This window comes from Tinamus guttatus, unplaced genomic scaffold, assembly GCF_059628265.1.
Source record: "Tinamus guttatus ecotype Peru unplaced genomic scaffold, ASM5962826v1 Tinamus_guttatus_pri_ptg000119l, whole genome shotgun sequence".
Classification (NCBI taxonomy): domain Eukaryota; kingdom Metazoa; phylum Chordata; class Aves; order Tinamiformes; family Tinamidae; genus Tinamus; species Tinamus guttatus.
The window spans coordinates 502,002-790,359 of NW_028288653.1; the positions used below are offsets into that span (position 1 = coordinate 502,002).

Consider the following 288,358-nt stretch of genomic DNA (forward strand, 5'->3'; position numbering starts at 1 on the left):
AAAGGCTATAATTTTAGGGCGTGAAAAAATGTAGATTCCAAACAAAGGAAAATTTAAATATGTCTAGTGGATAATGCAAGGCGAAACAAAAAGAAGGCAGCTGGAGATAATTTGGGGGAATTGTATTATTTTAAGGGCAACGACTGAGAAATAACTATGCTTAAGACTCCAGTTCGAGGTCTCGAAGTGCCAGGAACTAAGTATCTGCCTTAGCGTCCTGTCCATGAGCTGCAGTGTTGTGGAATTTTACAGTGCTCTCTGTCACTTTGTGTTGAATGGACCTAATTTTTGCATTCAGTCAACAGGCTAACCAACACAGAAGTCGGTTCCAAAGCGTTCAAGAGAAATAGTATAAGTGCTAAGTTGATGTTAAGCAGACTCGTTTTCTGCTAAAAGTCTTTGGAAATGAACAGTGGTCCCTGGTGAGTGAAAATAGAGCGAGTGCCCAGGATGGCAGCATGCTCCGCTCCGGGTACAGGGCACCTCTGAAGACCTACTGGTAGTCAGCGTGGGGAATAAGAGCCTGTTGGCCCAGTAAAACAGAGCAACTCTATTTCCTTATCAAACGATTCCATGAAAGGATTTCAACCTGTCTATCCTTGAGAAACCTGCAGGATTTCCCAAGCACTTGACAAAGGCCATGTTTTTGCTCATTTTATCACCACTGGCAGAACTCAAGAGGGTTTGAAAATAAAACATAGCAAAAAATATTCTCTGCTCACTGTAGGGCTCCTGCTATTGTTGGGGTTTGTGCGTATGATATGGCAGTCCTATGTACAGTCATGCTTATTATGCTATATTGTGGTTATACCTACTCTTATTTTTTGGTGATTTTTTTTTTTTTTTTTACTGAGCATAAACAAAACTAACTTCATAGTTCCTAACTATATGGAAGGGGCTATCTGATACGTTTCCTCTTGCAGTTTGTGAAGTGCTGGTGTAGAGAACCAAATTTAGCACAAGTTGTTTTAATTATTGTTGTTGTTTGTTGTTGTTATTGTTGCTGTTACTATTCCAGATCTTTTGTGCATCTATACATTTTTGCACATAAGCTATCATATGGCCTTAAATGAGGAAATTACTTTATCTCAGATGCATGATGATGGAGAGCTATCTGTCAGCAAATTACATTATGTTCCTCCCTTGTGAAGGGTCTCCTCATCTCCTCTTCTGCAGAATTCGTGACCAATATTTGAACTCTCCTGTCTGTTGTTTGCAGCTTCTCAAACTGAGCAGGTTAATAAAGCTGGGGGAGGGAGGGGTAGGCACAGATGGTCATAATTTTACGGAGTAAGAACTGGCCTTTTTTGATTTATCCTGAGTGCGATTCCAACCTTATGAGAGCTTAGTCACTTTATACTAACTGATGCATAGATTATAGATTTTAGAATTACTTGGTGATCTGGTGAGCAGGTTCACCTGTCTTTAGGTGAAACGTATTTTTGCAGACTTCTGTCTTAACTATTTCTGGTTTAACAACACTGTTTAACATGTGAGTATCCATAATATTAGCAGCTACATCTTGAAGCCATTATACTGTTTTTACCCTGTCTTGGAGTGATCTTAGCAAGCATAGAGCCCAGATGTTCTTGTCGAGATAAGCTTCAAATGGGGATCCTAAAAGCCTCTCTGCAGTGGTATAGCTCATGTCCTCCACGTCATGTTCCAGGATCTTGAGTCAGCAACCCAGCCTTTTAGTTGCATCTGCAGGGAGCTGAAGTGGGGACAGCCGTATGGAAGTCAAGGCCAGTGTCACTCTGTCTGTGAGCCTGACTGGCTTCTTTGATTGTGGAGTTCAAACACCAGCTAACATTCACATGGACAGCAGGAAAGTTTGGATTTGAAGGCCCCAGCTACGTGTGTCTTCCGCTTGCTGGAGCTGAGTGATGTGGCTTCCTGGCTAGTGCGAGCCTCAAAGCATTTTGCAGGGAGATATGGTGGCCTGCAGGGAAGAGTTACACCCACCTGACAAAAGCATTGTGGCCAGGATCCTTTCCAGAGTTTCTGATGGAAGGAAAAAAAAAGAAAAAAAAAAGGCAAAGGAAAAACACAAATAGTGTCTGGCTTAAAAACTCTGTCATACTAGAGTGACACACAGTTATTTATGAAAATAACTGCAAAGTAGGCCTGGTCCTACACCTCTTGAAATCAAGGGGAGCTTTATTTTAAACTGTTCGATTCTCTACATGCATTTTATGGAAGACCAGGTGATGCTAGAAGAGTAAGGTCAGAGGGCAACACATTCAGAGGAATGTCAAAGGCAGAAGTTGGGAGTTGGAGATTATGGGGGCTGGTTGGCAGAGCTTTCTTTTCTTTACCTCCAGATCATTTACCAACTTCAATCTCCAGTGTTTCCTTTGCTATCTGATCTACACAGTTTACATTACTGTTTACTTAACAAAGAGTGCATTTTTGCATGTGTCAGCCCCCACAAAACAGAACAGAGATGTGCTGAGTATTAGCAGGATTGAGATTCTTCACTGCATGCAATAAATAACTAAACTGAAAGGCCTCAGTCTGTACAAGTGTTCTCTGCCTTCTTACAGCTGGGATGATCATCTAATCACACCAAAACTACAACTCCATAGCCAGGTTTTACTGCTATTCTTAACATTACTATGGCAGGATCTACAAAATGTAGGTGGGCATTTCCTATATTGCTTTTTTTCTCTTTTTTTTTTCTCTGTCACTTCCCAGATCCACTTGCTCACCCCAGAATTCCTCCAGTCTCCCTGACTTCCCTTCTGCCAGGACAGATTAAAGACTGATGTAGGTTTAGTGATGGTTTAGCAATGAGTGTGGCACCATGCACTTTTGCACGTCTGTACTATGGATATGTACATAGATATATACATATGTAGATATGTACATGGATATATGGATAGTAGCTGAAGATCATCACCCAAGCTCCTCTGTTCTCAAGGTGTGCTAGGAAGAAAGGTATCCCTTTCTACTTTGCTTTTATGCTTTACTTAGACACAGGGAAAACTTTTTTGGTGATGTCTGTAAGGGAGGCAGTGCTTTGTGCTAGTGAATTAGTGGTATGTGATAACAAGGCTAAGGACTGTGACTACACTGTTGGAGATGCTGAGTTTGTCATATGTATCCCCAGAGCCACTCATACTTGTGATCTAAGCCATTCTTAGTTTCTTAGGTGACCCTGATCGGTTGGGTTATTAAAGTTCATAAATCCTATTGAAAGACTTGGGAATTTCCTCATCTTGATTGCTCTCCTGCAGTATCGTAAGTAGGTAATGCACATTCCCCAAGACAACCCACAAATTGCAAGATAACCAATTCGTTGAATTCTCTGCCTGGGACTTCTTTTTATCACCATTTTCTCTCTGGCCCCATTCTAATCCCACAGCTAGCAGCATTTGTTGGTTGGCTTTCTCTTTCAGCAGCAATTTCCCTTGCTCGCCACTGCATTTCTTTTCTGATAGCTCAAATATGCATACATGAACATTGGCATTATGAAAAATACTCCAGTACTGAGTTTTTACATCAGATGTGCTTATGCCCAGTGCAATGCAGCCCAAAACCTGACTCGTTTAATCAGTCATAGCTGTTTGTCAATAATTGTCAATAATATGACTAAGGTAGAAGGATACCAGATTGAGCCCTCTGTGTGGTGTTTGGTTCACTTCTGAACATCCTTCTTGAGCTGCCTGCCATCCTTTAACCTGTGGACTGCCCACTGTACCCCCCCAACACTGTAACCCAAAAAATCAGGTCTTCCTGTCCATAAACAGAAAACAAGCAAAAGCCTGCAGCAGGAAAAGACCATTTGCACCACTGACAACTCTGCAGGCTAGTGTTCAAATTTCTGCTCATTTTCTTTTGAGAATCAGGACTGATCAGGGACTGCAGTTTCTGTTCTTTGGAGGGATCAGAAGATCTTTCTTTTGGTGGGGTGAGGAACTCCACACTGGAATATCCTTTTCAAGATATATAGATATGGTACATCAAACACTTTAAGGTTTCTAAAAGAAACTAAGAAGGGATTTGAAATGTCAAACACAAAGAAATGATGCTTTGCTTTTATTTGGGAAAAAAAAAAGTCTTCCTCAGACCCTCTAGCAACAGATTATATTTTTAAAGTATTGTTCGTTGATCTGGCTCCAAAAAGAGTCTTACATTTTGGTGCCTGGTCTCAATCTAAATGAAGCCTATAGTGAAATTCTCACTGACTTCAGTGGGAAGAACACAAAACCTCATTTTCTTGTCAAAATGGAGCTACTAGTGCAAGTTGTACATATTTGGCTTGGTTAATTTTCCTTTAATTGTGACATTGTAGCTGGAAAAAACAATTGAGCTCTTTCTGAAAAGTGTTTAAAACCAAAATAATTTGTTTTTATTCACCTATTGTAAAATACTATTTTAAAAAGAAGTGCAGATTTTGAAGTCCCTCTGCAAATTATGCATGATTAATTTGTTTGCAACCAACGAACTCTAGGACTGATCTTTTCCTCAGAAGATAAGGTTAAGATAGCTCAATAGTTAGGTTATTATATTGTAGTTCCTTAATTTAAATCATCCCATAATTCCAAAACATAGTAGACTATATACTAGCTTTGTGTCACTGAAAAATGACTGCAGACAGAAGAAATGTGAAGTTATGCAACTTTTTAGTAACGTATTCAGAGACACTTCATGCCTTCTCTTACAAGAATCGTCTGTGAATGCAGACCTGCACGAATCTCTTGTGCATGTTCATCCAGAAATTGCAAGCTTCTCAGCCAATTTCTGTTTTGAGAGCCAGCTAAGGTTTATCGATCTCTAAGTGAATATGGTTAGAAAGCATGGTCACAGTGGGCAGTAATATAATCTGTTGTCATACTCCAAAAATATCTTGAGCTGAAATGTTTGGTATTGCCTATCAGGATTTTGTGAATGTACGTAGCATTTATATCTCGCAGCTGTAGGGTGGTCCTGCTGTGCCTGGGCAATTTTCAAGACCAGACTCCTAGAAAGCATGCACTGCAGTTTGCTTAGTTGCTTTATTTGAAAAAAAAAATATTTGGAGAAGTAGATCTTCTGCCTTTTTTATTCCAACTACTCTTGAAGTCGGGTTATGCAACAGATAGGAAAATATGTCAGAGATCTGAAAAGTTTATCAGATTCTGTCCCTGCTTAAGCATGCGGCTTCTGGCTGACTTACATGAGACTTATATGAACTGCTAGCCCTGTGTATGTTTACCAATCAGGACAGGCAGCAGCAAACTATTGCCATGGTTTCCCACCTCCTAGATAAAGGTTGTGATTTTCCTTTGTGCAAAAAAAAGTCATTAAGGGGGAAAGTAAGATATGTATTCTGTTAGATTCAGATATGACTGAGAAGATCTGAGGTGACCTTCTTAAAGGAATATAATTTCACTTCACCTCTTCACATATGCTGTGTTTGTCATTGCTCACCATTCTGAGTTTTAGTAGTTAGCTGAAGGATACCGGATTTCTTTTTTTCAGAGTATTTCTTTTATTACTACTGTAGCTGGCATCTTTTAGAGTTTTCTAAGTTACCCCAAACTCAATCCTGCCACTAAGGACAGACCAGAATGAACTGCCAGGACTGTAAGTTGGACAATCTACTTAGAGTACCATCATATAGATTGAGTGCTTTCTACTCCTCAGATGCTCATGAATCCAAACTGTGGGAGACAAGCTGTGGACGTGGCTTTTTTTTTACATGTTCACTGTGTCTAGTAACAGGGTAAGATTTTGAAATATTCACTCCCCTTACCCCCCTTCCTATTTTACTAGCAGATGACTTGCAAGCCATCTGCTTAAGGATCCTTTAATGTCCTCATGCAGCCTCACACAGCCCTTTGCTGTGTTGCCTGCTTGATCGGGAAGGGGGAGAGAATGGATGATGTGTTGCAGCAAGGTGAGGTCTTCTGTGTTTCAGGGCACGTTTGAAATAGTTTTGATGGCTATTTTGCAAAATAAGTTTTGGCCCATGGTGGCTGAAAACCTCTGCATAAGCAAATCGCTGCTCCTGCCACAGTCTCCAGCTCTAGCATGCTTCAGTGCAGAGCGTTCATAGCCTTTCTGCCACTCTTCCTGCTCTGTGCTACAGTTTGCACCTCATAGCGTGTGGATATATTAAATAATGAAATTAAAACTAGATGGAGCCATACACAGCTGTCATAGGAGTAAGTCACGTCAGGAGGTGCCTTAGCACTATAGGCTTTTGGTGTGCTTGGCTGCATGCCGCTGATCACCTGAGGCGTGCACCAAGGGCCTGTTAATGCCCTCCCCGTTGTGGTTCATTGCTCGCTGCGTGCTTACAGTCTGATTCCATTCAGCAGTCCATGTTAAAAGCAGGTGTTTGCTTCCCAAGGGGAAACAGGGATTCCAGGGGCGTCAGGATAATACTTAATGAAGCAAGTATTCCATGCTCCCCCAGAAGAAAAAAAAATGTAACTGTATATTTGTCTGCATTTGAGTGGTACATTAGTTCCTCTACATTTGTAATCGCTGAAGACTGTATTTGGCAACAAGGAGTTTTTGAAAGCATGTAATGAAGAGTGCATTTCTAACTGTATCCTTGAAATGAGAATTGTCTGTCCATGGGAGCTGGATTACTTGTATTGTTCTAGACAGAAGTAATGGCTATACCTCATATTACCTTGCTGCTTTATACTTATTGACTGTTTATCTTTCATATGTAGGATAACTAATTGCAGATAGTACCAGCTGCTTGCGTCTCCTTGCAGGTTATTGTAGTATAGGGCATTGTAGCAGATGCATGGTTATTCACAGGGCTTGCATTTCCAGCAGCTGAATTGCTGGATCTGCTGTAAATGATCTATGGCAATTACATTTGGCACTGTACAGCTATAATTTTACTGCATATTAATAGCCACCTAGCAAAGAGGTAAATGCCCTTTTCTCGGCTGGGTGCAGAACGAATACTTGGACGTACTGAGTTGGATAAAAACGCAGCTTGGATTTTTAAGCAGATAGCAGGGGTTTTATGCATGGGCAACGTGTTCGGTGGTGAGACGTCTGTTTGCCTTGATGCTATGCAGCGAGGCTCTCGGAGAACTATCATCCAGGCGGATCCTCGATGGAGACGTGCTGGGAGGGGGGAAGGGAGCCAGAAGGGGATCATGTGCCCCATTTTAAGTAGCTCATCTGCTGCCACCCAAAATCTGCTGCAGTATTCCTCTCCCCCAGCCCCCGCCGCCGGCAGCACGGGCGATCAGTGCAGATGCTGTTAAATTTCACTCGCAAAAAAAAGAAAAAAAATTAAAAACACCCTCGTCATAGTGTCACTAAGACTGCCGTGTAGCGTCCAGGGCACATTTTCTTCCCCACTCTTTTTGGGGGTGGGGTAGCAGGGGTTAGTAAGGCGGTTGCGTGTGGGGGAATGGAGAGCGGGGTGGGCGCGAACACGGAGACGCTGGGGGGTGATTAAGGAGCCTCCTGCTCGTTAGCGCTGCCCGGGCGCTTTGTCTCTGCTCGCGGCTGGGGAGGGGCTGGCGGGGGCGCCAGGAGAGCGCGCGCAGACACGGGAACACACGGAGAGTCGCACGGGGGTAGACGGAGACACCGAGGGGTAGAGGGAGGCTGGCTCGCCCCGCGAGCAGCTCGGCGCCCCGGGCGCTGCGGCGGTTGGCGCGCGCAATGGCGGCGGGGCCGGCGGCGGCCGTTGGCGCGGCCGCCGCTGCAGCGCGGGCTGGCGGCGCGGAGCGCCCCGAAAGGCGCCGCCGTCTCCGGTCCGGGGCGCACCACGCTGCGTGGGCGGGGAGAGAGAGAGAAAGGGAGAGGGAGAGACTCGCAGACAGACAGTAGAGCCCGGAGCGCGGCACATAAAGGACAGCGGAGAGGCAGTGCGGGAGGAGAGCGCGAGGGGAGCGGCGCGAGGCGCGCAGCGGGAGGCAGGGCGAGAGCGCAGGCGGCGCCGCAGCGGGGCGAGGCGAGGCGACGGCAGCTCGGCGGCGGACGGAGGGAGCGCGCAGCGGGCCGAGGGGAGCCGGCCCGGGGCGGCAGGCGGCCGGCGGGGCAGGCGGCGGCGGCGGCGCTTCTCCTCCCGCGGAGGAGGAGGAGGAGGAGGAGGAAGGGACCATGCCTTGCAGGAAGACGGGCACTGTACTGTAACCGCAGCAATAGCCGCAGCACAAAAAAAAAAAAAAAAAAAAAAAAAAACCAACAACAACAACAAAAACCAAACCAGCCAACCAAAAATTAACAAACAAACAAACAAAATATACCCCAACCGCCAGGAAGCCGGGGGCACATCCCGTTTTCAGGCAAGGTAAAAAAAAAAAAAAAAAAAGGGGGGGGGGAGCAAAACAAAAAACCAAAACAAAATCTGTAGACATTTGTGTGGCGTGATGTTCTTTGTTGCGATTTTTTTTTCCATTTGTTTTTCCTTCCAGCATGTGTTTTGTGTCGTTTTGTTGGACTCATTCGCCCCCGTCCCTCCCCCCCTCCCCGTGATCTTTTAATTTTTGAGGTCAGGGTGGCTTGGGTGTGTGAGGCGGCGGGGCAGGGAAATAGGACCCGTGCGTGAAGCTGGGGGCTTGTTTTATTACTATGCGATGGGCAATTATTTATAGCAGCTGCCGGATTCTGGCTTGAAGATGTGGTATTTACCAGAGAGGGGAAAAAATACATATATACGTAATGTCGATAGTCTATGGGGCAGCAGCAGGAGGTGGTGGGGAAGATACCGCTGCTGAAATGGGATCCTCGCGCTGAGTTCCCGAGTCGCGTTGTAGGTGCCAGAGCCAGGTAGGCAGTTCGAGAGAGTTGTTGTTCCTTTGCGTTGTGTCGGAGGAGGATATCGGTACGTTGAGGATTTTTTTTTTTTTTTAATAATATATATTGTCCGCCCCGGTCTTGGCTGAAAGCGGAGGGGCGCCCGGGACGCGGCGGTTAACTGGCGCTTTCACCTACAACGGGCGGTGGCGGCGGGTCGGGCTGGGGCGCGGCGCGCGCGGCGGTGGCGGCGGTTGCTGTGCGCGGCCGCGGCTCCCAACGGTCGGAGCCGCTTTTCCAGGGGCCGTTGAAACGGTTACGGCCGAGGGAAAACCTCACATGGGTGGTCGCGGTCCTCCTTAACGGTCGTTCTCGCTGAAATGAATCAAGTGCTTTTTTGTTTTTATAAAAAAAAAAAAGAATACTGTTTTTTAAGCTTTCACTCCCCGTTTTGTGAAAACCAGTGAAGAATTAGCTTTGTAAAGAGCCTTTACTTTCCTAGAAGAAAAGCAGCAGCCTGGGTTTGTTTGACTTTACGTTGTTCTGAAGTGTGGCAGTTCGAGGGTAAACAGGTAAAAAAAAAAAAAAATTACTCGATGCTTTGTTAGTTGTGTTTGTTTTCTGCATGCGGTGAAGGAGAATTACTGAGCACGAGGGGCACTACTATGGCTAGACATCCTAGCCGTCTGCTGTATTCATAAGATCATGTTGCTTGGTATAATTTTGCCAATTTGAATGTAGTAGAAACAAGCAAGAGGAACTCATCCCGTGCACCCATTGTGCGGTGTTGTTTGTTTGTTTGTTCATTTTTCTGCTTTCGTCTGCTGTTTCAGCCAGTGGGAATAGGCTCAAATTCCATGTGCGTTTTTCTGTGCCAGGTGTGTCTGTGCCCCCGGCTCTGCCTCCCTCCTGCGCGCTCCCAGGTGTGTGCAGATTTGTTCAAATTCATCCTTGGTGTTGCCTGCTGCCCTGCAAAAGTGCTGGGAAACGAGGAGAAGCCACTAAATAGTAACGCAGGGTTTTGCTGCTCACCTGTTTGACTTGCCTGCCATTGTGCTTAGCTGGATGTGTGCCTAGTGTGTGTTCTTCCTAACCTTCTCCGAGGCCGTGTATGTAAATTTTAGCCAAGTGCAAAGAACTCAAGCTGAGAGTTAAGGGTGGGGGGGAGGAGGGGAAAGAGGAAAATTGCTATAAACTGACCTGCAACTTTTTAGTCGCATAACTTAACTGCACGCTGATTTTTGTTTTAGCAGTCTTCGTCACGGATCGAGGCAAGTTTGTGTGCGCAATTAGGCTTGCAAGTTACTAATCTTGCAGTGACTTTGCCTCTCAGTTCCCAGCTGAGCATGGGTACCTTGAGAGCTCTGGTCTTAGCCCTGTCGGAGCATGCTCCGGTTGGCAGCTCGTGTGTGGTGTTCTATTTTTAATGCTATTTAATGAAGATGCTTCTCACTCTGCAATATATGAAGCATAATGGAAGAGCAGAGCAATGATTGGTTATGGATACTGGAGAAGGAAAAATGCAAAGGTAAAAGCAGAAATCCCTCAAATATTTATATTAAATTTAATGAATGAAATTCAATATTGTACAGAAGGCTGTTTGTTTAGCTGGGTTTGAGTCAAAGTATTTTGTGTTGTATAAAATTATTTTATTTAATTTTCTTTTAAAAAGTTGTGTGAAACAAGCTGATAGAATTGGATAGAAACAAACTGATAGCAAATGATTGCTGTTTTGTGCTATTGATAAAATCTGGCTGTATTTAGACACATTTCAGCATATCCCTTTTATTTTTAACCCTGAAATGCCTTACAACAAGTACCATTATTCTAGGAAATATTTCTAAATTTTTTTTCTTTGTCTTGTGAATTTGCTGCCAACTGGATTTAGCAGAAATCTGAGTTTTGCTCTTTGCAGTTGAAAGTTAATTCAGTTGATAGCACAAATTGTTGTTGCGTGCAACATTTGCAGAATGCAAGCAGCTGTAAACCTCTATGATATATTGTGTAAAAGAAAATACCTACAGACTGACTACATTGTGCAAGATGTGTGTAGATATGTTTTAAAAAATGTTTCTTTAGTTCCGTAAATCGGTAGCCAGAAATAATATTTATTGGCCATTTACAACATCTGTGTACTCTGAACTGTATAAGGACCCTTGTCTTGATTAAAGATTCGTAAATATATGTATGCGAAATAGCTATATTTTTTTTTCTGCTGCCTACAATATTATAGGATAGTTCTATAAGAAATTTTTAAAATGCCTATCCCGCAGATCCTTTTTTCAGGCAATTATTTCTTCTTCTGCCTATGCGTTAATCATATTGACTACCTTGGGGTTAAATGTGCAAGAGAGAGTTGCTCAGATGAGTGTTTATTGCATTGTATCCTTTGTGGAAAAATTGCTTAAGGTTGATACAAGGAGCATAAGGAGAGTTTTAACACCAGTGTAATGATAGATCAGGAGGACACTTAAGAATAGTGCAACAATCACTTTGAAACTTTATTCTGCTAGAGGAAAATTGTGGGCAAATTCTATCTTCCGTGTTTGTATTTATTCTCCTGTCGATACTACTCAGGGATATTAGCATGATGGCAGCAAGCTGGATTTGGCCGAATAAATCGCTATTATTAAATAGAATTTCTGGGAGTAAATACAAGAAACTGGAAAAGTTTTAAAATCACTACTTTCTTGGCTTCCTCCCAGGCTATGATTTTAATAACCAACAAACTTGCTCTTAATAAGAAAAGGAAAAAAAAAAAAAAAAAAGGGCACTGATTCTGTGATGCGTTATGGTGTTCCTTCCTGCCCTGAGACATGGCTCTCGCTACAGTCGGTGGGAGCTTGAATTTGGAGGTGTGAGCTGAGTTTGGTTCAATGAGGAGCAGATCTTCAGCACCTGAAAATGGGGGTAGTTCCATCTGATTTAGGAGCAGCGTAGATTTACAGCAACTGATCATACGTCCGTCTGCTAGGACTATACATAACTTGCATGGAGTAGCACTGTCAATATGGATGGCATTAATTCCAGATCAGGAAATGATTTTGGCAAGTTAGAAGGTCCTTCTTTATAGGGGCTACTTGCAAATGAATGACTTGACCAGTGAGTTCTCCCAGTGCAATTTACTTGTTCAGCTGTAAAAAGAATTTGTAACTTACATGATTATTTAAAAGGGATACTATTGATATGAAGCAATCTATTTTCAAAATTATTCTTAAAGATTGGCCAGTTAAATAATGTAACTTCAGTGCAATAAACTTGTAAAATCTGTTTGTCCCCCGCTCATTCATTTATTAGACTTGAAGTTCTCTGCATCAATATGCTCAGCAGGTAGTAAGTCGAGCAAACAGGTTGCTTCTTCTAGAAGACCAAAACATGCATCAAACAAACAAGGAATATATGGCAAAAGCTGTGTACATTCCAGTGGAAAACATTTCATTCTGAAGACTTTAAAGTACTGTATATGAATGTGTATGGTAACTTGCATTTCTAGGGCACTTCCTGTTCTAAAGCATTTCACAAAGATTGATGACAAACTGCAATCCAGGTAAGTAGGATTTTCCCCACGTTAAGGCTGAGTAAACTGAGTTGCAGAGAAATTAGGCATACGATGTGAGGTCACGCGTCCTGTTCTTGATAGAGCCTGCACATTAGAGCATCACAGCTCTTCCCGCTTGCGGTCTTATGCCTTCACCCCTAGGTGACAAAGGTTCTCTGTTTAATCACTGCTGCTGCTGTTGTTGTTGCTTTTTCCTAATTTTGCAACTTTATATATGAAACGGTGACTTTCAGAAACATGTAGATATAAATAAAATTAAAGTTTCTTTTATAGACATTTAAAATGTTACATTTTTACGTAATAGTCTTCTAGGAAGGAAGTGCCTTTCAGTACACATGAAAGAAATGAGCAATATCTGGTCCTGGTTTCTTTTCAAAATATCTTTAATATGCCTACGAAATCATACAGGCATACCTGTTACTGTGCTCAGACAGCATATGTTTTTGTTGGGTTTTATTTGGAGATTTGAACTCCATCATAGTGGTAGCCACTGTGATTTGTACATGTATGTCATTGAGTACGTGCTCGCAGTTTATTAGAAGAATAAGCAAGACAGAATATTATAAAGCTACAGTACTTCTTTTTGAGAGGCATTTCTGGATAAATAACATCTGTAATTAGTTCTTGCCAGATACGTATCCTCGTTTGTCAGCAGAGGTCCAAGCCACGTTGTTACAGGATTTAACAGTTAAACTGCTCATCATTTCTTTCGATATCTGAAGTAACTCCCATTTCAGACTCTGCATTATAGCATATGGTAGTTATGCAATAGGTAAACTTGCCAGCACCTCGCAAATGACCATATGTAAGAGTACTGCTCGATATGAAGGCTTGTCCTTCTGTGGTTTATCTTCATATATACATTAAGAATCTATATTAATACCTAATATTTGGCATATGCATTCTGCATTTTTACATTGCATTCATTTGAGGGGAAATGCATTGGAGTTCTTAGCTTTTACAGAAAATGGGTCTCATACTGTCCTTGTCGTGTGGTTGCGCTCTTCCACTTGTTAGTAACATTGCCCTCATGTAGTACCACTGCTGTTGTCAGTACTGCAGGTTTTCTGGTAATCCATCATTACTGCACTTTTTTTTTTTTCAATGGTTTCTCAGGAAAAGTAGTTGCTGAAAAGATCTCCTTTCATTAAAATACTCAGTTTTTTTAATCTCGTATCTAATCTGTGCTAGATCACTCCAGATAAGTAAATATTAAGCTAGTATGAGAATATCATATAATGTTGCCTTTTATTTTATTTTATTTTTTATTTCACTCCCTACAACTTAATTCAGTCTTGCTGAGAGCAAGAGAATTAAATGTGGGGAAAAAGTACAGACAAACCTGGAATAAACAATTGCCCCCTGTAAAATGGGCAGCTACTTTATGTAATTGCTGCTGTTAAAAAACATGGTGAAAAATCTTAGAGAACCCACTAGCATACTTTTTTCCCTGGAGAAACTACGAAGTGTGTTGAGAGTGATAATGTTATACAGTATGACTGAGCTGAAATGCAAAGGCATAGGTAGGCAGTGACAGCTGGGAATTTGGGATTTGGGTATCTAGTGACTGGGTTTGCAATGTGGTAATCCAGAGTATTTGCTAGTCACTGCCGATACGTGGATGCGGTGGCGATGTGAGGCTGTTCTCGCTGCAAGCTTGTTCTCACAGCATATGTTGAACTATGTAAGGTGAGAAGTGCATTTCTGTAGTGAAACAAAATGTTGTCTGAAGAGGAATGAGAACATTTTTTGATGCTTTCTCCAAACAAGCTGTCTGCTCTTGATCTCTTCAGGCCAATAGTCACAGTTAAAGAGTACAGTACAAGAGAAGTCCTATGAAAAGAATTCTTGTATTTTGAATGGTTTCTAGTGTATTTCTCATTGAGTCTTGGACAAAACTATGATGTATTTATGAGCTGTTTATACAGCATCTATACTAAAATTTTAGAAGCTTAGTAACATCTTCCAGCTGTCCAAGCTGTCTCTTCCTAAATCAGACCTTTTGAAGCTTTTGGATAAAAGGAAGGCTTAAAAGGTCAGTAAGGAAGTGTCCAAAAATAATCAACAATAAATTAAAAAAAAAAAAAACCAGCACCTGTTTGCTCCAGCTAAATACTTTTTGCTGTTGTTTTTGGTTTCTTAATCTCTCAAAGTCCTTTTGCTTTCTGTCTGCAGTCCATACTGAAACAGAAAAATAAGATATACTAATTCAACTAATTTTGGGGTTCTGTTTCATGCCCATTTAAAATGGTCACACTGCAGTGATTTTTATTGCTTCGTTAAGTCAGCTGAGCCAGGTTTATAGTCTGAGGATTGAAATCCATGATCAAAAACATTCTTGAATATCTAATGATTTTGCCATTACTTAATTGTGGTCTCACAGTATTGGTATTTTTATTTTAATAGACCAATGAGTTGAAATCTTCATGTGCTTCCAATAGAGAAAGCATTTTGTAAATTTTTGTTACATCTCTGGATCCAAGAGTCTGATTGTGATGCAGGGAGTCCAAGCAACTTGACTTTGGTGATTTGAAGAGCTTTTCATGGTATAATGCTTTATTTATCATGAAGAAGGTTATTGCAGTTTATTTATGAATAAAGAGAGATAGCAAGGCTTCTCTATTAAATGAAACTAATGCAGATTAATAACATGATAATTAGCATGTTGCTCCCCAGCAAATTTTGCTGGGGAACATGGATGCTGGTGTTGTCATGTGAAGTAGGTAGAGTGTAGTGCAGCACTTTGTGCTATTGAACTCCATTAGAAGTCATCTGCCTTCATTTGCACAAAGTAAATATTAAGTAGTTGTGGCTTCAACTTAATTCCCCCCCCCCCCCCCCCCATCGTTAAGTGGCCGTTCCATTCCTGAAGCTGTTACTGTGGGCATAACACTTAGTCATTTGACTAACTTGCTTAATGTATTACAAAGTGTTTGTCACAGAGTCAGAAATGTTTAGCATGTCCTAAAAGCTATAGGAGAAGTGCATCAAATAAATTGGTCCACTGCAAAGGCTTACTATGGATTTTAATGAAGACTTGGGAAATGTCTGATGGCTTTATAATTTGTGTACTGTATAAGCCATGAAATCTAAAGTAAGGAGGTTTGACTTTCATGCTTTTGGGTTTTGTGCATTTTAGAAAAAATCAGCGCTTCTCGTACTGGGAAAGAAAGTTGCGAAAATAGATCTGAAAAGAAAGTGTAATGAGTAACTTGAGGCATCTCAAAGTGCCTTATTTTAAAATACCTGCTACTAGGAGGAAAATAATTACAAAACCATTCCTGATTCAGATGTGATCTTAGGGCAAGCTTTAATTCATAGAAAAGAAGTTTAACTAAATTGGAAAATGTGCTGTATTTACCAGTTTTGTGTATCTTGGTATTCCTTTCCACTGGTACATAGCAATCTGTTCTACATACAAGCAGCAAAATGGAGTACTGTAGTAACAATAACTATGGCAAGCAGCCGAAGAAATCTGTTAGATACTAAGAAGACAATAAAGGAGTGTTGATAGATAATGTATTTTTTTTTACAATCTATGTATTGAGAGCGATGTCATTATTTGAAAAAAAAAAAATCTTTGGATGACTGACTGCTCCAAGAGTCCCTCTCATAATCAGAGGCTGAGATAAGGGAACGGCAGGGTTAGCGGCAGTAAGACCAGCTGAAGGAAGAAAGCAGGTTCTGGAGGATCAGAAGCAAAGGAAAGGAAGATTTTCAGGAGGCATTCCCTGAAGACTGAGTAGGTGAAGTTTCGGATTACATGGAGGGATGATGTGTAGAGGTATCTTTTTTTCAGTATATATTTTTTTCCAGAAAAAAATCATATGCAGGCAAGCTTTTTTTGTTGTTTGTTTGTTTGCTTTAATTCTTTGCATAGCAGATCAGGGCAAAAGGAGCGCACCACTTAAATCTCCCTAGATCTCCTCAAAGTTGGGATTGCAGGAATTATAAATGATGTGTGTCTTTTGAATTTCACTGATGCTGAATCACTCCTTTTTGCCACCTGGCAGAGGAGAAGGGAAAAACCACAAAAGTGTTGCCAAGGAGGAGGCTGAGGGCAGCCATGCGGTGGCGGGTGCTAGGCACCTGTCTTGGCCTGGCGAAATGTCGACCCAGGAAGCTGATGGGTGAGTTCTGGGGCTCTGGGGGTATGCAGCCAATAACTCCATTTATTTCCGTAATAGCAATTGTCTCAGCCTACCAAGAGCCTTCTAAATTATTCAGGTATTTACTGAAGTAGCATAATGTGCCCTGTGGCTGCATAAATTCATGGCTTTTTGTAAAGGGCTTTACAATGATGGCAGAAGGAAGGGTAGAAAAGAACAGTTTGTGGGACATACAAGGTGATGCAGCGTTTTGGCTGCACGGGCTTATGCTGCTGGTATGCATGTAGCCATGGTATTTGGGCTGTGGTTCTGCAGGCACCTTGTCCACTCGGTCTTTCATCGTGATGGTTTCCGCAATGCGGGAGGAAGATGCGGCAAGCACATACCTCTTTAAAAGCCTACGTATTTCTTTCATGTTTTTGTTTCTCCTGAGGCTCTTTTTCAGGAAGAAGAACAGAGAAAGTAATTTATGCTCACTAAGGCTAATTGTAATTTTTCTACTGCAGATCATTTCTTAGAGAGCTGTATGTTCAAACCATTGCTGCTAACTGTATTCTATATTTAAATTACTTTCAATGTACAAGAGATGAATGTCAAAAATGTAGATTCTTTTGGCACTACTTTATTGTGTTTTTTAATATGCTTGCATCACATCTTTATTACTGCTGTCAGCTACGATAAATCCATATGTAAAAACAATGTGTCTGTATAAGTGTATCAGAAAAGAAGACTGTAAAATAGTGTATTTTAGCATAACATTTTGCTGATCAAATTTCAAAATGTTGAAAAATGGAATCAGTTCTAATTGCGTTAGTACTTAGAGAACCAGGGTAGTAATGCCTAATTCTTTTTGACTTGGTTGAAAAGTCACAACAGACTGAGCAACTCAGATTGTACTGTGCGTTCAGAGCGAATTTCCGCACATGGGAATGCGGTTGCTAGATTTGTGGTGACTCAAGATCATAACAAAGAAAAAGCCCAAGTAACCTAAGTACTCCTGATGCATAGTTAAGTGTTGCAGTGAAATGTATTATTTATTATTAATGCCAAGTAGTTGGAATGAGGCTGGCATATGATAGTAAAACACACAAATGCTCTTCAGAGTATCAGCTGCGTGTGTATATAAGCAACTTGAAGATATATTCACTGCCAGACAGGTGATTTTAATATGAGGAATTCTAAGATTGCTCTTTTGACTTCCAGTGGCTTACATCATAGTCAAGAACTTGAGGTTCTTTTGCCAAGTATCATTAAATTGGAAAATTGCAGACAATTGCAGGTAGCCTTACAGCCTCTGGGAAGAAAACAAAGAATTTGGAGATGTGGAGAGGACTTACCTGCTTGTAGAAAGAGCAGAGTGTTGTGAGCACAGTGTAGTTGCATAATTTACCTACCCTGCATCCTTTAGGTGCACGATGGAAACGTGATTTACCTTAACAACCCACAGGCCTGACTTATATTACTGAAAGAGAAAGGAGTTTAATATTAGAGAAATTTGCCGCAATCTTATGGTATTACTATAAACTCTTTTTTTTTTTCTCTTTAAGTACATACATCAGGATGCCCCCAACATCTTTGTGTCCTCTTCCACATACAATAATTGTTTCCATCCAGCTCCTTATATCTTGTAACTGTTGTTTATGCCAGATCTTTGCTTGTGTAAGTTGTATCCCTTGCATGAGCTTTCCTTTGTTCACTGGAGCCCCTCTGACTTTTCTTGGGTTTTATTTTTCTTTTCCGTTTGCTTACATTCCCTGGCTTTAGTATCTTGCCTCTTTATGTCAGTTTATGTCAGTTGTCTGTCTGTGTTTGAAATGGCTCAAAAGGCTGATTTATTCTTCATATACTGTCACTGCAGTAACATTTTCTGCAGTTTATTGCAGTGTGTGCAGTGTGCTTTTTAAAATAATTGAACATCTGGGCAGTCAAGTTTTATATAAAACTTTTTTTAAAAAAACTATCACCTTCATGCAAAATACGCTAGTTCCCAGATTTTTCAGTTGCAGTTTTGGTATCTCTTAAGGAGAGAGCCAAAATTAGGTATATTTTTGATTGAATCTTCTTGGAATGTAGGACCTTGTGCTCTTGAACCTCTTCATGCATGTAGCTCAGATCAATGTACCTAGGTTCCTTTGGGGCCTATGTTCAATTTCCCAGATGTTTGTATAATTGTGTATTTGTGATGCTTCTTGGAAGGCTTTTCTATCCTGAAACCTTCATCCATTTGCAGAGGTTATGCAACTAGCATAGAACCTAATACGTTAAATTGGATGAGATATTAGGTATTATGCTATTTGATTGCACAATGGAAAGGAAATGAGCAGAGTTCTTGTGCATATTATGCAGAGATTGATTTTTGTGTTTCAAATTTGTACACGTGTTGAATAAACTGGGAGCCTGCGCTAAATGCTGAAGGTTACATATTCTTGTAATTTTCATTTCAGTGATTATGTTAGGTAGATTACATTTAGAAGAGGAAGAGAGTATAAAGATAGTTGTGGGTAATGTATCTGGGTAGCTATACTTGAGGCCATATATTAAAGATGTAATCCAATTTTGTGAACTGTATTTGTAAAAGATCCCTTTAAAGACAGGAAAAAGAAATGGTAGCCACTTGGCTAAAAATTCACATGTAAGTGAAAGATTGACGCGTGTGCATTTGAAGAAGCACTGGTTGCTGTTGCCATGTCAAAGTTGAGATTTATCGTTTCTGAAAATACAAGCTTTTTATGTTCTTTTGCTCATTTTTCATTCATTGCAGTCAAGACAAACAGGAGAAGTCTCTGTTCAGCTGGTAACTATCAGTGTAATTCAGTTGTTTATTTTTCAGGAATCAGATTGGCAATCTGATTGTTTATCTAGTTCACTAATTGCCACTACATTTTGTAAGTTTATTATGAAAAAAACATTCTGAATGTTCTAAAGCACAATGAAGAAATTATGGCAGCACTCTGAACAGATCATGAGTTATGAATTGATTTTCTTTTATCGGTTAATCTTCAGACACTTCAGTTAACTCTGACGCAGCATTGAGCTGAAATCTCTTACTAGATTAAAACCAAATTCTGTGTTGCCTGGAGTAATTCCATGTTTTAGTGAGATGTCATATTAGCAGGTCACTTATTCTGCAAAGGGTACAATATTCTCTCCTAAGTCTATTGATACCAGCTACTGATAATTGAACTCAAGAGTTCAGTTATTGGTTAAGCAGATGATTTATAATTTTTAAAAGCAAATGTGTAAATGGCTATAATTATGAGAGACTTGCAAAATAGTGAAATTGACTTGTTTTTATGTAGCCCACATTTAAATTGTTTGAAGGGAAGCTTTTGATTTTTGACTTAATTCTCTTGTATCAATCCTTGCAAATAAAAGTGTGGAAACGTTAGTTCATATAACTTTATTGCTGTATTTAAGACAAATACGTTGCTGCAGCAAGAAACTTGTATGGCTATATTATCCTTGCAAAATGTGCATTGAAATATTTTGTGGTTCTTGAGTTTTAAAATGTGCTTTTATGTTTCTGGTTGAGGTGTTTCCCAAATGGCTCTATTAGCAGTCCACAGCTGATTTGCCTTTGCAATCCAGTGGATTGGAGGAGAACTAAGTTACATTTGAAAGAGATAGCTGAAATACTCTTTTATTTTTTTTCATATTTCTTCGGAATTCAGGGATTTGAACAGTTGAACCTCCTGTTATGTATTAAAGGAAGCTGCTGTAAAAGTAGCTTTGCCTTGTGTTATTCACCTCATCATAGAATCATTATGGTTGGAAAAGACCTCTTAAGATCATTCAGAATAGTGTAAGTGCAAAATATACTCTGCAGTCCCTATTCTGCTCACTGGTGTTGGCTAGATGAAAAGCAATTCCTGAAGAATTCGCTGGCATTTCAGCAAAGACAACAAGCAAAACAACGTAACTTGAAAAGGCTGGGCTCATAAAATAGCTGAGAATAAGAGCAAGTGTATGGTCTAGTGATGCTTTCTGCACTGATTCCTACCTGCAAGATGGCCATGGAGGAGGGATGATAGCAGACCAGTGAAGACCTGTTCCTCAGTGTTCTATGTGAACTGTAGATAGTAGCTCAGATAGTCAGGAAAATGATGCTTTTTTAAGTAAAAATGTGTTTTTAGCCCTTTCATAACCCTTTCGTGAGTTGTCTACGTAGTCCACCAGGAGAGAGGATATATTTCCTGAGTCAAAAAACATTGCTGTTGCCTTTTAGAGAGTATTTTGAGGTATAGTCAGGATAAAACATCATGAATATTTATTCCTTTTCAGTAAGAGAGCAGGTCTTCAGTGCTTCCAAATGCCTTAAATAATTTGGAGAGATTGTGTGCAGTGAAAGCATCTTAAAAATGTTGTTTTCTTAAAAAGGGGCTGTTCTAATAGTGGAAATAGCTACAAATTTGAATGTGACAAGTAGCATCATCTGTTGAGCAATATACCGTGCTAATATCTTAATGAAAAAGAGCTTTCCCCAAGATAACATTTCCCCAAAATCAAGGACTGATAAACAGGCATGTCTTGAGCAATAAGGGACAGTTTAAGAAGAGGATGGTCTGCCATGGGACAGTAGCTCATAGAAAGAAATCCTAGTGATAAAATTCCCTACTGTCCCCTCATTAATTTTTTATTTTATAGCATTTGCCTGTGCTGAATTTTCCTTTCTCACATTTGAGTTTAAGGGGTATAGATGTCCCCTGGGTAGGAAAATGGGCAGCCAGCCATCTCTTATCAGTGTGAAGCTTTTGAACAAAGCTCCTTTCTGGGAGTGAATAGAGGAAGAAAACAATGGAAAAGAAATTGCTCTTCAACAAAAATGAACTTCCAGCATCGTTTGCACTCCACAACGAAAAGTAAGCTGGCCAACCACTGGTTGTTAGTCAGCTTGTTTGTAAAATACGCCAGTTTACATTGATATCTCCAGCGTGGGGTGTACAGCTGCTGTACTCCAGTTGCCTTGAAATACCTCAGAGACAGAGTCCTTCTGTGTAATGGAGATATGAAAAGAGTCTGAGATGTGTAGGCAGTGATAGGTAGTAGGTAGAAATGCAAAGAATAGCAAATACAGATAACAATATTATTAAGTATTAGGAGCAATACAATAGCAGCCCACTCTCAGTACTGCATTTATCATAAATAACAAGAATGTGGTCAAAGTATTTGCATGCTGGTATGGCTGCCTATTTTTTCCGCTTATTTTTTGCTAGCGTTATGATGCAGGCTTGCATGCTGCTTGTTTCTCAGTTCATTTATGTTTTCCCAGAAATAAATCTGATCCTTATTATAAATTATTTTAAGTTCTCTTGCAATCTAAATCAATTTGAAATGAAATGGATTTTGTAGACAGAATTTTGCATGAATAAATGCGTCTCACTTGTTCTTTTTTTTTTCTTACTATCTTGTTCTAGTAATTCCTAGAATGATTGTGTACAGAGGCTGCAGTTAATTGTAATGTGCTTCAAAGAGGTAACACGAGAAGTGTGTGTGTGTTTTTTTTTTTTTTTTTTTTTTTTCCTGTTAGCTATTATTTTTGTTACTGTTATTAAAAACTCTGGATTCCAGGCTTTTTTACTTCGTGTCTTCATGTATAGCTATGAAAATATTTTAAGAAATCATTTACAGTTTCATTAGGGACTGTGTTTTCATCATACACATTCATCTTTCACACTTTGCCACAAGACTATGTGTAAAGGGGCACAGGCAGAGGGAAGATATTAGAGAATTGTGGTGTTACAATGAGGGAAGGCGATTTAGGTTATACTTCTAGCTCCTGTTTTGACCGATTTCATTACTAGCTTAACCTCTGTATTCCTTTCTGTATCTGTAAGAAAATAATGGCATTTCTGCATTTATATTCTTGGAATACTGATACTTAGAATACATAAGCACAGATTTAAAGTATCAATGGTTAGGTCTTGTCAGGAACTATGTCTTAAGAATGCATTCATAAAAGCAATTTTAAAGTGTTGCAAACAACTTTCATTTAAGTAGATTTTTATTTTGCAGAACAAGAGGAATAAATAACATTAATTTGCGGGGCAACTTTGACAAGGTCGCAAAGCAGACACTACCTGTTTTCTTACTGGCATATAAATCTCCTTCTTATAAGTGCCTTTATCTTCACTTTGCATAGAGAGTTTACCCAAGGTCCATCTCGCTTTTACAAAAAGCAATTTATAACTCCATATGCCAAGTGTCATGTAGAAATACATGTCCCAGAAATACTAGTTATTCCTGACAAAGTTGTATTTCTAAAAGAGTTCTTATTTCACATGAATCCTTTACTCTTACTCTGGAAGCGTAAATATTTTTGCAGTCATCTTTACAGTGTATGTCATGAAAATAGATGGTAAAGGTTATGTAGTTAAGCTTACGAATTCAATAGCCTTTTAGCTCTCTATTCGGACTCTGAGTTTCTGCAGCTGAGACTCATATTTTGTCTTAGAATCTATTATTTCCTACTTGACCAAGTTTTTCTAGTGGCTGACAAAGGGAGGAGACTGTAGTCGGCATGTCTGTGAAAGCTCAGCTTCTACTGTGATGTGCCCACTGACATCACTAACATCACAGTTTCATACTCAATGTAGCCTATATGTTGCTTAAATCAGTGGCCCTCAGATTTAAAAAAAAAAAAAAAAAAAAAAAGCCCTGTTCTCCTTGAAGCACTAAGTAGTTTTTGAGCAGCTGATTCACACCTTTAACACTAGCTCTTTAGAGCATTTCTAAGTGCCGCTCTAGGTTCATGGGGAGCTCTGCACGAAATAGTTGCTCTGACCACTACTCCATATGTATCCTCCTTCTCTTGTGCCAGAGTTTGCATCCCATTTCCCTGCTTATGCAGGGAAGTAAGTACCAGCCATAAATGTATGGCTAATACCTTTCTTCCCTCTCCTTCCCCATATCTTGTTCTGCCTTACTAACATAAAAGAATGGCTTAATTTAAAACAGGAGTTCACCTTTCTCTCTTTCCAGCTGCTCTGGAGCCCTTCCTGGTTTCTGAGTTTTCTCTTGTTTTTGGGAGCTTTAGTTTTCCACTTGCTGCAGTTAGCTCCAGCTACTGTTTCTGCTTTTGCTGCTAGTGACATTCTGCTTCTCTGACCCTGAAATCCTTTGGATTTTCTGATGTTTCTGATATTATGAGATGACTTGTTTCCCCACCTCTTTGAGCAAGAGAACACCACTAAACCTGTTCTGGTTTTGCCAGAAATATCAGCTGGGTCTTTTCTTTCTGTGAGGGACAGTTTCCCTCTTAGTGAGATACCTTTTTTGAGTTCTGTAATAGTTTGTGTTCCTGAAAATGTGTAATGGACTCGTTTATATCAACCACTTAAGCTTAAAAGGCAATGCTTTTCTATCACAGTGAAACACAGATTGATTTTCTGATTGCCTGATGAGAACGTGTATCTGTTAGGCGAACAGGTTAAAAAATACACTTTTGTTCAGGATCATTTTACACAGTGTAAGCCAGAAGTCCAAATTGCCTTTCTTGTGTGTCATTCCTTAATCTCTGTGTATGTTTCCTGAGGACTTCAATGTTCCAAAATACTTTAGTCTGATCTAGTAAAACGACTAAATATGCCTTAGTGTTAAATATCTGAACAGTGTCAGTGGTTGCAGGATGTCACTACCCGTCTGTCTGTAGTAGGATGATCAGCAGGCATCAGCTTCCACATAACTGTGTGCAGATAGATAGGCCTGCAGTCACTGTTTAGAGATAGTATTGTCTTGTTTTGTAATGTATGTGTGTATGCACAGATTTTACTTATATATGCGCAAATATATGCATTGCCCAGCTGTAATTCACTGCACCTGAGTACTGACCCTGAGTAATAAAATAGATGGAAAAAAGGAATGAAAATGATCAGATTAAATTTAATAAACTAAGATCATCTTTTTTTTCCCTCAAATATGTGTACAAGCCAATTAACATACCTGTATAATATAGTGAAACCAAAAGTTTCAATATTGTAATATGGCCTTCCATTAAAAAAAAGTATTGTTTAGATTCTTTTTTTTGCTGCTTTCTAAAGAGAGTCAAAGGCTCCAAACTATCGTATAAATCTTTAGTGACTTCATCGAACGCTGACACTAAGAAATGATTACAGATACACCTTTCAGAAAAGAAAGAGGACTGTAAGGTTAATTGTACATCTTTGAGATCAGAATTTGTCAAGGAAAGATATTTTCCAAGATACAAGGCATAGGATAAAAGCAAGTTGATTTCTTGAGGAAGTTCTATAGGAACCAAAGGAACGGAATGTTGTAGTAATTGTAAGGCTTTTTTTTGCCAAGCCCAGTTCGCATCTGGTACCAATAATCTGTAATGTAGAAGCAAACCTAGAAACACTGAAAGACACCTCCAACCTGAGATTTTCTCTTGGGAGGTGATTTTGAATTTGGAACATACTCACAAGTGTTTGGCAGTGGACTAAAGAGCACTGAGAGAAGTTTTATGTTATGCCTCTTGAAAGAGAAATAAATTTAACATACTTAAATTATCTCTTCATTTCTCAGACTCTGTATTTTGTATTACTATGTCTTGTTTCTGAACTCCTAGAGATTTGTAACTTATGTGAAGTTCTGTCCTGTGCAATACAGGTTCACATACTTGGATTGATATAAATGTTTAGCACTGCAAATCAACAAGCCTCTTTCACAAGCAATTATAAAAATTAAAGGGGTATTTGGAAAAAAAAAAAAAAAAAAAAACCTATGGTGACATTTTTATTTTCAGAGAATCTGTTGCAGAAGTCGCTTAAATGCCTTGCCATTTTTTTTTGTCAGGTTGATGATGCAGACTATTTTGTGTTTGGACATAAGTTCAAAGGGTTTTTCTTTGATGGAGGGAAGCAGAATATTTTTTGTATAGAAAAAGGTAAGCTGATCTTGAGGCCCGTAATAGGATGTATAAGACAACAATGGTATTAAAGCCAGAAGCCACCCATTATTATGGCATGGAAAGCTTAGAAGAGTAATGTTGCCAGTCATGACTTCAATTCATTTGCAGTCCTGCTAATTCTGTTGTGGTAAGGAGTCAGTATGGTCTGATATCTGAATAAGTTACTACAAGATACTGAATGTTCATATATTGAGAAAATTATTGCGTCTGAAATTGCAGTAGTTTTCTCCTGTTGTATTTGGACCCTTGGTAACCTAAATAAAATTGCAGTACAGAAGCTAAGGACTTGAGAGATCATTCTTGCAGTATGGAGGATAATAGGGGGACAGCATCTGATAATGAAGGGAAAGCAAGGAATATCCTCAGAGGAGATTTATAGAGCACTAGTATGTGTACTGCCCCTGATACGCAAACCTCCCAAAGAGCTGCGTGGATGATGCATGGGCAGCCAAATTTTATCTTTCGCCTGTAAGAAGACTCTTAGTTGTTATGGTACCAACACTGGTACCCACCAGATATTTGGGAACTCTTGGAGAATGTGTGTTCCCATACGGTGTGGGAAAAAGGGCTCCTTTTCACTAACAGGATTTAATGTGAAGCAGAAGAAGAGATAGAGATCCATGTTCTGACTAACAGAACCAAAAAGATCATGGCAGGCAAATGCATGTGTAGTGTGTTCCCCCCCCCCCCCCCCCATGAAGGTAAGTCACATTCTTTGTAACAGTGAATAGGAAAGCATATCCCAACAAATATAATTCTTCAGGTTTGTAACTTGTATTGTGATTGTGTTGTTGCACCTGATCTAATTAACTGTTTTGTGAAAAAATATGGGAATAAGAACACTTCTAAAATATTTGTTTTACTTTGCTTTTATTTTTTTTTCTTTTTGTTTTAAGCCCTTTGATGCAAGGAAAATCTGTGAAAATGAAAGAGCTAGGAATGTAGTCATTCTAAAATAATGATTGAAGAGTTGTTTTTATAGAGTATACTCACTGCTAGTTATTACTGTCAGTAATCTTAGTCCTGTTTATGTAAGACAACAGGAGTATTTTAGGTGGCTGTGCAAGTTGTAAGCTAATGCGTCCCATTAAAGCATGTGCAATGTCCTGAAATGTCAGATGCTTAATTTGTTAGGATGTCTCAATGCTTAAGGTGCTGGAATTGTGAAGTGTGCTGGAAGTGTGAAAAAGATGACCATAAGCCAGAACCTGTGTAAGGCTTGTTGGTGGCACGCTCTTAATGTAACTGGATCGAGAAATAGACAAGATTTTGGCAGAAGATAATGCTTTGGAGTGTAGATGCCACCTGTTTTATGAACTTGCCACACTTAAACATAGCGAAGAATTAGGCAGTCACTGATTAGATTAATGTGGATGCAATGTAAACTCATTCAGGATTTCTGGGTAGACAGGAAATGTTCAGATTTTCCCCTCCCTGTGAGTTTTCAAACTTCTAATCATGGCGCACTGCTCTCACTGGCTTTAAATGATCTGAATCAGTGCTATGTGTGATTGTCTGTGAAAAAAGTGTCAGGATTTTCTTTTACTGCCATTTCTAAAATATCACTGGAAAGGAAGCAGGTACTTTCCTTCTGCCATGGCTACACTTCCTGTGACTTTATCAAACTGGTGACAAACTACTTGCAGTAAATGTAATTCAATTCTATAAATGTTTTGGGAATAGGTAGGTAAATATTTTGGAATATCCTGGTTTTCTGAAGGAAGTTCTCTTGGTCAAAGCAAGTATGTTTTAGAAGGAATTCAGTTTTGTACACTGCTGTGATTAACATCTTCTGGTGCCTGCTGAGTAGGCATCATTCAGTTGACACTGCAGTTTCCTGCCTGCTTGTTTCATTCGGAACATCCGGCAACTAAGGTGGGTGTGGGAGGCCAGTTAGTGTGCCTCAAATAGAACTGCCCCACAGCATTTTTCTTGTCTATCAGTGCCTTGGTATTTTGATTTTGCAAGTTAGGTAAATGTTTCCAAGAACAAAGATTTCCAAGAAGAGAGGAGGACCCTCAGTTAGACCTAACAGTTGAAATTTGGGCAGCGCTATCAGATGATACCTTTTAGGAGGCCGTTAATCTTTCAGATTTCAATCTTGGTTTATTCCACATGCCAGCCACTATGTTGCATAGTCTTTGCACCTGTATTTGGACATAGTCACCTAGAGATGTGAGAAGCCTCAGACCTTCTATCCTTAGATCTCCAGTTAGACTATAGGCAGACTGGAACTTCTCCAGATTAAAGACAGTGATGATGGGGATAGGGGATTAGAAAAAGTCATAGAGGAAATGAAGAGGAGCACTAAGCTCCCTTTCTCTTCCTCATTCTTCGAAGATACTTCTTAGAGGTAATGAAATCTTTTTTAGCCATTTTAGCTTTGGATTTTGAAGTTCCAAAAGGCAAGAAAGAGTGAATATCTTTGTTTTTGCAAGAGAAAAATGGCAAGACACTCTCCCAGAGGCTACTGTTTCCCACCCTTTAATCATCTGTGTGTGTGACAATAGGTAAGAAACGGGTAAAACACTGTGAAATTAAATATAAAACCAAAGCACCTTGAGCCAAGAGAAAATATTCTCTGAAGCTAAAAATCATAATTACTATTGAGAATTTTTGTAACAATACTTAAAGGATTGCCTGGGTGCCATTGATTTAACTACTGTACAGTCTCACAAGCTTTGTGCTTCAAGGTGGTAAGGTGGAAATCCTTTGGGCAAGTAAACATGTGAACAATGTGAGAGCAGGAAATTACATAAAAATAATATGATATGTCTTTTTATATGGCTACTGAGAATGGGTTAGGGCATACATCTGATGCTGATGCTCCTCTCTTGAGTTGAAGGGGTTTTTTTGCGAATATTTTTATTTTTGGTATCATATATCATAGACTGAAGAATTTCCCTTTAGGCATAGAAGATCTTACCTATCAGCAGAAAATGCAAGCTTTTAAAGGTGACTGTGAGATATAGGTATCTTCTTTACCGTGGTGTCAGAAAGGATGCCGCCAGTCAAGGAGATCTGGCCTCATTGGTGTGTAGGTACGTTAGTCTTGTAGTAGCAAGGTAGTGAGAAAAAATAATACTGGATTTGCCTAGATGGCATTTTAAAAATATGTTAGTGTAAGTACTGATATCTTGAATGTTTGGCTCACAGCTTTTCAAAATGTCAAGCTCACCATGGACTTAGAAGGAGAAAAAATAATATTGCTCTTTTTCTTACCTTATTTCCTTGTAACTTTTACTTTCTTCTCTCTCACCCCCTCGTTTTGAGACAAACAAGGAGATGAAGTACCAAAAACCCATTAGTGCAACATTGGAGCCACTTACAGTTCCCACAACAATCATAACTAAGCTAAATTGCAAATATATATACATAGGCATAAAAGTTAACGTAGTATGTAGCAATACAGAATATTGGTAATATTTGTAGTAGCATATTATGTATGCTGTGGGAACCATCACTTTGAATATTTTGACTTCTGTGTGCTTAAAATCTCTGTTGAAATGAAACATTAATATATTTTTTCCTTCTGCATGAAATTTTTCTATGAGCTCACTGGTGATAAAGATCAGGTTGTGAATGTCGTTTTTATATCCCCATGTAATGAACTCTGCATAGCAATCAGTCCTTCTCCTGCATTTAAGTTTTTTGCAGTAAAAACTGATACAAAAAGAAATAAATATCAGCATGCAGTAAAAATACAAGTCTAAAACTAACCTTCTACTATGACTAAATTATAATTCAAGAAGCAAGTTCCAAAGGATGTCTAGTATATGTTTTTAGAAGAATGAAATGTTACTTTTGTAGCTTAAACATGCGTATAAAAACATATTTAAATCATATTTTTATTCCGAGTATTACCATTTAGTTCTTTAGTTCTTGTAGTGTATGTGGCTTGTGAGTAGTTCTGTCAGTTGCCATGCTAAGGCTTCATCTGGTAGATGTCAAGGAGCTGCTGGGTTGCTGAAAGCCTGAACTAAGAGAAGATAAGTCCATAGTGATGGAGCTAACATAGCCAAGCTGCCTGTCTGTGCAGCAAGACTTGATCTGTCCTCTGCTGCGGTGGTAGGACCCTTGAGGATCCAGTATTGTCATCTCCTTTTCGATTCCTTTGAGAGACTCATTCTTCCTTTATCCTGTCTGGTTTGGCTTTCTAATATTTGAATGATTTTTCCAGGACCTAAGATCGACAGGTGTCCAACTCTCTTTGGAGGCTAATTAATGTTTAAGGGCTTATCATTGCCCTACCTTTGATGAGCTGTGGTTTAACATTAACAGAATGATGATTTACCCTTCAAAATTGCAGTAGGGATTCTTCTTAGTCCCCAAGCATACATACCACATCATGTCTCGTAGTGGCTAGTGGATTTGTTTCTTGTATTGTGGTAGCACCAAGTAGTTCCTGTGTCAAGATTTACTGCAGTAGATGCTGGATGAAGACCTGTTGTGGGTTTTTTTTTTTTTTTTCCTCCCCTCTCATCAAAGAAGATGCAATAACTTTTAGTTTATAATTCTAATTAAAATTACAAATGACACTTTAACATCAAAGTCTAAAAGTATCTGAAATATTTGAAAAGCAGCTATAGCTTTACCTGATTACAGAGCTTTTGCATTCTTTCTGAAAGGTATAAAATAAGACAGTAGTTATGACAGCCAAAACTTCAAGACTCCGTGCATATGGTCAAGACAAGACTGCCTGCTAATAAGTATGTATTTTTAATGGTCCTAGCATCAAAGAGAGGTTCGTATTCCATGAAATGGCTGCCTAATGGAGAGAAAAAAATGCAGTTCCTTGGGTTTCTGTTTACTTAGTTCTCTGACCCAGAAGATACCCCTTAAGTATTACACTTGAAAGGAATAACTGACTTCCTAGAATTCAGGTGGATTCAGATCTCCATTCGTGAACTTTCTTCAGGGGCTTTTGGAGGATCAAGGTTTTTCTGGCATTATTGTCATCTTGGAGCAAGGCTAGCTTTGCTTGTGGTGTTTCTGTGAGCTTTTAATTACTTGAGCTGTAAGGTGCAGATGCATGAGTTGCTGGTGGCTCTGTGTTTGGTTCTTCCCCAATTATTGAAACTTCCTAAAGATAAATTTGTTTGTTTCTTGAAGTGTTTTGGAAAAAGAAACTTTTTAAGGCAGCAGAAGCTAATTTTAAATATATTTCTGTTATAAACTTATTTATTCGGGTCCTCTCTTGATTTGTTTTCAAATGCTGCAGTAATTTTCTACTATCAAGTAATTTCTCATAGATATTGTTAAAGAGAAATTACTTGCAATAAGAAAATACACACATGGTATTTTGGACTTTTTTTTCATTTCTAGATTGGGGTAAAAGAGTGAAGTTGAGATTGTCCCCTCTTTCCCTCTTAGTGTTTCAAATTGTACAGTAGATTCCTTTTTTAAAAAGTGACATTCACTCAGAATATTTACATTTTGATATGGACTCTCATAAATGAAGCAAAATAGAGTAGGTTTTCCTTACTTTACTGTGTTCTGCAGAAAGTTCTCTTACAGGTAACTTTTAATGTCACGAGGAGAGAAGGGCATGAATTTGTTCTGTTGCCTCTAGATGAGTTATACTAAAACATGCCTAGGATAAGGTCTTTTTTATTAGGAAGGCTTATTTGCAAGAAAGATCACAGTTTCTCAGAATCTGACTTACAATGACAGAATGGTTATTGTCTTGCCCTTTCTCATAGTTGGATCATGTTTCATCAGACCTTGGAAATCTTGAAGGTGTCAAAAGTAAATCAGGAGGCTCCAAAGCATTGCATTACATATTAAGAAATATTGACTAAACAGATTGCACAAAATCATGATTTCTGTTCCTGCAGGGGGGATGTCAGTCTAGACTCAAAATGCAATTAAATAGGTGAAAAATATTCCACCTTTAAAATTCCATATTTACAGGTGGACTTTTTAAATGTTGAGGGAAGAAAAAAAAATACTTATTCTGCATCAGTTTGAATTTGGCCTTTTCTTCTTTATGACTTCTTATGAGTTTTTGAATGTCTGAACATTTCAAGAACTGTATTTTGTCCATCAACAATATTTGTAGTTAGAGAGTAGAATGCTTATTTAGAAACATAACTAATTTGAGACTTCACAAGAGATACATTGTTCAGGTAAATGGACAGCAGAACTGTAGCGAAGACAGTAGTCCAGATTATGGGCACTTTGGATCATTCTTAGGTTGCCTGAATGTCAGTGAAATCCCTGGGCATGGCAAATGAAGTTAAGTGCCTCTAAAAATCAGATGAGCATAAGGCACTAAAACATTCATTATGAGCCAATATGGAGTTCTAGGTAAAGAATTTAGGGCGTCTGAGTTTCCAAAATACTCATTACATTCTGAAATCTTAGATTAAATTTTGAATTTAAATGAAAGCATTTGACTCCCTCTGTCCCATTCCAGAGATAGTAAAATGAAGACGCTGGGAAGAATAAAGATCCTAGCTGTTGAACTGGGACCCGTGTCTGGAAATATATCCATTACTCTAAAGCATCTGTACCACAAAGCTGTCTTTGACAGCAAATATATATTTGTCATAGTCAATGTAGTCAATGAAGGCCCAGGGCCTCCATTTTTATTCCTTAAATATAGTCTCTAAGATATGTTCTACTCTACCGTTTTTTTTTTTTTTAAGTTGTGTTTTATAATCAGATTGCTACTTACCCTTAAATAAGATATATGATGAACTAGCCATTCTGCAATGGAAATGGAATATATCGCAGATTACAAAACTTCTGTTCTGCGATTTTCTTCTGTAACTTAAATAGAAGCATTTTTAGATCACTGATGTAGTTAGTGGCTTCTAGTGCCAAGCAAGACAGATTGTCTCACAGCAGGAAAACACAATTTTGGATATATTATGGAAAGGGTTTTTTTAAAAGTCATATTTGAATTTGTGGAGACTTCAATCTCTATAACAAGATTTAAAATATTTAAAAAATACCTCACTGTTTTTGTGCTTGTTTTTTGAATGTCCTTTTTGATAAAGTATGTATCTTTTCAACTTTAAATTTTCCAGGACACGTTCCTTGGTGATAGTGGCTTGAATTCTGCAGTGTTTTCACTGCTCTCATTAATTCATGTGTCATGAAGCTTTCTAGCTAGGCATATGTGGTGCAGCCAATTATATTTTTAACAAAGCTCCTTAGCTCTCTTCCTCCTACATGTCACCATTTTTTTTCTTGAAAAAATCAAAAAGACATCTAAGCGCTGTTTCTGCCTTTTCTTTTGTTCACAGTATCACACAGAGCATAGAATTACTCACTGGAAAAGGCAAACATAATGTAGAAACCACAGGATTTCTGACAAGATATTCTCGAAAACCAAAGCTATAGATGCACTGTATGAACTGGCACTGACATTTTTGTAAACCAAGGTTTCTGCTTTTTTTTTTTTTTTTTTTTTTTTTTTTTTTTTTAACCTTTGCAGCCACTTTAAAGAGGATTACTTCCTCGTCTGGCCCTCAGGCTGCCACTGTAAAATACTGAACTTGGGTGTGCTCTGTTTTTCAGTTTTGGTTGCTTGCTTGCTTTGTTTTTTTGGGGGGCAGATGGCAATGTCTTCTAAATTGTGTTGGTAATGAAGAAATATAATATGTATCAGTATGTATCTTGATGAATGTTAACGTGCAAAGCAAATTCTCTAAGAATAATTTTAGAGGCAGGTAACGGATTTGATATGAGATCTAAATGCCGATTTCTTGGTTCTTTCTACACACAAGCTGAGGATGTTTGTCATTTAAGTACTTAGAGCATTCTGAAGAAATACCCGATGATTTTATTAGATTTTATAATGTGCACTTAGCCATCTAGCATTATTCATGGATATGTAGCCATTTAAACTTCTAATTTATAGTTATAATTAGTTTTTTTTTTTTTTTTAACCCTCGTTTTACCCTTAACACAATATGGGAATACATTTGAATACGAAGCATGGTATGTTTAAGGCTCCTTTCTGCAACCTGTTATCTTTGTCAGTTGCATTTCCTGAGGCCAGACTAAATGGGACCAGCATAATGGGGTGTATATATGTATGTAAAATATATATGAAATATAAAAAAGTGCTTATATATTGGTAATTTATCTGTAGCGTTAGGACTAAAATTACCAATGTGTCTGCCTTAAGTTATTAGGAAGTGCAAAATTGAAAACATTGTGAAAATTCTGTTTATTCCTTTTGCAATATTTTAAGCAGAATAGTGGAAACTTAGCAAAATCAGCATACTTAATGACAACTTTTTTTTTGTATGAACTGCTGTCAGCAGATGTTATAGGCAGAAATTTAGTAGTATTGTTCTGCAAAGTCTGTTAACTTCCAAAAAAAAGTGCTTGTTTGTTTGCTTTTATGTTGCAAATAAGAAACTCCGGGGACATGGGCTTTGCTAGCATACAGGGTACTAATCAAACTTCCTGCCTCTCTTCATTGTCTGATAAACAGTGTGATCTTTTAGGGACGTTTGGGAGTTGATGAAGGTGAAAACTTAGTTCTGTGAATGCTAATGCCTAATGAAGCCTGGCTTCCCTCTGATTTGTGTCTCATGGTTGATAAGGCTGCCTGCTTAATATAAATTATGTACTATACTAAACCTGCAGCCTGAGGTCCTCCTCAGTCAAACAAAGGAATGTGAACAGGCAAAAGAATTTCTGAATGCATTTAGTTCAGGAAGATCTTTAATCAAAATCACTACCCCACTGATTCCTTTTGGGAATTCCTTTTGGGAAATGTTGTTGCTTGTGAAATGAATTTCGTTCAAAAAATGAGCAAAACGTAATGTGAGATATTGGGAATGGGAAAACTTAAAAACTGGGAAGGAAAATGTATCCCGTGTTCAACAGGGTTACTTTCTGTGCTTTTTGATTGTATTTTATCAATTATGACACCTAACGCCTCTGATTTTTTTGGACCAAGAAGTAGGTATCTGATAATAACAGCTATATATATATATTAATACAGTGAGGTTCTATGAAGATTATATTACTTTCTGCAAACTGAGCTCTTCTGTTGTTATTGATGGGGATTCATGGAGATTTGATTTCATGGAATCACCAGAGGAAGACATGTATTCTCAATTTTTCTGCAGGTGAAAATAAGACTGTTCTGTAGCCTCTTTCATAGAGGCAAAACAAGGGGCCTGGCAGACATCTCTGAGAATTAAATGAACCAGATGAATAGGCTGTGCTGGAAGAGTTTCACTCTGTATGTGTACATTGTTTCTTTCAAAGTTGATATTAAAAATTAAAGCAAGCTTTCCAAATAATAATGACTGAAAATATGAAATTCAGATTGATGCACACTCATATCAAGTGCACCTGGTCATAACCTGTATGAAAGGAGCATGAAAGATGTCAGATGGCATTTATTTTTATGCATATTGGAGTCTCCCATAACACAGTTTTGTACCAGTAATCTCAAGGGCTGTAGTCCTTTTTGCTTTTGAAAGTGAAGATTTAAGCTGTGACTATACAAACTGATTGAAATATGAACTTGAAACTTAATCTGTATTAAAACAAGCCTGGTACACATTGTCACAGAATACGGGGAGTGTAGGCTTCCAGTTTCTGAGTACCAAAGATACCAGGGAGAGAACCTTTCCTTGATTCACATAGGGGTTTTATAAAACCTTTCACAGATAGCTGCAGACTAGTTCAGAATATGATATTAGGACAAAGAGGAATAGCATCTATGTTTAATTCCAGTACGTAGATGAGGCTTTTGGAGGTAGATAACTTTTTTTTTTTTTTTAAACATCCTCTAATTCTTACATAAGAACGTTTTGCTGTTTTGTAGTCAGTGTTTGTGTGCTAGAGCAAATCTAGTGGTTAAGCACAGGTCTATTTTCATCAGAATAATGCTACTTTGCTGTTAGCAGTTATTTTCTTTCAGGGTTTGCCAATTAAGCTAATGCTGGTGAAAATATACCTAATTTGTCAAGAAATGGCAAGATGAAGTGTAGGGGCCATTATATAAATTTAGAGAGGAGAAAAAAAAAAAAGAAAAAAGCATCAGACTCGCTGGTGCTTGGTCCATTCCTGCAGCACTTTCAATATGGGTATGTGTTTGTCCCACTGGTGATATATGAAAAAAATGTAAAGCAGGGAGTCAGCCCTATATCATTTTTGCCCCAGGTTTTAAAAATCATTTTGCTTCAGAAGAAGCTCTACAAAATGTTTTGTGCAAAGAATGTGCTTCATAGCATACATTCGTCCTCTCTGTTGGACTCTGCTGGTTTGGTTTTGAAGCATGTATTAGTAAATGAGACATCATGGCTTAGCTGGCCACTCCTTTATCTCTAGGAGTTTCTTTAAACTGAGTTTTTCAAAGGCCTGTCTGCTTTCAGAATGGACTTGTGGGTTGCTCACGTCCTTAAGCTTTAGGAAGAACTGAGGAGAGAAGTGAAGCTGAGCTTATAGTTCTTATATGTAAAGCAGAAAGGACTGCTGGTTACCTGAGAGAATAAAAAAGCCTTAGTAGAAGGCATCAAAAGAAGAAAGGGTGAGGATAGTCTGACTTAGAGGAAAAAATGTTTAAAGAACTTTTTCATTAAGCTAAAATGCGCATACTGTGTTCAGGCTAAAAGGAACATAAGCCATTATTTCAGATTTTTTTTATGTGTGACAGTGTATCTTGGTGTATCCCAAACAACTTCCATTTTCTCACCTAGAACATGGCTGGGTACCTATAATCCTGGCATGCAACCTATAACAGCTCCTGGACTCTGTAGTAGTTCTGACTGAAGTGCTGATGAGACCCCTTTGTGGAGAACCCAGTATTGCATATCATCATTTCATACTGAAGTGATAATTAACACCAATAGAAATCTCATTCAAAAAATCCCTGAGATGAATTACGCTCTGGCAATAGGTAATTATATACGTGATGTATTAAAGACCATTCTTTTGACTACCCAGAATTAAAACTTTTGTGGCATTCTACAAGATCAACTAGAGGGTTGAAATGAAGTTTAAGCTGTAGAAGTTTTTCTGCTACAATTCCTGCTGTGGTTGCAGTTGTTTATGGCATTCTCTGTCTTAAACTGGTTTTCATGTTTGTGAGTTCAAATCTCCTTTAGTATATTCAACACCAGACATCAGTAGGTGAAGGAACTTACGTGCAAAGTCGAATGCAATCCTTTCGGAAGAGAAACTTTTGGAGCAGATCCTCAGTACATACAAATAAATAGAGAATAGATATATAGTAAATGGATGGGCATAGTCTAGATGTAGGTGATAATGGAGCCTAAGTGATAATTAAAAGAAAAGAGGTGTCACAAGAAGAAAAATTTTGAAGAGGACAATGTAATATGCTTACCTTTAGTAGCTGAGAAGTAGATTTGGTTATCTAATATGACTTTCAATTCATTTTTCCTTTTGAATCATCTATTTGTCTGTGTTCTTGATTGTTTTAATTAGAGAACATGAGAAAGGTGACCTTGTATTGAGAGCAGACGTGAGTGAGGGGATAGCTCAGAATCACTGTGTGTCTGTTTGTGGAATGACAGGAACGATGATAATTGCTGCCAGCTGAGCCAGTTAGATTTAATGCTCTTGACTGTAGGGAAGTATACCACGTTTATGTCTTGGAATGAGATACAAATCGGTGTATGGGTTTGAAGGGAAAAATATTTATATTTTTAGAAGTTCACTTTAGTGTTGAGATTGCAAAGTGCAGGATTTGAATCCAGTGGCAGAGCGGTTCCCTTGATGTGTAGGAATAAGAATGGGAGTCTGAGCATTTCTGAAACACTTGATCTACCTTTTGAGACACTGGATTTTCATTTGCTTTTCCATTAAAAGGTAAAAACTTATCTAAATTTCCCTTGTCATTTACTTCTTGCCTTCATTGTTAGCCCATATTAAAGGATCTGTGAGAGATTATTGTATTGATACTCCTCCAGAGGAAAGAAGCTGCTATGAATAGACCAGTTTTCGGCACAAATTGACTTTGGTGTTGTAGAAGTGGAACTGAGAGTCTACAAATATCCTGAACTTGGAATTGAAGCTTTTTGTTAATAAAATAAAAAGGCGTATTTATTTACCTGTAGGTAGATGCTGGCAAATGCCATCGAGTCAATCGCTCTTCATCGGTGCTCCCTAATCTTCCCATTACACCGATGGTGGAGTTGGGGTCCCCGATTGTGTGTCCTATTTCATATACCTCTCAAGGTCCAAGTATGGTAGGAATGGATGTGATGGACAGGAGGTTGTATGAGTAGTGAGTGAGTCGCTTTGTCTTGGCACTGTGTCTGCTTAGATGGAAAGGGGCTGGTAATAAAAACTCAGAGGCAGAGCTGCTCTGAGTTATATTTGATCGTTCTGAAAGCTTGCTGTGAAAGGGGAGGCAGGAAGGGCTCCTGCTCATGCACTGATTGAAGAGTTGGCTCATTAAGTGGAGCCTTGATGCTCCGGGCATGCACTGAAGGAGATGGATACTACGCATCCCATCCTAACGTAACATAGCATGGGCAATAAAGAGGAGGAGAGGGAAGGCTGCTGGGAAGTAGTGAAGGAGATTAGAATACCTGTGCTACAGAAATGGTAGCTTATGTTAAGAATTGAAGCAATTCAATTGGACATTAAGGACAGTGAATGACTTTAGCATGGGAAATGCTTGGGAAAAAATATAGCCCAAAAGTCTGGGGATGGGAAGGGGACAAGATGACAAAAGGCTTAGGGGTCCTAGCAAGGCTTGTCTTGCCAAAGAACTTGAACAGAGGACTGTAGTTTGTTTGTTTTGATTGTTTCAATTGTTAATGCGCTCTCTTGCTCTCATTGTCACGAGAAGGAACTGCGTTCAACATTCATGGGAATTTTGCGATTTAGGTCCCAATATAGCTAATCCTTCATATTAGAGGTCAACAACACTTTGCATTTTAGCAGAAGCCTGAAGTGACATGTAACATCTGCATACGGCATTGCTGAAATTCCTAACAAATGAGTTCCAGAGGCAACCTTCCATTTGTGGGACACTTCTGCTATACAGAAAGGTTACACTTTATCAGACTAACTCTTCAGTGGCCTGAGAAGTTGAAGGACTTTAGTCTCATCTTTGGATGAGACTTTGGCATGCAATGGGTATGTGTTTACCTGGCCTTCCCCAATTAAAGCAGGCATAATATGCGCTCCAGCTATTTCGTACTTATCATTCCCTAGTCATCTGGCGATTTTTTTTTTTTTTTTTTTTTTTTTTTTTTTTACTGTGAAGGTGCAACATTGTGTTGAAGACTAGGCCAAAACAAACAATTCATTCCCAAGATGCTGCTTTATATCCTTGATTTGCTTATGAAAATTTTGGGCATTACTTGGCTCCTAATGTGCTTATGTGACTGACACTTATTAGCTGGATGGTTCAGAGCCGTATAATCCTGGAAGAGCTTAAATGTCCATCCTGACAGATAAAAGAACAGTCTTTTGAGTCTTTTTTAAAAGTATTATAACAGGTTCTCCCTATAGGCCATGAGTATTTATTTTCCCAGGTGAACCTTCTAGCTTCGCAAAATATAACAACCTAGAGGGGGAACATCATTGTTATTACTTGGCTGGAAATGATGACACTGATGTGGATTAAAGCAAAAAAAAAAAAAAAAACAGTGGCAATCCTTTAAGGAACCAGAGAATCCATTTGAAATACAGAATCAGGTGTAAACCTTTTTTTTTTTTTTTTTTTTTTTAAAAAAAAAGGCTTTATTCTTGGACTGATTATTCTCATCCTTTCTGGCATTTTATAAAAATGGATTTTATTGTGGGTTGGAAGAGCTAGGGCTCTTCCTTGTGCATTCTGAGGCAGAGATTGCAGCTGGAATACTGTTCCTCACATTTATTCTTAAAAGAAAACCAGGTGTTTCACAGGATCTGAAATCTGATGCAGATATTTCAGTCCACCCAGTTTATCTCATGTTCGACCATCTTTGCAGCTGGTGGTTGGGCGCTGGCTTGCGTGAGGTGGGTTGGTGGTGACAAGGATGGATGTTCCTTGGGTGCAGGTGTTTGTGGTGTTGCATCTCCTTAACAGAAAACTGTCGCCCTCTAAATGACAGTCTTGGTTGAAGGGCCAGCACTAAACAAGGCTGAATAACCTTTTATATGCAAAGGTGTCTGCAGCATCAAGGAAGGGAAAATGAAGACTGTTACTACAGATATTTTGGTAGGGATGAAGAAGAGTGGGAAATGAAATAAAGCTTCAGATGTTAGTTTCTTTCTAAAATATTTATTGTATATGTGTTTTAAGGTCTCTTACTCTTTTAAAAGTTACTTAAGTCCTTAACTACCTCAGAATATTTTTTGTCGTCGTTGTTGTTTTGTTTTTTTCCTTTGTACTAAGCCTGAGCTTTTTGTTATGGGAACTGACATGGGTAATTGCTATCCAGCTGTGTGAATACCCAGTGGCAGACTGATCTCTCAGTACATGCATTTCTGCAAGAAGCAGGAAAACTCTATGATTTATTTTATTTGCTTTTGGTTGTTACGAAAGAAAAAACAAGTAGGCTTGTATCATGAAGCTTTCCTTTGATGCCATAGAGAATTGAAGCTTTTTTTTTAATATGAAACCTGAGATTTTCATAGAATTGCTTGATGCTGGAAATCAGAGCTTGTAAGGAAATATCAAATAATGGGAAGCTCATGCTCTAAACCATGAGAGTTTGGCGACATTGAGGGCAGCGTGTGTTGATCATCTTAAAGCAGTGCTATGATCCCTTTCTAATGGTTTGCTGAAATCTGATCAGTTAGTTAACTATACAGAGCAATCTTTCTATGTCTGAATCATGTATGTATTGCGTAGCAGAAATCATGACCGACCTGACCTCTGTTTGTCGTGGGAGATCTTGGTATGTTCAGAGGTTTGAAATACACTTCAAAATCCGCCTATTCACCTTGTTCTAGCATATGGTGTGGTATTGTGTACCTTTTTTTGCAAGTGGAGAATCACTGTATGAGAAGGATCCTGACATTTCAGAACTGCCCACACCTGCCATTTTTCAGTTCTACTAACCATTCAACTGTGCTTTGTTGCTTTATTTATAAATGTTGCTTTATTTATTTATTTATTTGCTCAGCAGCTTTATTACGATGATGAAACTGGATTGCACTCCTTCAGGATTGTATCAATGCCATTGATGATGGTTAGGAGTAGTTGCTGCTTTTTAGGTATGTTGCTTGGCCTTAAAACCTGCTGATGATTTCTTCTGGCAGGATACTTGTTTAGGGCATAAGGGTGTCAAAATCTCTGCTTCAGGGACCATAATGTATGTGATGTCCTTGACATCTTCAAAGGTGCCCCCACTGCATAATACAGAAATGTCTGTCTCTCCGATGGTGGGCTCTTTCAGATTATCACAAGTCTCTGTGTTTAATTTCAGTTGATTGTCACCTATCAGCTGCTCACTGAGGAGGATTTTTTTAATTAATTTTGCTCGATTTGCTATTCTGCACAGCTTTCCTGACAGCTCTTCTGGGCATAGTTTTTAAGCTTTTGCAGTAAATTATGTACCTTCCTTCCCACGGGTTTTTTCTTGGAGTCTGTGTGGTATGTGTGACGTAAATGCACACAACCGAACATGCCTTGCTCCATCCCTTTCTCTTTGAGCTCTGGCCTTATCTGCTCCAACTTGGTAGTGCCCTCAGCTTCTGAAGTGAAAATCCCATTAAGAAACAAAATAATTTAAGTAGTACAGGGTTTGCAACCCTAGGCATATGCCGATCAGCTGGTACTTTTAACTTCTTTACCAATGAATTCTGTCCTCTCTGTTAAAGGGTTCCTACAAACAGGCTGCTGGGGCTGCCACGTGGGATACCAAGTTGCTTCAATGGATTACAGGCTGCTATTTCGTTGCAAGCTGCCGTAGACCCCTATAAGATTTTGTTCACTTAGAAACAGCAAAGGTGGTTGCTAGGCAAAAATAACCTTCTCTATTTCCACCTGAGGATCAAAAACACAACTGCATGTGTTCTGCCACTTGCGTCACGTGAGCACCTGAAGGTTTGACAGTCAAATCATTGCTGACATTTCTGTTGGTGTGCAAGAAAGAGAATAGTCAAGTATGTTTTTCCATAGTGTCGCTGTCACTGTGGGATGGACAGTAGTGAAATCTGTGTTCATCCCTGAATAACCAGGTAGCGTGGAAACACGCAAGTCACAGCTACGTATTTTGAATCAGAATGTCTCACTTTTTATAGATATTTTGTGACTGATTCCTTAGTGCTATTTATAATTTCTGTGAAGTATTTTACAGAAATATGAGATCCACCCAAACAACCAGAAATGTATTTTACGTATTGCATATGTAAAAGATTAGTCATCGCTTACATGTTGACTAGTGGAGGAGGAGGAAATTTATACTGACAGAAGAGAGAAAAGCTTGACTATAAATGCTTTGTGTCTCAACTCTTCTTTCATTATTTTTGGCCAGAAGATAATTATAAAGGATTTTTAAAAATCATCCTAAGAAGAATTGTCTCTGCAGGTTTGGAAAATGTTAGTTGCATTCTAGAAATTCATTTTTTTCCGCTTGCTTGTGTGTTCTTGAGGAAATCTATGTATCTTTTGTTTCAGTTTAACATTGTATGGTCTTCTCATATTTTGTCAACGAAAAATTATGTTGGCATCAGGAACATGAAGTGCAATAGTGTGGGAAGTTCAGTTTACATTTATATATATATATATACATATATACATATGTATATATATATATATATAAAAATAAATCTTCAGTAAAGCATGATAAGATTATATTGAGCATCTGTGGCATGACACCAGAAACACTGTTTACTGGATTCTTGGCAAATCTCTCCTCTTACTGAATGTGATACCCGTTGGTTGGTTGGTTTGTTGTCTGTTTTTTGTTTTCTTCTGTTTATTTTATGGATAGTTAATTCACAATGTGTAATAACATTGAAGAATCCTGAAATAATTTGTGTCTCAGCTTTGGTATAGCTGTCTATTTCTCACCTTTGAGCTTTTTGATTTTTGCAGTGTTGTATCTCCTGGCTGTTCTTTTTTGAGGTGAAAGTGTAATAAACTCTGTTACCTTCCCACCCCATGCTCCTTTTGAAGTGCGGGAAGACAGGGTAATGGAATATGATTATGAGGAAAGGGGCTAAGTTAGTAGCTTTTTATTTCCTTTTTCCTGGGCTGTGGGCTCTGTGGAATATCGTTGCATGTAGTTGAGATGTAGTCTTCCATATTTTGTTGTTTTTGCTGCTCATCAATGTTATGTTGTGGCTCCTCTAGGTGCTTTTTCCTCTGTTTCTGAAAACGTCCTGCTAGGTATGCAAAGAGTGAGTGAGAACACGTGCCTTGCATTATTCTGTGAACATTAAGTGGTTGGAGGAGAGGAAATATGTGTATAAATTGCCAGATGGTAGAAGTTTATATAACTGCATGTTCTTTGCCTCCATGTGCCTGGGATTCTGTCGAGAGCAGAAGTTTTTGTAATGGAATGTTAAGTTCCATTTCTGGAATACTAACGTTTCAGAATATGAATGCCACAATAATCGCATAATATACAGCGATTGCAACCATGTGTAATTTAAAATGCGCATCAGATATAAGGAGTCTATTAGCATTAGGTCATTTGCAGCTTTTTTCTTTTTCTTCCAAGCAGAACGATATGTATTTCTTCCTCTTCCCTGTTTTTGTGTATTTGCACAAATTGCCTCAACCTTCATGCACATGTAAGCCTTGAAGAGATGCTTCTTGCTTCTTGTTTAAAGGCAGCTCAGGAGATGGCCATAGTTTGTAAATTGGTCAGATATTCTAAAATGCTCCATTAATGTTGTTGAGTAGTTCTTAATTTATTTGCGTTGCAAGCACAATTCTATGAACAGCATACACTGCCTTGCTAAGGCCAAGCTTTCTTTACCTTTGTACTCTGAACTGTAACCTGGAGATGTCCCTTTTTCTCTACAGTGCCTCAAAAGGAATTATTCTTTCTTCTTGTTTGTTGTGGGATAGGATTTCTTCCTTCTGCTCCTTCTGTCCATGGTCATTTGAACTTTTACTGAGCATATTCAATGAATATCTGAATTTACGGCCATGGTGAAGGAGGTCACTTTGTAAAGGCCCTCACCTAGCTGCTTTTTTTCAATATCATTTGAATACAGAAACTAATTGGAGCTGAAGCTGTACTTAAAAACAGGCAAGTCTTTTTTGCTCCTGACTTCATTGATTTCTGTTGAAGCAAACAGATGAGCTTATATATAAATATGTATGCATGCGTTTTTTTAATGAAAAGTGCTGGAATTCACTAAAAAAGGTTAAAATTGAAGTGAGTAATCTTCAGTGCATAATGCAATTGTTAAATTTAGCTCTGCGTAGGAGCTGTTATGACTTGAACAGCCGGCTCTAGCCTTCATTAGAGAAGAAGCAGGCAGTTTTGAGACAGGTGGAGCAGGATCAAGCTGTGAAAGTGATTTGCTTGAAACTGGTCATTAGCCTTAGAAACCTGGTCCTATCTATTGCATCCTCAATCCTACTGTGATTATTACTGTTATTACTATTTATTCTTCATCTTTTTCCAGGTTGACAATGATCCATCAAACTCTCTGAAGGACCAGCATGGAGATTGGCATTCTGAACTGTTAATGGGGACATGGGACTCACGTTGTCGTTGATCATTTGCGAGGACTTACCCAGCGAAGAGCATCAGAAGACGCTAGCAAGGCAGTGGAATTTTTAGCATTTTTTTCAGGTAAAAATTATTGTAGCTAATGATTTCTGCCTGTGTGTTTGTGAGCGTTGTGTAAGTTCATAGGGATAGAAGATACAGGGATAGAATGTACCAGAAGAACTGGTGCATGTGGGCATGCATTTTTGATGTAAGACTATAACAAATTTAAGACTATTTAATAGGTCAATTTCCTATCATTCATCATGTTTTAAAATTTCAGCCAAGCACTTGAAGTTTCGTTTGTAGCTGCAGAATAGCTGATAAGGTTATCCTCCTTGAGGAGAGGACGTAAGAATGAGAATAACTTGAAGCTTCAATTGTTTACTGTGACCAAATTTGCAAACTAAAACCGATTCATTTATGAAATGTATAGTTTCATGTTTTGTAAAATGCGCAGTCCTTCTCAGAAGATGATCTTTTAATATGTGGGAAAAAATAATATTTATTGTCAAAGGGAAAGCAAAAATTAAAATCTGCAGGATTTTCAAACTCAGTGTGTTTTATTCTCAGTTAAACAAAATGTATTTTTTAAAAAAATGAAGGTACATGGTACAAGAGCTTTTGGACGTTAATTATAAAAAATAATAATAAAATCACACATGAAAAACTGTAGTTTTACTTAATAACCACAATTTCACTGTTAAGAACTGGCAAGCTATTCCAGCAGTCTATTTTTGAAATAATTTCCCTTCGCTTCTGCAGCTGTTTTTCCTGAACATGCATTTTAAGACGGTGAGGAAGAGGGAGTGAAGTTATTCATGAGTCTCATTTGACAATTGATTGGCGGAGGAGGCTTGGAAAGAGAGTTGTAGAGAGGGGGAGAGAGAATAATAACAGGTTTAACTTTGAAAAGCCTTTAAAGCTTCTGTACAACCACTCATTGTGAGCTGAGAGTAAATCAGTTAAGGTAGAAATACCTGCCAACGACTTCCTGTAGGATTGCCATAGCGCTGGAGAGTGACATGGGTTTTGGGAAGAGGCTTACGATTTTAATAATGGAGCTGTCAGTTTGATACCCGAACAGCTGACCCTGAGAGCTTTATTGCCAAATTTAGATTTTGTATTAATTTTGAATTATTACTGCTTCCACTTTTTTTTTCTTTTTTAACCAGCGATGAATGCTGTAGGCTTCTGCTGTGTATAACAACCATGTCTGAGTGCTAAAAACCTACAATACCTTTGTTAGTTCTTGGTGGTTTTTTTTTTTTTTTTCCTTTGACTTTTCATCTTTCAAAAAAAAGTGTAGAGGAGGAGATACCTGATGTCCCTGTGATCTATACATACCAATAGGTCCTTATCTGCCAAGTGCCTTTGAGCATTTCTGGGAAGAGACCCTCGCCCTCCCTGGCTGCACCTTTGGAGCACTCCAGGCTGCGCAGGAGGTGCTGGGCTGGGGAGCACCTTGTGTTGAGCCTGTTTTCTACCCAGAACGTTTAGATCGGAGCTGTCTTTGTTTACCTTGACTAGGTTCTGCAGTTATCTGATACGGTTGATTCGGTGCATCTCCTCAGCTGGAGCATGCGTAGCTCAGCTCTTGAGCTTCTTGTTTTGGTTTGTTTATCAAAGGAAATGAAATGACTTCAGTATCTTTGTGTTTGCCTATGTGTGTCTGTGTGTGATATCTTGACCTTTCAGGCCACCAAGTGTTGTTACTTTAGTTTCTGTCTGGAAGAATGTCTGAGCAAGGTAAATTGAACCAGGAGACAGCGGAGGAAGCTGTGAAAGATCAGGAGGCTGCCATCTCCGAAGCGACCTCAGACAACTGTATCCTCAATAAATCTGAAAGCTCAGAAGTAGAGGAAAAGGAGGAGAAGCTGGGCGATGCCAAGACAGAGTCGCAGGTAAGATGGGAATGGGGACAGCTGCTTTAAATGTCAATGTGATACTATTACCTTTCTGTTTCTGTGATCCTTTCCACTTGGCTGAATTTCCTATAGTCCTCTCTAATAATTTGAAAATATTTTTCTCCCTATAAAATAATATTTTTTCATTTACTTTTCAAGTTATTTAGACTGCAATTCAGATTATTAATTTTCCCGAGAAGTAAATTCCTAGACATCTGTGCTAAAACTTGGTGAAATATTTGGCTCTTTTTCCATTTGGAGGATTTATAAAACTACCTTGATCTCATGAATTTACAGGTAATATATCAATGAATAAATATGCAATGAGTTTTTTGGTTTGTAGATGTCATATTGCCAATAAAAAGTCGCTATGCAAAGCTTAACAATGCAATTGGATAGTAAGATTTCTTTGATATCTACATTCTGTAGTCTATGCTTTGTACAAACAAGATACTTCGTTTTTCTTGCTTTCCAAACTGAATTTGGGAAAGTTATTTTTCTTTCAGTCAGCACATGATAAAACTTCAGGAGTGATTTAATGTCTCTATTTCTTGTTAATGTTCTTGCAATGCAATTTTTTCACTGAAACGTTAAACGTCTTGTCCTTTTTCTGTACCCAGAAGCGAGGTGCAAACCAGCAGAGGAGGAAATCTAAGGTAAGGATCTTTATGTTGAACTGCCCTGCTTGAATAAGGAACCCCATTCAGTTGTCTGTTTTTTTGCAGTTGAAATGATGGCCTTTCGTCAGCGTGGGTGGTGTGTGCGTGGGTGGTGTGTGTGTGTGTGTGTTCCATAATTTTGTCGCAAAAAGGCAGAGAAGTGCTTCTGCATATGATGCATCTCCCTTCCCTTTATTTATCTGTCATACTTTTATGCTAGTGGTCTTGCTATGTACTTACAAGGGTAGACAGCCTATATGCTTGTATGTGCCACTTAATATTTTTCTTTGAATTTTTTTATAAATGAAATAATCTAACTTCAAGGAACAGAATCTACCTAGCTCTCTTTCCAGTCACCTTTTCTTGCCCTAGGGAAAAAAAACACACTTTGGAGTATTCAAAGGGCAGACCCATTAAGCTTACACGTACAGGTCTGTTGCTTTTGGATACCACCAAGTCCCTCCCCCCAGGAAAAAAAGTGGTTTTAACTTCATGTTATATTAGCGTTGGTGCTGCATTACCCGTTTTTTGCTTCTATCATTTTTTTTTTCTGGTGAAAGTAATGAATAAAAACATTTAAAAGCAAAAAGAAACCTACTACCTTTTCTATGTGGCAAATGGTGCAATGCTGTGAATAATTTTCAGTCTGCATCCAAGACAGATATGCTTTTGCTAGCTGAATACAGAGGTGGTTATTTGCAGTGTTTAGAGGTAGTGTTGTTGAGACTTGGAGTCAGTAGTATTTCTCTTTTGTTTTGTTTTCTTTCTCTCTTATTCAGTCAGGAGCTAAAGGAAAGCTTGTCCGGAGTCTTGCTGTGTGTGAAGAGTCATCCCCTCGCCCAGGGGCAGAAGTTGTTCATGATAACCAGGTACATTTACGGTCATTGGTATTAGCTGCATGATTGCCCTCAGTGTTCAGTTGCATGATCATGTTACTTAATTGGGCACTTGACAATATCTTTTTTGGGGGAACCATTACATCTGGCAATGCACATGTTTTTATGAAGTTATCTGGCTTAGCGTGAACTTTATTTTGCAATATCGTAGTAGTTGTACAGTATGTCACAGGGTATTGTTTGCTTTTTTTTCCAGACCCCCTGAAAATTTCAACATATGGAAAAGAATTCAAAAGAATTCGCATTTTAAAATTTAAAAAATAGTAACAAAAAATGTTATTTTCTGTAAGGCTATCTCTTTTGAGACTACACCAGATAAGGTTCTGAATACACTCTGGTTTCTGGTTCCTCTGAAACCCAGTTTATATCCCTTTCCCTACCTTATATAAAATATGCAGGTCCTTCACACTGTAAACTAACTTGGTAGAGCAAAGGGGGCCTTGTGCTGAGTGCAATTCATTTTTTAAACATTTGGTGTAGACTTTTCAGTATAGAAAAGCATGTGTATGAATATCTGTACTGAGAGTGTTGTATTCCCAGCAATGGATAGTTTTGTGCCACCTTTCCCCACCACATCGCCCTAGAATTCTAGCACTGGTGATAGTCTTGTTGACTCACCCCAAAAATAAGCAAAAAAGCAGAATTAAAAGCATGCTTTTTTGCTTGCCTGGTAAAAGACTTCAAAGATCAAAACCAAAAAGACATGAGCACTGCCTATAATTTCTAAGACGTGTATCTGCAAATGAGATCAGCCATAGAGAGAGAGTTTAAGCAAATGATTGCTGTGAGCTTAGCACAAACACACAAACAAATCTCATTTAAGTGTACTTTCTCACAGTTTCTTCTGTTGACTTGACATGAAACAAATTCAACTCTCCTCTTGGCTTATAAGTATGGAGAGTTTTTTATTTCTTATTTTTATTTTTTTTTTCCTTTTTGAAAGACCAAAAACAAGGTTGTTTAGCAGGGGGACTTCTACATGTTCTACTGCTCTACAATGATGCTTATGCAGTAGATAGGCAGGTTGTTTATCAGTTGTTCTGTTGTAGGTATATGCTTTTATCTTGACTTGCGTTACTCAAGATGCGTGGCCTTTGTTCTGCTTTTATTTGTATTTTTCTGTTGTTTAATGGAGAATGAAAAGGAGAATAATATAAATGTGAAGAGATTGTATTAAACATCGCATGGTAGTTTATAATGTATTGCACAGGACATGTATTAAATGTCACTGACTGGCAGATTTTGAGGTAAAATTCCTCCCCAAATCGCACCCTGATGCCAGACAGAGGAGGGCTTCCTTTTGCACACAGCCCCTGGTCATCCCCAGTTTTGATGACAAATGTTTCTTTGACCATTTTCAAATATTCCTGGGAGATGAAATGCGTCCCTGGACCCCAGCGTGTGTCTCCTAAAGTCAATTGGCTTGGTGTAATGAGTTGGAGAGGAGTTGCGTCTTGCTCTCGCTCACCTTCCCGGTGAGCGCAGCTCAGCTTTGCAATGGGAAGCTGGACCTGCACTCTCCTCTTTGGACTGGCTGAAGGATACAGGAAGCGATATGCCAATCGAAACCCTTTTTGATTGCTTTTTAGAGAAGAGAAAGCCTATTTTCCATTTGGATATTTTTTATTACTATTATTTTAATGGTTAACAAGCACAGAGAATTAATTACCAGAGAATGTACGGTACATTGCCAGAACTACAAAGTATGGATTGTACTGCAAACTTGATATTTGTATTTGAATACTTGCCTTCATTTTCCTGTGTAGGGAAAAAAAAAAAAAAACAAAAAAACAAAAAAACTTGCTTACCTGTATTACTTGATCTTGAACGCTTACCTGATGGTTTACTATGTCCTTACTTAAAAGGAGTGTTGCCTTTAATGTTCTACTATTGACCTACAAGTGTACTATTGCAACTTGAACATTTATTTTGTTGTTCACTATACTTACCTTGTATCAATGTATTTATTAACACTGTATTTTATTATTGAGAAAAATCAATAAAAATATAACAAAATATACCATAGATTGCTTTCACGACTCTACAGCCCTTTTGTTTTTCTTTTAGTGCAAGCAAATATATTACTGTTATATGTAAACTAGTAGATACCGTACGTTCATATGTGTGCTTATACGTAAAGTCTGTCATTTTTCTTTTCATTTAAATAAGTGCATTTTAACAGCCACTTTAAAGCTTAGAATTAATGTCCTGAGAATGGAACAGCCAGTTACATTTTTCTCCTCTCTTTTGAAAAGCTAATGGCACAGTCGCTCTACTTTGGGCAGTGCAGGGAATCCAGAGTTATCCTTTGTGGCCCTTTGGCAGTGATTCACCCAGAATTTGTCATTTGAATGAGAAACTGAACGGCCATTTCAAGTGAAAGAAAGCAGGCATATGTTATGTTAGTCCTTTGAGCCCTCAGGGCAGGTTTAGCGAACATTTTTCTATGTATCCTTATCTCAAGTGACCAGGAATTCCCACTCTTTCCCTGAGTACACTCAGTTTTCAGCTAATATTTTCATCCACAGCTAGCAGAAGTAGGGATTAAGGACAGTAGTTCAGATTAATATTTTGGCTGTAAGGCTTCATTTCTCGCTTACAGTGCCTTTTATCTCTGCTGTATATAGTCTACTACATTTGAGCTTGATAAAAGAGTAGATAATGACTAAGCTGAGCAATTTTTCAATTTCTGTCTTCCTGTGGCACGTTTATGCTGATAAGATTGTTCTGTTAGGGTTTTGTCTTCAGTGTGTTGTGGTGGCTGATCTGTAGTAAAGAAAAAAAATCTAAAATTTGTAATAATTATGAAGGCGTCAATTGAAATCAGAATGGTCTGGTTTCATAAAGCCCGTCTTAGTTTAAAGTTCTGTGTTTCTTGTATTAGTATTCTTTGGAAAAATATGATGGAAGAGAATTTATTAGCATTCAAGGAATTCTGATTTTCTCCAGTATTGGCAAATTTGAATTGCATTTGCATGATGGCTGAAATTTATCAGGTATGCAGGACTCTCGTATATTAAAGAATTGTATTACTGGGGAGTCTTGCAACACCTTAAATCAAATATGCATTTTTACCCATTTAAACATAGTATTGTTTTGGCCATTTTTCTTCAAAGGAATGCGAATACTGTAACGTGTCTCAAGTTGGTACAATGAAATTCCTTCTTTTGAAGTTTTAATGGTATTCCTGTATTTCAAGAAATACTAATTTGTGTTGTGTTGAAACAAAAGAAATAAAGTTTTATTATAACTGGGGAATAACAAGTTATTAAAAGCAAATCTGAAAATGCAAGCCAGCACAAATTCTCATTTTTAGTTATTTTTTTCTTCTTAAACTAAAGCATGTTTTCCAAGAGATTCACAGTCTCTGAAAAACAAAAGTTTTGAAGATAAAGTTTATGAAGTCTTAGAGAAGTTTACTTAGTAAACTTCATTTGAAATTGCACTGCACATTTTCCCCCTTCTATAAACAAGTATCTTGAAATATAAAGGACCTGGTAACTTAAGCAGTCTATATACCACGGAGTTTATTATCCTGGTACTCTGGTACTATCTGAGCCTGGAAGCTCGGTCTAAATGATACTCCATCTGTGTGTACAGAACACACAGATGTATGCTTTTCCCTCATTTTAGTGGTGGTGAAAAATGTTACACTTTTTAGAACCCTATCCATTGATTGCTGTTCAATTTCTTTAATGTTGTTTAAATTATAGAATTTTTTAAGGAAGCTCATATAAAACATAGTTCACTCTTCTAACAGCTCTAGAGTGAGACTGTCCTGGAAAAAAAATCATACAGGAAAGAAATGTATCTGGCTTCAGCTTTTCTAGCTATATATGGTATAATGCAAATCTCTGCAGGTTGGAAGCCATGAAAAGTTCTCTGAATCTGGCCCTAAATTTATGCTTTTTTTCCCCCCTCACCCTCAACAGGAATCCATACAGCTACAGCTCTCCAGTTTTCCTAGCTTACAAGAAGAAGATAAATCTAGTAAAGATGACTCCGAGAAAGAAAAGGAAAAGGACAAAAATAAAGATAAAAACAGTGAAAAAAACAAGATCAGAATGTTATCAAAAGGTGAACTTGAAAATATTTAAATTGCTGTAGTTATTTTAGTAGGGGATTGTGTGTGTGTGTGTGTGTGTATTTTTATAAGCATCTATTTCTTTGTGTTTAAGTATACAGTGAAAGTGTTTTTATGTTTTGAAAAATTCAGAACGTAAAATGTGTATATGTGAGAGAGTTTTTCATGCAAGAGCTGGGCTTTGAATGAGAAAACCCTTCCAAACAGAAGTTTGGTGTGATGTTTATATTTTTTTCCACTTAATATACTCAAGTGTTTAATGTGAACATATACGTATGCATGGTCATATAAAAGAAAAGTGTGAGTTACAATACCCTCTTTTTTTTTTTTTTTTTTTTTCTTTTCTGTTAATGCTGATATAGTGGCATGGCGTTTTTGCAACACAAGGAGCAATGTTCTTCAATACAGTTCCTCTCGTACAGAGAAGCTCTTTAACGCTATAGGGAAATCCACCCTGACCTTTAGCCTGTAATCTGCTATTAGAGGTCTCCATCGCTATTACGCTTACGATTTCTCCATCTGAACTGTTGGCTTTGTGGTAGACAGTGGTACAGAGTTACAGCATAATCTCTTAAAAATGATCGTTGCCTACCTGGATGCAGATCCACTGCTGGTGTGAATTGTCAGTTGGCTTCAATGGGGCTATCACGGTTCATCCCAGCTGCAGGATCTGCATCTACTTTTGAGTCAGGCTCTATCCTAATGCTGAAAAATTAATTCCGACTACTGTCACGCACCGCTATTACCTGCCCACTCTGAGGCGTCATCGGATTTTAGTCTGTTAATGCAAATAGAATTCCCACGGGCAAGATGTCTCATTCTCCACTTATGCAGTACAAATTAAGTGATTCAAAGGTGTACTGATTGATAGACCTTTTATTTTTTTTATTTTTTTAATGGAGTAGTTAAAAGGATGAACTTAGGAGGTACTTGACTAAATTTAAGTGTTCTATATGATTTTGGAATGACCAGCACTTTTGTCATTATCTAGATTCAGTGGTGTGTTCTCACCACAACAGTACCAAGGAAACTGGAGCATCCACCTGGTATTTCCTGGAATAGATTTTTTTTTTTTCCTTCCTAAGTTCCAAATGAATGTTTTCTTTTTAGAACCCAAATGAATGTTTTCTTTTTAGAACGTATGCTTATAGATTGTTACTGGAAAATGGAATCTGATTTTTAGTATAGCTTAAAATTTACTGTTGAAATGAAATAAATGAGTGGGAGATGTTTGTTTTGTTTTTGCAGATTGCAGTCAAGAGTATACAGACTCAACAGGCATAGATTTGCATGAGTTTCTGATTAACACATTAAAGAATAACCCCAGGTAGGTATTTTCTGCATTATTAGCTGGCGCTCCTGAAATCCTGAAACAGTCTCAGGATTCTAGTTTTATTAATTCTGGAGGTTGTTACGAGGAAAATGTAAAGGAGGTGGGATTGTTGATGAGCAGAAAGCTATCAAAAGTTATCTATTCCAATTCCCTTTTCACTTACCCATTGATTAATTTCGATTTTAGCGACATCTGGTCTGTGTCCTTCTTTACCTTCTTTGCATATAGCATTTAGATGATTTTAGCAATAATGTATTATAAACATTGCACTTGCGAATTTGTCTAAGAATATAAAGCAATTGCTTTTGGCAGCATTGTACACAATTAAGATCCTATACACAGTGCCAAATTCACCTTTTGATATTCCCATAGTTTTCATTTGGAGCACTAAGCTCATCTCAATGTTAAATTTGTCTCTAAATGCCAAAGGAAGGGTCTTCAGTGTTTTGTGTGTTTTGCTTTAAATGTTTTTTTTTTTCTATTGAATGTTAAATATATGCCACATAATTCTGCAATTATGGGGAAAAAAAGGAATAATTATGTATATAACAGCTTGTATAACCTTTTGTATTGATGACAGAATGTCCCTGAATTATCCACATGAAATGAAAAAGTTGAAAAAAGCTATGGAGTGATGGACTCAGTCTTAGAAATAATGTGTGTGGGGGGATTACATTGGGGAAATTTTTGAATGTTTTCTGGCAGGAGGTGAAAAAAAAAAAGAATATTTGAGAACTTTCAAACGGAGCATTTTGATGGAAAAATGCTGCAGCGTTGCCTCTCGGGAGTCATAGTTCAAAGACATTGTTCGCTATGGACTCTCTGACTAGATTAGATGTGCTCAGGCTCCTTATTTGCAGATCGATGCATAGTGAAAGATACATTTCAGACAAATGTTGCAAATTTCTTGGGACAGAAGACCTCATGAAAGAGCTGCCTTCACCGAAAATCTCATTTTCTATGAAAAAAATGATGAAGAAGCACTAAAACTCTCCCTGACTATTAGTCTTTCTATGCAAGACATTGATTGCAGTTGTGTGTGGGTGGAAGTGCTCTCAAACCATACCTTTATATGAGGAAGAACTAAATCTGTCACTTAGTGAAAGCACAGAAAAGCAGCCTGGAATCTTCTCCAGATGTGCCAGTGCAAAGCACACTTCATTTTTCATCAAGATAGCTGACAGTATTTCTAAATTTGTCTAACAAATATTGATACATATGTTTCTTTAATCTAAAATGGCTGTTGGTAGTTGGTGCTACAAATGCTTGCCTTTGTTTTTGACAGGGACAGAATGATACTCTTGAAGATGGAACAGGAAATTATTGACTTTATTAGTGACAACAAGTAAGTTGGGTTCTGCACTTGATTAGGTCATGTATGTGTATTGTACTGCAAGCTGCATGAAGGAGGTGCTCTTGTGAACCACAGTGCTAGTGAATGCTGTTACTAGCACATTGCATGATCAGGCTTTTATCTCCTGACCCATAGTGGTACTGTTTAAAGTACAGTAAATATAGAAGAAACCTTTGCTTTGTGTTATGTTGCAATTTTTCAGCGTCTTCCAGTGGCTCTATTCAGTCTCAAAAATATTAGTAAATCTTTCAGCGTAGATGATGCAACTTGGTGATCTCTTAAGTGAAGATGCACAATCAAATGTGATATGATAGAGTTTTGCCTGTTTGCTGCATTATTGCAATGTGTTCAGAACTAAAATTGAGGTTATGTGAAAGGGGTCTTTCCTACTGTGTGCTCTTTTTAATAAAATGTTTTTGCAGGTTTAAAAAATAGAGTTGCAGGAGGGGAAGAAGGGAGGCTGACATGAAGTAAACATTTTCTGAGTAAGGGCGGGGGGCGAGTAAGAGGAGGAAAAAAAAAAAAAAAAAAAAAAAGTATTTGCCAAACCCACCCAGCATCAGCCTGTAGCTGAACTTTGAGAGAAAGGCAGAAAGGAGTCAGCAGCCTCTCAGCTCTTTGTGTTGCGTTGCTGTTTGTACAGAGCATGGCAGTGGGTGGGCGAGTTCTTCCCGGTATATGAAACACTGAGTTGCTATGATGTAGCATGAGCTTCGTTTGTCCAAATGTAGTGCATGGAAATGTGATTATAATAAACTGTGAATGTAATTGCTTTCTATTGCCTGCCTTGCCCTAGCAAACATTTATGTCTAAATGCGCAAAGTAGAAAATTTCAGTTAAATTACTGTCTCCTGAATTGTAAAAGGTATTGCTATTGTCATTTAACTGTAGCTCTGAGGGAAATGTAATCATCAGTGCAATTTGTTTTCTTTTTTCTAGTAATCACTATAAAAAGTTCCCTCAGATGTCATCATATCAGAGGATGTTAGTGCACAGAGTGGCAGCATACTTTGGAATGGATCACAATGTGGATCAAACTGGAAAATCTGTAATTATCAACAAGACCAGCAATACAAGAATGTAAGTAGCAACCGTCTTGTGTTTTCCTTGCTCCTTTTTACAAGAGCCTGTTCCTACCTTGACTACCTCGCTGCCTTTTTTTTTTTTTTTTTTTTTGTGGACAGAGTACTGTTTATTGCTTTTGGGGGCAGGAGGGGAACTCAGGGATATTACTACAGTTACCCAGTTACCACTGTGAAGTTTATTCCTTGCAAGTGATTAATATACTGTCTTGGTACATCACTTTCCCTGGCTTCTAGTGCCGCCACTTCTGCTATAGAAATGAATTAATTGCTTTATGTGTTGCCTGATGCCAAACAGGTATATTTCTAAATAACTCAAGCATATTGTGAAGTGTCTTCTCTCTAATTGGCCCTCTCTGCTTTCAGATTCATTTTCTGTCCAATCTGGTCGTTTGGCATTTGGACCGCTGCTACCACCTCACACCATTGGTTCCCTTTTTCCCTCTCCGCTCCTGGTTCTAGTTCTTTTTTTTTTTTTTTTTTTTCCCTCAATCTTTCACTAGGATCACAGATTTCTTATGGCATATATGTTTCTTTGGGTGTTTTGAATGAACTGAAAAAATTGTGGCAGGTTAAATTAATACCGACATGTTTCATGTTCTCCTCCATGAGCACGTACATGTAAGACTAGGAGACACTCCGTATGAAGCACCTTGACTGCTTTAGGAGAGACACAGTTGTGTACCCGGGCCTAAGTAGCATCACACTTGTTCTGCCAAGTGCCACTAGAACCATATCCTTGTCTCCCTCTTTACCAATAAACTGTATAATTAAGAGGAAACAATTATAGCTGGGTAATGAAGTTTTGGTATCTGGTCCTGGAACAGAAAAACCCCTTCTGGAAATGGTGCACTTCCTGTATTTAATTAGTAGGAGAAATAAAAACATGAATTGCATTTACATATTCAATAACAAAGGTGATATGCTTTGATTCAGTTGCAGAGCGTTTTTTTTTTTTTTTTAATCTATTTGTTCTTGTTGTAAAAGGCTCAGGTCTTGATCTTGCTCGATCGAGTAGTGCCTGTACACTGGCACAGTGGTGTTTTTTCATTTCTGAGCTCTAAACATTTTCCATGTACGCAAAACAAATTTTTGAGCACAGACAAATGTTTTCAGATCTTTTTTGTAGGCTTTTCCTGAAATATGCAGGCATCTGTAAAGCAACACTTGAAAACATCAGTGCTTTAAAGGTTTGAATAAAGCATGCCCTTACGGTCTGATTTTGAGAAGTCAAGAGAATTACAGTAGCTCAGTAAAACTAAAAATCAAGATGCCAAGGTATAGCCTCAGGATCTGACAGTACCTGCTGCTGCGCAAGGACTTTGGATATACATGAGAGGGAGAAAGCTGGATATGTAGCAAACCAGCGTTCACTTTTGAGCTGAAATGGGAATAGTTTGTAGTCATCTCTTGAACAACGCACAGTTAACTAAATGCAATGTTTTTTAGCCATTTCCCTCCTTCGTCTCTTTTTCCTTCACATCTATTACCTCCATAGTGGAAAAAAAACACCACAAATCTTTCTTCACAGCATTGCGTTCCTCTGGTTAACTCTGATAATGTGATTATATCACATTAATATCTGTAAATACATTGGTGTGTGTTGCTGTATGTCTCGCAGATGGTAGCATTGAAATTGCCATTGGAAATCACTTTCAGATTTCCCCTTCAACAGTCAAAAGTTTGACTTTTTTCACTGAGTGCTCTGCTGAAGCTGTAGCTTTTTGCATGGTGGGAGGAGCAAACAGGTTGGTTGAGAGGCCCCGAGTGGCATCTCAGTGGAAAGGGCAGAGCAGGGGAAGGAAGACCTGATGACCCTTCTGGTGCTGGAGGTGGTGTTGCAAGCTGGAGGTGAGGCACACAGCTAGACAAATTTGTTCTGACACTGTTCATGTGCAGATGTTCCAGAAATAAACACAGAGCTTTTGCCTTCAATTTACTGAGTAAATCCATTTTTATGCAATGTATAAGCTGCATTTTTTCCTCTTCTGCAGTGATTTAATGGTAGATAACCAAATCATATTGAGATTGCTTTGCATCATGGTGTTTCCAGTATACTTGCAATATTTTGATGCTGCACTAAAATAAAGCTTTGTAGAAATAGCTCTTTTTCCACAATTGGAGATAACTTTTTTCCTCTAAATGTCCTAAGCTCTGACAGAAAATAGGGATTATTATCCATGAATGAAGGTTGATGAGAATTTATTGTCCGCAGCGAATATTGCTAAAATCCAAATCTGAAAGGGTCCAGTGTGATTTCAAGTGTTCAGTGTTCCAGTATTCTCAGAGGAATGCAGTTCAAAATCAACACCAAGTACAGGCAATGTGTTAACTCTCTTAATTACCATTTGGAAAGCGTCCAGAGTCCTGGAGGATGGGATAGTGCCTGTTCAACATGGCTATACTGTCCAGTAAGTCTGAGTCTTGATTGTTGTATGCCCCAGAGGGCGTAAAGTCTATTGGAGGGCCCCAGAGACAGCTCTTGTGGAGAAAGTTTTTGTTATGACAGTGCATTATCTCCATATCACGTATGGCTTCCAAAGCACTTTAGCCGCACGCACTGGAGAGGGAAGAGATGTGCTTGAGTTCTTGAAGAACTAATAAATTATGCACTGCCTGTGCCTCTTCCGCATGCTAGCGTGTGTGCATGTGCATTCACGTGTGCTTGGGAAGAGCATATGACTCTTCAGAGTCATTGTGTGGGCTTAAATAAGCAGTGTGGCTTATTCCTCTGGTAGAGGGAGGGTTTGTGTCACTTCTTGGCTCATGCTTGCATGCCATGCATGCAGGCGATGAGTTGTTTTCTCCCTCCAGGCAATGAGGTGAATTTATTCTGTTCAGCACAGACTTTTCATTCTCATTGCCTGCAGGTGCTTGACGGCAGGAGTGTCAGAAGAGTTAATGGCTGTGAGATGGATGGGAGGGTTGGCAGAAGATTGTAAGAATGCAATCCTAGGGGTGCTACAGCACAGAGTAGAGTCCATCAAACTGGGAATGGGGATATGAATGGAGTAGATGGGGGCATTTCATTTCTTTCATCGGTTGGCCTCCTCGAGGGCAACATATGTCTGTTTTTATGTCGCTGTGCCTCTGAAGTATCTGCTTAAGGGTTTGAAATTGGAGAAAGTGCTTATTGGAGAAATTGCAGTTGGAAGGAGAGCTGTGATTTTTGTGTAGCCAACTGTGTGGTTTTATGGAAAGACGAAAATGATGGAGGCAGGGCTGGATTCTCTCTTGAGCTTTAGTGACCTCTCTGAAACCTATCTTAAAAATGCAGTTACACAATAATGATCATTTTGCAATCTGAATACTATTTATAAGGTGGATTTTGTTATTGTTGGAATAACTTGTACTGTTTATAAACCTTTTTTTGAAAATGGATGACTAAAGCACAGAGATGTCTTCAAATAGCTGGATGTTGTCTAAACCTTCATAATAAGTGTGTACTCTAGTTCTCATTGAGGAATAGTGGATTTTAAAAATAACTTTATCTTTCAATATGATATTTTGAATTACGAGTAGTTTTATTGTTTTTTTGTTTTGTTTTTGTTCTTTTAGAAAAACAACGATTTCCCAAAAGATGTAATTTTTCCTGGTCCCATACATTTTTTTTCTTTAATCATTGTAAAAGCTCAAAATTCTACTAGAGATGGGACATCTACTTTGTTCAATATGAAATTGCTTTTGTGTTATCATTGTATATATATTTGTGCCTCATCTGTGTCTGCCTGTCATCTAAAGATACATGAAAAATGTATAGGGAATATAATTCAGTGAAATATGATAGGAACAGAAGTTTGAAATGGAGGCAGTATGTTAGGGACCATTCCAAATTAGAACCCCCCCCCCCAAAAAAAAAACACTTGTACATATCACTTTTTATTCCATATGCACCTTAACTTAAAAAACAAAACAAAACAAAAAAAAAGCTAGAAGCATTTTAGGGCTTCTTTCAGAATTTGTTCATATTTTTATCAGTTCAAGCAGGTTTGTGCAGCTTATTATTTGTAGGTATGTGGAGCAATGCAGAGGAAACCAGTTGAAGTGCTTGATAAATGGAAAGGTTTTCCATTTGGTTAGGGATGTTGTACAGGCCATGTATGTCTTTACCCACACTTACATTCACATATATCTTTACATAAGCATGAGTGGCAGGTTGAATCAGAATTGAGAAGATGAAATGTTTATGACCTGTAATTGAGGTGTAACACATTTGCAATGAATTTTATACCACTACTCATCCCTTCAATTATGACTCCTTGGGATGCCAAAAGTTATGGCTCCTGGAGCCTGCAGAAAAGTGTGCCATTATGCGATTCCCCTTGATTGAACACGGTATTCATGAGTACTCAGCCTAAAAGACCTTTATTTATTTTTTAAGCAGTTGTTTGCCGATGGGGAAGGTAGGGTATTTTCCATGCACAATTGGTAACAGTCTTTTTTAGTCAGGTATATGGTAGTAATTACAACCATGTACCAGAATGTGTATATGTTGTTTATTGTGCGGACTCAGGTCCACCCTTGCCAGAGAGCCTAAGGCCCATACGTATTTTATTCCCTTTGGAATACAGCATAATTATCTAGCAAATAGTGTGCTGTATTGTGTTGCATTTGCATTCAAAAACCTTATGTTCTCCATGACTGTTATGGACTTGCACAGACTAATGATTTTGTGAGAGTAGACCCAATGTTATGAGATACATGATACAGGAAAACGTGTGTGAAGGTGTGTGTTTTTTTTGTTGTTGTTGTTTTTCGAGCTTTCTTTTTTTCTTTAAGGAGTTATAAGGCTGGGTTTATTTCTCCTTTCCTTTTGCAAAGTTCTTTCCTATGCCCACTACAATTCCTCTGTGATTACTAAGAAATAAGCAAAAAAGTGTGTGTGTGTGTGTGTGTGTGTGTGTGTATATATATATATGTTTTCCGTCTGTTTTATAATTGCTGTTGCTCAATCAGAACTCCAGTGTCAGACCTTATCAATGTACACAGAAATATAAGGGCATATAGTAGATACATGCTGTTAAAGTGGGAAAACTTATAACTGAGAAATAATACACTCGTTGCCGGAGACATTTTGTTCCAGTTTACCATTCACCAATGCATTAAGAAATTACGATTTGACTAAGAATATCAGTAAAGCAACAAAAATAAGAATAACAAGGTAGCTACATAAATCATGTAAACATATGTAGCTTTGAAGTAACAAATGGGTTACACTGGTTTTTATGGATTGATTTGTCGTACTTTAAAAAAAAAAAATCTTGGGATGAAATTAGGAAAGTGATCAGGAAAAAGCTTTCCCAGGGTAATAACAATTCAATAGGATGCAAGAAGAGCTCTGCATAGCATCAGCAGTAGTGGGCATCACTCACAGTGGTGATCCTTTTCCTTCAGCCTTTAGGGTATTGCAAGTCTGCCCTGCTCCCACAGCGCTGAAGCAGTGAGAGGCCTTCATAGCTGGGAACAGATGGAGGTCTTCATGGGAAACACTGCAGTAAAGGCAATGGCAGATTTCTCTTTGAGATTCAAGAAATGCCTGTCTCCAGTAGTGCCCTGAATTTGCACTGAAATGCCTCTCTTTTATCATAGAAGAGAGTGGGCTGGAATGGGGGAATTGTCTTTGTTTTATCCTGCCCCGTGGCGAGGAGAGAAGTCATTTGGGGAACACTTACTTGCACTCTACACTGTTACAGGCTTTAGCAGGACATTAATATTATGCTACAGGCATTTGTTTCAGGCATAAAGTTGCCAGTAATTTACTAAATGCCTTATCAGGTACTGTATGTGCTGAGACTCATCTAGAAAACATTTGCCTCCCCCCCACCAATTTTTTTTTTAAATAGCTTTCTTTAGCTTAATGATATTGATACTGCCTTTTGTTCACAGCAGACATTCTCCCGTTTTAATCATGTGCCTGTTCAGTTTGAAAGGTATAAAAGAGAAAAAAAATGCTTCAAATAATATGAAATAGTGCTAAAGCTGACACTTTTAAATACTGGCTTCACTCTTACTGACCCTTAAATGCTGGCTTCATTGTTACTACCATCAGTGGAAGCCATAGAGTGGACCCATGGAAATGATGTGCTCTCTAAATGAGATGTTAGGGTTAATGAACCAGTTCTAATAGTTCCATTATTAAATTTTAGTGTAATGCAATTTATCAAAACTAGATGGTTTATAATTAAGGTGAACAAGTACTTTACAGCTGTCCTATATTGTAATGTAGTATTAGTTAAGCCTTAATCAGGGGACGTTTGTTTGTTTTCTTCTTTTAGTCCTTGGATCTTATACCACTCCAACAGTACAGCCAGAAGGTTATGATCACTTGGTTTTGTGTGGGGTAGCAGGAGATCATCCAGGAAAATGATGCTAAGAAGTAGCAATTGAGGGAAAATCTTCCTTTCATAACTAGTAACTCAGCCTTTTTACATGCTTTTTCAAACCAGATTAGGAAAGTGCATGTTAATCAAACTTCTCTTTAGTCACTTGTATTTTAAAATTACTGGAGGACAGATATGAAATCTGAAATGGCATCAGTACTTTACTCAGAAGCGACTGCGCTTCAATCTACGGTAGTAGATTGAATAATATCCTTAAATCTAGGAAAATTTTCGAGGTAGTCAAAATTGTTCTTGGTAACTGCCTTTTACACTTCTGCTGCCTGCCGTTCGTTTTGTGTAGGGAACACAAAGCCCATCAGTGTGGGCATGTCTATGATGTGATCACTAGGAATAAAGTATTGCCATTTATTTATTGAGAAATTTTTGAATCTTGGCTGTAAGCAAAGGCAGGTGCTCCTGCTTGCTATTCCCAAGGCAGAGTCTTAAGGCAGTTTCTGGGAAGTAATTAACAGCCCGCTCTCTTCTTCAGACCAGTGACTGTTCATGGGATGACTTTGATCCTTGGGCCCTTCTCTTCCCATCTCCTGAGAGATAGGAAAATATTCATGGCCTGAAGTGGAACTAAGCATAAGAATTTATTATGTAACAGAGCAATAATTTGTATGCATGGGGCATTTCAAGAGAACTAATGGTTTCTTCATTAGCCAGTCAGCTTTTGGAGAACTGTGTTGCTTTTATGGGTAGTCTTCAAGTCTTGGCTTCCTTTCCTTTTTCCTTCTTTCTTTTTAATTTTTGAGCTTGTTAGATGTGAAAATGTAATTTTAAATAGACCTCTGCAGTTAGTTATGCAACATCCTAATTTTCAGCTACTTGAAGAGCTTGCTACATCCTTAAAATCAAATATTAATGAATTCCATAATAAACTATACTACCATTTATGAGCCTCTATTAACTGGAAATAAATTAAGCCTGTGCAAAATGTTCAGCCTAGATGGAAATCCTGGATATTAAGAGCTAAATACAATGCAGAGGAGTGGGAGCTGGAGCAGCAAGTCCCACAGGTACAAAAATAATTTTAGTTTGATCACAGGACAGTAGGCCATTTGGAAGTCCTTAAAATGGATAGAAAGGTTTGCAGTGCAGCCCCGTGTAGCAAAAGATCATATTTTAGTGTGCCCTTGCCCTGCTAGGGTCTCACATGAATTAGGGCAGAGTTGCAATATTCTGGCTCCAAGTAACTGGGCCAAATATTGCAGCCTTTACTCAGGCAAACTCTCCGGTAGTCAAGATGTGCGATGCTGTTGCATCTGTAGATTAAAACCGGATGGCATCCTGGGGTTTAGGAAGGCTCATGGGTTGTGCTATGATACGTCAAACAGTAGTGAGATTGCTTGATCACCACGTTGATCGGAGAGACTTCAGGATCTGGCCCTCTTCTTGGCCCAAGTAGAGAATAACTTGGCACTGAATAGATTCAGTGTTGACTGAATAGTTTCAGGGTTGGCTCTGCCCATCCTATGCACATCAGGTTCTCCAGCATTTTGGAATAGGAAATGCTGCTGGTACCAACTCCCCCATTGAAGTCATGCTGGCAGGGTACTACTAGACTAGAAAATTTTCTTGAGGGAGAGGGATTTTTTTGTAAGTGAAAGTGAATTGGAGGGGCTGGTCTCCAGGAGGAGTGGGAGACAGTGAGAGAATAAACCTCACACTCAGAGGGAGGTGGGGAAAAAAACAAAACCTCTGGGTAGTGTTACCCATTCTTTGCTCTGAATCTTGTCAGATGTGTCTGATCACTGATCATTTCAGAGTGGGAATGCCTGTCAGAATGGCTTTCCAGGTTTAATATCTTTGCTGTTTAATAATAAACAGAGAACTTATTTAGAGTTCAGATGTTTGCCTGAAAAATGATATAAAAGCAGTCTTTAACCAGGAAAAAATGCAGAATTTGATGTTTGTTTCTTTACTGTGCTATAGAGAAGGCAGCACCGTGACAAAAGTGTCTTGGACTGGGTTGATTTTTGATCGCCTCCAGTGTGCTCCTGTCATCATAACAGAAATTCTCAGTGACTCATACCATGAAAACAGCAATCTGTTAATGAGGCTTTTACCTTCAGGTGCTTGAAATGGATCTTGAGTGCTTTTAAGTATTAAGTTGTGATAGTATAATCGAGCTAACCAAGCTGTACTTCAACCATTTTCTGTGTTTAAATTCCCCTTCTCTTTTTTTTCCTTAAATTTCATTTGAGTATCCTTTGTCTTTTAAATACACAAAACATATAAAGATTCTAATTGTTGGGCTTTTGTTGGAAATGTTACTCTAAGATGACTTAATCAAATATTTTAATCTCTTGGGATGGCGTTCTGCCTTGCATCTTATAGAGGGAGCCCCTTGATAATGATGATACTTGCTTGCACCTTGCTAGTTCATAGAATATGTCCATGTTTTCATGATCAAAAAAGTTATTTTCACTGATTTTGGCCAAACAATAAAGTAAGGAAAAAATAATTTTAACGTGGCTGCAAAGCAGCACCCTATGAGGGCATCCAGCATAAAAACAAAATGACCAACATAGCAGGCAGGCGTAGTAGGTTCAAACTAGCAACGCAAGAAAAGGTACCATAGTGGGTCACAGCATGCCTTCAATATAGAGGCCAGTATCATGTGAGACTGAGCATTGCTTTAATTAAGGACAAATGCGCAAAAAAAAAAAAAAAAACACACAAACAAAAACAAAAACAGTTAAGCCATCAGAGCCCTAAATCTTCATAACCTCTCTGAAGGTTATACAGCAGCACTTCTCCCCATCTCTCCACCTATCTTTCCCTCTGCTTATTTGGGAGACAAATTGCCATTTATTCAGGAGAGGGTTCTTAACCTGTTCTTTCCCTTTAAGTGCATTAAATGAACATCACCTTGCAAATGTAAAGTTGCTCTTTTTTTTTTTTTTTTTGACTTCTGGGCACTGCAGTGATTTCCGCTTTTGAACTTGCTTGCCTACCTTGCATTCCTTCAGACAGCTGCTTGGCTGTTACCAGTGCTACAGCCCTTGCTAAATGTTTGGCTACAGCAGTCACTGTACTGATAGCCATCTTCTCTGCACAGTTTGGTTCTTGCTCCCTTTGAAAGGGACCATGCACTATGATGCTGTTAGAAACACATGCCTGATGATAAAGATATATGTGCCCTAATAATTCAGCCCTGATAATTCCAGATTGCTCATGTGCTTTGCTAATACAATGACAGAGTCCTTAGAACTGTAATGTTTAAAGCTTTTGCCTGTCTTTTTTCATTTGTCATTTTGGTCTGGCATCTGTGTTCCCTGCTTCTTGGCCAATTATTTTAGAATTAATTAGCTTATTTTAAATGTGTGCACATTTTTTCCAATATTTCATTTTTTTATCTCAATATAAAGAGAGGCTTAGGAAACTCCATTTAATATTTTTCTAAACATGGCTTGTGGCAAGAAAATGCCCTGCAACTTATTTAGTCCATGTTTCCTGGTGTCTGTTACCACTTTTCAAAATATTTTTTAAAACTGTAATTTGATGAAATATTGAATACCTGGCTAAGCAACATACAGAGGGTTTTTGTTTTCATTACTATCTTAAAATTCCATCCAAAGCAAAAGCATTGAAAGAATAAGTACTGGGGAATTATTTTTAAAATCCTATGTAAAAAGTAAGCCTGAGGGACAAACTGTCACGCTAAGATAAATTGAGAGAAACGCTATTGAAACAGCTGGAAGTAGTTCACATTGAAACCACCACGATCATGGTAGAAAATTCCTACACCGGATGTTCAGAAACCTATTTCTCACTTGAAAGTCTCCCCTCAACTTTTCCAGCTTCATGAACTGAGCTAGCTGCAGTGTCTCCCATCTCCTATGTAAAACAGCACCCAGGACAACTTGCAGGGATGTCTCTCCCCAGCCCCACCGCCCCGCACGTCCGCAGCATCTCTCTGCCCCAGCACAACTGCTTGGCGCAGCTGGGGATTAATCACCTGTTTGGCTTGTAGGTTATTTTTATCAATAAGCATGTTACTGAGTCACTGCTTCTCAGATTAACTTCTGACAGGTGGAAACATTTTGTAAATGGTAAATGAAATGAAAATTTGGTTTCAGAAAAGAAGATAATGCGACGAAATATCAAAAACATCTTCTTATTTAAATAAGTTACTAGTTGCACAAGACATTTTCCTAAATTACTTTTCAAGCCTTTTTTTTAATTTTTTTTCTTCTCATCTCCATTTCAAAATAGATTCCAGTTATTTATTATGCTAAGTATATAGTTCATTAGATGTTTAGTAGATAGCGTGCAACAGTAAGTTGTGCACTGATTTGCAATTGCAGAAGCTTTTTTTTGTGTTTTAAGAAACAAACAGAAAAGTAACGTTCTTTAGTCACTCATTTTAAAGAAGAGTATTTGAGGGGCTCATTTCTGGCAGGATAAATTCATTAATATCGCTTTGGTATTTCTGGTTTTGAGCAAACACCACTGCATTTAATTAGAATAATTTCTAATGTAATTACATTAGAAAACTCTACAGAGATCCACACTGCACTGGGGTTTCTGAAAGCATGCATATTAAGGCATTTAAGGACTCTTGATAAAGTTTCTGCATTGAACCTGATATCCCATGAATGCTAAGCACTTACAGCTGATGGGCAAAGGAGCCTTGAGGTCTCCAAACTCCTGCGAATCAGGCAGTTACGTTTTGTGGCTTTGTTGCAAAGAGTGAGATGGGAGATGTTGGAGCCCTTCAAGTTCAGCTTCCCACAGAAGGCATGGTAGAACGGCTGTCTCGTAAAACTCGAGCTTTCTAAAAATTCATTACAAATATTTCCCATATATCTGACAATGTACTGCTATGAACTGCAACCGTGGCGTGAATGCCTAGTTTGATTTCAAATACATTGCTGCTAAGTAGAAATCTGCATGACATAACACCAATAAAACAAAACAAAAACAGTGGCTGACTTGCACATTTGGATTTGAATATTTAATTTAAAAATAAAAGGGAGATGAAATTTGATTTTGGATTTTGCCATTTGTTGAAGACAATTTGTTTCAATGGTTTACGAAGCCACCGTGTGAAATGCTGCTTTTGATGTCTTCCCAATGAATGTGCTAAAGTTAGTGGAGATTTTATGTATTCGTACAGAATTTGCTCTGTAGGTCTCAAACTAGACATGCCAGTGCTGCTGTTGGAAGCGCTCCTTCTGCAGCACACAAGGGTGGCATTCCCTGATGGAGACGCGTTGCTGCTTTACCAAATCAGCTTGCGATTTAAGAGCCCTGAAAGGGGTACCAGCACATGAATTTTGGTTCCTAGTTTCTCAAGGCTGCCAGCTACCCTCCGAATATTGGTGGGAATTCAACGGGTTTGTGTGTTTGGGTGCAGGAGCCACGTGCTGTGTACGAGGTGGCTGTCGGTACCGGCTCAATGATGTGAGGCCCTGCTTAATGTTTGCTTTCTCCACAAAGTATAAATGTGGAAGGACAGGGAGCGGTTCCTTTCTCCCAGCTTAAAACCTAAAAATGCTAAGTTTTTTATCTAGTAGGATGTGGCTCTTTAAAAGAAAATAAATAAATAAATAAATAAAAGAAAAAAAAATGCACAAATGGGTTTAAAATCAGTGAGCTAATTGGTACTTTCCAACTGTTCTGGAATCTTTTCCCCACTTAACTGTGATGAGGTAATTATTTGTTTAAGCAAAATATCATCGGTACCTCCAGTTACCAGTTTCCTTTATCAGGAGTGAGGGACTCATGGTTTTGTGCTCAAATTCGTCTGTTTCTCCTTACTTTTAAAGGTAGATGCATTCCCCTAAGCGGCAGCATAGCTGGAGGTCCCAGTTCCCGAAGGTGCAAATTAACATACCGCATGTTAATTTGTTTTCTCGTCCTTCAGTGCCACTGAGGAGAGTTTAAATATTTCAGTGACTGAGACATTGAATTCCTGCTCCTTTCTCCATAACAACAACAAAAGCTATTTATAGCAATAACAGTTAGCAGCGGTAGGACAGTGGCAGACAGCTATCGGCAGTGTCTCACCATGACCACAAATGTTGACTGACTTTTTGCACTAAATGCCTCTGTGAAAACAAAGAGCACTGAGAAATCGAAGCGAAACCAAAAAAAAGATTTTTTTATTGCTATGTTTTACTTTGCTGGCAGACCAGAGCAAAGGTTTTCTGAACATTTAAAAGATGAAAAAGGTGAAGAATCCCAGAAGCGATTTATCTTGAAGCGAGATAACTCTAGTATTGATAAAGAAGACAATCAGGTTGGTTCTCGGTTCGAGAGTTGCTGAAATTGTTCTGTTCTCGCAGGTGGGCTGACTGATGTTATTGTTGTTCTTTTGTTGTTGCTCTCCTCCTCTTCCTCATCCCCGTCTCCTGTCCCCGTCTTCCCCGTCTCCCTCTGGCGCACCCATGGCGGAGAGGCTCGAGCCGCAGCGCGCTCGCTTCAGCAGGGGCAGTGTGTGGGTTTGCATGGGCGGTTTGCTTGGCGCAGGCCTTGCTGCATGTCAGCCCGGCAGCTCCCGGCTGTGGGAGGGCTCTGTCCCTCGCTGTTCTCTGTCTCTCGTATGGCCACGGCAGTGGTTCCCCCCAACCCCTTCCCTGCAGCTTGCTCCTTCAGTTGTGCCTGTCTGGAGTTGGGTTTCGGAACAGACCCACGAGAAACTGGTGCAGCCTAAAGAGAGAAAATAAAGCTAACAAAACAATCCCCACAAAAAAACATAGGCCAGGTTGATTTTTGAACCATCCTAAAAGAAGTTCTGACCCCAAAAGAAATCATTTTCATCTTTTAGTTTCCTCCCTCTCCCTGTGCCCTCACCATGTTTTGCTGTCCGTGTGACTTACCTGCTTGTTTTGCATGCACCGTGGCAGCACTCCTCTCCGTGTCGCTTGTCACATAACCTAACACCGCGTTGCTGTAGACGAGTCCGATGAGTAGAGGTACACCAGGGCCATGTGTGCATTTGTGCTACCTTTAAAAGCAAGTGTTGTGCTGTTTCAACCCAGTGTAAGCTGTGTCTGTGACCAATACTAATCAAAATCAAAAAGGTTTCTGAAGTGAATTGCTTTAATGACAAAATTCTCACAGGTAAGACAGCATATGTTTTCTTTGCTTAGGTTTGTATTTTTGGAGTCTCTGCCAATGAGTCTCTCATTGCCACTCTCCTTCATGTTTTCAGTAAAGGACTGTTTTTCCTTTCGTTTTGCTTTCTTTTTGTTTTTCCTACCTTCTTTCAGTGGTATTGAAAGCTGCTTTTCAGTTGGCATTGCAGGCAAAACTCGAATGTTTTCAGGGTGCTATGAACATGGGAATCAGCCAAAGGAAGGCAACATGTTCTGTTTACAAGGTGCTGTGGGGAGCAGTGCTTTAAAACCAGATGGCAAGTAGAGTGCTTTTTGCTGCGTGTCCTCCCTTCCCTTCCCTCGGGACACAGCTGTTCTTGGCACTGTGGTGCCATTTTTTTCCCAATGAGGTTGAGATCAAAAGTTCTTTTTTAGTGCTGAAGTGGTTAAAACTTTTGTGCCACTTATTTTGGACTCCTCCTCCTTGTAAACATAGACGTTGAGTTTCTCTTAGGGTTTATAGCTTAGTTCTTACTTCTTACTACTTAGTGCTCAGTTTACCTCTTGTCTTTCTCGATTTCATAGGCAGCTAATTACTCCCTGCCCTCCCATTCCTGGCAGTCGGTAGGAAAGTTGAGAAATCTTATCAGTGAAAAGCAGTGGCACTTAGGGCATGGGGTGAAAAGATGTGAGTTTAGGATTGGTATACACAAAAAAAGGTCATGCAAAAAGCCTAATTTTAGCCAGTCCATCTAGGAACGCTCTTGCAGTGCCTACCTGGAAACCCTGGGCACCCAGCAGAGCAAGGTGCTTTTGCACTGCCCTAGGATTGAAAGCTATTGTTTTCATGCTTCCTTTGTTTAAATGAACATTTACTATTCTCAGCTGACAGTTACTTAACTGCAGTTTTTAACAGCTCAACTTATATAACCCTCCTGGTTTCTTTTCTGCTCAGCAAAACAGAATTCTTCCATTTAGAGATGACAGACGAAGTAAATCAATTGAAGAGAGAGAAGAGGAGTATCAGAGAGTGAGGGAGAGAATATTTGCACAAGATGTGAGTAGTTGTTTTAATTGCCTATTTAGTGCCATATCTTTATCAGTAGTCAGGCAGTATTCTACCCATCCAACATTAATGCTGCAGCTGGATTGAACAGTGGAGTTGGAGATGTAGGGAAAGATGATTGAAGCAAAGAGCCTTGAGATGAGTTCATGAAGTACATAGATCAGTTTCTGGAGCAGGAGATAAGAGTTGCAGAGAGAAAGGAGGAAGGTAGATCAGGCCCAGCATGTTGTCTAGGGAATGCTTATCCCATTTCTTTGAATGTTTGTGTGGTCTAGGCTTTCTTTGTTTTTCTTCTTTGATTTTCTTTTTTCTTTTTTTTTTCCCCCAACAGAAGAGCAGTGATTTAAATGGACGCTCTCAATAATTTTATATACCTGATTTATTTCATTTTGGTGTAAAGTTGGGTCAAATTTCTCAAGTGGCTTTCTACAGAGCCTCCTCACAGTTATTTCTTTTGGGGACAGCGTTTTAGAACTGAGACGCTAGTAGAGCTTAAACATGCAGTTGCAGAGCTTTCTTTTTTTTTTTTTTTTCTTTTTTTCTTTTTCCTTAATGACTAATTGAGGAGCCCTATTTCTGCTGTCAGAGAGTCATGTCATTGATGATTCTGAGATGAATAAGATGAAATAGGTAATATAATTTCTGCCTTACTGAAAAATTAACACTTGCAGAGCAAGGAAAGCCTTTAAATTTGAAACACTTATGCTTTGTACCTCATGCCCCTTAAAAAAAAATTATAAATTGCCATACTACTGTAATGATGGAGTCCTAAATGGAAAAACAAACAAAACAGAAAACATCAACATTTTATCGTTTTCTGTCATATCTCAGTGGGAGGAATATGGGTAAAAAAATTGAAAGTGTTACAGAAAATTATTTTTGACAGTGTCCTTTTAAATTAAAACTGTTCATTAAAACTGTTCCCAGGATTAATAATATTATTTTAGTTGTCCTTTTGTTTTGCTTTGGTTTTGGAGTTGTACCCATTGAAGTTATTTTTCATTAGCAGAATCCATTGAATGGTTTAAGACACCTTGTCTCACCTCTGAGCATATTTACCATGATAAGTAACAGTGCTTGTTAGTAAGTAGCTGCTCATATCTAAATGTTTTTAACCTGGCTTCTTCTTTCTTGACTGAGAAAAGTCCAGTGGAAGCTAAACCCTTCCCTTTACGTTTCACTTTCAGCATGTTGGTCTGGTGTTGCTGCAGTATATACAACAGGGTTACTGAGTCATTCAAGGGCTGCAAAAGCCTCAGTTGCAACTTGCCTTTTATATGAAAGTTATCATTTCACTTCATTACAAAGGAGCTTGCACAATAACAGAAAATCTTTGGGTTTTGAAGCAGAGTTCAAGTGAGGCAAAATGTTGTTAAAACACCCTATGGGAAGGTGTTGCCAAAACAGTTTATGTCACAAGAAGCAGCTAGAAATGAGAACCAGGCTGGGAACCCCGATTGGACGGCAAAGCGTGCTGAAATTCAGTGCACAACTGGCTGTTGTTTATACGTTTAGAGACTTAGGTTTTAAAGACAGGCAAGCAGTGAACATTTTAATTGCTCACAACAGGAGATTGATATGGTCCACTGGGTTGGTATTGCAGAGTGGCAAGGCCTAAGTAACAGTGTGGTTTTGTGGTAGGGATTTTAAATGGATTGGGAGTGAGCAGTTTTAAAGATCTGCAATGTAGATATCTCTCCCTCTCTCTCTCATATCCACTCATTTGCCATCTCTCCCTGCTTTTTGCAGGGGTTAGTGAGCCAGCAATACATCATATTGCAGTAAATTTTGGCAAGTTGTACTACTAATATGCTTAGCTATATTAAGAGGAATGTATTTCTTAGCTGAGTCCTTCCAAGTGGAGCATTCCTCACACATGAGGTCTTTTCTAGAATTCTGTCAGTGTTTGCATGTGGTGGCCGACGATGCCTTTTTTATTCTTTTTGTGGGGGAACAAGGTCTTCCTACCACAAGTAAATTTTCTCCATATTTCTCTGAGATACCTAAGCCTTGTCAGGCTGTTCAAATTGGAGAGAGAGAGATGTGATTAATCATGGTGTTTTTATTATCTCTGCACATTTTATGCTGCTGGAGTCAAGCCTTCATCAGTGCCTTGCTTATTAGCCTTATAAAATGGATTATAGATACTTCACTTCTAATTTAAGCATGCACAAAGAGGGGCTTGCATCAGGAGTCTCCAAAGTGCAGCAGCAAAGGTTGACAGTACTGGCATAACCTGTTGTGCTTCATACCACCCTCTAAATATGTCTGAGGCAGCGAGAACTCTTTGGAAAGCTTATCAGCCCAAGAGTCAGAACTGCGAACAAAGAAGAAAATGCAGTCTAGTTACAGGAGTCAACATTTTGTTGCATGTTTCAAGTGCTGTGAAAAATGCCTTAATCTGGACTCCCATTTACTGTCAACCAGAGAGCTTTCTAGCTCTTCCATTGGATTTTGCAGCACTCTAGTGCACCAGGAATCTTCATTTCCAAGTGGCAATTTTGAACAAAATAAATATGTTTGTGAAAAATGGCATCATTTTGACGGTCCTTATAATGATTCGTCTGGTATTAGTCAGTCAGTAAATTACACTTTCTGTCAAATTTTCCATCTAGTATGTTGGCTGTCATCAAATTTGACAAGGGAACCTAGAGGTTTTAATGATTCCTGTCACCTGTAGAGTCATACAAAGTAGTAGGGGTTGAGGGATTTGACTTGGTATCTTAAAGGGATTGGTGAAGAAAGAGTTAATAAATTTGGTAGTTCTCTCCCTCACTGAAATAAAAAGTACAAAATGCATTTTTAAAAACTTTTCAGGCTGCTAATAGCAAAATAGCATTGCATTGTGACCTGTTATGCTCAAAGATATTTCTGAGATACTTATTTAATAGTAAAGCTTATACTTTTTATTCTTCATTTCTCTAAATTAGAAATTTAGTTTTACAACAATTGGTGAATTTTACAACCAAATCCACTAGAGCAGAGACATGAAATACCTGCGCCTTGAGAAGAGGTTTCTAATCTGAATCTTTGTTTTTAGAATACTGAAAAGTAATTGTCCAAGAATGAAAAGTCTAAAAGGAAAAAAAAAAATTGTTCTTAGCATTATATATTGATTCAAACTATAGGTTTAACTGCGAATCCTAAATGCTCAGTTAATTTGGCTTTTGAGCATGCAGAAGATTGATTCTAATGAACAGCAAACAAATTATTAGGGGAATTTTATTCTTGGAGGTTAATGCAATGCATAACCGCATGAGCCAGAGTCACAGAAGCACCATCCATAGTTCTGAAGTGTATTCTCTAGTAATTATTTTTTTTCCACTGAAAAATGTAGTTGTTATTACTTATACAAGTGCCAGAATTGCCCATGACTATTCATGGAACTTATTAAAGGAAATTATCCACTGCTTTTTGTTTTCCTTTGAGGATAATTGTAAGGGTCATTTTTGATCAAGCAGTGTGTTACCAAGAGCCAGATGCCCTTGAAAAAATACATGAGAATTTCTCCAAGGAAGAGAACATGGAGGATCTTTACTATTGCTCTCTATTACTATTGATTTGAGAGATTCAGAAGAGAGATCTGCGAAGATTCAGACTCTCCTATCCTTGTAGTAGGAAAACAATCTGTAGGAGGAGGAAGAAGTTTTAAAATGAATAGAAATGAAGCTAAGACATGCCTTGTACTGGCTAATGTTACCTGTGCGTTTGCTGAGCACTGAGATTCCAGTGCAGCTGCACAGAGCCTTCCTTTGTGGCAGCAAATCAAGCAATAGGCTTTAGCTGGCAGCCTGAGATCTATCATATCTCGTTAACTGATGTGAAGATGATTACCTGATGGTATCCACTGCAGGATATGGCTGCCTGTTAATAGCTCTCTGTGTTGACTAATGTAATTAAAAACAAGAACAGCAACCCCCCCATATTCTTAGTGCACTAACAGAGCTGACAGACATTTTCCAGTTGAGAGTTTAAAAGGTTCTGGGAAGCAGGAGCGAAATATTAGTTTCATAAATGATAATTAGCAGTACACAGAGCCGTAATGGAAATCTCTCATGCAGAGATCCCCGAGGAGCTGAAATTGTAGGTAATGTTGTATAACTTTTTTCCTTTCCTCGATTTGTTGCAGTATCTTAAATCAGTATACGAGAGCCAAGTGTTTTATAAATAGTTTTGACAACAGCTCTATTGTGGTTTCTTAAGCTTTCCTGGTGCTTTAAATTGAGCGTTATTGATGCTGCAGCTCAGGAAAGTGTGTCCTGACCTTGTAGTAGCTAAATTGCTATCCAGAGCTGCTTAGCCATCTGATTTTTAACAGCAAGAATAACATAATGAAAAAATTGTCTCTCTTCTCTGCCTCTCAGCCTCTCATACGTATTGAAAAATAGCGATTATAGGGATTGTGTGGCCTTGTGCCAGCATCTTCAGCCTGAAAGACAGATGGAGTTATTACAGAACCTGTCCTTAAGTCTATTACGGAACATATAGTGATTGCCATCAAGGCACTGAACAGGGAGCAGGCCTCTCTCCTCGCTTAATAAAATGTAGGTATTCTGCTTCATGCTGAACTCTATTAAAAACATCCACAAATTGATGTTCATAATTACTTTCTCCCGAACAGGAACATGCCCCTCTGCTATCTTATCTTCACACTAGTATTCTATTGTGAGGAAAGGTTTTGGTGATTTGTCCTGGAAAAGCAGTTTTGGAGCTGCTCTGAAAACGTGGCTGCAAAGGGGTTAATGTGCCTGCCACGAACCTAGATGTGCAGGGCCAGCCTGGCAGTTTGGGTCATCCCAGCGTCATCTCCAGGGCTGCTGGCACTGGAGGAAGTGGGAAGCTATTAAATTAAGAGCTGCAGTATGAGACCCTTCTCCAGCTGGGGCGAAAGTCTTGGGGAAGTTTGCTCAGGAATGAGTTAATGAGGAAATCACCTGCCCTAGAAGAGGGAAGAGCTACCCTAGGTTCCCCAGGCTAAACTCTTTCCCTGTGTGCATTGATGCAGTGTAGGTCACTAGCTCACCCTTTGTGGAGAGAGGAACATCCTGACTCCGTGCATTTCCTATACCATTAGAACTGGATGAGGCTAATGATGGCATCTCGTTGTTCCTTGAGCTAGGTCCTGCTGCTGGCAAGGTAATGGATGTGCTCTCGGGGGTCCTACTCCCTCTGCACTGCTTTTGTTTAAATTCAATGGAAGTACTGAGCGTCTTTTCTTCTGTACCTCATGTTGATACAATCCAGTGACAGCTGCTAGGCACTTTGTGTAGTGAACATGAAATAGGAGGGAAATGAAAAAACCAGAGAGGGAGAATTATTCATGGGAAATTGAGCACAGCTTCATTTCTCTGCATTAAAAAAAATAAGTAATACTAAAAGAATTACACACTTGCCAAAAGGATTTATTTCTTCCCAGCACTTTAGCTTTCTCAGATCTAAATCCCCCAGCACAAAAGTTTTTCTTTTTTTTTCAATAGATTTTATTATTGTTGATATTATTGTCATCATCATATTATATCTCCGAGTGGGTATGACAGTTTCCTCTACAACTGTAAAATAAAATCATGTAATATTTTCTGATTTCTAAGTATTGCAGTAGCTTCCTTTCCTTTGAAGATCTTTGTCACTTTTGCATGCTCTCCTCCTGTCTGTCCTTCCTACCTGCAGCTCTGTGCTATTCTGCTTCTCCCTAGCAAGCAGGGAAGACTAGTGGGTCCATATATTAAGTAGAAAAAGAAATTCCCCTTTGAAACACCAGTATTTTGCACCTAGCACCTTCTTCTGATTTCAAGGCTAAGAAGCTTCAGTTTGTCACAAAACTGAGACCCCTCGTTGGTGATGTGTTGTAATGCATGGAATTTATTTCACTGGCCTGACCTTACTCTTGACCTTCTTTCCCTCTTGTCTTCTGCAAATGCAAATGATGCATGAATTGATATCCCCTTAAGCCTGAACAGGGGAGGTAATTCTAAAATCGAGGAAGGAATTGGAACAGCAGAGCATATCTAGAGCGTCTGATACAATGCCTTTTTTATTTTTCAGTCAGTTTGCTCCCAGGAAAACCTTTTTGTGGAAAACAGGTAAAAATAGTTTGTTTTGTTTTGTTTTTAGCTCAGCTGTTTCTCTCTATCATTATTTTGTCTACCTGTAGATGTTTGTCCTAATGAGAAGACTGTTGAGCAAATTTGTAATCCAAATGGCTTGTGGTGTTTTTCTGCTTTAAGGGGAGAAAAGAGACTGTCTTGCAATTATGAGTGGGTTATACCTGAGCAGACAAGATACTAGTGCTGCTTTCCCAAGACTTTGAATTTTAATTTAAAAAAAATAAATCTGGGGGGGAGGGAAGAGGGAAAACCCCAGCTAACATATCATTTTGAATGACCTGTCTCTGTCTGAAGTGCCTTTAGGATTTAACTTGGTGATCTTTTAAAAGCACTCTGACCACTGATGGGGTTGGCAGTATTTATGAACCATTGCATGTGTATTTCTGTTGTTTAACCTGCTTTCCTGTTGTGCCAAGCAGTGGCACTGACTTCACTTACTGTTTATAAATGCTCAGAACTCCATGAAATCAGACCCTCTTTATTCCTGCATTGTAGTAATGACATGATAATATCAGAGCCAGCTGTTGTTTGGCATTACCATGTGATAGATCCAATAGGTGTTCTTTTTATTGCAAAAAAAAATCCCTTTAAAGCAAAGGAAAGAAGAAACTTAACTACGATATACAAAATAGGAAGTGCTAGCTCTTTAGCAGTCATAAACTAGTTTAGCTATGTTGAAGATCTTGGAAATTACACAGCTTCTAGCAGTTGAAGGTCTTATCCAACATGCTGGGAATTGCACTGGTGACTGATGGAGGAGTGCTAGCCCAAGTCTGTCTTGTGCAAGTTTTAAAACCCTTCACGATTGGCATGAAGAAAGGAGATACTGTCTTTTACAGCGTTTCTCTCTCTGTCCACCCTCACTTCTGGCAGATGCAGGTATGGGTGAGCCGTAGAAAATGGCTTCACAATAAGGATACAGACCAGCTTTTCTGAAGGATGATCCCAAAACTCTGGAATGAGGCAACTCTCTTAGGAAATAATGACCAGTGTCATCTAAGCACTTTGTATTCTAACAACCAAATGTATTTCAGCAATTTCTTCTATAACATGACTATGGAGATATATATTTTAGCAAAATAAATTGAAATTGTAATAGAAAAACCCTGACAAGCGAAAAAAGGACACACCCCTAAACCTACTTTTCCCTCTTTGGAGAGAACAGGAGAATAAAGGTGACATTTGGAGGGGGTGTAAATACTGCTATGCTGAGTGTAGGATGAGATTCTGTAGGGAATAAACTGTGAATTTCACACCCTTCATTTGTTTGTGATAGAAGATATGCGCTCACCCGTGGGTCAACCTGCCTAGCTTGTGTTTCTGCATATTTTCCACTTTTCAAACCTGTGAACGAGTTGACAAACTTTCATAATATGGGGATGCATACTCAAGGTCTAGAAAACTGCCAGGCTCAAAAAATGGACTTTTATCTGCACTGTTGTTGTTAGGAGAGAGACTTACTTTGCATTTGTCAGATCACTTTCTTCTTGCTGCATGTGTGAAACACTTAAGCCCATACTTTTTGTACATGACGAATACTGTTTATTTTATGTGTTGAAAGTTGCTATATGTTTAAGTGCTTTGCTCAATCAAGACAGAAGCTCACAGCCTTTTCTTTTCATCAGAGAACCTGAGCATCTCTCTGCACAGTTATCCAAGAGACTTAATAAATATTTAAAGTTATATATGCAGTATTTTGATGGCTTGCATTTTTTATATGTTTTTATTAGCTTATATTTGTACAACTGTGTTTTGGATGTAGAAGCATGTTCCCTTGGCTTCTGAAAATTATCTTGCTTATTAACCAAAAATATCAAATGATCATCAGCCTCCTTGGCTGGCATTTTATATGTCAAGCTGACCATACACAACTTAACATATATAGGTGGGGTGGTTGTGGGGTGATTTTAGCTTCTTCGTGATTCTAGCAAATTTGAAAGTATTGCAGAAGTGTTGTTTTACAGATAAGCTATAAAGTTGATTTAACAGGTCTGTTACCATAATCTTTCTTTCCATTTTTCAGTAGGCTGTTGGAAGACAGTAGTGTATGCAATGACACCCATAAGAAAAGACAGCTGTTTAGGTTTGTATGGTTTATTTAATATCTGTTTCCTAATAACTTCTGTGTTTGTGTCCTCACTGAGTGAGATGTTGATGACTGCGAGCAGTATCATTCTGGCTACAGCACAGTGCAGAGAACAGGTTCTGGGGTGCTGTTTATCATCTGCTCTGAATGAGAAAATCACAATGGGATTTTCATTTGATTTTAGCATCCTTTGCTTTAGGAACCCAAGATTTTAGCAGTCTTTGGTTTAGGAACCTTAGATTTTGAACTGCTCAGCTGTTTGGCCTGCTACAATTTGGGTGTGACTATGACTGATAAAGTTTATTCTGCTCTGATGTTAGAAGATGTGCATGTTTCACAGACTGATGTTCAGAGTAGACTGCTTTTGATGTGATCTGAGGTAAAACTGGTGAGTTTTCCTCATCTAAAGTGGCAACATATTAAAAAGTCTCTTCAGTGAGCTTTCTTTTCCAAACTCTTAATTTCTTCTGCTCAGAGAACTATGTAATTGTAGCAGTGTTAACAAATTTTACATGCCACAGGGAGTGAATGGGAATCAATCCATATTTTCATGGCAGGTTTTTTATCAGTTGACTTTGCAGGGTCAGCAAGAGACCCAACTTTCTTTTTGTTATTATTTTTCTTTTTGTTATTATTTTTCTTTTTGTTATTATTTTTCTTTTTGTTATTATTTTTCTTTTTGTTATTATTTTTCTTTTTGTTATTATTCTTCTTTTTGTTATTATTCTTCTTTTTGTTATTATTCTTCTTTAAAAAAAAAAAAATCACCTGGGATGCGTTTGGAGAGTCTGATCTTCCTCACCCTGTGAGGGCTCTCAGATTCAGTTCAAATTGGAGTTGAGTATATCAACTTGCTTTTAAAATCAATCTACTGCCACAAGCCTTAAGCAGAAATAGCGAATACTTTCAGAAACATATCCTCTATCCACCAAAGCTGCCAGGTACGTAGAGGTGCTGTCTTCACTGCATGTGTATCTATATACTGCTTGTACTTCTATTGTGAAACTTTAAAGATTTTGTTTTAAATTTCTCTTTCTATATTGTTGCCACTGCTCTCTTTCTCCTTATGCTTTCTCACTGACTGGGTCTAGCAGAGATGACCAGGTAAATCCTGCTGATGGCCTCTGTGTAGGGCTCTGTTCTCAGGCGAGGAATGCACCAGGCTGATTGGGATCTCTGACAGGCTGCTCTGCTCCATTGTGTCCAGCAGGACACAGCTCAGCAGGCTCTCTAATAAAGAGCAGGAGAAAGGAAAAACACATAGATGTAGTATCAGCAATTGACTTTGTATACAGTTCTTCAGCCTTGCAGGGGTTGAAAGACAGAAGGGTTGAACATGTTTTCTGAAAGCCTCGCAAAAGTAAGCGTTATTAGCCTTAATTTGAGTAGCAGTTGTGGTACACTCAGCTGCAGTAGGCACGCAGGTTTTGCCACCTAAGCAGTGGATTGTAAACTTCATCATAAGCTGAATTCTGCTCTGGTTTCTACTCTCTGCTCTTGATTTGCTGTGTTGTTGCTCACAATGTCCTGGATGCTTTGCAGCTGTTAAAGGCTAGGCAGCCTCTTCCCAGAGACTTTCAGCTTGTAGATGGGTAAAGAAGCAGAGAGGGGATGTGATAATGTGGTTAAGTGTGTGCAGAGTCTGGTGAGTCTCTAAGCTTTAGCACTGGAGAGGATGGAAGACACATTTAGAGGGAGGCCTTGGATAAAAGGTTGGAGCAGACGAGGAGGCAGATGAGAGTGGGAAAGAGGGGTGACATATGCAAAGAGGGGTGGATAGGAAGAGAAAGCAAGGGGGCATGCTGGGCTTTGAAGCTGGTAGGAAAAGCTTTTGAGGGTCAGGTACAGTAAAGGGGAAACCAGCAAGCCCTTTGTTGAGGGAAGAGGCCAACCAACAGCCAACAGAAATGAGTCCTTGGTGCTGCGTAGTAATTGCTGCATTGGTTCCTTCCGATGAAGTGCTCTTAGGGTATTTGTGAAAGGGCAGCAGTGGCTAAGTGCAATGCACATGAATAGACATGGCGGTATTCGCTTGTTGAAACTGGGTGACTTTGAGGACAAATCACCCTTTTCAGGCACACTGTAGTAAATCCAGAGCATTTCCTTTAATAGATTGATTACAGTCTAACCAAAGCTAGACTCTGCCTTCATGCGTGTTTGTGCATAAATCTTTGTTTTCTAATGCCCTTAGGGGTAACAGGGATAGCACGGGGAAGGCATCTGGCAGTCGGCAGAGCAGCACGGAGAATGAATTGAAGTGGACAGACCACCAGAGACCGTGGAGCAGCACAGACTCAGACAGTTCAAATCGAAACTTGAAGCCAGCCATAACAAAGACAGCAAGTTTTGGTGGAATAACTGTTCTGACAAGAGGAGATAGCTCATCAAGTAACAGAAGTACCGGCAAACTGTCCAAAACAGGTAGCTAGTACTGTATTGGGTTCACACTACCTTTCTCTTTTATGGTGCGAAAAGACTGGGTTGGCATTTGTGTGAGAATATGCTGTATTTCCTGTGTATGGTCAATATGCATGCCTATCTAGGTATATTTGTAACTGGTATTCAGTTTTTAGGAATCAAGAAGAAAACCTGATACCTGGAGGTTGCAGACCATAGGTAAAGTAGGATTTTCTTGAAACAGAGCATTTCACTTTCTGTTTGAGCACTGTGTACCATTTTTATAGCCTGGAAAGGTAGTAATCTTAGACAAAGCAAGTACAGTTTTTAATTTTCTGTGAATCTTACTCTTTTTGAATCATGGAAGAATTAAAAGAGGTGTATCTCACGAGAAATCCAAGAACATTTTGTTGTTGTTGTTGTTGCTAAAGTGTAGACCATCTGTACCTTGGAGTTGAGCCTCTCTCTACCTCCTGGTGAATAAGCCAGTACACTCTAGCATAAGCCATCAGAAGAGCTGGATTCACAGCGCTCCTGCCGTCTCTGTTTTCCTGTTTAGTTGCAATTAAATGAAAACATCATTTAAGGGAGGATGAACCTGGTGGGAATTCTGCATCTATTTGCATTAACTTCACATTAACATATGGGTGAGTCATAGGGTCTGGATCTAAGTAATTTCAAGCCATGCCATTAAGCTACTCTATTATGTTTTTGTGTAAAAGCGCATAATAAATAACGAGACCCCCAGATGATTCCATCAGTCTCATTCATTTGATAAATATAGTACAGGACAAGTGATAATCAATATTTAGCACTTAGCACTTTTTTTGGCTTGAGAGTATTTTATGGATATTACTCCATTTAAGCCCCTTTATCAAACCAGGATTGATCAAATTTCACTCCTATTCCCAAAACTGTGCCGATCTTTGCTCTGCTTCAGGACCCATGGGAATGAAATTTGGAATATCAGTTCTGCCAGCCTTCAGATATGTTTGATATATCTCCCAGATGAGAAGGACCCGGGCTGGTCTGAAAGCTGCTCTTTTAAAGCCTGCTGCTCACCAAGCTGCTGGGAGCTTTTGGAATATCCTGTCTCTCTTGCTTTACAATTCTATTTTACATTTCTTGTGAGACTTTAGACCAATAAGACTTTCATGTCGTGTTATCCTAAGGTTCTCCTTCAATTTTACTCCATTCTTATCTATGTAAAATCCTATGGAATTTAGATAAAAATTCAACTTTGGTGAAATGTAGCACTGTATCACTGATTATCTCTAGATTGTTTCTCTATCATACATATGCTCATGCTCAAACAACGCATATGTGACTCTGAAACTGCACTCCTGTTTTTTTGCCAGTGGAGGGGCGATCCATAAAGAGGAATAGGCTGTGCAAGGGGATCTGGAGTATGCAGTAAACCATGTCTTAACCTCTAGATTCTCTTCCTTTCTATGGATCTCCTTATATTGTTTTGTAGGTCAATCTGATATGCATCAAATAGGAGTAAGACACAGTATGGTTAGTATACTTTTTGGGTAGGTATCATGCAGTTAAATATGCATCTCTGCACTGTATGGTAGGTTTGCAGAATATTTAAATGGTGTCTGAGATTTGGAGGGCTGAGCATCTCCTAATTGTAAAAGATTAATACTTTTAAGGAGCCATTCTGGTGTTAAAATCAAGCTTATTAAATGAGGCACTTAGAAAATATATTAAAAGAGAAATCTCTGAAGCCAATAATTGTAAGTGGATCTGCATGCTCTACGTACCAAAATCGCTTTTAAATGAAAGTCCTCGTAGCACATTTTTGAATCATAGTAGTATTAAAATTCCATGTTCTCTGCCTTGCAATTACATATTGTGAGTGCTTTGACTGTCTAAGCAAAGTGTTTCACTTGGAAAGCTACTTAAGGCATATGGAAAATAAAAAAGAAACTAAAAAGTAAAGGCAAGGGAGGGGCAAAAAAAGAGCAAGGCTATCTGTCAAAACAAGCTCGCACCTTCAAAGGTAAGACATCAAGTAAAACTGTCAGTCAGTCGGAGACAGTAACATCTGAATCACTGTTTCTATCCTTACCTTTGAAACGTTGCATAACATTAAAACAGAAGAGAATGACTTCAAAAAATAATGGGAAAATATGTCCTAATAAACTGTTCTCCCTTCACTTAAAAATGCTGCCTCCATACAGCTGACACAGCTTCGATGTGGTATTTGCACGTGTTTCTAAGGTACAGTAGGTACCAGTTTCTACCATCTGTAGAAAATACCAGTTTATTATTCAAAGTGTTTCTACAATCTACAGTAATAAATTTAAAGTATTTTTGGCTTTTATATAGTATTTATAAGATCAGTTTGAGGACAGCAACAATTAACAATGTTCTTCGTCGACTAAATGTCAGAAAATGATCGTTTTAAACGTGATACATGATAATTATGAAGATGCATTGTCAAACAAATTTCCTGAGCCAGGAAAAAATAATATTCTTCGGATTCTCACTGATTCTTCACAGATACCTTTGGGAAAATATAGCATAATGCAATTTTAGTACTGTTACCTTTATAGATAATTTCTAATATTGTCACCAAAATTAATTATATTCCCTTAATATTTACTGCTAATAAATCAGAAATTAATGGTGCATAGTGGAAAGAAAACTGAAGCAGGGGAAGTAGTCAGCCTCCCATTAGGTGAAGACTGATCATAGAAGGCACTGTTTTCCATTGCAGAATTTAGTAGTATCTATTAGTCCTACACTTTAATTGCATTCAGCTGTATGGAAATGAGACTTTAACAAAACAATTATGCTACTTTGTTCATGCAAAATTTTGCAGAAGGAGCTACCTTAAACTCATTGTGCGGTTATTTTATTGGTTCTCTGATTAATATTTTTGCGCACCTGTTTCATTTAAAAGCACAGATTGTATCTTGTAAATTATTTTCTGTTTTCTCATTGCAAAGCTGAATAAATATATAGGCAGTATTATTTAAGTTATAAATCAGTATTGATACGGGAAGCTAATAATTTAACAGACTGGGGTCAGATCAAATTCTTCCAACTTAAGACACCATACAAAGCTTTGGTGAGTTTAGATTTCCAGTAGTACAGTGGGCTTTTCAGGGATGACTAAATATATATAGTTATGGTGAAGTAGATGTTCCTGTGGTCATCAAAGATATATCTGCTGAGTATCTAACTACGCTTTTTACTTCTTGCACAGAGAAAATCCAGTACATAGCCTATCATGTTACTTTCCTTGACACTACAATAGTTTTCGGTATAGATTCCTTCAAGGGAATATGTCATACATTCCAAAAAAATGTACTATGTGCATACATCTACAGATCTAAAGAACTGCTGAAAGACTTAAAAGACCTAGCTGTTGCATGTTGAGCTTTTTTTTCTAATGTATTTTTCCTTTTCCATTAGTGGAATGCACATGTGGTGGACTGTGTTTCTTTGCTCCCCGTTTACCAAAAGCCGCCTGTGTTGCGATATCAGCTGCGTTGATGCAGAGCTTTAGGAATTATTAACTTCTTTGGAGCGACTCCAAGTAATCGGAGCTACAATCTAATATGTCCTTTTAGGTGTTCATTGTTAATTCGGTAGGGCAACTACAGTATATTGCAGACATTTAAATACATTAACCTCTTTTTTTTTTTTTTTTTTTTTGATAAAGTATCCTGCAAAATATGGTTCAGTGTCTGGGTTTTGGAACTAGATTCCTAGTTCTTTGTGTTTTTTTTTTCTTTTTTCTTTTTTTTTTCTTTTTTTTCTTTTTTCCTTTTTTTCTTTTTTCATTTTTTTTCTTTTCTTTCTTTTTCTTTTTTTTTTCTTTTTTTAATCAGGCTGTTGGATCTTGAGAGTCCAAGGGAAATTGCAAGAATGTTGATGTATGGGTAATAAATTAGAAGCCAACTGTTTCCAGTCATAAGCTTACCACCAACCTACTGAGCTGAAACATTAATCTTGTTTTCAGAAGTGCAGTTTGCAGAGAAGTATCATGTTCACGTGAGCACATACCACTAAAAATAATAATAATAATAAAAAAAAGTAAATACACTGTTTTATACAAACGTATACCTGACTTCTAAAACTGACAAATACTCCTAAGCCAAGAAACTATAGCCAAAACAAAAAATACAGGATATACAAAAAATCAGGAATGACCAGCACTATGCTAATCTAGAAAAAAATGAGTGAGTAGATGATGATGGTCTGGTTGAGAAGGCAAAAATTTACTTTTGCCTTGGAAAGTGGGATCAGCAGAGGAAAGAGTTTATTTCTTCAGCTATTAAATGTTAGTCCAGAGAAAACAGAGCAAGGTGTCCTCTGCTGATCACTAGCATTCAGGCTATTGTAAAATTTGAGTGTCTGCTTTCTCTGCCTCTCCTCACTTTCCCAGAAATCGCTATCAAAACGTTGAGACGTTGATGTTTTTTCCATTTCTTTTTCTTTCTTACTGCAGCTCAGAATGGTGAATCCCTGAGAACAATTAAAAATATGTCAGTGGAAAGGGATGAGAATCTGAAAGCTATTATTATGTCAGCAGTGAAGCAAATATAAATATATATGTGTATATATATATATAAATATATAGATTAGCCTAGAAGTAGCCATGCAGAAAAAAAAAGAGGGTTTGTGTAATGGGGGCAAGAATCTTATTTACTTAAAATTCCTTTCAGACGTCGTTAGTAAGGCATCTCCCAATGTGAATCAGAATAAAGTCAGATATTTCTTTTCTTTTTCATTCTCTACAGCACTGAACTCATTATGTGGTGGTTTCTTACTCCAAATTTAGAAACTGTGAAAACAGTTACTCAGTGCTATAAGGTCAAGATTAATTTTGTTTTGATTTCCAAACATTAGTGTTGGAACATGCTTGGCTTAGTACGTCTAGACTTAAAATGATAGGAAAATAAGTTGTGATAATGGAAATAATAGATTATTCTTTTAGAGGTTAAATGAATTCAAAAGTAGTTAAGTAATAACTTCTGTGGTTATTTTGACAATATGAAAAGAAATGCTGAAATTGATCTGAGTCTTGTTTGCTTTCTTTCAAAATCAAATACTTGATTTACTGACATAGATGAGCAGATCTTTGATCTTTTAAGACAGCCGGTTTCAATGTTATTGTTGTAGCTGATGGGTGCTGATGGCTCCAGAGACTGTCCTACCACTTCTGCTTAACATTTGATATGTGCATCTGAAGTCATTACAAGTCGTTTGGCTTTTAACATTCAGCAGTTGATAGAGATCAATCTGTGATTCTGCCATAAAAGCAACTGAAAGGAAGAGAATGGGATGTCAGAGGCATGATCTCCTCTGCTTGCGGCTTTTTAGAATAGCACAAAATGGGCGGAGAGAGGATCCAGATTGAGGCTTGATACTACTGACATCCTCAGAAATACTAATGAGGCATTTCTGGAATATCATCATTGCTCTATGTCTCCAGATAGCTTCAAATCCATTGAATTCAATAGATAAAGAAAAAGAGAAGTAAATAAAGCTAGAAGTTCATGAAGCAACATGAAATGAATGTAGAAGGGCTTGTTGAATGAAGAGAAAGAAATGGTAATTGCTACAAAAAGAAAACGAAACTCCTGCAGTTACGTTTACATTTGAAAATAATGCAAGTAGTTTGCTGAGGATGTCCTCCCAAACTATCTCTGCCAACTGTAGAAACACTGAAAACTGAAATGATCCAGTAAATAAAAGTCTTCCAGCAGGAGTGACCTTTCTGAATTTCCAGCCTTAACCTCACAGAGGGGAGGAAAAAAAAACAACCACTAATACAGCTTTGGAGTACCCTGGAAAAAATATATATCTTTAGAAATTGCTGTTGCTTTCTTGATTAGTTGTTGGAGAGAGAGATTTGGGGGGTTTCCAATGACAAATTGTGCACAGTTCAGAAAGATGCCATCTCTGTAGTAACTACCATCTGGATATGAAGTTTGAAAAAGTAGGATAAAAACATTTATCAGCTTTTACATAGCAATTCCCAGTGGAAAGACCCCGCACTTGTGAGCTGGTATCCTTGTAAATAAGCTTGGTTTGCTCTAAATAGGAGGGAAGTAATGAATTCCAGTAAGGCCTGTGCAAAGAATGAAGCAGAGACTCTTAAGCAGTCAAATACGGGGTCCTCTAAAAGTACCCCAGATATGAGGGCTGTAGTTTGCCCTCCAAATGGGAAGATAATTTTGTTATAACTTAAGTTAGTGTTCCATTTTTCCGCTCAGTCTATATCTGCAGGAGGAAAATTTGAGACAGGTCATTTAAGTAAAATACAAAAAGGTTTTGATATTCCTGTTTCTTACTTCCAAAAAGAAGCATCATACAGACATTTGCTTTCACGCCTCCTGTGTATTTGCCTCAAACACCTTGCTTAAAGCAGGAAGTTATCTGAGCCTTACATTCTGAGTGAGGTTCTTGACATTACTGCATCAAAGAAATGGAAATTTAATCAAGTAAAATCTCTGAAGTTTGTAAATTTTATTTGAGTTTTAAAAGAATGCGACTCTTCATCCTTCCAGGCATTACTGCAGTCTTTTAGCACATTTAATTTAACTTGATTGATCACTTACAAGAGGATCAGTGCTGAAAAAAAAATCAAAGTGGGGAAAAAAATGTTAGGTAGGTATGAATTAATATAAAATACGGCACAGCTGCCCAGTAAGTTGACTGAGAACTCAGTTGCTGTTTTTCGTATAGAAAACCTTCCAAGAGATTTTTTTTTTTTTACATTTATTAACTCTGTGTTTATACTTTACAGACTGATTCTTTTGTATTTTAAACTCATACTGAGCTTTCTGTGTTATGTTTGATAAAAGCATTTTCTGGCTGGAGAGGGGAACAGACTTTGCAGGTGGCGGAAACGCTCTTTTAAATTGTGCAAATCCCAGTGCATGCTGATGTCTGGTGGACACGGCCTCGTGTTTGCTTCTGCAGCGCGTGAAGCCTGTCCCAGTGCGTGCGACGAGTGCAGGGCACCGTGGGTCCACTGTAACCATAGCTCTGTCTCTGTGCTAGGCTCAGAGTCTTCCAGCAGCGCTGGCTCCTCAGGATCCCTGTCACGACTACATCAGCCTCTCCAAAGTGCACCTCTCGTCCCCGGAGTGACCGCCAGCTCTTCGGGCAGCGTGTCCTACGCCGAAAACGGGATGAGTGGCCAGGTAGCGCCCGGCAACACCAGCTATATCCTCCTTCCACTTGAAGCTGCGGGGATACCGCCTGGCAGTATCCTGCTCAACCCGCACACAGGTCAGTCAGGTACTCTTCCACATCCCACTTCCCTTTCATATTCCTGGTGCCATCTCTGGAATGAGAAAATCTCCTGTTTCTAGAGATACTTTACTTTGGGCACCTTATGCGGAAGAAAATTGCCTTTTTTGCACAGAAAGGAGATTTAGCAGGTTGTTTTTAGAGCTGCCATTAAATCTGCCATGTTGTGGTGTGGCCACCAGGAAATGATATATAACATTATACTCCTATACTCCCAAACAATGCCCAGATCTTTTTAAAGTCCTGGCACTTCTCGTTTGTGAACCCTCTGAGATCTCATTAACTTTGGTAAGGAGAGAAAGTCCTCCATAATGACTCTCCCTGAGATAGGGGCAACTGAAATCCAATGCTCCAAATTTTAGAGATCATAGTTAACAGTAGAAAAATTACAGAAGACTTAGTAGCTGCATCTGATTAGCACTTCAGAGTTAATTTTCTTATACCAACTGTTTGATTAACAATTATATTTAAATTGGAAGTTTTGTTAAAAAAGAAATTTCTAGTGGCTTTGATTCTGTGTCGGTCTGCTGGTTAGTAGTGCAGAGGCAGGCAAATGAGGCACTTGCTGTTGTCTGAGCACTGCGTACACTTCAAAAACCACTCAGCTTGAACTTGAATGCTTGCAGAAAGTCTAAGGCAATTTGTTATATCCTTGGTTTAGATGAAGTCCAGGTAAGGTTATGCTATTACTCTCCACGCTATTGTACTGACAGCTCTTAAGGTACAGAGAGGTTGAGGCCGTCATGGTTTTGCAGTGATTTGAACAATTTCAGTGACCATGACTAGCTATTCTGCCCTTCTGAGTTATGCTGGGTTTAAAATAGTGAAACATAGAGAGCACTGAATTTTCCATTATACTGGGAACTGAGAGTAGGGCCAGAATTTTTTAGAAATCCTTAATGGAACATTCATGAGCATTTTATTTGAATTACTTTCTTTGTAACTAAATCTCTATTTATATTATATTTCTCAAGGAGAGATATTTCTCTGTTTTATTATATTTCTCAGAGAGACTTCTCTGTTTGAGAAATACAGTAATTTTTATTTTCTCTGTCCTCCAAGGCATAATTGAGTTCTGTGTGTTGGATATTTACTGTTCAGAGAGTAAGTGTTTTTCTTTAAATAGTTGTCTAGATATTTTTAACTGTTTTTGTAAGTGTAGACATAATAAAGAAAGTAGAGGGGGAAAAGTTCTTCCAAAGAGTGAAATTCTCAGATGTATAGCTTTGCATTGCCACTTGTATTAGAAGTCAGGCTATACTGTAGTGTCAGCTGTGTTTTTGACATACAGCAAAATGTATACTACAAATTTGCCACTCTTTAGGCTCAAAATCTTTGCATCTTATTACAATTGCATTACAAAAGAAACTCCTTAGGGAGGAGACTTAGAGATTGCTAGATGCTGTGCTTAACTATCAAAGTGATGGATGCTGTCAGAAACATAGATGAAGAGAAGACATTTTAAAGAAAATGGAAAAGAAGCTTTGTTTCCTCTAATGAGTAGATTTTTTTTTCTCTATGTAACATGCTGCTTTAGCTCTTTCTTTTTCTCCTTGCAGAGTGCTTATTTCCAATCTACTTCTCTTTTGATCCAAGCACCTTGTCCTTTAGAGAGCTTTGCTTCTTTTCACGCTACAGAGACAGAGGCTGTGCAAGCTTCTAATGGCATCAGAAGGTGCTGTCAGCATCTCTCAGCTCTGATTACAGCTCTCAGCTCCTTTTCAGGTGTTGGCAATCCACATCCTTTCCTTAACCGTATTCCATTCCCTTTGATTTGTCTCCTCCACTTTACCGTTCCTCTCTTTCCCCAGATGCAGAAGCTTCTGTCTCCTTTTGGGAAAGGAGGTCATTTATACAGCTATGTCATACTGCTCTTGATTTCACCAACGCACCGGTCTGTTTTGCCATTTAAAAGATTTTTCTTGACATGCTTTCTGACATAACCTCTTCACCAATTAAGAGCATTTACATTTCATTCTTACTCCTTTAAATGGCACCACAATCTTTGCCTTTCTGTCAAGGCCACAGTTCATAACTTACAAATGTCTTTCTTATTGCCATTTGATCTCTCCTTTTCACTTCCTATCTCACAATTTCTTCTTAATAGGTCTTTTTTCATCTTTACAAATATTACTACCTTTTCTCTTTCAGTCCTGTCATGTTTCGCTATGCCACATAAAATGTTCTTTCAATTCAGGTTTCCCTTGAGCACTTGGTACGGATTTCAGGAATCTGTTATCCTTGTCACCCACTTGGATTCCCACTTAATGCCTTTTTGGAATTCTTTCCTCTTTAAGCCTCTTCCTCTGTGGTGCTCCCTCTGGACAGCAGAACCTGGTATTTCCATTCCAGACATTTATTCTTTGCAGCTCTAGGCCTCATTGTTTGCCAGCAGAGTCACAGTTGATGCCCGGGAAGGAGATCATCTTTAAAAGCTTCCATTGTCTTTCTGCCTTTCAAGGGATTTTAAATTCAAGGGGCCTTTATCTCCCAAATATGTGAGGAGACAGCAGTTAGAAGCACAGATATGGGAAATGTTGTTCTGAAGGATCATCTGAGCCTTCCCAAGCCTCATAAGTTACTTCTGGAACCTAAGACTCCAAGTCTAGGGAAAAAATAGTAATTTCCCCATGCCATCCATGCCATTTTCACCAAGTGTCTTCACAGCCCCAGTTCTATCCTTATTTCAAATTCGGACATAATTTGTCCTGCATTTGGCCAATTTTCCAAGAAATTTTAAGTGCTGCTTCTTTGATAACTTCCTGTGCTGTCTCCTCTAATTACTGAGACACAGCTTTCAAAAGTAAAGCACTATGTTATTCAAGTGTGGAGTTATATTAATAACAATATTTTTTTTCTCTCTTTTTCTTCTTTGTATGAATTACAATGTGTTAGAAGTAGTCATATACATTTCACTGCTATTACTGGAAAAGAAAATGTGCATGAATATCCACTATCTGTATTTGCTCCAGACCTCAATTTTAGCATTAGTTACTTCATCGTTAAATTACTTCAAGTAACCATAGCACCTGAATCCTCTTATAGTCACGGCAACCTTCCACGTATTCCTTGGGAATAAGTACTGCCAAAGAAAATGGGTGTTCTGGCAGCAGTTGAAGGAGTTCAGAATTATGTCTTCATTTATGTCATGCATAGCCGTACCTCCAAGCTCATATGTTGTCTATTTTAATCACTGATTTAATTGTTTTTTACTGTAATTTTATCATCACAGTCCTGTTTATGCTTTACCATGTGGTAAGCCTATGATTCTATACTTCTGTGCGTTTGCTTTCTCTCCCTGCCTGCAATCTCAACAACCCTGAAGTATTTAGCAGCAGAATTCATGGAGAAACCTCCAGGCTAATTTGGTTTAGTCTTCTGTTCCTCTGTTCCCTTGCTGTGGTGGCCAGGCAAAAAGCTCTGGAGATGACTGGAAAAAAACACATAATTTTATTTTGTTTCTTTCTTTTTTTTCTTATGTAAACACTTCCAGTTGACATGTGATGTACATAGACATCTTAGACTTTGACTCTTCCTTGTGAAATTCAGAAAAAAATAGGTGCCAGCTTTATGTTAAATTGGAGTTCTGTAGTAGAAGCTAACTACCTTGCCTGGAAAAAAATAGATAGTTGGTACTATAATGAGGCATTGAGAGTAAAGAGCAATTTATTGTAGCAGATCAGTTAAAGCAAGCTTTTTCTAAACATGTGGTTTATACAATTTCATATGGTAAATTCTGCATTCTTGAAAGCACTCAGCAGAGGGAGGATGTCTTGTTTCAGGCCAACCATTTGTAAATCCTGATGGGACCCCGGCAATATACAATCCTCCCAGCGGCCAGCAGACCATGAGGAGCCAGATGGTCGGACAGTCCCAGCAGCAGCCTTCATCCCAACAGCCCCAGCAGGTTCAGCAGCCCCAGCAGCAAATTGCGAGTCACCTGCTCACACAGGTAGGTGTGGTGGCCTCTGGAAAGGGAGAGGAAGCTCTCGCTGATATACAGGAAGACACGAGAGGAGAGAAGGAAGCAGACAGGAAGAAAATCCTGATATTTTTATCTTTCTTTTGGAAGAAATGGGGCCCACAATTGCTGATATTTTCAACATGGATGAAACAGAGGGAGAGGAAAGACTCATTTAATCAAGGAATGCTTTCATTTTGAAAGGAAATGTCAGAGTGGTTGGTATATGGCCAAAATAGTCTTTAAATTTCTTTTGCAAAAAAAATGCCATGTAAGTGTAAGCAAAAATGTTCCCTTTCAGACTAGCACACTCTGTAATTCTGTAGAAAGTGCTGAGAGTGGAGGAGTGGTAGTACATATATCTTTAGTGATTCTTTACTTGACCACCTTTCCAAGGCTTTGAAAATAAAAGCATACACTTTCGTACTCTGTCCTTTCAAATGTTTAATTATTTCCTCTATTTCTGTTGATGTCTGTGTTTATATAATACTGATGTAATAGGAGCACTTTTGGTAAATTTGATCCCTAATGCTAGGAGACTCTTAGCAATTTCGTCCTTCTGACTGGCTAAAATTTGACACTACTGTCATTATGCAGTTCTCCTCTTTCAGTTGTTTCATACAACGTAAATATAGGTTACAAGAACACTTAAACAAAATGGGCCTGGAGATTTTCATTCCTGCTCTCCCAGAGGCTGATTACTGAACACTGTTTCTTGAGTTTAACTTGTGCCAAGCTGAGGGCAGAACTTGAACCTATTAATGGTAATGCAGAAGGGGAGGAGAGGGAATCTGATCTGTAACATTTCACAACAGTTCACTGCTTGGTAGATCTTTGAGAATCCATGGGAACTCGGGCTCATTATAATTCCTTGGATTCCTTGGCGTGGAGTGTCCTTTCTATGTCCCTTTTGCAGGCAGTGGGGTTGACTTAAAAGACCCTCAGGTACGCTGTAGGGCCCTGCAAATTCTTCTGTTTTGAGATACATCAGGCCGAAGAAGTACTCTTGGGTGGCCCTCTCGGAGCACACCTGCATCAAGAGAAGACCCAGGGTCCTGTGCCTGTGCCCAAACTGGCTGGACATGACTCAGCTCTGTTCAAGACGCTTTGTAGGCACGATCATGGAGGGGAAGGGCACAGTAGTTTGGGCACCGTGCCATGGTGCTTCAGCTCGCTGGCTCCTGGGCTGGACATGGCACGCCGCCAGCTGTGACAGCATGCGGGCAGAGGAATTCAGATCTGTTTCAAATTTCAATTTGTAGCTTTTCTCCCTGCTCTCAGGGAGTGGTCTCTGGTAAACCAGACAAAGGCAACTACTCCGGCAAGAATCTTACATCCCATCTACAAGCAGAGCAGCCAGGCTCTGCTGTAGATTTTATGGGAGGTTATGATTGGGCACAATTTCATCCAAGGTTATCCTGGCAATAAACTGTTTGAATTCAGTGAAGTTACTTGAATTTTACGAGGTTTGGACTCATGTTTATGGCTGTCATTTCTTTACTTGGAGCCAGCAGGATTTAGAACAAAAAAAGTAGGGCCAAACTTGTGTAAGACTCAAGTAAATGAGAGACTAAAATGAAAGGAATAATAAAGCTATTCCAAGGTAATAATGCCTTTCACTTAGATAAAACATATTCTCCAAGCTGAAAGGCCTGCCCCTGTTGCAGTCTGTTCCTTGTTAATCTTTTTTAGCTACTATTTTCTGCCAAGGCAGCTTTACAATCGTTATTCCTTTGCCTATGACACACTCAGTCATTATCAGTAAAATGCAAATGCAAACTTAAAAAATATGGTCGTCTCCAATTTTATCGCTGTAAATTAAATGAGAAATCATGTTTTGGCTTTGCTTGACATCAGTAATCTTAAGGTATAGCTGTGGCTTTATTTTGGTCTGTTGGACATCAAAAAATATGAAAATTGGCCAAAAAAGTCTGTAATAAAGAATTGAATGGCACAAGGCTGAAAGGAAGACAAAAATCACAGTAACCAAGCTCTGGTGTTATGACCCATGATGAGTCACCTGCATTTTCAGAGCAGTGTTTGAGGCCATTGTTCTCAATAACAGAGCTTGTGCTTGGTTTTGTTGTTATCTTTAAGTGTCTTGTATTCATTGTCTTTCATTGTGTTTATTTTGCAGCCTGTCCAGGCAATGCAGCCATCATCTCAGTCAGTCCAATATCCAGCAGTTCCTTATCCTCCCCAGCATCTCCTGCCAGTCTCTCCAACGCAGCAGTTTTCTGTGGTACTAAAGATTGTTGTTGTTGTTGTTCTTTATTTGAGGTGGAGGTGGGGCATGGTAGGTAGAGCCTGTTACGTTTTGGGGGAGACTCTGAAGAGGATGGTGAAGGGCATTTCACATGAAAGTCCTGTCCAAATCTCCCTTTCCTTCACACTTCTGGCACTGACAAGCATTTTGTAAGAATATTTACCCTTATTCTAGTCATCCAATTAGGATAGTTAGGATCAGGACTCTTAAACTGGTTAATGGAGCCTCCAGAAGATATTTGGTTGTGTTTAGAGTAGGAGGCTGTCCCCCCCTGACTTTCTATGCAGGGAGCATAAACTTGTGCATGTTAGATTTTAATATTGCCCTTTTCTGTCCACAAATACCAGAAAAGAGACCCTCTAGAAATCATTCTTGTTCTTTACTTTATATGTATACTAAATCCATTGCCTGGATTTATTCAGTGCTGAACCTGGAGCATTTGAAAAACAGAAAACAGCACTGGTGAAACAGCTGCAGATGTGATAAACCATGCATCATGAAAAGTACTAATGGACACATGTAATAAAAATAGAGTGCATTTCTGGAGTCTGAATGTGTGGTGCTTATGGAGCTGAGATTATACAGTTATCAAATGAAGCTGACATTTTACAAGGCACTACGTGATTGTTGTTGTTATTTTCTCTCATACTATAGTGATCTTGTTGTTCATGACTGATTTTCTCAAGGTACAGATCTTCCATACTCATAGTAAGAGATGGAAAGGAATCTGTCTTTGCAGCTAATACCTGGTAGATGAACAGAGCAAATATGTTGCTCTGTTGAACAAGCAAATATGTTCTGTGTGGAGCCAAAGTTTTCTATCTTAATGTTAACTCTGTTGAAAAGTATCTTGCAGACATCTTGGGCTGTTCTAGTGATAAGTCATAGCTAGCCAAATGCTTTTCAGTGACTGGTTTAATAAGGAAACCTCACCATCTTCGTGGAACTGTTATTCAACATTTTTCACTTTTATTCACTGTTACTTAATTTTATCGAGTATTGAATTACTATTTTTATGTACATTACACCAAATACACAGTGTATAAACTCTAGTCTTTCAAAGCTCCTGGCTCCTATTAGGCAAATTCATCAACACTTCAGACCCAATGAAGTTCTTGTTTGCAGTCATTTGCCTTTCAAGGCAAGGAATAAGCTAAGAGATCGAAGTCTTTATGTGCCTAAATGCAGGTGTGGGAAAATGCTTAAGTTAATAGCTACACTTTCTTATGCCATCTGAAGATCTGGACAAGAGTTTAAAATGTTTGTCCATATCTGAATGCAGAATAGAAAAGCAAGTCTCTGTGGAACAAAAGGTCATGGCCTTGTTCTACACATAGCTTTATTTATTTATTTATTTGCTATTTTAACTTTCCTGTGCTGGAGCAGTTTTGGAGCCTGAAAACATCAGTTGTCAATAAGTTAAAACAGTTGTCAAACCAATAGCAGATGTTTCTTTAAAGAAACAACGTGGCTGTTCCAAATGAAGAGGATTTTAATGTGTTTGTTCACTGTCCATGAGGGGTGTAAGGAATGGACTACAGTCTGCATGGTAGCAGACAAACTAATAATATCAGCTGGAGGCTTAGCTTTTTATATTATTTTTTTATTATTTTTTTTGAACTTCTCTATGTTTGCAACCTGGGATTTTCAAAATAATCCAAAACGAAAAAAAAAAAACTGCATCTGAAACCTGCTGAATTCCTCTTAGGATCTTTTTGAATCGCAGGTGAAATTACCAGCATGTCTTTGAAGCATGCTGTGTGTAGGAGAGGAAGTATTCATTTATTTTCATACCCTTTATATTTAAAATGTCTTCTTTTTAAACCTGTAAATTTCACTTGTCATTTGGAGGAGGAAAAAAAAAAAAGTAAAAGACAAAAAGGGGGAGGGAAAGTATGAGCCAAAATAATGGGCTTTTGTGCTGAGTGATCCCATTCACCTTAAGTCTAGAAATCTTCAGATTTGTAGTGATTTTTTGCTTTTAATTGCCTCCGTTTTTGCAACTATCCTTGCATAATTCGACAGTTATATGAGCTGGGCTTGTGCATTTTCGCCTGCCTCTCCTACTCTGTTTGAACCTACTTTGCTTTGCTAATTTGCGCTAGTGTCTGCTGCAGACACCGTGTTTATCATCTTCTGCTGACTTTTGCCCCGCAGCGAGATGACATGACAACACAGTTTAGCCAGATGAGCTTAAGTCGTCAGTCGTCGGGAGACAACCCCGACTCGCCTTCCGGTCCTGTCTACCCGTCACCGATGCTGCAGCAGCCGGCGCAGCAGCCGGGCTACATCATGGCCTCGCCGAGCCAGCAGCTCCCCGCAGGCGGCTTCACCGGCTCGGGGCCGCCCGTGTCCCAGCAAGTGCTGCAGCCGCCGCCGCCGCCCCAGGGCTACGTGCAGCAGCCACCGCCCGCTCAGGTAGGAAACGCTGCCCGCTGGCCCGCTAGATCCTCATGAAGATGATGCAAAAAAATACTCTGACTTCTGGATTTTTTTTTTCCTGGATAAAAGCTTAGCAGATTTTGAGGCAGCAGGGAATTTGCAAAGCTTCTATCATTTCCCATGTTTCAGCAATTCTTCCCCAATCCCCAAACTGCTTTCTGAACATATGTTAATACTCCAGGACACATCTGCACATAAATACAGAGGAGGAGGGTGAGCAAATATCCGGAGTCCTTTTTCGCTGTGTATACACACCGAAAGAGCAACATACACAGCAGTGCAGGTAGCTGTTAATCATATTTAATTGACTTGAACATGTGACATGTCACAGATCAGTAATTTTTACTGTCTTCTTGAAGACTGATTATGTTTTACTGTTCACTGCCAAACATCTCTCCTTGTCTCCTGGGTACCTTTACAGAATATTGAAAGTGATTACTGTCAAGAAGTAAAATGCACAGATGACTTTCTGGCCTGTTTTCAAGGTATACACTTTAAAAAGCCAAATTTCTTTATCTAATTATAGATAATCTCATTTAAACTCTACTCCTAAATAATATTATTAGTATTGTTCCTGTTTACATTTTATCCTGTAGAAGAAAATATTTGAAAAATAATTTAAAAGAAGTTCTCACCTATTCTTTTAATGTCAAATTAATTTTAACCCTGCTATTTTTTCTTTGCCCCTTCTTACTGAAAATCTGCAATTGTTTGTTACAATGGCTGTTGCCCTTGTCCGTATATCATGAAAGAGCAGCACCGTTAGGCTGTTGGGAGGGTTGGCTCTTTGTGTTTGCGTATGCATACACAAAACTCATCTACATTTCAAGTTTAATTTCATTCTCTTCTGCCCTAAAATGCAGCACAGTAGTCTGCGTACTGCTTGTAGCACATGCACCACAGTCAGGGTATCTCTTGTATAAAAAGCGAGTGCATACAGAATGCTATATGATCAGTGTAAAAGCAGTCATTTATCTTAGAAGTTGCTATTGAATTTATACCAGTAGGAAAGAGGTTTGACTCTAATTGGTAGTTAGCCCCCGTAAATATATTGCTGACAAAGTTCTTGTAGATTAGCTCTGGGGCCCTGCATACTGTAGGAAAATATCAGAGCAATAAAAATTTGGGAAGAGGCGGCCCTGTAAGTATGAACTTCCTCTGGGAGGTGAAAAAAAGGAGAAAGAAAAGCACTCCAAACCTACAAACCCAAAGGTACTACACTGAATTATTAACTCTTGTACTGAAGTTCGATTAAATACAGTTTTACAGCTGCTCTCCAGGATTTCCTCTCCTGCACGATGTCAAAAGCAGAAATGGGCAGATTTTAAAGTGTTATGGCCAACAATTGGTGAGAGGACCCCTTTTCTTTTCCTTTTCTTCCCCTAGCCTCACAACAGTTCTGCAACTTAACAACACATCGAAGATTTAATAACCTTAAAAAAAATCCATCTTTGTTCAGGTAGGTGGCAAAATAAAAAAGCTCTACTGCCTGGATTTGCTGAATGGGATTTTAGCAGACAATTCCTGTTTGTTTTTTGTATCATAGTTAGCATACATAAATCTTGCCCAGCCTCTCTATTTTCTTCTCCTTCTTATTGCGCTTCTGTAGTACTCATGGGCCCAAGCCCTTCTGTAGAGGTCCAGATTTGTTGCTGGCACCATTCTCTCACCGGGGCTTGACTGAAGGCGAAATGGTCACTTCTGCCTTGGCAAGTGAAGGAACGAGAAAGCTGAAACTACTGTGTAAACAGGAAAGCATACACACCCTTAAAAGATATTTTTGCGTATGGCTCATTCTTTGTGGAAGTAGCATTGGCAAAATGGTATCCAAAAATGAGACGGCACAAATTCTTTGAGAGGCTGGGGAAGCTGGATTTTGTGTCTTCATTAACTTCAGATCTTCACAGAACCCCACCAAAGAGTCCATAGCTACTATAAGGCAAATCTTGATTCACAGCATGTCTTCTTTAGAAGACTTGTTCTAAATGAGGTCCATTTGGAGGTGGAAAACCTACATTTACATGAGTCTTTCCTTGGGAATCTCAGAATCATAGAATGCTTAAGGTTGGAAGGGACCTCTAGAGATCATCTAGTCCAACTCCCCTGCACACGCAGGGTCACCTAGAGCACGTGGCACAGGGCTGCGTCCAAGCGGGTTTTGAAGATCTCCAGAGAAGGAGACTCCACAACCTCTCTGGGCAGCCCGTTTCAGTGCTCTGTCACCCTCACTGTTAAGAAATTTTCCTTAAGTTCCTGTGGAACTTTTGATGCTTCAGTTTCCGTCCATTACCTCTAGTTCTGTCAGTGGCCACCACTGAAAAGAGGCCAGCCCCATCCTCCTCACTGCCTCCCCTGAGGTACTTATAGACACTGATCAGGTCCCCTCTCAGCCTTCTCTACTCCAGGCTGAACAGGCCCAGCTCCCTCAGCCCTCATAGGACAGATGTTCCAGGCCCTGATCATCCTTGTAGCCCTGTGCTGGACTCTCTCCAGCAGCTCCACATCCCTCTTGTACTGTGGGGCGCAGAACTGGACACAATACTCCAGATGTGGCCTCACCAGCGCTGAGTAGAACATTATATTGAGGGGCATGCCTGCAGATTGTGTGTCCAGGCTGCTATGTTTTCAATTTTTATAGAGGTTAGGGGAAGGAGGAGATCGAGAGGAGGAAGACTGAAGAAAGGCTGAGCGCAGAGATAGAGGATCCCGGGAAGAAATGGTGCCTCAATTTCTATAAAAGTCTATATATCATTGTAGATTCTGTTAGGGCAGTTACAATTGCACTGAACATTAGTAATAGTGATAACCTCACTAGTAATTTAGATGAAATTGTTAATGCAAACTTGACTTGATTTGTCAACAACATGGAAGAAGGGCAAAATAATGGCAGCATGAAAGAATGAAGCTGTGAATTGATAGGGAAATATGTCAGGAAAGTAAAATGAGTCTGAAAGATGGGTCGAAATCCTATTCCTACTGTGAGGAAATAAGCAGCATACCTACAAATTTAAGGGAAGCTATTGGAGAGCAGCCTGAGGGGGGAGACAGGCTAATAATGGATTTCGAACTGTGTGTAGACAGAAGGAAACTAAAAGCTAATGCTGTATTGAGCCTCTGCCCGTTATCTAGAGACGAAGCATGTAGAAGGAAAAGAAGGTAATACCAGCTCACACCATTTTATAAGTGTCTTAAAAATGATGTCCCCACTTCTGTTTAAGATAAATAAAATGCTGTATACGAGAGAAGAACTTACAGGAGGGTTGGACTGGTCAGCTTACGAAGAGGAGATTTATCTTCAAAATAATCAAAGGGGAAAGGTTTATCTGTTAAATATTTTCAGGGTAATATTGAAATGGGGTGATTTTTCACTGTGTCAAAAGATTAAGATCAAGAAGTCATGCCTTTAGATAAGGTAGTGTACAGTTATAGTCTCAGCAGGTTATTTAGTTAGTATAACCATACAGCTATGTTAGCATGCTTGTTAGTGTAGTGGAAAATTCCCAGTCTGTTAATAAAATGTTACATTAGCATCCTAGGTTATACTGTGCATTCATATGGGAAACCAATTCAAATCTAATTCAATATTTCAGTAGACTGCTACAGATTATTTTTATTTTTTTTATTGTTGTTGAAGAGCGTGTAAGCAAAGGATTAGTAACTAACACAGATGTAATGAGAAACTAAAAAATTCAAGAGAGTTAGAGCAGATGATGTAAGCAGAACTTATCTCTGATCCTTCTAATTTCCCTGTTCGCTAAAGTAGCATCATAAAGGGCAAATAGCATTTCAGCTACTAAAATAGAGATATGTTGAAGATAAATGAAATTAGATCCTTCCAGACACCTCAACGACCAAAGCTCTATTTTATCTGTGTCTATATTTTACACCAAGTCAATCTTTTATTGTCCTATCTCTTAAAAGAATCTCCTCTTTGGAAGTCATGTGCACACAACTACTAGCAAAATCGTCCATTAATCATTCTAAATTAAATGATTTTCTACCTCATACTCCTACTGCTAAGGACATTTTTCAGGCTGACAGATTGCAGTCTGATAAGCTGCTAGATGGGGTATATAACAAATGTATTTCATTCCAGTGAATTTAGAAGATGAAAGAAAAAGACGCACACCCTTAGTGTGACTAGGTCTACATAAAATATCATTCTGTGTGATAAAATTAGGTAAACACTTGTTTAAAAAGTACTCTTAAGAAATACCAAAAAGTTTCAATGCATGTGTATGTATTTTGAGCTAAGCTTGTTTGACTACAAATCTCAGTTCAAAAGCTGTGCTGTTTAGGCTGTGTTTTAATGTTTATACATACAAACTCTTTCTAGAAGAGATAATTCATATTGTTCTCTTATGCTTATGTGTTTCCAAATATCTAAGGGTTTGTCTAGCAAGGAAAACAAGGAAGCTGAGGGTAAATCAAATAAATTTAAATAGACTAAGGTTAAGCTGCGGACAGGAGAAATGAGAGTCGTCCCACAGGAGTTTAATATTCTTTAATTCGAAGACTGTAATAAAGAATAGAATCATAGAATCATAGAATCATAGAATGCTTAGGGTTGGAAGGGACCTCTAGAGATCATCTAGTCCAACCCCCCTGCATACGCAGGGACACCTAGAGCACGTGGCACAGGACTGCATCCAAGCGGGTTTTGAAGATCTCCAGAGAAGGAGACTCCACAACCTCTCTGGGCAGCCTGTTCCAGTGCTCTGTCACCCTCACTGTTAAGAAATTTTTCCTTAAGTTCCTATGGAATTTTTGATGTTTCAGTTTCCGGCCATTTCCTCTAGTCCTATCAGTGGCCACCACTGAAAAGATACCATGACCGTCCTCTGCACTCCCTCCCTTGAGGTATTTATATACACTGATTAGATCCCCTCTCAGCCTTCTCTTCTCCAGGCTGAACAGGCCCAGCTCCCTCAGTCTCTCCTCATAGGGCAGATGTTCCAGGCCCCTGATCATCCTTGTGGCCCTGCGCTGGACTCTCTCCAGCAGCTCCACATCCCTCTTGTACTGTGGAGCCCAGAACTGGACACAGTACTCCAGATGCGGCCTCACCAGGGCTGAGTAGAGGGGCAGGATCACCTCCCTCGACCTGCTAGAGATGCTCTTCTTAATGCAGCCCAGGATCCCATTGGCCTTTTTGGCCACGAGGGCACACTGCTGCCTCATGGTCAACTTGTCGTCCACCATGACACCCAGGTCTTTCTCCGCAGAGCTGCTCTCCACAAGCTCAGTCCCCAGCCTGTACTGGTGTCTGGGGTTATTCCTCCCCAGGTGCAGGACCTTGCACTTGGCCTTGTTGAACTGCATGAGGTTTTTCACCGCCCAGTTGTCCAGTCTGTCCAGGTCCCTCTGGATGGCAGCACAGCCCTCTGGGGTATCGGCTACTCCTCCCAGTTTGGTATCATCAGCAAACTTGCTGAGGGAGCACTCTGTGCCTTCATCCAGGTCATTGATGAATAAATTGAACAGGACTGGACCAAGGACTGACCCCTGGGGGACCCCACTAGCCACAGGCCTCCAACTAGACTCTGCACCGCTGATCACCACTCTCTGGGCCCTGCCATCCAGCCAGTTCCTAATCCATCTCACTGTCCACTCATCTATCCCACACTTCCGGAGCTTGCCCAGGAGGATGTTGTGAGGGACGGTGTCAAAAGCCTTGGTGAAGTCGAGATAGACGACATCCACCGCTCTCCCCTCGTCTATCCAGCCGGTCATTTCATCATAGAAGGCTATCAGGTTAGTCAGGCAAGATTTTCCCTTGGTGAATCCATGCTGACTACTCTTGAGCACCTTCTTGTCCTCCATGTGCCTGGAGACAACGGCCAGTATGAGCCGTTCCATCACTTTTCCGGGGACGGAGGTGAGGCTGACTGGCCTGTAGTTGCCTGGGTCCTCCTTCTTGCCTTTTTTGAAGACTGGCGTGACATTGGCCTTCTTCCAGTCTTCCGGCACCTCCCCCGTTCTCCAGGATCTTTCAAAGATGATGGAGAGCGGCTTAGCTATGGCATCTGCCAGCTCCCGCAGCACTCTGGGGTGCATCCCATCAGGGCCCATGGATTTGTGGGTATCGAGGTTCCTTAGGTGCTCTCTGACCCAATCTTCCTCTACCCAGGGCAAGTCTTCCTCTCCACCCGCTTCTTCTCTTGCCTCTAGGGCCTGGGGCTCTAAAGGGCTGCCCTTGGTAAACACCGAAGCAAAGAAGGCATTGAGCAACTCTGCTTTTTCTGTGTTATTTGTAACCAAGGTGCCCATCCCGTCCTCCAGCGGACCCACGTTCTCCCTGATCTTCCTTTTGCTGTTAATGTATTTGAAGAATTTTTTTTTGTTATTTTTAACGTCCCTTGCCAGCTTGCCTTCCAGACGTGCCTTAGCTTTCCTTGTCGCATCTCTGCACTCCCTGACTACGTTCCTGTATTTCTCCCAGGGGGCCTGTCCTTTTTTCCACATTCTGTATACCGCTGCCTTCTGCTTGAGCATTGCCACAAGCTCCCTGCTCCTCCACGCAGGTCGCCTGCCCCCTCTGCCTCCCTTCCTACACACAGGGATGCACTGCTGCTGGGCGTGGAGGAAGTGCCGCTTGAAAACTAACCAGCTCTCTTGGGCCCCCCTGCCTTCTAGAGCACTAGCCCATGGGATTCTACCGAGGAGGTCTCTGAAGAGGCTAAAGTTGGCCCTCCTGAAGTCCATCGTCGCAAGGCTACTTACAGCCCTGCCTCCTCCTCGTTGAATCCTGAACTCCACCAACTCATGGTCACTGCAGCCGAGGCTACCCCCCACCTTCACATCTCCTACTAGGCCCTCCCTATTTGATAGCACGAGGTCCAGTAGCCCACCTCTCCTCGTCGGCTCCTCCACAACCTGCGTCAAAAAGTTATCGTCGACGCTCTGCAGGAACCTCCAGGACTGCTTATGCCTGGCTGTGTTGTCCTCCCAGTTGATGTCGGGGTAGTTGAAGTCCCCCATGAGAACCAGGGCCTGTGACCGTGAGGCAACATCCAGCTGCCTATAGAAGGCCTCATCAACCTCCTCGTCCTGGTCAGGTGGCCGGTAGCAGACACCCACCACAGTGTCTCCCACATTAGCCTGCCCTCTAATCCTTACCCACAAGCTCTCAACTCGCTCATCCTCGACTCCCAGGTTGAGCTCCATGCATTCCAGTTGCTCTCTCACATAAAGAGCAACTCCACCACCTCGCCTTCCCAGCCTGTCCTTCCTAAAGAGCACATAGCCTTCCATGGCAGCGCTCCAGTCGTGCGAGCTATCCCACCACGTCTCTGTGATTCCGATGAGATCATGACGCTGGGACCGCACACAGATCTCCAGTTCATCCTGCTTATTCCCCATGCTTCGTGCATTGGTATACAGGCATTTCAGGGAAGCAACAGAGGCCACAGGTTTCCCAGGAGGGGTGAAAGAGGACCCTCCGTGATCATTTCCTATCCTCACTTCCCCACTACCATACTCCCGCTGGCCGCCATCTGACCTGGGCTGTGCGGTACCGCTTGCCGCGTCAGTGTGCCACTCCCCTTCCCCCTTCTTGCCTAGTTTAAAGCCCTCCTAACCAGGTTGGCCAGCCTTTTTGCAAAGAGACGTGTGCCCCTCTTGCTAAGATGAGTACCATCGTTCCCCACTAGCTGTTGGTCATCAAACAGAGACCCATGGTCGTAGAAGCCGAAACCCTGTTGCCAGGTCCAGCGGCGCAGCCAGTTGTTTAGCTGCCATATTCGCCTTCTCCTCCTTGAGTCCATTCCCCTCGTTGGCAGAATGGAGGAGAACACCACCTGGGCACCTGTACCTTTGATGGCCATCCCTAGGGCTCTGAAGTCTTGCTTGACGTCCCTCATTTTCCCCATGGCATCATTAGCACCCACATGAATCAATAGTAGAGGATAATAGTCCGACTCCTGAACTATTCTTGGGAGTCTTTCTGTGATATCCTTTATTTTGGCCCCAGGCAAGCAGCACACCTCTCTGGATGAGGGGTCCGGTCTACATATCGGTGCCTCCGTGCCCTGCAGCGTGGAGTCACCCACGACGATCACCCGCCGCTTCTTCCGGGTGCTCCTTCTCACTTTAGGGGGAGCAGCCTTGCTGCTTGGATTAGACTGCCCCTCTGTAGAGATCCCCTTAGACAGGTCTTGGTTCAAGGCCTCCTCTATCTGATTCACATGTTCCAGGGCCTCGTACCTGTTGAACGTGGTCACCGGTGGAGGTGAGGTGGGCTGTGGAGGGGATCTTCTGCCACCTCGAGTGGGGACCCGTTTCCATTGTTGGTCGTCCCTGGAAACTGTTAAGTCCACCCCCTCTACCCTAGGGCAAGAGGGCACTGGACTTTCTGACTGAATTGGGGAGTTCTGAGGGTTGCTTCCCTGGGAAGACTGCAGGATGCAGCTCCACCAGTCGATTTCCCTTTCGCATTCCCTGATGGCCCTCAGCCTTTCTACCTCCTCCTTTAGCTCCGCCACCAGGCTGAGCAGGTCATCCACCTGCTCACACCTAAGGCAGGCTGTGCTTTCGCCACTCCCCGGTAACATGGAGAGGCCCAGGCATTCCCCGCAGCCAGAAGCCTGGACCGCTGCATGTTTCTGTGGCGGTTCAGTCTGGGTCGCCACAGTCTTCCTGGCGGAAGCTCTCTGCCGAGTGGAGACCATGTCTTTACCTGACCCTTACTCCCTGACCCCTGCCCGCACCTCCTGCCTGCGCTAACTGCCGCGCTAACTGCCGCGCTAACTGCCGCGCCACGCTCTGTTCGCCGCGCTCCTGGTCGCTCGCGCTCCCTGGGGGCAGCTTTTAAATTCCCGCCTGCCCTGCCGGCTCCGCCCGCGCTGAGTCAGAGCCGCCTCTGGCCGGGAGCTCAGCACTGCCCGCACGGGGGTCGGCGCTGGGGCTGCCTCTCGCTCTGTTGTTCGCCTCTAGACAAGGAGCTCCGGGACGAGCGTCCGCTCCAGAGCCCTGCCCTTCGAGATCAGATAATACTAGAGAAATACTAGATAGATAATACTAGAGAAAGAGTCTAGTCTGTTCTCCTGCTCCAAGATAGGATCAGCTATTTTCTTTGAATTCACTTAGGCTGAACCCTCTCACCTCTTTTAGGCCTCTGGTTTTTGAGCCACCTTGATAGAAAACCCTGTTGCAGTCAGCTTTACACAGGGTCAGTTTATGTCACTAAATTTACCCAATTCCTCTTTTATATTACAGTGATATTTAAACCATAGTTTTACACCCTAAATTTCTGAGTAAACTTTCTTAACAACTTTTCTGTCTTTGGAAACAAACTACTTATCATTCTTTTTGTGTGCTTTATATGAGCCATAAAGGTATTGTCTGGAAGGGGATATTTTAAAACATTTTCCAATCAAAACATTATCTTTCTGCTCTGTGTTTGAATCTGGAGGGGAAAAAAAAAAAAAAAAAGATTTGCATCATTTTAAGGGGAGATTGATAGGCCTTGAATAATAAATGGATATTCAACCTCTTGACTGACAGCTGGTACTGAGTGATATTTCTTAGTCTTTGTGGGACTTTCACTTTATGGGCATTCTGGTTTTGTTGATTCTGATCCTTCATTCCTCAACTTCATTAGTCTTCTATTTAGCAAAATCACCTTCCATACAGTTTTCTCACTTGGTTTTTATACCCATGTCTACCTGATGCTCTGTATAGGAGAATTTCAAATGTTTCTCAATGTTGTGCTTGCATACAAATAGTTGCAGTTACCTTTAATTCACTAAGACTTTCTTTTTTGGGTAATCAAATAGAACAAAAGCATTTTATATGATTTTGTCCTACCCATGAAGAAAAATATCATTGTATTATTTATAAAGGAATGCTGACTGATTTAGGACCTGCTGACAGAGCAACATTCTTAAAAAACATTATTTTAACCGTGTCCCTCTACAGTTTGCTGATACCATATGCTGCCAAACTATATCAGCTGCCTGCAGAATCACTGCAGCTGAAAATGAAAAATTTTGAGAGCTTTGAACTTGCTAAGGGTCAGTTGAAATCTCTTTAGCTTAAATGTCTCAGTAATGGTGATGCAGCATATACAGGAAGAATTCTTAGTTTCAGTCACCCTCAAACTTCTATATTCACATATGTGATAAGGTGGTGCAGTACATACTGTTCTATAGTAATAATAATTATTAATAATAAGGGAAAAACATCCATCTAACAAAACTTACTGACTCAATGTCTACCTTCAGCTCCTGCCAAAAGATGACTACTTTTTTTAGAGATGGGGCAATGTTCATGTAAAGATGTATCTGTACAGTAAAGTGAGAATTTAGAAATAGCTTCTTACAGGTATATAAGCATTCATATTCCATCTTTTTTTTTCTTTAGCTTTACTCCTGCTTTGCTGCTTTCTCTCTTTAATAAGTCTTTTGGTTTTAGAGCATGTAGTTAGTTGATGTTGTCTCTCTCTACAGATGCCAGTGTATTATTACACATCTGGTCAGTACCCTACCTCAACAACTCAGCAGTACAGACCCATTGCCTCAGTTCAGTACAGTGCGCAGCGGAGTCAACAAATACCACAGACTGCACAGCAAGCAGGTATTTCCATCTGCTACTTATTTCTTTAACTGCTTACATTGCCTTTGCTGATGAAACCTTTTGGTTGTGTTTTAATTTTGAGCTTGAACAGTGAAGGAGAAAGATAGTTTTTTGATCTAAAATATGTTGACAGCTGTAAACCAACAAGCCCCATGCTTGGAGATGTCAAGCTGTGGAAAAATGGAGGTAACGTTCTTCACCGCTGTGGTTTTGTACACAGGGTGGTGTACTCACTGTGTCAGTGCTCCAAAATGTTAGGTCACGTAGAGATCTAGTGTGAGCACCCGTATGTCACATTAAAGCCAACAGTTGTAATGTCCTTCACCAAGTAAACTCCCTAAACATTTGTAAACCAAGAAATCAGTGGTGGAAACATTTTGATATTACACAGCTGAAGGGTTAGCAGTGATGCAGAACCATGCCTTCACCTTAGTGACATTCCTGGTGAAGAGCTCCTCCTTTTCTGTCCAAGTGAGTGCTGGCGATTGCACTGCGTGGGGAGGTGGTTGGAGCACCCCCTGGCTGGACTTGCTCCCTGCAGCGATGGGCAGCTGGAAGGGGGGCCGTTACACTGTAAGAGAGTGAGTAGCAGGTCTCACAGTGAACCGGTCTCTTTTCCTGCTGTGTCACGTCACTCTCGATGGGCACGCAGTAAGGGACGCGTGGGCAGAGATGGACCGATGTGGGCTGGGCTGGGGGCTGTGCACGCGAAAAGCTCCTCGCATCTCAAATGAATAAAGAGCTTTTCCAGATCAGGAGAGTGGTGTGTGTTTACATCGTTGATTGTCTGTCTCTTCAGTGCATGTCTTTCCTCATACGGCGTCTCAGATGGATAGATGGCAACTCCAAGAGGAGAGGTTGTTCCCCCGTAGGGTTTACAATTACAAACATGCCAGGTCAGCTGAAGCTTTCATCTTTCTGTCAGTTATTGCTGGGCTTGCCAGATGCTCTTTGGAATGGGAAAGCAGTTTCTCTGCAAAGGCAATGGTTCACAAACCTTTTTAGATGCAAGTCAAGAGCACAGACACGAGACGTGAACAGGACCTGCAGGGTCATCCAGCCCCTCACCCTGTCTCTGTAATGTGACTGCATGCAGTTTTGTTCATGCTCTCTCAAGCATTCAGCAAAACAAAGACAGAGCAAACATAGCTATATCCTATCATTTACATATATATATATATACACACACATATATATATACACATATATATATATAAGCTGTTATATGTTATAATAAAATCGGGGTTGCTTTCTTAGTATTGATGGTGGCTACCTGTGTCTGATTTCATAACTTCGTATTTATGCGTTCCTGGGAGAGAGAGAGAGAGATGAAGTACTGCACAAAGGTCACTTGTCTCTTTTAATTTATCCTGTCTGACAGTCTGGTACCATATTTATTATCTGTATATAGCGGATCTTTAAACCTAAGTGCAAATCAAATTATATGACATTATCTGGATCTACTGTGCTACTATAAAATCATATTTATCAGCTTAATGGTACATCCATAATGTGGAAATTATGGTAAACAAAGTGCACAGGAGACATCCTGAAATACTTGGGCAATGTTTCTGGAGATAATTCAGCTATTTGATCTCAAGGAAATCCTAGTTATAAAGATGTACTGTAGTTCAGTAGCCATTATGTTTTAGTACAGCCAACACAGAGATAAAAATATTAATTTTGTTTCTATCTTTTTTGCACTCTTTTTCTTAAATGTCTAGAAAATGTGACTTAGGGAATTTGTCTAAAATCTGTAGAGCATCAGTCTTTGATTGGATTTTGTTCTTTCAGCTTGCTTCTTGGTTGGAAACAATATTTTTATCTCTTACTTAAAAATGAAAACATTGTGACCACAGTTTAGGCTTCCTGTTGTGGTGAGTAGCTATTTTCCAATCTTAGGACTTGACTAAGAGCAAATTCTTCAAGCTGGCTTGTCACTATAGACTCAGATGCACCTTTCTTACATGGTCATTTCTATGAGCATGTAATAGGTGTGCCAAGAAGATACAAGAAAAGCTTGGAATTTCCTACAGATATCTTCTGTAAGTGAGAAAACTTAAGGGTGAAATCATGAGGGTAGGCTACCTTACGATTCCTCTGTGAATCTTAGTTATGAATCTTCAGGCAGGCGCGGGACAGAAAGATGTTGGGAAGTTAAAACTCTTCCTGGAATTAAGATGACTTTGGCTAACAGAAGCTCCATTCTCATAAAAGCAGGGATGAAATTTTCATTCTGTGTTTTGAGGGTGGCTTTCTCTTGATTTCTGCTAGTAAGCACCTACCTTATAATTTTGACTAGAGGCCGTGAAGGTAAACCAAAGTATTTGCTAGTCTGTTTTAGCTGAAGCAATACAGATACTTGTCATGTTATTGACTCCAGTGTCTAAAAGTGTTAGAAAGTGTCAGGTTACCTTGGGTCTATTAGTGCTTTCAGTGATATTTGTGCTCAGAATCAGTCACTGAAAGGGTATGGACTGATTATTCTAATTGGTTATGTTCCATTGTATCCCTTGGCATTTGGAAAGTAATAAGATTTTTCAAATGTCATGCAATTTATGCTAAAATAAGAGATAAAAAATAAAAAAGCATATTATTTATGCTATAGATTTACTGCACAGAGTTTATTGAGCGCACCAAGACTCCAAGAAAACAAATTATTCACTCAACAGTGTCAGCCTGGCTTTAGGTGTTTCAGTGTCCTGCGTTGATGCATCTGTTTTTCTTCCCTTCACACACTCTCAATGGCCTCCCACCAGGCGTATGCTCTGCATGAGCCCTGTGGCATCAGCCCACCTGCAAAATCTGCCTCTCTTCGGGCTCCATTTTTCTCGCATGCTCTCAGCTGCCTCCCATGCCCACTCATGGAGCAGGAGACAGCATTTTGGCATTGCCGTTGATTGCTTAGCAGCAGGCTAAACAGAGCAAATAACTGTTAGCTCGTGCGTCAGCCTTCTGACTGTGCGGGAAATGAACTGGGGTGCATCTTTCCTCTTTTAAGTTGCTGATTTTCACAAAGCTTTAGAAACATCAGATCTTTGCAGCTTCCATCTCTCCATCAGACTCGACAGAAATTAGACAACCAGCTCAGAAGTTGTTTTGAAGTTTGGTTATTTGAAGAAATCTGGCAGTGTAATCAGACAAATCTTCCCTTCAGAAATCAGGCTACAAATCTCTCTCAAACGTTTTCAGAAATTTGTATCTGAGTGGAAAATAGCGATGAAAAAGCTAATATTTCAAACTGCAATTTCTCTCCCAACGCAGACTTGGGCACCAAGCTTCAGAATAGCACATAAGCGGCATGAGCATGAGCTGTGGGTAACTAGGGACAAGAAAATAAAGACATAAAGTAGAATAGCGACAGCAGAATAGAGCAAGGCCAAGAAAACTGGGACTGGGGAACAGGGAATGGATGAGAATGAGGTGCAAAGATGATCTTTGAAATTATTTCTCTGAAGACCTACTGACACTGCCACCTCCGAGCACAGCAGCTGCAGCACAGGCCAGCGCATGGGATCCGAGTGTCGGTGCCTCCCGCAGAACAGCCAGTGCAGCACGATCAAGAGGCAGGCAGTGCAAGCCTAGAGCTCAGAAAATGCTCTATTAAAATAAGGAAGTTTGCCTGCTCGGTGGAGTTTTTGGAAGCTTTGAGAGGTCCAGCAAGAAGCTTAGATTTTGGAGTTTTCCCACTTCGGGCTGCAGAGGTCAAAGTTTGATGTAATGCCAGCGATTTGTTTTCATTTTTCTTAGAAAAGGTCTCTTCATGAATGGAACAATATTGATGACTTTGCAGCAAAGAGCTAAAGTAAAATGTCAGTAGAGCATCTCTAATGGCCATGGGAGTCTGTATTCTCTCATGGTTCTGGAAAGAAAGCAATATTAAGTTAAAATGGCTCCAGGCAGAGAAAAAAAAAAAAGATGAGCTCACCTCGAATTAGATTAGAGTCTGACAGCAATAAATCATTTGGAGAGAAGGATGGGAACTTTTGTGTTTGTTTATTTTTGAGAGCTAGCTTGTACAAGAAGAGAATGCGAGTGACCCATTTCTGGCTTCTGTCTATTACAAAAAAGGTTGGCTCTGGAGATTTGCAGATATCTTTGCCATTTGAATTACTTTTGCTTATATTCAGAACCAAGCCAAAATACGGTATTTGATGGAGTTGTAGTACAGTCTACCCACAGGAATACTTCACTTTCACTCAGATACTTATCACTGTTGCTCTTCCTTATGACCCACCCCTTCTGCAGTGGGCTGGTGTCTGATACTGGTTTTTGTCAAGGTTTTTGCCTGAGGGGGGCCAGGCCAAGAGTACAGCTATCACCCAGGGCATGCTGAGCACATTTTAGGTGAGCTAGGATGTTTTCAGGTGGCTGTTCCCAAAAATTATATGCTCATTTTTCCAAACTATTTGAGTGAGTTGCTATTATTCATTTCTGCACAATATAGTAGACGGTACATAAAATACTATGGAATGTCTGCTTTCATAACCACACAAAATTAAATGTGATTTCTCTATTCTCATCTAACAACACTCTATAAATTGCACTTCTAACATTATCAGCGAGTATTTTATTCTTCAGTAGTTATCTCTGTGTTGATAGTTTGAAAGCTTTTGATCCTAGTTATTGTGTTTCAGAGGAGAGGAAAAAAAAAAGACATATATTGATGAGAAATGAGTAATGATTTGTATCTTACCTCAGTGGAAGAAATGGGCTATTTTATACCTGCATGTCTGTATTTGTTTTCATAATAATAGTGTTGTGCTTAGAGGATTTTTAAGTTTTTCCTAAACAGGAGCTGGATTAAGTACATGAGTGTTAGTTTGGGATACGTAACTGCTCTTATTGGCATTCACAGTGAAGAAAGTGTAACAAGCTGAATGAATTTTCTACTTTGATTCATTTATATATGTCCATTTCACATGTTCCAGATAATTTCAGAGCGCATCAGAAATTTTATGGCTAAAATAATGTTTAGATTCTAAAAGGCAGTTAACTTGGTTTATCATAGAGTTCTAAGAAGAAAAATATTTTTATAGTATTGTTTTATGTCAGAAATTAAGATAACCTTTTGAGAAAATTAAAGCTAAGACGTATAATGTTTAGCTGAAATATCTTCCAGGCACAGGTTTGCTTGGAAATATACACAGAGAGATTAAGATAGTACTGGGCCTAACTGGATGGCCTGCAATTTCAGCAGTGAAATGTAATGATTTTAGGATTTTTGATACATTTGGGAACCAGCAAGTGTTGCCATTATGATTTATTTCAGTGTTCGGATAGTACTAGAATGCTCAGATTGCATGGGAAATCTTTACTTTTAGCAAAAAGTAGAACAGTTGTGTACAGTAGCACCTTTGTCAATGTAGCTATGTGAGGAAAGTATTTATCTGAACACTAGATTTAATGAGTCATTGCATAATAAGTGTACATGGATATTGCATAAACAGCAAATGTTTGTCTCAGAGGAAGGGTAAATTTTCTGATGGAATACTTCATTATTAGCTTTTACAGCTTCCAGGAAGGAAAAAGAGATAACTGTCTCTGTAATGTGTCTCTGAAACAGATTCTAAGCAAAGACAAAATGTACCTTAATAGAGTCCATAAATTTGTTTAACAAGAAATCAGAGTCAAATTGACAATGAAATACTGTTTTTTTGCCTAATTTAATCATTTAGGTGTCAGCATAATTGATGAGTGTTATCTTCAAATCTCTTTCATCCTCTTTGCCTCCTGAAAGCATTTGTCACTATAAACTGATATTGAGAGGAAAAAAGGATTGGGGGAAGGGAAGTATGCAGCATTTAAAAAAAAAAAAAATGGTTCACTATCATGATCGTAATAGGAACTAGAAAAGAACGAATGTGGCTTTCTACCTTAATTAGTAGCCTGACAAGATCCCCTGCCCTGTGATAGATTTATTTGCCTAATTCCATCTATATTTTTTGTGCTTACATAAACAAAAACATTTTCAATGCTGTAAGTATCTAATTATCTAAAAAGAAATTAGTTCTCCAGCAGAAATTACCAACTGCACTATTGAAACAGATTTGAACTTTAGGTGCCCATCTATGCTTGATAATCAGAATCATAAATGATATTTCTTTTTTTTTCTTTTTTTTTTTTTTTCCCCAGCAGATACTGCTTCTCCTTAAACACCCCAGGAGCTGTCTCTCCTATTTTTAAATATTTTGAAAGAAATGGGATGGACAGAGCCCTACCGTTTTAGTCACCTAGATGTAGTGCAGCATTCATTAATATTAATGTAATATTTTGAAACTTCAAAGCACTTAATGAATTGGTAGAGCTTGATCAAAAAAGAAAAAAAAATAGCAATTGGAGAACTAAATCCAAAATTGTGATCTTGATGTGATCCACACAGATATTACTTGTTTTCATCTCAGTATTTTATGTTTAAGCTGCCCAGAAACTGAAAGCTCCATTTCTGACTGTCCCTCAAATGCTTCCATTTTGACAGCACTGAATATCTTAGACTAAGACCATCTGTAATCCAGAACTAAGCACTCCTCCTGCTAGCTGCCTTGGAGATTTGTTCTGACAGGTGTATTATGGAAATATCAACAGCAAACCTAGGGGATTGGACTCCAGACTTGTCCTGCTTTTTCTTAAATCACAACTGCAAGAAAAGGAGGAGCCTTCCTTTTTTTAACATAATTTTATTATTTGATTACAGTTTAGATGTACCCATGATGTTCCCAGAAGCCTGGGTGCTTTGAGCCAAGAAGGTCTTATCCCATGTTGTTTGCTGCCTGAGAAATGATCACCAGGCTGATTCTGAAGGAATTCAGATTTAACTGAGCCAAAAAGAAGTGCAAAAAGCAAAAAAAAATGGCTTAGTTCTGGTGATACTTGGTGGCTTTTCTTCTTTTTTTCCTTCAAGTTTCAAGCTTTCTATATCATATCTCACTGTTTTATACAATGTGCAATTAAGCTGAATTCCAAAATCTATGCATCTCCTCAGGGTTTTTCTACCAGCTCACCAGTGGGCAGTCTGCTGCCTCATCTTTCACTCTTTCAGGATTTTGTTCCCCTGCGACTGCAGGAGGAGTCTCATATTGGCTCAGATTTTTGAGTTTCAGTCAAGAACCAAACATCTAGAAGGAACAGAAAGGCTTGGTATTATGGCAGTGGGGCCTTTTGTAGAATTAGACTTCAAGCAGTAGACTTTTTCGGGCTCTAGGGAGCAGCAGGAGGCTAATAAAAGGAATATTGCACTGAAGACTTTCCAGCCACTCCATGGGAGGGCCAGGACTGGAGCTTAGAAGCTGAAATTTCTGGTCTTACAAAGCACTATATCATACTGTCCTTCTCATATTATGAAAAAATACTGCACCAATATTCAACAAGTGTTCAACCTTACAGAATATCTGTAATTTAAATTAATAGCAAAATTAGTACCACTGCATGCCTCACAGCATACTTCCTTTTGAAAATTAAGAAGCAAAATCACTTTTATTGAAAGGCTTTATTCTTTTTCAAGTGGTTAGTTGAATTATGAGCATTCGTACCAGGAGAGAGCGTATGTTGAGTTGGGGGCGGGGGGACAAAAAAAGAAATCCAAAAATAACACTGGTATAGCCTTAAGAGAGGCATTTTGGTGTTGGGGGGGGGATTTTTTTTTTCTTAAGCTTTCAGTTTCTCTAGTACCAATTACAATCTACATTATTCCTGACAGTATTTCTAGTATTTCACAGTAGAATATTTTTAAATGAATGAACGTGTTAATCTCATGTCAGTTAATGTACATGAATAAGCAGAGAAGCATTTCCAACAGCACTGTGCATGGGATAGGATTTTAAAATATCCCTTGCAAAAATTGCAGAGACCCCACTAAGAAGAAGGGAACACTTTGAGGTGTAAAGCTATGTCTATAGAGAATCGTTGTTATTTCTGTCTCCTCTTTACCAAAATAGTGGTGCATCATCTCTATTGCTAATTCTCTATTGGATCAATGCTCCAACCTCTTTCAGTGGAATTTTCCAGCACTGAATAATTGAGAGGTTTATGTTGTAAGCCCTTTAGAGCAACAACCATTTTCATTTTATTCTTTTCTTCTCAAAACCCTCCTTCCCATTGCTAGGACTAGTGGAGGGCCACAATCAGCAGAAATGGCAGAAGGGCTACTGTGGATGGCAGAGGATCAGATCTCCAGCACTGTTACAGCCCTGCTGCTTGTAACAGGCTTATGCACAATAGTGCTCAGTTTACTGTAGAAATTTGCATGGATGAGAGTATATAAGGGCATGGAAAATTTTAGCCAGACTTTAGGGTCTAGCTTAATAATCAAAGAAATGCTCAAAATGTGCACCAGCAATCCACAGTGCAGAGAGGAGGGGAGGCTTTTGCCTTATGTTTGCTCTGAGTCAAAGATTTGAGAATATAAGCACATTTTGAAATTGTAAAATTAATAGAACATTTATTTGGATACTGCAGAAGAAATGTGTGTGCTCATGAGCTGACTGGAAGGCTACAGTCCGGGTTCATTGTGCAGAGGAGCTCCTTTCCTGCCACAAACAAACCTCAAAGGCATTTGCTTGAATTTTGTTCCACCTTTGTAGTGGTCAGTTGCTGTGTTTGCCTAAACCGAATGTAGTGGCATTTTCATTTTGATCTGACAACACTGAATTTTGCGTGTTTGCAAAAGGCAGGAAATCTAAGGCTTTTCTGCCAAATGAGGCAGCCTTTCAGAATATTCCCAAACAAAGGAACAGGTTTCCTTGGCAACAAGCAGGGATCTCTCAAACCTCTCCAAAGAGTTCTTTCCCTCTTCCCGAGGACCAGGTCTCCCTTGCAGTTTGCTCATTACGCACCGGAGCAGATCGCATTCCTTCAGCATGAGCTAATTGCAATGCATGGTGTCTGGGAGCTGTCACTGTTATTGGACACAAAACAAAAAAATTGAGTTTGCTGTCTGAGTGTCTGGTTTTAACAACAGCTTGATTATTTCTGTTATTGCTAGTGATGCATAGGCCCCGCTGAGGTTTCACTTCCAGCGGGTATCGCTGGCATTTATCATTATGAACGATAAGGATAAACACAGGTTGTCTTGCTGCAGGCTCTGGTGAGGATTCCCTCGTGGCTAATAGGATGTGGATTGAGAATGGAAAGTGATGATTCTTTACTCAGCCTTTGCTGACAGTCTTGAGACCTAGCCATAAATGCAAGTCATTTTACCTTAATTTACTCCAGAACTAACACAGCCTGAGCTAAATAGAGATTCAGATTCAGAACTTCTGTTTTTGCTTCTGTTTATGTGCAGACACTGTGTGTGTGTGTGTGCGTGTATATATGGAAAGGATTTTTTTTTTTTTTTTTTTCCTCTGGGGCACGGCACAGAGCTTCCATCCAGGACTAAGGTAGGCACCGTGGTGGTCCCTTTAGGGCTGTTGTCCATCTCTGAAACACTCTTGAAAAGATTTGGATAAGTCAGAGAAAGAAAATAACTGCTTTTGCCATGGTAGCTGTTCACTCATTCACTCCCCAAAATGCTTCTTCAAACTCTGCAGGCCATTGCTCATATAGTAGTTGTAAAATAATTTGCAGCTGTTTCATAGTCTTCTACTTCCCAGAAAATCCTCCTGCAGTTAAGTCTGGGCTTGCTTCCCTCTTCCCATTCCAGCCTTTCAGCTTGTCATGTCTCCTCTAAAGTTTTGACCACCTGAAGCTCCTGCTGAGCACAGAAAATGATTAGTAGCTTTTGGGATCGTATATGCAACATCATCTGTTTTCCTACATATTGCTCTTTGGAATAATTCATATTGGAGAATGGGTTTCAGTTTCTCAGAACCCTGATTTTTGTTTTTCTTTATATTTGCTTATGCAATGAAAGCCCATAACCATAATAAGTAGTGGAGTCTTTCCAGATAACAGAAGTCTTCTAGATGTTGCTTCCCATTTCCTTATGGGCTTGCCACAATTACCAAGTGCAAAGTGTGAAGGCTGAGCTTTTACAGCAGCATGGCAGGATTGAGTCTCAGGTGAACATTTCTTAGATGTGATGAGTCTTAGTGCAGAAGGCGGTGAGCGTTCTGTTGTCTGTGTTTGGTTCCATCCAGTTTTAAATGACTTGGCAATGAAAATTACCTTAAAATGAAACATCTCTCTGAAACAGCGTAGCCCAGAGAATGGTATTCCTTAAAGAGAGCAGACATTTCTGAGCACGCAAATATTTAGGCCATCCGTCTGTCTGTCTGTGCATCTATCTGTGTCTCTCCTTGGTCCTAAATCCAGTTCTAAATGTATCAGGCAACACAAATTACCTTAAAATAAAGCCTCTCTCTGAAACATCTTAGCCGTAGGGCATTACTTAAAACAGCCGTATCTGAACCAGCAAATATTTAGGCTATGTGTGCACCTTTGCTCTTTTTTGTCAGTTTGTGTTATCAAAACAATTTATTATATGCTTCACCACTGTCCTCAGGGCTTCCAAGTAGCATGCTGATAAAACAGAATGTCTTCAAGAGCATCTGCTTAACATTATTGAATTTTCAGTTTGGTCATTTTTGAGAGCTCCCTTTCATCAAGTATCGACTCTATAGGAGTGCCAAAGGTTGGACCAACAAAGGAACCTTCACAAATCAATTTCTTTTTTTCAAGTTGCCAAGTATCACTTCATAGAATAAGCAAAAGAGGAGAAATGTATTAAATTATAAGAAGCAATGTGCTGCTTCAGAATGATTTCTGTGTTAATAGTTCGAATTGGATGGCAATTCTAATTCTGTCTCCATTGGAGAAATACAAAGCAATTAATCTTTTGTCTCCTGTGCAGCTCATTGTGAAAAATAAGGACTTAAACAGGATCTCAGTGAGGCTGCTCCTTCACTTAACCTTGAGTCAAGCAATAAATAATTATAAATGTAGCTGCATGTGAAGCAAAAGTAATTTGGTGAAATAGAATTATATAATACAGGAATTGGAAGTCTGAATTAGGTTTGCTTGATGTTCTTTGTTCTAGAAAAGTATGAATTTGCCTGTGATTTGTGCAGAAAGAGTGCAGCTGGATTTTACAAAGCACCTGTTATACCCAAGTTATCACTGCATTCTGAACTACCTATTTGTATTACACTGCTGGCATAGGCAAATGCCATTGTGCTCTCTCAGCTATAACTCATGTAAAGCATTTTATTGAATATGATTTACGGTTGGAGAAAGTGACGTCTATGGTGCATGGATGCCTTACACCTTTCAAAGAATATCCTGCTCTTCATGCAGGGCGCCATATCACCAGTGCTGCCTTCCAGAAAGTTTTCAGGGCACCATTATATATAGTTTCTGCTCTGTTGTGATGAGCTGTTAAGGAAGATGCTGGGGAAGCTGAGGAATTCTAGTTATCAGTCAGAGTTTATGTTACTGTTCCTTACTGCTCTCCTGTGTGCCTTTGTATATGCCAAAGCAGCATTACTGACTTCCCTTCAGCTTTGGGCCTTTTCTCCAAATCAGTGGAAACTGGTCAATGAAAGGACTTCTGAAGCATTTACATTTCCCCTTTAAGAAGATCTGCAAGTTTAAGTATTTATTTCTGACTTTCACCAATGCTAGGTGATAGGTAGTGATAGACTTCCTGGAAGGTAGGAGGTGCTCTGCATTGCACTTTTCAGTAAACATCTGGATCTTTGACCGAACAACTCTCCACCACGAACCAGATCAGTGTAAGGCACAAGCTGGGCAGCAGGTGCCAGTGCCCTGGGGAGGGTTCTGCTGCTGCAGGTACTACCTGCATCCACACTGTGCTGCTCCCAGCATCTTGCTAGCGGATGCCAAATATAATTTTTGCCCTGTAGTGACTGCTTCCTAAATAATACAGAAGGAAATAAGATAAGCTTCCACTGACTGACAAATAAGTTAAGAACAGCCATAATGGATGAGAGAAAAGACCTACTAGCCTTTTTTTTCCAACAGTGACAGAGGAGCAGCTGCCTAGGCGAAATGTAAGAACAATCAAGCATTTGGTCACATTTTTTTCAGAATTTTCCCAGCTGTGAGCAGCTTGCAGCTGAGATACTTCTTGCCTTCATATTTAATAGCCCACAGTGGATTTTGCTTCTGTAAATCTGTTCAGTTCATTTTTGAGCCTGTGTAAGATTTTACCATCCACAGCATTTTATGGGAAGACATTTCACAGCTTAGCTACAAACTATACAAATAATTGCTTCCTTTGGGGTTGTTTGTTTGGACCTGCCCTCTGGTAGTAGCATTTTCTGTCCCTTAATTCTTCTTTTGGAAAAAGAACTACTGAGCAACATATTTCCTAGATGCTACTTCCATATCAATCAGGATCTGAAGGACATCATACCGAGTCTCTTCTCCTTCAGCTGTGATAGTGGCATTTTGTGCTCATACATGAGTTTGAACACACGTGAGATTTCAGGGTATGTATTAGGCATTGTTTAAAGAAGGAAATGCACAATGGCACTAAGCTTGGGGTTATTTCCATCTACTTAGAGCACAAATGAAAATTTGTGATTCTTGGCTTGCAGATCAAGTGCCTTCAGTCTTAGTACAATGCAGGTGTCTGTGCAGCATGAGTATGTTTCTCTCTGACTCCACAAATTACTCAGTAACATTTCCCAAGTTTATGCAAACTCTGAAGGTGATTTGAGGGGGGGAGTTTGTTTTTCAGGGTCTTGTTAAGGAAGAAAACATTCCTAAATAAAGTAATGTACATATTATTTTGCTTTTCTTTGTATCATTTGTCTCTCTTTCCCAGAAATACGACCTTGTGATACACCTAAAAACCACTGAACAGCAAGAGCAGTGTAAACAGGCATAGGTCAAAGCCTTCATGTAGCAATGAGTCTTCACATGGTCCTAGTGGCTTCAGTGGGATTGTATACATCCTCAGTGAACTGCTTTTAGATCATGTTTGTATTTCCATGGTGGAAGTGTCACTGTAATAAAGATTTGATTGCTTTTATCCATTTTGTACAGGTGCTGATAGTGAGCAGTGAAACATTTATAAATTAAATGGAAGAGATTATTAGTTTTAAAAAATGTTAAAAAAAAAAAGTATGCAATGCATAATTGCATAATTAGATGCACTCCCAATTCTCTCTCTGCCATTTGGAGAAAAAACAAGTGGCTACAAAGGTTTTACAAAGGTACAAAGGGTGACATGGCATGCTTCAGTTTCAGAAGGTAAAAGAAGGAAGTGTAGCTTGTATATATGCATTTTTGATGTGTACATTTGTCATTTTATAAGGAAGAAATCGAAAGTGCAGAGCTGTTGATTTTTAAAAGTTGTAGTCAGGTTTGCAGTTGGTTATAGGGCTGTGTCTTTCTAATCCTCATATTTTCCAGCCAATTTGAACCCTGAAGGACAGCACAATTAGATTGATGATTTCATTCTCCTCATTCTACTCAATCCTGATAAGTATGTAACATGAGTTTACAGTGGTATTTGAAATGCGTTAGACAGCTCATTTGCACTATAATATGGCCCACTGTGTAAATATAGAGTGATATGATTTATTGGAGAAACAGGTGTGGACCCATGAAAGTATGATTTGCCTTAGAGAGTTGTTTGTAATTGACTGGCAAAATGGCTTATGCTGCTGTTTCCAACCAGACTGTAATTAATCAGCAAGAATTCTCTTCTTGAATTTCCTCTGTAAATGAACAGACTCAGCATATCCATCAAATGAAAACTGAGAAAATCAGAGGAGAAAGAACCAAGTCTCCAGGATGCTTTGCCAAGCATGACATTGGTTCTGAAAAGAAATCCTGAATTTTGCATTTCTTGCAAGATGGTTAAAGTTGCAATCCATGAGTGACAGCTCATGTCAGCTGAGAAGAAGGCAGAGATGAGGGGAGAAGAACAATGACACAAAAATAGAGTGGGTAGTCCAAAACAGTCTCTGATAGCACTTTAAGTCTTCTCATGTATTCTCTGTCTTCTTTCAGAGCATTGTAGTGTGCAAGTAGGTGGATAGTTACTGTAAGAGCCCTAATCACACTGAATTCGCTAAGGCCCAAAGTGAATGTCAAACACCTCGTGTCACAAATCCATTTTACAGCATCAATAACTTGTCTGTACAGTGTTTTCAAAATCATTAAATCTGGAGATGAAACAAGTGATAAATCACTTTTTCTTTAATAAACGGTAGTAATTTTTATATCTCTAGGTGTTAGTTATCTTGGATGTGATCTGACGTGATTTTTGTATGTCTTGTTTAAAGGAGAAACCTGCCGCACTAGGAGCTAAGGCCCCATCGTACGCCCGGCAGCGGTTTGGTGTTTGATCTGCTCGTCTGTTGACTGATTTCAGATTTGGCTTTAATAGCTTGAGGAGTATCTCACTTCATGTTTAGCAATTGTGGATTGAAATGATTGTTTTAACCCCTGGAAGTCAGAATACTCCTAGGTATTTAATCCTAGTATTCATTATTCAGTTCTAGGTCCATACAGTTTCCTGGTTTTGGAAACAGATATTGGCAGGGAAGGCAGGACTTTCTGGATGTGGAAGAGAGGAGTGTTTGTGAGCCCATTACAGGAGTCATTCATTGGAAAACTGTTTTCCTAACTTGCAAGGGTTGACTTCTCTTCAAATCTAAACAACTAACTTGCTGGGATGAAGTCCAGCTGTTAGGTGATCTTGTGTATAATTTGATAGTCTCATGGTGTTGTAAATGAACAATTTATTGTCCATATCCTTAGATCTAGGTCATCTCTCATGGCTTTATTGTGTTTTTGTAATTAGGAATAACTTTATATACATTTTCCAAGAATGCCCGTGAATTGCATAAGAAGCTGCCTTAATTTTAGTGAATAGTGAAAATACTAGAAGTGATTTTTCAAGATGTAATGTACTGCTGATTTTTTAACTTTGCATAAGAAGTGGCCATCTAAATATTATCTACAGTTTGGTGGTATCTAAAGAAGAATAGAAGTAGGAAGATACTGAATCTAACCCTTTCAGACATTTTTTTCTCTAAACATTTGCATTTTATAAAAGTCCCTGCGACTAAAAGCATAGCTCATGGGCCACTGGCATCCTTAGAGAAGAATGTTGTCGCTTCTTCCTGCCCTGAATGTTGGAGATTGCCAACTTCCAGGAGTTCAGGCATGTTTAAGAAGTTATGCAGTTTTACTTCTTTTTTTTTCTTTTTTTTTTCCTTTTTTCCTTTTTTCTTTTTTTCTCCTCTTGAGAACAATTTTGTGGCAGTAAGAGCAGTCACTGTGTGATAGCAGAATACTTTGTGTCAACCTGAAGATTCTTCAAAAGAAAAACACAGATGTGGAACTTTTTTGTGAGTGTGAAGAAAATGGGTAGACACAGGTACATTCTTCATCCTGTGATGAAACAAGAGAAAAATTGCAGCCTCAACTACTAAATCATCTCAGGGTAGAAGACTAATGTTTCACAAGATAGTCCTCAGTGAAGGTATCCCTGTTAAGTGTCCCAGCAAAAGCAGGTGAAGATTTCAAGTCTTGATTTTTTTGAAATTCACTTTTTGTCCTCACCTGGCCCCCCCCTCAGGATTTTTAGGAAAGTTCGCAAAGAATCCATCTGAAGAAAACTACTAGCAGTATACACCCATTTATCTGTGCACTTGAATGTATGTCATGGTGTACGGGCTGAGATTATACAGATTTACATCTGTATAAGCTGTCGTGCTTAAGACCACCTACTGTGGTTCACAACACATAGAAATACAAGACTAGAAATTGTGCTAGATGGTGCTTTAGCAATACGTAGGGCAAATTCTGTTGTAGTGTATGTGATTATTATATAATTAAATACTGCATCTCATTCATATATGCCTAAATTGATGGAATTAAAGTGGTGGAGGCTACTTTTCCATTGCTATTTCTTGATTTCTGAGTATTGGACCATGCGACCCTGGTGCTCTCTGGGGCCATATGGACACAAATGTATTGACCTATGTTCCAGCTTTAAAAAACTGGCAGTGTGACCCCTCAAGGCGATGTAGCTGTAGCCAGGCAGCAACAAATTTCTCACTTTTTTCAATGCTTCACTTTCATTTCAGAGCCTGCTTGTCTCTGTACAGCTGTCTGTGTGATCTGCTCCAGATTTATTCCTCAGGCTTTTTCTTACAATTTATGCACCCATTATCTCCCTCCTCTGTGAGGAGGGAAGGTCTTTTGGTATTGAAACTGCTGTGATTATACTGCAGAAGAGTGGGACTGGACTGCCAGGACCCTTGGAGAGTGTATGCCCTTCAGATGGCATGAGTGGAAATTTGGGACAGGCACATCTGCAGAGACCCTCCTGCACCATTTTATTTCTTTTTGGTGCATAGAGTTTGGGGGAAAAAAAAGGGGGGGGTTATGTATATCCAAAGGATATGTAGGACCTCAGCCTCAGCCACTTCAGCATTTGGTCTGAAAAGCAGATTATCATCTGTTGAGTTAGAATTGTATTTTGACAATAAGTGAAAAAATAGAGTCTGAACAAAGAGATACCAGTTATCCTTTCTTGAGCAATGATATCGATCCCAAGAAGAAGGGAAAGCTTTTGTCGTCTTGTTACAGAAGATTGCTATATCGACATCAGAGAAACTGAAAAATTGAACATAATGTAGAGGGGAACTTTGCTTTCATTTGAAGGGTAATACAGATAAGAGACACATAACAAGTTGCTAGGTGGTAAAAGCAAGTGATGTAATGCTCCACGCTTTTATACGGTACTGTATTTACCTTTTATGCTTAGTGTTCCAGAACCACTCTTTTAGACCTGGTAATCTTGCTACTGTTTTCCTCTTAAAGACTGAAGGAACCTGACATGTATGGAGCAGCTCAACTTTCTTATTAACAAAATATAAGCATTAAACGAAAGATGTTTTGGTTGCCATTGGCCTTGCCAATTGTGAAGAGCTATTATGTAAAGCTAGGACTAGGTGTGAAAGAGCAGCTAGTAAAAGGAAAAAAATAAAACAATTTGTGCTTAATGAGTTTCTGAGGCACATAGTGAAAAAGGGAGAAGGAGAGGCAGAATGAGGGGCAGTAGTGTAGGATCCCTCCTGTGCTTTTCTTTAGGTTGTGCTCTCCATTTATGTTTTTCCTTGCACAGTCACAAAAGCATAAACCCACCTGCTCCTGGTGGTTGCATGATGTTGGATTTTGTTCTGTAATAACAAGGTCTCAGTGGCCCCAGAAGCCGCATTTACTTGTTTGTAAGCAAAAATTAGCTTCTGCTACAGCAGCAGAGCCTGCCAGCATAGCCCAGGAGGTCCTATTTGTGGTCTGGCCAGCAATGGGGAAAATGGGGCTTCTCAGGCCAAATGATGTTTGTGTCTACATGCCCAAGTTTGCTTTCCAGGGGAAACATCCTAAAACAAAAACGCAAACTGCAACACTTGATAAGGGTATTTTCAAAGGAAGGAGGTTTGGATTCCTTTTAGAAGTAAAATTTCCCAAGGAACAAGGAACAGAGCAAGTGTTTTCTGCATAGTGGTAGTGGCAGGAATAGAAATAAGCAGTTTCTGACCAGGTTTAGTGTCCAGATTATTAGAAAGATGTAAGGGTTATTTTGTCATTTTTGGACTGCAAACACATGCAAATGATGAGTTAGAGAAGGATTCTCCTCGTCCTCAGAGGTAAAATTTAGCAGAGGATTTCTGATCTTTTGGTGTAAAGGCAGAATTTGAGGGTTGTAAAGAGGTTCCTTTATTTAAGCAGTAAATATAGCAAATCTGAAGAGTATAGAAAAGAGAAAGGGGAGGAAGAACTCCTATTTAGAGCTTTGATACTGTTGTTCCTGAAGAAACAAATATACTCCCATTCTTCTCTTACTTGAATAATTCTGCATCTGCCTTGTACTTTTATAAACAGTTGTAATCATCGTAATTATAGCATACTAAACGAATTCTTTTTATGCTGCATTGAACTGAAAATAATGTTGAATCCATATTTCCATTAGCTAGGAGTGAAAAAATTATTAAGAATAACATTTAAATTATAATCAATTTAGTTCCTGCACATGTTTCTAAAGAGTAATCGTGCTGCAGAGCAGTAAATAAATGGAGGAAATAACCTGCACAGTGATATAATACCTGGCACTACTAAGAATTTCAATTCAAGGAAAAGATTTATTTCCTATAATCATTTAATTAGAGCTACAAAAATAGACAAGGGCCCTGGTTCAATAAGCTGCTGGGATTTTCTTTCCCATATGCTATAGGAAAATCAGAATAACTATTAAGTTTTGCAGATTTTCCATCTTCTCCAGGTTCCCTTCTTTCGGGAAAGAGTTTACGCAACAGACTCCTTCAACATCAGTGTATAGAGATATTTCAGAAAAAGTGTCATTTAGTCATTTTTCTTATGGAGACTATGTACAGAAACTGCATTGTCAAGCACTTTTTGGCATGAACTCAAGAAATGACCAACTTTCTCTAAAAAGTTGCATTAACACATTCTATAAATGTGTAGTATGTCTGAGGTTCTCAGGTTATACAGTAAGGGGTATCATAAAATAGATATTGATTATTATTTCTCAAAGGACTATTTTGGATTAAATATAAGTGAAAATGCTCATCAGAAACTAATTTTTTGTCAAATGTGCTTTATCTCATGGAGAAGAGGTGATTGCAATATAAGTGCTGATAAACTTCCTTTGATCCGCAGCAAGATGAAACTGCTATGACCAAGTCATTATTTTTTCTTTCTGTTGCTCTTAACTTAGGGATTGTAAAGTCCCAGAAATCTACTTCCTAGTGTGTCAAAATAGGAACACCAAAACAGCTAGAGACACTTATGATCTACTGAACTTTCTCTGGTAAAAGAAAGGATTTGTCTGCATGATTCTCCATGGCAGGGTCTAGAGACAAGTTGTGTTGCAGTCCAGGTAGTCTATGGAGTTAGCCCCAGTGAGCAAGAGAGTGAAACTTAGCCCAAAGTATCATAAGTTATTTTTTCAGTATTTTTACATTTTCTGTGCTATTTTGATTTCTTGAGCTGTATGAAGAGCCTGGCTTTTACTACAGAGTTGAGCTAGCATAACCAGTGAGTGCTGCAAGTAACTTCTTTCACAGAAATAATGATCCGAGGGTAGAGTTTCTGGCTTTTTTCAGTTCCTGCAAGCTGGAAACAAGGCATTTTTCCAGCTTTGTTATAAAAAGTGATATCTAAGCTGTGAACTTCCATGCCAAACCTTGTACTGGAGCCAATTTGTAAACATTTTATATGTCAGTTTTAACTGCAGAGTCCAGGCTATTCTCATGTTCATAATATTATCTTCCAAAAATAAAAATAAATAAATAAATAAAATCAGGTTTGATGTGTTTTTGTAGGTGCTCAGATGCCATTGTATGTGAGGTATTATCATGAAAACCACATTATCACGGTAATTCAGGGCCTTTGGGCATCTGATTTTGCCAATTGCCTTCACTTCTTGCTGGTATGTAATTTATCATTGGTGTGGCCTACCCTGCTAAAATGTGCCCTTTGTGGGCAGAGGCGAAGCTAATACACTTTCAAAGTGTATTTGAATTGCTTCAATAAATCACAGCTGTCACTGTGAGCAGTTTATCACTTGCCAGGACAATATGTTATCTTCATGCTTTATAGTCTTGATAGTATACTGGAGTTCTATTTGTGCAAATTGCAATGCATCATAACTTATTTTATCATATGAATTTGGGCAGCCCTGATTTTTTGTTTTTGTTTTTTTGTTGTTGTTTGTTTGTTTGTTTGTGGAAACTTTGCCTTACCCCATAAAGAAAAGCACACTTTTATAGGATTTGTTTTATACTTGTAACTATTATTTTTGTTATTCATTAGGCTTAAGAACATTTTCCATTTGTTTTTAATTTGTTAATTTTCATTCCCTTAAACAGTTTGTGCACTTGGGAGTGCTTTGTTTTAGAGCTCATACATATTTCCCCCTGAGTTCTGCCATGTTGCAAGAGCTGCAGCTATGCAGAGATCGAGGGCATGGAGATTTCGCAGCAAGCAGGTCACGCAGGAAGATGCAGGAGGCTTCCCACATCGCAGAGCTTATTTGCTACCTGTGCAGAACATCCACTGAACTAATCAGTTGTCTGAATTTAAAATAACAACTAAGGAAATGCAGAGGTGGGAGGCAGCTGCAGACAAGCAAGTCACAAATAGTTAGTTATGGCCAAAGCTTCATGAATTCTTTAGTGTGGAAGTCTTTCCCACTGGATCGTAGGAACAGCTGGGACCGTGAGTGGCAGAATGACCGTCAGAGTCGTGACGTGGTGTCCTGGCTTAGGCAAAGGTGGGCAGAGGGAGTCCCACGTGTCCCAGCAGCGGGACACGCTCTCTGGGCAAAGACCAAGCCCCGCCATCGCCTTGCCCCAAGCATGTTCGGTGCCACTGCTTCCATTGAAGAGCTCAGCCTCCCATCCAGGGAAGTTCCCGGTAATATCACCAAAAGCTTTGGATAGGCACAAACTTATCCTGCAAATTTTCTTCTCCTGCCAAAGCAGTAGATGTGTTTGTTAGCATGAGCTAAATTGTTGCTGTTACTTAGGAGCTTCCTGCAGCAAGTCTCACCTCAGGTCCTCTTTCGCAGGAATGTTCTGGCATTGAATATGCTGTTTATAGGATAGCCAGTAAAATGACTCTTTTTTTTTTAATGACCATGTCTAAACTATCAGTTAATATTTATGAAGTAATTTGCCATGGCTTCTCCTGTGATGAAAAAAATGTATTTTTCTTTTAATTGTTACAATAGTTCATTCCAGAATAGGAAAACAAAGTCTATAAATAAGTCAGTTTTTATAATTAGAAAATTATTTATTTGCTGCAGATATATTTGCCAACATGTGAGGATTATATTTCTCTGGGGTTTTTTTGTTTGTTTTTTTCTTTAGTTTGAAAGAGCTGTGCTAATTGCTTGAAAAGGAACAATGGCTCCCCTGTAAGGGAAATTTATAGCTATAGACTGAGTTCTTTCTCATGAGGCATAGTCTAAAGGTATGACTTGCATTTGTCCTACTCAATTACATGAGTTAATGTTTGTTCTCAAGGTTTTCTCTTTGAAGAGGCACTAGTTGCTAAAGAATATTGTGCAGATGTGTGTTTACATATCCTGTGATTTTCTCTTCAAAAATTTTTGCTCTACAGACATTTTCAGCAGATTGGCTAGGCATATCAGCTACCACTTCAGAAATGCATGCTGTAAATTTTTACAGGGAAAAACTTCTCTGGCAGCTGCTTTGTGGTTTGACTTTGAGCAGCCCCAATAGAAGAATATAAAGCCTGTTACCCAATCTCAACTACATAAGCAGGAAATAGATATTTTAGGTAGACTTCGGTGACAGTGCAGAGGTGCATTAAATTCAGTAATCCCATCTGTGGGAATGCGGGTATTCCTCTCCGCATGCAGAGATCATTTTGCAGGACCGACCAGGGCCCAGAACAGCAAAGGATGGAGGATATTTGGAAGTATCCCCTGTTCCCACAAGAGACTTGTCTCCTGCGACAGCTGAACCTGTCAGTTACCTCTTGGTGAGCATTGCAAGGCCTTTTATGGCCTTCCAGGTTCATTTCAAAGTGCGCATTACTGTAGATTTGCTGGTCCTGAGCGTTCGCAATCCTTCCTGCCTCCAGAGCCTGCAAATTCAAACCTACCCTGGCAGGTGCTGGCACCCCTTTTGGGTCAAAGTAGGGTTCTTTGTCCAATTTTGCAAAGCACTACGTGCAGTTCTTTGTGAATTCATGTATCCCTTCATATATGATCTTGGAGTTTTTTTTTTTCCATTGGATTTTATCAAACGTACACACGCATATATATATGTATATGTCTGTTTTTATATATCACACTTTTCAAGAGACTTTCTGAAATCTAGTACTTGAAGTCCTTCATCCAAACCTTATTATACAGATGAGGAAACTTAATACAAAACAAAAAACAAAAAAAGAAAAGTCATGTACTCAGGATGTGCCATGTCCCAGGCCAGCAAAATGTTACCAATATTTATGATGAATGCGAGGAAAAAGTTATGCTACTGCTTCAGAAATCTACCTTGACCACATGACCACACAGGACTTTGAATATTTATGCTATTTAAGACCCAATATGTTTATGGTCTTTACTGTGCAATTTCCATAGTTCTGAACGTTTAGTGTTGATGTTTTCAGACCTTGCAAATGCCTGTTGCCATGAAGGCTGTAGATGGTGCTTCACTAGGGGGTGAACGCTCCATGGCAGCTCTGCCCAGTGCTTTCTGAGAGCAGGCATCCCCTGGCTAGGCCTACAGCAGATACAGCAAATTCCTTACAAATACATCTTTTTCTCTATTTAAATTGTGTTACATTTCCTGGTTTTGCTAATAAAAGTCAATTCTTCATTTACAGTTGCATAATTCCAGATGCCTGGGAGGAAATAGAGGGGTCAGCTGAAATACTATGGGTTTCCCAGAGCAAATAAGACGCTTGTGCTTGGCAGATCAGCCTTCTCAAGCTGTTGCCCTGGATGGGTTAACCCAAACGTCCTTTTGTATTCAGACTCCTGCTGAATACAGCAGCAGTATTCCAGCTGACTAAGGTGCTCTGCAGGGAAAGCTGAGGGCTAGCAAGGGCAAAGAGAACTTTTCCAGGGTCCTGCATTCAGCCGTGTCCTGGCTGAACATTTTGACATCTGTTGCCTACAGACCTGACTCCAGACTTGCTCAAGTCCAGAAAGCAAAAGGGCCACTAAACCCACTTTATAAAGGACAAAGTGGATCACATCCACTATGAAAGTTGCCCCCCACCACTCTTTTCATTTTTATTGTGCTATTCATGTTATTCTGCCTACCCAATGCAATATACTTGCCTGCGATTTACTGATGGGCATGTTCTGCAGATGCAGTATTCCTCTGGAAAACTTGGATTTAGCTTCCTAATTTTTCAAAGGAGTTTGAAGAACTGTGTAAATAAGTGATTTTGCAGAATCCTTGGCCAATTAAAAAAAAAAAAAAAAAAAAGGGCTCTTCCAAAATTAGATTTTTTTTTCTCGGAAAATGGTAAACCGGCAGATTAATGAAAAACTTCAAATTGCCTAGTGACAGTTCATTTGATTTTAGATATATATTTAAATCAAACTTGTGCTATGCAAGTGAAGTTAGACTCTTCTCTGGTGGCAGTTTGTTTTATTATTTGCCAGGATCTCTTGGTACATAGCCAGTGCTTATTTTACTGGCTCTTTCATATATGTCTGTATATATATGTATACATGTGTGTGTGCATGGAGCTGTATGTGTATCCATGCTCAGTTCCTTTTCCCCCACCATGCCCCACTCTCCAGATTGTGGTTTAAGCAGGGGATGCACAAAAGGCAATTTAAGGAAGGATTTGCATTCAGATGTTTCGGAGCTGAATTTTATTGGAGTGGGGCCTTGTTTTCCTTAGGTTAATTAATACCTCCCCATGAAGTCTCTGTAGCTTTTAAAGGATGTTATTGTTACGATATGAAGCAGTGTGTCAGAATCTTACCCACTGGAGACTTCACTCTTCAAGGTGCTGAGTTCTCTGGCCTCAGTCCAGAAGTGTTCTCAAGCCCATAAATCATTGCTCAGAAATCACCTGCTCATATGCTTGCAGTTAAGCAAATGCTTAAGGGCTCTGCTGTCCCAGGGCCAGAGTAATCACCACGTTGCAGGTGAGTGCTCTGGTATGGTGCAAAGCCAGTTAAAGTTGATTGCTGGCTTCAGTAGTCTTTGGATTGTGTTCTGCACTGGTAAGCTCCAAAGAGATGAGATTCTGCTCTCATGCCCATATGGGCAGACATATGCTCCTTCAAAGTCCTGTTGGCTTCAGTGTCATCCGTGTGTCTGCATCTAGCTGGGGGATGCAGCTCATAAGTTGCTGTGCCCTTATGTTATAGGTAAATAAATACAAGTCCTCATGCTCAGTGATTTGGTGTGTTAACCTATACATGTACACAGAAGGCTCGGGGAGAAGGAGAGCCACCAGGCAGTGGCAGTGCTTTTGCTGCAGATGGCATTTCACTTGGTGTCTCATTTGTGAAACTTCCCCTTGAGGCTCAGCTGCAAAACAAAGCCCCCCTTGCAAGGGTGGAAAGCAGATGCCATTAGTGAGAATTTATAATGTTAGCGATCATTTACACAGTTGTGCTCTCAATAAAATGCAACACAGCGCAGTGACCCCTGCATCATCAGCACCCTGCAGACTTCCTCCAGTTTGTAGGATGTGGGCAGGAGACTGTAAATGAAACTGCCTGGGAGCATGGAGAGTGAGAGAAGCAGGGGGAGCATATGGACAGTCACTGATGCGATGGTGTTGGTGAGAGCTGGCTGTCGGAGCGATCCCTGCTCAGGAGGTGGCTGGGAGCATGAGCACAGACTTCTGGTCCATTTTCCAAGGATGAGCTTTCTGCAGATCTGCCTGAAGCTTGCTCTTTCCTCTCTGGGAAAGTTACTACTTCTAGGCACCCATTTTTCAGTCTCCAGCCATCTTGCCTATTTAAGAATACACAATATTCACTGGAGAGACTGCTGCTATTCGTAGAAGTTTGTACTGTAGCTGGCATGCTAGAGGTTTATTCTTAGCTTGTGCTTATAGGTGTTTCTGCAATACGGGGAGAAAGTTGTAGTTTAACACATGGCAGATCAACAGTTTGTTTGCTCAAAACTGCTCTTACTTTATTTGGGAACAATCTAGGAGAACAAACTGTTTTAGTGCAAAGATTAACCTACGAAAATTCAGTGAACCTGTGGGCTTGCAGATTGTGTGGATATATTGTCTTTTTTCAAATCTTGTCCTGCTGTTTTTGTGTTTGTTCTTTTTTGGCATCTAATTTTGTTCAATTAGATAACCGTCCCATTGTGCACAGTTCTTAAGGATTTGATAAATAAAATAATGGATAGGCAGTTGCAGATCATTATTATCCCATGGAACAAGAGGGTACAAGCAGCCACACACCTACATAGTGAGTATTACACTGGGTATTGTTCACCTGATGAGTTAAATTAGCTAGCAGTACATGCCTTCTCCTGTAAGTACAAAAAGCCTTAGTCTACTTTGTGCTTTGCTTTAAAGCAAGTGGTTATACAGATCTCAGTATTTGGAACAAATGGACTACTATTTAATTTTTCTTTTCCAGAATATGCATTTTAGCTGATACACGTTTCCAGTGATACAGATATATATGTAAACATACACAGAGATTAAATAGAGTTTAAATCTGTGCTAATTTTTATGAGAGTTTGCATTTATGCTGAGTTTAAGTTTGTATTGGATACAGTATTGATCTTTTTTCCTTTAAGGAAAGCAAGTTACTGTTTCATAGGATGGAAATATTAATATGTGAAAATGAATACATTTGTAATAAAGATCACATTTTTCAATTCTGCAAAGCATAGTCTTTTAGCTAGAGAGATGAAAAAAGTGCAAAGGCATGAGCTCTGCTCTGCTCTTCTTTTTTCTTTTCTCTGCTTAAAATAGTAGTAATAGTTAATCATATGCTTCTTTTCTTAGCAATTCACTGTGAATCTTGGATTTAAACAAAGTTCAGTTTTCTAGCAAGAATACGTGAACAGTATGTCTCTGATTTAGAAGAAAATCCTGCATATAATGTGCAGTCATTCTAAATGGAGACCTCAAATGTTTTGCTGGAAAGGGCATCTCTCTAGGTACCACTCTTCAATATGAAGCAAGATCTAAAGCATGTCATATGCCAGAGCAATCTTAGTATGGACAGTAATGGGCTTTTAAAACATCAGGTTTTAGTTGTGCTTTAGCGGCTCAAAAATCCCAGAAAAAGTGCAGCAGATTACAAGCCAGAGTTATAGCAAAGGGCTATGACTAGATTTGCATCTAGGGTGGTCTTTAAGCAGTAAAGCTTTCTTAAGAGCAATCCAAAATTATCCAGAACGATCTCCTAGCCTGCTCATGAGTCAGTGTTAATTCCCATTAATGTCAGCAGGATTAACATATAGGAACTGAGAGCAGATGAATTATTTTTGGCTTTTCTCTAGCAACTGTTCAGACCTCACTGTTGTCCCTGGAACTGCTTGCAGGGCTGTAGTGCCGGGCAGTCAATAGCTCAGCTAAGTGGGCACCAGAAGGCTTCACACCTCTCTAGGTCCCCTCAACGCTTTCTAGGTCTGTCAGCAACCTCCGTGCAGGCGCCTCAGCTGCTTTGGGCAGCCACGTTGCCTGTTCCCTCCAGCTTCAGCCCTTCATCATCATGCTAGCCAAGGCAAACTCTTTCAAAGTCCGTCTTCTCCAAGCTGTGGAGCCCCTTCACATGACTGCATGGATTACCTTAGTTCAAAAGCATAAAATACCTTCCCCTTCACTCTATATATCACCTGTGTCATTTGCTGGATGAGTGACCTTTTTTGTCTCCAATAAAATTCCGAAGCTTCAGATTACCAAAACAGCTGCACACACTTTGTCTGAGTTAATGCATTTGAGTCAGGCTCCAGGCTCTGGGAAAGCGCCAAGATCCTGGATCAGTTGCTTTACCAGAATTATACTGCTATAATGGAACCCTGCATTATTGTGTTGCAATTATTTTTGCTTGCAGCTGGCTGTTCCCTCTGTATTTTTACTGTAGTGAGATAAAGGGATTTTGTCTTAAAAATAGGATTTTCTTTTCTGAACCATACAGAAGCTTTGAGTTACATATCCCTGTCTATAAGAGGTGCCCCCTTATCTTCAGATTTATCTTCAAACAGAAGAGTAAATAATTTTTTTGTAAAAGGTTTTGAAGAGCAGAAGCAGAGCTAGATGTTTTCAAAGCATAAAATAAAAGTATATTTAAAAGCAGGATGAAATAAGTGACTAAAGTCCCCCGTAATAATGCGGTTTTAGGTTCTCAGCAAGAAGTTTGTTTTTGGCATCAGGCTATTTACCAATAGCAAGTTGTTCTTAAAACTGCCGCTATCATTTGGAAGTCATTTGTGTAGAAAAATAATAGAATAAACACAGATTTCAAACTGAAGAATGTTTCTCTAGCCTTGAATCTCTCCTATGTTTGTAGCCATTCATGCCACTTTTGATGCCTATTTATATGTTATTTCTTGTCAAATAACAGCTCAGGTTTTCCTGTTGATAGCAAAAAGTAAACTAAATGCAATCATTTATCTTTGAACTGTTCAACTGTGCCCTTCTTCATGTTCTTGTTAATAATGCCAGGTCTCTGAGGAGTGCTCTCATGCAATTTTATCACATAAGCTTTTTGTTTGACCTTACTTGCTGTTCCCTTGAAACATAGTGGGAGGAGAAGCCAAAATGCCAGCCTGTCTTAATTAAAATTTTAGTCTCAGAAGATGTTACAGTATGTGATTTTATTAGGTATGTAATGAAAGTATTTAATCATACCTCTTAATTGTCTGGGCTTTTTTACTTGGTAGTGAGGTCACTGAGTTTTAAAACAACTCTTCTAAGGTTTGGACAAATAAATGAATGTGAGGATATGCATTTTGAAGTGATTCATAAAACTGCTTTCATTCTACCCAAGATTCTGCTTGTTTGTCGTAAAGGTAGTTGTTTTGATGATGAGGGTGTAAATACGGTGGAAAGGTCTTCCTAAAAACAATCCCCACCACAGCCATATCCGTGTATTTTTTAAATCATGCTATTCCTTGTGTCCAGCACTTGGAATCTGGAACAGACAGCAAAAAAAAAAAAAAAAAAAAAAAAAAAGTTAATTTCATCATTTCTTATTGGCATAATCTAAACATAACAAGGGGCTTTCTACCATGAAGAGGAAGCAATTTATTTTATGCTGTTACTGGAGAAAAGCCTGTGCACAAAGCACTGTTAAGCTCTTGTACAAAAGTAACTTACTCCAGTTTATATAGGACAAGCATGTCTAGAAATAGATCTGTGAGGCCCTGATCCTGCAAGTCTTTTGAATGGTGAGGGCTTGCTTAGCTATTGGGGTTGTGTTATCCTCTTGTTTTTCCCTTTCGTTAGCAGTAGAGTCCCCTGTTTTCTCTAGAGCAGCATGTGAAACCATTCCTCGAATGCTCTGTGCTTCAGCCTCTTCCAGTCTCTGAGATGGTGAAACAGGTAAAAACTGGATTTTACACAGCTGTTTGAGGAGGACTAAAACCAATGGGGCATTTCAGCTAGATCTTGTGCAAACAACTGGGCCTAACTAGACGTAGTGGGGATCTCAGAGTGGTTACCAACAAAACATTTTGTTTTGTATCTTGCTTTTTCAGCACCAGTTTTTACCAAATTTAACAAATTAGTTGCTTTCAAGTAATGCAAAATTTCAGCCTGTTTCAAAATTTGATTATTCCTTCTTCTGAAGCCGGGAGAGTTTTAATACCATCTTTTGTGCTATTGATTTTGTGGCATAAAGAGTTCTGTAAGCCAGAGAAAAAGGGGCGGGGGGAAGTGGACAAGATTTCTTCTAATCAATATATTTCTTCATTTCCTTGTAATAATAAATCTTACCAGCTTGTATCTCTCTAATGCAAAATCTTGCTGAGTTCCCCAGTGCAGGTGGATACAGTTATTTCTCTGTGGGTCTGTTACCAGATTCAGGAGACATAAATGTGCCCTTAGCAAGCTAAGGGTAATTTAAGGAAGCAGGGAACTAAGATTCTGGCAGTAAATGGGTATTGAAAATCCAAATTTAAAATCCTGCTGTCTTATAACCGCAGCTTTGTGGAGAACTGTTCAAGTCTCTGTCGTTGTAATCAGTTTAGGAATATTTACAGTGTCTTGTGTTTTCAGTGACTGTAACTGGAGTGCTGTTAGCTAAAAAAAAGTTTTGATCTCACACATCGTGGAAGAATTGCTGTCATTAGTTTAAGTTTTGAAAACAAAATAGCATACCCCATGCTTTTTCCTGCTGGCTATACTGCTGGGGTGGGATTTGCTTTTAGACTGAGTGGTACCTTTAATGAACGAGGTCTAACTTTAAGTCACTTACTTGAAAAGGCTTCTGATGGTACTGAGATTCGGTGCCTGTGGACTACAGAGGGTGGTATGGAGGCAGGAGTCTGCATGCTGCTCTATTTATTGGGTCATGTGCTATTTTCTGCGTTGTGAGTCATATTGCACCTCTCAGTTGTCTAGTGCTTGTTCAGACCCCTATACTGGTTGCATAGATGTTCTTGGGTTTTTTTTCTTTGAGCGTGTGGATGCAAACTTGATAAAACAATTGCATGTTGGTATGTTTTGAGGGGAAGTGGACAGATTTCTAGCATTAAACTATTATGTATTTGTCCCTCCAGCTCACATGATACCTAGTTTACATCCATAAATTATCCATGGTATCTTCAAGTTGAACATAAAGACAAATATCTTAGTAGATCAAGACATTTTTAAGTGCATTGCCGAGAGAAAGCAGACACAGTAGGAGTTGATTGATCAACTGCGGTAGGTTTGGTTTACAGCATGTCTTGGGTTTTAGATCTAAGTGTAAACTACAAATTTTTTTACAAAGTGTTTTGGATTCCAGCTGCACAAAATGCAGCTTAAGCCTTCAGACTCATACTGAAAATGACACGCTAGCAGGGAGACATTAATGAGCGTGTCTGCTGTGGGAGTCTTCCAAACTGCAGACATTTAGGAGTGAGGCTGAAGTCAAAATCAGCTTAATTTTATAGCTGTGTTTTATATGAGACTTTGAGTCTATCATTTGTGGTGAATCTGGCCAACTAAAGATGATGTTCCTGTAGGAGGTGGAACATCTGGTTGCAATTCCAGTCAGAAATACTGCAGTATCTCATACAAGATGGAAGAGCTTCAGCAGCAGGGACTGGCAGACCCCTGCCGTACAGAGGAGCTTGTTCTGACTGGTAGAGATTGCTTCCCTCAAATGCCTGTTCTCAGTTTCGTTGGGAAGGGATTTCAGTATGGGCCTCCCACAGCTTGGCTGACTGTCCAAAAAACAAGTCAGTGGAGAGCAGAGCCCATCTCCCCAACTTTACTTTCTTTACTGTTTTATGGATAGCATTTAAGCGTTGTTTGAGAATCAGAAAGTTTTTTTTTTGTCAAGACAAAGTGTTTGATCTTTCCAAATTGCTTGCTTCATTTTTTTTCTTCCTTCCAGTTTTGCCAGTACTTTCGGATGGACCAACTCAGAGCTTTTGGCAAATAAGTGAGTTGCCAAAAACTTCACCAAATTTATTGATGATATGTGCATCGCTAAACTGTAGCTTTACAATGACATTTTGTCTTCTCTAATTAGTAACTTACACCATGAATTATGAGTTTCAGAATCACAGAACGGTTGAGGTTGGAAGGGACATCTAGAGCTCATCTAGTCCAACCCCCCTGCTCCAGCAGGGACACCTAGAGCATGTGGCACAGGGTGGCATCCAGGCGGGTTTGGAAGATCTCCAGAGAAGGAGACTCCACAACCTCTCTGGGCAGCCTGTTTTAGTGCTCTGTCACACTCACAGGAAAGAAGTTCTTCCTCACATGGAGATGGAACTTCCTGTGTTTCAACTTACACCCGTTACCCCTTGTCCTGTCACCGGCCACCACAGAGAAGAGCCTGGCCCCATCCTCCCTACAATCACCCTTCAGGTACTTGAACATGTTGATCAAATCTCCTCTCAGCCTTATCTTCTCCAGGCTAAACAGGCCCAGCTTGCTTAGTCTTTCCTCATACGATAGGTACTCCAGTCCCTTAATCATCTTTGTGGCTCTACGCTGGACCCTCTCTAGAAGCTCCACATCCCTCTTGTACTGGGGAGCCCAGAACTGCCCCCAATACTCCAGGTGCAGCCTCACCAGAGCTGAGCAGAGGGGCAGGATCCCCTCCCTCGACCTGCTGGCAACGCTCCTCCTGATGCAGCCAGGATCCCATTGGCCTTCTTGGTCACGACGGCACATTGCTGCCTCATGGGTAACTTGTTGTCAACCAGGACTCCCAAATCCCTCTCCGTGGAGCTGAGTTTCTGGGATAACAGAGCAAAGAGCATATCCAGTCACTTTCATACCTTACCCATACTTCATTTTAGAAAGTAAAGGAAAAAACAATCTTGACCAAATTGTGGGAAATGATACTGATCAGATTCTTCAACCTGCCAAATCTACTGAACAGTCCTTGAGTAGAACAAGGTGAACTCGAATAGGCCAGAAATAGCCCACAGATAACCACCGTGCATGAGTGAGTTCTCTGCTTGTGGAGTAAAGCCTGTCCCAATGCCAGTGTGTGATCCAGGGAAGGCGAGACAGAGCAGAGGAGCCTGGGATGCACACACAAAGGTTAATCCTTTTAATTGGAGAATAGAAAAAATATTAAGAGCTAACTGGTTATAACATTTTCATAAACATTTCAAGTCCGAAAAGGATGATTTTGATCATCTAATTTAATGCTCTGAATACTACTGGACATATAGTATATTCCAATCATATCTTTATTCACAGAATGTCTTAATAAATTAGTGAATATCTTTAGCAAGTTAGCCATTTTTGTTTTAAAGATTTCAAGTGATAGCAAATATGCTTCCTCTCTAGACAAATTGCCCCGTTAATTACAGGCCTTGTTAAAGCTTCATGCCTTTTTTCTAATCTCAACATTTCTAAGTTTATCTCCCAACCATGTAATTTTATTGCACCTTTTTACACTCTGTTCAAGAGCTGTCTTCCAGCAAATATCTCTTTTCCTTTTGAATAAATAAAGCAGAGTTAGCTCGTTAGGTCTCTCAAAAAGAGATACACTTTCTGGTGTCATTTTGTAGCTCTCTCTTCTACACCCTTCCAGTTTTACCGGAGTCTTTTGTAAACATGAATGAATTCTCCTCTGCTAGGAGTGACCATTTTCACTCACTCCTATTCACCCTTTTCTGACATTGCTGGTGGTGCTTGCAGTGGGGTGCTGAGCCATTCCCCACCAGGGATGAGCCAGCACCACAGGGAGGAGCGTAGGTCCTTCAGGACCAGCTGGATCCCTTGCTGCGGATGGGGATGCCGCGCTGGCCAGGCCTGTGCAGCGTTGCACCAGCCCATCTTGCCCCAGTGAGGTTTCCCCTTCAGATCCCTCCTGGGCTTGCCTTGTCTCGGCTGTTGCGGCACATTACTGAAATACCTGCGCTTTGGTCCTCTCCCAGGTTTGCTGCTGCACTGAAGATTTGTCACAGCGCTAAACTGAGTGCTGCCAGAAGGGCACAGCGGAGCCTTCAAATCATTTCACACCAGAACTGCTCTGAATTTGTGCAGTTACATTGAATAGGGTTACATGAAAAAGGCCCTTAAAGGTCAACTGGTGAGAGTACAGCAAGATTTCCAGTCTAGGGGACACCTGCCAAGCAAAATTTTCTTTATCCAAAGTTCTGATTATTCTTTAGCCAGAGTGCTGATGCAGATATTACAAAGCTGTCTTGCTACCGTATATCTCAAATTTAAGATCAGAAATGAAATGGCCCCTCCAAACTCGGATGTGCAGTTCATGAAGGGTGTATGCTGAGGCCAGCAGAGCACCAAACAGGCTTTAGTTAGAGCTGTGGGTGACGTTCCTGGCAGAAGTGGGAGACCATTGCATTTTATCTTTTAAGCTCCATAGCCTCATTAAGAAATTTAAACATTTATGGGTCTTTCATGTAGTCTTTCTCCCTCAGGGATGTTTAAGTTAGCTGACTGTCAGCATGGCAATACAGGCTATAAAGGTTCAGAGAATTACCTTGATAATACAACGGCCTCTTCCATTTAGCCTGCAATGCAAGGCTCATTTTTCCTCTGAGGCATTCATTGAAATTCTGTGCACGATATGTTCCTCTGGTTGTTTAACAATGTCTCTTATGTTTGCCCTGATTTAAAAAAATCCTCCTTTGTAGCAGAGATAACATAGAGCAGGATGATATAATTGCAGTAAAGAGGCCCTGGAGCTTGCAGTAATAGGACGGTTCATCTGATGTGTACTGCCATTAGAACATAACCCACGTATGTATGTTCTCAGGGGGCAGTAAAGAGGCTTTTAAGGATTACACTTTATGTAGTATGAAAGCTAATGAGCAAAAGGGCAAGTACAAAGAAAATTATTTCTGCAGAAAGCATGGTGCAACTTCCTGTTTCCACGGATTTCCTGATACCTGGGTGGCTCCAAAATACCCGTCGCTGTCCAGTGATGCATGGCTTTTCATGCATTGCACAGTTCCCAGGCCTCCTCAGAACACTGTTATTTTCATTTCATCGAAAAAATAAATAGCATGCTAACAGCATGGCAAAGCTGAATTCAGGATTGAAACTGCTGTGTGTGTACAAAGTAAATAGCTTTGGAGGAGTAGCAATCTCTTGATAGCCTGTCTTCTTTTAAATAAATAAATAAATAAAACTATATAGTTAAGGTATATAGTAAAGATAACTAGAATGATACAGTGCCATGAGCTTTGCTGAAAGATTGATATATTAAGGCTCTCAGTTACATAGAATTTCAGTTCTCTCTCCATTCTTTTTCTGTCCAGTGTGCAAAACATACTGTATGAGGACATCAACACACAGTAAATAAAGATCTCTTTCAAATGTTATGTGGAACATAAAGTTAGAGTTGCACACTTTGGCTTGCTAAAATAGAAAATTCAGACCAGTTTCTGATATTAACAACCTCTTGTACAAATGGATGGCCTCATAGTGTGCCATTCTTTCCCCCTGCTTTTGTGCTAAAGCAGCAGCCCACTAGAATAACAGAGATAAGCTTTATTTCTTTTTCCACAGCATTTTCCTCTTGCTTACAGATCCTATTGTGGATAAAGGAATTCATATTTTTAATACTCCGTAGCCCCTCTGCTCAATTGAAGTATATTTGTGTACCTTGGGGGTACGCAAATCAGGGTGGGGGGGAGGATTTTGCCTCTTTCTGCATATATTTAACATGCTAAGGGGTCCAACTTTCCCATCAGGTAAGGAGAAGTGGCTTCCTTTGAGTTAGAGCCCTTCTAAAGGGAAGCTTGGTTTTGAACTTGAACGTCAGTGCTCTGCTTGTATTCTGTGGTAGGAGGGACATCCGTTACAGTCCAAAGGATGCTACTCATAAGAAAGACCAGGAATGGGAGACAGAGACTGCCAGCATCTCTGCAAGGAGATCACAGGAGTCTTTTTAAGCATCCCAATTTCCACAGTCAAGTCAAAGGAGCTAGTGGTCAAGACACCACAGTACCATCCTCTAGGCCAGAAAAATGACTTAGTTTCCCTTAAAGGAAGAGAAGATTCAGGAGGCCATGAGATGATGTTTATCTATTATATATCTTTGTTCTCATCTAATAATATTAGATGTTTGTTAGCATGTCTGAAGTGCTTTTCTGCTCGTACTGAAGCTCTTCTGTGAGATCCTTCAGGGCATTGTAAAGAGCTCACAGAGAAAGCAGAAAAAGAGGTTTGCTTTCATCTCCTAGTGGGTAGCAGGACTGTGCATGTTGGGATAGGAGTGAAGAGATTCATGTACGTCATGGACAGGAGAAATTGTGTAAGTCCTTGAAGAGCAATAAGATCATTAAAACAATAGCACATAGTTCAGTGGACCTGAGCTCTTAACTCTTCCACTTTTCTACAATCCTTCAGCCAAAATGTAGAGGGGTTGTACTGTGTACTAAGCAGTATATATTTGGTAATATAGAGGAACATTTCATTAATTAGTTTTGACAGATCAGGGGCTACATGTTATCATAAAGCCCAGTGAGATGGTGCCTCTATGTTCAGCATAAGCACAGGTCCCCAGACATTTTTAATTTCAGCTTGTATTGCATGTCTGTAGCAGGCAACAAATTCATCATATTGGTGAATATGCAGCACACAGCTGAGGTGAAGAAACACCTGTGTGTTCAAACATACAGCAGAATATGAGCAATAGTCTGGTTAAAACAATGGTCATGCAGTTAAATTTATGAGAGATGAGAGAAGGGCTTCCCTCCTCTTGACCCCCGTGGAATGAACTGTCTGTTGTTGCTTCCAGTTTTATTTGACTCCGCTCTGCTTAGACTTTCAGTCTTGCAAATGCCAGAATAGGTCCTTTCTCCCTCTTCTTTCCCCCTCCCCTATAATTGGTATACAGAGAGGACTGCAAATTTTATTATTGCTGTTATTACCTCCTGTAAACTCAGTTACAGCACTTTTGATGTTGGTAATTTTTGTGACTAAAAATATGCTGACAGTGTGTTTGTGCTTAGGAAAAGAACATATTTGAATGTATAATAATCTGGTGCATTTGGGAGATGTTTGATGCTACATCCTAGGCAAGTTAATAACTCATGGAATTATTTTTTTAATTTGGTTCAGTTGACAGGAGACAGTAATCTCATAGCTGTGGAAAAGGCGTCTTTAATACCAAAAAATTGATCTGAGCCTACATTTCTCTTACATCAGAAAAGAATTTAAGGGAAAGTTATCAGTTCACGGTAGACTGGCAAAAACAGAGACATTGCTTACAAACAGAGACATTGCTTACTTCATTTTTTTTACATAATGAAGAAATACCCAGGTGGTGATTCCAGTTTGTGGAGTATATTGAACCATATACTTGTATTTATGAATATGAATTGAGAAGACATGACACACAGTGTTGTTCCATCTGATAATTCTTCTTTGCCTGAAATATGCTTATTCTGAGAACATCATTACAGAGCTAATAGTGCAGTGCATAACTGAATGTTTAAAAAAAAAAGGAACGCTAGAGGCCAAGGAATGTCTTAAGGAGAAAATATTCATAGATTTATAATGACTGTGGCTGCCTGCATTTTTCAAGGACAGACAGGATCTTTCTGTTCTTTCTTTCCTATCCCACTTTTTCTGCAAAGTCCTTCACTTTTAATTATTAGCTTCACCCAGCCAGCCCCTTTCTGTCCAGCAAGGCTCTTTCTCAGGCTGGATTATATTGCTGTCAAACAGCATGCTGCTCACATTTTATTTCCCTTCCATGCTTCTGCTTCATTAGCAGCTTTGCACTCCAGATCATCCAAACTTCGCCCATTTCTCACTACAGGACTACAGGAGCAGTCCCAGCAGAAAACTTGCAGTGTTGTGGTGACTTTGAATGCAGACCTGATAGTTGGCTGAAACAGAAACATGAATTTTCCCTCTCTGCTTTATTGGCAGACCAGATACTCCCTAGGTTATGATTTTCCTCTTTTCTCAATCAGCAAACAAGTAGGACAGAACGTGACCCTTAACACGCTGTAATCATAACCTTACAAGGAAGAGCCAAAGTGTATACATGTGTTTTTCTTGAGTAAATAAAACATGCTGTGCATATACCTGGCTAGAGAGCTGCATCATAAGGTAAGAGAGAAATGCTCTCTAAAGTATAATTTTGAAGCCAAGCAAGTAAACTGACAGATTAGGTCGTAAAGGCTAGATATTGCTGTAATTGAAGCTGGTGGGAGTTTTGCCTCTGAGGCAATAGCCAGAAGTCACTAGCACACTCAATCTATTCAGGGCTGTATGTCATTTACCACAGTCAAGTGTCCCTCAAGGTTGACTCTAGCATGGAGCAGAACTGCCAACTCATGACATATTTGATTTTTTTTTTGATGTTTATTTCTAGAATGCTTCTCTAGAACTAGAATGGATTTTTAACTAATGCAGCTTGCTTGCTGTTAGTTTAGAACAGTTTTAATTTTGGCCCTCTAAATCGCAGCTTATTTCCAATGACTTTCTTCTTCCAGGTTACCAGCCTGTCTTGCCTAATCAGCAGCAGGGGTTCCAGGGTCTCATGGGAATGCAGCAGCCTCCCCAAAGCCAGAGCCTGATGAACAATCAACAGGGAAATCAGGTGCAAGGCATGATGGTGCAGTATCCAGCCATGTCGTCTTATCAGGTACGTGGAAGTGGTGCTTTTCTCAGAAAATGTCTAATTAAATTAAGTTCTCATATCACAGAATGGTCTTTGCTACTTCCTGATGACAATACACAGTAGGAGGCCTCCTCATAAGTACCCTTATAAGTCAAATGGGTTCGTCTGCTTCCTGTTTGCATATTCTTAGTGTTCCCAATTTTGAATCTGAATAGGGAATACATTACATGAACTATTTATTAATGCCCGCAGTGTGAGTAAAACTCTGCAAGGCATGAAGAAATTATACTTCCCCCTGTGAAGTAAAAAAAAAAAAAAATGAGAGGCAGGATATTATTCATTTCTTTGTTATTGCAGTATTTTTCTCTGTAATGAAGCTGAGAGCTTTGCCTGATTCAGTTATACATTTCTTGACCATGCAGACTCTTGCCAGTGTCTTAAGAGAGAAGGGCTGACCATGTGCACTAAAAACAAACTGTAGTCAGACAGATTTATGCTTATTGAATTTCGAGGAGAGGGAAGGAGATAACTTGATTTTTACCAAATCATAAGTCAGCTAGATTTCTTTATCTTACTGACTTTATACTAGGCTCCTGTGAGATATGACAAGAACCTGCGAGGTGGCCTATGCATATGTTTCTAGTGATCCCACTGGAAAGCTAAGAAACTAAATGACTTCTAATTCATTTTAATAGAATGCACCGATTGAGCAGCCTGTCATCATTTCCCCTGACTTCTCTAAAAACACTGTAGCAACCCTGATGGGAATGGGGGGAATTGCTTGTGGGTAAAATTAGTCCCTTGAGTTTTCAAAATTACTATGCTGAAAATGTGTTTTAAAGGTTAATGATCAGGCTAAAGACTTAGACCTTTTAAATGGCCTAGATGTACCAGGGATGAGTCTTCTGTCTGCACTGATCCTGGAAATTCACATTCTGCTAGATCATGACAGAGCTGCTTAATAGACCCAGGAGTGCAGTGATTTCTCCTTAACCCATCTGTTACTGAAAGTTTATGCTGTGGATGAGAAGAGTTCTGAGTAGCAGAAAGTGACACATCTTGGCAGAACATGTCTGTTGTGGCAGAGCATGTCTTAAGTGCAGGCAGTAGAAAAAATCAGTTTCTTTACTATTTTTTTTCATGTTTCTGTATCTTGTCCAGGTGCCAATGACCCAGGGTTCTCAAGGATTGCCACAACAATCATATCAACAACCAATCATGCTACCTAATCAATCAGGTCAAGGAACACTTACAGCCACTGGAATGCCTGTTTACTGTAATGTCATACCTCCTGCCCCACAGAACAACCTACGGTTGCTTGCCCCACACTGCCCCTCCAATAACGTTCCAGTTATTTCTGCCAGCTGCAGGACAAACTGTGCAAGCATTAACAATGCAGGGTGGCAGGTCAAGTATTGACACTGTGGCTTAGTGTGGATATACAGAGGATAGCGGTGCATTATCTGACAAATAACTCATGGCCTTCAAAGGAAGTGGAACACAACAGGATAAACAGTTGAGGACATAAGTACTGACTATGCTCAAGTGATTTGCTGCTGGAAAAACCTGTAAAAAATAAAGTTAATTTTGAAAAAATGTTTGCTGGTTAATGGTGCATATTTTTGTCATGTCTGCTAGGTATGCCTTTATAGCTTAGCTAGTGACATGAATTCATTGAGGTAAGATTTTTTCCTACCACTGAACACCACTGTGTAGATTGTAATATCCCTGATTCGGATTAGTTTTGTACTTTGTGTTGAGTTTGTGAAGCTAAAAGTATTTAAAAATATAATAAATTCACATTGTACCAAAGCTGTAATGGAAATTAAAAAACAGAAACAAAAAAAAAAGAATTACTGAATGGAAGGAATAATTTATATACACTATAGAGTTTTTTTATGGATATATACTGTATTGTAGTGTTTAATCACAATAAAGCTATTTGACCTCATGGAGAAAGGTCATGTTTCTACCACCTGCTTGGTCTCCTCTCTTGTTTTTCAGTGAATTTCCCATTGGTTATGCAATGTCTTGTTTCAGGTCAAGCTAAGGGGTAAGTTAAACCCTTATGGGTTTGTAGGAGTTTAGTGAAGACATACTGGAGCCTTGGCATGGCCAAGACAGCTAAGGCCACATTAAAGTAGATAGTCTGAAAGAGCTTAGTGATTTCAAACCAAGTTTCTGCTTTTCTGGTATCTCGGTCCACTAAGGTTCCCAATGCAATTGACCACAGCTAAAACCCTCTACTGACTAAAACCTGTTGAAGAGGTTGTGCTACAGCTGAATGTAACACACATATAGCTGTCTAGTGACAGCACAGCCTCTTGCTGCAACATCAGGATTGGTGCAGTAGCCACAATACGCAGCAATGCTCTTGATCTGTGCAGATCACTCTACCTAATTATTGCCACTCCAGCTGTGAAACCCTTTCACAATGCAAGGATAACAGTCCAAAAATCTGGTCCATCGCAGTAAAGTAACAGGGAGTTATATTTGCATTTTTGCTTCCTAAACCATCCAGAAAGTGGTTTGGCTGAAAGTTTTAGAATCTCTTTTAATTTCCTGTGGCATTTTTCATTTTTTTGCTTCCATGTTCACTCAAATTCCCTGCTTGTTTTGATAAATTATTCTTCATTCATAAATGCTGCATAAAGTTCAACATTCTGCTTCAGTGATGACAGGGTTTAAGTGGTAAGTATGTTTACCAGAAAAAAAAAAGCATGTGTCATTTCATTCACTTAAGCTATTCTTACAGTTGGTCTTGAGCAACTTTAAAACAAGCAGAACTTGAGGACCTGAGAAATATGCATAGGGATCATATAAAGTCTGAGATGCTTCCAATGTGTATAGATCTATATGAGGCATAGCATGATTTTAAGTACACTCAAGAGGAAAGTAGCCTGCAAGGTCTTTTAATGTCCTTGACCATTTTGCTAGTCTCAATAGGAAACAGCTTTTTTTTCCCCTTTAAGATGAGTGGTAACTCCTTTGCATTCTTCAGCTGTGGAAGCAGGAATTGGAGGAACTACCATCAGTATTTAAAAATACGTGTTTTTTTTTCTCTTTTGTACAAAAAGGTTATTTTTCATGGTTCAGTCTTTCTTGCATTTGCTTCTTAAGGTGTGGTATTTCTACTGATTCCGGTCCTATGGGATGATGAGAAAGCCAAACACTGAATCTTATGTAGTGTAATCACGATCCATTTGCTGAGAGACAGTCAAGAACAGGAGCAGGTAAGTAAACATAACTCACTCTTCAATTAGAGGTGAAATGCCTAGGGAGTGCATACTGATTGATTTTTTTTTCCTCTCTCTTTTTAAATCAAGATACAGCATTTGAATTTTCCTGTGACCCTGAACTCTCATTTTAGACAGCCTGCACTGTATGTGGCCTATTACTTGCTTTTTAAAATGTGTATACTATGGAGATTCCTGGCATTGCTATAATTATACATAAATGGGTTTTTTTCTTCTGCCGAGTGACTGACTGTTGACTGAATGACTACCCTTCCTTCAAGGTCCAGCAGGCAGGTCCCTGGTGACCTTGAGCAGGACAAGTCCTGTCCCGGTTGAACTAGCAGGGGGTCTTCTGTGGGCATGGGGTATCAAAAGAAAAGGGAGCCTCCAGTATTCACTCTTTTTGAATCCTGTTTCTTTTCTTTACTGAAGTACTACAATTGCTTTATTGATCTGCCATCTCCTCTGAGAAGTATGAATGAAATGTCTGATAAAAAGCAGTCCCTCAGCACACAAGGCTGTAGATGCTCTCAGTAGCAGTGGGGGGAGATCACTGGGGATCTCCCAGTGGGGAAAGGGATCAAAAAGCAAAACTGAGGAATCCTGATTCTTGAAATATATATTTTCCTCACACCCTTATTCTACTCTGATCTCATGTATCATTGGAAATAGGATATGCCATGATTGACCATGGCTGAGAATTCCCATGATTTATTTATCTCCATTCATTCGATGACCAGATCATGTAACTGTGGGATCACAGATCATGCTGACTGGCTTCCTCACCCCTGTGCTAGGGAGCATCCACCTACCGATTTAATGACCCTCTTTCTGTTGAAATGAGCTTTTCACTCTTTATTCAAAACTGAGCATTTTTAGGAGTAGATCCCAGAGGCCCACCCCAAAATGGCCTACACCCAGTGACTGCCTCACTCTCCAAAGAGTTTGAATCTCCTTAGGCACAGGAGGAAACTGAACTGGATCCCCCTCAGCTATGGTGAATGCCCTAATTATTAAGGCAGCAAATACATGGGGGAGACATCTCATGTGTATTGGTGGTGCATATAGTTGCTTTGTTCTAGAAGACTATATATGAAGACAATTAATTCCGTACCAAGCTAAGTATAAAAAATAATCTCTCCTAATTTTATTTTTTCACCATACAATTTTGTTTAGGTTTCCCTCCTAAATTTTTCATTCATTATTAGAAATCATCTGAGCAGGCTTTCCCAGCAGCCTTCTATTACTAAAATGGAAAATTTCCAGTATTGAGGCATTGTCAGATGGCAAGAAGGAGGCAAATAGAAGTTCCCTGCAAATTAATTTAAACAAAATGGTTGGTGAAGCTCAAAGGTTTTTCCTAGTCCTTTAAAATCTTTTGTATGCATTCTCCATAAGAGGATTGCTGCTTGACTCACCTGGCTGGACAATAGTTCAGGCAGCTCAGCAATTTGTCACTGTGAATTCAGACTTAAGTTTGTAGATTTTGAAATGACCTTTAGGTCATGATCTTCTCCTGTAGAGTTGCTCTGTCACGGGAGCTTTGCTTTTCTACAGTCTTTAAATTCAGCAGACTTGGGCAGCTACATTGTGTAGCAGCCCTGTTGTGACTTTAGGGGCTGTTCATGTCATCTTATTATTTATACTGCATTCAGAAACTGGAGAGGCGTATTCTGAACTAAGCTGACTGCATCAGATGACACTGATTAGCCTTTTGGGTGGGTCTAATCCATTTGGACTCTGCATCCTAACAAAAGCCAGATGCTATTTGCTATTGTTCACCCCTTTATACTGCCTGAGCAGCTTCCCTTCTAAAATTCTAATCCCGTGTGTTTCTGTTTAGCTCTGTGACCGGCTTCCTGTATTGAAGGAAAGCAGTACAAGTTATCCCAGCAGGAAGCAATAGAGATGCATGGGGAGGAGGCCATGGTATGCTAGGAGCATCTCATTCCGTTGTTTGCTGCTCTGTCACAAGGTTAACCCGTCCGAGCACCACCAATCACCAAAAGCTCAAAAGCTCAAATTCTTCCATCAGCATTCCTGAAAGTGAAGCAAAATAACCAAAGGGGTTCCTTAACACTCGGGGAAAAGCCTCTGGGAGTGGGCAATGCACAGGCAGGCCTGGGTGCTTTGACTTGCCATCAACTGGGGTGACTCTTTTATCTGGCAACAAAGGAGGAGACCAGTTTCATTTGCCTGCAGCACAGAGACCACACTTTATAAAAGCTCCCAGCTGTGAAACCTGGTTAGATCACGTTGACTTAAAACCATTTATAGAGCAGGACGCCACCATGCAGTCATAGATGGTAGGTGGCCAGGTAAGGGCGGACATTGAGCTAGCTCTGAGTAGTTCTTCGCAGCAATCCTGCAAAGCCTCTAATGCTGCTCAAAGCTGCATGGTGGGCAACAGAAAAGCCCACAGTGTTTTGAAGGGGGAAAAAGTATGCATCATCAGGGCCACTGTAATACAGAGGACACAGCAATGGAGGGGGAAGCCCACTCCTCCTTAGCCCAGGCAAAAGATCTCCATTTCTAATTGAATTTTTGCCCCTGGTTTGATTTAAAAAAAAAAAAAAAGTCTTCCTTCCCTTTCTTTCTCCTGAAAAGTTTGTACAATGTCTGTGGCAGTGGACAGACATTATACAGACATTAACATAAATAGTTAATGTCACACAGTGTTGCTGGGGATGGGTGGTCCAGTATTCAGTAGACAGCGTGTATGTTGTGCAGGAGAATGGTAGTGCCTCCAGAGTTTGGCTTTTGGTAGAATCATGCTAAAAATACTGCATTCCAGTAGATGATAGTGGGAAAAATCAACCCTCCTCCCATCCAACCTGTTTTTACAATATCCTACCTATTATGAAAGGGGATGACTCTTCATCACCTCTTCCGCTATAACGATGGGGAATATGGAAAAGGAAACTTATTGAAGTAGGAATTTCAAAATAAGAAGAAAAAAGAAAGAAGAGCCTTTTTTTTTTTTTCCTCTCCATAGAGTGTATAGACTTGCAGCATTTCTTTACTACAGGACATTGGGAATGGCTTCAAAACTGAGCAACCACGGTCATAGAAGAAAACTGTACTGAAGGCTGCTATACACAGAGAGCCTGCACCTGGCTCACAGAGGTGCTGAGCCAAATCTCCGTGGGGACCAGAGAGGATCCTGGAGAAGCACTGCCATATGCTTCCTCTCACCTTAAACCCTTCCCTAGGCATGGTTAAAGATGGGCATTGGATCAGGATAAACCTCTGATCTGATCCGATGTGGTGGTTCTGCTGTAAAGCAATATTAATTACCCAAAGATTAATAAACAGATTAATAAACATTGGTGTCATCTGACAGAGATGTATTGCCAGATGTATTGTCATGTAATAATAAAACCTGCAAAAAGCAGGAGGAGGAGGAGGAGAGCCTAACCTTGGGTTAATTTCATGATTTTGTAATGTCAATGCCCCCAACTGCCTCAGTAACTATTGGCCTGACGTAGCTTGTTGTTCTGCTGAGTAGGGTGTAAAACCACAAGGATGATGTGACAACCCTTCCGGAGGGAAGTGCTTGTTCACTCATCTTGCTTTTTCATCTTCTTTCATCTCTTCTTTGTAGCATATAATTGTGCATTGCAAAGGTTAATTATGCACAAACTTTTTTTTTTTTTTTTTTTTTTTGCGGTAAGGGTTATTCCCTTTAGTTGATAATAACAGATTTTTTTTTCAGGCGACTTTTCTATATGTAAGCTATTATTTCATGTCAAAAGTCCTAACTTTTCAAAACATGAGGTGTGGTTACACGTGCCACTAATAGTGCTATTATAGTGCTTTGTAATTGATTTTTTACAGAGGTTAATTGATGTAGGAAATACGTGAATAAACTACAAGGGAGTGCCAGAGATGAGCTTGCAAGCTGAAGAGTAATAGGCATTCAGGGTAAACCTAAGGATGGCTTGTTGGAAAGCAGTATTGAATTTTATTTCCCTGGATGTCATTTGGGGATATCAGCTGTAAACCTGCCTGCACTAATGAAGCACTGTGTCTCAGTTCATTCTTGCGTTTCCAAGAAATAGCTCTTTTGGGTTGCAGATTTTGGAAAACAAATCAGAAGGCTGTTTTTTATGCTACGGGTGCAGTTTTACAAAAAAAAAAAAAAAAAAGACTTAAAATGGAAATGTAAGCTGAGGAGGACAATGTAATAGCAAGATAAATGCTCCCCAGTACATAAATCATCTCCATTGAACTCAACTAAATAAATCCCTAGAGGAAGGCTTTAAAAATACCCCTCAAACAGTGCTGTGTTGCTTGAGATGAAATATAAACTTCATAATTACCAAAGACATACATATATATATATATATATATATATATATATATAAATATAAATATATATATATATTTAAAGCCTTAGGTCATACAGTTGTGAATCAAGGCACTTGCCAGCTTGCAAATCAACATCAGATTGCCTCAACCATCATGAAAACTATTTTTCTTTGCATGGAGAAGAGACACAGATGTGAAAACCTTTGGTAATTTTGTTATAGAGCGTGGCCCTTGGGAGTGATAGCAAGACCAAGTGAATTGCTAGTAGATGAGACTGGAGTTTTTGTAGCTCCCAAATCCTGGGATCAATTCTTATGTCAGGTGGAGCTTATAGAGGAAAAATACTTCCGTGTGCATGTGTGTGTGCAAAAACTTTCAAGAGGAAGTATTTTTGTTTGTTTCTAAAGATTTTCAGTTCAAAACAAAGCTTTTACAAACTTTTTTGGATTCACACTCCTATCTTCAAAGCTCAACCTTGCCAAGTCACTAGTGATGAGATTTAGTCATGGGACTCTTGTGTCAGGAGATTTGCTGTCACAGTGGAGTTCTTTAACATGTAGAATTCCATGTAGTCATTTCTACAAGATTTCTGCAGGAAAATAAAAGAAATTGCTTTCAGCATTTCAGATTGTGCCATCCACTGTAAAGGCCAGGAGATCAGCTTTAAGTAAGGTACTGGATATTTTTAAGTTTCTTATAAAGACTGCACCTTACAGCAGTCTCCATCTGTACTCTTTTAAATTACTACACACTTCCATTATTTTGTTTATTCTGCAGAGATGGAAAGCTGAGAAATACAGCATGCTGCAATTCAGAGAAGTGCTCGAGGCATCCATAGTCCTGCCTCCTACTGGGCACAGCAGACTGTTGGGCAACATATTCCCTTGACTATGGACTATGCACAGCTTGATGCTTCTTCTGTTGGCATGGATATTGGAAAAAACACGTCACAAGGCCCTCCCCTTATTCCACTGGGCTAAAATTATCAGGCAGGATACTTCAGAAACTACAGAACGTTCCAAATTGTATGGAAGGACACTTGGGTACATCTGGTTGCTATTCTTGGAATGTGCTTGAGGACCCTTCTGCTGTCAGAGGGGAAAAATGGTCTGTCCTAACTATTTCTTGCACAGATTTTCTCTCCTCAGTCTATTGGGATTTGCAGATTATATGTAGCTGGCATGTGGTGCTGATGTACAAATACAGATGTTGCAAGCTTCAGAGTTCTCACACAACACTGAAACGAGTTGTGGGCATGAGGGGCTAACATAGCACAAGATTAATTTTGGTCAGAGAGTTGTCCTATTATCTAGTCATGTGCTCCTGTGCTCCCCTGGACTGGGTGCTATGTTTTAGACAACTGCCTTGCTCTACGGCAGATTTACATGATGCAGAACTAGTGACATTGCCTCTCCCTTCTTAAAAGATAACTATGTTTTGGATAACCTTTTTTTGAAGTGGGAAGGTTGGTCGTCTGAACAGATGTACATATCTGTTTAGCAAAAAAAAGTCTGCTAGTGGTAGTAGATAACATTGTCCAAGTACAAATGCATAAAAGGAAATTGCAGGGTTTTTTTTTTAATCTTGCATCAAACACAGGACATTCACAGTATAACTGCAATTTAGGGCCATTCTTGTCGTCATGTGCATGTGTTTTTAAAAGCATTCAGTTGAGTTTAACTGTGAAGATACCTGTGGCTCTTTCAAAAGGCTCTTTCACCTTTATTATGAGTAACTGAGAATTTCTCCTGCACTCAAAAGCAGCGGAAAAGCTTGAGAGCAAGCTGCGGCAGCAAACACTGCTCAGCTCTGCTGATGGGCCCTGCAGCCGCTGTGAGACGGGCAGGAGAAGGTCCTTGGCTTCATTCTCTTCCTGCTAGAGGGTCCTTGGCTTCATTCTCTTCCTGCTAGAAGGTCCTTGGCTTCATTCTCTTCCTGCTGCCTTCTTCTCTGTGCTGCCCAGAGTCGGGTGCAGGGCGTCTCTGAAGCAAAGGGATGCTGCCTGTGCCCACCCCTTCCCGCGGAGGAACGCTCAGCCCGGCTGAGACCTGTGCGCAACGTGACGCCGGTGCAGCTCGTACACCAGCTAAACCCCTCGCTGCTGCTCTGTGCCCGATACGGGACAGCGTTACGACGTCCGTTGCACTGTGCAAGCGTGAAAAAGGGCAGGTTATGACTGCACGCAAGGTGAGGCATTTTCTAATACCACTAATACATGCACAGTCGCTAGAAAAGCCTGCACAGCTCTCTGGTACTCCTGAGGTCCAGAAGGGAGATGAAATGGATGCTAATAACCACCCTCTGGGAACAGTTCAGTTGGAAAGCACTGATCTTTTTGAGCTCACACAGAAACACAGGCAGAAAAGGCACCATCAGAGCCCTATGCAGCCCGTGTTATCAACAAAGAACATTTTGCTTTGCTGCTGCTGCTTCCATTAGAAGAAGAGCTATTATCATCAGTTTCTCATGACAAAGACGTATCCAGTACAAAGACCTGCAAGGATGCAATATTCTGGGGAGGAATGAATCACTCTTGGCAGGTCGCCGATCCTCTCTCTGCTGACAACGGGGGAGCTGGGATAATCAGTTCTGGCCGACATCTGACTTACGGACCTGGGATAAATGACACGAAGGATTCATTTTAGGTAGACAACTACAGGTTGCTGAACCCATCCTGACTGTTGGACCTTCACCCCCATATTTTACCAGGTTGCATTACCTAAGTTGAGCACAGCATCTTTAAAATGGGTCAGTTCCATGTGTCTCATGGATAGTGGCTGGAGAAGAGGCCCAAGGTCTGGGATGCTTTCTCACAGAATGACTTCCTGCTTCAGCATTAGTAAAATGCTTGAGCTTTGAAAAGCTTCAAAGGTCAAGGGAAAGAACAGGAATATGATGAGGTTTTTATTTTTGCCACTGTTAGATAATAGACCATGCACCATATCTCTGAACTGAAGACTTTCGAGTATTACGACTGTTTGGCTTTTCAGTCTGTTGCCAGCCATTTATCTGTGTCTGGTCTCTTGCTGGTCCAGTTTCACACAGAGAAACAGTTACTGGTGGTTTGTAGGAGACTCTGGATCCCAAGCAGGCCTCTGCAGTACTGAAGACCATGGCAGCAGAGATGGGTTCCATCAGCAGTTTTCCAAGAGCACAAAACGTCATAGAATCATAGAATGCTTAAGGTTGGAAGGGACCTCTAGAGGTCATCTAGTCCAACCCCCCTGCACACGCAGGGTCACCTAGAGCACGTGGCACAGGACTGCGTCCAAGCGGGTTTTGAAGATCTCCACAGAAGGAGACTCCACAACCTCTCTGGGCAGCCTGTTCCAGTGCTCTGTCACCCTCACTGTTAAGAAATTTTTCCTTAAGTTCCTGTGGAACTTTTGATGCTTCAGCTTGTGGCCATTACCTCTAGTTCTGGCAGTGGCCACCACTGAAAGGAGACCAGCACCATCCTCTTCACTCCCTCCCTTGAGGTACTTATAGCCACTGATCAGGTCCCCTCTCAGCCTTCTCTTCTCCAGGCTGAACAGGCCCAGCTCCCTCAGCCTCTCCTCATAGGGCAGATGTTCCAGGCCCCTGATCATCCTTGTAGCCCTGCACTGGACTCTCTCCAGCAGCTCCACATCCCTCTTGTACTGTGGGGCCCAGAACTGGACACAGTACTCCAGATGTAGCCTCACCAGGGCAGAGTAGAGAGGCAGGATCACCTCCCTCGACCTGCTGGAGACGCTCTTCTTAATGCACCCCAGGATCCCATTGGCCTTCTTGGCCATGAGGGCACACTGCTGCCTCAGGGTCAACTTATCATGCACCACGATGCCCATGTCCCTCTCCACAGAGCTGCTCTCCAGAAGGTCAGTCCCCAGCCTGTACTGGTGTCTGGGGTTATTCCTCCCCAGGTGCAGAACCTTGCACTTGGCCTTGTTGAATTTCATGAGGTTTTTCACCGCCCAGTTGTCCAGTCTGTCCAGGTCCCTCTGGATGGCAGTGCAGCCCTCTGGGGTATCGGCTACTCCTCCCAGTTTGGTATCATCAGCAAACTTGCTGAGGGAGCACTCTGTGCCTTCATCCAGGTCATTGATGAATAAATTGAACAGGACTGGACCAAGGACTGACCCCTGGGGGACACCGCTAGCCACAGGCCTCCAACTAGACTCTGCACCGCTGATCATCACCCTCTGGGCCCTGCCATCCAGCCAGTTCCTAATCCACCTCACTGTCCACTCATCTATCCCACACTTCCAGACCTTGCCCAGGAGGATGTTCTGCGGGATGGTGCCTTGGTGAAGTCGAGATAGACGACATCCACCGGTCTCCCCTCATCTATCCAGCCGGTCATTCCATCATAGAAGGCTATCATCAGGTTAGTCAAGCAAGATTTCCCCTTGGTGAATCCATGCTGATCACTCTTGAGCACCTTCTTGTCCTCCATGTGCTTGGAGACAATGGCCAGTAGGAGCCGTTCCATCACTTTCCCGGGGACGGAGGTGAGGCTGACTGGCCTGTAGTTGCCTGGGTCCTCCTTCTTGCCTTTTTTGAAGACTGGCGTGACATTGGCCTTCGTCCAGTCTTCCGGCACCTCCCCCGTTCTCCAGGATCTTTCAAAGATGATGGAGAGTGTCTTAGATATGACCTCTGCCAGCTCACGCAGCACTCTGGGGTGCATCCCATCAGGGCCCATGGATTTGTGGGTATCAAGTTGCCTTAGGTGCTCTCTGACCCAATCTTCCTCTACCCAGGGCGAGTCTTCCTCTCCCCTGGCTTCTTCTCTTGTCCCTAGGGCCTGGGACAAGGAGTTGCCCTTGGTAAACACCGAAGAAAAGAAGGCATTCAGCAACTCTGCTTTTTCTGTGTGTTTCGTAACCAGGGTGCCCATTCCGTTTACCAGTGGACCCACGTTTTCCCTGATCTTCCTTTTTGCTCTTAATATATTTGAAGAAGTTTTTCTTGTTAATTTTAACATCCCTTGCCAGATTGCGTTCCAAATGTGCCTTAGCTTTCCTTGTCGCACCTCTGCATTCCCTGACTACGTTCCTGTATTTCTCCCATGGGACCTGTCCTTTTTTCCACATTCTGTATACCGCTGCCTTCTGCTTGAGCATTGCCACAAGCTCCTTGCTCATCCACGCAGGTCTCCCGCCCCCTCTGCCTGCCTTCCTACACACAGGGATGCACTGTTGCTGGACGTGGAGGAAGTGCCGCTTGAAAACTAACCAGCTCTCTTGGGCCCCTCTACCTTCTAGAGCTCCAGCCCATGGGATTCTTCCGAGGAGGTCTCTGAAGAGGCTAAAGTTGGCCCTCCTGAAGTCCATCGTTGCAAGGCTACTTACAACCCTGCCTCCTCCTTGTTAGATCCTGAACTCCACCAACTCATGGTCACTGCAGCCGAGGCTACCCCCCACCTTAACATCTCCTACAAGTCCCTCCCTATTTGATAGCACAAGGTCCAGTAGCCCACCTCTCCTCATCGGCTCCTCCACAACCTGCGTCAAAAAGTTATCATCGACGCTCTGCAGGAACCTCCAGGACTGTTTGTGCCTGGCTGTGTTGTCCTTCCAGTTGATGTCGGGGTAGTTGAAGTCCCCCATGAGAGCCAGGGCCTGTGACCGTGAGGCAACATCCAGCTGCCTATAGAAGGCCTCATCAACCTCCTTGTCTTGGTCAGGTGGCCTGTAGCAGATACCCACCACAGTGTCTCCCACATTAGCCTGCCCTCTAATCCTTACCCACAAGCTCTCAACTCGCTCATCCTCCACCCCCAGGTTGAGCTCCATGCATTCCAGTTGCTCTCTCACATAAAGAGCAACTCCACCACCTCGCCTTCCCAGCCTGTCCTTCCTAAAGAGCACATAGCCTTCCATGGCAGCGCTCCAGTCATGCGAGTTATCCCACCATGTCTCAGTGATTCCAATGAGATCATGACGCTGGGACTACACACAGACCTCCAGTTCGTCCTGCTTATTCCCCATGCTTCGTGCATTGGTGTACAGGCATTTCAGGGAAGCAACCGAGCCCACAGGTTTCCCAGGAGGGGTGAAAGAGGATCCTCCGTGATCATTTCCTATCCTCACTTCCCCACTAGCATACTCCCGCTGGACACCATCTGACCTAGGCTGTGCGGTACTGCTTGCCATGTCTGTGTGACACTCCCCTTCCCCCTTCTTGCCTAGTTTAAAGCCCTCCTAACCAGGTTGGCCAGCCTTTTGGCAAAGAGACGTGTGCTCCTCTTGCTGAGATGGATCCCATCATTTCCCACTAGCTGGTGGTCATAAAACAGAGTCCCACGGTCATCTGCAGGCCTGACTGCCCCAGCAGGTCCACATTCCCATCGGTCCACTTTTTGGGTTACAGCTATGCTGAGTTTGCAAAGAGCACCAAGTGCTGCTGGCCCCAGACAGACAGCGACATGACCTGGTCACCTGTGGGACCCGACCATGTTGTTGAGGCATCCACTGAGCTTCAACAGCATAGGCGTCCCGCTCAGCGACGACCTGCTGTGACACCTCATCCTGCATTTATGTCCTGCCGGCCAATGTTGGCGGGATACCCATCTTGGAGAAGGTCTGGTAATAACTCAGCAAAGCAGAGTTATGATGTGTTTGCAATGTGTTTGCATTTTTTTTTATATATTCCAGTTTTGTGACATCTCTGGTATTGGTGCATGTAAGATGGAGGAACCAAAAGCAACAGGGACAAATGTAGCTAATTAGCTAATTTAGTATTCTACATAAATGATTATTATTTAAAACTTCTTTTTATATATCTATATATATAAAAACAGTGCATTTTTCTTAAGAAGTCATTGCCTGTTGAACATCATGCAATTTAGGAGAGCGGGGAAGAGTTATTTTTCAAGTGTGACCACCATCCTTGGACTTTCCTCCAAATTTTGTAAGCTTTAAATTACAGTCTCCTAAACTTAAAATGTTTTTTTTTTAATTGAAATCAATCTTCCTAGCTACAAATTCTCTGTTCAGTAGCCTCAAACTCTTCATAATATTTTCCACATGTTTCATAGAATGCTAGGGAGCAGGAGCAAATGCAAAGTTCCTTTAGGTAGCAGAAGATGAAAGCAGGAGACATCAGCGCAGTAACACACAAGACTACTACAAATTTCCTTTTCCCTGTACATATGAGGGAGAGGTTCATGCCCTGCTTATTAAGGGCAGCTTAAATCCAAAGGCAAGAAGCTAAACTTAGATGGTGCCAGCTCAGTCTTCTCTTACTGTACTGTCTTGCCCAACTCATTCGTTTCGCCTAAGAGGTACCTAATAGAGCTGTTGAAACGCTGGCAACAGGATGGCACAGCCACTTGCACAACCTGACTTTTCAGGATGTGAATGTTTTTTCCTAAGATACTTTTCTCTTGGTTATCACTGAAATAAAAATTGTCCAGGGTTGGGCGAGTAGGAAGGCCTGACAGAGCTGAGAAAGTTCAGAAAGATGGACAGCTGTGATTATTTTTTTTTTAACTGCCACAGCTCTGGTGAAACAAATCAAATGCAGCTTTAAAACTTCCCTGCTTGAACTTCTTCCTTCTCCTCTTTCCTCTCCCTGGGGTTTCTGTTTTAGAGCCCTTGAACTGATTTGTTGAGACAGATCAAAGTATAAAGTATTTCTCAGCTGGTCTTATTTCTCTCACTGGATTCTAGTAGCAGGAGACAGGCAGCTCATTACAGCTGGGGGAGTGCTCCTGTGAAACCAACTTCATTACAGCAGAGAAGAAAAATAGGATTCTTCTGGAGCCACGGTCCATCCTGGCCATCACAGAAACAAATTATTTTTTCAATGAATAAATAATGAAATGAAAAAAAAAAGAATAAATAAGACTGCACTGCTTCTCATTATGTTTTTATCTGAGTAGTCACACGGCATTAAACACATTTGAATGGTATTGTTTCTGTCTGATGCTGTGAAGTCGTTGAAGTATATCTTAGGTTTGCCCAATTGCAAGCACTTCCCATGTGCTTGATCCTCTCCTTCCCTTCCAAAAGTGCTTCAGCGGTGTAGGCTGTGGGAGGTGTCATGCTCCTAAGCAGCAAACACAAAACTTCAGCAGACCCAAACAAAAATCACATTGTTTTAATCAAGATCATTGCCCTAATTTGCTCATGCCCATGAAAACAGCTATGGGGAAAGCAGAGAGAATGACAGCTCTGTTCAAGATCAGGGCTGGTGTATGAAATTATTCCCTGAAAAATCAAGTCCTTGAAAGGATTTCAATCCCGGGAAGGTGGGATGAAGGTGGGAAGAGAAGCAAAATGACCCAAGCAAGACCACAGTTCAGCAACAGAGGTAGGAAGAGTTTTCTGGTCTCCTGACTTCAACAAAATCATGCCAAACTCTGAAATACAGTTTGAAATACATGTGTGCAAGGCCACATGGCTCTGCAAGTAAACTGAGATGCAGCATGTAGGAAGCAGAATGGAAGTGCCTTTAACTGGAAAGACATTCTCCTCCTGTGGGCTAGAGCTTATGTTTTGGCTTAAACACAGTGTGATGCAGGCTGCAGGCATGCTTCCCCTCTACCTGATTCCTGCTTTTTCCTTTACTTCACTTGAAACAGCCGAAAGACAGAGAAAGATATGTCTGTGCTGGCATATGTAACTGTATTACAAGTCACCCGGGGATAACTCGGACTTTTGGCCAGGTATGCTTAAGCATCAGCTAATATCTTGGGTAGCTCAGAGGATGCAAACACAGCCATGGTCTTGCCTCCTGCTTCACCTACCCCCTCCTGTATGCTGGGTTAAAGGAGAGATTTGCAGTTCTTCACAAAGAAGCAGCATTAAAATTAGGGCACCAAACAAGCCCTTAGAGACCAAGAGGGGCACACATGCGCTAGAAGGGAACATAACACAGCTGCTTCTGCCCCTGAAGAAGTCATTTCCAAAATACACCCACTCTTGGGTGATCCCAGTGTCAGCTGCATTGGACGCTACAGTCCTTTGGAAAGCAAGGACAGCTATATCATGAATGCACACTCATAAGGAAGGGCTAAAAGCACCAGGTTTCCTTCTCACTCCTGTACCAGCTGGCCTCCTATATTAAGCTTCCTGACAAAGCAAGGTTTGAAGAATATAAAGCACATGAAATCTCCTTGGGAGGCTATATTTAAATATTGTGTCCTCAGTTTGCTGTAGCTTTAACAGCATCAGAGCAGCCTCACTGGGATTTCCTGCATGCTAACTTCCCTCTTTGACAGCTCTTTCATCTCACCTTTCTAGGACACTCCCCCATAGACACACACAAAAAGGGTCTCTGCAGGATCTGTGACCAAAGTCGATGCCCTCATGGCAACTTCAAGCAGGTGGAAAAGCTGAGCAGAAGCAAAAGCCTCATGCAAGGCCAGTGATTTTTTGTGTAAACACAAACCCAAGGAAGGAAACAGCTCGAAAGGAACCTTCCGTGTCACTGATCCCTGTGCAAGGCATCGTATTGCCCACTTACTTTCATCTATGGAGTGCTATAAAACTATATAGATGCCTTGTCCCACTGTTCCTGTATGCAGGTTTTGGAGCCATCCCACTCAGTGTACCCTGATCTTTGACTGTCCAGTAGATCTTCACTGATGTGATGGAAGCATTGAGAGACTTGAGACTTTAACTATGAACGGTGGGGCTTCTGCAGTAGTGGTGGTTGATGCAAATCTTGTTTGCTGGGAGTGCGGAGCTGCCTCAAGGACACAGATTCATGTAGCTGAGCTGTGGAGTTTGACGCTAGCGAACTATGTCAGAGATTTGTACCCGTTACACATTTTTGTGCCACCACTTTCCCCAACCACTTTCCCAAGCTAAAGATCAACTTATGAGCATAACCCTGACATTTCCAAAATGTTTCCTGTCTCCATGAACACTTCCATGAGGGGGATTAGAAAAGGAAAAAAAAACTAACAGGAATTGAATTACTGGCCCTGTGCACTACCTCTCCAGTCCTGCAGGGAGGCTCCAAAACCAAAAAGAGCTTGACAAACATCATGTTCTATTTCTATGTTTTTGCTGATAAAAATAAAACTGTGATTAGATAGGTCTTACAGCTACTATCTAAAGCACAGACCAGCTCTCTGTTTCACTGACATCTTTGAGGGTTTTGCTATTATTTCAAAGAGACTACAGCTGATCCTCTCTGATTAAGTCTTGGCTTTGTTAGGGAGCAGCTGTAAATTACTTGCAGCTATTGAGAGCAGTGAATCAGCAGCTGTATAAATGGTCTTCATAAGGAGGCTTTGCTTTTTGTTCCTGGAAGGAAAAGATTGGGCTGAGGAGAGTGCTGGGGGAGGGGGGCACTTTGAGTGAGTACTAGTTTCCTTTGTTCTTATCTGTTGTAATTTTTTAATGGTAAGTTGTGATTGTTTTGGAGCAGTCTGCACATTGATAAGCCCCCTTTCCTGTATTAAGCAAGGGTAGCATGTCAGCAAAGTGGTTGTTGTTTGAGAAGTGCCTTAAAGAGGTGTGTGTGCAACAGAGGTCAAACTGCAAGCAGTGCTCCAATGGTCCTGCACACCTTATTGAGGCTCTCTGCATACCCCCAAAACAGGGCCCTTGCCTTCATCTTGCATACTTAGCTCTGCTATTGTAATCCCTATGTGCCCTCAATACAGAGTCCAAAGCAGTGCTGCAGTCCTGCTATTATCTGGCCTGACTCCCCCCAATTTCTCCTGTTCATTTTGTGGTGCAGAGCAGCCCATGTGTCTTGGTATTCTAGTGGTTATGTAGGTGGTAAATATGCCACAGCTGTGATGGAAGGATGGGCTGGATGTACCCATGCAGGTATTTCTGTATGAGAGGAGCAAAATGGAACTCGTCCCTATCTGTGCAATGTGTGCTTAAAAGGAGCCTGAAGCCTCTAGAAATGTTCTAGCAATGCTGGTCAGTAAAAATGGGCATTATCTCTGTTGCAAGCTACTTGGTGCTTATTAGCAACAAAACCTTTAGAGTGCTTGATATCCTAAGCTTTTGCCTGTTAGGAATAATCATCCTAAGAACAGAGCTTTTTGCCTTTTGACACGTATAATTTTGATTCTTTTTGTAAGCTTTAACTGTTGCTAGCAGAGAAGACTGGTAGAGGATTGCAAAAGCAATTTGAAGGACTTATTTTCTTAGTTCTTCTAAACCCATAACAGCAGATATGACTATGCTCTGAAAAAGCAGCGTGTTTTTTGTCCTTCACCAGGATGAATCAAAATGCTTTGAGAATAAAGGCAGCTTAAAAATGCTGCTATCTAGTAGCAGAACCATCCTCCAGATGATAAGGCAGTGGTGTGCTATCATAGAATCATAGAATCGTTAAGGTTGGAAGGGACCTCTAGAGGTCATCTAGTCCAACCCCCCTGCACATGCAGGGTCACCTAGAGCACGTGGCACAGGACTGCGTCCAAGCGGGGTTTGAAGATCTCCACAGAAGGAGACTCCACAACCTCTCTGGGCAGCCTGTCCCAGTGCTCTGCCACCCTCACTGTTAAGAAATTTTTCCTTAAGTTCCTGTGGAACTTTTGGTGCTTCAGTTTGTGGCCATTACCTCTAGTTCTGTCAGCGGCCACCACTGAAAAGAGACCAGCACCATCCTCCTCACTGCCTCCCTTGAGGTACTTATAGGCACTGATTAGATCCCCTCTCAGCCTTCTCTTCTCCAGGCTGAACAGGCCCAGCTCCCTCAGTCTCTCCTCATAGGGCAGATGTTTCAGACCCCTGATCATCCTTGTGGCCCTGCGCTGGACTCTCTCCAGCAGCTCCACATCCCTCTTGTACTGTGGGGCCCAGAACTGAACACAATACTCCAGATGCGGCCTCACTAGGGCTGAGTAGAGAGGCAGGATCACCTCCCTCGACCTGCTGGAGACGCTCTTCTTAATGCACCCCAGGATCCCATTGGCCTTTTTGGCCACGAGGGCACACTGCTGCCTCAGGGTCAACTTATCATCCACCATGACACCCAGGTCCTTCTCCACAGAGCTGTTCTCCAGAAGGTCAGTCCCCAGCCTGTCCTGGTGTCTGGGGTTATTCCTCCCCAGGTGCAGAACCTTGCACTTGGCCTTGTTGAATTTCATGAGGTTTTTCACCGACCAGTTGTCCAGTCTGTCCAGGTCCCTCTGGATGGCAGCGCAGCCCTCTGGGGTATCGGCTACTCCTCCCAGTTTGGTATCATCAGCAAACTTGCTGAGGGAGCACTCTGTGCCTTCATCCAGGTCACTGGTGAATAAATTGAACAGGACTGGACCAAGGACTGACCCCTGGGGGACCCCACTAGCCACAGGCCTCCAACTAGACTCTGCATCGCTGATCACCACCGTCTCGGCCCTGCCATCCAGCCAGTTCCTAATCCATCTCACTGTCCACTCATCTATCCCACACTTCCGGAACTTGCCCAGGAGGATGCTGTGAGGGACGGTGTCAAAAGCCTTGGTGAAGTCGAGATAGATGACATCCACCGGTCTCCCCTCATCTATCCAGCCGGTCATTCCATCATAGAAGGCTATCAGGTTAGTCAGGCAAGATTTCCCCTTGGTGAATCCATGCTGATCACTCTTGAGCACCTTCTTGTCCTCCATGTGCCCAGTGACAACAGCCAGTATGAGCCGTTCCATCACTTTTCTGGGGACTTAGGTGAGACTCACTGGCCTGTAATTGCCTGGGTCCTCCTTCTTGCCTTTTTTGAAGACTGGCGTGACATTGGCTTTCTTCCAGTCCCCCGGCACCTCCCCCGTTCTCCAGGATCTTTCAAAGATGATGGAGAGTGGCTTAGCTATGACATCCGCCAGCTCACATAGCACTCTGGGGTGCATCCCATCAGGGCCTGCCCCATACCATTGTAATGTCCGTCAAGGTCAAAAAAGCCTTGTGAAAGTGGTGGAAATAGTGTTTCTTGAGGAAAACAGTTGTGTTGGCCTGTATGGATGATTATAGCACCGAGACTGAAGGTTCCTTTTCGCTCATCTCTCGTGGATGTACCGTCCATTTACAGCACATGCTGTCACCTTCCTGCTGTGATGTTTATGGGTCATGCAGGTCCCACGTGGCTCAGTTTACAGGCAGCTTGAATCATCATGAAGCATAAATGGGAAGTACTTTGGCAATGTTTCAGTTAATATTCTCTTGTCTTTCTAATGGTGCAACTAGTAATTGCTAGTTATTTGCTGGAAAACTCAGTAGCTCCAGTGGGATGTTGATAGTTTTTAGTGCAGTTTCCTCTCTTGGAATAATTTCATGTATTGCATCTTAGCCCATTTTTTTAAAAAAATTCTGTAATTCTGTAAAATCAAGCTGTAGAATTCTCTGTGTGCTACTGCAGATGACCAGAAACTATGGTCTAATTCATGGAAAGAGAAAAAGGCATTGGGGGCTCATCCTCATATCCCTAGATGCTAGAAGTGTATCCTGGGGAAAGACCAGATCATGTTTTCCCCATCTTAGTCTTATCAGGTATTGGACTTCCTCATGTTGGGCACAGTCATGGACAGATTGGAGCTGGATTGACTTTTCACAGAATCACAGAATGGTTGAGGTTGGCAGGAACCTCTAGAGATCATCTAGTCCAATCCCCCTGCTCCAGTAGAGACACCCAGAGCACGTGGCACAGGGCGGCATCGAGGCGGGTTTGGAAGATCTCCAGAGAAGGAGACTCCACAGCCTCTCTGGGCAGCCTGTTCCAGTGCTCTGTCACCCTCACAGGAAATAAGTTCTTCCTCCCATGGAGATGGAACTTCCTATGTTTCAACTTGCACCTGTTACCCCTCATCCTGGCCACCACAGAGAAGAGCCTGGCCCCATCCTCCCTACATTCGCCCCTCAGGTACTTGAACATGTTGATCAAGTCTCCTCTCAGCCTTCTCTTCTCCAGACTAAACAGACCCAGCTCACTTAGTCTTTCCTCATAAGATAAGGACTCATAAGATTTTTGCGATGATTCAGCACAGCTAGTCTTCTCAGACCTCTGCAGGTAATGGATTATTGTTAAGCTGGCATTAGTGTCTTGCTCTAGATAACATAAGCATAGGTTAAAATGCAAAGTCCTTGTTAATATATAATTTTAAGACTACATTAATGTTTTCTGTACCTTTAGGGTACCATGCAAAATTTAAGCAAAACCTAGTTTCTAACTAGGTCTTTCAAAAAAATGTTATTTACCAGTTCATGAATCTGAGAAAAATCTCCCAGTATGGCAACAATGTGTGTATGTATAATATAGATATACAAATCTTGTTTAGATAAAATAGCCATACAGGTGGTTAATAGCTTCTAATATCCACACTGATTATGGTGGCAGCTAATAAAATGTGATTTGACCTATTTCAGAGCTCCTTGTGCTTTTGCCAAGGGTTGAGAGCAAAAGTAATTCAGTTTAAGTCATATTGTGTTTTTCAGCTTCACTTCTACCCTTGTGTTCTAACCAAATCAATAAAATGGAGATTGTCTAAACAAGAACCTGTTAAAACAATGGCTTTACACTTTAGTGCTATTTGGGTGGGTCTAATTCAAACAATCCTTTGATTTTTGTCCTCTCTGCAGAACCCTGGAAGGTGCAGTGCACTGGGTTCAACGAATTTTCTCATAGTGGCCAGAAACAGTTCAAGTGACCATTACACAAACTCATACAGCATGAAACTTGTATGCAGAAACTCTGTCACATTACAAACTTACTTTAAAGCTCTTGCCAAGTGGTTTATGATCTAAAGTAATACTGAATCTGTGCTGTGTGAGGGCCTGCAGTACAGCCAGGCAAAGATTTCCCGAAGAGCTTTTTTCCTCTAAGTTGAAAGTACCCGTTCATCATAGGTTGAACTCCATTATAGTTTCAAAAAACACCGAAAGACAAAACAAAAGCAAAAACAAAGCAAAGCACTCTAACAGCAGAAGAGTAAAGAAGCTGCTTTGAAGTTCATCTTCAGATGCATTTGGTATAGAATTTTTCAGTTGTGGGTCATAAAAAAGGTAGTTGAAATTGTGATGAAATAGTCCTCCTTTTATCTAAATAGTTTAGTCTGGAGCTTTTGGGGGAGTGTCTTTGTTTCTCTGTGGGTCTTTTGGTTAAGGATTTTGGGTTTGGACTTTCAGTTCAGATGGGAGGGGGTCTGTGGAGCAGAAACACTTAGAAAGCCTGGAGTCCCCTGTGGTTATATTTCTGCCCTACTAAAGAGTTTGCAATCTAGGATGTGTAAAAGAGTATGTCAAGAGAAGGATGGACTAAGGGCCTTCAGCTGCCCCTTGAGTATTTTCCTTGTGCAAGAGCAGCAGGAAAGACTAAGCAAAGGCAAACACAGCTCCAGAGAGAAGGGTGAGGTGAAAGAAGAGGGAAAGTACGTAGACGTGGAGAATATAAGTGCACCCCAGACTCCTTTAACACCCAGGAAATCTGCATCTGGGTGAGCCAAGGCATGGGCAGACTCCTGTGCTTGTGGTGATTTTTAAAATGAGTCTAACCTTGGGTGCTTTTTATCAGGAGCCTCACTGCAGTCCTGATTGCACTTGTGTGTGGATTGGGCAGGAGTTGGGGCTTCTTATCATACACCCGTCCTACTGAGTACCGTAATTCTCTTTAAATCATGCATATTATGACTTTATGTATTCTGTATGGTAGTGATAATGTGGAAAATGATGATCTATTTCTCCCCCAACTATCTATCTTATAGAAAATGAGTGTACCAGTAATTGGGCATGAAGTATTTTAAATTGGGCCATCAAACAGACTGCATCTGTTGTTCTCCTTATTGTAATTCATTGCACATCACAGCCGCTGATGTTGTGTTTTCATTAATTTTTCTATTAAGTTTCCCCATCACTGTGATTAAAGATTCATTAATCTGAAGCAGAGAGTAAAACAACCTGCCATCCCCCCTAAACTAGAGATCAAATCAAAACTATCCTGTACATAATATTAGGCAAAAAAAAAATGGTTCTGTCTTAAAAATATGCAGTATCTCTGAAAGCAGATATGTTAGCAAAGGATTAGCTGTTCAAATGGTCAAGTCAAATGAGGCATAATCAGGGCTAACTTTACACCTCTGCCTCATTTCAGTTCTCCCATCTGTGATTTCACCATCTTCTAGATGGGAGTTTAGCTTAGTACCAATTATCTTGTACCAATTATCTGTGTATTTAATTTGGCCATGTAATTGTCAGACATCTCCAACATGGCTAATTTTGTATATTCTGTATTTAATGTACACGAAGGACTCCCCCTCCCCATCCTTTCAGGGCCTTTTAAAAAGTATTTGGAAGGAGCTTCTGCCTCCTATATCTTATATATTTCTCCTCCCTCATCATAAATGGTGATGCTTTGAAAGTTTTAAAAGTACTTTTCCTAGCAGCCTATGGAGGACAGGAAAGCAAATAAAACAGAAGATAGAATTCCTCTACATGTTGTGTGTTCTTCTGGACATGGTAAATGAGAATTTTGGGGATGCATTAGTGACTGTAGTTTTACCAGTGCTGCATTCTTATGTAAAGAGCACAGGGTTGTTTCCTTACGCTTTTGGTAAGATGGTAGTTACTACCTTATGTTAAAATGTTTGGGGAGGGGGGGTTGCTTGTTTTGTTTGGTGACTCAAGGCAATATAGCAGGAGCGGGTATGGCAATGCTATGTTTAAAAAAATGTGGTGAGAATTCTGATATTCCCAAAAGCTTTGCTTTCTTTGAGATTAATTTCTGTTTAATATTTTGAGGGACCATTGAAGGGTTCAGATGTGCTCCCTATGCTTTGACCACGGGCATAGCATGGGGTGCTTGGTGGGCTCCCCCTGCCCTCCCCAGAGCCCTGGTGTCTACTCAGGTAAGTTCTCATTCTTCTTAGCAGCAATACTTTAAAAAGCAAGGCAGAACTGACAAAAATCCTCCCCAACATGAGCTAATTTCCTTCCTTGTTCATGTAACTGGTATGTTGGTCTCAATTTAGCAAAGCTCTTGGGTTGCCTGGGGAAACCAATGTTACTTCAGTTGTTCTTTCCTCTTTCCTAATGGAGATGGATTAAGCTAAGTGCTCTGGAGACTGGATCACAGCCTGGCCTGCCAGCCTGCATCACAGCCTGGGAGAAAATACAGAAAAATTGGTGTGCATGGAGGAACTGGGGAAGGGATGCTAAAGACCACTGGCCTAGAAGCTGCTAGCAATGTGCTACCTATTTTACATGCTTTGCTGAAATATAAATTTGTTGATGGGGGGAGAGGCTGAGAGAGAGAGGGAATGGGAAACAATCATGAGCACTTATAAGAAATGACAGATGAATATAGGGTGAAATTATTCATGTTAAGAGTTAAAAATCTATGATGAATGTGGGCAATGCATGTGGGTCTTTGGTCTAAGACCCATGAGTGTAATGCTTTTCTTTCCATTCATCCTTTCATCTCTGGGCAGCAGGCTCAGAAATAAGGCTGTACACATGATGCTACCTTCCTGAAATTGCAATGGGAGATGAAATTTGGTGTTTGGGTCGCAGCTGCAGAAGAAAGCCTGAAGGAAGGAACTGTCTGGTTCTCCATTGATGACAGTGAAGCAGTGAGTTAGTCCACCTAGATGTTGTGTAGCACCTGTGCTTTAGTCAACAGCTTTGCCCCCAATGCCCCTAATGTTTCCCTGATGTTCTTTATGTGTGCAGGGGTAACTCACATACTTCTAGAGCAGAAGAAAAAAAAACGCTAGCTAGATCCTTGCAAGTTGTGATCATGCTGCCCTTAGAGACCTTTTTGACTTTTTGGTGTGCACTCCTGAAGGCAGGATTTTAAAGCTATACTAAAATCAATGGAGATGCTTAAAGAACACTCCTCATAACCTGCTGCTATCAAGAATACCATGGCTTTCCCATAGAAAACAGAAACACAGAGAGGGCTCTGTGCACAAATTCTAAGTGGTCATGAAATGACCAGTAAATGAGCCATAAGTTTCTGTGAGAGACCTATGAACATCAGAGCATAATGTTTTTCTCTGTACATTGCCTTTTTTGGGTGCGGGGACCTTCTGGTCTTGCAGTTGACTAGCCCATTTGAAATAACATTTTAATAGATGAGCGTGGTTCAAGTGAAGACTAAATTTAGTTTTACTATAAGGCAAGATAAGAAAACTTTATTAGATCTGCAGGCAGAAAATGAAGTGAAGGAAAAGCAGACTTTACATCCACATCCTGTTAGTTATCTCTGAGTTCCACCCATCTAAAAGCCATTAAAAAGCTCCTGCAACATCTGTAGCTAGGATCCATGTCTCTTACAAGATTAGTTTCTTAGACATTGCTTTTATCAGCCAGGGTTGGGAAGAAATCTCCACTGTTTTCTCCTTGGAGACACCTTAAGCTTCCAGAGTTTGTAATTCATAAGCACAATTCTTAATTAAGACTTTGGGGGAGGTAAATGAGGGGACTTTTCTGTACTTTTTTCCCCAGATATGCTTATTGTCCTTGCTTAATTTGGGGGAAAATGCTGATGTCCTCTGGGCATGGCTAGATAGAGCCATCTTCTGGTCAGGCAATAAATAAAACCACTGAATGTAAATTTAGCTTTAGGGCTGAGTTCTAACCTGGCAATGAACACCCCATCCTTTAGACAAACAGTGGTCTCATTTCAGTATATTATTCTCTCTTAATAGATACTACAGTGGTCCAACACGTATTATGTGACACGCTCTCCAAGCCAAAGGCCTTTAGAGGGCCTAGTTTTCAGAGATGTAGCAGTTCGGACATTTCAGAAGTAGATGCAGCTGGAAATGGAAGAAACAAGGCCATTCAAAATAACCTTTTCACTAGTGAAAACTTTTGTACTGTATGAGTCTCAGATATTTGAAAAGATGCTAGAATCAATAGTTTTACATCAATACCAACCCTGTTCTCTTTATTTCTATTGTATTTTTAAATGATACTCTTTCTTAGGCTCCCTTTTGTACATTCTCTAAGTGAGGTTCAGGTACACATTTTTATACATACATTTTTCCAAGCTTTTGACAAAAGCATGAACTAAAAGTGCTGGGAGTACTGAGCTAAAAATTATTTGGCCTACTTCAGACAGTTGGCTACAGCAGACTTGAAGGAAGGAAAGGTAGTTCCATATGAATTTGCTAACAGGGGTGGGGAAAAGATGACCAGAAGCTCCTTTAACTTCATCATAATTCAGCACTGGAGAAAAGGATATGCTGACTAGCTCTGTCCAAGTAGAAATCCCAGATAAGTCAATTATGTAGATGTATCTTTTTAGAGTTTTAGTGGATCTGATGCCTGTGGATAAAATTGGCACATAAGCAGAGCACTTTACAGTGACGTGCTGTTAAACCAGGAAGAACAACAGCTGAAGACATAGAATTGAGGAGATGAGATGCAAAAAAAAAAAATTATTTACAGCTCTTGAGGAAGCAGCTAACACTTGGATGATAAAAAGCGAAGTCACAAATTTCGGAAGGAAATATTGCAGTCAATGGGAGATACTGGTCCCCCTGGAGACAAATCCGTAGCAGTTATCTGTATTGCCATTCAGAGACAATGCCTTTTTAGTCTCTCAATGACTGAGGAAAATGCATATCTGAAATTCATTTGTCCAACTGTGACCCTTTTAACAAGGCTATTTTCTAGAAATGACATGCTGCTCCAAACCCTGGCAGGACCATTTAAGTCTTTTACTGCTTGTTTTTCATTCATCTGTTATAACGGTGTAAAGGCTATCCAGTATGAGTGGGCAGCATCCTAGTTTTCTGTACAGGGAGTGAGAGGAGCCCACCCTGTGGGGCAGGGCAGCTTGGCCTGTTCATGGTGGGGGAAGCACAGAATTTCACTTGTGACTAGAAATGATTTCTTCAGATTTAAGATCTTCAAAACCAATATCCTAATGTTGGCATGTGTAACTGCTTGGATTGATAGCTTTTCTGTGTGGAGCTGCAAATTAAAAATATATATATATATCCTGGAATCTGACTTACTGCAGAGTTTTAAGAGTGAAAGAAAACATAGAAAAAAATGCTGTATTTTTCATGTCTATTCTCTCCCTGTTCTTTTAAGGTTTTAGTCAAATAATTGTGTAACTTGCAAGAGCTGACATAAATTACCTACTCTGCAGCTTCTAAGGAGCATGAAGGGACTCATGAATTTGAAGAGATTCTTTCTGTAATTCTGTCAGTTGAAAGTGTGTTGATGAAACAGTTTATCCAACTCATTAATTAAGTGAACTGACCCCTGAAGGTTAATGCAGAGTTTCTGGAAGAGTCAGCACTGAAAGGAGAGTGGGTAGTGTCAGTCCCTCTACTCTCAGCTATAGCAGTTTTTGCAGTGGTGCAATTGCATTATCTGCAGAAATGTCACCTATTTGAATAAGATTAACAAACCGATGCTAATAACTGCAAGTGCTACATGGTGGATATTTCATTGCACGCCCAACAAAATGTTTTCTATGCAGCGATTGTTCAGGCAACTCCATCTTCCCTCACTCATCTGTCGTAAGACATCTGCTATTTACCTAAGAAGCTCTTTGGCAGGAAAAATACTACCCACTTCTTCCTCTAGCCCTAGTATCCCTAAAAAATACTTCTGCATCTTTATGGCTGTGGTTTGGAAGAGGGAGGGAAAGTACATGGGTTGATGTAGCCTCTGCTTAAGAGGGAACTGCACCTGTGTTGCTTCCCATCGATTTTCATTCAGACATGCCTGCCTGGAACTGGGGGTGGTGTGGGAGCAAGGAGGGGGCAACATCTCCCGCTGTTTGAAGAATTCCTGCAATCAAACATATAGGCAAGGTCTGAATGTTGGCTTGTAAGGAGCACTTCATGTTGATCTGTTTCACTTAGGCCGATGGTCATTGCTGGCAACAAGCTATTCTGCAGTAGCTCTTGTTATTTTCCCAGACAGCACTCCCAGGACCATATAGATGGCAGCAATAGGAAAAAAAACCATATTGAGAGCATCATTTTTCTCTGAGTTTCTATTTTGTTATAGAACCTGGGGAGTCAGGAGCACCAGGACCCATAAAAGTGTCTTTGATCATTAGTTCTTATCATTTCATCTTTTTTAAGCTATGTTGGGAATGAGCTGGGTTCCCGAATGAAAAATGCATTTAAGATTATTGTATTTCCTGAAATTCATGCAGCATGCATTACAACATGATGAATTGGTATAATATACTTAGTTCGAGCGTTCATAAGATAAAAATCCTCACTTATTTCATATTTGCATCAATAAAATTAGAGTTGGTTTACAACTGCATCTAATTACTAGACAAAAATCTTGGTTCAGAGTTAATGCTTGCCGAAAATACAAAGCAAAACTTGCCATTCTTTTTCTTTATGTCAGGTTTAAAATAAGCCAACTTCTTTTTTCATGCAAAATTAACATGTAAAAAGCAGTTTGTAATGCATCTACTTATGCTTCCAACTATGCCACAGCTATAGTTAAGAGCTAGCTTGCATTAATGCACTTATTGGTTTCAGAAGTATAATCTCCCTTTGCAGGGAACTTAAAGTTTGTGATACTGAGAAAACAACAGAATTTGAGCCTGTGGGCAGAAAAACCATTTTTTTAATTTCATAGTGAGAACATGAAGCAAGTTTTCTTTTAACCTTCATCTTACCTCTTATTCAGACTTCAGTCATAACCAGCCTGACAATTCATTAATCTGCACCTCCCTTGCATCAGCCCAGTTCCATGCCATAAGGGTAGTAATGCATGTTGTAAGGGCCCCACATTCTGGGGAGGTGCCCAGCAGGATGAAAGCTATTGCCATGCAATGCTAGTAAGTGTTTATAATGGTGATGTAGGAAAAGAGGCTAAATGATTGCAAACTTCACAGCAGAATATGGTAATTGCCATTTATATGATAATTCCTATAAATATATAGAAAATGTCTAAAGTGCCATAAGTAATTAGTCCACAAGATATTCAGAGTCATTTAATTATGTTAGGTATTTAAATGGACATATGAGAGAGAACTTGTTTTCAACTGCACTTTTTTAAAGTCACGTACTGCAAAGGAAACAGGTGGGAAGAGTACAGCAGCAATTGAGGGAGTTGTCTTTTATGATAAGATGTCAACTGAAGGTCAAGGCAGTATTTTTGCAGGAGTTCATTAGATTAAGTGTTTATCAGATAATGTTCCCTGAAGAAATTCTGCCTGAGAAAGGTCAATTTGTAGGGGACTGAGACAGTGTGGATGTGTTTGGTTGCATGTGTGTTTCAAAGAAAAAGGAATAAAAAGCAATCTCTGAGAGAAACTAGATTTACAGTATTAAAAAAAATCCATTTTCAGTTGTATTGATGTAATGATAGAAAAAAATCATTACTATAATGGACTTATATCGATGCAACTTAGGCAACAGTTTAGTCCTGGATTTTGAGGAAAGATCTTTGATCTGTGAGTTTTAAGTGAACCTGACCCTATGTGTTAGATTTGTTCCCAGTAAAAATGGCAAGGCGGAGGAGAGGACATTAAGTAAATTACTAAGGCATGGGGGTGCAAACCAATCTTGAAGATGAGCTAAATGAGATTTGGATTCTGTAGAGGACTCTTCATCCTGCTTGGATTTCTCCCCATATGTGGCTATAAAAAATGAACCCTACCTCGTGTATGGACCGAATAGATGAGACTTGTCTTTGCCCTCTTTTCCTTGTTAGAAAGACACCAAGGGACCAGACTAGTAATTCTTTATCTCTTTATCAGTATTTTTGCTTTGTAGTGACTAGGGCATCAGGAGTTACCATTGTATTCCAAGAAGAAAAAGGAAATTTGCTGCAAGCCCAGGAAAATATTTTTTAATGCTGACTGGAAACCCATGGAGGTTTTGCAACTCACTAGTACTAAGAAAGTCTCAAGTTGTTCAATTTGTTGTGAAATGAAACATAGTTGACTACTTTCTGTTCAAAGATGCAATATCCTTCACGCGTGTGTTTGCTTTTCTAAGATGGGGTTGCTACATCCTTAATATATCAGGGCAGTAACTGCAGCTCAGCAAGTTACCAAATTGCAGGGGAAAGGCTGTCTCTCTTGACCACGACTGCTTGCAAAGTGATAGATGTATTTCCAATAGCACAGCAACAGAAATTTTTGGTGGCTTGTGTTATATAGTTATTTCCTGGGAGGAAATCTTTGTTCTCCCATATCTATTTGCTGGTAGTAGGCAGAGGTTATTTTTCTTTGTTAGTGAGCAAATGAGGGTAAGAATGCAATGATTACTAAACAAGCCCCAATGCTTTCCTTTCCATGCCTTTCGATGTGCTTTCTTTAGCTGGTTATTTAACCTGTTGTCTGATTTATTGACATTACAACCAAATAATTACCAGGAGAGTAAACCTAGTGTACTTCAGCAGAAACAGTGTTTAATGTGTCAGCTTCTATTAAGCAAGACTGATTATGCAGCTAAATACTCGAGTAAAGCATTCCATATAAGACTAAGGCCAGTGTGTGCTCACAGTAAGCACTAGTGCCTCATAGATTGGATATTTAAATGGATAAAATGAACGTAAAAATCAAAGAGCCTTATGCTGCCAAAGAGTCAGATGGTTCCGCTTGGGAGGTACGGAGGACTTCCTACAAGTAAATGTCCTCAGTGGCCTTGAAAGTGAAACTCGCTCACCCCTTGCATTATTTGGATGCTGATTCAGTGCACAGGCTGAAATATCATGAATGATGTGAAATTCCTAATGTGAATTCCAAATGGAGTGCCTGAGGAGGTATATAAAACATGCAAAGGAGTGAGCAATGACGGCATTCTTGGAAATAAAACAAAAGATTATGATGGGATCCTACCCAGCAGAAATAACAAAACTGGGCACATAGTTTAGTTAAATATGGCTTCATTTTTGCATCAACATTTGTCTTAGTCTCCACTAATGACAATGGGGGAATCTAGGGAGACTAGGTGGCCAGAACTGTGATTTTCTCCTGTTTTGGAAAGAGTTTTAAGAAGAGAAAACTGGAATTACTCCATCACAATAAAATCTCTGAAGAATATAGTCACTTAGGAGCGTGCTAGAAGAAATGACACTTTCAATGCATCTGGACACAACAGTGGAAGCAAAACTTTCCTCTGTTAGACTCCATGCTTACCAGGTTTCTGCATGCCTGCAAACACACTGGGTTCACAGCTTTATGTATTTTTCCTAATTCAGGGCCCCTTAATTCTGCGCTCATAGCTTGCACCTCCTATAGGTTAAGGGCTTCCAAAAGGTTGACCTATAGTCACTTGGAAGGTCCAGGAGCCTTTGAGGGTCAGGACCAGAAGGCCCAAGCGTCTGAGCTGTAGCTGCATTGAGCAAGATTCTCTTCTAATTGTCATATCATATTCTCATCTCTTGTGTGTCAACATATATTAACACCAGGGAAAAGCCTGAAAAGTCCAGATTTTGTACCTTAAATTTTGAGCTTATAAATACATACTTATAAATGCAGGAAGTCTTTAATCACTTTAATCAATGATTATTTTTCCTTCTCAAGAAAAATCTTGCCTTTGAAGATGCTCAGAGCACCAGGATTCAGTGTTTCCTCTTTCATTAAAAACGGGCGTGGTGGTCATCTTTCTGACATGATCTCCTTGGCTAAGAAACCAGGCTCCAGTTTCTGGGATGGATTGGCAGGATTCAGTGTTTCTATGTACAGTAATCAATGATGAACTGATATTCTTTGCAGCATTACTTCTGGGAATTCTATGGCTGCTGCAACAACAACTCCAGCTATCAAACTAGTCTCTTAGGTAATCATCCTCTCCCTTATATCACACGTTGGGCTTCTTTTTAATTAGGAAAAAATGCTGTTTCTTACAAGCAAGAGGTTTCTGTCATTAGCAGCATGTGTCTGACTGTGGGCATTTGGGTCCCAGATTAATTTAGAAGCTGAAGCAGGAGTGTTCTCATGAGCAAACTGAGGTTTTTCCCCTGTCATCATGAAAGATCAGTGCTGTTCTAAAACACTTTCAGGAAGGTCCCAGTTTGAAATGGCCTTTAATACCAGAGATTTCTAATGGGATGCTGAAATATGACAGCAGGAATGTGTGCAATGAGTTCCAAAAGTCTAATGACAGTCTAACATTTATCTTTTGTGTTACTAATCCCTTCTGCTGCTAGGAGATTAGTTTTCAATATGTTGAAATAAAATCTAATTCACCCTTTCAGGTCCCAACACTATATAATCAGGAAGTGTAGGTTCTGCTTGCACTTCCCCCAGCTCTGGGTACCTTGAATTGAACCTTAATTTGTATTTTGCTTTCTGTGCTGTTTTTAATGCTACCTTTGGTCCTCTGCTATCTCTCTTCTGACAAATTGCTGAAGATCTAGCTCAGCTTGCTATCTCTCAGTTCTCTGGCTTGTATTGATCTTGCACGTTTACTATAGCTACCTGAAATTGCTGTATGGTCCTACCTTCCAATGGCAAAAAGCTGCCTCTGCACCTACCTCTTGCCCCATGCTGACCTGCAGCACATGCCCTTAACAGCGCCCTTTTCCCAGCACCCACTGCAACTGCAAGTAGGGCATCGTCTGATAAATGCATCCTTCTGCTCCCTGCCTCATCCGATCATTTCTCTGCCTTCCCTCCTGTTGGAGAATCCAAGTGGAAAGAAATTAAGATTGCTGCTTCACTGGGAAATGGTTTGACTGGCATAAGATGGACTCTGCAAACTATGCTATGATTAAGATGGCAATGCTACACGGTTGATGTGCTTCACAGGCAGCCCAATTTTGACCTGCTCTCTATTTAGATTCTTTCTGCAATATTTTCTTCAGACATTCAGTTTCACTTGCATAACTAGGCATAGATTAATGTTTCTGTAGGTCTGAATAATTTTATTACAGACTACTGTGTCTTGATGCTAATGAATTATGTTATTTCTGCACCATTATGTGTTGTCATTTTCAGTACAACTGAGACACAATATAGTGGTAGCTGAAATATGTCCTACTGCTTCTTGCAATTTGAACTGTGTTTTACATTCATGGTTTCAGGTCTTACATTTTCTTTGATTTATATGACTCATCTCATGGTACATTTCTAAGTCCCAGAGTGACTGCCTAAGAAATATTTCTTTCAGAAAATTTGCAGATTATGAAGCATTTAAGGTATGGTCTAGATTTCCCCAGTGTGATTCCATCATTGCAGTTGATGGAAAAAATGCACTTTTTTCCTGAAATTTAGTTTTTGGAGTCTGCAAGATACATATTTGTAAATAAAGGTACTAGAGCTAATATGCAAGAATAGGTACCATCAAGTCAACTAAAACATCTAAATGAAGATACAGGAGCTGCATCTGGGTATTTAATAAGAGGAAAGTTAACTTAGTTTTCACCTCAGTTTTGATCCCTATGCTTGAACTCAGATATTCTGTTCTGCAGCATGCTGTGTGATGTGGAATATGCTAAGAGCTCTTTACTTGTTCAGTAAGTCAAAGAAACATCAGTTATCTGTCACTTGATATGTACAACTCTTATGACCCAAACCATATTCTTTTTATGGGGGTATAGCAAAAGCCTATTATTTTTGATCTACATTGGTCTGGATAAAGCAAATTCATACATACTTTATATGTATAGTCAGTTTGGAACAATAAAGATCTGTTAATTTTACTGAGGGAAGGCATGGTAAATAAATTTCCATTGCCACTGTAATAACTGGTTTGACTATTTTTTTAGTGGCCTTCAGAACTATATCATTTGAGCAATATTGTTGGTAAGAAATCGATGTGCTCCGTGTGCTCAGACAATTACCAACATGGAGTCCCATAAGATTTGTTGTGTTGATAGCCATAAATAGAATTAAAGAGCACCCATAAATACAGTAAAACACTGCCATGAAAAAGTTGGCTGTTTATCTAAAAGTTCAGTTGACAACACCACTTGAGCCTATGTTAGACTTTAGAATGAGTTACATGATTTTGGCAATGGAAAAGTGATGTTTAACAGAATTTGCTAGGTTGAGATCATCGTTCTTTTGGCAAAGTCTGCTGTCACATGGAAGTATTGGCACTGTAGAAGAAGTCTTCTTAGGTGAATGTAAATGATCTTGTCCAAGTTGACAAAGTTCTTAGTGAAGATGGTGATCCAGGCAAGTCAATAGCTTAGCTTTATAAAGCCACCAAAACATTCTTATCTGTGATTCATGACTCTAGGGCAGATTACCTTTTTTACCGTAACTTAAGGTGATAGGTTTCTTTTCACAACAAAAACAACACGCAGTGTTATAACTGGGATTAGGAGCTGGGAGATGAAGTGTGACAGTCCTAGCTGTCTTTTCCTTCTGGTTGGGTCTGCCAGTGGCTTTTCCTCAGAGCTTGGCACTTGCAACATGCAACTTTCCTCCAAACTGCAACCTAACAAGGTAAACATCCTAATTCTTGACCCTTCCAAACTCACCTGGCTGCTCAGGAGTAGCGTGCCCATGTACTGCTTCTACCAGATGCCTCCTCTCTGAGGAAGTGCATCCCTGTAAATCAGACATCTTCACCTAAACTCCTGTAATTTCCAAGAATACTGCACGCTTATTTGATCAAAGCTAACCTACTTATGAATTCTGAAGGAAATAACCAATTTCTTATTAGTCTATGATGTTTCTTAACAGAATTAATTCTTGGTTACCCTATTATCTGAACCTTTTTTTTACTCAGGATCCTAAGGAAATACTAACCCATTAGTGAGTTGCTCTCATGGTTCCTGCTGCCACTTCCTAAAAGCTGACCCTAAAGTAAATGGATATTGAGATAGTGCCCGTGGCTAATCAGAGCAGCACCCTTAGGAACTCTGTTCTTCTCCTTTTTCAAGACAGTTCTCTTCATTTAGTATCCACTTCATGATAATTTCATCTGTCATTAGTGTATATGATTTATTTTCTATTAACTGTGATTGTGATGGCTTGCCTTTTTCTCCTTGCCTTCTATTCTCAGAAGTCGAATTTCCTCCTTGTTTTGGTGCCATTCAGAGGTTTTATCTGGCATGTTGTAAGATTTATTTCTTTAAATCATTGCATAAATAATTACATAAGGAGAGTTCACTGTGCATATTGCCTTTCAGTATTGCCTCTAGTTTTATAGGGTGAGCATGGTCTAATTAATGATACAGTTAATGTACTGGAACATTTTGTTCCCAACTCCCCTCTTCCTGCTGTATCCCTCTAACCTTTGGTTAATATCAAAGATTCCTTCCAGGGAATATGCCTACCTCTTCACTTTTAAAAGTGACTGCTGACTTTAGCTTATTCATTCAGCTTTACCCATTTTTTTAATGAACTTCATAGAAACTGGTGTCTATGAAGGCTGCCTAAGCAGGGGCATCCAAATGAGTTATTAAATACTATTTTCTGGGATATTGTTTTCAGGTGGCCTTACGGAATTCAAATGGCCTTATGGCCTTATTTGGATTCAAATGGCCTTATGAAATGACATGATTCATCTGGAATACACAATGGAGGGGCAAAAAAGTTCATAGTGCACAGGTGCTAGTCACTGAATGTATTACTGCCTTTGGGATTTCCCTTTCCAACACCCAGGTATGCTGAACTTCTCAGTGAAAGTTGTTCTTCAAGAAGCCCAAAGTTGAGGGAGCTAGAAACAGGTCATTTGAATAAGTTATTCTATTACAGCAGAAATCCGGTCCTTTAAGCACAAGACCGACATCAGTGCAATGACTAAGGCACCCGTCAGTACCCGACAAGGTGCACTGCTGGAACCATTTGAACAAATCTGCTTATCCTTTTAGTTGTACCTCTATTGGCTTCAAGGAGAAAAAGTTGCAGTGGTTTCATGCAGCATGATTTAAAAAAAAAAAAAAAAAAACCTTATTGCATTCTTCCATAACCTATTGTGAAATGGAGGAGAAGAAAGAGGGAGGGAGGTATGCACACATAACTATAAATTCCTTCGGTCTTTTGGGTGCTTCTGTAAAACAGAGATCTTCTTCTGTATCACAGAGATCTCTAGCAGCGTTACCACTGAAATGCTGTCCTATTATAACCAGGCATGTGTTCACAGCTGTAAAGCTCATGTTTTCTTAAGATTCTCCTAAAGAATCAAGCAAACTGTAACAGTTCTAATGCAGTAACCTGCTAACGTTTCATTGAAACTGGATACTACATTTTATAATTCTAGATGCAAGATTAAAGATATCTGCAATTAATTATTTAAAGAGCCAAGACTATATAAATCAATAGAATACTGCAGCACTTAAAAATTGCTGTGCTTAGGTTTGCTTTTGTTTTGTTACTCTTGCCAGCCTCTACTTTGGTTTCTCAGGGAGTGCATCTGAATCTGAGTGGAATATACTGAACTTGTTCTTTCTCTCTCAGGGCAGGAGATACTCATCCTCTTGTCTCATTTTAGTGGTTTAGCCTTATGCATTTTCCTGATTATTTCTATCATGTCTTCTAAGAACATTTGAGATACAGGAAAAGTTTGGGTTTAAACAGGAGACACACATTTCAGTGCCTAAAGTTTGATTGCTTTGAAGATTTTTTTTCTTTTGCCCGTTCTGTCAGGGAAACGTTGAGCTGTTTATAGTGCCATTTCTATGCTTTTTCAGACATTGGCTGTTGAGATTTGGTCTCTGCAGGAGAGCAGAAATGATTTTTAAATGGACAAATCTCAGGAATGACCAAGCAATGAAGGTGGATTAATAAAATACAGAAGTGAAATGCTATTAAGGGTGTGAATCAGGAATAACGTCCTGTCGGTAAGAGATGTGTTTATAAAATAGGGAGGTGGTAAACCATGTCATGCTCATGGAATGTGATGTGCCTAGATCAAAACAGATTTGAAAATGTATTTGTAGATACATTGTCTGGGACAATGATGCACTGACCTGGCCAGCATTTATTCAAATTGGTACGTGTGCTACTCAGGGAGAGGGTCTACTGAAAGCAATAGCCTGCAGTGAGGTCTTTCCCATGTGAATTAAGGGTGCCAGAATTAGTCTCTCAAACGTCTGAGATCCATCGACAACATATCATAATGGGGCAAATAGGAGCTGATGCTGAAGCAGCCATTTTATGCCAGTCCCGTTGGTTTGAGCGCTCTAATCAGGAGACTGAATCAAGACTAGTGATCTTTTCCTCAACATTAAAAAAAAAAAAAGGAAAGAAAAAAGAAACACCATTCCAAATGAGTATTTGAAGTAAATGCAGTGACTAAGAGGTTGAAATATGCTCACATAAACCACTCATTGAATAACTTTAAATGACATTTTCTCGAACATGGATACATGGGTACCATCCAGATGAGACAGAAAGAAAAAAGCTTCTGTGAGATTGTCACTTAAATAACACCATGTCACCATGCATCAACCCTGCATGTTACAGTTGCTAGTTCCTGGACATTTCCTTATTCTGTAGTGTAACCAACTTGCAGAGCACTCTGAGAACTAGAAAGAAGGCAAGATCTTTTGAAGTAATGTCTGTTTATCCTCTATATCCAAAAGGACTAAGGGGAATGCACAAGACAAACTTAGACATGTGATTACAACAACTTAGTTACAAGAACAGGGTGGAGGATAACTCTAGAAGATTGTATAATCAAATAGTGCTGGCTGAATAAACTTCTCTGTCTTCCTGCTCTCCAAGGCCACACAGAGTCAGCTGTCTCCCAGAACAAGGCAGGGACCCTCCCAGCAACTCCACTGACTGAACAAGCATTCCAAATAATGTGTATTTTTATATTGTCCTTTTTCTTCACACAGAATGGTGTTTGGAGAAGAAATGACCTCCTGTGCTCCTTTACTTGTGTTTTGAGAATTGAGAAAAGATGGCATATTGTTCAAGTGTGACCTCAATCTTGGGCAAAGCATGCCACACTTTTCCCAGTTTCTGTCTTTCTATATACAAGATTTGCCTATCTTTTCCTTTCTCTTTTGTCTTCCAGACATCCTCTTCCTTCAATGCCTTCCTGGAATTACAATTTTATTTTACTATGCGCATGCACATTCACGGAAATGGCAACTTCCAGTGTACTTTCTAGATTTTGGAGATTGAGATGGTGTCTCTTTCTAAGAGTATATAGGAAGTTTGAGTGCTTCTGGTATTAAAAGCCTTTGAAAGTCTATTTTGCAGAGATGGTAGTATCATTCATTCCATCTGCCTTTGATAGACACTCAGAACAAACAGCTGCTGTCAGAGTACTGCCACTGCAGATTAGTAGACACCTGTGAAGAAACAGGCTTACATACTCATGAAATCTGCTGCCCAGAGATGAAAACTTTGTCTGCAGCCCACACAAGAAATCTTTTGCATTACCTTACTCTTCGAGCCGCCTTGCAGTCTTTGAGAATTGTTTGTACAAAACTCCTCCAACTTTCTCAGTCTACTCAAGCTGGTCATTGTAGATGTTGAGTCATCAGAAGGCTGTTGAGAGCCATTTTTAGGCAAAATCAATAAAAAAATCAAAGACTAGCCAGACCCCTTCCTCTCTACTCTTTCTGACAATTCTTTCAGGTCTTATTTGTTCATTTGGCCTGTGCCTTGGACTAGTGTAACCCTTAAGTACTCAGGAATTCACCTTTCCAGCACATGCTTGTCCTTTTTTTTTTCTTTCAGTTTGATTGTAAAATATTGACTTGGCTATGTTTGGATAAAAAACAGAGCTTTTAAACTCTTTTTAAAAAAGTCCTGTGCTGATGACCCGCTACAATTCCTCTGCACTGACCTGTATCAATTACAATCTTTGTGAGAGGCCACAGAAAACTGGGAAGAGCTCCCAGCTTAAATAAGAATCCTGTCACGATTTTTTCCTTAGCCTCTTTTTCTTGTATTTTCCTTCCCTCTGTCTCTTTTCTTCCCTCCTTTATGCTCCAGCAGTGCTGCTGAATACTAATGACACAGTGGGCCAGACAAAAGTAAAGAAAGAATGAGCACATGCATCTCCTGCTGTTATTTTTAGTGCTTTCCAACTGGTCCTCCTTATGAGTTCCTCTGCCTTCCACAGAATCACAGAATGGCTAAGGCTGGAAGGGACCTCTAGAGATCATCTAGTCCAACCCCCCTGCTCCAGCAGGGACACCTAGAGCATGTGGCACAGGGTGGCATCCAGGCAGGTTTTGAAGATCTCCAGAGAAGAAGACTCCACAGCCCCCCTGGGCAGCCTGTTCCAGGGCTCTGTCATCCTCATGGTAAAGAGGTTCTTCCTCATATGGAGAAGGAACTTCCTGTGTTTCCACTTGTACCCATTACCCTTTGTCTTATCACTGGCCACCATGGAGAAGAGCTTGGCCCCATCCTCTTTACATTCTCCCCTCAGATATTTATACATATTAATCAGATCTCCTCTCAGTCTTCTCTAATCATCTTCCTCATTTTTAATAAATTATTGTTCTGATAAGTTAGTTATTTGTAATTCAGGTGTTTGGTAATGTTGACTATTGCCTTGACTCGGGTTGGCGAAAGTATACAGTGCTCTTCTGGTAGCTGGTATAGGAAATCAACATAAACATGAGCTTTTGCACATTCAGTATTAAGGCAGCTTAGTTCTTACAATATGGATTTTTCTAGGCACATATATAATGCTGTAGTTACCACTAAGCTGAAAAGGTTTAAAATGTAAATTAAACAAAACAGCCTAATGCACTTTAAATTGAACGGGGCTGAGGGGTCATTTGACCAAATGACGCAATCTGTCTTTAACAGCAAGGGCAATCTAGGGCTTTTAGCTATCCACTTATCCCTGGCAGTTGAAGAACAGGCTGAACAGCCCGTTAATTAGTGCGACTTGTACTGCCTGGATATTGTGCAATGAGATAGCTGTGATTGGAGCTTGTCAGCTAAAACAGCTTGACAAAACTGTTGCTCTTTATCTGGGCTGAGCAATCAGCTTGACAGGTGAACTGAATGTCATTAATTTTTTTGTCATCATTGTTATGATAGAGAGTTGTAGAGTAAATTTTATGCTTGGCGTAATCTATTTTCATGACAGTCTTGCAAGGTTAATTTAGGCCTGTAGCTGCCGTGAATGAAGTGGCACTGGATATGAGCCTTCTTTCTCTTCCTCTCTGAATCTTCTCTTCTGTTTGGCTGTCTGGTCACCTCTGCTAGCAAGTAGTTGTCATTGATGCAACATGTAACTTGGCTAGTTGAATTCCTGACCACAGGATTTCCCCTGCCCTTCCCGCCAAAGGCAAATTAATTTAGCTTTCCTGGAAAAAAAGGCATACAGGGTAGAAGCAGTCATTTTCTTTGCTGCAGTTACACAAAATACATATTCTAAGGATTAAATAATAGCTGTAACATTGGCTTCTTCACTAGCCTGAATTCTGATTTCTTCTTCAACAAATGCAGTAAATATTCTAGTGCTATGATGTATTGTAGGCTTTTTATCTGGCCGTAGTTTGGACTTTGCAGCAGATACTCATAATTGAGTTCTGCTTTACTCCATCTCTGAGACGAGATACATTATTTATTTGAATCCCAGAAGATGCCTGCTTCTGGGAGGCATCCTCAGGAGCTTAAAATACAAAGATTGTCATAGATTAATCAGAAAGAAATACTTCACATTCCCTTGCAATTATACTGGCTGAGGGCAGGTTCATACGCAGTAGGGTAATACAAGCCTAACCATTAGCAAGTCCACTTTCACAAAGCAATATGAGGCTGCTCCTCTGCAGTGGAAGAGGAGTTGGTTTCTTCATTTTTTGCTGCATCTGTTAGCCTCACTGTGCAGATACAGATGGGGAAGACCCAAGGCCTCTCCATGAAGCAGGGATTGCATATTGTGCCAGGCAGAGTTGGAAAAAAACCCTCTTCCCCTTCCCTCAGTCAGCTCTATATAAGCAGGGCTGTTGTGGATTTAAGCATACATAATAGCACTGGAACAGGCTGCCCAGAGAGGTTGTGGAGTCTCCTTCTCTGGAGATCTTCAAAACCTGCTTGGATGCCACCCTGTGCCACATGCTCTAGGTGACCCTGTGTGTGCAGGGGGGTTGGACTAGATGACCCCTAGAGGTCCCTTCCAACCTTAACCATTCTATGATTCTATGATAATAGCTTTAACAACTCATGAATGGTAACAGTGAAATTCACCTCCTGGACTTTACCAAAAAGCAGGTACGTGACCAGCTTCTCAGTAAATATCACCCAGCCCGTTCTTGTCCATAGCCACAGGAATAAATCAGCAAAGATGGACAGTGTGCTCTGGTCCTTGTTCAGACAGCAGAATTTGGGTAAATTGATTGTCTGGGCTCAGCAGTGCTACACCACTTCATTGGTATCTTGCTCAGGTATACGCAGTGGCAGATGTGACAATTTTGCTCAGTGTGGCAACATATATATTGAAAGGGTGAGTAGGCAGATGCTTACCTGGTATAAATTGATGTGGCTTCATTAACTTTAGTGAGACCATGCTGATTTAGAGCCGCAGAGGAGCTGGCTCTGTGAAGCAGTGAAATTTATAAATGACTGCATAATCTGCTAAAAAGTCAAGTCAGGCCAACCTCTGTGCTGTGACATTTCCTCTGAAACTCACTTTAATAAGGTAATATTTTCTTCCAGTTCCATAAATGCAAATCTGCTGAACTGCAGTTCACATACTTTTTCGTTTAATTAGAAACTCTCGGTTCAACTATACTGCAACTGCAGGTGAAAGAGAATTATTTTGACCATCTTTCATTTTAATTATCTTGATTAGCTTTTTCTTCTTTGTAATTGTATTAAATCTCATTTCAGAATTGTCCTTTAATTTAAGACAATAAATAAACTTTTATTCAGCAAGCCGTGGAAGCTAGAGGATATGATGCAAAGAAGATTCAATTCATTAAGAATTAATGTTACTAATACTCTTATGCTAATTATTCATTAAGGTGATTGTCTTAGCAGAAAAAGTAGACTTCATGTCTCTTGTGGATGATCACACTTATTTGCATATGCCACAAAAAGATAGAAATAGTAAAACTTAATGAAGTTAATGTTAAAATACTTAAGAAGACTTAACACGGTGAATTTCTTGCCACCAGATATTTTTAAGGACTCTTCTAGGTTTTAGCTGGAAATCTCTAGATTTTCCTTTCAAGTACCTTTGAAGGAAGTGCTCCCTGTTACTTCATTTTTTTTCATGTTTTGACCAAAAAGCAACTATGAAGGAGAAACAAAAAATCATGTAATCTCTTTTAGTTTTCTGAAAACAGTCATAAGCAGGATTTCCAGTGCTTCAATAGGGAAAAGCTGGAGGGATGTCCATAAAGGACTTTGGTTTCACTAATGTATATTAAAAGGGCAGAAGTGTTTCATTTAAAAATGTATGAATTTCTTGGGAAAGGCTCAAAGATAGACTGACTCCGGTTTGAACCATATTTTCTGTGTGTCATTCTTGCAGTTATTTAAGTAATTCGGGAGAAAAGTTAAGGAATGACTTGATCACAGAGCCCCTAAAGTCTCCAACTACCAAAAGCCTGATTGGGGATGCAAGTGGAATTTACGTCTGTGCCTAAAACTGCACGCATAAAAGCTCCTCTTAGCTTCCATAGTGTCTGCACGTGCCTTTTTTTTCTCTCTCTTCAGGTGCCCCTTTTTTTTTCTCTCTCTCCAGATAGTCTCCCTGGTTGGCTCTGAAATTTTCAGCAGACTGCTGTTGTTCCTCTTGCACTGCAGTTGTGCCTGTCTTGGCAAGAAAAGTGGCTAGCACGCATCTTGTCCTGAATGATGCAATAAATGTACCTCCCCAAGTGCCCCAAGGACATAATCCAATGGGAAGTCTAAGAATGACCTATGGAAGTACCCAGGACTGTTCTCTGTATTGAATGCAGGGAGGTTCTTGTTGCTTTCATTTAATTGAAAGTACTGTGTTTTATGTAGTGGACAAGGAGGCATCTGCCAGGGAAGCAGGGACCAAAGGTCAGTGTGACCATCCTTTCCAAGAAGGATGCCCTGAGTATATTTCTGCATAGCGGCTGGTGATGGCTGGCACCCTTTACCCTGTTCCTGAAATTGTGCCACTGTGCAGGAAACCTCTCAAGAAGTGAGAGGCTGAGCAGCAAGAACAGAAAAAAGGATATAGATCTTCTAACCTGTTAGGCACGTTTTCTGGAAAGGTGAGCTGTGCCTGAGGATGGATTTGAAGTGGAGCCTTCAGGCTCTCTCAAGAGTTCTGACCATGAGTAGGCTTAGAGGGAAGTCACCACCACTCATATTTGAAAAGAAGTCTGAGTAGTTCTTCTAGAAAGAAGGCATCAACCTCTGCTTTCAGCGGATGCTTCTGTAAAGGACCCTCAGAAGCCAAAGATGACTAAATCCCAGATAAGAGTTGCAGATGTGGTAGCCCTATCCATTTCCTACCACCTAGCTGTGCTCTGCATGTTGGCAGTCCTGACTCCTCTCAGGAGCAAGGTTTACCTGAACCCTCCCACAGAGAGGCTAAGGTTATGGTGTTCTGAATAGGAACAGGTTTTACAAACTTCTCTTGACAACTTAAACAAGTTGTTGTTTTTTTTTTTTTTTTTTTTTTTTTTTTAATGGACAGACCAAAGGCTATCTGAAGTTAGTCAATTCTCGCTTGCAAGAAAAGCACCACTGTTTCTGCATGGGTAAGTCCCTGCTAGAACAAGTTATGAGATACTGCAGCGGTCTCCTTGGGACAGAAGACCTTTAAGTATTGGAGATGTTCCCAGGTAATCTGACTATCTGAAATGGTATGCTGTGGGCAACAAGCTCTTGGCCTCTAAAACCTTGCCTCAGAGGAGGAAAGGTCAGGATTACTCTGTAAAACTGTTTCAAAACTCTAATCTACAGGTGTGATGTGTGCCTATAATTCCCATGAGTCATTTTAGGGATACAGAGTGAGAACACCACGATGCAGAAGGAGATTCTGATCCAGTATAACTTTGGAGGAGTATCTCCAGATAGTTTTTTTTCAGCTTTCCAGAAAAGACCAGGAGAGACTTTAGGAAACTATTTTGATAAGAACAGGTTGCTTGGCACAGTTTAAGACCAGAAGTGAGTAGCGCTAACATTCCTATGCAAAATGTTTCTTTTAAGTAGCTGATATTTAAGAGTCATTTTTAGCTTTAACACAGTATGACTTTGTTCAGAATGCCAGATATCCCATACATGTATGAAATCCGTATTTTAAAAATTAATTCATTTTCTATTTTTATAGGACAAGTTAATGCAAATTTGGTAATGAACAAAAGTTGCAAACTGGCATTGATATAAAACACAAAAATTAAATTTCTTTATCAAATATCCAAACCCTTTTCATTCCATGCTCAAGAAATCCTAACTACACGTTGCTAAACCTGAGAGCCAGTTCTAGAAGAAGTATACATGTATCTTACACTTCCAACACCTGTTCATGGCTCCTGCTGGGAACAGAATACCATGCTACTGGATACTCTGAGTCTTTTCTGAGAGCATTTGTTTGTTTTCCCAGCTGTTTTTGCTGGAACCAATGTACACACAGTGGTACTCAACATTTGAAAAGCCTACCATGTGTGATTGATGCCAAAGCTGTGTGGGACCAAGTAGGTGCCTAGTCTGTTGTCTTTGCATAACAACTTATTTTGTAATAGGTTACCTATAGGTACCTAAATAGTTTACCTAGCATATCAACACTTCAACATGAAGTTGGTAAGAGGACAAGCTTGAGTTGAACTGCGATGGTTTCAGGATGTCAAGCAGTCTTCCACTGTTTTTCACAAAGCTTCACACTGGCAAACAGAAGAGACTTGAGACCAGCAGTATAAACACAGCTGCAGAGGAGACAAGATCTCAGAGGGATAGCAGAATAAGAAATGATGGAAAAGGAGAGAAATTAATGTGCATCAGAATGAGCAGAAAATCAGCTCTACTGCAATTAATGTTCCTTTTTCTTCAGAATAAGTCAATATGCAGAAGAGAAATCCTCTAAGGAGAATGTGACTTCTAGTAGTGCAGAAGGAGGTACAGAAGTTTGAGAGCTCTCGCAGAGTGCTTGTTAGGTGCTGGCTGGCCCTGCACTCCCAGGAGGTGACCAACAGGCATGGGCCACAGGCAGGATTAAATCAAGTGTCTGGGAAGCAGGGAGCATGTATTTCCCCAAAATGAGCTTTTTGTGCAGACAGGATTCTCCCCTTTAAGAAGCAGCATTTTCTCCTTGTTCCTCAAGGGTCCAAGGACTGCAGATGAGATGCTTCATCCCCTTAGCCTGTTGGCTTCCTGCATCAGATGGCTTGGATCACATGTTTGTTTTGCCTTTGACTTCAATGCTTGTTTTAAGAGATTTATTTTATTTTATTTTATTTTTTACAAAGCACTCCTTTTTTCTGTTGAAGGATGGAAAGAGCAAATGAAGTCCTAAATAGAAATATCAATTACTGTTTTGTATTGTTACTGTTTTATATTGTCTTCTCTGCTTCTCCGTGTCTCTTAGCTCCTGCCCCTTTAGCCTTGCCACTGCTGTTTTTATCCTTCCACCTCTCCTTCTCCTCTCCTCCATCCCTACATAGGGAAGACGGTTGGAAGGAGCACTTGGTGGACTGCCAGCTGTCAGCCCTCTCTCCTTTCCTCACTGCTGCTCCTTTTCTCCCTTCTTTTCTGCTTCTGCTCTCATTTTGAACAAGCTGTGTGCTGATAAGGCAAGAGGAAGGCCCTGGAGAAAAAAAAAAAACTTGTAATAAAAACATCTCTTTACTTGTGAGGTGCCACACTTCTCATTTTCATGTTTGGCCAACTGTTATACAACAGATTATTTGTGGAGCCATGATGCGGCATTCTCACCGTTCCTGTGGGCTACAGTCACTAACAGGCTGGCTACTCTGGGGGTCTTCATGGTAAAGTTGCTTAGATAACTGCTAAATTATTTTCTCAGCTAAATATGGCTGAAATATATGTTATACTGTCTTGTGTTTCCATAACACACTTTCTAAAGTTGCATTAAATCCAGGCTGTAGCGGGGGGAAGAAACACAAAGCCTGTGGATACCCACATGCTGTGCGTATGCTAAGCTCTACCTATGATGGGAAACTCTGTGCTTTGCTCCCTGTTAATATCTCAGCCTGTCATTAACTTTTTATCAGCTGGAAAGAAAACTTTAGCCCCTGACACACGCTTGCTTTCGGGAAGTCCATATCTGACAGGTTGGGTCCACTCAGCTATAAATATTAACAGCTGCCAAATGTCAAGTTTAGAGTTTTCTGTAGAGCTGGCCAAGGCAGCAATTACTTGCATTTTAGCTGGAGCTGCACACTGGCTGTGGCTACATTAGCTTTAGTGGGGATTATTTAGAGGCTCAGTAACTTAAAAGCAGAAATCACTTACATTCATATTGGATATTATTACAGATTCAGGAGAGCTGGCCATAAAAACACTTAGCTTCCTGTAACAAAAGGACTTCTAGCCAAGCAAGTAAAATGTTAATGAGACAGCAAGCACTCATTTTGGTGTCTGCAGCCTTTCCCTCCAAGGTTTTGCTGCTTCATACTGAGGTTCATTAGAATGGAAATGGTTGACTTTAAAAAAGAAACACCAGCTAAATTGCTAGGGTGTAGAATTTCCTTTCAGATCATAATTATAGGTGATCAGCGGAGTGTGTAATTAGTAAGTTGGGTGAAGGATATTTCCAGAACAATCAGCAGCAATTTTCTCCCTGCTGTTGCTTTCTCTGCGCCTAGGACCTTTTGTCTGCTTTGATAGGTGGGGCTTCCTTAAGCTCTTAAAGCCCAAGTATCAAGTCTTAAATCATAGAAGAGTGACACAATAAATAAAAACCAAAAAAAGCATTCTGTTTGTACTGTAATAGGTCTTGTTTAATTTTTTTTCTTCCCCTGTTTCCAACACTTGAGTGAAGGTAGTTGTCTAGAAGAAAATAAGACAGGCTTGTTTCTGACTTCCCTTGACAAACCCGAGAGACTTGTTGGAGAGGGAATGTGCAGTTGCACAGCAAAAATGTGAGAAGCTGTCATTGTTTCCAAATATCATAGGAATGCCCAAGCTGTTCCTCGCTGCTATGAATAATTCATGGAATAATTCAGCAGATCAGTCCAGGAGGTTAGTTAAAAATAGCCAGGTAAGCAGAGTACTTTTGACCTTAAGAAGTAATCTGGGGGCTAAGAAATTTTAAAAAAGAATTAAAACCTGTAGAAGCAAAGATATCTGTAAAGATATATTTGGTTTTTATTCTGAAAGTGTTTTTTAAGAAACTTTCTTCCTTCTTTAATAATTGTTTGGTTAGAAGAATTAATGTTTCCTGTAATTGGGGCAGGTCAAATCTTTTAAATAAGCATCTCCCTCCCTCTGTCTTCCAGTCTGGGCAGTTAAGAGGCAAACAGCCACAGCTTTGCAGTGTCCCCACTAAAATGTATTCTCCTGGTCCCTGCAGGGAGTCTGTGGAAAGGTCAGGGCTGGCACCCAACCCAGTGGACTCGGCCACAACAAGAGTGGCTCCCTGGGTACAGCAACATTGAGCATAAGCGCCCAAGCTGCTGTCTGGAGCTGGTGGCTGCCCCAGCCTGGTCTCCCTGCTTCGATGGCAACTGCTGCTTACTGCATTCAGGATTCTCCTAGGGTTCCTTTCACTTTCAGAAATGTCCAGCTACTAATACACTCCAATTTACCCCACACTATATTTTATGAAACCTGCATGCTGTAGTCCTCATTTATCTGACTTCCATAACGCACAAAAGCATGCAACTTGCTTGCAAGATTTTTCTGGCCTTGTAGCAGTATAGCTGGACTCTGCATCACCAAAATTAAGCATCTTGAATAGAGAAAGGGTCTCAAACAGGCAAGTTTAAATGCTGTTTCTAAGAGGAAAGCTTTATCTTAGCCCTATTACATTTGTTAATATATTCTGCAAGAGAACATTCTCTTGGAAATAGCTTTTGTCTACTTTAAACACAGGCACAGTTCACAGAATAGGGGTTTGCTATACTAATCAAGGCTGAGTGGCAAGGCACAGTAGAAGGCAGGAGTGAACATGAAGGCTTTTGATTTTGTAATTCTGTTATGATACAATGGGTGAAATGTACCTCTAGCACCAGCTGGCATAGAGGGTGGAAAAATCCTTAATCTGATTCTATAGATATGTCATATTATTTATATCGGCACTTATATAGGAGGTTAAAGGAGAACAGCTATAATGTCCATACCTATTCCACTTGCACGGCATACGTGGTATGCTGTGTTCAGATTAACCGCTGGTTATCAACAGACATAAAGATGGGTTTGTCTTCATTTTTAGAATACCAAGGAAGGAGCTGTTTGAGCACAGCTGCCCTATGGTGTAGCAGCACTATCCCGTTCCAAATGTGAACATCCTGTACTAGGAGGGTATCCTCTGGCTGACAGAACTAGTCAGAGTTTTTCTTTTGAACACTTCAGTAAAAGTTCAATAACAAAGCTCTATAGGCAATTGCATATTCCTTTCTCACAAAAGCATTTTTTGGTCTTTCATTGAAAGCCTAAATGCAACAAAAATGTTAACGTTTAAAATTGTCAGAAAGTCTTTTTTTTTGGGGGGGGGGGTGGAGCTGTTTGGTTTTGTCATTGGAGGCTTTCAGTGTAGTCACAAACTTTGAAGAGAACATGAATATATCAAAAATTTTACTGGCATGGTAACTCTTGGAAGAGGGGGCGAAGCAGAGAGAGCATACATGTACTTTTGCTACCCACTGTAATTTTTATGCTTTTGACATACTTGTTTAAGGCAAACAGGTGAGCTGGGACTACATGCTTGGGACTTCTAGGGAAGAGATACTGAAAAATGTCCCTAAATAAATGGCATTTTTGTTACTTACAGCAGGCATTGCACCTGAGAAATGAAAACAACTACATGACTTGAATCAAGCAAAGCTGATTGCTTGATCAAATTCTGATCAGTAGAAAACCAAGATTTATTAATTCTGACTACTTAAAGTTTTACTCAAATGGATTTGTATACTTGGTGACTGGCACTGTTGCTAGATATGAGCGTCTTCATGTGTTTGTGTTTGTTTATATTAGTCACTAAAGCTGCAAACTTGGGACGTGACTGACTTGGCAGCATAAATTAGATATGTATCAACACTGATCTCTGTGCAACTTGGGATTGTGACTGTTTTCCAGTTCTGAATTCACTTATTCCCTATGACACTGAATCAGGATTTCTTCTCTCTAGAAGTTTTATGTTTGCCTTGAGCTAAAACTTGAACACCTGTATGATGATGACTCCTTTTGGTAACTTACAGGGGAAAATGTAAATGCTCCTGAAGATGAGACGGAGAGTGCTTTACGTATGTTTGGGCAAGTGTTTGGACGGGGTGGGCTACCCTGAACTAATCTGTTCAACACCATGGGACAAGCAGAGATTTATTTATTTTCTTTAGGATGTTGTCACTCTGATCTAGTCTCTTTGTTTGGAAATTGCCCAGTCAAGACTTGGGCTGAGCAAAGTCTTTGAACTGTGGTCAGCATTGAAAATCCAGGCTCTAAGAAACAGCCCCTGTGCAAGCAAATGTGTTACCTCACCAGTGTCAGGGTCTCCAGAGACAGGTTTTCTTTTTGGCATTGTCCCAGGCTTACTTTATGACCTTGGACAAGGTGCGTGATCTCAAAGAGAGGATGCAGGAAGACCACTCACGAAGATCCTTGTCAGGAAACCCCTTACCAAGCTTCACTGCTTCTCCCATTTTTGTCTCTGACACCATTCAGCTCCTAATGCATGGCCTGATGCTGCCTTTGTCTCCAAATCAACATGTTGAAGGTCCCCTCCCTGGACTAAACTGAATTTAAAATAAAGTGGATGGGCTAAAGCTGTGCATGTTTACAAAATATTGTCCCATGCTCTGGGCAGTTGCATTCCTGCTGATTAGGGAATATGCAAAGCTTTTTTTAGGCTTAAAGCCCCTAGAGAGGTGGGAAAGCAAACAGTTTTGTGCCCTACTTTGGGAAACTGCTACTCCAGCAGAGCTCAAAGTCTCCTCAGAGAGCTGGTGTATTTTTTAAATGGCTCCTCTGTGAATAGATGCTTGGTGTATAAGCAATTCTGTGTCTCAACCTGGAAATGTCTTCCTGGCTTAATGAAAAGTGGTGTCTTTTCAACTGTCTGAAACAACCATTAGTCCTCCTGCTTCTGGTGATGTAGTACACACAAGATGTGTTGCTACCTATAAATACAGTTGTTCTGCCTTGCCTGCAATGAAGAGCTAACAGCTTTCGGAGCTTGCAAGGGGCCAGGATCAGAATTTGCAGACAAAATGGGCAGCGGATGCCCTCTGTTGTTGAAAAAAAGAAAAAAAGAAAAAAAATCTGCAGCACTGCTAATGGTCTCTTCTTCCTCTGCCCTTTCTTTGATCTCTGCCCCCCCACCTCCATCCCCCTTCATAATATATATATTTTTTAATTTTTACCTTTTCCTGCAGTTGCTGACTGCCATCCCACAGCTAACAGATGGCCTGCTTCATCTGGCCACCTGAGCATCTTTGCTGCCAAGCAAGTTCTTGTCACAAGCGGTCAGCAAGACACGGCCTCTTGTCCCCGCTGTCCTCGCCAAAGCAGGAAGCACGGAATCAGCCATGCACATCTTTGTGCATTTTTATTTCCAGCATCGGTGCACGCTGACGGAGCTCCAGATGGCTGAGGCGCAAGTCCCCTGGCTTGCCAGCACCGAAAGGGCAGCGTTGCCACCTGCTCTGCGAAATGCAGGTTGGCCCATAAATCCTGCTCTGCAGGGATTGCCCTTTATGCAATATATAGGATGATGATGACCTTGTATGTTCTTCTTTCATCAAATGTTTTGTAGTGATTTACTAGTTTGACTGCAGTTGGCGGCAGCTTATTTTTACCCCCACCCTTGCAGCTTCTATGCGGAAACCTTGTTTAGCAGCTTCAGGTTGTGCTCCTGCTTTTATTCTGAACACAAAGCCTTGCAGTTCATCAGTGCTGTCTGATCCTGATGCATTCCAGACAATAAAATGATGGCTGTTGGGGCTATTAGGAGAAGCCTCCCTGGGCTGCTAGATGCAGAACTTATAGTGTCTGTCTTCAACCTTTTGGAAAAATGGAGAAATGTCTCATCTCGAATGATAGCAATGTACATGGGAGAGTCTAGCTATTTGAACTACTTAACCCACCCTAATTCCAAGATTTTTTTGTTCATATTTAAAAACCTGAAGCTGCAGGAAATGTTATTCCTGCAGATGAGAGTACTTTCTCTGTGCTTGCGGGAGGGGGTAATACACATGTGAGTTCCAGTCTGCCACTCAAAGTGATCTGCTCTCTTGCTGCATTGCCTACACCTGCGTTCTGTTAATAGCAGCTCTTTCCAAATCTCTCTTGCAGAAGAACAACCTTTCTAAATTGCTGATTTTGCCTGCTGGAATTGAATGATCAATCTGCCAGCTAGGAGATGGCATAGATGATCAAGAAGGTGGTTGTTTGAGTTTGTTACAGGACTGACATAAGGAACAGACTGTCACACGGAGGGAGTTTTTTTGGACTGTTTTGGTGCTCTGAATGCTCTGAGGCAGCAGCAGGGACCAAGAGCAGTGCTGCTTGGCCAGCTTTTGGGATGCTTAAAAAAAAAAAAACACTAGTAGTCACAGTGTTCTGATAGAGGACTAAACCAAAACCACAAAGTATTTATCCAAAACCTCACAGGGAGCCCGTGAGTCAGGAACTGATACTTAGGATGTTAAATCTTAACGTGGAGTTATAGACAAAAACTAAGGACATGCGAGAGCTGGTGCAATTCCTTGGACACGGACCTAAAGCCCAACACTATCTAGAAATGCTGGAGAAAGTGAGTATGACCCTGGAAATTGTGGTGATGTCAGTCTGAGGTGCCCAACTTGCCATCTCCCACTGCTTTGCCCAGAGGTGGGCTTTGCCGAGCAGGGTGGATACGGATCTCCTCTGCCTAGCCGATGGTGCAGCTCTGTGTGCTGTCTGGGGCAGCACAGTGAGCAACTCAATGCAGCCCCTTTCCTGCCTCCCTTCCCAGGATTTAACCCTTACTGATCTCTGCACAATCTCAGAGGGTCACAAAGAACATGTGCAAATCCACTGTTTAAGCAGAGTGGTGTCCAGACCAGACTGCACTGGTATTTTAACAAGCTAGTTTTATATGTTCTTTTACTTCAGTAACTTTTGGAGGGAATGTTCACACAGCAATTTGTTTTATTGTAGTTCTTTGTCTCAGAGGAAGCTGTAAGGAGATGCAAGAACATTTGTCTTTTGCTTTATCCACTATAAAGCTGGTTCTTGGAACAGATTTGCTCCTGGAGACTCGGCTGGCACTGTTTGGGCTGAGACTAGCTCCCATTGCGCTCCCATCCTGCTAGCTCTGTGACACCTTTGAGGGCACAGCAAAACATAGGCATTACATATCATGCTCCTTATTCATTGGCATAGAAGAACAGGTAATTTTCCCAAGTTGCTCTTAACGGTGCTTCAGTTCACCTGCTGAGGAGCTCATAACTAAGCAGACAGATGCTGTGAAAAGCAGGGGGAGAGATGTTACTTTCTGTTGGGAATACAATAGGCCAGTTCTGCAGCTAAATTTACGGGGGAGCAGTCGAAACTTCTGGGTTTTCATACATTTTTAGAGAACACGTACCTGACAGCTGCTCCCCACAGACCCACCAGCATCACTGTGTGCTGGGCATGTGAAAGTAGATACTAGTGTTCTCTGCCTTCCCAGCCTGAGAAGTAGACCACATAACTGCTGCAGTGTCCAAGTCTTAATGCGCTACGTGACATGCCAGCGTACAAACCTCATAGCTTTGCAGAGCAGGGTTTCTATTGCTAAATCCTCCTGTGTGAAATAACAGCCAGGACCTACGGCTTTAACCACAACAGGCAGGTACCAAACTAGCTTGCGTTGCAGCCAATATATACATGAGGCTGCACCCCACACAGTATGTCCTTACAGGTGGTACAAGGATACAAGCAGCCCATGGTACTCAGCACAGGGAGCCGTTGGGAATGCTGGCTCTCGTCCAGCAAGTGGATGCTTTCCCAAGGAGGTGAGATATCTCTGCAAGGTGGAACTCGCTTCCCAGCATGGGAATTCAGCAGTGCAAGTAACTTGCCACTCACTCCCGTTGTAAGATTTAGGATGCTTGGTGCAAGTTATTTTGCCTTTGTCAGCAGTCTGACAGGGCAGTGTTGAATGACTGGCATCCCTCCATCTCTGGAACAATTTATGGACAGATAAATAAAGCTTTTCGGATGCTTTCTCTTTGTGTCAACTTTTGTTGTACTCAGATTTCCCCAGTGAAAAATCAGATGGCTTTTGTTTGAATTCTATGTGGCATATTATTGCCTGTTGACAGTTTAAATGCTTCTATAAAGCTAAACAGGGATACTACGTAAAGGCAAATGACAGAGACAAGTGGCATGTAAACACTGAGGGGAATAAGCCACGAAATGGTGGCTATGAAACCTTTCCTGCAAGGACCTTCTGAGAATTTGTGTTCTGGTGCAAGCAGATGTGAGTGAGGAAATTCCTGGTCCCATATGTTGAGAAGAGTAGTGTTTATTCTTCCTTTGCTCAGTAACTGGTCAAAAAGTTTGAGGTACAGACACAGAAGAGCCATTTCTTATGAAGAGACTTTCATGGAATATGGTTTGTATAAATCTATTTCTGTCAGTGTTTGGAATGTCAGTCTTGGTTCTCATGTAATACCCTGGAAGCATAGCTATTTTAAATACCCTGGATGAGTGCAGAAGTCATATTGATGAATGGACAACCTGATTCCCATGCAAGTCCTCTATGCATTACTTTGACAGCACCGCATGTTTAGGAACCTGGGGAAGCTGCTGGAGTTTTCTTCCCTTTGCATTTACTTTGCAGCTTCACACAGTTGCAGCCTCCCTTGCACAGGTGGAAAGCTGCTGCTGTGAAATCTTGATGGGATAGAAAGGGGCTGTCTTGGTTTTTCTCTTCTCACTGTTCAGCTAATATGCACTATTCTGCAACATGCATCTGAAATCCTTCATTTCTTTGCCTGGTCTTGCATTCCTGGAACCATCTTTAATTCCGTATGTGGCCTAACCCTGACCCTTCTGCTGAGGAAGCTGGTCTGCAGGCTGCCTATTAGCCTTGCCCACAAACATTTGCTCTATGTGCCAGAGCTGTGCTTCTGCCTGCCACCCTGAAGAGACACCACTCTCCCTGGGAAGACAAGTCCCCTCACCTAGATGAACCAGGAGAAGGAAGAGCCGATGCTGTTCTGTTCTTCTCCCTTCTTGTTGCTAACTGAAATAACGCAAGGCACTTGGTGGTGAGGGACTAAGTTGCCCATGCTTACTGCCTTAAAAAGATCTGTCATGCAGTCTCCTGAAATTAAATTTTCCTTTGTTTTTCTCTCTCTCTCTTTTGCAGTGTTACTGGCTGACTTTACCCAGATTTTGTGCCTTGCTGTAGCAGTCTCCTTTGGCAGTTTCAGACTTCCAAATACTTTAGGAATGGTTCACAAGAAGCACTAGTGTAGTGTTACTCTTGGCAGTATTTGGATGTATTTCCGCTACAAGCTTTTTCAGGCTGTGTCAGGGCACTCTGAGACAGAAGATGCAAAGAGAGTATGAATCTGTGTTGGAAAGGGTAAGGAGAATTGCCCCTCGCCTCCCCAGTTCTTTCTGCTTGGCTGCAAGTGAAAACCATTCACAAAATTCTTGACAAACCTGCTACTGACTTCGTCAGTATTCCGCAGAGTAACTGTGTTTTTGGAACTTGATAGGAGAGAATGGGAAAATGTTAGGCTATATTATAGAATAAAAGTTTAAAGCCACCTCTAACGTGGTTATCAAAGCCTGCAGTAAAGGTCTTAAGATAGATTTCTTTTTCAACCAAATAAAACATTAAGTGGGTGAGGTCAAGTAGCCTGTGCCGTCATTTCTGATAGCTGTTTGGCAATTAGGAACATCTTTCTCTTAGTTTCTACTTGAATCTTTTTTCTTACTTCATTCCAGCAAGATAAAAGAGATATTAAAATGTATACATGAGGATTTAATTTTGTAGACACAAGCTTCAATTTTCTCTCCTCCGCAGACTCTAAAACGGCAGCTGTGCTTTTTCTGAAATGAGGTTTTTGAGCACTTCTGTGTGCAGAACAGAAGATGGAGCTATTTCCTAGTACTAAACCAATGTATTCTGTAGTTTAATTAAGCATTAGAAATAGCTTCATATTTTCTTTGCTTCAGTTCTTCTGCTACCACAGTTGCAGTTCCCTTTCAGTCCCTCTATCCCCTAGAAAATAACCTCTTTTTATGCTCAATAATAGTTGTCAGACTGTTGGGATGGCAACATTTTATTCCCAATCTAGGTCTGTGATTAATGGAATCAATAAGCAGTAATCCTTTGCTTATGTCATTGCGGTAAGTGGCTCTTGGAAGTGAGGGCTGCTTGTTTTGAGGTGAAAGAAAGGTTATTAGTGAGACTTGCGATTGAGTGTTCATTTCATCCACCAAACAAAAGACAAATTAGCCCTTGCAGTTCTCTTCTGTGTTATCACTATTTTCCCATTCTGTAAGATCATGAATTTATTCTTAAATGTAACTTTTTTTTGGTGGGCTTCCTAAGGAAGAGGCTTGTGTGGTCACATTCCGTGTGTATGTATGTCTCTCCCAATATTACAATTAACTTTTGGGCCACTGGTCAATTCTAGTGGCATTTGGCAAAAGGGCAGAGGTCTTAAAAACAATTACATTCGTGCAATGTGTAGAAATTGATGGCTGGGTAATGGAGAAAAAGCCAGGCAGCACCTTACAAAGGAGAAGCTGTCAGTGTAGATCCCTCACCAAACATGAGAAATGTACTTAGAGGCATAAATCTTTTGGAGTGTAGACCCCACTAGTTTTGTTGCTCCTGGAATGGTTTTTGTTTGTTTTTCACTCATGGGAGTGTAAAAAATGTGAAACAAATCTGTTTTTTTGAGATGAATTACATGGTTTAGGGAGGAAATGTAAAGTAGAACCAATGGCTATTTTTTCCAGATGATGTACAAAATATATATATACATATATATATGTATTATATATATAATACACGTAACATATATAACTCTCTCTATATATGTGTGTATATATATAGTTCTCTGCTAGAAGTAGAAACAGAATAGGCTGAAAAGAAAAATTCATTCCCAGACTGCCTTAGAAGACAGAGCTTCTATTAACATATAGCCATCCCACTCCCATTAATCCTGGGAACATCTAAGCCCTGAATCTACCTGATAAACTCCCTCACCCAAAGCACTTGTGGATTATCTAGTCTGTAAAGAAAAGAACAGCCAAATCCTGTACAACTTTATTGTTCCTTGCTCTACATGTTGTGCTGTACTGCATGGTACTTACTCCTCTCAAGCCATAGAAGTGTGTCTCAGCATCAGTACTGTTGTCATAACTGTCTTCCCAAGTCATATGGCAAATGACACGGAGTCTGTCCCTGCTGCATACATGGTTCTGCACATTAATGCCAAGAACTGTAGATTTGCAGAATTTGAGATCCAACTTAAAAAAAAGGAAACCCTCAAGATGGGCTAGTTTCTCTACTCCCTAAGAAAGAACAGCTTTGGGTAGTAGTGAATCCTGCTTTCTCTTCTTGGCCAGCGGGGTCAGCTGACGAGGGGAGGTATTGGTCTCCCTCAAATGGTGGTATGGTAGAGTTGAAAGTGGAAAATGTCAATTCAAAGTAATCCATCTTTCTTCATTTGTGAAAAAATGTACTGCTCTTTTCATGTGTCACCTCATCACTGGCATCATGAAGAGCTGTTTCTTTGGATTTACTTTCCTTTTTTTGCCCGTTAACACAGAGTTATGTGTCAGTCCTCCATATTTCATGCAGGTTGCCTGACAGACCTTTGCTCACAACCGTCATCCTGAACTGTCCTCTAATCTATTTTCTACTGTTAATTTATGCTGGCTACAATGCTCTAGATGCTTGACAAATGCAACTAGAATAGTTCACATCTCATCTAGTATAATAAAAAAAAAGTCTTTTCATATCCTATAAACTGCAGTCTCATTAAATTAAATGATATTACTAGACACTTTCTGATTTAATTTGTGGTGAGGACAAATGGAATATTTTTGTTTGGAGCTTGGCACTGTCTTGCTTTTTTCCAAAATACTGATATAACATAATTAGATCAATGTTTTTTTTATCAGGAGTCCAAATAACTAACATTTCAAATGTCTATTTCATATCCACTTAAAATGAATTTACGGAAGTACACAGAAAAGATAGAAGGGCAGGGTAGCTGAAGGAGATAACATTGGGTTGGAAGAAGTCTTGCAGATTTTGGCTTTAGTCCAATTTGCTGTCAGTCCTAGGTGCCATCATGCTTCAAGAGGATTATGATGGGGTTGTTGCAAGGAACTCCTTGCTCACAGGAGTTCACTGAGTGTACAGGATATTGACCCATACTCATGTATTACTGGGTGGGGGTGAGTGGCTGCACTTTTTCCTGATCTGACTCCTTCCATAATAACCCTTGATTCAAACATTAGGAGCTGCCTTGCCTCTATCAGTATGACCCTGCCCCACAGCCTGTCTTTGTCCTGGAGCAGTTCTCATTCTTGCTTCCACCAGGGAGGAGGCTGACAAACAATTATTTTATTTGAATTACCTGGTGATTTTTTTTTCCAGAACAGTGACACATGTTTAACTTGGTATAATGCAAGAAGTTATAACTATTAAAATCATATAGAAAGGGATAAAGAATATGTTCTTTCAGATACTGAGTCACTGTTCCTACAGATATGGAAGGTAAAAGAAAGTTAGCTACCTAAAATAGCTCAGAGGTTGTTGTCATCCACATCATAGAGTGAAGGTGTTTGCTGCTGAAAGTAATATGAAAGTCATAAAATATTTTATTAAGAACAGAGATCTTATTCTACTGCTACTATACTCCTTAGGAGCAGATTTACATTGAAAGCAGAACTAAATAGCTATCCCCAAACAAGACATTTCAGGAAGAGGAGCCCTAGGAAATGCAGCTGAACTGGATGTAAAAGATCTGGGATAATTTGCTTTCCCCAGTTTCCTCACTTTACTCTCAAGTAGTGTGTGAATCCTAAGTTTTTTCTCCAGCTACCTCAGAGGTGCCCAAGGCAAAGATTAAGGGAATACTAATGGTCAGGGAAGAGGAGGAGTTGCAGCTTCTAAACCTGAACAAGTTTGCAACTCAACCTTTTTGCATTTAAAGGAGTTGGTGTCCTTGTAATCAGCTTTGCATTGGATAGCATATAGTCATGTTATCAATAGAAAACGCCCAACCAACCTAAAGGCTGGATCCATAGTACTAGGGAATCTGAGTCCCAGAAACTTATTCATTAATGAATGCATATGTCTTTAAATAAAAATCTTAGACCCATCTAAGATCTAGCTTCTATTTTCCCCTCTGGTTTGAGGGAGAGTGGTTCCATGCCTCCATCTGCCTACCAGACCCAACAGGAGACCTGGGTGGCTACCGCATCTTCCTAGGCACTAGGTTGGATGAGGAGGTGATGGCTACCGATGAGGACTCTGTTTCATAGTGGGAAAAGGTGCTGTCTCTGTTTTTATGGGTGATAATAGCCCATTTTTCCTCCTCACCCATGTCAGCAATCGGGACGCCTAGGGTAAGTGAAAGGAAGGAAGAGAGGGCAACCACTCAAGTGTGTGCTTTGAAAGGAGGGACAGAAAATGCTTCCAGGGTTGTCGTATCATCTCTGGGGAGGGAAGTCCTGAAAGCTGTCAGATGCAGAAGCTGTTTGACTTCAGTCATCCTTTCTTAATCTAACCAGTTTTAGCCAGATACTCTTTTGTGTCAGACACTTTTCGGTAGGGCAAGCACTTCGTATCTCCAAATGGCTCAACTATGCCACAGGAATTGAGGATGGACAAGGGGGTTGCTAGCGCTAAGTAATCATCTTTGTCACCTGAAAAAAAGGAAATGCAAAGCCTTTGTCTTGCATTCTTTTCTGAGCTGAAACTTTTTCCTGACTCTTAGAGATGTCCAGCAAAGGCCCTGAAGCTTGGCACTTCATTAAAGATATGGTCTTAACATGGATGAAGAGCAAGACTGGTGAATATTCCCTTGCTCTCTGTCTAAACAGCTTCCCACAAAAGCTAGGTCTTGCTGTCATGTTGATTCTTAAAAGCATGTTTTCCTTGCATAATGGTAAATCTACTGCTGTATCAAACAGCCAGTCTTCAATCAGCAATTTAACCCTAGCTCAGGATGAAATATAAAAACTTTTTTTTTTTTTTTAAGAAAAGCCATTGATCAAACCTGACTGATGTTTTAAGTCTTGAACTCAAAAGAGACTAAACTGGGAAAGCATCACAGCTCCACTAGAATTGAACAGAAAAGGTATGAGGTTTCCTCCTAGACTGGAAAATTTTTATTGCCCTGGCAACTGAGAGACTGCAGTCGTTCAGGGCTGAAGATATCTAAGTGCGGCATGCAGCAGTTTGAACTTTCTTGTCTCTCGTCAGCAAGGCCAGCAACTCCCTCCTCCACCTCCATCAAATACCTTGACCATTTGAAAGTGCTGGTACACAGTGATCAAACTGCTGCTTAGTCATCACCTCAACAAATGGAACAGGTTAAGCATCTTAGTAAAACAGGACTTCTGTGGCCCTCTTATGATTTCTGCCACATTGCCCCTTTCTTCTGCAGTGTGGACAAAAGACCTAGACAAAGTAGTCTGCAGAAGCCAATGCACTTCCTTTCTTGATGGAATGAGATACAAGATGTCTGTGCTCAAAATAGTGTATTGTGTTTTAGTTTGTGTATTTCAGTCATCCTGTTTAGAATGAATGTTCTGTTTAAAGAAGAAACTATATGAAAATTATATTTGCTGGACAGGTATGCCTTTCAGAAGTAGGTCAGAAAAAATATAGCAAAGAAAGGAGCAACAGAAACTATATATACATATATATAAATAAATATATAAAAGCTTTATGTGCAATTTTCTTTAACAACCAAATTGAAACTACAACAAATTCAAGTATTTTCTATACTACTGTCTTAGAGTAGCAGTTATGCTATATGGGGTTTATTATTGCCTTCATACTCAAATACTCATTAATAGGCAATATTACTTGGGATCTCTTGATTATGATTCTTAAAATAAGTGTTACAATACTTACAATAATAATTTCAGAAATATTTACTGTGAGTTGGGCATGGGTGTGAATTTTTGTTTATTTTTTCCTCAGAGATCAAACGGGTTTTTTTGCAGGATGCTTCAAACAAACCGATGTTCATTTTTAGGCTATTTTATATTTTCTGGGTCTCTCAGCAATAGGGTAAAATACCCCTCCTGGAAGTACTAGATAAACCTGAGCTAATATTTCATTTAATGTCTTCTGATACTACACTAGACTTTTTTTTTCCTCGAATGTCACACTGAAGGAAGAGGCTACTGATGTTTCCAGTTAATTACACTATTCAAGTGTGGAATGTGTGTTCCAAGTCTGTCACTTGAATCGAACTATCTCCTCAGCAGATTTCTGTACTTTTTCTATTTTGTCACAAATTAAATTAGGCTTTGTTTCCTCTTGTTTTTAATAACTCTTCCTTTCCTTTTCAAATGGACTGTCTTTTGAGCTTATTAGCTTGTCCCCCTTCCCTCAAGGAAGGTTTCATAAAGTCCATTTTATTGCCTCATGTTGGGGGGTAAAACAGCTATTAGTATAGGTAATGTGATTTCCAGGCTGATAGATTTCTTCATGGCTTCTACTGGTATCTGTCATAGCTACAAGTATTTCATTAGTGAGTGGTTTCCCCACTCCGTCCCAATTATATAGGAACTGTCAGTCATTTGGGGATGGATGCAGCAGGAAATCCACACTGTTTTCATCTAATTCAGCACTATAATTTCCTCATCTGTGTCTAGCACTGTTTAAAAATAATAATAATAATAATAATTAGAAAAAAAATGTGTTCTCAAACCTCTGTTTCATTCCTGTGACCAGCCTGAGGAGGCTTTTCCCTGTAGGATGATTTACTGCTTTGAGTTACCATGCTTTAATCTCAGCAGTTTTCACAGGAAGAGACTCTGTGGCTTTGAGACTTAGAGGAAGCTGGAAGTCCACAAAAATGGCTCTGGGAGGATAGAAAAGGTCATACAAATCCTCTCTCTTGGCATATGCTGACAAATGAGAGACTTTGCAGAATTTGTTCTGAGCTATTCAGTGTCAAATTTTGAGGTAACAGAGCTAGGAGGAAGTCTTACTAGCTTTTTTGTATGGGAGAAGTAGAAAAAGAGTGAGCAAGGCTACAGAGATTCAGGACCTTGCTCTGAATTTAGTCTAAGCATCCAGGTTTGGCTTCTATAATTACCCACTGTAAATAGCCTGTAATGCCCAAAAAGGACCATCTCAAAAAGAGTGACTAACCACCCACAACATGCAGAAAAATTATTTAACTACTGAGCTGACATACACCCAGAAAGGCAGAAACCCGTGGTCAACCGTCTAGAGCTTTTCTATTGCACATTAAGATGGTAAAACTAGCTGCTAACAAAGTAATCACCATCACTGAATTTAAATCTTAAAGTTTGGACCTAGCATACATAGATATCCTTCAGGGGAGCCACTTGGCTTTTAAATAGATGGCTGCTTCACAGAATCACAGGATCACAGAATGGTTGAGGTTGGAAGGGACCTCTAGAGATCATCCAGTCCAACTCACCTGCTCAAGTGGGGACACCTAGAGCACGTGGCACAGGGTGGCATCCAGGCGGGTTTTGAAGATCTCCAGAGGAGGAGACTCCACAGCCTCTCTGGGCAGCCTGTTCCAGGGCTCTGTCACCCTTTAGCAACACATTTTTCAAGTCCCCAGGCATTCTGCATAATGGTAGTTTGGTTGAAGTGCAACATAGGACACATCGCTGAACTGAGTTCTTTTGAAATTGTTTGCACTTATTAGTGCAATAGTAGGTACATTTGCTACTTTTCCCCCAATGCAGCATTTGACTAGTAATATTTAAAATTATGGTCTCTCTCCTGTGTTGATTCTCTGGTGTCTAATAAGTATATGCTGAGGGGAACAGAGATAACAGTGGAAGTATGTTGTAGGTCTTTTCCTCAGTGGTTGCACTAGTAGGGCCTCTGCTGTGCAAAGGACCACTTGTTTTCATAAAACTTGTAAAATATTTATCTCTGATAAATCCCACCAGTCCTAAATACTGAAAATGATCCCTGGATGTGGAGGAACAGCCAAAAAGCAGAACACACGCAGCCAGCTATGGTGTTCCCTCTGGAGAGCAGGCCAAAGTGTACGTGCTGTGCTCTTCGATTTCTAGCTGTGACACATTAGGAATGTGCAGATATTGTGGATAAAAATAAGTCACAAATTCCCCCCATAAACACACTTACCAGATCAATAATATGCCATATGATGAACTAACAGATCCATCTAGCCTACAGCTATTAAATGGGGAAGCAAATTTTAATGTTTGATGCTTTCTCTTGATAATGTGAAAGCAGACTGTTGTGTCCAGGGGAGAGCTACAGGGCTGTGCAGGAGCTGTCCTGCCCTGACAGAAACAAACAGGACTTCATGTTCAGCTTAGGGAGCTCTCTTCTTTTCCATCCAAGTGAGACTATTAGGAATTAGTAACTACAAAAGTACTACTGAAGGACTTGTGCTGTGGCAGAGTAAGAGCACAACCTTTTGAAGCTGTAAATTCTTATATTTCCTCATTTCCTTATGTTGAGTTTTTGCAAATAAAGACCTACCCTTAATTATACAGGAATACACAAATCATGGTGACTTGGGATTCATAAATGGATCATGGTTTATCTTAGAGGATTTGCACTGTTACCAAGTGTTTCCCTGTCCCAATTATTCTGTCTGGAGTTATCCTAATAGCAGATTGATTGTCTCATTAAGTTGCTAATTAGTACATATTTATATTAAAAGGACATGCTAATGTTGCTTTCCATGTTTTCCCATGTTCTAAAGGCTTGAATGAAAAACCTAAATATTTTTTCCATAAAAAGAACCTTAATTAGGTTACACTGAGAGTGCTAATTAGTAAAGATTCAAAAATCAGTTTCCAAAGCCCTATTTGTACTGCTGTTGTCCTCAAGTCACACAGTCAAAGCCCATGATGATAATGACACATCTGTGTCAAGTGGGAGCCAGGTAGCAGGCAGTTTCTTCTTGTTTGAGCAACAGCTCTTTTCTTCTTAGCAAAGACGTAGCATGACTTGCACTAGGAGTGTGAGCTGACATCCTTTTTTGGTCCATGCTTTTTGCATCTGTGGACACCACCATTCTACTTGGGAAATGTAATCCTTGTGGAGAGATAGCTAATGGTTTATCTGGGTTCATGAACCAAACCCAATCCTCCAGCCCCTTGGCATGTCATTGTCTTTCTAGAAAATGGCCTGCCCACATCCGGTGGCAAGGATGTGTGAGGATAAAGGCTCTAGGTATATCACACCAAAATAATGCATCAGAAAAACATTTTAAAAATGTGCCAAATAGTAAGCTGAGGCACTGGAGTTGCTTCAACATGTAAGAATGTTATATGGGTATGAAGCCCAGCAGGTAAATGTAGTGCCATGATCTTGGCCCAGCATCATCTTGACTGAAATGTGGCGCTGGAGGCTTGGGAGGCACAAAAAAAAAGCGGATTCAGCATTTGTTATATCACTCAGAAGTTTGACTTCTTCTGCCCCCTTCTAACATAGGCCATTGGTATAAGTGTGGTGCTTAAGTAGTTTTGGATTATAAGGATAACTACTCTTACCTCTTCCTTCATAGTGGAAGCTCTGTGCTTCCTCAATCAGCTGCACTCTGCTATTCTAAAAAACAGCAAAAAAAAAAAATCCAGCCTGAATTCTGCTGGAATTACATTTTCTTTTTTTTTTTTTTTTTTTGAAAGCTGCACAGTGGTGGCTCTGTCTCTCCTTCGTCTTTTTGAAGATCTTAACATGGAGCTCTTTTACACCAGCCTTTTGCTTTAGTATTTGAGCCCAAATTCTTTAAAAAAAACCCTAAAAAAAGGAAAGTAGAAAAAGAAAGAAAAAAAAAAATTTAGTTGTCTCAACTTGGTGCAAGGGAGGAGCCTGAAGTAACTATGCAGAAGTTTGTATGAGGGTGCATATATGAAAAACAAGGCTTTTAGGGCTGTATTCAACAGTTAGTTGAAATCACCTAGTCCACTTATTGCTCATTGGTCTTTGCACTGAATTTATTTTGTGCTAATAACACTGGCATTGGCCAGTCTTGTGACTTATGTGGCGGAAAAAAGAAGAGGGAACTGCGATACCATTCATCAGTACTTGTACTTTCATTTGGAGGCCTCTTTTTTTCCCCTTAAAATAATGCTACCTGTCCCTGCAGCATGGATGGGCTTTTTGAGGAGAAACATGCTTCTCCTTGCTTCCTTTCCTGCTTCTTCCCCTTTAGCAGCACTCAAAGCTAGAGGCAATAGTGTCAGAAAATAGCTGCTGCCAAAAAAAACAGTGTGATGAGTGTGCAGAATGCTTCCTTGTCAGCACAGAGTGAGAAACAAACTCGTTAGCAGAACTTGGGCTTTCTGTCCAACCTCCTGTTATCAAGCCTGGGTATTCAGAGAGATAAGATGTGGATGCATGTTGCCTTCCAGATATGAGCAAACATCAGCTTCCATTTATAACATCCATCTTGTAACTCCTCAAACAAAACTAGAAAAGTTGCCATCAAAACTTAATTCATAGTATTTAGCTAAGCTAACAAAATTGATACTAATTAGTAGTGAAATATCACCTATGTCAAAATCAAAATAGTAAACAAATTAGTTGGTGCTTGATTAGAGCTAAATCACTGGATTAATATTGCAAAATAATCAATCCTTGCAGGCAGAATCTAGGCAACTGGTTGTCCATTGGGCATAAATCTCACTGGGGGATTTTATTACAAACAGTCAGACCTCTAATAGGACTGTAGTGAGGTATCTGCTTCCATCCTCAAAGAATCCAGAATGATCTTGTCTGAATCATAATCTTAAAAAGATATTATATTGTAATCTTAAAACAAATCCAATTTAACAGAACTATAAAAATACCTAAAAAGAAATGTTCTTGCATGATAAAAACACTTGTTCAGTGCCTATTCAACTTCAAACTAAAATAACTTCAGATGGTGATGCATTAGCTATTCAGTCATGTACTTAAGGCTTTATTGCTTTTTTTGCCATCAGAGCAATAATAAAGTATTTTAAAAAATACGGATGACCAAATTCTAATATAAAACATCTCTCTATAACACAATGAGATGAATCTAGTTAAAACTAAGCAATGTTAAAATTTTGTAGGACATTCACATGCTACATAAGTATTTTTCTCACAGCAGACAGTTTGTTTGAATTTTACAATATGTTGTCGTTTTGTTTTGACATTAAAAAAAAAAAAAGGATATAGGGCACTTAGGTGTCTCAGAGCATGTCTTGTATTCCTGGCAAGCCAGAATCTTTATCTTTTTGTCTCAGACTCTAACATGGGAAATAACAAAACTGTCTTGCGTTTTCTGAAGTTCTATATATATGTTAATTATTAATTCTATATAATGCTACTTTTAGAATGATAACATCTGTAAGACAACTCACAAAGAAACCTCTCATACAGCCCACTTTCCTTAAATACATAATGAAACAACAGATTGCATGTGGAGAATTCCAGGTTGACTGAATACTCTGCTCTTTGGGAAGGGTGCTTGTGCAGAGCATACAGTTATGCCATAACTGAAGCTATAAATTGGATTTAAGTTAATGAATCAATGGTTAGAAACAGCTGAATAATCTGAGCATCCATTGACAAGTATTGGACACACAGTAATGATCGTACTACCTTATGACAGAATTCTTGAGAGCTGTGAAAGCTTTTTGACAGGTAAAGTTTTATTATTTCCCTATAGCAAGTGGAGCTGATTTCACCTTCATTTTAGGCAGGAAACTTCAATGGAATTATTGCTGATTCAGCCGGGGGTTATAGACTATACAATCTTAATGAAGCCTAAGATCTCCAGATTCATTAAATGAGACTTGATTCATCCTATACTTCCTCCTTATTGTGCAATCATCTGTAATTTTGAAAATTGGGAGTAAAATATCTGAGAGAAGGATGCTATTTTAAGAGCCTTTTGCACCCACTTGCTCAAGAGTAATCTCAGAGAAGTTCTGGGCTGCCTAATTGCAGAAGTGAGCAGAATGGAAAACCATTTCTTCCTGTTGCCTCCAAAATAGCATGTGTGAGAACTCATAGTGGAGGAAAAATAGCTGCAACAAAATGTTACAATATTTTTGCCAGGCATATTGCGCTTGTACTACGTGTATTCTCTGATTTAAAAACTATGAATCACTCATTTGTGACAACATCATTTTCTACTTAGCATGCAGAAATTTTTGAAGACTATGGATTTTGTTTCTTGTATCTCATAGCTGAAAGCACAGAGATCAAAAGCAAGACATTGCAGACAACTGTCACAAGGGACTAGGAGACAGACCCACTTTCTTTAATTTCTAGCTTCCTGCTATTTTACTTTGAGACCACTATGTCTGAGCATGTTTATACTACTGCTAGAGAAGTTCTGGAAGTTCCATACTGGGAACTTAACAAGAACTCAAGCAGTAGTTTTGCATGGAAATTTCATGTTAAATCATACTGAGGCAATGTTCTGGTTTGAGCAGGGGGAGTTGTACTAGATGATCTGTAAAGGTCCCTTCCAACCTCAGCCATTCTGTGATTCTATGATTCTGTGTGATCAACTAGAATGAAGCGTCATTTGGGTTTTGACCTTTGAAAATATCTCATTGATATATAATATGGGAATGTTGGTCTTGTTTTCCAGAAATTCTAAATTCAGTGGTAATTTGTGGAAAATTTCAGTAAGGAATTCCTGACAAATATCCGACTTTTTTTCTCTTCTCTTAAATGTCAAATGTAGGCTTCATGCTGTCACCAGAGGATGAGTGGGAACCCAGGTTAAAGGAATGGCATATTGGGAGCAGACTTCTCCAGGGCTGGGGCTGGTACTGGCACTTGTAGGTAGGTGTAATGTGTTCATTTTTATGTGCCTGTGTGTGCTGACCCGTGATTACATCCTGATGTGGCTCGCTAACCTCAGAAGTGACTAATAGGCAACTTAAAAGGGCAATGAGGGAGTGAGGAGGACAGTTCCTCACCTGCCATGAACATGCATTAACTCATTCATCATAACTCATTGATTTCACAACCAGCTTATGAGCATCTAAGCCTTTCTTATCGGGGTTATGCTGGTTATTGTGAAGCTTTGATGATTTACGACTGCATAAAATCTGCTGAATATTATTCTTAACATTATGCTTAATATTATTGTAGTATACACGCTATTTCTAAACACATTTCTTAAGTACAAGTCAGGCAGCTCACCTCTGCATTAGCTCAGCCCTCTCTTACACAAACCTATTGGATTTTCCCTTCCTCACGACCACTAACAGCTATGGATAACTGCAGTGATCACTGATTGTACCAGTCTGGTGTGAGGGATGAGAGTTGAAGACATTGTGCCAAGATTGCATGGTCCATGTTTACTGGTATGGATCTCACTCAGCCCTGGGGTTCATGCAGCCCAACCCTACTCTTCCTCTCTGCCTCCCTCCACTGCTAACGAGGTTCAAGTGTGCCTGATGTCCATTCACTAACTAGTGGTGTGTGCCTGGATCCAGGCAGTCATGGAGTGGAAATGTATTTCTCTCTCACCAGTGTTGGACATAGAAAGTCTGATTTAGTTCTCTCTTGAGTGGCAGTTAATAGCATTCTATGCCAAAGTCTTTAAAAATACTTACTGAACATGGCAACTAGCCATGATGATCTTTCTATCATGAAAGTCTAAGACTTTGATCTTGTACAACTGCTTGGCTATTGGTTTCCATAGATTTGAGGTCAATTGCATTTTTTTTTTAACTTCCAATATAAGTAGTGATGCAATATTGCACCAGGATCAATTTTTTCTTCTTTCAATTGTTTGTTGAAAGACAATTGGTATTAAGATACCTATTAATTTTCAGCATGTTTGTGGACTCTGCATTCTCTGGCCGACTTGTAATGTCCCTAAGTCTCCCTTGCAGATTCATAAGTTAACTAGAATGTCTCTTATTAACTTGGTGATGGAATGTAAAGGCAATGCAAATCAAGATTACTCATAGATTGAATGTTGCAGAGCAGATGCTACTTTTCCTCTCAAAATAAGTTTCATCCTGACTTTGATTGCATAACTGTATCATTTGACTTCACTGAGAGTGAAGATTTGTATTAGAAAGGGTTGGATGCAAGATTCTGGTAAAAATGTGAAGATGCAACACAGGTAGATACCTCTGTGGCTTTAAGATTTAAATGGAAGTCTCCTTCAGAATGGGAAAACTCTTAATTTAGGGGCTTGTATTTGGTATTTGGTGTCCAAATATGGAAATTATTCCCTAATGCTTATGAACAAGCAGGCAGAGCCATTTCACTAGGTGTCTCAGCAGTACATATAGAAAAATGTGGTGGTTGCTCTTCAAATAACTCTTTTTTTTTTTTTTCTTTTTTTTTTGTGCCAAGAGATGAAGGCACAACTTTGGGAAAAAAAGTTTAAGAAATGAAAGCTTGAGATATGAGCTGAACTCCTCACTTCTCATAAGGATGCAATCATATCGCTCTGCAGGGGCTGTATGTTATAATGCTCCATCATAGCTCCTGGTGGATTTATTGCTACTCATACACCATCTGTTGAGCCATATAAGCTTTCCTTGTCAAACAGCCACAGCAACAAATAGTTGCACTGGAAATAGCTCCAGAAGGGAGGAGTAGATCCATCTTGCTGAGGAAGGAACAGCTGCATCGGTATTTGAAACTCACCAAAGCTGAGCTTATGTGAATTGGAGTGGCAGGGAACGTTGCAGGACTGGGGCTGTTTTACCAGCTTTCAGGGAAAGTCTGTGTGAGAGTTAGATGTGGATTTCTTTCAAAAAGCCTGCAAGTCTCCCACTACCCAAATCTTGGTCCCATAACTTTTGTTTTCTCTTCCAGAGTGAAATACAATCAACGTACATTTACACATTTCGTGTAATCAGGAGAAGTAGAGGTGCATGTGAAAAGTGTGATATTATTGACAGAGATTATAGCTCCATCTTGACATGGTGCAACTATTTAAAAAAATAAAAAGCAATTTACAAAATATCAAGCCGTGCACATTTGTTTATTTTCCTGGAAGTGCTCTTTTATATCATAATCCTTCTAGAAGCAATGCCTTTGGAAAAATAGAAAATTCTTCCAGGAAAGATAAGTGCTCTCATTGTATTCAGTCAGCTCTGCCAGCTCCAGTAATGAAAATAACGCTTACCGATTTTTACTTTGTTCAGCCCTATGGAACAGTACAGACAAGGCTCTAAGCTGTATTCCCCTTTATGTCACAAGTTATCAGCCAAACAATAAATTTCAATTAATTTTTTTCAAAGGGAAAATTTGTTTGTGAAGAAAATGTGCTAGGACAGATGCTGTCTAGAACGTAACTAGAATACAACAGGATTGCACAGTTATATTAGATTATTTAATTCACCCTCTAGGAACACTTCTACCACTCACATATATGAAGGGAAAAGAACGCATCTGACTTTCCAAGAGGAATTAAAAAGGAAAAAAAAAAAAAGTAAAAAAAACCCACAGGTGTCTAACTAAAATTGAATATGGTTATCCATTTTAGAGAGTATAGGGAAACAGAGGAGTTTTTGGTAGAAAAATACATGTGATAGATATTTGTCTATGTAGTATTGTTTAATTAGAAAAAAAAAATGGGGTAGAAGCAGCTATGATTTATTCCCTCCTGGTGGTGAGACTCTCTGTGGTTTGAAAGTGCATTATTCTAGGGGCAAGTAGAAAATAGGAAAATAAAATTATAGCTCAGAAAATAAAAAGCAGCATTAAAAGCTCAACAGGTTTCACAAACTCATACTAAGCTTGTGCAGCCCATCCCTTTCCGAAGTCCATAGTGCACACCCAGTGCTTTTTTGCTCACTTAGGTAAGCATACCTTATATAGGTGAGAAGGGAGAGATTTCCTCTGTGACCTTGCAGAACTAAATAAAATCTCCTCAGTTTTGTTTCTTCTGTCAGCAGAAGAAATGTTCCGTCTCCTCAGCTTTGGCATCTTATGAGCAAGATTCCGCTGCAGCACCTTCCTGCCCAGATGATGTGGCTAGTCTTATTTCACGGGTAGCAGCAGGAATTAATAAAAAGAAAGGAAAAAAAGGCAATGTTGTAATTTTAAGTCATGAGAAGTTATTCACATCAGCACTGTGCTATGTTTCTACCTTCCCCCATTTGTTTACTTGTCCAAGCAGAGTGCTTCCCAATGCAGGGAAAGCTGATGGGGCGAAGCAGTGTGCCACAGCATTGATTTCCAGTAACTATGAGCCAAGCGTTTTATGGCTCGTTTTACAAATTCCTCATGAACAGCAGAATTACAGAAGTGGTGCTCTGCAGATTGCGTCCCGAGACTCGCTGGCTGGAGGCGCCAGTAAAGGAAGGCAGGAGCGCAGTCTGAAGGTTTTCCTGTGGTTAAGATGCACATAAGGACACACTTAAGGACTCTCTGCTGTCTAATGAGGTGCACTCCCATGCTCCAGTAGTTTCCTTGATTGGAATATGAAAATGGCCCTTTTTCAACTTTCTTGTTTGTTTTAGTGAAAGACAGCATGTCCTCACTAATTCAGCATGGTTTAGGTGCCCTCTGCAGACAAAATTGCTTGAATTTTGTCAATAGGCTGAAAAATTAATAAGGAAATAAAAAGGGCTAAAAAGGAAGGCCTTTTTTAAAATGAAAGGAAAACAAAATAAGGCTTTTTTTTTTCCCCCTGGATGAGTGCTTTGCCTTTTAAAGCGCTAGCAGCTTTTCATCTGTTCAGCTTGCTGCACTAACAGCCTGTGTGATGCAGCTACAGAAGCAGTGGAAATTGCTGAGAATTGTTACTACTGGTGGCAATGCTTTAAATGAAACTCATGAAAAAAGTGTCCTTTGAACAAGGCACTAGAAAATGAAGCTCTTGCAAAGATCAGAGTTGGCTGAAAAATTTCTGCTCAATTATTTACCATTGGAAAATATGATCCCAGTGAAAAGAAAATATTTCCATACTGTTGAGAAAAAAAAAAGAAATAAAGGGAGGATGTCCCAAAAGACATCTGAGTTTTCAAGCCCATCATTAACTGAAAGGACACAGTTTAAATGAGGCATTTCAATGGATTTCTACACAAAATTGTCAATTAAACCAATCTGTTCCCTTAACACAGTTCAGTGTCACTGAATCAGCATTTTCCAATGAGAAAATAATTTGTTAGAAAATATTGTCTGTTTCTGGTTTTTATAATGGACTCAATCAGACTAAAAGGCTATTGTTTTTGCGAGGGGTGGTTGAAATTTCTTTTTGTGAAGGATTCTTGTGGTAAACTAGCATTATGTCATGAAGGAAGAAGTTAATCTAGTGGTATTAAATGCACTGAGGTGTAGACATGGTTAAAATAATTTCATATTCTTCTAAAGCAGATAATTTTTCCTCTTATTTCCTCACAGGAAAAGTGTTTTTCTTCATACTAGGAGAGGCCTTAGCAACTTCATTGTTACAAAAAAAAAAAAAAACCCAGCTTAGTCTTTAACTTGTTCTTCCTTCATTTACTTTTTCCTCGCATAAACAGTTACTCTTCCTTATGAGATATACACTGAGAACTGGGGGTTGAGGGATCATTTTGATTCCTATCTAGCATTAATGGATTGTTCTTGAAAATGAAATTAAATGTTAAATGAAGGGTACAAGGTGAGTAGTAGTTCTAAATACTTATTAACATTAATTGCAATCCATGGTTCAGTTAATGCTTTCTTAGGAAAACAAAACAAAAGAGAAGAAACACTGACCCACAGGGGACAGCAGGTACTTCATTAGAAGTGCTAAACTGAACATTATTTCCAATGGTGTGTGTTTGGGAACAATGGCAATAGTAGGGAGTGGCAATAAAAATAATTTCTAATGTCTAAATATATTAATTTAAAAAATTGCCCACATGTACACTTGATCCCAGTGTCCTAAAATAATGTGTATGGCCTGGTATGGTTGTGAAAGGGGAAAAAAAAAACAACTAAATAACAAGTGTTTAAAAAAAAGCATCAAGGTGAAGCTTTTTTTTCCCCCAAACTTCATCTGAAAATAAAAGTATTTTGTTCTTTTTGTTCTCATAGATCTCAGCCAGCTGACCTCAGATTATGGAGTCACTGTATCATCTAGTGATAAAGAGAATAAAGCTCAGGAATAGTTTCTCTGAAAAGTCTCCTTCACTGGAGTGATTTAAGAATAAATTGGATAAAGCTCTATCAGGCATAATATAGACATAATCGATTCTGGTTTTCCTCTCCTCCTTCCCAGACCTTCCTACTGTGGCATGAGGAGGAGCAGGTCTCGTTTCCCCAGAGCCCCAGGCATGTACCTATCTAATCATCACAGTAAAACACAATAGCATATATTTTTTTAAATAATTATCAATAGGGGTACTTGCATATTATTCATAGATGCTGCATTTCTTCAGTGTGTGTGTGTGTCTTGAGGAGCAACAGAGCAAGCAGCATGGTATCAAATTAGGGGAACTTAGTAGATCAGAGAAAAAGAACACCCTTCCATTTGATGGTCAGCTGATATATGGGAAGAGATGAGATAAAAATGCAGAATTATTTGCTTATATTAAAATATATCTTGGTTGCCATGTGAGCTGCAATATGTAGAGAGGCAAGATTTGCTATGGAGATTCTTTTTTTGCTCTTTCTTCATGGCACAGGATAAACTCTTATTTACTGGGCATGTAATCCTGACCTCTGCTGTTTATGGAGCTAAGCAGTAAAAAATAAAAGAAGCATCTGTGAGATGAAGATTTGTGAAATCTGTGAGATATCTGTTGTGGCCACAGTGGATGACTCCAATGACTTATATATTCAGCCAGCTTACTTTTCCTCAAACCTATTCTTGTAAATCATTAATGCCAATTAGCAGGTGCTTTAAAAAGAAAAAAAAAACTGTTGAATGTGTTTACTTAGATAATAGATACCAAGAATTACTGAAAAGGAAGCACTTGCTAATGATAAACGTGTACTTGCAGGGAAATGCATTACTCTGACCGGCCACCAGAGTATACAGTGGCTCATTCTGCAAGATTCAGGGCTTGATATCTTGCAGCATTCCCAGCTCTGCTTTTTAGGGAAATCTTAAATATTCTGACTTGAGGATTTATGCAGTCATAAGCTTCTATAAGAAGTTAAATCTCTCTCAAAAATATTGTAGTTCAGCTACCAGTGTGGCTTGCTTTTAATTTGGTTTGGTTCAGTTTTCACTGTCCAATGGACAAGTCCTTTAAATCCCTAACTTTCCTTGAATGCCAGTGTTACTGTTAAGAGAGATCTATAAGATCATAGTAGAATAGTGTCATCTGTATTAAGTCCCTGGTTTGTTCTTTTTAGACAAAAAAAGATGCATCTTTCTGTATGTGAATAGGCCAGATCTTTGCCTGACAGCATAGATTTCAATGATTTTATGACAGCAAAGTGTTTTATACTGTTTGAGAATTAAATGTTAAAACACCACCCAAAAAGGAATGAGCTGCCAAACATCTCTGCACTCTTTTTGGACCCCCTCATCATTTTGTTCTTCAAAACTAATGCATTATCTAGTTAAGATTGGAGCAGGCAGACTGTACTGGCAGAAGGTGTCACTCCCCAGTAATCACACTAGCTTTTTCAGTGGCAGCTATTTTTGTATTCTCCCCTTTTGCAACTGCATTTTGTATGCCACTATTATGTGGTGAGAAAAAGAGATTGTTTTTTTCCTGAACACGGCCTCTTAAAACTGAGGGCTCTACTGTGATTCTAGGAAAAAAAATCATGAAATGCAGATACAATAAGGAGATATGTGGCAAAGTGCGAAAACTGATGATCGGCGTGTACATCTAATATGAAGTTATTAGTTGCTGCAGAGTGACTTTCTGCACCTCGTGCTGGGTAGCTCTTTTATGAAGAATAGACTTATAAAGTAACTTCCAGGCCAGCTATTCTCTGACTTGCATCCAGTTGCTTTTCGAGTAGCAAAAGGCTGTCTCACAACTTCAAGGGAAAATCATTCATTCTATTGCCTCTTTATTGTCTTGCAGCTCACTTCCTGAATGAGGCAGGGGGGCATTTGTAGGAGAAGCCTGTTTCATTCGTGACCCATTTGTGCACTTGGGCGATGGTGGGCTCAGCTGTAGTGTCAGAGGCAACAGGTGAGAAGGCCTGTTCTGAATTCTGAATTCCCAAGTGTTGCTAATTTTATAATGGTCAAATTGACTTACAATCAAGAAGATACATTCATTTTTTTATATAAAAGACGTGCCTTTGGAATTTATTCAGGATTTTGGCAGACCCTGCTCCCTTTTACTCTCAGGAGTGTTTGTAGAAGGACAGCTAGCACCAAGCAACATGATGTGATATAAAGTCCAAGGTGCCTCAATCTGAATGTGAAAGCATTGATTGGATGCGCAGGATTGGATGCACAGGATGATATCTATCACCACCTCACTGTGTGGAGATTCTAGCTTTTAGGCATTCCCAATCAATGATGTGTGTGTTTCTCCTCCAAGCAAATCAATCTGGTGAGAATGTGTCAAACCCAAAGAGCAGTTGTGGCCTTTAACTGAGCATCTGCCTCAGGCTTCTCAGCCTTGACCCAGCTTCTGCAGCTGCCCAACACTCTCCCTCGTGACAGCACCTGCTAGGAAGTCACGCTTACCCATTCCTCATGTCTGCCTCCAGTCCCCCAACCTAGAGGAAGGTGGGTAACTGATGAGTATTTTGTCTATTTCATCTTCTTTTGAATATCCTACAATGCCTTTTCTATCAATACCTTATGTTCTCACATACAAAAGACATCTTGAATTCTTATGGGAGTTTCCTGCACGTTTGTCAATAGGCTCTGCCCTAGTCACTTCTGCTAAAAGACTTTTCTGCCTCGATCCCTCCTATTTCCTATTTATTAATTGCCCTTGGGTAATGTACGTCAATCAATTTCAGTTTGTTTCCAAACTGGTTAAGCAGACTCATATATCTGTGCTTCTCAAGTCTGATTATACTGCTATTAACATGGCAAGGTTAATGAACTTTTGATGAGCTCATTCTAGAACTTAGCTACCTGACAAAAAATAATCATATTCTAGCAATGCATTTTTTTTTCTGGGCTGCTATGAGGGATTTCAAACACTGCAAATTCTACAGGAAGGCTGTGAGCTGTTGAAGCATTTGATACCAATCACACGTTATTTTAGGTCTATGATATTTTTCAGACAAAACGCGATTCTTCTAGACAGCTAGAAAGTTCATATTCAGGAGAAAATCCTTTTAACGATGATTGGCATGACAATCTTGGTCATAAAGGCAGCTCGGGGTAAATCTAATAGTGCCAGATTGCATCTGAACTGTGGGTTTGTCAATCTAATCTTATTTGCAGTGTAAGGTGGAAGTCATTAGCCACAAAATTGTGTAATGTTGTGAGAGCTTTCTTTGGAGATGAGATGTATGAAATAATTATATGTTAATATAAATCATGTTAATAGGCTAATTATAGCAAATAACTATAGGCCATATGGTAAAATAATAACTTTAATAACTTGGGAATAATGCTTCCATACTTCTGGGTCTGTCTTTGCTGAAAAAAAAGCTGCAATGCGCATTTGTTGACAGATACCTGGAAGAAGGAGGTAAGATCTCTAGTATAGAGTGCTTTTACTTCTTACTGCCATGGAGAAGACATAACCCATGTGCTGGGCAGGCACTGCCTCCTACCCAAGCTTCCCTCCTAGCGCTGATTATGGCAGGAGGACAGTCTAGGTTGGGCAAGAACTGACCAGCCACTAGTGACGGAAGTCTTGACTATTTCTGCAATTGCTCAGCATTAAACGCTAACTGGGTTTTACTGTTCAGGGAGCAGATTTACTAGAATTTGAATTTCTTCTTTTAAAGTATCCTGTGAAATTCTGCCCTTTCTTCAGTCGATATAAATCACTATTGTTCCTCTCAAGACAATCAACTACCACTGTTTTTTTCCCAGCTGGGGATTTGTCCCTAAATGTTGAAACCAAATATGTAGAAATAAAATATTCATTGCAAGAAGCTGGAAAATGCTTCTAATTTGCTGTTTCTGATCCTTGCTGTTAACTGCCTTTGGCTCCATGGTGGCTGGCACAATCGCATCAGAAAAATGGGTGTGTGGAGAATTGAGAAACATCAATATTGTTTGGATGGCTGTGAGGCATGCCACTGCGTGGGTGTTTTATAAGGGGTTATGTGCAAAGGAGTTAAACTGAAAAGGAATTTCTAGTAAGATGACAGGAAAAGCAAAACGGTTGTTCAAATCCCCTCTAATAGCCAGGTTTATAGCAGTAGGATTCGGCTCCCCCAGGGTTATGACAGGACTGTTGTGCCAGTGAAAGGCTGGGTCTGTTAGACAAACCCTCACTGGGAGAACAAAAACCTGTTGCATGTGTTTGCAGACTGCCTGAGTGGGAGTTTGTCTCTGTAACCATAACCAGGGCCTGGGAAGGAGTGCCAATTGTAGCTAAATATCCCTTCAAATGGGATGGTCAAAAGTGGCAGCTGTGGAATAAGCACTTTGTTTTTGGAGAAGCATGTCCCGTGTCTCTGTGCCCTCTTGGTGCTCTCAGGAGACTCCTTGAAGGCAATAGACCAACTGGGTCTGCGTGGTGTCATGGCTAGGAGTTGCAAGGATGTTACCTGTGGACTCAGTGACAAAGAAATTGCCTTAGAGAGTCACCACAGGAGGAGGAGGAGATGCTGCAAGTGTTGGACACTCCTTGCTTCTTTTGTCCTGCTTGTAATGAATGTGGTAAAGAATATTTTCCATTTCTCATTACAGCTTTGTCTCACAAATTTAAGAAAATTTATCACCTCTCCTCAGTTGTCCCCTTTCTAGACCAAATAAACTGTTTTTTTTTTCAGCAGTTTCTTGTAGAAGATTTTTCCAAGTGTCTAAAAATTCTTTTAAGAATCTTTCATAGACTTCCTTTAATTAGTCCGTATGCATTCTGAAAGTTATTAACTGTATTCCATCTGAGGCCTTACTGACAAAGCAGAATTACTTTCTCATAGACAGTGTTCCCGCAATGTTCCCACATGGACTTTTCATATAAACTTGTCTCATGTTTACATCGTGATTGACTATAATGTCTTAGTTTCTTACTGCACAGTCATGCTAGTCATTCCCTATCTGGTACATAAGCAGCTGAATATACCTACCTATACAGAGAAGGTTGTATTTCCCTTATTGAGCTGTCTCCCTCTTACCTTCCATTTTCCTTCCATTTCCAAGATAATCTTGAATTCTCTTCCTTTTCCACAATATACTTTCAGCACCTCAAACTTGCTGAATTTGTAAATTTAATAAGCACTTCCTGCTCGTCACCTCCATGCAGTTACTGTAATTGTGACTCACCTCAGGCCCAGAACATAACCCTTCAGAGTCCCCTTGATTTATCCCTCTAAGAGTGAGTCACCGAAAGGTACTTCCTAAATGCAATTTACTGGCCACTTATGCACCTGACAGATAGCACTATCTATTATCTTTTATCTAGTAATTTAATACATATACAGAGCGAGCAGTAATATTTCTCCTGAGTTTTCAAGTGACCCAAGCATGCATTTGCAGCCTCTTCTTCTAAGACAATCTTCATTTTTCTGAATTCCTAGCTGTCCTTCTCTGCTACTGTTGCAGTGTGAATTCAATTATTTTTCTTGAATATGAATGGTCCAAATTGTACTCAGTGCACCAGAGGACTTGGTATGATAGCTAATCTTTCTCTCTTTCAACTGAAAATACCTTTCTAGATAGATCAAGGATGATATCTGTCTTTTTCAACAGTAAATTGAATCACGGGCTCATAGTCATCCTGTGATTGATAACACATTCTTTTCATCCTTGAGTTTTCTCTTAGGAATCATTCGTTTACTAAGCTGTAATTCTCCTTTCCTGGTCTTGGAAAGAGAGGTTAAAATGATTTAGTTACGTGATTTGATTTTGACAGTAGCATCCCACAGAATGGGGTGTATGGTTTGATGTGCGAGTAATGATCTGAAGGCTGCTTCTAGTCTATACATTTATTTTGTTCTTTCTCTTCAAACTGAGGATACTGTAAACAGTGAAAACAATAATACAGAGTTGAATGATACATTGATATTTTACAAAAGGCCTAAGAGAGAATTGGAAGAGCTGTAAATGCCCAGGTGGCATCTTCAAAGGCTCTGTTGAACTAACAAGCACATATGAGAAAATTTTATTATGTGGTAGTTAGATTAAATAAACTTTAATAATGGTAGTTTACTCTAAAGAATTACTTACAATGTCAGCATAGATATCATATCTGATGCTATGACATGGTTAAGGTGTGACTTAAATGACTCTAAGTTCTCCTTTTCTTGGGTTGCCTTAGAAAGATGAATTGATAGTTAGTGCCAGAAATATTTAAAATTTTAAACTTTCAGATGAAAATTTGTGATGTGTTCAAGAAAGGTACTGGAGTTGCTGTCAGAAAGACCTTGACAAAGAGTAGGTTTTTTTTCTGAAAAAGGTGTTTTGCCCTGGGGGGATAAATCTAGGATGAAAAGGCAGTCCCTTTCCTAAGGAGGGAGCAGAGCAGCCCCAGTGCTTGCACTGAGAGCTGTAGGACAAGAGCCCCTTGGCTGGCGAGAAGGAGTAATGACAATTCACTCCCACTGCCCAGTTTTGATTGTGACTTCAATTTGTGCAGCCAGTCAGATCTTCTCAATGCACAGCAGGCAAAAACTTTATGTAGTAAGAAAATACAGACACCAGGTTAGGCTAGCAGTTTCCTGCTTCTTGAGAGTTGTGCTTTATTTTTCCTAGGTAAAGCACTTCTCCCTTTTTCAGACTCCTAAAAATTGGCAATTTAGGCCCCAGCATAACAAAGTTATCCCTCTTTTTGATATTTATGTTCCCTTCTAAGTTACCAGTGGGCACCCAATAGTTCTTCACAAGCCAGCATATCTAAACTGCTCAGAGCAAGGATCCAACCAAATGCAAACATAGTCTTCTGCAAAATGTGGCTATAATGTGGTCTAGCTAATTGAAGACAAACTTTTACTTTTATACTTACATTATTAAAATAATAGAATGGAGAATACAGGACTGAGGTTTTTTTTTCTTTCAGGATGCTTTCATATTGGTGAGGGCACCATCTAGAATAGTGGATGTTCCCATTTGTGTGCAATGGCCACCAATATAATTTTTTGCACTCCTAAATGCCTGCTTTTCAGAAGAGATATAACCTAGTCAACTAAGAATTGGGAAACCTGTGTCATCAATCTCCTATGTGCTATTGAGCCAAATCATTTGTATTTCCAGTGTTTAAACATATTCGTATACAGAATAGGAACAATAAAACTTTTGAACAAGTAGGCAGTGCTTTCAGATCTACAAATGAAACAGAGCTATGGAAATAAAATTAGCTGATTTATTTTCTGTCACTTAATGAGTTATAAATATAGGGGTATGATAAAGATAGGAATCTCATATATTTAGAGACCTTTCCAGTTAATTGAAAAAGAGTCTGTTAACTGGAAATGAGTCTTTCATCGTAATGACATCAGTTCTTTAGTAGATTAAATTCTGGGATTAAATTAGAGTTACATTACCTCTACTGCCGAACAATGCTAAGGATACGGTTTAGGGCTCAGCTCTCCCTTTTATAGATACATGCATGGGGGAACTGTTCTCTTTACATAAAGCACTGATTTTTTTTTCCTCCAAGTTTGTACTGCATTTACTCACTGTAGACTTATAATATTTGTTCTGTTCTCTGAGTCATTGATCTGCACTTTCCCAGTACAGCTCCTCGAAACTGCTTTGAGGAAGATTTCAAAGTGCTTCCAGGAAGACCAAAAGAATTAGAGGAATGTGGAGGGATTTAAGACTTTGTGCATGATAGTGGTGGAATCTGAGAAGGAATGAACAGAGACTTTCAGCAGCAGATTCAGGGCAGCTGGAAGATCTTGGAGCGAAGAACAACTTTGTCCTCATCCTTGCCTTTTGAAATCGTATTTATCCTACTGACTCTAGACATGTCATTTCATTATTTGTTGGATCTACAGCTCTAATTTCTAATGATTATCACAAGCCTTTCACCAAGATCACACTTTTGGTATCTCTGTGGTGCAACTATTTAAGCTTCTGTAATTTAATTTTTGTTGGCAAGCAGGAAGGGGGCTGTGTTTAAGCTACCTTACCAGACCACCTTTGGCATAGTGCTTGGAAACCATCACATAACGCTGCTGTCTCCAAAGAAGGGCTTATACAATGAGAATTAGATAGCTTGATAGTTAATAACCAATGAATATATTCACAGAAAAAAAAAAAAGAAAGAAAGAAAAAAGAAAACCTCTGTGGTAAAATGTGGTAAAAGGAAGAGTGTTTCATGGTTTTAGAAATGATGATAATATATTTAGGTCTATATTTTGCTTTGAGTTTGGCCTACACGGTGATAAATCCTGCAGTCCTTACCTTAGCCTGAAAGTAATTAAAATGTATTTTGTTGCCATAAAATACGAACACATTCATGTTTTATATTATAATAATACTATATCTTGGGAATTAATGGCATATTTTTCGCTTTATACACTGAGGACATCTCATAGTTACATAGTGCTACAATGCTCAGTCTTGTAAACCTTTACCAAGGTCAATAAGCTGGCAAATAACTTACCCTCCATGGCTGTTGGATCCAAATCAAAAAGCTAATGAATTGTCTGGGACTGATGAGGAAGGATGGAAAGAACAAGTAAACTGATGCATATTAATTTACTGGGCCTTTTTCCAGAAAAGAATCCTGGTTTGTTGTGGAAAAAAAGCAATGTGGAAACATTAATAGAGACCAGAAGTTCACAAGAAGACAGACATTTCTAAAACATCAAATATTTATAGAAGAGCAGAAGCAGCTTTTTATCCCTGGAAAGAAAGCTAGTTCAAAATTGTCAGTAGAAATGTGGCTGTAATACGGACAGTAACTGCATTTTGCTAGAACACTTTCTATTGATAGACACTGCACAGAACTTATGAAACTGAGGAAAAAGAGATGAGATATGAGAGTATTTTTGACTCACATAGAATCAGGAATTTACCAATAGTGATCAAAATCACATTCGACTTTTACAAGTGATGGCAGACACAATTCAGGTGTCAAAGCTAGTAGGGTAAAGCTAGCCTCTGTGAGACCTTCCCAAAAGAGAGTAGTGTTGCTCAGGGAGTTTTTCCTGTGTAGTAATTTCTTTTTATGTAAGTAGTCATCAATGAGTTCGTGTAATCTTCCTCCACCCCCACTGTTCTTCCCCTCGGCAGCGTTGTGCCAGTCACCCACACAGTGACTCACCCGCAGAGCCCTTTAGATGGTATACTTAGGGAAAGGTTAGAAACATTAAGCTGTTCCTTTCCTGTTCTCCCCCCTACACACCTTCCTAGCATAACTTCAAGTAACTTCTTTGGCGTAGCTTTTTCCCCAGTTTTCCCTCAAAAAACTTAATCTCCATATAAACACAAATACTTCTGAAGGTTTCACTTTGAATTTGTGAAATGACTGGAACTGCTGGCAGTCAAGAGCAAAGTGTTTTTTTTCTTTTTTGTTTTTCAACAAACTGATCTTCTAAGGGTTAAGAAGATAACTGAAAAGCTGCTCCTGGCCTTAGTAACAGATGGCCGCAGCCTCGTGAGTTCAGTTCTGCTTTCCACCACCAAGGTCCTGAAGCTGCGAAATCCTTGTCTTCATTTTTAATGGAGCATGAAGAAGAATGAGGAATCGCACTAATGAAGTGACCCTCACCCCTCTTGGCATCTCTGGTGGCAGTAGAGATTTTGTGTCTTTTTCTCTTCTCTTCCCCCAAAGATCTCTGTAGCAAAAGGATTTAAATACAGTGTTCAGTCTCCTGCATAGTCCAGTTTTTCACAGTACAGATTTAACAATGCACAAACTATTAATAAGGAAAGGGTGCAGTTGAGAAATCATGGTTTTGCTCCTCCAGCCATTCAGCACTTTCTCCAAAGGTCCTACACTAGCAGGCCCAGAAGGTGGAAAGAAATTAGTTGTTTATTCCTGGTTGCCAGTTCTTTATTTATTGATTGTAAATCCATGAAATGGCTTGTGTGACATTGTTTCTGCTTCGCTTGTGCCAAACGGCTTGTTTGCTTTCCTAGTTTCTTATTTTTTAACATTCATTTTTGTGTTTTACTTGCAAAAGGATCATGAAATGGAAGCACACGGTAGACACAGAGATGCAAAGGAGTTTTGTGTAGAAAGTTGCTCGCTCATGAGAGTTAAAATACTTCCTTTAAATGCACAGCAGGAAATTCCTAAAAAAAAAAAAAACAAAATCTAATTTATCTTGAGAAAGAGAAATGGAGATATAAAGAAAATGAGAGTATTTTCCAGAAATTGCTATTTAATTCAAGGACAGACTTTGGATATTGATTACTGATTAGTGGATGAGTAGCTATGTTAATAGGATATGTCCTACCTAGGTAGGTAATATTTACAGCAAGCCAAATACAGTTCTGCTTTGAAGCAGCATTTGGAATAAAAGCATGAGCACTTTGTGAGGAAATATAATTTGGCTCCAGGGACAGCTTGACCCTGACAACTTTGCATGTGTCTTCTGTCTGCAGTGACATCACACATCAAAAGTGTGTCCCATGGCACATACTTCTGAGCTATTTAAATCAAAAAAAAATACATTTATGTAATTGCAGAGTCCACCAAATTTATTTTGATGAAATCTCTAAAAAAAAAAAAAAAGTGTGCATCAAAATTTGAAGCAAGCCACTTTCTGCCTGAAGTGCTGAAAATTGAAGTCGCTGAGGTTTAAGCTGTGGCTAGAGCATGATCCCATTGGCATTTCATTGCCTGCAGGGACAGATGATGTCTCTCCAATTGTAAGAACTGCTCATATCACAGGCTGGCTCCTCAGTCCAGGAGCTCCTGACCGGATTTTGTATTTGAAGACTTTATGGATAAGCATTGTCCTTCTGAGCAGACTCCACACGTGCAAGAGTTTAAGTTTGAAGTCCCTTGCCTTTGACAGCTTTGTGGGATTTGGGCACTTGCCTCCTGTGCTCTCCTCAGCCCCAGAGCAGCTCTGCTTGTATTTCAGAGGGAGAATTTCAGTGCAAAGTGGAGACCTGCCTCCTTTCCATCCTCCACCTCCCTTTCTCCAATCTGTTGTTTTTATCATTATGGTAAATGAAACATTGATCTTTGGGAACGGCCTGGGGGACAGCGAGGCCTCAGTTTCCGTGCACGCAGCTTTCTTTTCAGGTCTCATGTATTTCTGTCTACTGCTCTGCCAGCATAAGATTAATGGCCCACTGGGATGCATTCAATAAAGTGAAATGTAATGAAGAAAGTCAGCATATCTTGCATAATGGCAACATAAATTACAATGTAAATTAGAAAAATTAATAACTGCAAAAGTTAATGGGAAGTCTGCTCGTTATATTTATAATGTTCTTTAGTTGCCATGGTCCAGAAGTGCCCCCAAACCTAGCCTTTGCACCCCTTGCTGTGGGCACAGGCTGCCTACAGATCTCACCTGCTCTTGTGTGATGGGGTTGCGGGTGGCCAAGCCAGGCATCTCGTGGGGAAGGATCTGTCCTCACATAGGATGGAGCAGAGGGTTTGCCCCAAACCCTCCCCTGCTGGGTCACAAGCCATGGACATTCAGCAAGTTTTGTCTCTGTGAAGATGCAGCCAGGAAGGACCAGCTGGGCCACCTTGTTGCTAGCTGGGACTGGGGACACTGTTGTCCCCACTGCTCCAGGTGATGCCAGTGCTTGTGACAGGCACTCGCTACACTGCTTCATTGGAGATATCTGCTCCAGGGGAGGCAAACTGCTTTTCGCTTGCAGGGTCTTGTTGTTTCCTGTCAGCCGGAGCAACATGTAGGCAGCAGATGGGACAATGTCCCTTATCTTATAATAATTTTTAAAAATCTAATAACCCTAGCTCATAAAAAGCTAGTGAGGTATTAAAGGATGTTTGTTTTCACTGCGTAATAAGATCTGGGGGTATGACAAACAAATGTAGGAAGGCAGTCTACTAAATCAAGGGCACCTGACAGGGCTGGAATGATCTAGACCAAAATATTGATTAGGTTCAGCTGTACAATGTGTGTATAAAACACGCAGAGCAACGCAGAGTAAAAAAGATGATAGGAGGAGCTAAATGGCATGAGCGATATCCCGTGAAGCTCTTTACTGTAATGTAAGTTACAATAATTCGATTTAGCAAAGCTTAGAAATTCATAAGAGAAACGATGTTTGTTGCTTGAGAAATAATATGCTCCAGAGTTAAAATATCAGAATGAATCACCTGCATGATCTGTGAGACAAGAAATGAAAAAATGTCTTCCATATAGGCTTCTTTTTTTTTTTCTTAATAAACCACTGCCCTCCATTTTAATCTAGTGTTTTTAGTTGGTGAGACTTTCAGGGTGGCAGAGTGTTTCTGAAGAAGAAGCCCTCATTGTGTGTGTGTGTGCATTTGTGTTTCACCACTATAATGCTGTTTTGAAAATCATTTTCAAGTTTGTTCTCCATTAACGTTTCATTTCAAGGTAGTAATGATGCTGCTCTGGAACCTGTATTTTTAATTTTAAGCAAATGTACTGCTCATGAAATGGAACAGATTGTCAAGTCTGAGGCTAAGCTGTTTGCTATGCGTTTACAGTTTATATGTATATTACTGGAGGTGGCAGCTTGCTCAGCAAGGATTCCTCCTGCAGTAGTGCCTCTTTTTGCCTTTTGCCTTCTCCTTTTGCCTTTTTGCCTCTTTTTCAATAGGTACTTTTTTCTTTCCTTCAGTGTCCTAAATGCATGCTTTCCCTTTTCTCTCATGCTAATCAGTTAGTGGTGCCACAGTATCTGATCCTCCACATAATTGCAAGAGCTCCAGTGGTTGTTTTTTGTAATTACCAAATTGTGCTTGGAAATTTGTATGCTGTAGAGCTTCTGTGGGAGCTAGTTTGAGTATCTTTGGGACTCTATGATAAATATATATTCCTGGATTTGAATAGGCATCTTATGAGCACATGGGAGGCTTCAAATGCAGATAACAGCTGAGAGCCTATCTCCAAGTGCACTTTACTGCAATCTGAATCCTTTTTGGTTGTGGAGAGCTTTGGAGAATCTCCTGACGTTTCACAGAAATTCCCCTTCTTGTTTCAGCTGTATGAAGCATGAGCCCAGGTTTCAGTTTGTCAAATTTATATTCTAATATATTCTGCAGTAAGTGGAAAGAGGCAGAGTGTTTCCCTTTCAGGTTCTCTGTGGGTTTGCTAGTTGTTGCATTTACGCAGATGAGTGCTAAAAAAAAAAATAGATAGTCCAAAGCACCCTTTTCAATGTACAAGAAAGCAAAGCCTGATAAGTGTGAGAGCGAGACAGACTTGCCACAGGGGAAATAATGCTTTCATTTCTTTCATGACCTTTTATGCAGTTTTCCCACTCATTAATTTTACACTCCTTTTTCCCACCCCATTTCTTGAGGAAGACGTGCAGTAAGGCTGTTTGTACCTCTCCACTATATTTCTTCTTTTTATTCTCTCCCTGCCCTAGACCTCAGCCTAACAGTGCCCCTCTTTGGAAAGGGTCTGTCTCTTAGATTGCATAAAAAGAAATTGAAAGGATTAAATGGAAAAGCCTTAAAAGTGATTTCTTGTCCACTTAGCCATGAAGGATCCAGCAAGCTCAAGCTGCTTAGTTTATCAAGAAAAGGTTAGGAAACTACTGGTTAAAATGTATAGGTGCAGGATGACATGTATACCTATACAGGATAACAGTATTTAATATGAGAGATCTTTTTTTATCTCTTGCGCCTACTTATTCTTGTGTTTTCAAAATTGTGAACAAATATTTCTAGGGGTGATAGCCTGTGTATAGAAAAATATTTTCATGTGAGAATTGCTTTCACAGAAAAATTAAAAGAAAAACTAAAACTCCAGCTAAAGAGAAGTTTATCTGGAATTCAGTTTTGTTATGAAATATTACATATTCTTGACAAAAACTGACAACTAAGTTTTAGAGTCCTAGAATCATAGAATGCTTAGGGTTGGAAGGGACCTCTAGAGATCATCTAGTCCAACCCCCCTGCACACGCAGGGTCACCTAGAGCACGTGGCACAGGACTGCGTCCAAGCGGGTTTTGAAGATCTCCAGAGAAGGAGACTCCACAACCTCTCTGGGCAGCAAAACTGAACATTTCTATGCTTTTTCCTGCACTAGAAAAGAGCACATTTTAATATTTCTGCCTTTCATAGCATTTTTCATGTAAAATGCTAACTTCCATCCAACGTGGATTTTACTATGAGATGTAGTCATCAATTAATTGAAAGTAGCGGACTATTATTTACAGACAGAGGTAGTAAAAAAAGTTTGAAGTGCAATAATTAATTTGAAATGGGGACCAGCAGCCATCATTTGACAGGATTGAGGTCAGAAAATGTATGTTTGTACATACATCTTTTGAGGGTTCTGCTTCTCCTTACGCCCCTGTAACAGAATGGGACTTTTAATGCTGAAGTGCTGCGATCGTTTTCGCGACCTGTGATGTGTTCCTTCCCATCTTTCTGCAGCACTCAAATACATATATTCACACACTCGCTCTTTCATTGAGAGCTCTCTAACTTGCTTTTTTTTTTCTGCTGTTACTCAGACCTCTGTGTCTTTTAATTTTACCTGAAATTCATTAATGACTCATCATTTTTCAGTACCATTAAGTAGACCCTGTATGGCATTAATTTCCCTTGCAGCAATCTGTTTTTTCTGAATACAGCTGAAAAGCTCTGGCATCGCTTGCGAAGAACATTAGTCCTCAAATCTTCAACTGTTCTGATGGAGCAATATTCATTTAGGCCTTCCGTTTCATTAAATTCCTTCCTGAGCTTTCTATTTACTGGAAATCCAACTTTCCACTGCTTCTGACTACCACCCAGGAAGGCACTGTCATTAATTTTAAATGAAATGTTTTGCTTTCATTATTCTCTTATGTCTTGACAATTGCTAATTTTTGTTTTCATTGCAGATGTCTTTATTTGTTAACCAATTAAGTGCTGGGAGAAAGTAAAATATTCTAATGCTAGCTCAGCTTTATGGTTCTGCAGATTTGGATTTTCTGTAGTCAGAACTGTCTCTTGGCTAATTCCTTGGCCATTGCTGTATTAAAATATCACCAGCACCAGCATACCAGCTGTTGATAGATGAGGGTAAAAGGACGAATGTGGTCTGCTAATTCTGTGTGTGTGTCCTGGGGCAGGACGTGTGAAAATGATAAATCCTGCCATTACTATTCACTCCAGCTTTGTCTACCTGGGCCAGTAACAAAGCCTCAGAATCACATAATGTTTTAGATATAACTTGTATGCCTGCATACTACCTTATTCCACTGCTCTGGAGCTCGCTTGAGCTGTTTGCTATAAGCTCTTTTTGAAATAGGTCCTTCTCCAAGCAAAGCTATGCTGTTCAACCTGGAGACAATTTTGGAATCACTATTAGCTTTGCATATGAGTTACTGTGTCCTTTTTCCAGCACCTTCATTTAGCTTGTGCAGAAGGTGCAGAGTCCCTTTGAAATAGCTGAATGTTTAACTGTAAACACAGAGAACAACAACTGTTAACGAGTGCTGACATTTCTGTAACAACTCCCAGACAGAAAAAAGTACTTAACACTCCTCACCAGATATATAAAACATATCCCCAATTTTATATGCTACATAAGTCTTCGTAATGCTCTTTAGAGCAGGTTTTTATTATTGTGCCTGATCATATGCAGGGCTCTGAGTGTCAGGAAAATGAGCATCAGTGACACACGTTCCTGGTGCCAGTAATATTTTCAACTTCAGATTGGAGGTTATATTTTGCCTTTATTATTCCAAAGAGAAAGAAAAAGTGTTTTTTTATCTTTTCTACCAGTCCTCCTCCACCAACTTGATGAATATTTTAAAATAAGTATTTATAAATTCATGCTTTGTTTCTTACTAGTGCTAATATAAAGAAAAATTAAAAGCTGTTTTCACAGAGGAAAAAAGAATAATCTTTCCTTTTGTTTTCTTTACAAGATAAGAAATGAAGAACACATTACTATTCTGAACATTTTTTTTCTCACTAAGATATTTTGGCTGGATTTTTAACCAAAATAGTTGAAGGAAAATTATGCTCTTCCCAGATACAATTCAACAACATGAATAAAAAAATAATGTTACCAACTTGCAATGGTTCATTTAAAAAAAATCCTATTGCTTTCTTGCAAGCTTGATTCTTTATAGAAATGTTAGTTGCTTCTTATTGAGTTTAATCCTGCTACCTCTGCTTGTTAAGGAATAGCAGGAGTCTTTACTTAGTAGGAGATGATACAATCAGGAAATTTTCACCAAAAGTTGCTTGCTTTTCCATTCAAAAAGATAGAATAGCTTCCCTCTCCAGTCAAGTGCTTTCTCTTTGTTAATGATCAGAATTTGAAAACCATGTCCCTCCAGCTTTGGCTAACACATCCTTAAAATTTCTCTCACTTTTATCATGTTTACCTTTTGCTTAAAACATTTAATTTAGTAGAAGAATTTCACTGCAGACTTGTACAGCTTCACAGCTATTTTACATAGTTATCAAATTTTGACAATATTGTGTATGTGGTGTGTATTGTGTGATTGACAAGTATGTAGTCAGCAAGGGGATTGTGTCATCACAGGATATGCTTCATCCTTTGTGTCTCCATATAATCGTGCTAAGCTGTATTCTTCTTAGGTATTTATGTAATTTCCAAAAGAAAGTAAGCCAAGTATGAGAAGAATGACATCTATTGTTTTATTGACTCCGATGCACCCTTCATTTCAGTTCCTCTTCATGGAAAAGGTCACTTTAATCAGTAGTGAATACTTCAGACCCGAGAACACAAAATAATCTTAATAGGTTATTTGAATAACAATTTGGTTCAGATGAGATTCCCTTATTTGCAAGAACATGCATCTGCAGATACACTAGCACGATCCAAGAGGAGAGCCCAGTTTTCTCATCTGACAGTCATGAACTGATTGACAGAAGTAGGATTGTTTTTTTCCAAAGACAGAATGATTTAAAGAAGTCCATAACAATACTCCTTAACATGTACAAGGATACTGCAAAAGAGAGCAGGATATATAGTTATATAGATAGGTATATGGTTAGATGAGGAGGATCATATATTTGGATGATTAAAGAGACCGTAAGTAAATTTCAGTAAGAAAGATTCATATTTGATAGTATGAAAATCTTTGTAATATTCAGAATAATGAAAGAAGCTCGCCTAATGGAGACTATGGGAATTTCAACACTGTTCCACACTGAAGGTGTCAAAAGCAGAGAACCTGTGTCTGACAAGAATAACCTGGATTTAAGACATGAGTTGGTTGTCTTATAAAGCATGAGATGGATTGGTTAGCCTCCCAAGGACCCTTCCAGTCTTATTTTCTATGCTACTCCTTGTCCTTAGGTTTCCAACTTGCTCATCTTAAGGTGTGTGTCCAAAATAAAATTGTTTAAGAAGAATGCCATGGCTGAGGTTCCTGGGTTCCTGTTTATTTTCATATCAGAATAACATAACTTCCAAATCAGTTCACTTTTTAAGTGGACATGGCGGGGTTGTTGCTTTGAAAACGTTTAAGTCTCCTTACAATTGTCAGTAATAAAGTGCAGGTCCTGCCTGCCAATTCTGGGCCCCTGAATTGAGTTTCTGAGACACACCCTTTATGTGGTATTCGTCTCACTCAGTTTTGACCAACTAAAAGCTAGGACAACCAACCGAAGATAGCTATGCAAGCACCCTCAGGTCTGTGGGGAGAGATGCTTCTTGGACAACAGAACTGAATCTGAAGAGATACTTAAAAATGAGCCTCGCTTCCCAGCTTCTGTGCAGAATCATATTTCCTGTATATGAAATGCATTGTATTTGTTTCCTTACTCTTAACTTCCTTTTAGAGAAATGTCCTAGAGTAACACCAGATTAAATCATATCCAGTTTCTTGATATCACTCTCTGCCCTGTATATGCCTCCACTTCTTTTATTTATATGAAAAATATAAGTATGAATTTGACTTTTTTTTTGCTTGTAATTGTTACTTTTTCCTGTTCTGTGAAGTAATATCAGGACCATCCATTTATACACTGAATTTAATCACAGAAAGTTGAAATCTTTCAACTAATAGCTCCTTTACTGAAATTGACTTCTGTGGGAGCTCTCTGGTTCTCAGTTATGCTCTCCTGAGAATATTGGCACATATATCCTACAATCAATAAGATGAATCTGTCTCTATTAGAGCTATTTTCAAAGCAAGTACTTGTTGCTATGGCTGTTTGATGGGGAAAGCTTACTTGACTCAACAGGTGATGCCTTTGTGGCAATAAAGCTAATAGGAACTGTGCTAGAGCATCATAACATGCAGTCTCTGAAGAGCAATATGATTTGGTCCTCAGGAAAGGGAGAAGTTAAGCTCATATCTTAAAGTTTGAGTCCTTCAACATTTTTCCAGAGTTGTACCTTCCTCTTTTTGCAAAATAAAATAAAAATCTGAAAAACATCCATCTCCTTAGTAGATGTCTGCATTGTTGTCCAGATGTCTACTGGAACTTTTTGGCAGTCAGACACCAAATCTAAATAACCAAACAATGAGTTTCTCCATTCTGATGGAAAATTTCACTTAGATCTCAGAGAAGCATCTATTTCTATAATGTTTTCAGATTTTGCCAGCATCTCAATCTCAAACCTCTGTTTCTTGTTCAGTCCAAATTCACATTGAAGGCAAAGGGGATTTAATAAATCGTTTCTTTTCCTGGGAGACAAAGTATCACTAGTTAATAAGATTCAGTATATTAGAGTATTGCAGGAAAGCTTGGGGGATTTTTTTCCTGAATTAGAAATCAGTTGCAGTGAACATAAACTTTAAGAGGTGGCATGTATAGTGGAAGGTAAATGGAAGGTAATAAATATACCTTAAAATTTATTGTCCTTGAACAGACAGCTCTAAAATGGAGTAAAAAAACATTTCTGTGCAGAAATGCATTTTTAGCAAACTTCTTGTTTCAGTGTTGCAAAAAATGGAAGAATACTGGGAAAAAAAGATACTAAGATGGAGGTGGGAAAAATATTTAATCAAATGCAATTCATTTCTCTTCATAAGCATTATTGCATATATTACAAATAAAGGGGTACAGGTCGCATATCTACAAAACTCTGAAATAGTCGAGTGACAGTGAGTAAATGCTGTCATTTCGGTTCTTCTCAAAAGAATCTGTGATTTGATAGCTATCTAACATTTAACAATATCTTCTAATTGAAGTAATAAGTTACATAGTTGATGTACTGCAATATTTTCACTGGGTTTCATTCCCTGAAGTTACGCTTTGCTCTCCATATTTGCTGCTAAGAATATCTTCTGGATCTCAGCTTCTCTTGCAAGAACCTTTCTGGAAGAGGCTGCCCAGAGAGGTTGTGGAGTCTCCTTCTCTGGAGATCTTCAAAACCCACCTGGATGCCGCCCTGCACCACGTGCTCTAGGTGTCCCTGCTGGAGCAGGGGGGTTGGACTAGATGATCTCTAGAGGTCTCTTCCAACCTTAACCATTCTGTGATTCTGAGTTTTTTAGGCCTGTGACTCCCTAGCATGCACCTGAGTATCACTTGGGAAATGAGATGAAATTTGTCTCCATAGCCAAGTTTTTCAAAGCTAATCCTTTTTTCCAGGTCCAAACAGCTGTGTTTGCCTGTTGTGTGCAACGTGGTACCCATGTACATGTTTTTTTCTTATGACTTCTGAGACAGAAAAGTATGGCTGTGTCTGCTGATGAAAGGAGGGCCTTGGCTAAACTTTTGGGCCTAAAATCACATGGATTGACTGGATGGCAGAGTCTGCAGAGCTTAAAGCTAGATCTTTCTGTAGCAGATTGGTTTTGGAGGAAGGTGGTTGAAGGGGTGAGCAGGGGCATGAACTAGCAACTAGGCAGTGTGGACAAGGTGGATACGGCTCTTAAATATGCTTCTTGACATGTGCCCTGTGGCTATGTATATACCAGGAAATTAAACAACATTGTGACCCCAGACATGATCCACTGCTTACTTGAGTCATTCAAGTAGTCCCTGGCATGGTTTTGCCCTGGGTCAACCAGCAGTTGTCCAAAAAGTTCCTGTGTGCATGGGTCAGAGTTGATCCAGAAATCTTACGTAAACTGAATGCATCCACCTTGTTCCGAAGGTTGTAAAGTTTTATAGAATGAACCTGGGCCGTTTCTTTGGTTGGTGGGAATCCCAGAGAACAGTCCATGGCACTTTTTATTTGCTAGTGTACAGTTTCTATATATTAATACATACCGAAGTTGGGCTTTGCCCGACTGTTGTTCTTTGTCTTTTCTTATTCTCTTCCTTTTTTTCTCATCACTTTGAGGTATCACTAGGCTGTGTGTAGACCAACACTGTAATTGTTTCCATAGTAACAAAGACTTCAAAAGGGGAAATGTACTGGAGGAAAAAAAAATCAAGGTGTAAACAAAATTGAAATGAGTGGCAGAGACACAATATTTGATATTAAAGTCTAAAGGCTGTGTGGCTTCCTTGCAATGACCCAGGTTAATGCAAGAATGATGCTATCTGTTCATCTCAAATTCACTAAAATATACCCTTCTGAGCAGTCCATTCTACCACTGGATCTGTATTCACTAATTCTGTCCCTTTATATATACATGCAGGACATGTACAGGACATATGTATATGTCATTAATATATACATGCTCAGTCGCATCCTTAGCTGGAGATGCGGACTTTAGTGTCACCCTTCCTGTACTGCCTCAGCCAAGGTAATGCAAATGTGCTGGACGAATTGGTGCTACTCATTTCAAGGATACTTACATATGCTAGCTAGGAGTTATTAAGTTTGGTCTTTATCCAAGAGGGATGCTTTACCCAAGAGGGAAGCACTCCTGCTTCATACATTAAATATCACCAGAATGGTTATTATTACTCTGCTTCTGGCATATGTTGTATGATACTTTATGTTGCATGCCCATCTGTATCTTGGCTTCCGCAAGCATAGAAAGAGTAATGCTTCTGCACTATACTCTGCTTTTGAGGAAGATGTCTTAGGATGAGCAGTGTTGGCAATCTTATCTCATTCAAGACTGATTTAAATCAAAAATACATATAGTTAGCTGCAATATGCCTGATGCCTAAATATTGTAACATTCTGTAGCAGTTTTTTTTTCTTTTTAGCTCTGTGAACTATCATTCTTGTTTTGAAATGTTTCAGAAGAAATGCTTAGCATTTTGCCTAAACTTGGTACTAAAAATATCTAAGCTAAGAAGTACTTTTTTCTACACAATAAATGGCAGAATATTAATGAAAAAGATTCTGGCTGTTGGAGACTGTTTTGCTGTCTAAAATCAGTAGAGTTTCTAAAATACAGGGCAGTCAGGCAAATACAGGCAATACATGTGAATGGCCAGTTTTGAAGTTGAAAATGCTTTATTTTCTATTTGCGAGCCCAGAAAGCCTCTGAGACCATCGCAGCTCCACACAATGGGGTGAGTACTCTTGTGGCAGGAATCCAGCCAGATTTGAGAGGAAATGAAGTGAGGAAAGTTGGCCCACTATTTCTGGAAATTGTTCCTGCTGTCATGCAGTCAGTAAGCTTCAGAAGCAGTGGGAACTCCCACAATTTGACGAGCTTCTTGGACTCTCCAGCTGAGACCTCCCAAGCACATACATTCATATCTCTGACTTAAAATGTGATTTGTTTTGGCTAAACTGCCTCTAAATCTTTTTCTCCCTCCAGATGGTAGCATTTGTGTAATTAAGCATTTGGCAATGTCAGCATGAGTAACCATGCCCCTTATGGAATACTTTCAAAACAAATGCACAGTAAATGTGGATAGGGTGACCCATGGTAATCACTCCCTGGGAGAAGGGTGGTTTGTTTGCTTTGTTTTCAGGTGACATGTTCTTGTAATCTCTAAATATACAGCCCTCACTAGTAGTTTCCATTAAGCCTGGCGAGGGGGCTGATGAAAGATGCTCAAATTATCTGCCTTCCATGTAGGGATGGGAGAGAGTATCTAAATTTAACCTGGCTAATCCAGCTCTGCAGCAACCAGCCAGCCAAGGCCAGGAGATTGGGATGGACTTACTGACTTTATTGCACTAGGTAGGCTGTATTTAGGCTATGCACAGTTTGGGTGAAACACAACTGATATCAGGCCTTTCCTGTACCCTATGGCTAGCAATTTATGGCCACTGGTAGTCTAACTGATTGCAGAAGTGAGTTATCGACCAAGCTCCAAGTTATAGCATTTGAAGATCTCAGCAGAGGTTTACCAGTGTAAAATAAGTGCCAGGTAAAAAAGCCCTTGCTGTCCAGGATAGCTAGATACTAAGTAGATTTAATGAGTTTTGAAACACACACACAAAAAAAGTTGTTGGCATTAAATGTTTAGTACATCTCAGCCCATACTAGACAGAGAGTTGTTTCCTATGTCTCTCAAAATGAAGAAACTGCACAGTATCAAGGCCTTCTCTGTTAATAACATTTGGCATGCTGCAACTTCCTAATGCCTATTGCTGCCATTTAGTTATTAGATTACTTAAAATGTGCTCTAAGATTGGCCATCTGGTAAGTATATACTAGATATTTTATGGACCAGAGCTCATACTGGCTTTAAATAAATTATTGTAGATTGTCATTTGGCAGAGAGAAGGATTGAGGGAAGGTGTTGTAATAAAGAGTGGGACGAAGACATTGATAACTGAGTTTCAAAGATGATTTAGCATCCTATATTTTAAATACTGGCAAATTCCCTTAAGAATGGAGATCGTTGGTTTTTGATCAGGAACACATAGGACCTCTCTGAGGAAAGAGTCATCATATTACACTTTTCTGTTTTTATTTTCTCATCAAAAAAAAGCCCCAGTTCTTGATTTGTGTTTGGTTTGATTTGGATTGGAAAGTCCATCATCTTCACAGTACTTCATAGTTCTGTTTTTCTTTTGTTTGTTTGCTTGTTTCTTCTCTTGGATATTTTGGGTTTTGTTGTTGTTTGTTTGCTTTTTTACACTGCTCTGCTATGGGCTTCTGATGTGTGCTTTTTGTTTTGCCAGTAATGTCTGTGTAACAAATTATTTTGCTTACCTCTGAACTCAGTCACCTCCTGCTCTAACAAACCAGCTTCAGATCCAGGGCCTCATCCAGGACCTTGCAGAAATACTGAGTTTCAGGGACTTGCATAGGAGCTGATACTGCTTACACCTGACTCTATAAACCTCCAGGCTTCAGAGTGTTTGAAATTTTACTCTGGCTTTGAGGGCTGTAGTTTTTCATCCTGCTTTAGCATGAGTTAGCTTTGAAGTTACATACTTCAGTCAGTAGTATCTTTTAGGTTCAAAAAACATTGAACTGATTTTGTTCCAGAGCCATAAGTCTGTATATTGAGTCCTAGGCAAATAGAGGAAATAAATAAATAAAACAGTACATGCAGTACATGTTCTGTTTTTTGACCCAAGCAATGAAATATCTGATCCCAGGAAAATTTTTGTTCCTTGGACAAATATAGTTAGATACACCTCAGGATAAAGACATTGTCTGAATTGAGTCTGCAGTGTTCTTCAGTCTCATTTATCATCTTAATTAACGTTATTAAAGTCTCTTGAGCCTCATGAACTTTCTCCCACACGAAATAGAAGAAGTGTCAGTGAGATCAAACTTCTGACTTCAAAGTTTGTGAAGGAGCCAGCATACTTGTGGAACTGAATAAATGAGTTTGCTGTTAGCCAGGTGCTCATCCCCTAACTAGGGTCCCTTTTTGGCAGGGGCAAATGTTACCTCTGTGCATCTCTGTCGAAGGATGAAGGCAACTGCATCCTTTTATTTACTTCCTCCTGCCCTGAGACTCTGTTTTTGCAGGAGGTGAGTGTAAGTCTGGCTGACCAAAATCATAGTCCATTCGACACTGAGTTTCATATGTGAAGTATAAAAGCTGTTTGCAGGAAATAATGGCAGTTTCTGCATTTCTGGTTAGTGAAAACAGTTAGCTTCATTCCTCTGAACATATCATTACCTGGGTCTCATTATAAAAGGCTAAATATTGTGCGTATTTATAGGGTCTCTTTACAGATCAACCATTAACCTCAATGCTCTTGTCTTCTTTGAAGGAAAAATCCTATTATGTTATCCCTGAGTCAAATAAACAAGAGTGCATGAAATCTTCTATGCATTATGTAGCATGAGAAGTATTTTTGCTTGACAGTTATAATCTCCATGCGTCCTCTGCCTAAGAATATCCCCTTGTTGTTGGCACATGCAGCCACGCCACGATAGTGCCTGGGTTTTGTTTTTAGAACTAAACACATTGCTTGCTAGAACAAACCAAAAATACTTTTTCCTCTTGTCTGCCTTGGGTAGCCTGTGACATTTTACAAAAAGTTCTGATTGTGATGGTGGTGTGGCTGATGTCCCGTCTCTGAGATCCTCTTCATCACTGTGCATCTGTGGACATGTCAGTGGTAAAAGGAGGGGATTTGTGAATCACACAGCTAATGCTACAGATCAAATGGGTTGCATATTTTTTTTCTGCAGAGGGACACAGACAAGAATAAAACTTTTTTGTTGTTGTAGTGTTGAAAAAGGGGACTGCAAAGCCATACAGATACCTCTTTGAGTATCTTTACCAACATCTTTTTAGCAGGGATTATGCAAAGGTGGAGGATCCAGTCCCTGCACTTAAAAGATTTTTCTGATGTGGTCCTCCTCTTAAAGCTGCATAATTTCAGTTATATCACTAGAATGTTTTTTATGTTGTGTGTTTGTGACTGCCCAACTATAATTTAAAAGAGCAGTCTGTAACAAAATTATCTAAAAAATAAAGGACATTTTAAAATTATAGTGCACCTAGTGCCTAAACACCTCCTGTTAAATGGGCCTGGCAAGTACCTTGGCAGCAATTCCCACCAGGTCCCATCTCAGTTCTGCTTTCTGGCAACCAATCAGGTTGGTGCTGCTTCGAAGAGTCTCTGATGCTGTTTTGCTTTCTATTGCCTTATTTTCTCCTGATTTCAGGACAGGTTCTCCTGATTTTATGACTCTCCTGAATTTATGACTCTTTTTAAAGTCCTCTTGCCCCCAAATACATTTTATAACCAGGCTACAGGTCTTATGCTTCTTTCTAGCCTGTTTTCTTTTTTCTTCAGTTAATCTAGAAGGTAAAAATAGGAATTTAGCCTGTTGGAGATACTCCTTAAATGCCCTGCATCAAATTAACCACCTACATTTATTTTGTGATTTGTGGTTATTCTATTGCATGTATTTCTAAAAAGATCATATTGTCACAACCAGATTGGCCACCATATGTTTTTTTTTCTTTTTCAAGCTCTAAAACTGGATGAGTGCAACAAGAATAGAGAAGAAAGGAATTACACGAATATTTTGACGAGCAAGTCCTGAGGCAGTGTTCAGGGAGGAGGAAGATTGATTGTTGCTCTCATGAGATCTCTGCTAAATTTTGGTTGCCTTAGAGCTACATTTTCAAACCTGCAATCCCAGCCAGAAAGGAATTCCTTCTTGACTTTTCTTTTGGGCTTGTTGATTGTGTTATCAGGATTATACTCTCTTGGAGAATTTTTCTTCTTCAGTTCAACTCTTTGGCACTGGTTATGTTTTGTATGGATGTTAGGGTTTTTGTGAGGCTCATCAGTCTTTTGTGTGTTCTGTAGTGGTTGTATATGGCATTTGTCTATTAAGGAAGCTTGAAGTGTAATACTGAAAGGCTGATGCTGCATTTGTTTTCCATGTGTGCCTGAAGAAGCTGGACTGTGAGAACGAAATGTGGAGAATTAAATGACCTCCCCCCACCCCAGTTGCCTGGTCATTTAATTCTTGAAGTGTTAAGCAGTTTGGGTGCAAAAACTGCACCACTTTGAGGTGGGAAGTTTGAGTTTAAATTGAATCCTTGTGACAAAAGCAAATTAACCTCAGAGGGAAAAGCTTGGCCCTTGGGAATCTGTTATATGCCAGTCAGGCTGTGACCCCACACAAACTGCTTGTACCCTGTAGAAGAGACCATAATGATCCAGAGGTGCTACATCTTCACAAATACCTTTCTGGGCTGAATTCCTGGCAAATGTGAAAATGACAGGGCAGAAATGTAGCTTTTAGGGACCCATTCTGGCCTTAGATACCCGCCTTTTACCCGCCTCCCATCTGGCTTCATGAAGAGCTGGGAGAACATATGTGTGAGTGGAACTGCACCTTCTGGATTGGGTTTGTCAATCTCAGTTGCTAAATTCAACTTCTAAATTTGTATTTCCACATTTCTTGGGTGAGGAGCCTGTTAGTAAAAGATGATGATTCTCATTCTCCCATTCACTTTTCCAGGATGCTGGCTTGTTAAAGATGCATTTGGGATGCTGCAAGAGAAACCAGATTATGAGTTAGCTGCAGGGCTGTGCATCAACCCTGTCCCCTCCAAGATTATCTTGATGTTCTTGATGTCTCCCACGGGTAGAATTGCATTCAGAAGTGTCTGAGATGCAATCTGCGTTGCTAAATATGTTTTGCTGCATACATCCTTAGACTTGCCTGTGAATGGCTTTACATTTTGCAGGGATTCAGCTCACTTGAAGGAAATACAACCATAGAGAGATTTATCTGTGGGGAATGGGAAGAGCAAAAGTTGCCAATTGCTTCCTCTCTGGAGAGCTATCTAAAGACTTCTAGGGTCATTATTCTCCAGTATTAATTCCTTTCTGTTTTAATTCACTTCCTTCCTGAGCCTTCCCACAAAATATTGCAACGAGGCAGTGCTACAGCTATCAATTCCTTTTTGTTCATGTTAATGACAGATCATTCCTCAGGTGACTCTGTATTAGAGTCATTAATCAAGTGTCACAGCCTATTGCATGTGGTCTCTGTTCATTGCCAGGAAGCAGTATTTGGCAGATAGGTAGCAGTAGCACACTCAGGGAAGAATTTTTTTCTTAGAAGTGAAATTGCTACTCTCTTCTCTCGTGATAAGAATCACTGGAATGCACATGTGCATGTGTAGGCTTTCCCTACAGCAACAGCCCCATTTGTAATCCTCGCTTGGCTATAATACTACAGTAGCTTGGATTGCGACATACCGTTTTTGGTACTTATCACATAGCAGCAGACAGCTGAGTTTTTAAATTACAAAATAGCCACAGGAGTGGCCTGGATGATAGAGAGGTACTGTCCATAATGTATGATCCTGTGCAATGTCTGGTAGCCAGAATAAAAATCAATTTTACATCTCAAAAGACTAAATGCAACTGAAAGGGCTTGTTAAAATGGACTACAATAAGTGAAGCATGCAGCAGAACCAGGAAAAGAGAAAATATGTTTGCTCTCAGTCAGGCTTAATTACTTGGGTTACAGAATACTGCTGTTTTTAGAGGATATCATCACGACTAGAGCTGAGGTAGTACTGCAAAGTGGGGTGACCAGACTGTCTCACTGAGAATTACTGTCTAGGTCACTCCATTAGTTTTATTCCAGGACAAATAATGGCCATTGCACATAATGCCATATTCAATTCTTGAATGGCATACCCTTTATTTGCTCACTCACAGTTGGTAGCTGTGAATTGGCTGAATAATTTTATTTCATGTATATATTTTGGGAGTGACTGTTTGCATGAATATGTGTATTTGCCTATCAAAATTGACACAAATGTGAGCCCATTCCTTATGGATGACCTGTTTTATTCCTGTCTGATTACAGCTGCGCAGTGGATGAGAATTAAACATTTGTGTGATCAGTTTTTCTTATTTAGATATTGATATAATATGCGGTACTTTAAAAACATGGCTTTAGGCAAGGTATTTTGAGGCATAGGAGTAAAAGTGTGTGAATGTGTGTGTGTGTGCACAAATGTATGTATGTGTGCAGTATGTTATGCATTCATTGTATCTGATCAGAAAATTTTCAGCAAAACTTCTGACAGTGTTGTTCTACTGAAAGGGCCACATTTCTAACAGCATCTATTTTGGTTATACTTCTTACTATGTATAGCTGATGTTAAGAAGGTATTTTTAAATATATGATAAAGTTTGTGGGCATAATACAGTGGTGGGACACTTGTTTGCTTTGTTCCCATCCCAGTTGGATTTTAAACTTGAGAGTCAAGTTTGATTCACTTATTTCAGGTGGGTGCCTTAACCATCAGTCTACTAGGTAAAAAAAGGAGATGATCAAGTCCCAGAAACTTCCTAATAATTCACATACGAATGTCTGAACCAGTCAAAGCAAGGAAGAATATAAGTCTCTTAGTCTGGATGTGGCCTTCTTAACCCCAAAATGTAGTCAACTACAATGTAATCAATTAATGTTTATTGGTGCACAGAGAGAGGCAGATTATGATCTGTTGGGTATGATGGAAAACTGCATTTGGTTTTACCTATATTGAATAGAAAAGGGGCCTTCAAGCACCATCTTTTATTAGCTGGGCGAGTAGCGTATAACAGGAAGGCTGACCTGTGAGTGAATCATCTCGTTTATTTGAAAACATGAGGGACCTCACATTTTGTCTTCATGAAGACTGAGTCTCAGAACCAGCAACTGCCCTCCCCTCAGGCCAAATTCCAAATCAAACTTGCTCAAGGACTTCCTTCTAGCTCCTGCTAGCTACTGGCTTTAGCAGGTAGCCCCATTCCTGTGTGCACCTTCTCAGCAGCTGCTGGAAGTGGCAGCTCAGAAGAGCAGCTCAGAAGAGCAGCTCAGCTGGGCTAGTGCCAACCTGCTGCTGTGCAGTCTTTATTAATCTACACAAACCGAGGGGAAGGCTGATAAGACACAAATAAAACTAGTTCAGTATCTTTAGAGAGAAGGGAGCCATAGCATTGTCTAATATGGAGTGATATTCTGACACCCAAACTGAATATTTTACTACCTTGAGTTCAGGTTTGCTAAGCTCACAAGTCCCCAGAAGTGTTTGTTGCTCATTGAATATGAAGATCTTGGATAAAAAATGGGAACCGAAGAGAATGTGAATTTACACTGGAGATTAGTGTGGATTTCCATAAAACGAAAATCTAGAATTTTGCACAGCTGTGGCTGCAGAGAAAAAATCTGTAGGGAAACAATCAAATTCCAAAAGGATCTAATTGAATGCCCGTGGCAGTAAACATGAGCCGTGTTGTTGATTTTGGTATGCTTTGGATCAAACTCTTAATTCCTCCACATACCTCTCAAATGAAAATTTTTAGTAATTTTAAGTTGTGCTGAGTTTAAGACTTGCATTTGGGAGGATAGTAACTGTTTTTCAGCATTTTTTCATGTATAACTAGACCTTATAAATAAGACCTGCTTCTCTGGAAGTTTTAGCTAGCTTTCCTGAAGTGTAGCCATTTCTTCTCCTAAACTTTGTGTGTGCATAGTAGAGAATACAACCAAGGGAGGGATGTCTTAAAATGTATTTTCTCACTCCTATCACACTGTAGAATCCCTCTTCTACAGAGACTGGTTACATGCATAAGAACGGCTTCTGTCAACACACTAACATACTTAGTGTGGGATTTTCTTGTTTTCTTCTTTGTTTTTGCTGATATTTTGGATATTGTTTATTTCGAACTTGGAGGATTGAGGAAAGATGAGGCAACAAAAATACGCAAGGAGAGAAGGAAGAAAATGAAGCAAAAACTCACAGAATAATCAAATGGGATTTTAAATTAAAGTTTTAGCAGATCTTGTCCATCTTATGTCCATGAGGAAGAGTAAAAGGATGAAAATGTGCTACTGAATATGACCTTTATGTTCTGGCTTAGGAACCTCCCAGTTATCCAGTGGTCCTGCTCCAATCCCTGTTGAAATCAGCAGTACTCCTTTAACTTCAGAAACTACCATTTGACACCCAATAAGCCTTACAGCTACCTAGGCAGGGCATCTGGTGGTGGAGGGAGGATTTTTGTTTTTAGCAAGGCAAGGTGGGACCTTGAGTGTCTAGGAGCAGCTGGGTAAGAGCTGCTTGCAGCGGGTCCTTGTACCCTTGGAGGGGCCAGCGTAGCAAGGTCTCCACTGGGGAACAGGATATGCTTCTGACTGATGCTTAATTCCCAGCAGCTGATTAGGCTGCTTGGCTTGATGTGTGTATTTTGTGGCCTACCAAGGATAAGAACAGCAGGTGGAAACTGCAGTTGGAAGACATCTGTTGTCTCTCATGTCTTTGGTCCAAAAGGGAAAATGGTTAGACAGAAGGCAGTAACCTTCACATCCTTCTCCTTTTACTTCATTAGGAGAGCAGCAATGTTTTTAAGTGGAATTTTGCTGAGAGAAATATGTAACACATTGCATCACATCTGATGCACCATAAGTCCAGGACCCAGGTAAATTCGGGACACATGCTGTGCTGCTGGTGCGTGCTTGAATAGCAAATTCACCCAGTGCTTCATAAAGCCTGGATGCTGGTGGACAAGCAACTGTTGAGCTGATTTTCAGTGAAGATGAACCGAGTTGTATTTAGAGAGGTATTTAGAGCCTTTTGGGCTTCTAGTCATCATAGAAAAAATCTACATCATAGTCATTTGTCATCCTGACAAAATATGAATGAACTGGGAGATACCTAGGTGAGCAGGCGCTCTGGTTACCTGGCAAGGGAGAGCAAGGACAGTGGTGCTGACCAGGAGGGGTCCGATGCCCTGGGTGCAGATGGTGTAGGACAGCACTTCTAGGCAATGCTAGGGAAGCTGGACTTCGAGGTGCATTTGCTCATCTGTATTCACTGCAGCTCTGTCTGAGGACAGGGACAGCCCCAGAGTGCTTATCTCTGTGGGGAATAAAAGCCAAGCTATAAAATTAGATCTGACTCATCACAGCCACTTTGTTCAGGTCTATCTGTCAATATGGCCATTATTCTAAGAGTCTTGTAAGTAGCCCAGGAGTTACATTCCACCATCTGGAAGTGCCGAGTACTTAAATACTTGCCTGAGAGTTTTGCCGTAAGAAATTCTTTTAAACCTAACAGGGTAAATGCCTTTTCTAGCATCCCCCATAGGATACAGACTAAAGATTTATAATAGATAACTCATGAGAAGCATTATAACCAGGGCAGTAACTTTACATGGCAGGCTATATGCAGAAAGGAGATTTCTTTTCAATGCATAGAAAGATGTGTGGAGTACAACAGAAAAAAAAAAAAACAGCAAAAAAGGAACACTTATACTCTGCTTCTGTACAGAGTTCTGAAGAGAGATGTTCTTCAAATTTACTGTAAGAGTTTTGTCCTCATAAGAGGTGGTCATGACCAAATAACTGCAAATTTTGTTTTGGCATTTTTGTATTTTTCAATATTTTATACTCTATTTTTAATTTAATGAATGTTTGCTATTCAAATTCTATGGTAATGCTATGATACTTGGCAGTATTGTATTAATTGTAATTAATTGTAATAACTATTCAATGATGGTAATAGAGCAAAAGAAGCTTAGCTGATACGAATATTTTTTAAGTACAACAGAATGAAATGGTGACACAATCTTAATGTTGCCAAGAGTTCTCCAGCATTACTTTTTGGGCAACCCAATTTACTGGAAAATTCAAGGGAGAAAAAAAAAATGTTGCTCTTATTTTCATTTAGCGCAAAATGAAGTCTATAGCACCAAGATATCAGATTTCAAGGGCTGTGAATGTTATGATGTCATGCAACTTGTACTGTAATACTGCATACGTACAACGTGATAGGGACATATATTATATATAAGGGACTAGTTTGTGACTTTTCTCTACTTAAAACCAGCAATATGCTAACTGTTTTGGTAGGCCTCTAACCCTAGGAGGGACACTAATGAAACCTGGTAATGAAAGCAGGGAAATTTCCCCACGAGCAGTGTGCAGCGTAAGTCTGGCTTTGCAGCTGGATTTTGGTCAGAATTAAGTAAAGGAAAAATGTGAGCTTTTGCCTTATTCTTTACCTGACCAAGATGAAACCAACTCATACACCGAAATCATCATGATTTCCTCCTGAAGTAGCATGGGAAAACATGTAACTGCTCCCCCCCTCAGTTTACTGTAGCTATAGCTATATAATAATAATATAAAGCCTACCTATACTTAGTGATTATTACTAATGCATGTAATAGTATTGTGATTATGTTGCTGTTAACGATAACAGCTATAATTAGGACACGTCTCCAGCAGACAACGAGTGACTTGGCTGGCACATCAGTGGGCTGGAGATGATCAGCTGCTGGCATTTCCTTGCATCATGCTTGCCAAAAGCTGCAAAGTCTCTTTGAAGGTGGAGATGCTGCAGTTGTTTACACATACAGACCAAATCACTCACTGATAATCCTAATAATCCGTTGTTGCTGGTGCGAGGGGCTTGGGAGCACTGGTGGCAGGTGGCAGCACGTGTGTGGCCCCCTGCACCATTCCTGTCACGGGAGCTGGGGATGCAGGATGCCAAGGCAAGGCAAAGCCCTCTCGGATTCCCACTTGTGGGGAAATTTCCCCACGAGCAATGTGCAGTGTAAGGCTGCACCAGCAGATGGGGTGGTTTCAGTGCATTTTCAGTCCACTTTTCTCCCACAGCATCGCCTTGATTCACGGGCTGCGTTTTCCCCTACAGAGCCACAAAACTTATGTTTCATTGGGAATCAGCCTTTTGTGTCTAGCAGCATTATTGCTAGGCCTAATTCAGACATTGCAGCTGATGTATGAGTGGTTGAGGGGCTCTTTTTAGGGCAGTATCCCAAGGGCTGCATCCTAACAGTGTTTAGTGGAACAATGTGACGGAGTAACTCAGGGCAGTCGCGGTGGCAAAAATACCTCGTTTCTGGTTAGTGAGACATGAAATGGGAAAGGCATCCAGAACCAGTTACCAACCATTTTCCTGTTTATGAGCCTGAGATATATATATATATAGCAAATTTAAAACACTGATCCTTTCTTGTGTGAGGAGATTTCAGAGAGAAGGCACTGATTCTGGATAAACCGTATTGTAGGATTTCTGTGGGCAAAATAGTGCAGTCCTTTATTATTTGGCCTTGCAAAAAATGATGCTGTTCATGCACATGCACAGACACACACACACACACACGCACACACACACACATATCTTTTTCCCTCATTATATCATAAAATAAGGATCTGTTTTTTATTTCCATAAGAAATCACAAATACCAATCCTTTGTTGCACCTACATGTTGTTTTTTAAGTGCCCTATTAACTGTTGTAACAGAAGCTAGTTTAAAGATTGCCAAGAGACTGGTTTTCCAAGACTAGTCATAACATTCTTCTCTTTGGGAAATGATATTTTGTCAAGTGCTAACTTGCTGTAGGAAGGAATCTGCTTCCATTTTTATTTTCTTAGGCGGACAGGGGGAATTACTTCAGCCCAGATGATACTTCTAGTGTGAAAACCAATAGTCAGAGCAGCAACCTGGGAAACTCGAGTTCAAATTTATTGTGCTTGATTCAGTATGGGGACTTGAACCTGTGAGATCCCACATCCTTTGTCTATTCTAGGCAGCGGTTCTTAGCTCTTGACCTTACAGTCCTACAGCATGTATAAAAATGTACCCGTCCAGTGAGCTACATAGGTATGATGTAGCCATTCCTGCATCTTTATATTTGAATATACCTTAAAAAATGTGCACAAAGTAGCACTGCGTGATATCAATTTATCAATGTGCAAGTCAGTAAGAACGGAGGGAAATACTGTGTTCCTGTTTTCCAGCATAGGCAATTCTCCATTACAGATAGGTAACTCTATCAGGACCCAGAGAAAATAATGGAGCATTAAGTCCCTGGGGAACAGGAAGAATAACCACCTTGAAAGCATCGTTGTGTTGAGTGATGTGTCAGCTTATCTCTCCTTCAGTGCATGGGAGCTACTGCTGGTCAATACAAGTGGAAAGACTGCTCCAAGTAACTTGCACAGGATCCTATACAAAGCACATGTAAAAATCACATCCATTTTGGAGGAGAATTGAATTCTGTAAACCATTTTACCTTTCAAATCTGCTGCATTTGTTTCAGGCATGAAGAGTTTGTGTATCTTCTAGATTTTCTTAGGTTTTCCAGCTACAAGAGTATGTCTACATTTTTTTTTCCTTAATCCTTGTTTTTCCTTTGTATTTAGACCATGGCAGCCACAGCAAAATTGCATTAATATAATACTGTATGAGTTAATTTTTTTTTTTTGAATGTTTGGGCAGCTGAGAACAATTTATGGTCCCTGAAAAAAGTATCAGAATACCTTTAAAAAATCATGTGAGCTGTTTATTCTGGTCTGTAAAGACTAGGGAGCACTTATGTTTTATGATGTGAGCAAAATGAGAGGGACACAAGCAAACATATATATATATATTTGGATGTTTCTGCTCTGGGATTAATGTTCTATATGAAAACGGTACAGAAATCTATTTAGAAACCTGATATACTTTAAACCACTAAGTGTCTTTGAGTAAAGCAGCACTGTATGAAGAGGATAAAGGACTGGGAATCAATTTACCACACAAAGTGGGTTTTCCACCATTCCTTTCATGTGATAGCTCTGAAAGGAAAACAGTTGTCATAGAAACAGTAAAATAAGAAATCCATTTATTGGAACTGGATGATGTTCTTTCTTTGAAAATGCAAATAAAGGTTCACTAGATAGATTTTTGTCAAGTGTATATATCCTGCCAGAACTTTTAGTTTGGAATAATATACTGCTGGTTGTATTTGTTTCACTTAAATGGCTAATCCTTTCCAAACTGTTTGGACTTTCACCGTATGCTTTTCTAGTTACTGTGATTTTGCATTGCAACTTGTGATCTTGGACATTTGAAGCCATGCCTTCCATTCTACGTCCCCACATAGCAGCTTTGAAAGATTTGCCTGGAAACGAACATGTCAGGACCTTTCAGGATGCATTTTCCTATTTTGTTCTTGTCTGCTTTATGAGAGCCATTGTGCAAATCCAAGGCACACGCAGACTGCAATCAGGTGTGGCAAGCTTGCAAGCTCTTAGTCCTTAACTTATGCAAAGGGCTAATGGATGCATAAGTGGCTGCTAAGGAGTTATTGCGGATACAACAATTCTCTAGGCCTGCCTGGGATGTTCTAGGATGCTCTAAGATAAATGGTTTCAGGATTTGTAGGAAGCCAATGCAAAAGTGCAAAAGAGCATTTACTCCCACACAAGTCAAAAGCTAGAAATGAGCTTGAAATTTGAATTTAGAAGTGAGAATTTCTCTAGCCTCTGGAAGGAGATCTAGAGGTAGAGAATCACTGGAGTGGTAACAGTAGCGTAGACGTCTCCAAGTTTGATTTAAACTAGCTCATTTTCCATTACGAGTGTGACAGTAATAGCTTGGAGCTCCATGTGGTCTGATTTACTTTGCCTTTTTGGCAGGGGTTCTGTGCTTCCATTGTCACTGTTACTGGTACTGCTCCAGCTTGCGTAAAACTGTCACTGAACTCTGTCCTGTCACTCTTCATAGTCATGGCCATGGTCATATACACAATATTTCAGCATAGTTATATCTAAATGTTTGAAAATATAAATATTTGTAAAGTGAACGGTTGTGTTCTCCAGGAATTTCAAGCAGTGAAGAACATCCAAATATTTTTTGCAAGTACTTAATAGTTTTAGGACTTCCATTTTGCTTGTCCACGTTGGGGACACAGCTGGAAGGTTTGTTCTTCCTTTCTGAAAAGCCAAAATTGAGCTTCCTCATTACCTGCGCAAATTAAGGCTTTGGCTCCAGATTGTGCATCCAGTGCATGGAGGAACATTGGGATGTGAAGAAACCTTGCCTGGCTGAAGAAGCACTTCTGAACTTGTGAATTTAAGGCCTCTTATATGACATTGAAGAAAAATTGTTTGACACAGGTCTTGAAGAGAAAAGACAACTTCAGACTGAAGGAAATCAATCAGGTGTTTACCACTGATTTTAAAGGATTCTGATTTTCATGCCAAAAAGTTCCATGTCCCTCAGAGTATGGGAGATGTATTTTGGAAAAATATAACATAAGTTTGTCATTTGAAAAGTAAAATATTTTACCTTCATGCCAAGCTCTATTTCTGACAGTCTTGCAGCACTATATATATCATAAAGGCAGGAAAAGACAGGTAAATTTAGTAAGTCTCTTTAGAAGGCTATAATTTCTTGATATGTAGAATAATAATGGAATCTTGAGAGAGTTTCTTATTGCTATTTTACTTCCAGTGACTAACATAGAGGAAATGACTACCATTCCTTTTACTTCAAGTAGAGACACTTAGTAAACAAACTTCACTCAGTTTAACAAATGTACTTGTCATGTAGCATATCTGAAGTATGCCTTGAAGCAAATGGTTGCATCATTTTTTTCTTTGATCTTCCTAGAGCTCTAATTTTTAGACATATATTATGTAGACATGGCTACTTCACTTAAGAGCAGAGTGTGAAAACAGGCAAAGAGGAATGGGCTTGAAGAGGATAAGAAAGTGTGTGCTTTCAGCATCTAACTTGTATATTCTCTAGAGTTTTAAAATTCTGCTTTTTCCCTCTTTTGTTGATGTCTACATGCCTGTGGTTCTTGGTAGGTCTGGCCAACACTATGGGCTGTACTGACATGGTATTGTAAAAGTTGTCCTCCTGGGACTCTTCACCGAAGCAGAACCAGAACATTCCCCAAGACTTCTTAAGAAAGTCGCTGTTGCGAGGATTTCATTCCAGCATATTAGCTGTTATATTCTGAAGATTTTCTGAATAGAGTTTGGAGAACTCTATTGATTTTGAGGGTTTTCGTTTTAATATTTAGAACTGTACATTTTCCGAAGTTCACTTCTTACTGGTCTATCAGTACACTTTTATGAGATCTACCCCAAGTTACGCAGTAAAAAACTTTCTCTATTGCTATTTTACCAACTTGAATAGCTTAAATGCCATTTTCAAGCAAATTGTAATTTTATTTGAAAATAATTTGTTTCAAGGGGATATAAAGAAGTATCTTGCATAAGACCATATTATTCTTGACACTATATAAACAGGAAAGTAATCACATTCTCTATTATCTTTACAACAGATGTATAAAATGAAAGAGAATAGGCAGGTGTACAGACAGACGGAGGGGACAGCAAATAGAACAGTGAAATCATGCCACTCTAGGTAAGCATATCACTGTCTGGCCTGCAGCATATTAATGATAACTCTTTTATAACTGTCTTCTGCATGACATTTCTCCATTTAATATTTTTAGGGAGAATTTTATTTATTTATTTACCAGCAGCAAATATTGCTTGAATTTAGAAAATGCTTAAGGGAAGGGCAGCTGACAATTTTTAATCAAGAGACCACTTGCATAACCAAGGAACAATAGAGCAACTGAAGGGAGGCAAAACCATCTGGAAAAAAGAGATTGATAGATGGAGAAGCTAAGGATCTGTGAAAAATATGTCTCTGGGCTACATAGATGACTTGGTATTCTATTTCTTTTTGGTGTGTGGGTTGTGGGGTAGTTCAGAGACCAATAAAGCTCATGAAATACTCTCTAAAGGCAGAGAAGAGAGATGCACGTGGTTTAAAACAAGGCTGGGCCATTCTATCTTTCCATTTCCTGGAAACAAATGTTATTTGAATTTCCTGGAAACATATTCAATTGAAATAATACATTTTGTTAAAAGTTTTCTTCAACAGTGTAACTTGACATCTCTCCTGGGTTTTCTGGGTTCCCAACCAGCCCATGATATGGCAAATGTCTCAACTGTTTGCCATCTTTGTCATGGCCTAGTGAACTGTATGAGCAAGAGGAGACCGAAAAGTAATGATTAAGCTATTCTGAAGCATTTAGTTCATCTGTAAAAGCCAAGATTGCAATTCTTTATGTCCCTGTTTGAGTCTGTTTATCATGTTTATCATTGCTTTAATGGGCTGAACTGTGCTATCTGAAAAATTTCTATAACATAAAAATTTTGTTTTAATTATTAAGGGGGGATAAATGTTGGTGCTAGGCAATTATTGTTATGATTTTTTTCTCTCTCTGTTTTAAGTGAAAATTGCAAGAATAAAATAGCTAATTTTCGTCAAAACTAATCCAGCTCCCTCTCTCACCCACCAAAACCCATAAGGATATTTTTAAGGAATATTGCTAGTGATTCACTTTCTGAATATTTTCTCCCTATTGTTTTTCTGAAGTGACTTTTTTGAACTGTGTGCTTCAATAAGCATTTCTTCACTCAGATCTTGGTTTATCCCAATGACTGTTTGCTTTCGAGCTGTAAAATGCTGCATTTGCAACATGACTGTGTTAAAGATAGTTCAAAAAGCACATTCAGTGGCTATAGTGCTGCTCTGCAGAAGTATAGGTAGCTCTTTGGTAGATCTCCGCTGTGCTTCTTTAATATTTTTATGTTGTTTAAATATTCCATAAAGATGGTTTGGTGAATCTCTTGCATATAAGCACTTTCCTCAGATTTCCACAGTGTTACTACCTTTTACTACACATAAAGCTGGAAAAACATAAGCGTATTATGTGACTAGAAGAACAGAAGATTAACACTATCCTATAATTATAGTGACATTTATTTAAGCATATAAAAACATTGGAGAACCTGGACTGAGTAACAATTCTTGTACACATTTCTGAGTATGAAAATCTAGATTAGATTACAGTTACATTTGGAGAGAAGAGCCTTTTCACCTTAAAAGGATCACCAGCGTTATAAGCCTGTACAATGGTAATAATCAGAATCTTCAGCTTTAATGGAGAGGACCTAATATCCCAATTGCTGTGCTGAGTATGAAATTGTTATGCTGCGTTAGCATAGAGCTGGTGTAACATATTGCAGAAAAAAAAATGGATTTTAGTCAAGCTCTGCCCATTGGTTCTTGAGAGATAGATCTAACATAAGCCATCAGAAACAAAATTTCCCTCAAATCCCTCAAACACAGGCTGCTCAATGTTACAGTTTTCTACCAGAAAATATGAATTTCTTCCATTCCCAAACAAATACAACTGTTAACGGAGTTGGTGCATGTAAGTGTCATGTAGTTGTTCATGCTGTTGAAGATGTTACTTAAAGCTATTTTGCTTTTCTTAGCTCAATGAGCAGGAGATCATTTACTCTTTAGTGGCTTCATGGCTTCCTTGGGCTCTGCTGGTTTCCAAGTGCTTTGTTAATAGCACCTCAGCTGCAGAAGCTGCCATCCAGTCACTGGCAATCGGATAAACATTTGCCGACACAAGCCAATGTGACTTGTGTTATGGACTCAGACTTCAGCTATAACACCTAATATTTCAACTATAACAGCTAAAACTTCAAACTTGCACTTCTTCACAGACGAGAGACATTCTTCCATTTATCCCGTTACAAGCCATCTGTAGCTAATCGTCTACCAAAACCAAACCAAAACAACAACAACAAAAAAAAACAAAAAGGGCTGTTATCTCTTTTTAAAAAGTAGCTGCACTTACAGCTTTCTAGTGACTGTAATCAGAAACTTAGTCTGACAACAGTATGAGCTCTAAATGAAGCTGATTGATTGGCTAAAGAGGGAAACAGTCTTTGAGCATGAAAAGCTGGTTAATACAAGTCTACCTTCAGGAAGTAAAATACAAACATACAAGGAGGGAAAGAGGTCCATTTGCCCTATTTTATAGTTTGGGTTTAGCCTCAAAAGAAAGGCAGAGTTGTATCTGGAAGAAAACATAACTCCATGGACAGGGAAAGGGCTGTGTGTGTGCATATGTGTGTGTACACATATCTTTTCCTGCTCAAAGCTTGTTGGTCTTTTCTGTGAACCAGAACACAGGAAAACTAAATGAAGGTGTGACGAAATAAGCAATCCAGCACAGCTATTGTTGGCCTTGGGGGAAAAGAAGTAAATGGGAATAAGGACCCATTCTTAGAAAAGCCTTTCTTTTCTCCTTCTGTCCAGCAATTTCTCAGCCCTTTTTTCCATCCTTCTTCTCTTGGTGGAAACCTCTAGCCCCAGAATATTACCTTGCTTTGAGAATGAGCAGCTAATACAGCTATATGATTTAAAGCAGGTCAGTGGCTGTCCTTGAAAACTTAAGTGTTTTTAGTCTGCAAATAGCCTTTCCACTTCAGTTTTTACCTGAGGCTCTGAAGAGAGTGATATATGGATAGTATTTGTTTCTTTATATGAAAATTCTTAGCTACTCTAATATTTAAGAGTGATACATGAATATAGGTCCCTTTGCTTTCTTTCTTCCTTTTCACTCCCCCAAACACGTACTGCAACTAGAATTACAGAAGGTCCTTACACAGGCCATACAAGGTAAAGGACAAGTGGCTGGGGTTTCTGTGCTTGTTCCTTATCTCTTCTTTCCCTGTGTACCACCTACCCAGGCACATGCTTTTTTGCTCACTCATAAACCTGTTACATTCTGGCCTTTGTTGAAAATGACTTTTACTTTTTTGTAGCTATCTTTAAAAAAAATCTCGAGAAAAAAAAATCCGTTGCGGCTTGCACAGTGGGTAATTTTCAGGTACATTTGCTCTGTAGGACAGGAAAGTGCTGGAAATTAAATGTTGTGTTTTATTTGGGTTATTGTTAGGCAAGTCATGATAGCTTTTTAAATTTTAAACCATCTCAGCACTTTTGCTGTAGGTGGAACACTGATCTCCTATTAAAGGCCTACAGAAAGATGTAATAATGTATTCAGTGATACAGTGATGTTTTGCATGCAGGGTTGCAAGTGACCAAACTGTCAACTCTCCTAAAGCCTAAAGAAGAGCCACTTCTAATTCTTAGGTTGTTTCTATATAAAATTAATTGTAAAAAGTCTCATAAAGATCTCAGAGCCAACATCTCCGAAAGGTAAGCGCAAGAAAAATAGCTGGCTCAATTAGGAAAATTGCTGCATGTGTGGGGGTGGCTTTTCTTTCTTTCGTTTTTTTTTTTTTTTTTTTTAAGAAATATCTCTCAATTACATCATGTCTCTGTTTTTAAGAAGAAAATGAAGTGGAACACTGGGTTAATGGAAAGCAGCCGGTACAAGCTGTGTACTATGGAATATTCACACAGCGCACAGCATATGTATGGTAGGCTATATGTCTGAGAGAAACGCACACAATCCACCTGTTCCTTAGTCATGGCTCAGATTTTGCTTGAGAAGAAAAGCTGGTTTTATTGGCAAAACAGAAACTGTTGCTGGAGGCAATTTATCTCTTCATCCAATCTTCCATTTCTTACATGCCTTGAGCTTAATTTAGAGGCAAGGCGGAACTTAAACCATTGTCCAAGCACCAGTAGAACTACGATGTAGCCAGAGAGAGATTTGATTTTCTGCAAAAGGTCTTTGTATTCATTCTACAGTGCAATCCCCCAAAGTTTAAGGAATTACCCTGAGTTTCACTATTCCAGCACCCCCTCTCTGGTAGACCATACCAGCTTTCCAAGGCTCTCTCTTTGGAGGCATTGGGAGTTATGACACCGCTGGCGCTGTTGCTTTGGGCAAACAGAGTTGAAAGACCATCAATGGCTATAATAATTTGTATGGTTTTCTAAGTCCTAGCTTCAGATATTAGGGACATATATAGAAGCTCTCATATTCAAATGACTGCTGCTTTCATTTTTTTTTTTTTTTTTTTTTTTTTTAAGATTTTGGACGAAAGAGAGAAAACTTGGCCTGAAAAAATGAAAATATGTAAATATTAGTAGGGGGAATAAGTGCTGAATCAGTGGAGATAGTGGTCATTACAGTATATCATGATATGTGCCAGAGGGAACTTTTAGAGTTCACTGCAGGTTCCTCAGTAGGTGTTAAATATGGTGGTCTGGAGGTAAACTCTGGTTTGGGAAGTGCCTAAATTCCTGTTAGCTGGAGGTCTGAAGATCATGGTAGGAAGAGAAATGCTCAATATCTGCCATATTTCTTTCGTTCTTCCTTGAGTATCTTCCCTCCTGGCTGAGGACTGAGACTCCCTCATCTAAATCCTGTTACGATTTCCACATGAAGAGAAAATGCAGAAATGGGGATTCTCTCAGTCTTGGAGTTTACGGTGAAGAACTAACTTTAATGATACAGTACATATGCTTAAAGTGAAGCAAATACATAATATCTTGATGAATTTGACTGTATGTGGTACAGTTAGTGTTAGTCTAGGGAAGCGCTAGGGTGGGTGAAAGAAGAGAGCTTTCTGTGCAGCCTCCCCACATCTCCAGGCTTAATATGGATGAATTAGAAACTCTGGAGAAAGCAGAAAATCTCTTGCATGGAATATTTTTTCCCTTAGAATGAACAGACTAAGAGTTGATTAACTCATTCTGATTGTCAGCTTAATGAAGAATATAAAGATCATAGGGAAAAATCAAGCTCTTCTGACTTACACAGTCTGATTGGAGTAGTCGTATGGATCACACAAGCCAGGGTGGTACTCCTCCATTTCCAAGAATAGCTTAATGACTAAATTGGCTGTTCCATTATGCCCTTTTTAAATAGCTACACTCTGTCTGCTGTTAATGCATGCTAGGTATGGTCTGAGTGTATTTTCAAAGGCTGCTGCTCAGTTTAAAGACCAGCATGCATTTGGATTTTATACATTTGAAAAATGTCACTGATTAGCCACTCAGTAAAGGATACCTCGGAGCCAGCTGAAGGCCTCTCAGCAGTGTGGGAAAGAAGTAGGGAAAGTGAAGAGGGAGCCTGAGAAAGCCCCTCTTGCTATCCCTGCTCCAACTGATCCCAAGCCCTGCTGAACTCCTGATGATGATTTCTACTTGCAACTCTTTTTTTTCAACGGTGTTTTGGTGATGCCAACAGAGAGAATTGAACAACAAATACACTTTCTGTGTATTTTATTCTGTTTTTTTTCTTTTCCTCCCCACTGCCAATGCATCTCTAGCCTGTATGTATATTTGCCATATAAATATGTTAAAGGATTATTTTGTTAGTAGCTTTCCCTCATGTGCTAACTAAATCATATATTCTCCTCTTGCCTGAAGTTTAGTTTTGACTAAGCATGTTAGTTGGAGTTAAACAAGTAACTTTTAAGGGTATTTCCCATTCTTCTAACTGATAGCCGAAAGTGCTCTTGTGTATTCTTTGCCTACTTACTTCCCATGTTTTTAAAATTTGCCAGAAATTCTGTATCTTTCCATCCATGACCTGGTTTAGCTTCCAATGACATTTTTCCACCAGCTTCATCTGAAACCAGATCAGGCCACTAGAGAAAAAATGAAAAATTACATTCATAAGCTGGAAGTTACCACAGGCACAGATCAACACACACGTGAATTCCTGCCTAAGCAAGGTTTGCAATTTGGCAGCCTTTCCTCAGCAATACCAGGTTGCTCTCCGTAGCACAGGGAAAGGCACTTTTCATGGAGCAGATGTCAGACCTCAGCAAGGGAACTGTTGGTGACTGTGCATTGCTCTGAGGCGCCTGGAGGTGACCACAGCACCTCTTATTTTTTGCCATGTTTTGAAACCAGCAAGATTACTGAACTGCCTTCTGTCCTTATCTTCCCCCTAACTCTATCACTAAACCTCTCAAAACCTGAAAAATCTCATCATGCTGATCTCACACTTTCCATCAAAAATCATCATCTTTTCAGCAATATTGTGTGCTGAGAAATAAGTCTGCAAAAGCACATCGTTTCAAAATTCATTACCAAATCGGAACATTCTTCAGTTTGTTAAATACATTCTTGAGATCTTTTCAGTTTTTTCAACTGATAAACCAGTTATTAAATATTTTTTCAGCTTTGAAAGTAAGAGCAAAAATATCGTCGAATATTTAAAGTAATTTTATTTTTTAAACTAAAACCATGATTAGTTTCTTTTCTTTCCCAGAGAATATTTTCCCCATTATCTGCTTTGACAAACAGCTAGTCTCGCTAATAAATAATTCAGCAGCAGGAGACTCTGGGAGTGTCTGTATAAAATTATGGCATACATTAGCTGATGCCCTCACTAGGCAGGAGGTTGTAAGAGAGTTAGCCTTGACAAAATGGCATTGCTAAATCCCCGGGCACCTCCTTACAAACTTTCCTACTAAATTTTCAGATCTCTGCAGTTAAAAACTGACTGTTCCATAGGAAAAACAATGGCTAAAATAGAAGTTTATTTTTTTATATTGTTATTTTCCTTAACCTTTTTCTTTCTGAAATTATTGGTGTTGTCTGAATATTATAAATGAGTCCAGAGAATTCTTCGTGTGATTTAAAATTAATTGAGCTAGTTTTTTGAATTGTTATTATATTTTTTCTTTTGCCTTGCTAAAAGAAGCATTTTAGGATCCTGTCAAGTTAAAAGGAGAAATAATCAGTAACTGGATCACTGAAAGAGTAAAGCAGTATTTTTTGCCCAAACTATCTGTGTTAAACTGTGAGTAAGGCATATTTAACGTAAATTCTTGAAAGCCTGAGGGTTACATTTATTTCAAATGAAGTCTTTATCTCAAGGATCTTCCTTTCAATTTTCAAGATCTCACTTAAGGAATGAAAGGGATGGGAATAATTAGTACTGTATTCTCGCATGGCTTACCCAAGGGTTATCTATAAAAGGAGCTAATTTGGCGTCAGCACAAGCAACATGCCAGTGCAGGTAGTACAAGTGCAACTTAACCCTGGGAGCTTCCTCCCCCTGAAGGACCTCCTACTCCACCTCCCACTCCCAGCACTCAAACGCTTCTGTCTTTGATTTCTCACCGCCTCTGTCTCCAATGCTGTTCCCATTCCTAAAAGCTTGGTGAGAGCGTTGGACTATCTGAGGACTCGATAGCAATTTCAAAGTGATGATAGCTATACGCGTGAAATATGCATGAAAAGCACTGGATTTTAATAAGAGCCTTTGTTCTGAAAGACAGAGCTTCACCAGCTTGTTAGGAGGCTTTTTTTTTTTTTTTTTTTTCTCTCCCCTGAGAATATGTCTTGAGTTTTGTGGAACTGTAAAGTCAAAGCAGAAATTGGTGCATTTGTCTGGACTCATTGTACAGCTACTTTTTAAATGAAGAGTTGTATTGTGACCTTTTTTTTCAGCTGCACATAGAAACCTCAATGTGGTTGTAACCACATTGGTCCAAGAAAAGTAACTGTAACTTGTAACAATAGGATATTACAAGCAAGATATACAAAGAGTGGGAAGGATTTTATGATGTTTTTGTACTGTTGAAAAACTGAGTGGAATCAAGTTGTTTAATCAAGACTACACAGAAAATCTATGAACCAAAGATTAACCTGCAACTCATGAAGCCAGTATTACATTCTGTGTCCACCCAACTTTTCTACTTCACTGTTTCTGTAAAACACTTTGCACTCTAGCAAATATGCTTATCTGTCATAGAAGGACAGCAGTGGAAGACATCAACTTGGACAAAAGGGCTAGTTTCCCAGGCTATCTGTAGACAATTCTGTTTCTCTTTTAACGGGGACAAGTTACAGAAGCAATTGCAACCACTTAGGAGCTGTGCAGTATCTGAATCCAACCAAAATTATTTACTTGTTTCATTCATATGCAAAGGGGACAAGTCTTGAAGTCTTGCATTGAAATCTCTTTTTCTGATAAACAATGGCTATATGCAGCTGGGTTTCTACAGGTACATTGTCTGTTCATGCTTATTTCATTTTGTGGGACTTTTTCAGAGTCTAATTATGATTTACTTAAATTATTTCTCAAATTTGGCTGCAAAAATGTCTGAAAGCCTTAATCGTATAGATTTTGAGTAGTAGGCCAAAGAACTCATGAGGTGCTTCTCTTCTGCTTTTAAAAGAGCAGCATATCTTTTGAAAGTATCAGTGGGGAAGAAGACACTGGTACATTTAATCTTCTCAGGAAGAAGCAGTGTAAAGGGTTAGAAAACTTAAGAACTTGTTCGTGTTTTGATTTTCTGGAGCATGCAGACCTTGCCTGAAGCATTCCTTCCTTAAAAAAATTAATCATGTAAAAAGCTAAAGCAAAATGAATTGGATCAGTACATAGTTTCAATTTAATCTTTCTCTCGACACAAAGGTGTCGCACATTCCTTTTGCTGTCCTATATCCAAAAGATGTAGTTAGTTTTATCTGTTGTGACTATTGTGGAAGGCTTGGGGAAGCCTGAATGTGTCAGCAAAGACACCCTGCTGTGTAAAATATACTGTTTGTTCCACAAATATTCACGCATATAAGCACAAGGTTCATTTCCCATGATACACAAAGTAAAATCATCTTGTGCTTGCGCTTGTTGAAAGGCAACACAAAGGCAACTGAAGAGGGGTGAAGAAAATATTTTGGGAAATTCAAGCTGCTACCTGTTAGAGAAATATTTTCTGGTTGCAAATTTTGAGGGCAACTGGTACATCTCAGCAGATATTAAAGTCAGGGTTTGTCAGTTGCAATAATTACTTGGGTACTGAAAGAAAATTGATCCTCAATAAAATGAGCTCCAAAGCACTTTGACAAATCACTGTTAGATGTATAAACTGCAGAATGAATGAGCATAGTTAAAAAAAATTGTAAAAGTAAGTCTCATAGCAGCAAAGACTATTGGAAAAAATATATATCATATCTCCTATTAAAAATGACTGAGTCATAAAAAGAGAACCAGAAAGCATCATACAATTTTTCCACCTGAGGCAAGATCACTTATACATACAGTCTACCTCTACAGTGACCCTAAACAAAACTTTTTATTTATTATACATGTGCTGTTCCATTTTATTATTATTAACGAAAGGGCCCAAAAATCCAGGAAGGACCCTGACCTATCATGCCAAGTAATCCATAAATAGTATAGGATGTCAGGACTAAAAAATTTATAATAGAAGAAAGACGTTGAAAATGAATAGCCCTATCAATACTTGGGATGAGAGGAATGAGCATCATAGCAGAAGCGACAAGACTGCAAAGCTAAAAATGTAGTGGTCATGCATATGTATCTAATTGCCACTCTGAAATGCAGATGCCGGTTAAGTACAGACCTGGAAAGTGTAACAGCATGCAGCATCTTTAACAAATGCATGCTGCAAGCTGCAGCAAGAAGACAAAGGTAATTTGGGGAGTTAGGGACAAAAGTAAATGCTTTCCTTTTCTGAAAACCCTCTACCATTCCCTGGATCCTTAGTGGAAAGAATAAATAGCGTAGAAACTGAAATACCTCTTTGTAAGCATGAAAGGTTGAACTGACCTGTACAGCCAACCTTTTGCAGCCTGTAAGACCCTGAGGGACCAGCTGACCCTGCTTTGTAACTGAGAATATATAGAGCAGATTCAAGTCTCCTCTGGCTGTAATTTAAAGCTAAAAAAATTTTGCTGAGCCGTAGGCCAATGTGGAGAGGGCTGAAAATACAGTTCTCGAAGGGAAAAGCTTGAATATCAGAGAGTGATCCTGGATGAGCATAGCTTTCTCTCCTTCAAATTCATTGAAAGATATATTATGGTGAATGTAAATTATGAAGCTTGGGATTTGTTTTTTCTTCTTGTTCAGTGGGTTATTTTGTTTGGTTATAAAGGTAATGCTGATAGAGAAACTCTGACACTGTTGCTATGATGTTCATTGTCTGCATTTGACAGATAAAACCAGCCTCTTCTGGGACACAACATATCGACAAAGCTATTTACAAAACTGAAGCAAAATAGCAAATACCAAGGGCATATTTTGACACTGTTTCAGCAGATACAGTTGTAAACTCCACAGCATCCAGTGGGAGATATAAGAGCAATTGCTCTATAAATCTAATCTGCAGTTAGTCTGTGCACAAAACTTCCAGTAAAGTTTACAAAGATCAGAGTAGGTCAGAGTAAGTTTACAAAGATCAGAGTAAGTGCGCACCTACCTGGAATTAAGAAAAGGAAGGGATGTTTAATAAGAGTTCTATTATAGTAATGATTTGGTGATCCAGACTCTTGTTATTCAGAAAATAAATGTGCAGTGTCATTCTGTCAGGCACTAATTGTCATGTTATTACTGTTGTTCTAGCAAACATAAATAGGCAAGCCAGTACTGCAAAATGAAATTAGCTTTTATAAATGTATTGAGCAATCTGCAGCAGCAGAATAGATCTTTCAGGTGACTGTAAATCTGCTGCTCTCTGATTAGAAATTGAGCCTGACATATTCTTTTTCCACTTTTCATAAAACAATTAAAAAAAAAAAGCACTGTCATTCTAGTCTTTCAGCCAAAATGGAACAGAGGAGAGAAGGCAGTTAACCTTGTTAAATCTTTCCTTTGATGCCCTTTCTCTTTTTAAGAGTTAGAAATATCCACTTTTCTCCTTCTTCTTGGGGTTTGCCTCTGCCAAAAGCAGAAAGAACGCTCAAATATCACTAGATATATGTAAAACCTTTTAAAAGCATTTGCACATGAACATTCTTCCCCCAAGACCAAAGTGTGTTCCAGTTCTGGTTACTCCTGTGCTGCAGAAGTACTCATGCTCTTACAACATCCCTCAGGTGCTTTAGTTGGTGCTTGCATAAGTCCTGTCTGTTATCCTAAATATATAAATCTTGAAAGTAAATCCTCAAGATCTCTGCTCAGTTCCAAGCTCAGTCTGGCACTGAAACTTGTGTTTTTTGAATGAAATATTGACAGATGTGCTTCTAGGAAGGCCTGCCTGGGACAGTGTGGGGCAGCCTAGCCATTAAACCCCAAACTGGTCTTTCTTCCCATCTTACTTGAGTGGCTGAATATTGTAGGTGTCTTCTGCTTGCACTTACTGAGAGAGGTCCTGAGCAGAACGGAGCATCATGCGATGCTGCTGCCATCTTCTGCCTTAAGCAAATGGTTAAGTTCAAAAGGGGATTTCCTGTGAGGCTCAGAGTGACCCTGACTGTCAGAGGGTAGCTGTCAGAGTTGAGCAAGCCCAGGGAAGCGGTAAAACCCACAGTGGTCCCATGAATGAAGAATGGAAAGCAAAATTGTGAGAGACTGTAGATCATGAACAGAGGTGGAGAGGGGACTCCATTTCTATTAATGGACTTTGGATTAAGATCACCACAGAAGAGAGAGAGGCTTCTAATGGAGCTAACAATTGTGGCTACATTTAGTATTAATTTACCTTTCTATTTTTAAGCTCGCTTTCTTCATTAATCAGAGGCTCCTGTGTTCTGTCTTTGACCCAAACCAGTTACTGCCGTCATCATTTTTATTTTATTTTTTACATGTCAGCCCACTGCCAACAAGCATAATAGAAATCAGTCAATGCACGTTAATTTTAAGTCTCTCCACGTGAGCCACAGGAGTCTCACACACATAAACAGAGTGAGTAGCAGCTTTCTGGAAATAGCACTCCCACCGTGACCACCATTCTGTGTGTTGCTTTTTATAGGTTTTTAAACAAGGTGTCAAAATTGGCTCCCTTGATTAAAATAATGTTCGCTAATAGCTTGTCAGGTCTGTTATAATTTTCAAGCAAATTAAGATGTGGATGTTTTTTGGGAAAAAAAGAAGCTGGAGTATGACAACAAATTGAAATGTTAGTAAGGCTATTGGGAAGTTTTGATGGCCTGTGGCTGTGAGTTGCAATGTCAAGCAGCAAACAACTCTTAAGCGTGGTTCTAAAACATGTTTTATGCCCAACTTTACGATCTAGACAATCCCAAAACATATGTAGGAGTGCAGATGTGCTGAAGCGAGCTAAAGATTTGTAATAAATTCATTTAATGTACTTTGAAATTTAGGAACATTTAGGGAGCATAATAAAAATGAAGAATCTGCTCTGTGACTTAACTGCATGATTTGACTGAGCATAAATAAGAAGTTATGAATGAAAGACATATTTCTTGCTTTCTCACAAAGTAAAAATGATAAGAATAAATTTGTCTCTATTACTCAGTCTTTAAGCTACATCCTTTTTACTACAGTGGTATTATCATTGTCATTATAGAATCTAAGTGCTGGTTCTCAGGGTATGGAGAACAAGTAACCACATTGTCCTAATTGCAGCGTTTTTACAGTCTGACCCAAAATACATTTTCTGAGTTGCACCTTACATATAACAGCTGAAAACCGGTATTTATTTATTGAAGTGATGCATGATTTTAAGCTGTGTGGCATTAAACTCCTTTTCAACTTTTCTGCTGTGTTTTTTAATTGAGAAATTCAGAAGTACCTTGATGTTCTCTTTGTTTCAAGGTCAGCTTAGACTTTGAAACTCTAGACAATATATATCACATCATAAGCACTGCCACAAACAAATAGCAATATAAATGCCACATTTGTTTAGTAGAGACTAAACCCACTTTAGTTATCTGAAATTAGCTTATTTTGTCTGTCTTTTTTCTCTAGCCTGGGCACAGGGAGGAATATGGGAGCACAGATCAAGTACAAATACTTCATACTAACTGTGTAAAAATAAATAAAATAAAAATACATTTATCTTGATGGAGTGCTAGGCAAAGTTCCTAGCCATTACTAACTTCAAGCTATATGGACATACTGAGGCTTAATGGAGCTAGAAGAATCAGAGGATATTTATTACAAAAAATACATGAGACCATCTCACCATATATTAATCGCTTTTGTTTGACTTATTTGTTAAACAGGACTTTACATTTCCCAATTCTTAAATTGCTTAGTTTTCTCCTTGTATACAGGCACTCCAGCTCATCCTAAAGTGTTAATAGTAATGTAGATCAAAGATGGTAAGAGTGAAAGAAAAATTGGGTAATCTTAACATTTAAACTGCAAAACAATTTCAGCGGCTGTGTTTTTTATAGTGGGAATACTGGCAGTGACTGAGGAAACAAATTTTCAGTGCTTGTATTGTAATTATAGACTGTCTCATTAATTTTAAGATCTGCAATGGCAGTGCTCAAGGCTCTTATCTTTTAGTTATTAGCATGGGTGGCACATGCTTTGGAAATCACTAAATAATGAGCAGGTGCTTAGGGCTTCTTTAGTCTTTTCTCCAGCTGAAGAAGCTTTTTCTGATTTTAATGAAGAAAGCTCAAAGCTCCATTTCTTTCTTTCTCTAGGGACATGCCCTTAATAGTTATAGAAGCTTGTGTTTGATATCCTATTTCCTGACAGTAGTGCTTTTTTTGAAATGTCTTTAATATTGTCTGAGTCAAGCCTATGATATTCGGTGGTGTTTTTCACCTGTTGGAGATTGCTTTTTTTTGATGCCACCACTGCTCCTAAGGTATCTTTGAGGATGGTGTCAGTATGCATAGTCACTGAAGTGAGGATCTGATAGCTCCTGAAAATGCATCATGCTTAATGCTGTTTGCGTGTTTGCATGAAGTCGTCTGATATTTTATTTCCCATAATTTTAAAAAATCTCAGAAATTTTCGTTGATGTTTCACTCTTGATATGACTGGCTCTCAACCTTAGCAGTCTCTTTCCATTACTTAGAGCATACCAGCTGTGCCTGCTTTCCAGTGCAGCTTATGTGAACTCCTAGCAGAAGTCAGTTTGTGGCATGCAAACCACAGGCCGTATGAAGTTTCATGCCTACTCCCATCATTACCTGATCTCAGTGCACAACATAGATGCTCTGTTTCTGAAAGATAAAGTGAATATTTTTTTTTCTACAGCTACGTATAACGTCCTTGCAAATATGATTAAAAGTAGAAAAGCAAATTTCCTGGAAAACACGAAAAGAAGGTTCGTATTCTCATCCTGCCTTGTTTTATCTGAGATGACTTCATTGTCCTTTTTTTGTGTTTTTGTTTTTAATAATGACGCATATGTACATAAGGTGCTTCAACAACTGACCCCGATCCCACCAAAAATCAGCTAAGTCGATGCAAATTTCCTCTTTGCAGAAATAACTGTCAGAAATTCCTTTGTTCAAGGATGAGAACTGTGTTGCAAAGTTCTTAACATGGTGTAAACAGTCTTTAAATGCTCTGCTATGTCTAAATGTTTATCCTGATTTTTTGGAAGAGAATTTAATCCTGCATTCGTGTTTGATGGTGTGCAAGAACTGGAGTGCAGGGGTATTGCAAATCTGTGCACCGCAGCTCTTGTTCTTTGTACCAGGGCAACAATGCCTCAACAGGTCCACAGCAGCCTGTGAAAAGAGATAGTCCCATGATTTGAGACTAATATGTGACTATTTATTCTGTCCCTGAAAATAGAGATAGCAGTGCCAGCACAGGGAAGAGATGCTGTCAGCCCACTCCAGGCAGGAACAAACAGATCACAGAATCATAGAATGCTTAAGGTTGAAAGGGACCTCTAGAGGTCTCTAGTCCAACCCCCCTGCACACACAGGGTCACCTAGAGCACGTGGCACAGGACTGCGTCCAAGCGGGTTTTGAAGATCTCCAGAGAAGGAGACTCCACAACCTCTCTGGGCAGCCTGTTCCAGTGCTCTGTCACCCTCACTGTTAAAAAATTTTTCCTTAAGTTTCTGTGGAACTTTTGGTGCTTCAGTTTGTGGCCATTACCTCTAGTTCTGTCAGTGGCCACCACTGAAAAGAGACCAGCACCATCCTCTTCACTCCCTCCCTTGAGGTACTTATATACATTGATTAGATCCCCTCTCAGATGTAATGTAACATTTTTCAAATGACTTGAGAGTCCAAATGAATTGCCTTCTGAACTCACTTTTGAAACTCATCCCTCATAGTTCTTCTACAAAAGAGGTTCCACTTGCATTTTGGAAATGCTGCCTGATGGTGCCAATCTATGAGGTTGTGCTTGCTTCATGTCTTGACTCTAGGGATCATGGCCACAGGCAGTGGCTGAGACTGCAGCCTTGATCTTTATTTATTTTTTTCTCAAAATCAGTCTGAAATTTACTGTCATCCTTGTATGTTCCCCAGCTAACTTAACCATAACCACCAGGCTGATATAAATTGTGAGAAGAGACACAGATGCTGTCCCAAGAGAGGATTCTGTTGTGACTGCTGTGTTCACTGTTCATCTTCCAACATTTAGAGGATTTGGAGATGCTGTTTTTCTGTTTTGTTTCCTTTCTCACTTTACCTTTGTGTAGATGCTTCTCTAAATTTAGACCAGGTAGAAAGTCACTGGTACAAAGTGGCTGGTTTATGACTGCATGCTGCTTGCTATTTTCCCCTCTAGTGGGTATTTTTAACTGCTCTCATGTTGCCATTAAGTTTCCTCTTTATCCATGAAAGTTCAAACTGTGAAGTTTGCATCCAGCAGGAGAAGTGGTTGTATTGTGCAAGTAGCTGTTCCCATGATCTTTTGACCCCATTGTCACAAGTGTTTAGAAAATTCATGTCCTTTCCAGACAGATTTAAGGAATTAAAAAGCATAATTTCACAGATGGAATTGACTAACCATAGACAAACAACCTAACAATCATTATTTGCATTGTTCCCCTTTGATCTTCAGTCAAATGTTATGATAATGTTTAATTATTATATGTAGTTTCATTGTTTTTTTCCTGACTCTTAATAAGGCTATGAGGTCTCATAGTTTTATCCATTTCTGATAGCACATTTTTCTGTTTCTTGTTGAATGTGGTTGTCAGCAGGTAACAATCTGTGCTTCATTGGTGCAATTTTGAAACATAACGGTGCTAAACTCCTGTAAATAATCCCATAGGTGGCAGATAACTGTTTAAACATATGCTGAAGAAACTATGCCTCATTAGGCATGAGATGTCTAGTGAGAATGAGTGATTAATAAATTGAGGGACTTTTTAAGCTGCACTACCTACTGCTAACAATAGTTGAGCTTAGTGAACAGATTTGTATTCTCTGGAAAAAAGTCTGTGCGTCTTTTCCTCCAGGAGCCATTTTTTTCCTGCGGCACTGACACAAGATTCTTTTGCTTGGCTTGGCCTCTGTTTTTGGCGTATGTGACAACTTTAACACTTTCCTCAATATTTCTGTTCATCTTAGGACTCATAAAATATGGTTGGTCCTTTTCATAGTCTATAAATAACCTCTGTGCCCTTTGTAACATGCTCTTCTGTAACATCTAAGGAGTCAACATTCCTCTGGCGTTAAACAAAATCCTATCTAGTCCTCAGGACTCCTTTTTAAATTGATCATGTTGCTCGGGCATTTGCTTCCCTGCTCACCTTATGCTTACAGAAGGAATTATACTGCTCAAGCACAGTTCCTCAGGAGGAGCTCTGCCAATCATAAATCACGTATTCTTGGAGCATGCACGTGGTTTTAAGTTCTTTTAGTGCAACAAAGAGATGTATTGATAATGCTTATTAAAGGTTCCACAGAAGGTGCATGCAAACATGACACCTCTCTCATTTTTGGCTTTCACATTACATATTTGCAAATTCAGTTAAAATACAATCTCTTTGTTTTCAGTGTGGGTAGATTGGGTTTGTTTGTTTGTTTATTTTTATCTTTGAATACTTTCAGACATCTGGTGGGGCATTTAACTTCTTCAAGGACTGCATTCCTGAGTAATCACTTGGAGCTAAGCTGCCTGTAGGGGTTTTGTTTCATTTGGTGTCTAACATTTCAGTAGTGTGCGATATAGACCTCAACATAGCACAACAACCAATTACAAATATTTTTTGTCTTGGAGACTCTTAGTTGCCCATACTATTGAGTTATTTGCTGAAAAGGATGTATTTTAGCTTGATATTTATTTATGGCTATTAAAACACAAGGGACCAGCAATTCTCAATGTCTTTGTGGAAATGAGATCAGTCAAACTCGCTAATAGGAAATTTGTTCATATTCCTCTAATCAGGCACAGTAAGACTTATGGCAAGCATCAACAGAGACATTAGAATAGATCACAGGGAGAATTAGATTCACCGTGAAGATGTTTTTCTTCTGCAGTTTTTTCTTTTCAGTGTATTCAAAAGACTTTTTTTTTTTAAGTGCCTGTGTTTTAAATGTTGCTTTAGGTTTTTTCCTACTTACATTCCTGGCACCTCATGCCCTCTCTTTGTAGCTTGCTGTAGTGTTGTTAAATCTGAAATATTTGAGTATGCATTTCAGAACTTATCCTTGACATCTTTAAATTCATACAATTCATTTTCATCAACCATGTCCAGAAAAAAAAACATGGAACTTGATGTGTATTGTTTACCGCAGCAATAAGAAAAGGGTCTTCGTCATGGTGAGTAGTACAGCAGATTTTTTGTCTCTGAGGACATGAAACACATAGACAAACAGTAATTGCAGAACACTGTCTCTGTAACCCTCTGAAGGATCTCTATGGTCTTTCTACCATAACTGCAACTATCAGAGGATGCAATGATATAAGGGGACGTTCTGTTGACCCTAATGGAGTAAATGTTGCTGCCATAGGTTGGATGTAATAGCTGGGGACTGCTTTCAATGACCCTTCTGTCCCTCCCAGCGCTGAGCTCCAAAACAAGCAGCAGTTTATGTCCCAGATAGACACAACTCCAGCTGTCTCTAAACAGAACATCCTAAAAGCTAGAGATGCTGGCATCCACTATTTTGCAAGGAAGTCTTTGGATGCTTTGATGATGGATGATAAAAAGAAGGAGACAAATGAATAACTCTGGTGTAAAATTTTTGGAACCACCATAAAAATAAAACAAACAAACAAACAAACAAGCTTGTTAGGTGATTTGCAGACAAGTCCACTCCTCTTTATTATGGCATTGCTCCCTGATTATATTTTCTCTAATAAGAATGCAGGTGTCCAGCCTTGTTTGTGAGGCACGTGCTAGTAAGATATTTACTCTCATTTGTGCAGCTATAGTGTTCAGCATCACAGAAAAAAATATTTCTCCTGTTTTATAAGGGAAAGAAAACTCAAACATTTGTTTTCCTTTACAAGATCTTTTAGGAGGCCTTATCACTGATGTTGTTATTATTTCTGATTTTTGCCTTATTTACTTGAATGTACTTTTGAATTCTTTGGGCTCTATTTATTCTTTTATTTGCGGCGGGGGCGAGTGAAAATGTAAGTGGCTGTAAAAGAGTGAAAAAGTGAGTGACTGAAAAAGAACAACCTCAGGGATTGTCATTGTTGTGAAGTGGGAAGAGAATTACAGAACTGTTGACATTGGAAAAACTTGGATCACAAGTGATTGGAAAAAAAGTTCATTGCAAGGACCGCTCAGAGGTATCTTATTCTTGTGATGTATGTTCCTAGGAGAAGTTCCAGTCTTGTGTGTTTTGTTGAGATGCCCCTTTAACAGTGGTCAGTGTCGCCATCGGCATACTGTGTTTGCAGGGCGCTTATAGCACTGTGATGAGTACTCCAGGTCAAAGTTCTGTACAGAAGAAAACATAAATGTGCATATAGCAGGGAAACTAGTGGAAACAGCTGGTCTCACATGCTATCTCAAGGCAGTGATTGGTAAAATATGCTTCGGGAGAAGGTGTTTAAAATTTAAATTCTATGAAGGAAAGTAATGATATAATTTTTTTGACGGGAGACAGTGGCGTTTGCCATAATTCGGATTCTTTTAAACTTTGATGTTTATAAAGCTGGCTACTTTTATTTCTCTTGAGAATGCCTTGCATTACAAAATACATTGGCTAACTATTAGCTGTTGTTAATTTTTTATTTCATGCAGTGTTCATCCTCTGCATTCTGACAGCTGTAAGCGGTAATGTCTAGCTGACCTGGCAGACTCTTAAAACAAATAGTTTTGAAGGTCTGCCTCGGCTCCCTGCTCTGGTCATGCAGGCCTAGTCATTTGATATGCCCTTCATGGGAAATCTTCACATCTTTCTCCTCTTTATCAGAATGTATTGTGCTGATTTCCTCTTTCAAATAGAATTGGCAAAATGCATTCAGTAGTCAGAGCAGGGACAGACCACTGGCATGTTGACAATTGACTAATATCAGTATTAATATCCAGTATTAGTTAAAATTCCAAATTGTATAAGTATCTCTGTTTTTGCTGTTGAGGAGATTGGTTTTTTAATTGTCCAGTCTGATACCTCTGTCTTCTCTGAGTGCTTACAGATAAGAGATGAATTGTATATGAAGAATACAAATAGCGTTTTTTCCCCCAGTGTTTTCAATCTCAGTTTTTTGAGCAGAGATTTGCTGTATCTTCCTTTGGAGTCTTCTGTTCTGTAGAAGACCCACCCCCATCATCCATATATTAACCTAAACACCTATATGCAGATCACATTTTACCACCTCATTGTTCTTCCTGGTAGCTTAAAGTTCTGGTAAAGCCCAGTCTGTAATTTCATGCTGGTGCCCCCCAAAGTTTTGTTTATACTAACTGGTCCCATGAATCGCCATGGTTAAGAATTGGTTATGAAGATAAAATAATTGAAACAAGATTCTGTCTGGGTTGAACTCAACTTGATCTTTCCAAGTTTTCAAGGTTCAGTGGGTCAGGCAGGGTTGCCTTTAAATCTAGTTTCCAGTAGCTGGCATGCTGCTCACCCTGTCTGTAAACCACTGTCACCAAGTAAATTCCTCTGTCGCTGGCAGGTAGCAGCAATTCTTTCTTGAAGAGCTGTTTCATTTAGGATTTCTGTGCTCCTTCCTGGCCCCCCATTTTTCACTGCAGACCGACAGACCTGAAAACCACAACCAGGATGATATTAAGGGAAAGAACAGATGAAATATTAAAGTAGTGTGGAGAAAAATGGGAGGAAATAGCAGAATGTGAGTAACGTGACAAGTTATACCTTCAGCAGCTCTGTAGGAGATAACCAACTGGATGGTCCTGTACTGTCCACAAAGGCAGGCAGCAATGAGAATGGTCATAGACGTATCAGCCGAAAAAAAATAAGTAGGTGAGTTAGAGATGCATCCTAAGTAACAAAAGAGGCATCTCACATTTAATCTAAGCAGTGAAAGGAAGAAAGTTCCTTTCTTGATTGAGATGATTAAGATCATGAGGGTTGGTAATTTATTTGCAGATAACATTTATGGGAAGGAGAAGTAGGTAACAGGATGGAATAGCATAGAAAATCAGATGTGCATCAGGGAATGAAGGCACAATAATGGTATATTACTGAGATTTCTAACTCTATCATCCTGCTTCTCAAGGCAAGGCAGAAAAATATTTAATTTATTAAATATTATCAATCATTTAGCAAGCATGTGATGCTATTTCTAACAAAATATTAATTTCAATTGCTCAGTGCCATGTACTTTAGGACAAAACAGTTTTGTAAATGGAGGCACTTCAAAATATGCAGGAAAGTAACTCCAAATATAATGACATCCAGATAGAGATACTCACTGTTTAGGAAACTATCTAATGCCTTTTATCACTTTCTTGGGGTTTTCATGTTTAAGACAGATTTTCTAAGCAATTGCTTATAATTATCTCTTACTAAAAATTTGAGATAAAACACCTTGCCATAGACATGTTAATTCAGCATAGGACAGAAAGGGGTTATTTAAGCTTTCTCACCTTGTGCGAGACAGGCGTGTGGTTAGGTATTCTGTTTTAAAATCTCAAAACTGTAGTTGTCTTCTCTACAGTTGGTCTACTATTACTCTGAATGGGGCCTGATATCATCCTGTTAAATGATCTATCTGCTTCATGCTCTCTTGAGCCACGTTTTGCAGCTTCATGGCAGTGAGTGAGAATGAGGTGTTTTCACTTTTCTTTTTTTTCTCTAATTCTGGATGTTTGCGATGTCACATTGAAGCTCTTGTGCCTCAAATCTCTACCTATAAAATACAGAGTAATTTCTTAGGTACATAAAACCATGATGAATATTTTCTATCTTCTGTTTGTATTGAAGACTAACACAAGCTTGACAGGTGCTGCAGATGTGCAGTCAGGAGGGAAATGTCCCATGGATGAGGTAACATGCAACTCCAGAAACCAGACCTCTGATCTAAAGTGTGTGCAGTGGTCTCAAATGCAGCTAGAGACAACAGCAAAAAAAATGCCCACCCCAAAAGACTTCATTCAAACTGGGCAAAATCTCAGTGGCAGTAGCTCCCCATGAACCAGCTAAGATTTGTGAAGATGATACTTCCCTAAAACTCCAAAATTCGAATCAATTGTTTGCATTTTTTTTTATTTAGTAAGCTCATTTCTTCAGATTAATAGACTTCATAAAAGTAAAACAATAAAATGATACACTCCCTTAAAGCCAGACTATAGGCGATTAAGCCTAATACATATCCAAATATATGTGATGTATCCAGGAGTAAGTGCAGTTAGAAGAACTTCATAAATCTAGTGTATTTAAGTTTATTACACCATCAGTGATTTAGTGTGACAGTAAAGCTACAATGAAATTCCTCTGAAATGAAGCGATTTATTTGATAAAGAACCGAATCTTTGGAAAAGGGAAAGTGAACAATTTTTTTGCTCCTCTTCTCCTCAGATCAATTGGTGTACATCACTATAAATGTCAAGCATGATGAGTGATTACAACTGATTTGATCAAATCATGTTCCTCAAATGAACATTGACTGTTTTTCTTCTGAGCAAAAAAAGTACCTTCAGAGCTACTTGCTTTATTTCTGGTTAGCCCTGGTTCGAAACATGGGTTCACCTTATGCCAGCCACTGAGAAATGTAAGAGTTTTTTGTTTTTTCTTTTTCCCCTGCTTGTTTTTTTCTCAGGTGCCACGGGAGAGTCTGCTGGGAGCTGTGCTATGCATGAATAGAAGTGCCTGGTGCAGACTGCTCAGCACAGAAGTGCAGACTGTTTTAGTGAAAAACTGAAGGCAATGGTTACACAGGAGCCTGATCTGGCAGATTTTGCTTCCATTACAAGAAATAAATCCCCTGTTTAACAAACCCAAAATAGAAGCTCTTTTGCCTGCCTGGTAATTAGTGTCTTGCATATTTGCATCTCATTGGCTTTTTCCTCTATACTTAATGGCACAGCTGCTTTTTTACTCATAATAAATTAGGATGGGGATCAGGAAAATATCCATTTGGTAGTAATGGTGTGCCTAATAAACATGTTACCTCTTAAGTTTCATAGTCCTACTGGTAATCTCCTATTAGTTCCAGGAATGCTTCACTTCCTCTTTCTCTGCTCCTATTAGTTTAAGTATAGGCCTACTGAAATGAATTCACAGACCAACCATCTTCTAGTGAAAAACTCAGTTATCCCTTGCATCAGTCATTTTGAATCAGTGCCCACAAAGGCCATATGAATAACAAGAAGAAAAAGGAAGAACAAAGTGGAGTGAAAATGTGTAGTGCAGTTTATACAAGAAATATATTTATGTTCCATTGCCTTTTAATATTGTCCATAGATGTTGCTATGTTGCGGGGGCAATAAACAAACAAAAAACTTCAGTTTGTGCCATATTCACTATGGTTTAGCCAATGTTAAAATCAAGCAGGTCCTGGTGTTAACCAGCCTACTAGTTCTCTCTGTCTTGAGTAGAAACAATGAGCAGAGTGGGGTGAGTGCTTTTAAACTCATCATGCTTTATCTTCAACAGCTGGTGAGAATTTAAGGTCTTAATAGGAAGAAACGCTGTTGGTGGTGGAATATCAGAATTCTATTGACTGTCAAATGTGAGTAAAATGTTTCTTTCTTGACACTGGAGTTGCCAGATAGCTGAGGACAATTTTTTTAGTCATAAACTTGAAGAAAATTAAACTAGTATATGCTGTATGAAACCTGCATTAAAAGTCTCATTTAGAACTTATCTTGTGCAGGACTGTGTTGTGTTTAATCAGTGCAAGAAAAAGGGCATTATAAGAATAACTCTGTTACTATTTTTTTTTTCATATTCCATTTACTTTTGTAATACAGAAACTGTTGTGTAACCGCAACACTCTCAACAGTGTGGACTTACTGAAAGCTGCAGTATGGTTGAGTAATAAAAATAAATTTCTAGTGGACAGAATGTCCTGAACTTTAGGTTGCCTATACTCGTTTTTCTTTAGGTTTTATTTTTCTGGAAGTAATTACATTTCTGTTTTCTAATGCCAACACTTCTGTTATTCCATTGCTATTTTTCATTTTGTCCTGAGATTTTTTTTTCTTGCTAGTAGATTGCTGATAGCATTGCTTAGAATTTGAGATCAAATTATTTGCAGAAAAAACAAACAAAAATGTATTTTGATTCCAAGGCACCACCTTAAGATGACATTAGTAGTTCTTTTAATTGCATCAGTCAAGAACTTTTGAAAATGCCTTGGCATTTCTGATTTTTTTTTCTTTTGGTATCAATTAGAGCAAATTAAGTGATAAATCAATGGGTAGAACTATCAGACTAATTACTCTAACCTTTCACCTTGTAGAGTTTGTCATTGTGAAAAAGTATTGCTTAAAATGCAACATGGCAGTGCATGGAGTTTCCTCATATTGAGGAGTCTGTTACAATGCTAAGATAACCATTCAGCCACTTTTACTGTTTGTTGTGTCTGAATAGACATAAAGCAGATTGCTTTTTGCTACCTATTTGTTATATGGCATGGGGCTGAATTCTGAACTGAGCTCATAGGGACATGCTGTAAATGAGATGGCTAGTCCAGCCCAAATGATCAGTGAAGTCACTGGATTTCTTTCCAGTTGGTAGGACCTGGATTGGTTCACAAAACTTGGGAGCAGAAGGATTGAGGGGTGGGGGGAAAGGCTAACTGTAAGCATTTAAAAGCTCAGTGAAAGCATATCCAGAAGTTGCACTGAGGGGAGAGGTTTTTTTTTTTTTTTTTTTTAAAAAAAAAGGCCAATCATTATAGAATAAGCTTAAAGCAGGAAAGAAGTGAAGCAAGCAGCCCTGACTAATGTGCAGACTCATTAATGGAATTTCGGACAGCCTAGAGATGTGGAAGAGCCTTAGGCGAATTATTTAAATTCTTTTACTTTTTTCTAGCCAACAGCCATCTGCCTATGTTTGAGAGGAGACAGTAGCTCAAGGGAATCTTACAGCCCAGGAAAGAGCAGTGCATTGCAGAGCTGAGGACACCCTGAGCTTCCTCTAGAATACATGCCTCTAGAATTCTTCTAGAATATTCAGTGCTGTTGTAAATGGATGGGTTTAATTGCTCACTGCCTTGTAAATTACGAAGCTGAGTGTTTCGCTGCTGGTGTTTGAACAATAGTTTCAAAAAACAGTTTGAATAATAAGAGTTTCAGTATAAGGCCCTTATTTTCCTATTAAGAGGGAGGAAGTCTCTTAGAGGAGAGAAGGGAAGAAGCGCAGCATGTGTTCATCACTTCCTAACCCTCCAAGGAGGGAGGAAGAGCTTCTCTCCTGCTGTGTTCATCCTGAGCAGCCCTGTGGCGTGAGCTCCACTGCAGCCAGGTTACAGTCATGTGGATCTTTAACAAGTTCAGGACTTGAGAATAACATGGAGAGTCTGATGGACGTAGAAAGAGGACATTTGTTGTTCCAGGGTTTTCCTTTATTATTTTCAGATCTATGCTAATGGCCTGGCAAAAGGGAATTCCCTTCCCCTTTGTGTACCAGGAACCTAAAGAAGGATGACTTCCTTTGAAAAACAGTTACCAAATTTAGCATATATAGAGAAGGCTGATGCAAAGTATGATAGCGCACAGTCGGTAAGACTGTTTGTTCTAATGTCTGTGTCTCATTAGCTGTTAATGTATCTATTTTGAAACTTGAATAGCTTCCTACTGTAGAATTTGTACAATCTCATCTAATCAAAAATCTTGATTTGGTGGAAACTGTGAACTTTCCCTAATGAATTGTTCCCTAAAACATTTGTCAAACTATTTGGAAAAAATTAAGAGTGGAGAACTGGAAGAGGGGCTGTGAACTCTCCAACTTTGGAGTTATTCAAAATCCAACTGGATATAGTCACTAACCACTGCTTTTCTTTACCTATTTTGAGCCAGGGGATTGGACTAGAGACTTCCACAGGTTCCATCCAACCTCGGCTGTTCAGCAGTTTTGTAATGGTGTTGACTACCAACTGTGCAGCATAAAATGAAGAGGCTACCTAGGCAGCTTTCAAAAGCCTCTATTCAAGGTTAAGCCAGTAGAGATGATGTCAGCCTACCTTACTTGCCAGTAGACCTTTTCTTTGAGAACGTCACATAATTTGCTATAATAATGAGGCTGGTCGAAATGCATTTGTCAGTCTAAAAATAACATTTCATTTTGAAATTAGCATATTTTCAATTAAGGCTTTCCTGCCTATTACAAAACAAGAAACACGCACGAACTACTAATTGTTCTGTCATGGAAAAATATATAAATTAAACTGACAAATGCATGGAGTGGTCTGTCAGTGCAAGAGCTATATGTATAGAAACTGTGAAATAGAGCAAGAAGATTGAAACTTGTTTAAATGTAAGCTTAGTGCTAGAGAACAGGGAAAAAATTGAAGCAGGAAAGTTATCACTTTTGAAGATAAGATATTGACCTTTTTTAACATAGAACATCTTGAGATTATCTTTGAGAACTTCAGTGTTCTGAAAACTTCTGAAGTCAACCTGTTGAGGAATCATCTGTGCTGGTATTACAGTGCTAGAATACCCACAGCTACTTGGAAAATATAAAATGTTCTGCCATGCATGCACTGACAGCATGTGTCATCAGGCTGAACTGCTGTTCAAGGATACTTTGAAGTTATCTTGAACAGAGTGCAGAGTTGTTTCTACTTAAACTATAGCTTTATGTTTTTATCATTCTTCTTAAGTTGTAGCAAAGTACATTGGACTATCCTTTGCTTTGTGGGTACTGCTCTGTGCTGGGAAGGTCTGGTATCCATCTGTCTCCAACTGAGCCTGGTGGGAGCGACAGTCTATAAAGCCCATCAGGCACCTTCAGGAGGTAGAGCTTCCCTAGCCATACCAGAGTCAGACACCTCCACTGGATTGGTGGCCTTTTCCTCTTAGCAGAAGCACCTGCAGATAGAGGTGCAGAGCTTATGAAGCAGAGTCCATGTGTCACCCCTTTGTGCAGTGTTTCTGACTGGACTTTCAGAATTCTGTTCGCACAGGGATTCAAGTGAACAGATCAATCTATCCTATGCCGTGTGAGTGTGAATATTCTTTTAAAGGTGAAGCATGGACACATCCACAAATACAAAAATGACTTGCTTCAGCTCAACATGGCTTAAATTCACTCATTTTACTTAATTCATAAGCAAAAGCCTACCCACAGTAATTTGCCTCAGTCTCTGCTGGTTATTGGTAAGTTACTAAATCAAGCTGTTGCTTTCTGCGGTACCTTGAAATTTTTAGTTTTTCTCATATACAAATGCTCACAAAATCAAGCCTTGAGTTCATAAATAAATTTTAGTTGTAGGATATGAAAAAATAACCTACCATTAAACAAATTATACAGCTTATCTAAGACTTTGGAACCAGGTGAAGAACAGTAATTACAGGGGAACTTTGGAAAACAGGAGGAACAAAAACTTCAGGAAGGAAAAGGATAACCAATAATTAATTGGTAGATTTGTAGGTGGTTCTGGCTATTACTTGAAAAGAAAGCAATAAAGCTTCCCCTCCCTCCTGTTTGTTTGTTTGTTTAATATACTGCAGGCTTTGAGGCGATGGCTGTTGATCGTTACTTAACCTGTGACCATTACTGTCTGGATTCTGGGTTTTTGTTTGTTCATTTTCTGAAATACTGCATGCCTAGCTTCAGTGTTCATAACCAGCCTTTCAAAACTTGGAAATAATCAGGACTGTGGACACTTCTCTGACTCCTTAGACTTAACATCGCAGAATATCTTATTTATTGCAAACGATTTTCCCAGCTGTAATATTGAGAATGAACTTTGTGATCTCTTTCAATGCAAATATGTTTGAGAAAGATGGTGATATCACCAATAAACTTCTATCTGAAAGGTTATTCTGCTTCCTAACTAGGAAATCTCATTAGCCAAAAGCTGTCATTCTAATTTCAGAGCTCGCATCTGTAATAGGGGAAATTGCCTCGTGGCACACAGAATTGTAGACGTTAATCATCTTTCAGTCAAGTGCATCATCTTCTTTCCACTGTTATTCTGAGTTCTTGCATTAATGTTTCCTACCTGTTGCTAAGCATTGCGATTTTAATATTTGATCTCTGCAACCTAGTTTTATTGCCTGTTTAATTTAACTCAGATAAATTTAGACTGAAGCTTAATCTGAATCCTGAAATTTGATCTACCCATGCAAATAGTTGTTTTTCACAGTTGAGCTGCAAAGGTGGGGGGGAAAAAAAAGCAATCCATTGAGAGACTACCAATTATAGAGTAGGAAGATGTAACTGGCCCTCAGCACAATATGGTTGAGCTGAACCACTCCACTACCGTAAACCGTTCCATCATAGTCTTAGGTTGGGTGACACATTGTGTTGAGGTCAAAACCCTAGATACGTGTTTTAGAATTTGGATCTGAAAGCTGTTTGCCTGTTTGTTTGCTTTCCCTAGGTCTAGATCTAATACGCTTGTCAATAAATTAGCATGGGTTTCACCTTTCTCCTTTCATAGAATCATAGAAAGCTTAAGGTTAGCTATTTTCTTATTCAACAAATCGTACCTTCAACATCGTCTATTTTATAATTATAAGAGGCATGTTTACAGGTAGTTCTAAGAAGCCAAAAAAGCTAAGGACTAGTCAGATATATACCAGGTGGGCGGGTGGGCATTCAGCCAGGCTAATTAAGCTTAGATCATAGGCACAAGACACTGCTTCCCTCCAACATTGTCTCACCATGCTACCCGCTTTGAAGAACTTCTCAAAGCACTCAGAGTTATAGCACTGGGCTCTGAACTCCTACTGTTTAGCTTTAACTGTGGTTATACATGTTTTAACATAGCAACCTAGGATTCTGTTTGGGGGTAAAGGCTCAATATTTGAATAGGATGCTGCAGTGGTACAAACTATGGTAAATGTGGTATAAAAGGAATGTAATCCTATCAGGCTGTCCTCAATTTATCCTCTAATTTGAATTACATTTGTCAATAGGTGCACTGTGTTTTTTCAGGCTTCTTGATGAAGACCAAGAACTTTTTTTTCCTAGTAAGTGATGCTTTGGTTCTAGGAGTGGAAGCTTTTTCAGTATCCCTTGATGTTCTATGCCTTACCGAGAGCCTTGTGTTAGCCCATCATTTCTGCCAACATCAACTTAATGCGTATTTGAAATATCTGCTTTTACAATTGCACGCAATATTAATAAGATACTTTGGTTCCTTTAACTGTAGACGCTTTAGCATTAAAGTAACTGAACTGTGCAGTAGTTTGTTCTTGTTTTTTAAAAGCAATTTAAAAGATAATAACGGTATCAGTGGAATATGAGTAATTTCTGTCTCTATTTTAGAAATTCACCTGAGAATCTTCCAGTTTTAAGCCCCTTTTTCTTGTTTGCATCAATTTTACTTGGCCAGCCTAAACTTTCTATGAGGCATTTTCTGAACAGAATGTGACCTACAAAGTGAATCATCATAAAATAGTTGCCACATTTTTAATGCTGTTGCTGAAAATAATCTTGATATTGCTTTGAGTAGTATTTATTTGTTTAATTGCTTACAATGGTTGTGTTTTAAGAAGAAATAGTCTTGAAGCAGTGGTACTGTGCTTAGCCCTATGAATTCTTTATTATCTGCTTTCCAGGTAAAATCTTGAGATACAGCTTTTTTCGAATAACTTATTAAGATAAGTGCAGCTTGCTTGGGAGGGAGACAGATTGTAAGAAAACATGGAAAAGTGTGTTTGGGGTTTCTTCCCTTACCCTTCGTGAAATGCTAAAAGAAGTGCTGAGACAGCTGATAAGAAGAAGAGTAGCGAGGACTTGAAGAGGGGAAATATGGCTAAAGAAAACTAGGAAAGAATTTTCCTTTTTCCAGGAAGAAAAGGGGCTCATGCTGCCAGCTACTGCTCTTCCTATCAAAGACAGGAATTCCATCTTTCACTCAAAATGCTGTTTTCTGTTAGTAAATGAATTCCTAGAAAGGCAGACTGCAAGCAAGCGTCTTCTGTGGTGGTTTTATTAGGGCTATAGGAAGACCAGCACTATTTGGAATATTCTGGGTTTTACAGAGAAAGTGCCACCATTCGCTCAAGGAAACTGAAGTTTGGAAAAAAGGTTGTTGGGAATGTTTTCTTTCAAATAACATATGAAGGAGGTAAACAAAACACACTTGGTGGTAGTAGGAGGGCTGCTTGTGAAGGCTGGTAGACAGCTGGCATAACTATTATGAGTCAGTGTAGGCGAATAAACTTCTGGATTGATCAAGAAGTAGCTAAATGCTTTATTAAAGGGATATTATATTTATATTGAAATAGATTATTTGGTAAAAAGAAAATAAAGATGCCATTTTCAGGTTTGGAGGGTTTGGGAAAAGTTGTTTTTGGCTCAGTAAGTAGCAGATTTGAATCAAGCTATCACATGCCTCTTGGCTTTATTTTTCTGCTTATAAAATCTCTTAGAAAATCTTGCTATGGATTCCAGCTGGCAAGCTACATCTCAAATGATATGATTTATTAGCAGAACAAGTAGACTTCACTGCATTGTGGTACAATAGCAAACATTTCACCTTCTTAAAAATTGTCATTTGTTTCAGGCTTTAGCAGTACTGGTCCAAGTGACACAACATAGTGCTCAGTACTTTTGAGTATGTGTGGGTTTGTTTTTGTTTGTTTGTATTTCTCCAAAGCTTGCTTAGTTCATCTACCTCAATCTTAACTCAATGCCTGTGAAAGTAAACAGCAAACATCCCTTGTATACACCTTGCACAGAGCTGTTATTGCTTCTGTAGCCTTTTTTTTTTTTTTTCCTCCCCCTACACCTTCTTTCCGAGGACTTATTTTTAAAAAATTACTTTCCCCTACTGGGGTGCTGGGAGAGATTTATTTAGGGATAAATATCTCAAATAATATATTATTTTGACTAAATACCTTGTGCTTTCTTTTGATTAGATTAAAATCTTTGACATTCACAATGTGTCTCATAATGATTGGTCAGTAATTGTAAAAAATACGGCAGAAATGTAAGTTTCCGCTCATTGATACACCATTCAAAGTCAGCAATTTTAGTGGGGAATAGATTAATTACCGAGGGGAGTAATGGGTTCGCATTGGATGGAAGATTTTCAGGAATTATTAATTGATTGTTAAACAAACAAACAAACAAAAAAAAAAAGGAAAAAAAAAGAAAGAAAGAAAAAAAGTTTAACACCTAGAGAAGTCAGCACTTTCTCATCCCCTCCAGATCATTAAATTTGGCTTGAGGATATGTAACACCTAAGTTTCACAATATTTTCTCATAGTTTGGATGCAGACATGTTATCAATGTTCCACATGCACAGCTCTCTCATGGTAGTATTTTCCTATTTGTGGATATCTCTTTCTGGAGTGTCTCTTTTTACGCCTAAGATTAATGTGAAACTTTTTTTGTATTTTTTTTTGTGTGTTTTTACTTGCCCTAGCACAGCCTTATTTTTTCTGTAGATAGGCTCAGTAGTGATGCTCTCCAAAATGCCATGGTCTCTAGCCAAAACTAGAGAAACAGATGAGGTTGATATCTTAGCCTTACATCAAGCTGCAAATAACACAAACTTGTTGGAAACTAAGTTTTTGTCACCATAGCCAATACAAATAGTTTGACCTGGTTATGGAAAATTGGTAGTGATGCCTAAACAGCTGCATTTCCAGCTCAGAATGGCTGATGTCACTTCTGAACATATTTAGAGGTCAATGTGAATAGAAAAGTCTCAAGTAACTGAATGCACTCAAGTAGAAAGATGCAATATTGCCATTGGAGACTATCAAAGTATGAGAGTTTGTGTTACTTATGGTAAGCATACACTACAAGTCTTGGTTTAGGAGAACCTGAATTAATACAAACTTCAGTAGGCAGCAGTAGTTCCTTCATAGCTTTAAATAGTAGGTGAAAACAGCGATACTTTTGTTAGGGATATTATAAACCACATACATGCAGATGTTATCTTGTAGTCATGAAACAGTGTCATGGGGAGTTTTCATGGATTTCTACTGCTTGGAAAATAACCATTAGCAATCTTTAATATGTTTGATTCATTGAAGTAGTTTGAATCTTAACACACATGCTATAAACAGACCTTGGAGAGGAGGGTTTGCTTCATAACAATGATTTCTTGGTCTGCCATTAAAATTCTGTGCCTCGAATCCTCTGGATCCATAATAGATGATGTTAACTGCTCTCTTCTGTGTGCACGTCCATGTGTGTATACACACACAGGTTGTGTTCCACATCTTCCACATCTTTCCTACTCTTCTCCCTCATTTAAAAAAAAAAAAAAGTTCCAATTCACCTGGGTAGGACTCAACTGTCAGTAAAAGTGATACAGAGATAAGAAACAGGCAGTAACCTCCAGCATTAGATGCCCCATTCCTGAATGGTTCTTACAAAACATGGCTTAAAATGCCTTTGCATCTAAGAGTCTGAATGCTATAAGCATAGTTTTCTCCCTCATCTTACAGGTAAGATAGAACCAAAGGGTAGAACATAGTGTACAGTATTGAGTAGACTCAGTGGTGGCAAAAGAAAATGGAGGTGACATCAGTTTGACATTTCTGAATTTTCCTAGTTTCTGAGTTTACCCATGACATACACACACACATACACACACACACACACACACACACACACACACAAACCTCTGCTGAAGCTGTTGGAGTCATTTTTCACCTGACTTTTCACAGTACTTGTAATTTAAATTCCACTTTGGGCTTAGCTTGAGACTGCACTGCAGATCCCACACCAGGTTATCCCAGGAGACTTTCTGCAGTATTGGGACCCTTAGGGTGTGATCAGACAAGCCTGTGCTCTCCTCTTAGTGCTAGGATTTGCATAAGACTATCCTTAGGAGCTGTTTATGCAAACACAACCTCCTCTGCACTCCAGTGGGCACAGTTAGTTATAAAGTTTCAACAGAGTTTCAGTAAATTCTTACACAATAGAAGTACACACTCTAATGTATAATCCAAATGTGGCCTTTCTATCGGCATGCCTATGTTGCAGATTAACTGGTTTAAACATTTTATTATTATTATTATTTCTTTTGTTTTTTATGTTGGGGTGCTGTAGTGATAAATGTAGATACAATCTTGTCTATCCATCATACGACTGTATTCCTTTGATTTCTAATGAGAAGTGGAGTCTTGAATTTCTCCTCAAAATCATGTTATGTTGCACCTATTTGTATCATGCAACACAACCTCTTCCAGCAATCAAGGTTACCTGATAGATAATCTCTGTTTTGCCCATGCCCAGGACTCTGTGCACTGTTTCCTGTTCATGGAAAACTGTGAGCCATCTTCCACTCAAATAATTGTCGTCTTATTGAGATGTTAAAAAGGAATTATTGGATGACTTATTTTGCTTTTCAATGAACCAGGAAGCTTAATATCCTGCTTTGCATTTCACAAGGTACTTTGCATTGTGTGTACCAGATGGGCCTAGGTGCCTGTAGGAAGCTTTCATGAAGCTGACAAACTTGGTGATGCAGTAATAGCCAAAGAAAGAATTAGGACCTGTTTTGGGACCAAAATTGTACTGATGGCTGACTTAAATAGGAAATAGTGTATTTAACTTTTTATGTTTATTTACCCTTATGTTTTTTTTCCAGAACTTTCTCTTTGTTTTTATTATTCAAAAGCTTAAGCGTTTTCAGAAATCACTCTGAGTCATGTTCGTTGAATGCTGCTGTGTAAATCATGTATTTCAGTTGATCAACAGTTTAAAGCCTTCTTTCCTTAGAACAGTTGCTAAAATTAGTAACGTCACAAAAAGACTCTCTCTGTAAGCTATGATAATGGCTTTGAAATAAAACATTGTTGTTCACTCGGAATCAAACTTCATGCAGGCTATTCTGGTTTTGTTCAGGGTGGGTCCTCAAATAGATTAGATTGCATTAGTCCATAATTAATAAACATGTGGTGCTTTGAGACCTATAGATGAAAAGTAATTGTAACAACTTGTCACTATTACATTTATTCAAAATTAGAAAATCCAGCATGTTACAATTAGGCTGGATGATTTCATTAACCATAATCTTGATGTGGAACATTACAAACAAGAGCTCCAATCTGAAAGCTTTCAGAAATACTACTATAGAGATGATTAAGGAAACTGTCTTTTCTGTAATGACATTTTAAATGCATTTTTACTTGTTTATTTTGCAAGAATCAAAATGACAGTTCCATCTTCCAAAATTATGCAAAAATCTTCTACAATCTGCTGTTCTCATGTTCTTTCCTCTTCCTTTTTACCATAGCTGAATATTTTGAAAGATTGAAAGTGAAGTTAGTGGCATAGGTTAGACTTTTAGATTTCCTTTCTGAAAGTGGATAAATTTTGAAAGAGTGTGCTTTTAAAAAATATAAAGAGGAGAAGAGAGAGATAACTGCTAAAAGCTTTAAAAAGGAAAAAAAAAATCACTTTGATAGCAGTAGTATCAATCAGTTGATAGCGAGTAGATAGAATGAATTGTATTTTACAGTGCAATCCCAATTTTTCCTCTGCAGCCATTCTTGGCCATGTTTTAGTTTGGGATTTTCTGCTTTTCAAAATGACCTAACATTTTCCAGCATGTATAATCCTGTACTGGTAGGAAGAAAATCCTGTCTCTTTAGAACACAATTCAGTTCTTTCAGACACTTAATCTGTCTGCAGCCATAGAGTAAAAGGAATTACTCAGAGACTGTCCTTTAAAATACTGAAGTATTTTCTGAGTATGTCCGTTAAAGTCTGTTTACTTCACATTATTGATTCTTACATCTTGAGGTCCACATCTTCACTTTTCCTCTTTAAAGTTGAATATATTAATGATCATGCCATTCCTTCTTTCCTTTTAGAAATAATGGGTCTTTCTAGTGCTTTGTCCACACTCCTATGGCAATATATCAGACACAAACTAATGTAAAATCCAAGGGGATGAGGATGGGAACATCTTCCTCTTGAGTGTTGAAAATAGTGGGCTATAGGAAGGGGATGATGTGTGGTGGTGTTTGTATTTCACTCATTTATAGAAAAGTCACTTCAAAATTCTTTAAAAAATACCATTGGTCTCATTCAAGCTAGACCTCTCTCTTCTGATTGCTTTGGAAAATAGTGGGAGAAAATGCCCTTTTCTCGTTCTCTTCGTTGTGTTATAGATGTTGTTGGGCTATATATCATGCTTTCCAGTTCCTTAAAAACTAAAGTGTCTGAAGCTGTGAATGACATTAACAGTTTAGAAACACAAGGCACACAACAAAAGGCATGCTGTCTCATGCATATTTATGGTGCTTCTCACCCTGTGAAGTCACCGCAAAGGACTTTAAAGAACAAATCAGCACTCCGGTATTGTAGCAATAAACTTTGATATAGCTTATAAAACTGAAGGTACTTATTACAAGCTCAAAGCCACTGTTAGACAAGTGTGTCTTTTTCTTTCCGTTCAAAAGTAGAGCAGGAAATGCTTCTTTCCTTTCTTCAAAGGCAGATTGAGGATGACAAAGTGAGGATGAAATTTTATTCCTAGAGCTGGGTCTTTCCAAAGGAAAAATAGTTCATGTTTTCTAGTCTTTCAGTTGTCTATCCTTCATCATTCTTGTGAATTCAAATAGAATGTGACATACAAATATTCTAAAACTTTAATTAAAAAAAATGATAAAGTACTATTATATTTTGCAGGACTTTGAACTTCAGAGAAAAGATGGGATGTGCGGTCAAGGTTTTCCACCCATGCTAACAAGCAACTCCTTTTCTTGTTAAAATCAATATTTTATTTATAAATTACATATATCTGATACATATGTCTGTATATCTGATAGTTGGAGGA

At 39.6% G+C, this 288,358-nt stretch overlaps 1 protein-coding gene and 1 long non-coding RNA gene across 6 annotated transcripts; both read left to right on the plus strand.

Annotated features, from left to right (window-relative positions):
- Positions 1 to 8,152: 8,152 nt before the first annotated feature.
- Positions 8,153 to 43,961, plus strand: LOC148595319 (uncharacterized). The gene is made up of 2 exons (XR_015913190.1): positions 8,153 to 8,260; positions 43,808 to 43,961. It is a non-coding gene; the product is annotated as an uncharacterized LOC148595319 (long non-coding RNA).
- A 1,589-nt stretch (positions 43,962 to 45,550) lies between these two features.
- Positions 45,551 to 145,442, plus strand: ARPP21 (cAMP regulated phosphoprotein 21). 5 transcript variants are annotated; one of them, XM_088521353.1, is made up of 19 exons: positions 45,551 to 45,797; positions 46,421 to 46,456; positions 47,239 to 47,328; positions 51,288 to 51,432; positions 52,688 to 52,766; positions 54,058 to 54,117; positions 55,066 to 55,206; positions 67,733 to 67,841; positions 69,596 to 69,697; positions 75,749 to 75,786; positions 77,834 to 77,893; positions 80,088 to 80,320; positions 87,323 to 87,553; positions 91,357 to 91,526; positions 93,673 to 93,777; positions 95,959 to 96,219; positions 106,692 to 106,818; positions 143,340 to 143,491; positions 144,629 to 145,442. In XM_088521353.1, exons 1-19 carry the CDS (start codon positions 45,630 to 45,632, stop codon positions 144,884 to 144,886), a joined length of 2,565 nt encoding a protein of 854 aa, XP_088377479.1. In that variant the 5' UTR covers positions 45,551 to 45,629; the 3' UTR covers positions 144,887 to 145,442. The 5 variants fall into 5 exon arrangements, with proteins under 5 accessions (XP_088377479.1, XP_088377480.1, XP_088377481.1 ...); XM_088521354.1 differs by having other exon boundaries at positions 80,088 to 80,317; XM_088521355.1 differs by lacking the exon at positions 69,596 to 69,697.
- The last annotated feature ends 142,916 nt before the right edge of the window (positions 145,443 to 288,358 follow it).

What these genes read in the sequence shown, in the direction of transcription:
- ARPP21 (XM_088521353.1), top strand. Translation starts at nt 45,630, where the DNA reads ATGTCTGAGCAAGGTAAATTGAACCAGGAGACAGCGGAGGAAGCTGTG. An exon ending in CAACGCAGCAGTTTTCTGTG is followed by an intron (nt 93,778 to 95,958) that starts GTACTAAAGATT and finishes TTTGCCCCGCAG; the next exon opens with CGAGATGACATGACAACACA. An exon ending in ACAGACTGCACAGCAAGCAG is followed by an intron (nt 106,819 to 143,339) that starts GTATTTCCATCT and finishes TTCTTCTTCCAG; the next exon opens with GTTACCAGCCTGTCTTGCCT.